Here is a 243,793-nt window from a genome sequence, read left to right as displayed (position 1 = left end):
CATGTCCCCCCCTTAGTCTCCTTTGCTCGAGGCTAAACAGATTCAGCTCAGCTAACCTCTCCTGATAAGACATTCCTCTAAGACCAGGAATCATTCTCATCGCCCTACGTTGCACCTTTTCCAAGGCAGCAATGTCCTTCTTAAGGTATGGTGACCAAACCTGCACACAATATTCTAGGTGGGGTCTTACGAAGGAATTATATAATCGTAACATCACTTCGTTTGACTTAAACTCATTTACATTTACATTTACATTTACAGGATTTGGCAGACGCCCTTAGCCAGAGCGACTTACATAAGTGCTTTGAGACTCTGCAATGAATTTCCGATGCTAGCTCAATAAGGACCCAAGCTATGAATACTATCTCTGAGAACTCCATTGAGTAGTGCAGAATTTTTTTATTTTTATTTTTTTTAAAACACACCAGAATAAGAGTCGAGAAAGAATATAGAAGTTCTACGTCAAGTATTTCTGAAAAAGAAATGCTTTGAGTCGTCGCTTGAAGACAGTCAAGGATTCAGCTGTTCGGACATCTAGGGGGAGTTCATTCCACCAATTAGGTGCCAGGACAGAGAAGAGCCGAGATGCGTGTCTTCCTTGTGCCTTGAGGGGAGGAGGGACCAGTCGAGCAGTGCTGGAGGATCGGAGAGATCGTGGTGCAGAGCGTGGTGTGATGAGGTCCTTTAGGTAGGATGGTGCCAGAGAATTTTTGGCTTTGTATGCCAGCATCAGTGTTTTGAATCTGATGCGTGCAGCTACAGGAAGCCAGTGGAGGGAGCGCAGCAAAGGAGTGGTGTGGGAGAACTTGGGAAGGTTGAAAACCAGACGAGCAGCTGCATTCTGAATCAGTTGGAGGGGACGGATGGCGCTCAGTGGTAAACCCGCTAGAAGCGAGTTACAGTAGTCAAGGCGTAAGATGACGAGGGACTGGACGAGTATCTGGGTAGCCTGAGTGGAAAGAAATGGACGTATCCTCCTGATGTTAAAGAGGAGAAACCGACAAGAGCGAGAAAGACTGGCGATATGTGAGGAAAATGACAACCGATCATCTATGGTAACTCCAAGGTTTCTAGCAGAAACCGAAGGACGGATCAGGGAGTTGTCGAAAGAGATCGCAAGGTCCTGGAGGGGGGATGAGTCAGCCGGGATGTAAAGCAGCTCAGTTTTACTAGTGTTGAGTTTTAGCTGGTGAGTGGTCATCCAAGATGAGATGTCTGCCAAGCATGTAGAGATCTTAGTGGAGACATGAGTGTCTGAGGGAGGGAAGGAGAGGATGAGTTGAGTGTCATCAGCATAGCAGTGGTAGGAGAAGCCATGTGAGGATATAACTTCGCCAAGAGATTTAGTGTAGAGGGAGAATAGGAGAGGGCCAAGAACCGAGCCCTGAGGGACACCGGTGGAAAGACAACGTGGAGTAGATGTGGATCCATTCCATGTCACTTGGTATGTTCGGCCTTCTAGGTAGGAAGCCAGCCAGCGCCAGGCCAGGCCACCAATGCCAAGACTCCTAAGGATGGATAGGAGAGTTTTGTGGTTGACCGTGTCAAATGCTGCTGATAGGTCAAGAAGGATGAGGACAGATGACAGTTTGGCTGATCTGGCAGCATGTAGCTTCTCAGTGACTGCTAAGAGGGCAGTCTCTGTAGAGTGAGCTGCTTTAAAGCCAGACTGATTAGGATCCTGGAGGTTGTTCTGAGAGAGATAGAGAGAAAGCTGGTTGTAGACTGTACGTTCGAGGATTTTTGAAAGGAAGGAAAGAAGCGATACTGGTCGGTAGCTGCAAGTGTCTGAGGGATTTAGAGTGGGTTTTTTTAGGATGGGAATGACCCTGGCTATTTTGAATGCTGTTGGTACATGACCGGAGGTTATGGAGCCATTAATGATAGTCGTGATGAAGGGGAGAAGGTCTAGAGCGATTGTCTGAAATAATGCAGAAGGGATTGGATCAAGTGGGCAGGTGGTAGGATTGGAAGATGAGATGACTTTCATGATCTCATCTGCCGTAAGACCAGAAAACTGGGCCAGTGAGGGGGGAGGGAAATCCTTAGTGTGTAGTGTAGTGGATGAGGGAGAGAATGTCTGACAGATTCTGTCAATCTTCTCGGCAAAGAAGTTGGCAAAATCTTCAGCAGTCAGGAAGGAAGGAGCAGGAGGAGGGGGAGGGTTGAGAAGAGACGAAAAGATGTTATGGAGTTTGCGAGGATCTCGTGAGGATAATTCTAGTTTGTCTTTGTAAAAGGCAGTTTTAGCTGCAGTCACGTCCATAGAGAATTTGGATAGCAGAGTACGGTAGGAAGACAGATCTGCATCAAGCTTAGATTTCTTCCACGTCCTCTCAGCTACCCGCAATTCTCTTCGGTTAGTACGTAATGCAGCTGAAAGCCAAGGAGTAGGCCGAGTTTTCCTTGGTTTGGAAGACAGCGGGCAGAGGTTGTCCAAGGATGTGTAAAGTGAGGAGATGAGAGTATCAGTTGCAGACTCCAGTGCCAAGGAGGAAAAGGAGTCAGGGTCAGGAAGGTAAGACAGTGTGCAGGAAGTAACAGAAGAAGCGGAGACAGAGTGGAGGTTTGGTCGAGTGGGGAGGAAACGTTGAAAACTGGGATTGGGCAAGACGGGTAGGGCAATGGTAAAGGATACAAAGTGGTGATCAGAAATGTGTAGAGGAGTAGAAGAGATGTCAGTAGCCGGAGAGGGGCGGCTGAAAACCAGGTCGAGGACGTTACCTCCTTTGTGTGTAGGAGAGGAGCTGTTGGATGTTAGAGAGAAGGAATCGAGAAAAGGGAGGAGACCAGAAGAAGGGAGCTTGTCATGGGGTAGGTTGAAGTCACCAAGGAGAATGAGAGAGGAGCTGTCAGTGGGGAAGAGACTGAGGAGAGTATCAAGCTCCTCTAGAAAGCAGCCTAGGGGGCCAGGAGGGCGGTAGACAACAATGATCCGAATATCAAGTGGAGAGGTAACAGCAACTCCATGGAATTCAAAGGATGAAATGTTGAGATGGGGCAGAGAGAGGGGCGTGTAGCACCAGTTCCGAGTTACCAATAGACCTGTGCCACCACCCCTGCCAGTCTGGCGAGGAGAGTGAGAGAAAGCATAAGCAGAGGAGAGAGCTGCCGGGGTAGCCGAGTTCTCAGGCGATATCCAGGTCTCCGTCAGAGCCAGAAAGTCAAGAGAGTGGTGTGAAACAAGGGCGGAAATGAAATCAGCCTTCTTTACAGCAGACTGGCAATTCCAGAGGCCACCCAACACGCTTCGCTGGGACTGGGGTGTTATGGGAGGGTAGACAAGATTACTGAGAGTGCGGCGCCTGGATGTTGGATGAGATATTCTAGGTCTCAAAGATAAGTGTACTGGTATACGTCTAAGGCACATGTCTGTAGTGATGGTGTGAGAGATTGCGAAGTAGAGGATAGGATAGAGTAGGAGAGAAAGGTTAGAAGCAGTAGTAACAACTAGACCGTTTACCTTTATCCGCCACAGACACCTGTGTCTGTGGCGGTGTCCCTTCAATTTAAACTCAGAGACCGAAACTACGCTTGATTGCCAGGAACTACACACAACAACAGTTTCAACAGACACTGGCGAGAGTGGGACATGGAAGCATCAACATACACACTGAGATCTTTCTTATAATCAGCTACCTTTATTTCAGTGGAACCCATACAATATCTGTACTTTATATTTCTGCTATATTTCTGGATGTGGCAGTGTGTGAGGAGATGGAGACTCTGATAAAGTATCATAAGGCTAATAAGAACACAGAAAGGTGTAACAAGAAAATGAGTGAGCAACTGGAGGTTCTGAGGTTATGGCAAAGGGAGAGGCCTGGAGAAAAGAGCAGAAAGTGAGAGAGTGATGAGTGAGAATCAGGCAGGAATCAAAGGTGAAACAGAGCAGGAGGAGTTACGACTTCCTCTGTATCAGGGACTGTATCTGTTAGTAGAAGGGCCACCTCTGATATTTAAGGGCCACTGGATCATCAGGTTTTTTGCTGTGTAAATTATGTTCAAAATTGTTCATCATATGTAAATATAAATGGCTTGTCTATATATAAATATTAAATGTAAATGTTAAATATAAATGTTAAATGTAAATATAAATGTTAAATATAAATGTTAAATATAAAACTTAAATATAAATGTTAAATATAAAACTTAAATATAAATCTAAATGTTAAATGTTAAATCTAAATGTTAAATGTTAAATATAAATGTTAAATGTAGACTCTAAATGTTGATAACGTATGCAAATTAGGGGAGGGGGATCAGTAGTATCGTATAAATTGGCCTTAAATATTTCCCACCATACTTTCGTTGGTGGCGGCAGTTCGTAAGATGCTGCTGCTGAACGTTTTGTTCGGAAATGAAAAGAAATCGCTTGCAAAATGGCAGGTCCAGTCACAGGAACTATGAGGATCATAATCCATCGTGGTTATCGGTCATTGTTACGCGTCGCTCGTTCACATATTGTTCAATACTGACACGCGAACGTGCTATGTTTCATGTAATGTGTTTAGCCGCTAGGCTACTACCACCCCGTTAGAAGTTAAATTTATCAGAAGTTGTTTAATAAAATAATAAATTCTTAACAAATCAAACCCTTGATCTTATCTTTTTAGTAGTGAAATTATGCTTATAAAAGGATAATTGTTTATATTATTTGGGTTGAATTAATGCACATTGTAGATATTTAAGAGGCCCTTTCATTTCAAGTTTCAATAACGGCAGTGCACTCATTAGAGTTGTGACGTTCGCGAACGAACCGATTCTTTTGAACGGCTCATAAACATGAACGATGGGAGCCGAGTCGCGGCTGGGGGGGAGCCGTTCTTTCTGTCGTTCTGTTTTTCCTGTGCGTGTTTCACACAGATGCACACAAATTAGCTCCTCGGCGAGACAGAACAGTTATAGGGGGAGGGGCGCACCCAGCGCAGGGGTGCTCCTGCCTAACAGCATGATGATAGTTGTGCACGCATCCTTCACGTGAGTACTCCAGTGGAAAAAAACCCTGCGTGCCTCTGTCATTGGGTATAGGAGCGGAGCCATGACTTGTGCACGCTGCCGTGATAACAATGTTCTTGTGTGGAAGTGTTTGTAGTAAAAGCTGTTTTGCACAGAAATTCATTGCAGCCGGCTTTGTTTTTGATGTTTATTTGTGAGTAGGTATTATATGAATAACATAAGTCAACTTAGCTTTACACATACACACACTTTATACTAAAGGTAAATCCAAAATAGTGATGTCACTGTCTAAGCAGAGGGATGTTGTGCAACCCTATGGAATATAGTCCACACATGACAAATGAGGTAATAATCAATATTTCAGAATAATTCAAACTCAGATATTGGTGTGTGATATCTGAGTTTTAATTATTTGACTACAAATCTCACCTCATTATTCCTCCCAGTGATTATTTCCAGGATAAACTGAGATGCCCCCAAGCTGGCTTCTTAAAACTGACTAAATATTTAAAAAGAGCCAAAACAGCCGTTCTATTGAACGGCTCTTTGAAAGGAACGGATCGCCAAGATCCGGATCCCCTCAAAGAGCCATAAATCCCATCACTAGCACTCATGCACATCCAGTATTAATGCCCCTACATCACCGATATCAGTAAGTTCTGACTTTAGTGACAGCTAACAGATAGGTAGCAACGTCAGTCTGCAGAGTATTTTTGTAAAATGTAACGAATACATATAGGTATACATATATTTTTTATTTATTTGTATGGTAGCTTCCTGTTGGGTAGACAATATGATTTTTCATTTGCACATGAAGACTGTTGCATTAATGTTTCCCCTTCATTCCATTATTATTACTGCATACTTCAATTTTCTGTTTGTCAGATGAAAATCACTAAACACATCACATGAAAGATAGCACGTTCGCGTGTCAGTATTGACCAATATGCGAACGAGCGACGCGTAAATGTGACCGATAACCACGTACCCCCTCCCGCCCCAAAATACATTCATAGCTTCCCGATGTCACAGCGAAAGGTGTACATGATGTTGCTCCCGGCTGTGTAGCAATACCATGTAACGCAGCGCGAACAACTGCCAAAACTGCACATTCTATGGCCTCTAAGTGAGCGGAATTCGCCATATTGTCCCGCATCAGCCCTAACCTGCGCTCTCGTCGGTACCGCCCATTTTACGCAAATGGGCGTGGCTAATTTGCATACGTTTTCAACATTTAGAGTCTACATTTAACATTTATATTTAACATTTAGATTTAACATTGAACATTTAGATTTATTATTATCTGGACTATATTCCATAGGGTTGCACAACATCCCTCTGCTTAGACAGTGACATCACTATTTAAGTTTTATATTTAACATTTATATTTATATTTACATTTAACATTTATATTTAACATTTATATTTAGATTTATATTTAAGTTTTATATTTAACATTTATATTTATATTTACATTTAACATTTATATTTAACATTTATATTTATATTTAAGTTTTATATTTTACATTTATATTTCCATCCAACCATCCATTTTCCTCCACTTATCCGGGGTCGGGTCGCGGGGGCAGCAGTCTCAGCAGGGAAGCCCAGACTTCCCTCTCCCTGGCCACTTCTTCTAGCTCCTCTGGGGGGACCCCGAGGCGTTCCCAGGCCAGTCTCTCCAGCGTGTCCTGGGTCTTCCCTGGGGCCTCCTCCCAGTGGGACATGCCCGGAACACCTCCCCAGGGAGGCGTCCCGGAGGCATCCGGATCAGATGCCCGAGCCACCTCATCTGGCTCCTCTCGATGCGGAGGAGCAGCGGCTCTACTCTGAGTCCCTCCCGAATGACTGAACTCCTCACCCTATCTCTAAGGGAGAGTCCAGCCACCCTGCGGAGGAAACTCATTTCGGCCGATTGCACCCGCAATCTCGTTCTTTCGGTCACTACCCATAGCTCATGACCATAGGTGAGGGTAGGAACGTAGATCGACTGGTAAATTGAGAGCTTCGCCTTTTGGCTCAGCTCTCTCTTCACCATGACAGACCGATGCAGCGCCCGCATGACTGCTGACGCCGCACCGATCCGCCTGTCAACCTCCCGCTCCATCGTTCCCCCACTCGTGAACAAGATCCCGTGATACTTAAACTCCTCCACTTGGGGGAGGACCCCATCTCCAACCCGGAGAGAGCATTCTACCCTTTTCCGGCTGAGAACCATGGTCTCGGATTTAGAGGTGCTGATTCTCATCCCAACCGCTTCACACTCGGCTGCGAACTGCCCCAGTGAGAGCTGAAGGTCATGGTCCGATGAGGCCAACAGAACCACATCATCCGCAAAAAGCAGAGACCTAATACTGAGGTCACAGAACCGGACACCCTCAACGCCCTGGCTGCGCCTAGAAATTCTGTCTATGAACAGAATCGGTGACAAAGGGCAGCCCTGACGGAGTCCAACCCTCACCGGAAACAAGTCCGACTTATTGCCGCCCATGCGGACCAGGCTCTGGCACCGGTCATACAGGGACCGAACCGCCCTTAAAAGGGAGCCCGGAACCCCATACTCCCGGAGCACTCCCCACAGGACTCCCCGAGGGACACGGTCGAATGCCCTCTCCAAGTCCACAAAACACATGTAGACTGGTTGGGCAAACTCCCATGAACTCTCCAAAACCCTGCTGAGAGTATAGAGCTGGTCCACTGTTCCACGGCCAGGGCGAAAACCACACTGCTCCTCCTGAATCCGAGGCTCGACAATCCGGCGGACCCTCCTCTCCAGCACCCCCGAATAGACCTTACCAGGGAGGCTGAGGAGTGTGATCCCCCTATAGTTGGAGCACACCCTCCGGTCCCCCTTCTTTAAGAGGGGGACCACCACCCCGGTCTGCCAGTCCTGAGGCACTGCCCCCGATGTCCACGCGATGCCGCAGATGCGTGTCAGCCAGGACAGCCCCACAGCATCCAGAGCCTTAAGGAACTCCGGGCGAATCTCATCCACCCCCGGGGCTCGGCCACCAAGGAGCTGTTTGACCACCTCAGTGACCTCCGCCTCAGAAATAGGCGAGTCCACCCCCAAGTCCCCACACTCTGCTTCCATATCGGAAGACGTGTCGGTGGGATTGAGGAGGTCTTCGAAGTATTCCTTCCACCGACCCAAGACGTCCCGAGTTGAGGTCAGCAGCGCACCATCCCCACCATAAATAGTGTTGATGGTGCACCGCTTTCCCGCCCGGAGCAGCCGGATGGTGGACCAGAATCTCCTCGAAGCCGTCCGGAAGTCGTTCTCCATGGCCTCGCCAAACTCCTCCCACGCCCGAGTTTTTGCCTCAGCAACCGCCAAAGCCGCATCCCGCTTGGCCTGCCGGTAGATGTCAGCTGCCTCTGGACTCCCACAGGCCAAAAATGCCCGATAGGACTCCTTCTTCAGCTTGACGGCATCCCTTACCACCGCTGTCCACCAGCGCGGGTTCGGGGATTGCCGCCGCGACAGGCACCGACCACCTTACGGCCACAGCTCCGGTCAGCCGCCTCCACAATGGAGGCACGGAACATGGCCCATTCGGACTCAATGTCCCCCGCCTCCCCCGGGATATGGGAGAAGTTCTGCCGGAGGTAGGAATTGAAACTCTCCCTGACAGGGGGTTCTGCCAGACATTCCCAGCAAACCCTCACTATACGCTTGGGCCTGCCAGATCTGGCCGGCGCTCTCCCCCACCAGCGGAGCCAACCCACCACCAGGTAGTGATCAGTTGACAGCTCCGCCCCTCTCTTCACCCGAGTGTCCAAGACATGCGGCCGCAAGTCCGATGACACGACTACAAAGTCGATCATTGAACTGCGGCCTAGGGTGTCCTGGTGCCAAGTGCACATATGGACACCCTTATGCCTGAACATGGTGTTCATTATGGACAATCCGTGACGAGCACAGAAGTCCAATAACAAAACACCGCTCGGGTTCAGATCGGGGGGGGCCGTTCCTCCCAATCACGCCCCTCCAGGTCTCGCTGTCGTTGCCCACGTGAGCATTGAAGTCCCCCAGCAGAACAAGAGAGTCCCCAGGAGGAGCGCTCTCCAAGACCCCTTCCAAGGACTCCAAAAAGGGTGGGTATTCTGAACTGCCGTTTGGCGTATAAGCGCAAACAACAGTCAGAACCCGTCCCCCCACCCGAAGGCGAAGGGAGGCTACCCTCTCGTCTACTGCGGTAAACCCCAATGTACAGGCACCCAGCCTGGGGGCAATAAGTATGCCCACGCCCACTCGGCGCCTCTCCCCGCGGGCAACTCCAGAGTGGAAAAGGGTCCAACCCCCCTCAAGGAGACTGGTTCCTGAGCCCAAGCTGTGCGTCGAGGTGAGCCCGACTATATCTAGTCGGAATTTCCCAACCTCGAGCACCAGCTCAGGCTCCTTCCCCATCAGAGAGGTGATATTCCATGTCCCTAGAGCTAGCTTCTGTAGCCGAGGATCGGACCGCCAAGGTCCCTGCCTTTGGCTGCCGCCCAGATCCCATTGCACCCGACCCCTATGGCCCCTCCCATGGGTGGTGAGCCCATTGGAAGGGGGACCCACTTGCCTTGTTCGGGCTGTGCCCGACCAGGCCCCATGAGTGTGGGCCTGGCCCCCAGGCGCTCGCCATCGAGCCCCACCCCCAGGCCTGGCTCCAGGGGGGGGCCCCGGTGACCCGCGTCCGGGCAAGGGAAAACGTGTGTCCATGCTGTGCTTCTTCATAGGGGTTATTTGAGCCGCACTTCGTCTGGTTCCTCACCCAGGACCTGTTTGCCTTGGGTGACCCCACCAGGGGCATAAAGCCCCAGACAACATAGCTCCTGAGATCACGGGAACACGCAAACCTCTCCACCACGATAAGGTGTCGGCTCCAGGAGAGGACATTTATATTTATATTTACATTTAACATTTATATTTACATTTAACATTTATATTTAACATTTATATTTAGATTTATATTTAAGTTTTATATTTAACATTTATATTTATATTTACATTTAACATTTATATTTAACATTTACATTTAATATTTATATATAGACAAGCCATTTATATTTACATATGATGAACAATTTTGAACATAATTTACACAGCAAAAAAACCTGATGATCCACAACACCATTGACTTCTAGCTAAATGTCAGAAAATTGCACTAAATGTTGAAAAAGTGGCAAGTACAAAAATGTTTGCTATCTTTACAAACGGCACCCCATATACAAGGGGTGCTGGAGGGCGCTGTACTTTTCATATTACAGTGAAAACTTGAGATCATTATGAGAGGGTTTGGGTACTTTATCTTTTAAAATCCCAGAATTTACAGTCCTCTGGCATAGAACTTGCAATATATACCTCATATATAAATTACCTTTTCCTATTCACAACAGTATGCAATCCCTATCTGAACCCAACCTGAAACTGATTACATTATATTATAGTAGCACAATTCTCTGCCATTGCTGGTTGTGAGGGGTAATTCACCTTCTCAATTCAAAGGAGGTGACTGATGACATAGCAAGCTTGATTGGTTAGCTCATTATGTAGCCTACTAGCGAGTTCATAATTTATTAATAGTGCCTCTTTCCATTCATGAATTAGAATTTGAATTGAATTGATCACACCTTGTAAGATGTTAAATTGGAAGGACAGCAAGAAGATTGTAATTAATTTCAAATTCAAAGCAATTCAAATTAAGCAAAATCACTTTGCCTCTTATACTGTAAGACCTGTTATAGGAGAGCACTTTCTTTGTTTAAACTAATTCAGATACTCCCCCTTCCTTTGCATTCCTGAGGAGTCATAAATAAGCCATTTGGCACCTTCCTTTGATGTAGATCCAATGGTCTGCTGCAGACTCCCTCTACCAGCCCCCGGGTCAGATGTCCCCAATCATTGGTCCGAGTGTCGAATTCCCAGTGATCAATATTCATGGACTTAAAACTTTAATCACACACACCTCAAAATCACACACCTCAGATTCCTCCGGGGGGTTGAGTAGACCAGCCGCCACAGAAGGGGGGAGAAAAGTCACAAACTACAAAAGAGCCACAAGACAGAACATCAAAGATGCACTGCTCCACTCCCCCCCCCCCCCCCAACTCCATCTCTCAATCATCTCATCACCTCCATACCAGCTTCCAGAGACTTCATCTGCAACCACATTAACTCACCTTCATTTATCTGACAACATAACTTGTCCTGTTCATCTGTTTTATACTTTTGGGTCACACTTTTAAGATCAAGGGCTTCCTGTGCAGAACAGTATTTGCCCTTAATGGTACCCATTTAAATTACGTTGCCCTTAATGGTACCCATTTAAATTACTGCCTCCCCATATTCCATCCTGCTCTTTGATTTTCTTTTGTTATTTTGTGTCTTTGTTTCATGTTAAGTGTGATGTCTGCCATGTGTTAGATGTAGTGTTAGGAATAAATGCATGTCTTTTATACACTTTGAATCTCCAGCTGAATGATTGATTACCTCATAATTAAGTTACCTTACTGGAGCTAACTGCCCCAAGCTTTTAAAACTCTCAAGCTTGTCTTAAAATATTGCGAGACGCTCTCGCTACAGAGTTACTACATAACTGGTGAGAGTTATGTACATGGGACGAACATCCTAACACAGGTTAAGTAGTTAATCTGTAATTGGTGAATTCCATTCATATCCTGGAACTAAATCTTCCGGTAATGGACTAATTCGGACTTCTGTAATAGTGTTGTTGGAGAAACAAACAACTGAAGCATAATAATCAATTAATAATGACAACTAATTCATGAATTATAAAATATCAATTCATTTCCCTGTATATTAGTGAAGACACAAATTATCTGAGGTCATTTTTCCTATACGTGGTATCAGTTATAGGCATCGGCGCATTGTCACGAGGTATGTCTCATCCTGCGGTAAATAACAATGAATTCTTAGATTTAGATGTGCAGGCATGTCAAACCATCGAACGATGCATGAACTATGTAAGACAGCAGGCCAGCCTGGGTCCCAACTGAGCACAGGGGTAAGTGACGGGGGCAGGGGGGGGGACTTACATTACAGTTCTGCCTGTAATCCTCCTTCTTCAGTGGCAGGCAATTAGGACATTCAGGTTGTGTGCAGCTCAACCAGTGTGAGATGATCTGACAGTATGAAGTGCAGTGCTTCACTGCAGGTGCACAATGAGGGATTCAAACTCTTAGATGAAAGAAACAGACCGGGCACCTGAATGAAGGCAAACGTGAGAGCCAGATCTCACCCTGGCAGGACGTGCCGGCCTGGCATTGGGCCATGTGGTCCAGGACCTTCCTCATGCTGCGGCATTGGGGCAGGGAACACCACCACACCTCCTTGTTGGCCTGCTTATAGTCCTGGCACTCGCAAGCATGCCACAGGAGCTCCAGCAGCTTGGGCTTCTCCAAGCCAGTCGAGAGGCCCGGGGGGTGGGGGGGCAGAACAACAGTCTCATCAGCAGGGGTCACTGTATGTTTGTTACAGTCACCAGAACAGTGTTCATGCTCTATGCTCTGCATTCCTGGGCCTGTAAACCTCAGCTGTGTTTCTCCATCACAATCAGAGCGGTTTCTGTGCGGCTGGAAAAGCTGGATATCTGAAGCGCCACTCAAAGCCTTTTCCCTCGAGTCCCCATCTGAACGTGGTCTGGGGTCCCTGCTGGTTTGGGGGGGGGGCAGCTCTCACCAGGTTTGCCACCTTGGGGGCACCCAGGAGGTGAGCTGGGAGGGGGGACAGTCTGTTAGGGAGGGGGGACTTGGTCTGGAGTTGGGTGCCAACCCCTTCCACACTAGTGACCCCTGTACCCCCAAAGTGCTGTCCTGTGCCATGTCCATAGTGCTACCAGAAGGGGGCACTGTTTCCTCCGAGGCCCATCTAATGGTGTGCCAATGCCTTTCTTTAGGGAGACACCAAGACACTTTCCAGTATAATAAAAATGGTAAAGCCAAAAAAACGGACAATCTGCCAGCTGGCAGCAGGCATGGAGCCGAGCTGAACAGACAAAGTGGACCGATCAGCCTCACGACCTGTGTAAAAGCCTCATCTCTGAGATACCGTATTAGCCTGAATATAAGACGGTGTTTCTTTCCAAAGAATAACATCTAAAAAAACTGGTGTTATCTTATATTCAAGGACTTTAATCTGAATGTCATTAATCATATACTTACGGGCGGAGTGGTGGCTCTGAGGCTAGGGCTATGTGCCAGTCATTGGAAGGTTGTTAGTTCAAATCCCCTAAATGCCAGTAACGATCGTACTATGTTGGGCCCTCGAGCAAGGCCCTTAACCTACAATTGCTTCACCCTGGGTATGATGTTAATCTACACCCAGCCCTGCAAGCAGGTTCTCCAATTTACAGGGAAAATTTGGGGATTGGTGGCAGGATTGGCACTCCAGCCACCAGAAAAAACTCACACTGTTCCATTCCATTCAGACTAGTGTGGTGCTGAGGTATTGGCCAATGGGTGCAGGGTCTAGTATCGTGGTTTATACTGGGATATACTTGATTGAATATTGGTAACTGTAATATTTAAATATTGAGCAAATTCTTCACATATGGAGGGGGATGCAATGATAGGGCCGATTAAATTAAGGGGAGGAATTTAATAGCTGCTAATTGTATGGAAGGGTTTGTAGGGTTATTGTTATTACTAATAACTACAGTGGCCCAGAAAATGCGAAGGCCACAACCCAAATGCAAAATTATATTATATTAATAATTAATTATATTAATTATTATTACTATTATTGCTGTGGACTATTATCTCCGGAAAGATCACAGTATTGATGGTAACAGATGTCCCCCAGCCACTGGACCTCATGACCCTGCCCTACACCCAGAGCAGGAGCAAGAACACATCAGAATCCATAGGGAATAGCACATAGGTTCTGACTTATTCTGCAGAGCACTTACAGTATCAGTGTACAGGCTGGCTATGGCCAGCAACATCAGGAGGATCCTGCAAAGTATCAGGATGTCCTGCAGGGCAGCTCAATCAACTGAGCTGGACACTTTACGAAAATTGACAAAGACTGCAAAGAAACCCCGCCAATATTCACATTTTCGCTTGATGAGAACCCTCAGTGCCTTGATGAGGTCCACAGTAGGCTTCCTATGTATAAGATCAGACCACTCTAACAGACGCCTCCTTATCTGCCCTCAGAGGCCTCACAGCCATCCTTCTCGGTTCCCAGTACAGACTGGAGTTGCCAACAGGTTATGCACTGCGACTCTGCTTGATAATATCCAGGGTGCCCTGCGAGATGAAGCACCTCCTTCTGGTAACACCAGCAACACCAACACAGCCCTCAGCAACCTTCAGGACCAGCAGTCGCACCCAGGTCTGTAAGTTCCTCACACAATCTGCATGCAAACTCATCAGAGTCTGGCTAAGTCAATCCTCATTCCCTTTCTTAGTAGGTGGTAGCTTACTGGAGTTGAATCTTCAGAGCAGCAACAACAAGAGTGTGGAAAGAATTCACAAACTGGACACTTCTGTAGACTATACGAGTTTCCAGTGTCTGTCTACAAGGATGTGATGAAATTTGGAGGACCAAGTCCAGCAATGCGGCTCAGGGTGCTGGAACCAGAATCCAGCAACCTGCAGATTCTGACCTATTGCATAGTCCAGGAACATGTAACCACTTTCACCATGGTTGCCAGACCCATGAGGACTGACACAGTCCTCATAGCCAGTCCTGTCAGTGCCAGTCGTCACATTGAAGTCACCCTTGACCAGAGGAGTGTCATCTCTTGGGCACCCATCAACCACCGAGTGAAGTTGTGAGTAAAATGTCTCCCTCAACGAGACATCACTCACCGCGGTCAGAGCAGACACTGATACAACAGACAAGACACCCAAGGAGTGCCTTAGCCTGAGTCTCATAATACGCTCATCAAAGGAGTGACATCAGACACCATCGGAAGGAGCCAATCTGCTACAGCAACAGCTACTCCCTGAGTATGGCAGCCACCAGACCAACCAGACCAAAAGTAGGTATGCCCACCTACAGAGATCTGTCCACTCCCCAGTCTGCATACCTCAGAGAGTGCTGCCACAGAAATACAGACTTTACAAAGCAGAGGAAGATGGTCATCATGCCGGAGAGACAGAACATTCTACGCATCCACCCAGATGGGCCGCCTCAAAGTGGGACCCAAGTGCAGCCATACAGCAGGCAACCCCTCATTACCACACCAGTTCTGATGCCCAATAGTTTTGTGGATGACGCGCGAACCTGAGTATATATGCAGATTATCCAAGCTGTTCATTTCCAAAAAGCATTTCTTCTGTTTATAAATCAACCTTTGCCAGTGAGGATGTACTGATATGTTCCTGTGTGCTGGAGTCATAATAAGGGCTCTTCCTCTATCTCAACAGACTCCATACTTACAGGGAAGGAGGAAGAGCACAAGGGCTACAGATCTGCTACAGACACAATTATGTATAATAACCTGAGGGAAGATGGTCAGACTGATCTAGAGAAACAGGCCCCAGGGCACTAACCAGAGGGGTAGATGTATCTTGGCCACCTACCTGGTCTGGCTCAGGATCTTGGTGTCTCTCAACTAAGTGCAACTCTTCCATTATTCTAAGGAAAAGATATTGAGTTATTACAACTGGGCTTTGTCAGAATGTTGCATTTAACTTCATTTAAATTCATCATATGTATCTTCCAATATCACCTTAAAATGTAGGAAATTTCATCATCTAATAAGAAGTAACAGGAGCTCAACTGATCTCATCTTTCCCATACAAGAGCTGGATAAAGGAGCTTAACTTCATTAACCTACAGAACATTTTAATATTTAACACATGGTTACACTCATTTGTAAAATGTTTGATTTACTAACAAATAACAGCCATAATCATTATGTTAAACACAGATTTTGCTTCTTGTTGGAGGTGGAATGAAACATCTGTAATATCAAATATAATATAATAACTACGAATAAACAAAACCCCATACAGATTTTTTTTTCTTCTTCTGCTTTTTTGTGCCAACAAGAGAAATAAGCATGACAATAACGAAGCATGTGTAACTCCAACAATTCTCTAGGAGAGGTGGTGCGTTTTCTGACATAAATGCAGGGGTGTCAATATTTTTGGCCATGACTGTAATATGGGCAGCATATTGACTCAGTGGGTAACACTGGCTCCTCACACCTCCCGGCTTGGGCTCTGTGTAGTTTACATGGTGACTCAGTGGGAAACACTGGCACCTCACACCCCCCGACTTGGGCTCTGTGTAGTTTGCATGGTGACTCAGTGGGTAACACTGGCACCTCACACCCCCCGGCTTGGGCTCTGTGTAGTTTACATGGTGACTCAGTGGGAAGCACTGGCACCTCACACCCCCCGACTTGGGCTCTGTGTAGTTTACATGGTGACTCAGTGGGTAACACTGGCACCTCACACCCCCCGGCTTGGGCTCTGTGTAGTTTACATGGTGACTCAGTGGGTAACACTGGCACCTCACACCCCCCGACTTGGGCTCTGTGTAGTTTACATGGTGACTCAGTGGGTAACATTGGCACCTCACACCTCCCGGCTTGGGCTCTGTGTAGTTTACATGGTGACTCAGTGGGTAACACTGGCACCTGACACCCCCTGCTTGGGCTCTGTGTAGTTTACATGGTGACTCAGTGGGTAACACTGGCACCTCACACCCCCCGGCTTGGGCTCTGTGTAGTTTACATGGTGACTCAGTGGGTAACACTGGCACCTCACACCCCCCGGCTTGGGCTCTGTGTAGTTTCCATGGTGACTCAGTGGGTAACACTGGCACCTCACACCCCCCGGCTTGGGCTCTGCGTAGTTTACATGGTGACTCAGTGGGTAACACTGGCACCTCACACCTCCTCCACATGAGGTTAGGCCAACTGGCATCCCTAAATGTCCCCCACATGTGAATGTGTGTTTGCTCTGTGATGGACTGGCATCCTGCCCTTGGTGTCCCCTGCCTTCTGCCCTGTGCTTCCTGTGACAGGTGCCAGGTTCGCTATGATTGATGGATGGATGGATATTTTTCCCACATTTACACAATATTACCAGAAATTTACATACACCACATATAAAGAAGTCTACTTACTTCTCTTTTTTGGCCAAACCTGTAATTAAACAACATACAATTAGATACTGGAGCGCAAAATACTAATACATCAATATGGAGACTATTGTAGCGGCCAGGTTATAAACAATGATTAATTCAATTAAGACATGTAATAATGACTTGCATATTTATTACATAATAAAGATTACTGAGTGAAAGGCTTCTGTATCAGATTCACACATGTGCTGCATCACTGAGGATGTTTATATCATCTCCCTTCCTTTATAATAGTCAGAGCTCCCCATTACAGCCTCAGTGCCCCCTACTGGCAGGAGGCCATTACAGTCCTACACCACTGTAACAGCATCATAAATGCAGAACAAAAATCCTTAAAAGAATTAAATCAGGAGTGTTATGGAATGTTAAGTGGTGAATAATTAAAAAATTACTAATGCTATAATATTCATCCAGGTTGAATACAGGACATAAAGGTCAGATAAATTGTCTCTATACAGTAAGTATTACTTTCTGTACAATATCATTAAGGAAACTTACTCAGTAATTACAGAGCGATTACTCAGTTTACTGTTTGATTTGTGCCCTTTATTTTGTACTGGTTTGCTGCATTTCTCGCTTTTGTGACCAGGATATGGGTTGATGTAAACAATGACTGGAAAGCTAATAACATGCTGGGATATTCCCAGTATACAGATTTAACCTCTATGAAAATATATGCACCATACCCCTGTTATACTTACAGTATGCAGAGATCTGTATAACAAGCCAGACAAAGAGAAAGAGAGATCCGGACATCAGGACAATCAGCCGTAGATCAAGTGGCTGTTTTCCTGTGTCTGAAATGACATCATCACAAAAATCACTGAGAACTGAGGTCAGTAAATGAGCAGTAAGTGACAGATATTAAACCACAGGAATCTATATAGTATTTCATAAAGGGTTTGTACAATTTAGTTGTGTGGTTAAGTTTACATAGTAAAAGTAAAACTGCTGGAGAACAATCTCAAATCTCAGTGTATTTACCTGTTTTGAATTTTAATGCTACAGCCAGGGCAACAGAATTCAGGAGAGGGAGAGCAAAAACCCCAGAGAGATATAGATATTTATGGGGTTTGGCTGGAAGTTAGAGAGAAGAACATTAGTCATAAAGTTGCATATATACATTCAAAGGTATCAGTGTATTTTTTCAATAATTTAGAATTTTTTTATACTTTCTTAATAAAATTAGCAAAAATCTAATTTTGTTTTGTAGCTGATATAAAGAAAATACCTGATTTTGCAAAGGCACTCATAAAAAGCAAACGGATTTAAAAGTTTAAACAACAAAAATATCGAAATAATTAAAAATATCAAAATGAGAAAGTGTATAGGCCAAGTTCGGCTATGCCTGCAATTATTTTTTGTCATTATTTTGTGCTAATGAGCTTTGTTTGCGTGAAGATGAACTGATGGGGAAATGACTAGTACATACATGTGCATAACTGCCCTGATAAACAGGAAACATTTGTCAATGTCACTTTTCACTACCAAAGGGAAAAGATAATGGAAATATAGGATAATTGCCATGTCCATCTACATCTTTGTACAGTGACCAAAGTATAGCTTTGATTACAACTTTATTATACATGTTTTAACTTTCAAACACAAACACAAGAATATTGTATTTTGTAATTAGATCAAATTCATACTGACTTTAAAAGCTATGCTCTTATTCACAATCAATAAAATGTTTTATACAACTTGTGAGGCAACATAAAACTATTAGCATACATCAGTTGCTACAGCTGCCAAGATACCTTGAGATTACCTCAAGAAAACGAAGTTTGATACCGGAAAAATTATGTTAAAAAAATAATTGTAAGCATGCCCGTTCGTGGCTTCTGTAAAAAAGTGATGTGTACCAAGTATTTCGCCCCGATGCCAGTCTCGCAAACATGATATGGCAGTCAGCATGTAGATAAACACATACTCGCATATCGTTACAGCTGTTCCTGTGGTCAAAATTAGTTCATTTTAGTTTTTAATATGACAGAGGTCATTATTACACATCTATGCACAGAAACAAAATGTTTACCTTAAAGCACAGCCTAAAACTAACAATTTTGTAGGAATACACTATATTTCCAAAAGTATTGGGACACCTGCCTTTACACACACATGAACTTTAATGACATCCCATTCTCAATACATAGGCTTTAATATGGAGTTGGCCCACCCTTTGTAGCTATAACAGCTTCAACTCTTCTGGGAAGGCTGTCCACAAGGTTTAGCAGTGTGTTTATGGGAATTTTTGACCATTCTTCCAGGAGAGCATTTGTGAGGTCAGGCACTGATGTTGGATGAGAAGACCTGACTTGCAGTCTCCATTCTAATTCATCCCAAAGTTGTTTTATCAGGTTGGGGTCAGGGCTCTGTGCAGGTCAGTCAAGTTCCTCCACACCAGACTTGCTCTTTCATGTCCTTATGGACCTTAGTTTGTGCACAGGTATGCAATCATGTCAGAACAGGAAGGGTGTATCCCCAAACTGGTCCCATAAAGTTGGGAGCATGAAATTGTCCAAAATGGCTTTGAATGATGCAGCCAAGCCCAACCCCTGAAAAACAACCCTACACCATAATTTCTGCTTGGCACAATGCAGTCAGGCATGTACTGTTCTCCTGGCAACCGCCAAACCCAAACTCATCCAGCATGATTCATCAGTCCAGAAAACACGTCTCCACTGCTCTAGAGTCCAGTGGCAGTGTGCATTACACCGCTGCATCTGACACTTTGCATTGCACTTGGTGATGCAAGTCGTGGATGCAGCTGCTCCGCCATGGAAATTCATTCCATGAAGGTCTCCACGCACTGTTCTTGAGCTAATCTGAAGGCATACTGGAGATTGGAGGACTGTAGCTATTGACTCTGCAGACAGTTGGCGACTTCTGCACACTGTGCACCTCAGCATACGTTGTCCCCACGCTGTTATTTTACATGACCTACCACTTCATGGCTGAGATGCTGTTGTTCCCAATTGCTTCCACTTTGTTATAATACCACTAACAGTTGATCATGGAATATTTAGTAGTGAGGAAATTTCACGAATGGACTTATTGCACAGGTGGCATCCTGTCACGGTACCACGCTTGAATTCACTGAGCTCCTGTTTGTAGAAGCAGTTTGTAAGCCTAGGTGCTTGATTTTATACACCTGTGGCTATGGAAGTGACTGGAACACCTGAATTCAATGCTTTGGAGGAGTGTCCTAATACTTTAGGCAATACAAAGTGTACATTAAAATAAATGTATTTTTATTTTAAGCATAATACAACTCAATAAGGATTCATACCTGAAATGATTGCAATGCTGTATTATATGCATTTCAAACAAGAATTCTTGATTTAAAGATTTTACAAATGGCTGATAGTTCAAGCTATATTTATATTCAAATGGTTTCCTTACAATTAAAGGTCATCCTTACCTTTGTCATTTTCTTGAATCAAACTTAGAAACAGTAAACTTAATATTAAGTGAAGCATGAAGCAAATCCATAAAAGGATTTTCAGAGCAAAATCTGAAAAACAATAAAAACATGTGAAGCAAGAGAAGACATAAAACAGACCTTCATTAAACATTGTTGTTCTGTTTGCTTTTTGGCAAGATATGTTGGAAGGGTGGACACTCGCAGTGGGCTTACAAAATAAAGAAAATATCAATATATTAATATTAACCTTCCTATGGTGTTAGAGTCGGCACTAAATTATAAATGCTCTGTTTAAGATTATGCTGTTAGGGTCGGCACCGACCTGTTTGTAAATTTAAAATGCATAAAAGCACCACATAAATTTGTGTACTACATCAGGAACTTCTATTTAAATAAGATAAATTCAAAAATAAAAAATCACCAGGCAAGGCATACCTGTCACACCCACACAGGCGGGAGCCACCGGGTGTGCAGCGTTACGGGCAATGAGCGGGAGTACAAATACGGCCGAATTACCCCCGCACAACGCGAAGTATTGAGCCGATGATTTCGAGCCTTACCAAGCGTTATTTTGTCTACTGTCTCCCTCATCTTCCCCGCCTGATCTGTTTGCCTAGTGTTGATTCCTTACCTGCCTCCCTTTCCTTCCCCAGACCCGCTCCCGATCCTGACCCGCCTTCCCAGCCGAGTCCGGCACGTCCCGCTCCCTTGTGTGGTCTCGTCTCGTGCCTCTCTGTAGGACTGACTTCCCGGATCCCGACCTCTCTGCCAGTCCAACGACTATGACTCTTGCCTGTCCCTATCAGTGCTTTTGCCCCATTTGCCCCAATAAACACGGCGTTGGTTTGCACATCTGGATCTGTGTCTTCCTGTCCAGGGTTCTCTGATAATACCCAGACATGTAAGGCAAGATAAGACCAATTCAGCTTATTTAGATAATTCTCTTGAGGTTTATTTTACCATAATTTTTTATTGAAAACGAGAGGTATGCTGTCAAAAGAAAGGTCGAGAAAGCCACACCAAAAATATTAAAACCAATCTTTTCATGAATAAGGAAGCTTAACAGGGTAACCAAGAAGTAAGAAACAAATTGGATGATAAATAATTGTTCTGAGGGTATTTTATGGCTGATTTAAAACACGGGTTGGCACCGACCCATTTAACATAAGAGATAGGAACAGAAAGCTAACATAGGCCGAAGGTTAAGGCTCTAATAAAGAGAACAGCTCCGATCCTCCTTGGACCCCCTGACCTGTGTGCAGTGGGATACTGGGTTATTCAGAGAGAAAATCCTTCAGGTCTTTGGAGCATTAAGGAGGCGGGAATCGACTTCACACACTGGGCTCCAGAACTTCTCATAAAGCTTTAATGGTGTTTAGATCTGGTGGCTGGGAGGCCAAGGAAGGCATCTGACATCATCCTGGTGCTCATGAAACCTCTCCTGAATGTGTTTAGCAGTGTATATGGCGGCATTATCATCTTGGAACGAGGGAACATCATGAGGGAACAGTGTCTGAGCCACAGGGAGCAGCTGCTCTTGTAAAAAGCCCTCATGTTCCTTGGCTGTTATAGGACCATGCAGAGCATCATCACACCTAATGCCTCCCACAAGATGGCTGCCCTGTCTGGCTGTCCCTGTGTCTGTGTTGTGACTTGTGACCAGTACTCCTCATCACCAGTGCAGTTTGTCCATGTTTGTCCTGCGCTGTCATGATCTTTCAGACTGTCTGCCTTAATATATTAATTTAGCTCTGATGACGTACCACCTATTTGGCCCATCATGGACTCTATTAGTTGCCTCACTTTGCTTTAAAAACTCACATATCCAGTGCTGATAGGTTCTTACACAGCTCTAATTCACTCAAATGCTCAAGCTGAATCAATTAGCCAGGCTAATACAGTAGTATAACTTCTTTTCTACACCACTGTTATTAAATGGATAGTTCTGGTCCTCATTTAATTTTGTAAAAAATTTTAACTTGCAGACAAAGATGGAGAAGAACTGCTTAATGGAGTTAAGAGATTTATTTAGGCAATTCATTATAATTGAATACTACACAAAAGTATTTCAAATTAGAAATACTTTTGTACAGTGACTTCCTGAATTTTGCCATCTTGATCTTTTATTTCTTATGCATGAGGTCACTGAGATAGACAGGAGCTAAGCCCACTGACAACTCTGAAAACGATCAGTAACGTTTCAAAGTCAACTTTAAATTTCACTGGTAGCCAGTGCAACTGTGCTAAAAATAGGATAATATGCCTTAGATATATCCTTAGATGTTCTTAGCAAGCGTGTGGCTTCATTTTGCACAAGCTGAAGATGGAAGAGAGTAACATGACTGACCCCAAAATATAGCGTATTACAATAAACAAGGTGAGAAGAAATAAAGGCATGGATTACTGTCTTGACATCCCTAAAAGAAATCATGTGATTTACACTAAGATGTTAAAAGGAGGCGTTAATTAGAGTGTTTTTGCTTGCCAAATAAAATGCCAAGATTTTTGGCATAAAACTGGAGAGTGGTCCTAGATCACAGGTTATGTTATTAACAAAATCCGGAGATCTAAAAGTTAACATTTCTGACTTGCTCTTGTTTAGTCTTAAGAAGCTACTAGCAATCCAGTGCCTGATGTCTTTCATACAGTCAAACAGACATTTCAGTGCACCAGGGCTGCCAGGTCTGAAAGGGAATAACGAAAACAGGTCACACTTTGCTTTGGATGTAGTTTAATGAACGTCACAGTGAACAATATGCAAATTTTGAAATTTGGGTTAGTGGGGTCAAAACCAGGTTGACTGATAACCTGTTTAAAAATGCTGGTACTTATCCTGAAGTAAGGGAACTATTCATAACTAACAGAACTGAGGGAGCTATGCTGTCAAATGCCTCTTTCCAAACCAAGAGTGGAATTGTCTTGAGTAGGTATACTGTATGGAGGGTCTCAAATAAGAGACAACTTTGCTTAAGTGAGAGTGGAGTAAAAGTTAATTGAGGTAGAAGTTTGCACTGGAGTAGCTATACTACCAGTACACCACTGGAATATACCAGAACTTGAACAGCAGATATCTTACTGACAAAGAAATCATCACAGGTCAGGGAGAATTATCTAATTATTAAGATTCTCTTCTAATGAAAATTGCTTTATCAATTAAGTGCATTCATGTTATTATTATTATTATTATTATTATTATTATTATTATTATTATTATTATTATTGTGATGCCTGACCCGTCCGCTCCTCATGTGTGCCACGCCCCCTGATTACCCACGTGTGCTTCCCCGATTTGTTTCCAGCCCCGTCTGATTATGTTGCCCTGCTTTGATGTATTTAAGTCCTGGTCTCCCCTGTTTCCGTGTCCGTCATTACGTGATGTTACCTGCTGTTCGTCTATGCCCGTGTTTCCGTCCTGCCTATCCCGATTAAACCCTCGTTTGCCCCGTTATCCGCCTTCCTGCCTGGTCCTTCCTGCCTGCCTGCCTTACCCTCATCCACGTAGTGTGACTATTATTATTATTATTATTATTATTATTATTATTATTATTATATGTTACTTGGGTCACATGTGTGCGGAGTTTGCATGTTCTCCCCGGAGGCTAATTGGAGTTGCTAAATTGCCCAAAGGTGTGTATGTGTGAGTGAATGGTGTGTGAGTGTGCTCTGCGATGGGCTGGCCCTCCATCCTGGGTTGTTCCCTGCCTCGTGCCCATTGCTTCCGGGATAGGCTCCGGACCCCCCGCGACCCAGTAGGATAAGCGTTTTGGAGAATGGATGGATGGATGGATATGTTACTTCCATCAATGTCAGTTGGGTTAATTAAGGTGATACTGACCATGGACTGGTTCTTTGTTGTATCACAAAACAAAGTTTTTAATAGTACTTTTCACTACCTAAATGAAATATATTAGTTACAGTATTATTGCATAATATGCTGCAATTTTAGAATACATACAGGCGAGCATCACATTTTGTGAACTGCATGGATTGCACTCTGATAGCTCATTTTAAATGTGACATTTTAATTATGGACATGAAAAGTCCTGATTATGGTTTAGTACAAAGTCACATACTCACAGTAAAATCCCTTCAAGGGTACGTCATATGCACACAAAAATTCCTGAATATATATGCAGGCACTTAATCCCAAAGCAGCTACTGCGATTGGAATTGAAATATCTGAAAAGAGAAAGATCACATTAGTCTGTTGAGTACAATTATCCAGACTACTCCCACATCCTATGAATAACGTGAAAATAAAATTTAGAAACAGGCCCGTTGGTATTTGTACTTCATAAATAAGATGTTTTCCTTATTCAGACAATTATCTGACCTTCTGCTCTCTTTACAAAAGAACTATTCATAATCACAGTCACATGACCCTCAACCGTCACAATTACATAATCAGGGCCCACAGATAAACCAGATTTAATGGGTTTGGACCAATCAGGGATCAGTCCCACACACAAAGGACCAGGAATTGAATCGCCATCACTGGCGGAGTGAAGCTACAGCTGTGCCCACTGAGTCACTATTACCACAACATGCGTTACTTAACATATTTATTAACGACATGACTGGGAATAAGTATAAAAGTTAGGGCTATGAATCAATTAAAAATAACATATACCATGGCTTTGGTAAATGCTATTTTCCTATTGGTCCAGAGATGACACATGGGTGTTCATTACTTCCGTGTAACTGCACAGGCACAGTTTTTTGGTACCCTTCCACCAAAAAAGAACCCACAACTATCTCTGAAATAACTTGAATCTGACAAAAGTTAATGGCTTCCATCATTGGTTATTACATGTCCAACAGAAATCAGATATTTCTGTTGATTTCTGATTCAACTGAATATTTTACATAATAAAACAAGTGAAAAAGAAATGGACAAAAACGATTGGACCCTTAACTTAACATTTCCCTGCACCACCTTTAGCAGCAATCACTGTCGACAAGCGATCTCTGTACTAGTGAGACGTCTATGTCAGCCAGCAGCTAGTTTGGCCCACTCTTCCTGAGCAAACTGCTCCACATTGCATTTCCCAGGTTTTTCTATAGATGTTCAATAGGATTAATATCAGGGCTCCTAGATAGCTGTTTAACAATAGTCCAAAGTTTTTTTTTATCATTTTTATTGTGTGTTTTTAGTATTTTGGATCATTATCGTGTTGAAGGACCTACAGTATGACCTGCGACTGAAGCTGAGCTTTCTGACACTAGACAGTATGAGGCTTCATTGTGTCCTGCACAGATTCAAGGTCCCCCGTACCAGACGCAGCAAAGCAGCCCCAAAACATGTCTGAGCCTCCTCCATGCTTCACAGAAGGTATGGTGTTATTTTCTTTAAAAGCTTCATTTTTCCTTTGGTAAACACAGAGCTGATGTGACTTGCCCAAAAGCTATAGTTTTGCCTCATCAGTCCAAAGGACATTCTCTCAGAAACTTTGCAGCTTGTCTAAATGCATTTTAACAAATTCCAGTTTGGTTTTTTTTATGTTTTTCTTTCAATAGTAGAGTCCTAGGTCTTCGTCCACGGCGCCCATTGTTGTTCAAAAGGTGATGGATGGTGCGATCAGACAGTGATGTACCTTGACCTTGGAGTTCAGCTTTGGATGTTTTCTTTGGCTCTTTGTCTACTTTCCACAATATCCTTCAGATCAACCAGTGATTGCATTTCCTTTTAGGCTAAATCCTGGGAGGTTGGCTACAGTCCTATGGACCTTATACTTTTTAATAATATTTGCAACTGTAGTCACAGCAAGAGGGCGACATAGGGGTGCAGTGGTTAGCACTGTCACATGTGTGGAGTTTGCATGTTCTCCCCATGTTGTCTTGGGGTTTCCGCCGGGTACTCCGGTTCCCCCCCACATCCTGGGTTGTTCTGCCCTGCCTCATGCCCATTGCTTCTGGGATAGGCTCCGGACCCCCCGTGACCCAGTAGGATAAGCGGTTTGGAAAATGGATGGATGGATGGCTAGTCACAGCAATATATATAATTCAGCAATTAAGCTAAAAGAAACTTCCCATATATTAGTTAGATTAGTTATACTTGACTCTGATATTACTTTAAATAGCCACTTAAAAGCTTCAAGGTTTTAAATGAACTGTCTCTTACAAAATGCAACAAATTATTAGAAAATGCAGATTCTATTATATAAGGATGTGAAAATTTGTTACATTTTGTCAAGTTATTACATAATGTAGTACAGCGGCAAGTACAGTGGTAAGACTACAAGGGAAGCTGTGCCTTCTCTGAAATGTCATGAAAAATTTTGTCAAATATGTACTGTTGTATTTACATTCCTATTACAAACAACGTACAAGAATGTGTAAAGCTTCATGGCTAGTTGATTCAGGTCAGGTTGGGGAGCATGCCCTGATGCAGCGCGTTGTCGCACCCACCATACGGCAAAACTCCTCAGGATCCCGGCCAGCGATCCCCCAGGAAGACACACGGTCCAGTCCCACCCTCCAGAAATGGCCATCAGTCTGCCGCCGCCAGTGTTACGTGGGCGTCCCCTTGGCCTGGTCTCCGAAGAGACACAGTACCAAAGGAGTCCAGCCTTTGTCTCAGCTCACTGGGTAGCGTCCATGTCTTACAGCCATACAGCAAGACAGGGAGCATCAGGACTCTAAAGACTTGGACTTTCATCCTCTTGCAAAGATATCAGGAACATCACACACCCCTTTCCAGTGACCTCATGACCCCCGTCTGCTGACTTCATTGGAAGAGTCACCCGAGACATGAATGTCACTGCTGAGGTAGGTAAATCTCTCAACAAGGTCGACATTCTCCCCGCAGACAGACACACTGCTAATGCCTGTGCCTAAGAAATCATTTACTGTGTCTCCTTCCGTCATACCCCACCCCACCACAACAGAATGAACCAACCACCACAACGGCGATCCCAAGGCTCTGTGATGTCTCTCACACTTGGGTCAGAGCACCTTCAAATATTACTTCATTACCAAGGTTGGAACTGAAATTTTTTTTTAAATATATATGGGCTATGAATGACAAAACTGAAACAAAAAGATCATCACATTGAAAATGGTGGGAAGTGTCATTAATTAAGGCCCATTCCACATCTTCATGTGCCCGCCTTAGTTTAATTCAGCTTACATAGGATTCTAATCTTAGTAGACTGTTTCCAGATACATGTGATTCCTGCAATAGGTGCGGTTTGTCATTGGCAAATCGTACTTATATGTTTTATTCTGGTCTAAAATTATCTGAGTTCTGATCTTGTTTTTTTCAGAATATTAAGCGAAGCCCTTAATGTTACATAAGAACCCTGCCCGTTGATAGCTATCAATGGGAAGCCTCGTATGCCAGCTTTTCTTACTAAAAGAGTTGCTGATGTTGTTGCTTTTTCCTCCCTTATAACTTGTAGGCATATGTTGTTATAGTGGAAGACCCAAATTCACCCTGTGCTACATCCTGGTTAAAGGATTTAATGTCATTACAAAAAGTGTAATACTCCTTAAAAGGCTCATTGGCCAATTTTTACTAAATGTGGAAGCCTATTATTGTATATACTATATGAATACCCTTTCCTCTCTGGACCCAAACTGACTCCAGACATCCACTTTTGTGCATCCATGTTATTTTATTGTCCTCCCTATTTCATCTTGCGTCATCGTTCTTTATCTTTGTGTTTTTTTAGATATATATCCACGCTCATACTATTCTCTCATTTCAGTAAGATAATACTACATGCTTTAATGTGATCAAAGGAATAATAATACGTTATGGCTTTAAAATGAACACAAAATGTGAGAAACTCTCCAGCCCTAATAAAAACTTACCTAATATGAACGTGTTTTGCATCCAGGCACAGAGTTGAGAATAAATAGTAAGAAACAGCATGTTGAAGAATAAGGGATGATCTGTAAGACAAAAAGACCAAATCAGACATCTTCATTCTCTCATTACTCTATACAGACAGCCAGTTTTTATGGTACCTCAACAATACTGTCCTTTCCTCCTCCCACACATTCTGTATATGTACAAATTGTGTGGGCATGACTACAGAAATATGAACAGTCCGTCTGCAAAGAACTACACTATACGGTCAGGAGTATTGGGACACCTGGCCATTACACTCACAGGAACTTTTATGACACCCCATTCTAAATCCATCGGCAGCAATATGGAGTTGGTCCCCAAGTACTCTTCTGGGAAGGTTTTCCATGATTCAAGATTTTGGAGTGTGTCTGTAGAATTTTTTTTGCCTATTTGTAATGCGGGCCGGGCCAGGAAAGCACGGATCCAGAAATGCAGGTAAGTGTGGTTTTTAATGAGCAGGTCAGGGCTAAAGCACAGGGAAGGAGCAGAGAAGGTCGTGGTCGTAAAACGTGAGCAGGGGTCAGTTGCCAGGGGGTCCGTCCTACAGTTATGCACGGGACACGAACACAAGGGGCAGAGGGCACAAGACGTGCTGGTCTCGGCAGGGAAGGCAAGGAAGGCTGGTCAGGAGCGGGAACGGGTCTGGGGAGAGGAAAGGGAACAGGTAAGGTACAAACACTAGGCAGACAGACTCGGTACGGGAAAGCAGGGAGACACGAGACAAAGAAACGCTCAGCAAGGCACAAATACATTTGGCTCAATATTTCGCACCGAATATGGGTTCTTCTGTTCCCTTTGACTGGTCACTAATTGCCTGTGACGCTGTGCACCTGGTGAGTTCCGCCCCGCGTGGGCGTGACACTATTCATCCAGAAGAGCATTTCTGAGGTCAGGCACTGATTTTGAATGTGAAGGCCTGGCTTGCAATCTCCATTCTAGTTCTATCTTTTGGTGTCCTGTGGTCTTTCGGTTATGTAGTTTCTTACTATCTTTTGTTTTCCTTTTAGGTACCTTCCCTGTTCTTGGGATTTTTTTCCCTGAGTAAATACAGTCTCTCAGGGCTGATGCTTGTTCACCCACCACAGACTGCGTGTAGTTGTTTTAACATAACCCTGACACGGTACTTACACATGAAAAGTACCCCGATCAGAAGAATGTCTCTAAGATCTACTTTCCCAGTTGTGCTTCGAGAGTGTATCATCCAAAAGATACCAAATCCAACTGAAATAAGGGAAGAATAGCGTCAGCCACCATGAAATTCACACAGAATAAAAACATACGGTAACACTTTACATGGAGAGCACCTTCAAAATACATTCATTATGCATTCATAGAACATTCAGTGCAACTTCATAATGCATAGATAGATAAGATAGATAAGATAGATAGATAGATAGATGATAGATAGATAGATAGATAGATAGATAGATAGATAGATAGACAGATAGATAGATAGAGATCCTTTATTTATCCAGAAGGAAATTTAAGTGTCCAGTTGCTCATATACAGTTTACATGCACATTGGCTCACAGACCCATGACATTCACGCACACATGCATACTGCAAAAAATACAAAAGAAAATATCATGAAAATATCAATTGTGTGCAATTACAGTAAAGGTAGATATAATGATTTAAATGTTAGATAAAAAATTAGGTATAAAAATTAGGCATCCAGATAAAAGCATGGTATAGAGGGCGGTGTGCTGTACAGGCCTAAACACTTAAGTCCATCACACTCCTCTGCTTCCATGTGACGTTGAAGAGCTGCATGGCCTTTGGGATAAAGGACCTTCTGAGCCAGTCTGTTCTGCATGACAGAGACGGGAGCCTATCACTGAACATGCTCTTCTGTTTGGAGAAGGTGGTGTGCAGAGGGTGACGGTCATTGTCCAGCATTGAGAGCAGTCTGCTCAGGGTCCTCCTATCTGCACCTGATGTCAGTGACTCCAGCTCCATGCCCACCTCAGAGCTAGCTTTCCTCACCAGCCTGTCTGGTCGTCCAGCATCCCTCTTCCTAGTGCTGACTCCCCAACATACCACAGCATAGAAAAGGATACTGACCATGACAGACTGGTAGAACATAAACAGGAGTTTGCTGCAGACATTGAAGGACCCAGCCTCCTAAGGAAGTAGAGTCTGCTCTGCCATTTACTTATAAAGTGCATCAGTATTGGCAGACCGATTTATTGTCGAGGTGGACCCCTAGGTACTTGTATGCACTGACAGTCTCCACATTCACTCCATCGATGGTGACAGACAGCAATGGAGGGGCAGACCTCCTGAAGTCCAATACCTTTTCCTTCATTTTGGTTATGTTCAACTGCAGCAGGTTGGTTCTGCACCATCCCACAAAGTCCTCCACAAAGCTCCTATACTCTGCCTCCTGCCCATCCTTGATGCAGCCTACAACTGCAGTGTCATCAGAGAACTTCTGCATATGGCACGACTAAGACTTGTATTTGAAGTATGTGGTGTACAAGGTGAACAGTACAGGAGAGAGAACAGTTCCCCGTAGCACTGACCACAGCCCCAGATGTGATGTCCCCCAGTCTAACAAACTGGAGCCGCTCAGTGAGGTAGTCAGTGATCAAGGTCACCAGGCTTGGGTCCACTCTCTTCTGCAGCAGTGTGTCTCTTGACAGATGGGACTGGATGTTGTTGAAAGCACTGGAGGAATCACAGCACTGCCTCCATTGTCCAAGTGAGAGTACACCCTGTGTAGCAGATAGAGGATCCACCCCCACATTCTCCTGGTAAGCAAACTGTAGGGCATGGCGAACCTGGGGTCTTAGGAGGAGGTGGAGCAGCAGCCGCTCAAGGGTCTTCATTACGTGTGAGGTGAGGTCAACAGGCCTAAAGTCGTTGAGTTCTTTGGGTTGTTGCTTCTTGGGAACCAGTACCAGGCATGATGTTTTCCATAGTGTAGGTACCCTCCCCAGTTGCAGACTCAAGTTGAAGATATGTTGGAGTGGCTCCCCCAGTTCCACAGCACAGGTCTTCAGCAATCTTACACAGTTTCCATCTGGCCCAGCAGCTTTCAGTTTCAGCCTCTTCAACTCTCTCCTTACCTGGTCTACGGTGACAGGGGGGGGTGAGGGGACACTTGCAGAGCCTGGTAGCAGTGGCGGGGGGAGGGAGTCTGCAATGGAATGTTACAGGTTGGCAAAGGTTTGATGGGATTGATGGCTGAGATGTCAGCAGACAATGCCCAGCAATCAGTGTCCAGTAGAATGTCCCGGGTTGTGGATGGAGGCGTTGGGCTGCGTAGCTGTGTAGCCAGCAGCCAGTGGTGGGGGGTGTGTTGGGGTGGTTGCTGCAGCAGTTACAATGGAAAGGCCATTAGCATTAGTGACAGTAGTATCATCAAAACTGTTATAGATATAATTTAGCTGATTTTCTCCAGCCACATCACCCTCTGTCCTGGTGCTGTTTTTCCCGCATCCTGTAATCTCCTTCATCCCCTTCCATACCTCTGTCATGTTGTTTTCATCCAACTTCCTTTCAACATTCTCCTGTCCTGTGTTCACCTCACACGTAATGAAGACACACGGTTGTTGCTCCACCTCCTCCTAAGACTCTCAGACGCTCTTTGAGCTGCTTCTGCACATGCCTCAGTTCAGTTAAGTCACCATCCTTAAACGCCCTCTTCTTATTATTAAGGAGGTTTTTGACATTACTGGTCACCCAAGGTTTATTATTCGGGAAGCAGCGCACAGTCTTTGTGGGAACTACAACGTCCATACAGAAGTTCAAGTAGTCTGTTGTGTAATGTGTGACCTTCTCTAGATCCTCTCCATTCTGTAGCACACTCCAGTCAGTGGTCTCTCAAGGCCTCTTCTGCTTCTGGTGTCCACTTCCTGAAGGTGCGTGTAGCAACTGGTAGCCTCTGTACTTGTGGCTTGTACCTTGGCTGAAGATGAATGAGGTTGTGGTCTGACTTTCCCAGTGGGGGTAGGGGGGTAGAGCAGTATGCATCCCTCAAATTTGCATATAGTACATGAGGTCTATTGTCCTATTTTTCCTAGTTTAGCATTCAACAAACTGGTAAAAATTAATGAGGGTAGAATCCAGTGTTACATAATTGAAATCCACAGAGATTGCAAAAAAGCATCTGTGTTGAGTTTGGAGCCTTGCAATTGTAGCGTGAATGACGTCACACACTGTGTCTGGAAGAGCTCGTGGCAGGACGTAAACACAAACAGAGAACTCCCTCGGCATGTAGTACAGCCGGAGACTAACCGCTAGCAACTCCACATCCTTACTGCATACGGTCATTTTAACTGTAACATGATGGGGATTGCACCATCTGTTATTTATGTACAACGCCAGTCCACCTCCCTTCTTCTTGCCCGAAAGTTTGTTATCTCTGTCCAAGCGAACTACTCTGAATCCCGGTAGTTCTACGAATTTAACATTCATAAGCAGCATACAAGTACACCTTAACATCCTAACATTCCTAAACAGCTTTAATATACATTCATATGAAGCATTACATGATTATGCAATTATAATGTTTGTTATTAATGTATATTACAGCTGTTAAGGGATGTTAGGATGTAAAGGTACAGTATACATGCATGATGTTTATGAATGATTTCTGAATAGTTAATTAATATATTATGGAGGTGTACTGAATGTTTTATGAATGCAATATAGAAGCATTATGAAAGTGCAGTTGTAAAGCGTTACCAAACATACATATTCCGTGATTCTGTGTTTAAGACTCCTGCACTATAAAACCCTGTCACCAGAAGGTTCTGGGTTTGAATCCCATGTTGTTACTAAAAGTTCACTCTAGTTTAAGAGGTAAATATTACTGGGTTATGATAGGTTAAAAAGAGGTGCTTCGATTGGGTATTGTGTCATACCCTAACCGTGTACACATTATCTATGGAAAATACACTCTCATAATCAATGTCATGCAGATGCACAAGTTCAACATATGTGTGTTTAATTCACTACAAGGCGGCAAATAATTACAGTACCGTGCAAAGGTCTTATACTTGTCGAAGTGCTTAGCCATTTGAAAACCTCTGCAAAAATCACTGCGGTATTTGCAGCAACCATCTCAACATGAGCAACACTCATGTATTTTTTACTCGACCACTAGCACACCTCGTATATCAGTATCTCAATATCTCATTGATTTTTTTTTTAAACTAATTAATTAATGAAGTGAGCTGGAGGTGAAATTTAATAAATGTATGGAATGGATGAGGTGCCCCTGAAGAGATGTTTGGCAAAGGAAGTAGTTTTTATCTAGCCATCCAACTAGATAATAATTACTTTTTGGAGAACATAAGAAATTCTAACTAGTTTATTGTGTTACTCTTAATTTCTATATGTTCTAATGTTAAATTGTGTTTTTTGTTGCATGTACTTACTGCTCGGATAAATAGCTTTAAACATATCTTTTGACTGTGTAAGACTTTTGCACAGTAGGCTACTTTATCTCTGTATATAATCCTGCGCTAATTCCTGAAGCTCCAAAGTCTAAAGCAAATTTTAAATAAACACATTTACAAAACTCGAAAACATACTTACGTGGCAATAAAACCATGAGGACTGGAACCACTAACATAGTTACAAACGTTCCAAATTGTTCTTTCCAAGCTGCATCTGAGTGATATTGTATAAGGAAAGCACTTACAGCAACTAAAATAAGGCGAGAATAGAGTCAGTCACCATGAAATTCATGTCGGACAAAAAGAAAAAATGCATGCAGCATTAACCTCAGGTAGCTAGCCAGATGCAGATGGATTACTGCAAGGTGAAGTAGGGCAATCAAAGTAAAGTAAAAAAATAAATTCCATATGTTGTAATTTTACATAAAAAAAAAAAAAAATTAAAAAACAAAAATGAACATTGTAAGCAGACTACTTGATTACTGTAAGATTATTTTATTATTTTATAAAATTATTTAAGTAGCGTAGAACATGCAAACAGCACGGATGTGATCTTATACACAGACTTACTTATGGATGAAGCCATGATGACCAGGAATATAATTCCAGTTATTCTTGCTACATAGACACGTATTTTAATTGAGGAATCTTTTATCCAAAGCACAAAGCGAAGAACTGAAAGGAGGAGAGGACAGAGTCAGATGATATGAAATTCTTGCCTGGCGCAGTATAAAAAACACTGTGGTAGTAAAAGAACATCCCACTTTAATTTGCTGATGTAAATGGGTACTTAAGAGGTAACGTGGATGTTTTGGGAGAAGTTCCTTGCACATCCTATAATACATACATATCCATCCACCCATCCTGGGCAGGGCCACAGGATGCCACGAGCCCACCCCAAGTAGCACAGGACACAAGGCAGAGGTACACCTTGGATGGGAGGCCATACACACACAGTCACATGCTATGGGAAATTTACAGACACTAATTAACCTGACAGGGAGACTTTGGGCTGCTGGAGGAAACTGGAATAGCTGGTGGAAACTCACATGACATGGGGAACACATGAAGACTGCATACAGACATAGAGGAGGGGGGACTCAAACCCACATGACATGGGGAGCACATGCAGACTGCATATAGACATAGAGGAGGGGGATTCGAACCCACATGACATGGGGAGCACATGCAGACTGCATACAGACATAGAGGAGGGAGATTCAAACCCACACGATATGGGGAGCACATGCAAATTGCACAGAGAAACAGAGGAGGGGGGACTCAAACCCACATGACATGGGGAGCACATGCAGACTGCATATAGACATAGAGGAGGGGGATTCAAACCCACATGACATGGGGAACACATGAAGACTGCATATAGACATAGAGGAGGGGGGACTCAAACCCACATGACATGGGGAGCACATGCAGACTGCATACAGACATAGAGGAGGGAGATTCAAACCCACACAATATGGGGAGCACATGCAAATTGCACAGAGAAACAGAGGAGGGGGGACTCAAACCAGCAGCCTGGAGGTGTCAGGCAACAGTGCTGACCACTGAGCCACCGTGCTACCCCACAGAGAATAACAGTGAACAAAACAAAAATTATTCATCTTTATTATTTTTATGAAAGCTGAATGTAGCCCCGGACAAAATTGAGACCACCCTATATTCTTAAATAAATCTGCATTTTTAAATCCTGGTTTAATCATGATTCTGCTGGCAGAAGGCTATGCTGAGCAGCAGGTTGCTTCCAGGTTCAACATTTCTAAAACAGCAGCACACAAGAATAAGGTGAAGCAGGAGACAATGGGAACGTATGTGTTTGTTAATTTTATGTATATGAAATGTAGGAAATCTTTAATACTTATAAAACATTCCTTTTGAAGCTAATAAGGCGGCAGATATAACCTTTGGAAATTCTAGGTAATGAGAATATTAGTGTGATTTTAAAATTCTTTTTAGAACTGCAATTTTATTGCGTATGCGTTACCAGCAATGGCATAAAACGCCTCTTTAATTGTCTGGGAAAAACAATGAAAACCCAAATGAAATATTTTAGGCCCAAACAGACTTTGCCAATTGCCTGGCAAACTGTACTCTTTGACATATTTTCCGCATCGCCTATAGTACACAAAAAAGTGCCGCTTGCAAAATATCTCAAGGCAATGCACATTGTCTGTGTGGCTGTGAGAGCCTGACTTCAGCTAATTGTACTATAAGGAGCTAATAAATCATTAAGGTATAATATTCCATTTTGGCTGAAGCGGCATCTTTCTAAAAGAATATTATCCGGCAACAATAAAGGATCTTGCCAATCGCACAAAGCCCTCTCAGTTTGAAATTCCCTTATTATTATTTGTGCACCGATTGCAATTGGTCGCTCATCCATGAAAGGCGAGGACATGACTGAATGGATTTCCATGTACAGACACTGATTAAATATGTCAGCTAATCATTCTTTACATAGAACAAACCTGCCCCAAGCAGGTTTGAGGATTTGGATGTGCTGCTATGACAACACATCCAGCAAGATGATAGAAAAACCATCATTTTAGTTTTTCTAGTTCTGCTCCCTGTGTTGCTCTTTTCCCTCATGTTACCTTTTTGATATTTTTGTAGTTGCTTCCCCCCCCATTTTCTTTTGACTCCATGTTTTCCTTTTTGTTCTGCAGTTTACCCAATTTGTTGTTTCCCCAATGAGTCCCTTTGTTTTGGAGCTTTCAAATGGATCGTCGCCTTTTTTCCTCGCCCGCACCATGACAGATGCACTACTTGAATGTTTTGATTTTAGCTCTGAATTCTGGGATTCTGTGCAAAGTCACAACCTCACGTCATTTCCGGAACGGAAAATTATAGGTCTTTGTTAAAATATATACTCATACAGTACTATTCTCCCAGTTGGGCAACAAAGAAATAATAATGTGTTAAGAAGTTTAAAGCAGCCCTAATTTATAAACATACTTACTTCGGAGTACAAGTAAAAAGATGAACATAAATATGATTCCACCAAAAATTTTTCCAAATGTTGCTTTTTCATCTGGAGTTGGAGAATATTTTGCTGAAAACTCGATGAGAGAACCTGAAATGCGGTGAGAATAGTCAGTCATCATGTAATTAATGACAGACACAGGAAAAAGAAAATGTGTTCATTGATTCGTTTCATTAGCAGATGATTTTGTCCAAAGTAACATGCAAGTGAGAATCGAAGAGCAGGGTCAGTCTGCATTTAAGGTAATCAAATGACTCTGCCACCCACATGCTTTGATCCGACAACCTTCTGATCAGGCTTAGAGAACCAAAACCCGCAGAGCAACACACTGCCCACATTAAGCCTATGTCCACACTAATATGTTTTTGTTTAGAAACACAAAATTTTCTTCCAATTTAGCCTACTATCCACAATACAGTGGAACTTGATTTCCTCAGTGTGGAGGCTCACAAACTTACATTTTTTATGCTACAGTACTGTAATATTTTGCTTTTGCTAAATATAATACATGCACTTAGATTAATCGACAGCTAAGCATTTAGAAATATGGAACTTTATTACAAAACAAAGTCAAAATAATTAAAAATATGTACTTCGCCATTTCTAGAATTATAAAAAAATTTGATAGAACAAAAAATCTTGCAAATGGCACATCTTGTGCTCAAGTCACAACAAACAAGTAAAATATAAATTGCGATACTTCTAAAAGTATATTATAAAAAGCTTTGGTCAAATGTGCAAATGAAGAATGTCAGAAATATATACATTAACAATATATACATTAATATGTACAATATATACAATTACACAAATACTAAATACTTTCCTCCCTGAATCGAAAGGTTGTCTGTATACATAAAGATATAAATAATATACATAAAGATTTCAGCTTTGATGACAATATTAACTTTGAAATTGCTTCATCTTTGTAAGGGTCGTCCTTTCTACAACATCCTGCCACTTCGGGTCATGAGTATTGGCTTTTATGCTATGCATTATGTCATCAGATTTCAAATGGCAAGACTCCCAGTCTATGTTCTGAGCTGACTTGTATGACTTGTAACAAGTTCATCGGTTTTCTTGCATTGCGCCATTACTGTATGCTTTTTCACTAGCATTGAAAAGAACTTTTACGTCCACATTGCACAGTATAAAAAGCATAGCTTATGATGCATAGTAGCCTATACTGGGCATGTGCATAGGGGCGGGAACAGGAAGTGTCTTAAACGCTATGTGCCTATTTTCAACTTTGATTTGGAAGCCTTGTTCAAGAGCCCAACACTGATACAGTTACTCTGCCAGTAATTGGATCTGAACTCGCAACCTTCCAGACATGGGCACAGAACCCTACCCTGCTAGGATGCACACCACCCCACACCGTTATACTTAAACTTACCTACACATACAGCTGTGATGATGATGGTGCTTCCGAAAGACAGGGCTACGTATTTAATCTCACCCATTTCTGTAAATACAATATAAGAGTCATTTTAACAAATACAACCCATCACATCTCAAGTCACAACAGTCACCCCTAATATTTTTTGGAAAAATAGTTTGTGCTGTCAGACCATTATGATATTCAAGTTAAACTGGTATTTCATTCCATCCATCCATTTTCTGTAGCCGCTTGTTCTATTCAAGGTCGCACGAGGTCCAGAGCCTACCCCGAAGGATACGGGTGCAAGGCTGGGTTACAACCCAGGATGGGGCGCCAACCCATCGTAGGGCACACTCACACAAGCACACCTATGGGCAATTTTGGTGCAATTAGCCTCAGCATGTTTTTGGATTGAGGGGGGGAAACTGCAGTACCCGGAGGAAACCCTATGACAACACAGGGAGAACCTGCTGTTATGGCAGGGCATGGCAAAGGGAAAAGAGGGATACAAACAAAGAGGGGTTTATTAACAAGCAGAACAGAAAGGGGAAAACCAGAAAATAAAGGGATCTCGAGAGGTGAAGAACAAAACAGGAAAAACAAGAATTAACTAAAAGAACCAAAAAATAATATACTACAGAACAGAGCAAAAACTGAGAACAGACTGGGAAAAAATCACAACTACAAGCAAGCAGTAACTACATGTCTTAAATGACTAACTACATCTACATGTCTTAAACATGTGCATCTTAAACATATGCATCTTAAACATAGCTAAACACTGGCAGTGGCTAACCAAAGAAGTGGCAACTACACAAGGAAAGACTGAAAACAAGTACAAGCAAAACTAAAACCAAAAAAACTTGGGTAGGGTAGATTATAAACAGGGACACAAAGACCTTGAAAAACAACATCAACAGCTAAGGATTCTAATAAACCTAAAAAATAAACAAAGGGAGAGGCTGGCCATAGACCAGTCTTGAACCCATGATAGGAGTGATATTAGCTTCTGAGTATCTCACACAACCTGTTGAGCTATATGGCACTCTGGTGAGCTAAGAAACACACTAGGGACTTAGGACAAAGTCAGAGGAGGGAATGGGATAGACAGTGACACCTGCTGGCCAAACAGGGACAAAACATTTGGAACAGGGCCAAACAGGCACTGATCCTGACACATGCACATTCCATGCACAGAACCAACTTGAAGACTTGAATTCAGGTCAGAGAGGTGCGAGGCAACAGTGCTAACCATTCCACCACCATGCCTGCCCTAAACTGTCCTTCATCCGATTTAATAATGTCCAACCATTGGATCTGCAACCATTGGCTTTAAAGCAAATTTTTGCTGTCTAAAACCACTAAGGTACGCCCCAATCAAAAAAATCATAGATCAACAGAGAGGATCATGAGGCACTAACAGTGCGAAGTGTCACATTCACCTCTGTAAACACTGCTGGTTACAAGCACACCAGCTGTGTGCTATGGAAGATGATAATCCAGGCATGCTTTAAAACATCCACCATTGTCAATCTGCTGAAAACATCCCTGAATAATTGTCGTGCAGTTGCCACGATCCTCACTGTAAGCAAATGCTTCAAGAGACTGGTCTGGAACGTCATCTGCTCTGCACTGCCTGACACATTAGACCAGTGGTTCTCAATCCCATTCCTGGTGCCCCCCTGCCAGAATGTTTTAAATCCAACCCACACTGCTTTTAACCTGCCAAATTCATCAGTAGCCTATTAAGGACCATTTGAGCCTAATTAAGGTAGGGATGGAATGAAGACATTCTGGCAAGGGGGGGAGCACCGGGAACAGGATTGGGAACAACTCCATTAGACCCTCTTTATATTGAATATCATCGGAACAGGGTCCACCGGCGACACCGCAGCCTTGACCCTCTATACTGCCCTATCCCACCTGGACACATAGGTGTGAATGCTGTTTGGCAGGAAAACTGCCTTTCCCTCAATGTTTCCAAAACTAAGGAGCTGATAGTGAACTTCTCCCCACACCCCTATCACCATCAATGGGTCTGCAGAGGGGAGAATGACCAACTTTAGGTTCCTTCACAGTCCACACTGGAGAAACAGCAGAGCAGGTGCAGTAGCGGCTCCTCTATGTACAGCAACTAAAAAGGTTTGGCATAAGTCCTGCATCCTCAGGACATTTTATAACTGTACCATTGAGAGCATCCTCACTGGATGCATCACCACCTTCTATGGGAACTGCACCACCTACAACCACACAGCTTTGCAAGAAGTAGCGCAGTGCATAAGAAAAATCATCAGAGGTGAGCTTCCCTCCCTCCAGGATATATATACCAGGCAGTACCAGGGCAAAGCTGGGAAAATCATCAAGGATCTTAGTCCCTCAAGCGACAGACTGTCTAGTACTGCAACAAACAACTGTTTTGATAGTCTCTATCGATATGACTGAGACAAATAATTGCCTATTTGGATTATGAATCAATGGCAATTATTTAGCTATCAGCTTAAAATGAACCTTGATGTTGTTTCAGGCATGTGCTAACTAAGAATGAAGACAAAGATGAAAACTTCATTCAAAAACTCAACCTTTTAATGAACTTTTTTGCTGATATAAAAGGTCTAGAAGTCTCTTTGATCATTTTTTTAAAAGATAAATAAAAATGACAATATCTATTTTTAAGTAAAAAAAATAAAACCGAAGATAAGCAAAGTAGCAGCAATAAAATATAAGAACACTACAGCAGCTTTCCTTTAATCAAATAAATCAAACAATCCAGCTAAATTTAAAAGAAATAAACAAAAGGGCAGAATAAAAAAGTACAGTCTGTAGTCTGTCCTATGCACATTGTATGGTCTTCACTCTATTGCAACAATATTTGCTACATGTCAATAACAGTTTTGCATTGAAATGGAGGAAATCTGTCTCGTAAGAGGCTTGTTCTCTGGAATTTGGAATATTTTAAATCTGTATATAAAATCGGGCCGGCAGTGGTTAGCACTGTTGCCTCACACCTCTGGGACCCGGGTTCGAGTCTGTGCAGGAGAACCAGCATTACATGGAAACACCATGAAAATGTACTATACATTACTTTCTTCTAAGACTTTTATAATAATCAACTTTATTATGTTTTATTACTTTTTTCAAACTGTCACCTTTGAACAATGCATTCTGGAAACAGAGAGAAAAATACAAAAATAAGGAACCATACCTCTTGAGTCCACATATGGAGCCATAATAAACAGCAGTGGGATGTTCAGCAGACTGATGGCAGGACAAGTAACAGCCTCTCCTGTGGATCCTGAGAAACAGCAGTCACACAAGATAAAACTTAGTGAATATTTTGCAGTATTTAGATGCAAATCTGCAGGTTGGATGCCAGTTTTCCTGTTACAACTCGATCTTGTATTTGTTGTATTTATAATTTTCTGGGAGAAATGGTGCGTTTTTTTGACATAAATGCAGGGGTGCCAATATTTTTGCCCATGACTCTGCATGATTTAAGAGATTAACATGGACTGAGCTTTTGTTTTTGTTGTATTTTCTATTTATTATATTGATAAATTGTGAAGATCCTCAGATCACTGAAGAAAAAAAGGTAAGATGCTGTACATGATGGTTTGAAGTAATGGGCTTTCATAACCGTCTGTTGATGACTCTGGAGTTACTTATAATACAGTTAAGAATTCAGTTAAAACCATGCCATTGCTGATTATTGTATTTCATATAATTTATTATTATAACCAATGAATGAATAGCCATGATTCCGGAGATTCTGAGAATTAGAACCAAGCACGCATGCGGCCTTTAATATACTGACACTCGGGTTTCAGAGAAGTGGAGGTGTTTAGAGTTGAACATCGATAGTCTAAATATAGATGGACAACATTTTCTCAACCTGAATGACTTTGAACATGTTAAATGATCCCTCTCAAACATAGACAGACTACTTCCTACAGGACGTGAGATCTCTTTGATGTGGGGGACATGCCAGGACAGTGTGGAAGAACAATGTTTTAGCTTATATATATGTATGTTACAGATTTTATAAAAACAGCTATGAATTGGTGTTTGGATACTTTCAGTATATGATAGAAAATACAAAAGCTTTCTTATGGCTTTCAGCTAAGAACAAAGAGTGGCACACGCAGACACAAACTGAATAAATATTTGATTCAAAAAATAAATCGCAAATAAAATAAATACGTTCAATAATTTCTGGTGTTGTTATTCTTTTGCTACTTTAGGCAATATCCTGTTTGGACTGGAGGTTATGATATTGTAAGGCAACAGGCCTTGTAGGCCCCGCCGGTCTGATCTCTGACAAGCCCGCAATGTTCCAATCAGTGACCTAATGGTGCGTTCGTTTTTCTCTCGGAACTCAGAAATTCCGAGTTGAGTGACATCACGTCCGACAATCTCCCATTCGAGCTACAACATCTCGGAACAAACATGGCTGTCTCCACGAACACGCTGCTGTGTGTCGTTGCTTTATATTTCAGCAGTTTTGGAGTAAGATTATTTCCGAGAAAAAAACAAACAAGAAACACGAAGTAGTCAAACCACATTAAAAGCTTTATAAATTATTTTAGTCCATTCATAGCGATATTCTTTTTTCGAAAGGCAAACAAACTACAAACAAACCAAAAACACTAACAAGTCTGGTAAAAATCTGATATTGCATGCTAGGATACTATTTATGGTTACGATATGGCATTCTCTAAATCGAGCATGTGCAATTACATTTATAATTATTAATACATTTAACAAAATAAACATTTTTAAAGATAAAATAGAATTACTGTTGAGTGTGTAAGCCGCCATGTTGAAATTACGTCACAGGGGCAACTCGGACAACAAAATTCTGTCCGACATCAACGTTATAAAAGAAGCGCGTTTCCAAGGGGAAGCGACGTCTTTCGTGACATTTCGTGACGTTTTGGTCCGAGTTCCGAGTCGGAGAGAAATAATCGAACGCACCATAAGGTGAAGGTCCACCTGCTCCGACAAGACTGGAAATCACTAGATCACCACATCAAAAGGGACACCTCACCCCCACTGGGCGGCTAGAACCCTGCAGCCAAATTCCAGCGATAAGGCCTGGCTGCGTCAAGACACAGATCCATCCTACACTCGCTAACTCACACTAATGCAGAAGGTATTACCCCAAACTAACATTAGGGGGACACACACCCATGTCTGGTCTCATTTGAATGGTAACAGTACGACTGACACCGTACTCTCAACCTTAACGAAGTATGTTCTCCATCCATCCATTTTCCAAACTGCTTATCCTATTGGGTCGCGGGGGGTCTGGAGCCTATCCCGGAAGCAATGGGCACGAGGCTGGGAACAACCCAGGATGGGGGGGGCAGCCCATCGCAGGGCACACTCACACACCATTCACTCTCACATGCACACCTACGGGCAATTTAGCAAGTCCAATTAGCCTCAGCATGTTTTTGGACTGTGGAAGGAACCCGGAGGAAACCCCACGACGACATGGGGAGAACATGCTAACTCTACACACATGTGACCCAGGCGGAGATTCGAACCCGGGTCCCAGAGGTGTGAGGCAACAGTGCTAACCACTGCACCACCATGCCACCGAAGTATGTTCTCACATAAGAGAAATATAGAAAGTAAGACTAAACCCACCAAAGTGGAGGATATTATTACCTGGTGGAACAAAGGAATTCCCACGTTCCTCCTAAATCAAGATAATATCCGCAGATCTCCAGGACACACACACGGGATAACCTGACCATGTTCCTCCGGGGTTAAGCTGATCTGGGGTGGTCTAGAAGTGTCTCTGATCATGACCGGGCTCAATCCTCTGAAAACATGGACCCCTGCAGGGGGCAGTCATGGGTGCAGGATTCTGGGTTGCTTACGGAGCTTAGTCATTATGTCACAACACAGGGTGGGAAAATGTGACTCTGGTGCAGCAGCTTGGGAAGGGCCATGGACTTTTTTTGGGAAGACACACTAGACTAGACAATCTTATCCGCAAAGGGCCGGTGTGTATGTGGGTTTTCACTGCAACTCCCTAAATAGATTACTAATTAGAGGACTGATTGGCTGAAGAGTTCTCACACCTGGGTTTGAACAGCTGACCTAAAGCTTATTCCAAACACCTGCAAACACCAGCCCTTTGTGGATAAGATTGGCCACCTTTGCACTAGACTTAGTATAGCTTTACAATGACCAAGCTGAGGAACAGTAAGGGCAGGAACAGGATTGGTAGAGAGAGGTGTGATGGGGCATGACATGAAGGCTGGGAACAAGGTGACTACAGGATGACCAGTGACCTCTGCTGGTCAAACGGGGATAAGACGCAGGCAGCTCATGACAGTTATAAGATAGATAAACCATGGTTTGCTTCTATCCTAGCTACCTGTCGATGTTACTCTTTGTCTGCCATATTTATCTTCTGGAGAAGCTTTTCCCAGTGTGCAGTTAATCACAAAACCAGGAGCCATCAGCCAATAGCATTTGCTGACAGAAACATCCATGAGCCTGCCCCCAAACTATCAACACCACCCCCATGTCAAAACTTGAGTGCAGAAAATTAACTTGAGCAAAGAGAGCAACTGAAGGTCAGGTCGTGTTGTAAACCGTTCACAGATATCGACTGAGCGGTGGTTTGCCGGCACCGATCGCACACCAATTTGCCTCAGATCTGGGGGTTTTGTTGGCAATTTCCAAAAACTGTCGCAGAGTGGAAAATCGGGGCTAAAATCATGTAGTGTGAATTAAGCATTAGTTATACGGGAAGCGGGTGGCACATGTGTGTGGAGTTTGTATGTTCTCCCATGTCGTCGTGGGGTTTCCTCCGGGTACTACGGTTTCCCCCCACAGTCCAAAGACATGCTGAGGCTAATTGGAGTTGCTAAATTGCCCATAGGTGTGCATGTGTGAGTGAATGGTGTGTGAGTGTGCCCTACGATGGGCTGGCCCCCCATCCTGGGTTGTTCCCTGCCTCGTGCCCATTGCTTCTGGGATAGGCTCCGGACCCCCCGCAATCCACTAGGATAAGCGGTTTGGAAAATGGATGGACGGATGGATGGATGGATGGACGGATGGATATACGGGAAGCTGGCATTTGCACATACATGCACCAAGCAGGAAAAACAAATCATCCAATGAGAGAGATGCATGGAGACATACATGCATTTGCAGATTAATGCATATATAAATGATTGGTTTAAAAGTAAAACGACCAATGCTTTGACACGGCTACTGTGGTTTAGGTTGTCTGCCCAAACAGAGCCAGCAATTTCATCTTGTCTTTATTCGTCAGAACATAACGGACAGAGATTCGTGGCAATTTTCATTGTCGACCATTTTTTCATTTACGTTGTCATTACAATTTAGTCATGAAATTAAAAGTGAGAACTTGGCTTAGTTGTCTTAGAGGTGAGCAGGTGACTCCTGCTGTTGTTCTTCTTCTTGTTCCTGTTGTTGTGTAATGTATCATTATTTTTCAGACCTAAATGTAGCCTTAGGGAACGGATCACATTTATAACCCGGGAACCGCCTGTAACTGACAATATTTAAAAGATGTTTATCAACCTTAAATACAAATAAAAATTTAAAGAAACACTAAAGCAGCTCTTCACGGTTTTATTAACTCTGTGAGTGTTCCTAGGTAAATTTGGTAAAGTTTTTGGGTTGGCAAATCTTATTCTAAAAGGTATGTTTAGTTAGATCCACATGTTGGCCAGACAGAAAAGACCAAGAACGTTTTTATTATCCTGTTCATAAATCCATTTTATTTACTACTGCACTCTGTTGTTCATAAAAGAAATATTTTTTAAAACAGAAAACTCACAAGACACAAATAATGAAAATCTGTCAGCTTTCTAAGCATTCTTTATATTCAACAGGCTCACCTTCATTTACACCCCACAGGATGAACGCTGCGGACACAATGACTGGCGGAACTGTGACATGTGAACAGTGACTCAGCAGAGCCTGTCTGCTTTTATCTATAGACAGAAAGTAGAACCAAATTTAACCACATGCTGTTTAACAGATGGTTTATGCATTTAATATATTAGTTTAATGCCCTACAGCCATCCTCAGATGGTCATTCTGCTGCATGCTGACCTACAGACACCCAGTAGAGACGGTCAGTCTCACTAGATGCAGCTCTTGCATTATTTAAAGTATAATTTCAATGAAACACAAGACCAAGGCAAGTTAATTACATCACACTTAAGTCCTATAATGCAGGGATCCCCAACCACCGGGCCGTGGAGCATTATATACCAGGGTGCAGCGAACGGATAACAGAGGCTGTTTGTGAAGCTGGTGCAGTGACAGTGACAAAAAACAAATTATGCAGTAGACTGGACATAAGTATCACACTTTGGGTGTCATTGTCTCCCATTACCCCCAGATGGGACCGGCTCGTAAGAGGGAAACAAGCACAGGGCTCCCACTAATTCAGGGGGGTGGTGAGTTGTATTTTTACACACTTTGTTTTTAGTCGTTTCTATACCGGTCCGTGAAAATATTGCTTTACATTAAATTGGTTCATGACGCAAAAAATATTGGGAACTGTTACACGTCTCTTAACACACCCTCCCTTATTTGAACAGAAAATAAAACCAGTCTGTGGTGGCAGAAAGGTTGGGGCCACTGCTATAATGGACAGGCACCCTTATGTAGATGCAGTCCTGCCTTACACTCACAAACATTGATCCACTGATGTCGTCATAATTACTAGAAATGACAGAGCAGATACTACACTTACCTTCCCTTCTTAAATACCTGACAGATAAAGCACCAGTAAGTAGGACTACAGGTGTGACAGCGATGCACAGCCACAGAATCAGCCAATGCAGGGATGAATAACCTAAAAAATGCACACATATCTATAGTTTATTTTCTATATTATTTTCTATAGGCTGTTAGAGTATAATCATCACATCCAAACTACCAATTATTATCAAACTTGAGCAAAAATTCACGATTAAATCTTTTTCCACAGGTGTGTGATTCCGAACTGATCTCCAGCTTTAAAACATGTTCATATTTATACAACATGATACAGAGAGCTGTTTAATTGTATTTACCCAGTCATATAATGTTATGTACAATTAATAAAATGCACAGCTATTATAGCATTTTTTCCAGTGCCATGGTCTCTGTAGCTCCGAAATGATTATTGTGTTATTATTAATATTTAATAATTACACACTGTATCATCAGCATTCAGAGCTTTCATACATTCAACATGCTCAATTGGCCAAGACAAGGAGTGATCATTTGTGATCGTACTGCACACACTGGCCAGTGACCAACTCCACCCGACAGCCTGACAACTTTCAACAACCGAATATTAGCTTGGTGTGTTTTAGGCTTTACACTGAGCTGACTGAACCCAGTTAGACTGTGGCACGTCCATAAAACTCAGTCTAGAACAGAACCACTGACCCTCAGGAGAATGAAAATGAGATTTAATCACACAGAACTATGCTGAAATGCACGTTAAAACCAGTCCTTCTAGTGACTCACCCAGTGCTGCTATCCTGGCAGTTGTATTGGCAGAATCAGTATCTGAGTGGACTTCACACCTGAACTCTCCTTTGTCTTCCATCCTGACTTTCATCAGTTTCATTGAGAAGTTTCCTTTGGGAATTTCCTCAGTGAAGAATTCAGCTCTTCCAGAGTATCTCCCATCCTGTGACTCTGGTCTGTTCTCTCCATCAGCATACAGAAGCACCAAGATGTCACCGTCATCGTCTGTCTTTCTCCATTTCACCTGAAGCTCTGTCACATTAACATGTGTGTCCACAGAGCAGCTGAGAGTCACATCCTCTCCAGCATGTGCATAGACAGGCTCATCTGCACCCGTCACCACCAGTCGCTCTGGAACAATTACAGGAAGATTCACACAACCTGGCAACCTGACATCTGTGTGTTTTTCCTTCCTGTTCAGAGATGAAACTCAAATAGTTTGGGCTGTTTCCATTTTAATATTTATTTATCAGTTTTTAAATTTTGCCATTAGGAACCTGGAAGATGAATGATTTTCGTGATTTTTGTTTGAAAATTACATGTAACAAATAACTCCAAAGGTAATTAGACTATATTCAACGTACACCAATAGAATGAATAAACTCCAAAAATAATTAATTATAATACTTAAGCCATAAATCAGAAAGGCTCACTTGCCTACTTCCTGTATCTCCACCCGTGTTTCATGGTTCTCCTGCTCTGTATAAACCACACACTTGTACACTCCTGTATCTGCAGTCCTCACACCCTCAAGCAGCAGAGAGAAGTTGCCTTTGGGGATTTCCTGAGGGAAGAAGTGGGCTCTGCCCCTGTAGGCGTCCCCCTGTGATTCAGGTCTGGTCTGACCATCCTGGAATAGGTGCACGATGGTGTCTGAATCAGTCCTTCTCCAGTCCACCTCCAGCTCCTCCAAAGGCAGGGGTCTGTCCACAAAGCAGGGCAGCAGTACAGCTCCTCCCAGCCGGGCTGTTAGAGGACCAGCAGAGCCGTGTAGCAGGAAACCTGCCACAGGGATAAGAGATATAAAATCATGACCTAGAGCATTAAAAAATAAGAACATATCATTATTTACAAATGTTACTTGAATATCTGGTAAACAAATTCTTCTGTATGAACTAGTACACCAAAAAAAGACAAGCGCAGTCATAAACATATACATACGAATGACCAGACACTTAAATTAGGCAATACATACCATCACAGCCAATGACGATGAAGATGAAAAGGAGTCTGAAACTTTCGCCCTTCATCGTCGTTTTTCTGATAATACATTCATTTCCAGTTTATGTCTGGTGCTGAAACAAAAATGCCAAGTCATAAGAAATCTTTCCCACCCCAGAAATTCTTCCCTATTGTAACGCGCAGATCAGCTGTTTAGCCAATGAAGCAATCGTAAGTTTCAGGAGTCGCGAATTGCGGTGAAATAAGCACACACCCTCCAGATGCCGCAGCCTTGTTTTACTGTATACGCTATAAGCAGTCGGAAGACGGCCATTTCAGGTCCACAGCCCCGCAGACCACCGCTTACCGCTTAGGGACCGACAACAAATTACTACAGATTACAGATTTCTTTCAGTGGATTCTAGGCTATGGGATCCAGAGACCGCAAACCAGGATCAAATTGCGATACTACCTAAGACAAACAGGAGGCAGCTTAATATGAGTTAAGTGTTGTGTGAAGTATTCATTCATCCATTTTCCAAACCGCTTATTTTTTACCGCTCCCCGGTCCCAGAGGTGGGAGGCAACAGTGCTAACCACTGCACCACCGTGCCGCCCCCAAGTAACATATCATAATAATAATAATATTAATAACATGAATACACGTTTTTTTTTTCCTTTTTTGTTTGTAATGATACTAATGATGACACAGAGCAGAGCAATATTTATTAATATTTATGTATTTTATACGAATATTTATTTTTAAAATTCAGTGTTAATAAAAGCCACCATACAACACCTCTAACAAATCCTAGGAAAACTATTTTGAAACTATAGTCAGAGAAGTCATGTTTACTTGAAATGTTTACAGTTTTTCCCAATTGTTTACACACATTTTCTGAAAGCATGCCCCATATTCTCATAACTCTACACACAAATAAAAAAAAAACACACACAATGGGCAGAACCCTTCAATTCTCTTGCAAAATGAAACTCATACCAATGTAATTTCTTCTCAAAATTGTATTTTGTTTTCAAATGACACACACAAACCATCATCTGAATAGACATTTATAAGAACCAGTTGATTACTGATGTGCTTAATGTAAAACACTATGACCACTTCTTCTCCATTCATCATAATGACTTACTGTAAGCCTTTTTTGAATTTATATTCCAAGAATTTACTGAATACAGTTACAGTAAAAAAAAAAAAAAACAACTCTGCTGCATGGCCACAGCACCTCATCCACATCACAAGCAATGTTTGCCCTGGCCAAGCAGCGGGGAAATATCGGCTAGCATGGCGAATCCAGCCATGAAAAGCATCAACTGCCATATCTCCACATGCATCTTCCGTAGCTTGGAGAAGGGGATTTCGGTCATACACTTTCCATCTCCATGTAGAAAAAAAATCCTCAATAGGACTGAGGAATGGAGAATATGGAGCAGCCCGGTGGAAACTTATGTTGTCCCAAATGACAACATACCTGAGCTGCTCTGGGCCATATATCTGATCTGGTGGAATGAGTGTGTTGTATAGGATTTCCAGGAATGTGATCAGATGGGCAGTGTTGTAGGGGCCAAGGGTAGCATGGTCGTGGATGACACCATGGTTGGTAATTGCTGCACACATTGTGATGTTCCCACCACGCTGGCCAGGGACTTCAACTCTCTTTGGCCAGCCTCCCTCATTGTTAGACCATGGTTGACCACATGGTCAACCAAAGTGGCTTTGATCTCATCAGAGATTACGTTCCTTGGCCTTCCTCGTCCTCCCTGTCCTCCTCCTCTTACTCTCACTCCTCTGGCTCTGCCTCTGTTTCCAACGTTGGCATCCATTGTTCCAAAACAGAAGAGCTCACCTGTTGGCCTTTTATAAAGCTCTGATTTCTAAATTACAATTATGTGTGACAGGTGTTTACCCATGTGATGAGTTAGTATGCAAAGTAGGGCAACTGACTTTACAATTTTGAATGACAGTGTGTTCCTTGTGAAAACTTCTTCATGAAAATTGTGCCAAATGCAGAGGGTTGTGTGTAGTGTTTTGAAAAAAGTGTGTTTTAAAACTGCAATTTGAGTGTAAAGCAGGAATTGTGCTTGTAGTTTACCAGAATTGGTTCAGGGGGTTGGTGCATCAGTTACATGTTGTAGTCATTGTGTCTCAAGTACAAGTAATTGTGCGTAAACAACTAAGAAAAACTGTAATAAAGTTTGTTCAAGTTTAACCTATCCCGTGTTTAGACATTTTGGGGGTGTGCAATACTGCGTGGTGGTGGGTGGTGCTAGTTGCTGGCTTGGTGTTCTGTAGGTTAGATTGCATAACCTTATTCCTGCCTGTATTCACCCAAACCTGGTATCTTATATGAACAGTAAATTTTGGGGATTTGCCTAATAAAGGAAAGTGTAAATGTTACTGTTTTCTTTGTGTGGGTTTTTGTGGAGACGACGAACGGACTGGTTAAGAAAAAGGTGGCGGCAGCTTTAATAAGGAATTTGCTGTTACATTACAGTATTTTATGTGTATTTGCGCCGATATGACAAGAAAGTATCGTGCTTTTTAACCTTTATATGCTAATTCGTGCTTCATTTGAGGTATAGAGGTTAAAATGCACGGTGATTTCTTGTCTGAGTGACCAAGGTACGTTTATTGCTTGTTTTGTGTGATATCACAACCACCATCTGGAACTTGGGCTCATTTGTAAACATTTCTATAAAACAGGACTAAAGCTTCACCGCAGCATTCTTAACCATTGTCAGATTCAAAATTGAGGTTTTACTATTCACTTAATTTCCCAGTCTAATATTTAAACATTTTAAAGTCAAACAAAGCGGGCGGCATGGTGGTGCAGTGGTTAGCACTGTTGCCTCACACCTCTGGGACCCGGGTTCAAATCTCCGCCTGGGTCACATGTGTGTGGAGTTTGCATGTTCTCCCCATGTCGTCGTGGGGTTTCCTCCGGGTACTCCGGTTTCCCCCCACAGTCCAAAAACATGCTGAGGCTGATTGTAGTTACTAAATTGCCCGTAGGTGTGCATGTGTGAGTGAATGGTGTGTGAGTGTGCCCTGCGATGGGCTGGCCCCCCATCCTGGGTTGTTCCCTGCCTCGTGCCCATTGCTTCCGGGATAGGCTCCGGACCCCCCGCGACCCAGTAGGATAAGCGGTTTGGAAAATGGATGGATGGATGGAAGTCAAACAAAGTCATTTATTCTCAGTGTAACTTGCAGCAGATAGTGTATCTGGATGTTATCCATATCACTGCTGTGAATACTTATGTTTCACTCTTGTAAGCATTTTATTCAGTGATGTGCACAGACAATTTGAGGGGCAGATGCTTGATCGGGGGCGTGGCTGACCGGTTTGGGGGGGGGGGGGGGCTATGCATGATAGTCGATTTTTAAAATGGGCATTTCAAACTCTGAAAGGGGAGCACTTTCACTTATTCAGGCATAAGGGGCAGGTGCTCAGACACCACCAGTCCCCCCCCCCCCACCCCCAATGTGAAGATCATTGTGACACCTAGCATTCAGCCTCTTCTAGCGTTGTACTTTGACTCAAATAGACACCTTCTCTTACAGTTTTTATGAGTTGCTAAAGCACTATATCTCATTCTTGGAACAAAATTGCAAATTGCCAAAACTAATTTACTGAATCAGTCACTCATTTGGCAAAACTTTAGACAGTGTTTACCTAGTTAGGCACAATTTGCAGACCTGAGTCAGCCTTTTCGCAAAACTCTAAACAGATTCTCGATCATCAAAGTGAATTTTGCACCATGGTGGACTTTGATGCGAAATGGAAAACACAGGTTGCAGACGTTAAGCGCAGCCAGCACACAGTCAGGGGAGCTGTAAAGGGGGGGTAAACGATGACGATTCTCGGGGCCCATGACTGAGAGGGGGCCCAGAGAAGCCCCAAATAAACTGTGTTGGGGGCCCTGTCAAGATTCTTTTCATGGGGCCCAAAATCCTTAGCAGCGGCCCTGTACACAGTACTCATCATTTAAACACAATGACCGTTCACACATGTTTCTAAACATGAGAAGAAGCCAAAGAGTGACTAGGACATAGACTACATGTCGGATGAGCGTGCAAGTACTGTAGGGGGGTTGAATTTCAAGGTTATGGTACAAATGGGTCACATGGAGGATTCTTCCCACATCGCTCAGCAAGGGAGAGCATTTCCTGTGATGTAGACAAAGTTCTCTGTCCTGATCCAGCCCTGAGACATGGGGATGAGGCAGAGTAAATATTCTTCCTTGATTCTGGCTTGTCAGTTGCACATTTTACTGTAATATCCTTCTCACCTGGATTTTTTACTGTGTTCTTTACAGTAACCTTTTCGAGTGCTGAATACTTTACATATCAGTTATAAATTGTATAATTTTTTTTTTACTATAGTCTTTTGGTTTCCGAAACAGCTCAGCATGCAAAAGACCACAACCTCAGTAAATGTGTCCCATTCTCTACAAACACTGACTGCTGGTGTTTTCAATTTTTTGCTATAATGCATAATGACTGTTCAGTAGTGTTTATGTACCGACTGGCTTGATGCATGATCTGAAAGCAGTGTTTGCTTTTGAGCAAAGATAAAATAGTTTTGAGAAGATTGTTTGATTTTGCAAGACGAGTCAAAGGTTTTCTGAGTGTAGCTTGAATTTTAGGGTTTTGAGAAGAGGAATTTGTAGGAAATGTGTTTTAGCAATTCAGAAAAACTGTAATACTCCATTGTGCAGTTGCTGGGTTTCTTTACCTGCACCTTCTTTCTTTGCAAAGCTTTACGTCCATTACATCCAACTCTGCATTCTGCAAATCATTTATAACTGAGAGTGTACAGTATGGCCATGCAGCTGTAGAAAAGTCTGCTTCCCCAACCTGCTCAGTCATACTGACTTCTGACAGGAGCTCTTTCCTTCTAATGCTTAGATGTGGGAGTGTGTCCCTCAGCCTGAGAATCCATACAGTGACTCTCTTCACTCGATGCAAATCTAGACTGACTACAGGCTAGTCATCCTCCAATGGCCTCAGAAAATAGGAGGCAGCGCCCCCTGCAGGCTGGTCATCCTCCCTTTTCCATCTGCAAATAAAACCCCCACATGCGTACCAGCTTTCCTCTTTCTCCTCCTTCAGCTTCCTCCCAGCCTAGCCTTTAAGCTGTTCCAGCCCTTGACTGGAGTCATAATCACTCACATGGGATAACATCATGCCAATTACAGAGGAGGCATTCAGGTCAAGAGCTGACAGGTTTCAGAATATACTCATATACTCAGTTCAAGTTCAAGACTTTTGTTGTCATTGTTCAGTTGCCTGGACAACGAAATTAACTGACAGACCACAAAGATGCAAGAAAAGTGACAGAGACAGTACAAGATAAAAATGAATAAATAAATAACACCACAGTTAAAACAGCAACAGTTATGAGTATATACTCATATACTCAGCACCAAATATCTGAAGATGCTTTTAATTTAATCTAACAACAAATGAATCTCTTTAGATTTATCACATGGAGCTTTATGTGAAATCACGTAAGTTCATGCACAGCGTGTCTGGGTCAGCAGCCGTCTGTCCCAGCCTTTCATGTCTCCTCCCCAATTGGCCAGCAGGTGTCACTGGCCATCCTGTTCTCCCTGTGCCCAAGTCCTTTGTGTGCTTCCCTACGTTCCTGGATTGCTGTGTGGTGCTGTGGGCTGAGCGTATGGCTAATAACCCTTTAGTAACGTGTTTGAGCCTAGTCACCTCTGTAACTGTAACAGATCACTGATAACACAATTTTTGTTCCTGGCTTCCAAGTGTTGTATTTCAACTGCTTATGTCTAAAGCCTATGGAAAAACAACTACATTCAGCACAAATTTAGATTTTATGACCACAGCCCAGAAAAATGTCGTATTTATGTCTGATAAAAAAAAACACTTGCATGATAAATAGACAAAGACAGTCAAAAATCACTCAAAAAGGTTCAGAAATGAGCAGGTTTTCTAGATTTGCGAGTGACCTGCAAATCGCTTTCTCGAAGAAGCCCCCAAATGTAGTCCCCCATCATGTTTTCGTTATACTGTCCTTGGTAACGACGTTTAAAGTCCAATATATCTTGATGAAAGCGCTCACCTTGCTCCTCTGAGGAAGCGCCCATGTTCTCCTTGAATTTGTCAAGATGAGCGTGAAAGATATCGAGTTTGAGAGACATTCTGCATCCAATTTTGGTGTAATTCTTTACGAGAGTCTGAACCAACTGTACATAGTTCTCAGCCTTGTGATTGCCCAGGAAGCCAAGAACAACTGCAACGAAACTGTTCCAAGCCGTTTTCTCCATACTGTTCAGCAGCTTGGCGAACTCGTCACATTCTATGATCTTCTCGATCTGCGGTCCGACGAAGATACCAGCCTTGACCTTTGCCTCGGACTGCTTTGGAAAAAGATCTTGGAGGTACTTGAAAGCTGCTGACTCCTTGCCATATAAGCGAGCAGCAAATGTTCACCTTACCTTCAAGAGTTTTCTTGCAATATTCGCCTGTGAAATGAGGTTCCCAGGACTTGTCTTGATCCCCAACAGGTATGCTGAAGTATGCCTTGTAGGCCTCACACATCTTACGACATGCTTTCACGGAATACTTTCTCACTCTCGTCTTTATAAATTGTCCACACACATAGCAAAATGCATCTGCTGGGTGCAAATAACCTCTTGATGCCATCTAAATGAAATGATAATTGCTCTTTAACTACGATTCCTTATTCTCGTACTCAGCAATAACATGAACCGAAATGTTGGTTCGAGTCACCTGTGCTTTTATACTTGTATGACCACTATTGGACAGTCCGAAAACATTCTAGAAAGTTCTAAAAGTTTCTTGAAAGTGCTAGATAATTCAGGAAAATTCTAGAAACTTCTGGAAAATTCTAGAAACTTCTGGACAATTCTAGCAATTCAAGAATATTCTAGAAGACCACTCAGCATTGAATGCGAATCAAGAATTTTCTCGAAAACAGACAAATTTCAAAATATCATTATCCTGATCACAGAAGCAAAAAAAGAAGTTTTTGTGGAACAATAGCTATCCTCTGTTTGTTTTAGGCATAACGGGTTAGGAAAACACACTTTGTACCCAGGAACAAAATAAAAATAAAAATTTGTTACATAGTGTTATCAGACAGACTTTCGCCCTAGTCCAGTACTCATTGACAGCCTAATACACCGTGTTTCAGTTTCTCTTGATAGTCAATACATGTCACAGGATGTACATTACTCTGATGGGCAGGCCCTCTTACATATGATGGAAACACTACAACAACTTAAGGATAAGGGTCAGAGGAGTGAAATACATATAATGAGTGTGTAGCTCAGCAGAGTAAGACTCTGTGGCTGTGATCAGAAGGCCGATGGTTCGTGCTCGGAATTGGCAGAAAAGCCACATGCCCACAGGCTTTTGAACAAGACCTGAAAACCCTGGGGGCCTCAAGGTAGCAGTCTCTTCACTGTGACCCCCAAGCTTGTTCATGCCTTTATGGAGAGCAAAATGGAGCAAATTATTAATCCCATTGGGCCTCAGCAGAATTACAAACCAGTACAAAGAAAATAGTTGTTAATTTTACATACTACCTTCTGCTGGCCTTATGAGAATATTTAGATAATCGCAATTTTAACATTAAATTGATGATTTTCCCACAGTCCTGTGGCCGCTTTATATGGTAATTATTGATGAAAACTTTTTTGGAAAGTGAAACAATATTAAAATTACTTTATTGCATAAAAAAACTAAAATAAAGTAAAATGTTTTTTCGCTCTTTATACTGCCGTCTTGTGGCAAAATTTAAATACTGCAGTTTGAAAACAGAAAAATTATTTTCCCACGGTGTACTAGAAGCTTTATGAGGTAATTGTTTGTATTAAAAATACATTGGACCAAGTCAAACTATTTTAATGAAGAATTAACATCTAAAACGGGCAAAAGACCATAAGCTGCTAGTAGACCGTAAGAAAATATTTTTTTAATTTTCTTGCTGCCATCTCGTGGCCAAACGTAGGTACTGCAATTTCTGGAGGAAATCATTTAATTGTTTTCAAACTGCAGTATTTAAATTTTCCCACAAGATGACAGTATAAAGAGTGGGAAGAAAAACTAATTATTGTACTTAAGAATGTAAATGTAGCATTTTAAACAGTCAATACACCGCGGGGAAATTATTTTCACTTTTCTTTTAAGTGCTGTGGTTTAATATGTACATTATTATTTCAGTACTGTGTGTACTGTCCTTAATATCTTGCCTCTCTCGTATAACTTGAGATACGCCCAAACTGACTTGCAACAAGTGGCCCTGGTTCCAAATGCGGAAGTCGATGGATACCTGTATTTTATATGCTGTAGTGTGCTGGGTGTCAGACATTGCAATGCACCTTGCTTTGATTTTGACCCGTTAGATCAGAGGGAGGTAATCTTATCCAGAAAGGGCCGCTGTGTACGATGGTTTGCACTGCAACTCTCTGAACAGCAAACCTAAAGGTTATCCCAATACCTTGATCTTGCTAGCATATTACATGTGAACCTGTTCAGTGTTACGATCCTCAGTCTAGGGTTGAGGATCATCAGAAAGGTAAAGGGAATAGAGGGGGGAAAACGAGACAACCAGGGGATGGGAAAAGGGAACACGGGACACAAAGGGTTCTTTTTTCGTAATTTTTTATATTTATTCACAAACAAACACTTTCACAAACAGTAGGGAAACAGACTTCGGGAGTGATACGGCCCAAACAACAAACAAAACAGTGCAAACGAACAAATCCAAACTAAGCTAATTCTAAATTAAATGAAAAGACGAGAAAACGAAATGACACAGACTAAGCCTAACTCCCTAACCAAAAAACAGAGTAAACCACACTTACGCGAAAACAAAACAGCAATCACTCCCTACGTACTTATCAGACACGAACATACAGGACACACCAAAAAGCCGAAACACAGTATCCGAGGGGCGAGGCAAAGAGAGTAGTCAGTAGGAAGGCAAGGGATCAAAACCAGAAGGCAATCAAACTAAAGGCAAAGGTACAGCAAAGGGGCAAAGCAAAAGTCGGAAACCAGGAAACAAAAATCTGTCATACACAAACAATCCAAAAGAACGCAAGCAAACCAAACAACCAACAATGAGCAGAGCTGCCGCTAATCTCCCGCCACGACTTTTTCAATCCTACATCCGGAAGCAGCGTCGAAGATCGGGGACGTGGCCAGGTCCAGGAGGCGGAGTCGAAGGGAGCAACATGCGACGATCAGGATCTGCAGAGCAACCCCTCCCCTGAACCTTACGGCACGTAACATCAGGAATAGAGTGGTGAAGGTATTCAGAGGAGAATTGATGATTATCAGAGGGAACAAAGGGGCTGGGTACTTGTCAGTATCCAGTAGAACCACCAGACATTTACACTGAATGGTTCTGGATGTGGCACAGATGCTAATCCCTCTGTATTAGGGGATCTGTCTCCAGTTTGTACTCTTTCAGTTAAGAGGTAGATTATAATCTGGTGACTGATTATCTGATCGCTTTGGTTATCCAACACATGTGGAAACTTGGGACTGTAGGCAATCTAAAAATGGCAAACAGTGACTAGTATCCTTCAGATTTCAGTGCTTCTCTCCCTGTATCCTGTGAACAGCAGAAGGTGAAGCTGTATTACAACAAGGGAATGTTTGTAACAAATCAGTAAAAGCCAGTGTGGACTGAAGGATGTAAGGACTGGAAGTCACCGTGAGATAGTCTGGGTACTTTATCTAAAACCCAGGATACAGTTATACAGGATATAGTGCTCTAGAATAAAAATCAAGTTTAAACCTCACATATAATGAAAGATAATTTACACAAAAACAGTAGAATATCCCAACCCTTCCCCACCCCAAAATGGGTCAAAAGACCTACATAGTTGTATTAAATTTGATACGATGTAAAATCAAGGTCCTGGCTGTCAGAGGTCATAAAATATCCCTGGACGTCTTTCGAAAGTGTAGGGCTGGCACCCCGATATCCAGGCTAAAATTGCCCACTGTAGCCCTATCAGATCTGGCCTCCTAATGATCCCCTGTATCTACAGCAGTTAGTGAATCCTGTTCTGCCTCTTCACCACCTTAGCTACTGTGTGTTAAACACGCTGGTGCAGAATAGCTGCTGTTGTATCGTCCATGTGGCTGCTACACAATGGTGGTGGTTGAAGTGGCTCCCCATTGCTTCAGTAAAGTGCTTTTGGTGTCCTGAAAAGAGCTATATAAATGTAACATTCATTCATGTACCCAGTTTAAATGTAAATTAATAAAGAAGTACTGTTCACATCCTTGAAATTCTACCAGCAAATTAAGCACTTAAACTCCCACGCATGTTTTACAAAGCCAGCTTACATATTCTTCTGAAATACACTGTAAAAACTGACAGGTAAGTGTGTCCTTGGATCCAAAGTGGAGTAAATGACAGGAACCCTGAGAATCACAGTTTTTGTTCCCCTGTTTCCCTCTTCTGTGTTTGGTCCATTAGGATCAGTGGGGGACAATGCTTCAGTCTCCTCATTGTCATGTGATCCCTACAGAAGTGACAGGATTAACTTAAAAAGTCCATATTTATGAGTTTCATCAAACATCTAATCCAGGGCCCATTAAGTGCTATTTATCTTTCCATTTACACAATATTAATTTAAACCAAATATTACAGAACCATTGGATCGACCAAAAGACTCTCCCAACCACTAAAGTACCTACTTCAAACTTTAAATATTCATAATGTTTATGCATGGAGACAATCTTAAGGGCTTGAATCGAAGGCAACTGATCTTCTTTTTTCAATTTCTTGAAGACTTTCACCTCTCATTTGAAAGGCTTCTTCAGTTCTAAACATCTGATGGGCAGTTCCAGGTACAGATACAGGAACCTGAATTTCCCCTGTTTCCATGATGGGACCTGGCTGGTCCATGACTGGTCCCTGCTGGGTCCTGGGTGGGACCTTGACTGTAATGAGATCCACCCCCCCCACCCCCCAAATGATGTAATAAACAAGGGGGCTGGTGTGATCCGCCCCTTAACTTTCTGTGTGTAAAGTACTTGCAATGATTTGTCCATCCTCCAGGGAGAGCAGTGATTATGAAAGCTGAAGTCACTTACCTGAAATCAGGTGAGATACCTGAAATCAGGTACTGTAACTCCACAGCAAAAAATGAAAATCTAAGCAAGTATAATTTTCTTATATTTAGAGAAAATTCAAATTTTACTTCCCCTTTTGGACATGAGGCGGACCCAAGATGTGTGCAATACAATAATTACAGGCCCAAACAAAGTAATAAGACTGATATTGTCAAGCAATGAGGGACAGTGTGGTATATGAAAATTAAACTTATCATGCTGTATTTTTGAGTACTTTTTAAAATAAAATAATCCTTCAGTGCCTTTCTTTTAGATGCAAAAGTACATATTACTCTTCTGCCTCATTTTTAACCCTTTATTTGAATACATTATGTGCTTTGAAATTAAGACAACTTATTTAAACTTAGTCTTTATATTTTTGTTACAAAAACCATTGAAAATACTGTTTTGTCCTGTACAACGGCCTCGTTGCTGCTGACGGCTACAGCCTTTCATATTCACAGCAGGAGGGAAGTGTTAAAAAATGACGAGTGAATGCATTGTTGAAATCTGAGCTCCAGCACACAGGGAGGTACATACTGGCCATTGTTTTGTGTGTTTGGGTGATGGGTAACTAACTAAGTTTATCAATTTTCCCATAATGTTGACATGTTTAACAGAATGTGGTGACCAGGTTGATTGTTTTTAATGGTTATATGAAGATCATACAACATTTTACTTGCATATACTGCACTTCAGGGTACAGTACTCAGTAGTGGCAGAAACTTTTCCCACTTTGAAATTGTCTGACATGCCTTGACATTTTAGTTTTTCTGAATTGCTAAAACATTTTCTAAAATCTCCTCTCCTATTCTCAAAGCACTAAGCACAAACCCTAAAATTCAGATTCTTTCAGATCATGCATCAAGCCAGTCAGTTAAATAAACACGACTGAACATCATTACAGTCATTATAGGCTACAGCAAAAAAAATTAAAACACTACCAATCAATACTGTTGTTGGCGTGTAAATTAGAAACCGCAAGACTATAGTAAAAAACAGTATGGTTGTCTACCAAAAATATTTGTATACTGTACAGTTAAGACTGTTAAGCCAGAGTCAGGGAAGAATATTCATTCTGCATTTGCCGTGTCTCAGAGCAGGGTTTAGAGATGCTGTGCCTTGTTGGGCGATGCAGAAAGAATCCTCTGTGTGCCCCATTTGTACCTTAACGGTGAATTTCAACTCCTATTCACCTATGGTACTTGCACTCTCATCCGGCACATACTCTATGTTCTAGTCACTCTTTGGCTTCTTCAATGTTTAGAAATGTGTGTGAACATTGTGAGCAGTGTGAATTTTACAGTTTTTTTCAGTTGCAAAGACAGATACTGCAATACTGAAGTCGCTTTCCAAAACTCTCCATACAGTCCCCACAACATTAGCTTATGTGGGCTAAACTGCAAAGCATTTCTCTTTGCTTTCATACAAAACGCAATCAATGACTAAATGCTTCAAAAGTCATGGATTCCAGTCTCAATCAAAATCCATCAACATTGCAACATTACATTTTCAGAGGTCATTTTGCACATGCCTACATCCATCCATCCATTTTCCAAACCGCTTATCCTACTGGGTCGCGGGGACATGCCTACATACTGACCCTAAAAGACAGCCAAAACTGAAATATGTCAATTTGCTACATTACTAACAAGACCCTTTGTAAAATAGATTGTGAAAACCACATAATATAAACAAATTGACACAAGATCAAACAATGAATGCTGGATGCCAAGATATTTCTCCAGAGAAATGCCAAGGATGGATCATGCATGTGAAGAGATACTACCCTGTTTTAGCAATTGAAAAAAACTGTAAGAAAAGACACAATACTAGCCTTTTTACAGTTTATAACATGCAACAGATTAAACGCTGATTAATAAAATGTGCAATCACATTATATTACAGAAATAATACAAAACAAAAAATGAATATTAGAACAAGAAATTGTCACTCCTGATCAGCATGCCAAGCTTCAAAACAGTTCCTGTCTGGAAGATAGAAAGCATCTGTATTTATACTCTAGTGGGGTTGTCACCTTGAATGTGGTCGTTGACACACCCTGCTGTCCAATAGGTCATTAGGGTTACCTGAGCCAAGGTGTGGAACATTTACTCATTAGAGGATAAATGCTTGGAACTCCCCATTAGACTTTTAGAACCAAAGAAGCCTTTTGGATGAGAAGTGAATGGTCTTCAAGAAAGTGAAAAAAGAAGTTTAGTCACCTTTGATTCAAGCCCTTACGATTATCATGTCCTGGACGACCGAGAACCTACATAGACTTATGTATGAAGACAGTTGTTAGGAGGCCAGCTACCTACTTTAGAATCACACTGTTAATAAATGACAGGTAGCATTATCTAAAACGCTAAGGTGTCACCTATTAAGTCAACCAAGAGAATCACAAAGTCCGTTTGCTTTACCTCCGTTGTGTTCAGTTCTTTGGGATCAGTGGGTGACTAGGCTTCCATCTCCTGATTTTCACATGATCTCTACAAAAGTGAAAGTGTCAGTTGTTGAAATTCACACTGACAAATTTCAACAAATATGCAATCTACTGTCCCTGACAGACTATGACAGTGTACCCCATTACAATGACCACTGTGAATCACCTGTACTTAACAACATGGGACCATGGAGAATGTACTGATATGTTCCTGTGTGCTGGAGTCATAATAAGGACTCTTCCTCTATCTCAACAGACTCTATACTTACAGGGAAGGAGGAAGAGCACAAGAGCCACAGATTTGCTACTGACAAAATTATGTACAGGCATGTTAAAACACACCCCATTAAATATCCATCTATCCATCCATTTTCCAAACCGCTTATCCTACTGGGTCGCGGGGGTTCTGGAGCCTATTCCGGAAGCAATGGGCATGAGGCAGGGAACAACCCAGGACGGGGGGCCAACCCATCACAGGGCACACTCACACACCAGTCACTCACACATGCACACCTACAGTATGGGCAATTTAGCAAGTCCAATTAGCCGCAGCATGTCTTTGGGCTGTGGGGGGAAACCGGAGTACCCGGAGGAAACCCCACAACGACATGGGGAGAACATGCAAACTCCACACACATGTGACCCAGGCGGAGACTCAAATCTGGGTCCCAGAGGTGTGAGGCACCACCATGCCGCCCCTACCATTAAATATTTAGTTATTTATTAAGAAATATCAACATATTAATATTAAATCTTCTATCAAATCATATCTGTAGATAAGGTGATGTAGTGGTATTACCTATGCAAAAACAAGAAACAATTTTGCTTATTTAACAGAAAAAATTACTATGATGCCACTGTGATTCCACTGAGGAAAAAGTTAGAACACCCTCACAGTCATTACTATTTAAAATGCTTATAATTAGATTCTAGTGCATCACATCAGGTGAAAATGCTTAGAACATCATCTACAGAGCTTTTTGGTGGAGCCTGTCTTATTTAAACCACAAACATTTAGTTTGGTTTGCTCTTGATTGTTCAGGTGAGTGGTATCACTGTGGTGAGATTCAAAGAGCTCTGTGGCCTTCAGAAAGAAGCTTGTAGATGCATATGAGTCTGGGAAGTGATATAAAAAGATCTGAAGTGAGTTTGTAATCAGCCATTCCACTGTCTGGAAAAAATGTACAAGTGGAGAACATTTAAAACAACTGCCAACATGACCAGATCAGGCCATCCTAGCAAGTTCAGCCCAAGGGCAGACTGCATGATGCCCAAAGAAGTCTCCAAAAAACCTAAAATGTCATCATGGGACATACAGGAAATTCTTGCCACAGTTGATGTCAAAGTACATGCATCTACTATCAAAAAGAGACTGCAGAAGTTTGATTTACATGAGAGGTGTGCAAGGAGGGAACGAGGGAACCCTTGTTGTAAAACAAAATGTCATAGCGAGAATGAAGTTTACCAGAGACCACCTAGACAAAGACCGGAACTTTTGGAACAATGTGCTTTGGACAGATCAATCTAAAATTAAATTATTCGGACACAGTAACAGAGGACGTTTGGTGTAAATCAAAGATTTTGAGCAAAAGAACCTCATGCAGCTGTGAAGCATGGAGCTGGAAATGTCATAGTTTGGGGCTGCTTTGCTGCAGCGGGACCTGGCCAGCTCACCATCATATAATCCACTATGAATTCTTCATCATATCAGAGGATGCTTTAGGACAGTGTGAGATCATCTGTTCAGAAGTAGGAGTGGTCCATGCAACATGACAATGACCCAAAACATTCCAGTAAATCTACCAAGAAAAGGCTTAGAAGACAGAAATTGAGAGTTCTGGAAAAGCCAAGACAAAGCCCATACCTTAATCTTATTACGATGTTGTGGGGTGATTTGAAATGGGCCGTGCACGAGAGACACCCTCAAGATTTTATATTAATATGTTGATATTTCTTAATAAACTACCAAATAAAGTACAATTTTTTTCACATTACTGTATAATAATCTGAGGGAAGATGGTCAGACTGATGTAGAGAAACAGGCCCAAGGACACCAACCAGAAGGGGAGATGTATCTTGGGTACCTACCTGGTCCAGCTCAGTATCTTGGGGTCTCTGAAGAAGGGTGTAAGCTGTCTTTATTCTAAGAAAATAACACCTCTATTATAACATCCCAATGTCAGCAAATCATATCCATCTATTTTCTGAAACCACTTGTCCTATTTTTCATTTCAGGGGCTCAGGAGGCACAAAGCAGGGAACAAGCCAGCATGGGGCACCAGCCCATCACATATCTACAGGCAATTTGGTAACTTTAATTAGCCTCAGTATGTCTTTGGACTATGGGGGGAAACCAGAGAACATCCCACAACAAAACAAGCAAATTTCACGCAGAGAGCTTGGGGGTTTCCATCACAGACTCGGGGCATGCGACAGGCAAGAAAGGAAGGGAACAATCCACAAAAACAGGGGGGTTATTACAGGAACTGAATACACTGAAAACACTACAAAACAAACAGACCACGAGAGGTCAAAACTAAACAGGGGAACAATGCAAGTAACAGAACAAAAATAATTTATAAAGGGAAACTGGTTGCACAGAGAACAGACAGGGAAGCAAACATATTACATAGCCTATCAGAATAACCAACACCAGAGAAACATTGTCAATGACTCCATGGGGAAGATAGCAGGATCAAGTACCTAAATACAGAGGGCTAACAAGATAACGCAGGACAGGTGAGAAACAATCAACAAGGGCTGGCACAAGAAAATGGGCAACAGGTGGAAAAAAATAATAGTTAAAGAAAAAAACTAGAAAACATAAACTGGGAATAGAACACTAGTAACAGAACACAAGGATAATTAAACTGAACCAGAAAGGAACGAAACAGAACACAAGCAGAGAATACCTAGGACAAGAAAAGTCATACAAAAGAAACACTAGGGAACAATATCTAATAATTACAAAACCAGAGGTAGCTGGATTCAAACTCCTGACTACAGGGGTTATAGGTGCACACTTAGCCCAAAGAGCCATGCAGCCATCTGGAGGGCCAAGGAAATACACTAAGGACAAGAGGGAGGACAAAATGACCAGCGACACCTGCTGGCCAAACGAGGAGGAGATACGAAAGGCTGGGACAGATGGGTGCTGACCCTGACAAACATGTGTTTCTAGATATGCTGTATGGATAAGAGTATTGGGACATCTGACCTTTATAACATCCCATTCTAAAATCTTACGCATTAATATTTAGTTGGTCCCCCCTTTGCAGCTATATCAGCTGCCACTCTTCTGGGGAGGCTTTTCATAGGATTTTGGACAGTGTCTATGAGAATTTTTGCCCATCCATGCAGAAGACCCTTTGTGAAGTCAGGCACTGATATTGGATGTAGGGCTCACAATCTTTTTTGTAATTCACCCCAAATGTGTTTGATTTGGAAGTTTGGAACTCTGCAGTCATGGAGTCAACGAAGCATTGGCCTTAGCACTTGGCGACCCTGTGTCAATTTATGTGGGTTTGCCACTTGGCTGAGTTTCTGTTTTTCCTAAATGCTTCCACTTTGCAATAATATCACATACAGTTGACCGGGGAAGATCTAAGGAACAAGTTTCACAAACTGACTTATTGCAAACTGTGACAGTATCACGCTTGAATTCACGGAATTCTTCCAAAGGATCCATTCTTGCACAAATGTTTGTAAACCTGAATGCATATGGCTAGCTGTTTGATTTTATACACTTTTGCCAATGGGTCTAAATCAGGGGTGTCAAACATTTAGAACCGGCCGGATGAAAATTGTAATCCGGACTTTATAAGATTTTACAATATCAACCAACTGAACTGGAAAATCCCACAAAACAACTCGTGTAGGGGGGGTGTCAAGCCAAATCTCTTCCGCCATCCGAATTCCTTCCCCCTGTGATGCATGGCTCAGCTGATTGGCCGTTGACGCAATCGTGATGATGCCATTTTAAGTTACCCCGCGCGTTTCAAGTTACCCCGTACATTTACCCTACTGCAATTCACATAAATAAAATACAATTACAAATGTCTTTTTAATGTCTTTATTAATTATTACAGTGGAAACCACTTATAATGATTACGCCTGTCTGGGTGAAATTGATCACTGTAAGTGGATGACCATTATAATAGATTTTTTCTTCTTTATATCTGATGTACACGTATATTTATTACATGAAAATAAGGTAATAAAATGGTCAGTGTCGCTATTTAATTTTACTGACAATTTCAAAATTCAGCTGTTTCAGACACTTTACAAATTACAAACATATGTACTATTGAACTATGTATAATTCATCCATCCATCCATTTTCCGAACCGCTTATCCTACTGGGTCGCGGGGGGTCCGGAGCCTATCCCGGAAGCATGTATAATTCAAATACGGAATAATATAGTACAGTGCTGTACATAATCAATTACATTCAATTAAATTTATACAGTGTATTTTCGCAACATTACACAGTCTCAAAATGCTTATTGTAGTTTCACTGCTGTGTCTCGATGGCTCGTTTTTGGTAGTTTATCATAAGCTTTCATGACTATATTTGTCATTGAGGGAAAATGACTTTATTTATCCCATCATGTTTTCTGTGCATGCAGCCTTAGCCTCAGGTAGCTAGCCAGAAGCAGACGGGTTCAAAGTAAGGCAAACAGAGTAAAGAAAAAGTCAAAAGTTAAAACAATTTTATTTTTTTCCACATGTTGTCATGTTTAAAAATGAAAATGAACACCAAAAGTGGACTACTTGATTATTATAAGCAAATTATTGAACAGTACTCGTACAGGAATGATTCTGTCCCAAGCTTTTTGATCTATATAAGTGGGTGAACGCTATAACTGTGATTACTATAAGTGGGTTCCACTGTATTAAGAAATCGTTTACAGTTAGCTTGATAAATCAACTGACGTCTTATTAAATTATTAATGTTTATATAGCTCCATATTCACATGTTTTATTTATTATTACTTATATAAAATACATTCACAAATGTTTTTTAAAGGTGTTTAATAAGAAATCGTTTACATTTGATACTGTAACAACATAATAATAATAATGATAATAATAATAATTATCATTATTATATTTTATTTATAGAGCACTTTTCAAGGTACTCAAAGACGCTTAACAACATGGGTAACACTGGCACCTCACACCCCCCGGCTTGGGCTCTGTGTAGTTTGCATGGTGACTCAGTGGGTAACACTGGCACCTCACACCCCCCAGCTTGGGCTCTGTGTAGTTTGCATGGTGACTCAGTGGGTAACACTGGCACCTCACACCCCCCAGCTTGGGCTCTGTGTAGTTTACATGGTGACTCAGTGGGTAACACTGGCACCTCACACCCCCCGGCTTGGGCTCTGTGTAGTTTGCGTGGTGACTCAGTGGGTAACACTGGCACCTCACACCCCCCGACTTGGGCTCTGTGTAGTTTCCATGGTGACTCAGTGGGTAACACTGGCACCTCACACCCCCCAGCTTGGGCTCTGTGTAGTTTACATGGTGACTCAGTGGGTAACACTGGCACCTCACACCCCCCAGCTTGGGCTCTGTGTAGTTTACATGGTGACTCAGTGGGTAACACTGGCACCTCACACCTCCCGGCTTGGGCTCTGTGTAGTTTACATGGTGACTCAGTGGGTAACACTGGCACCTCACACCCCCCAGCTTGGGCTCTGTGTAGTTTACATGGTGACTCAGTGGGTAACACTGGCACCTCACACCCCCCAGCTTGGGCTCTGTGTAGTTTACATGGTGACTCAGTGGGTAACGCTGGCACCTCACACCCCCCGGCTTGGGCTCTGTGTAGTTTACATGGTGACTCAGTGGGTAACACTGGCACCTCACACCCCCCGGCTTGGGCTCTGTGTAGTTTACATGGTGACTCAGTGGGTAACACTGGCACCTCACACCCCCCGACTTGGGCTCTGTGTAGTTTACATGGTGACTCAGTGGGTAACACTGGCACCTCACACCCCCTGGCTTGGGCTCTGTGTAGTTTACATGGTGACTCAGTGAGTAACACTGGCACCTCACACCCCCCCGCTTGGGCTCTGTGTAGTTTACATGGTGACTCAGTGAGTAACACTGGCACCTCACACCCCCCGGCTTGGGCTCTGTGTAGTTTACATGGTGACTCAGTGGGTAACACTGGCACCTCACACCTCACTAAATGTCCCATCGTAAGTGAATGTGTGTTTGCTCTGTGATGGACTGGCATCCTGCCCAGGGTGTCCCCTGCCTTGTGCTTCCTGTGACAGTTTCCAGGCTCATCAGAATGGATTTTTCTTCTACATTTCTACCATTTTTTTTTTAAAAAGGCTTGTACATGTACTACATATAAAAATCTCTACTCACTTTTCCTTTCTCGCCAACCCTGTAATTAAAAATGATACAATTAACTACGCAAGAGCTTGAAATAGTAAGATGTGAATATGAAGTTTATTGTAACTGCCAGGTTATATGTAATTAGTAATGATAATGACTAATGATATTGAGTAACGAGAATGATTACTTGCATGTTTATAATCATAATAATGATTACTGACAGTGAAAGGTTTCTGTATTACATAGACACATATGCTGTGTCACTGAGCATGCAGTTATGTTATCTTCCTAGTCAGAGCTCCCCATTACAGCTTCAGTGCCCCCTACTGGCCAGGAGGCCATTACTGTCCTACATCACTGAAACAGCATCATAAAGGCAGACCAAAAGAGCTCAGAATTATTAAAGCAGCAGTGATATGAAATACCATGTCCTGATCTGCACAAAGTAGTTAGTAAATAACATTATTTAAGTGATATAATATTTATCCAGGTTAAATACTGGAAATGTAAGTCAGGAAACATTCTATGAGTACTGGTTTTTTAATACAATATTATTAAGGACAGTTAATCAGTAATTACAGACTGATTACTCAGTTGTCGGCTTTCTATTATACTGATTTACTGCCTATCTTGCTTCTGTCTGTCTGACTGGGACATGGGGAGATGAAAACAATGACTGGAAAACTGTCAGCATGCAAGAAAAGTCCCAGTACACATATTCAGCCTTTATGGTAAGTTATGCATCATATCCCTGTTATACTTACAGTATGCAGACATCTGTATAACAATCCAGCCAAAGAGGAAGACAGACCCAGAATTCAGGACAATCAGCCGTAGATCCAGTAACTGTTTTCCTGTGTCTGAAATGACATCATCACACAAATCACTGAGAACTGAGGTCAGTAATTGAGCAGTAAGTGACAGATATTAAACCACGGGATTACATATAGTATTTCATAAAAGGTTTGTCAAATTTAGATGTATTATTAAGTTTGGATAGCAAAAAGTAAAATTATAGGAGAAACATCTCAAAGCTCTAGTGTATTTACCTGCCTTGAATTTTAATGCTACAGCCAGAGCAACAGAATTCAGGAGAGGGAGACCAAAAGCCCCTAAGAAATATGCATATTTACGGGGTTCGGCTGAAAGGTAGAGAGAAAAGCATTAGTCATACAGCTACACACACACACACACACACACACACACAAAGTGACAAAATAGCAGTTATGCACCCAGAAATAATTACCTGATTTGGATGTAATTTGCTACATGCAGACCATAGACAGGTATGTACATGATTCGATTTGCAAGGAGCTGGAATGTCGAATCACCAGACACAGAGGAGGCCTCATAGACGCATTAGACAGCATTACCAGCACTTGGTGGAGCTTGATAGGGGTCGCACTGTGGGTTTGCATGGAGCCAGGTGGTCATATTGTGCAATTGCTCGGTATGTGGGGCATGCAGATGTCACAGTTGTCTGATGTTGGAATCAATAGGTACATGAGGGCACCCATGCATGTCGTGAAGGTTCCGGTCGCCCAAGACAGACCACACCAAGGGAGGAATGTTGCCTTGCGCGCTAAGCATTACAAAAATGACATCTGCGCCTGTCATCTGGACACAGACATTGGACTCTACACAACCCCCCTTGTCATCCCGCATTGTGTCTCGATGACTGGCATCAACCGGACTACAGGTTCACTGTCACATGTATAGGCTGCCTTTAACACCAGTACAGATGGCGAAATTTGGATTGGTGCCATAACTGGGTGGCATGACCATTGTGTGTGCGTATGGTGGTGCCGAGGGGAGGGGTCAATCTTGAGGAGAGACACACCGGCGTTACACCTGGCATCATGGTGTGGGGAGCCATAGGGTATGACATCATGGTGTGGGGAGCCATAGGGTATGACATCATGGTGTGGGGAGTCATAGGGTATGACATCATGGTGTGGGGAGTCATAGGGTATGACATCAAGGTGTGGGGAGCCATAGGGTATGACATCATGTTGTGGGGAGCCATAGGGTATGACTTCATGGTGTGGGGAGCCATAGGGTATGACTTCATGGTGTGGGGAGCCATAGGGTATGACATCATGGTGTGGGGAGCCATAGGGTATGACTTCATGGTGTGGGGAGCCATAGGGTATGACTTCATGGTGTGGGGAGCCATAGGGTATGACATCATGGTGTGGGGAGCCACTGGGTATGACATCATGGTGTGGGGAGCCATAGGGTATGACATCAAGGTGTGGGGAGCCATAGGGTATGACATCATGGTGTGGGGAGCCATAGGGTATGACTTCATGGTGTTGGGAGCCATAGGGTATGACATCAAGGTGTGGGGAGCCATAGGGTATGACATCATGGTGTGGGGAGCCACTGGGTATGACATCAAGGTGTGGGGAGCCATAGGGTATGACATCATGGTGTGGGGAGCCATAGGGTATGACATCAAGGTGTGGGGAGCCATAGGGGATGACATCATGGTGTGGGGAGCCATAGGGGATGACATCAAGGTGTGGGGAGCCATAGGGTATGACATCATGTTGTGGGGAGCCATAGGGTATGACCTCATGGTGTGGGGAGCCATAGGGTATGACTTCATGGTGTGGGGAGCCATAGGGTATGACTTCAGGTCATCTCTGGTAGTGATTCAGGGGACCCTAATGGTGCAGTGCTATGTCAATGACATCCTGCATCTGCATGTCTTACCCCTCCTGAGACACCACCCCGGTATTGTCAACAAAACAATGCTCGTCCACACCCAGCACGTGTGTCTATGGACTGCCTGCGTCATGTTGAGCTCCTCCCGTGACCAGCCAGGTCCCCCAATCTTTCCCCAATCGAACATGTGTGGGATCAGCTTGGATGTCAACTCAGACCCAGTGCCAATCTGCAGGATCTCGAAGGCCAGTTACAGCAGCTGTGGGCCGACTTGCCACAGGAGAGGATACAACGGCTGTATGACTCCCTTCCGCACCATATCACCGCATGTATTCAGGCCCGGGGGGGGGGGGGGGGGGGGGGATGGGGTGCCACACTCATACTGCCAACTCTTTTGTCCGTTTGATCTGATATTATAATTATTATGATACAGTCACACGACCTTTCACCACATGCAGATTCATTTCATCTCCACCACTCTGGGTGCTTAACTTTTTTGTCACTCAGTGTACGTTCACAGCCATATCAATTTATCTTTTTCAATGATTTACTCAATTTTAATATTGTACAAAAAAAATTTATGACATTCCATTTGGTAGGTGATATAAAGAAAATGCATATCTGATTTTACATGCATATTCATGAAACACAAATGGATTTAAAAGTCAAAAAAATAAATCAAATCAAAATATTTTAAAATATCAAAACGAAAAAATGATTGGTACCTAGTAATTCATTCCTATGCCAGTCTCGAAAGCTTGATGTGACAGTCAGAATGTAGATGAACACAAACTCGCACATCTTTACAGGTCGTGCTGTAGTGAAAATAAGTTGATTTCAGTTTTTAATAAAATAGAGGTTATTACTAAACATCTACGAACACAAACAAAATATAACAATTTCATATAGACTACACTAGAAAAAAAAATTTTGTTTAACACATAATACAGTTAAATAAGGATTCATATCAGAAATTATTACAGTACTGTATTATTTGCATCACAAAGAAAAATGATTGATTTGCTGTTTTTACAAACACAAAAAATTGGCTGATAGTTAAAGATCTATTATCTTCAGATGCTTTCCTCTCATTTAATTTTTCCTTACCTTTGTCATTTTCTAGAATCAAACGGAGATACAGGAAACTTAATATTAGATGAACCATTAAAAATATCCCCAAAAATATTTTCAGCCAAATCTGAAAAACAGTAAAACAGGTAAAACAACCAGGTGACGTCATCAGAGATATAGAAAGGAGTTCACCCAAGGTCGTATGCAAACTTAAAAAAATACTGAGGTTACATGAGTTAGGATGATCATTTCGCTCCTTTGACCTTTGAAAATTTGTATACCTCCCTTTCTTAATTTAATCATTTATTATGCCCAGTACTAAAAATAACAACAGGTCTTAACATTCATTTTTAAAAGTCAATCATTTTGTCATTCTTCAATTCTTCTTCATTCTTTTCATTACAATTTATGCACAAAATTTGAAATTTAAATATTTTGTTAGTATTTATAAGCCTTTTGATTCAGTCAATAGTCAGTAATACCTTTCAGTACCAATTGTGAGCATACCATACTTAAAAACCACTGCAAACCTCCTGTGTCAAGAGGCTTCCCAACAACTTCAAGATCGAGTGTCATGCTGCAATGTATATATGCGTCATTGCTGAGCCAGTCAACCTCTCAGATATCATACTAGACCTCAGGCATGTTTAAAGCCTCCCGAGAAGGACCTCTGACAGAGGTACGTGGTAATGGGCATTGAATATTTGGGTAGAACTGCATGCATGTGTTGTGCTGTGCCATCTAAGCTGTTGAAGGGAATTCTCCTGCGTGACTGTTAAGTTTGTGTCCCCATCTATGTATCTCCTATGGCATGGTGGCTTTCATGAGGAAGGGATATAAGGTGTTTTTAGTCAGATAACGTTTTTAATTCAACATGTTGGAAACTGAAGAATGATAATATATTTATAAGCATAACATGTTTAATGCATATTTAATGCATAGTGTCATAACTGTGTGCAGGGCGAGCGAGCAGGGAGTGGGGAATTTATTACAGACAGAGCACTATACAGTAAAACAACGTCAAAGACCGGACTGGGGAAACAGACTTGAACGTGGACTAAATACACAGGACTACTCAAACTGACAGAAAACAGCTGGTCACAATCAGGGTAGCACATGTGGTTAATGAGGGGGCGTGGCACACAGGAGGATCGTACGAGCAGGTCAAGACACATAGCATCTCTTGCATAATTTAACAATTATTTTTCATGCCGTAATTGGGATGCATTTTGATATATACTATAGGCCAAGTGAAAATGGTAGATTACCTGGAATCAAATAACATTCTGAGGAATAGCCAACATGGATTTAGGAAAGGTAGATCCTGTTTAACTAATCTACTTGAGTTCTTTGAGGAAGCTACAAGAGAAACTGATCACAAAAAGGCCTACGACGTGATCTACTTAGATTTCCAGAAGGCCTCTGATGTTGTCCCCCACAAACGGCTCTTGTTTAAGCTCAAAGCTGCAGGGATTTTCGGAACTGCTTAGATTGAAAACTGGTTAACTAACAGGAATCAGTGAGTAGTTATTAGAGGCACAATGTCACAGTGGGCCTGCGTTCATAGTAGGGTACCACATGGTTAAATTTTAGGATCACTATTGTTCCTAATTTACATTAATGATATTGACACCAATACATACAGTAAATTGGTAAAATTTGCAGGTGACACCAAGGTGGGCGGTGCAGCAGATATTGATCTAGCAGCACAAAGGCTTCAACAGGATCTGGATTTAATTAGCGACTAGGCTGATACCTGGCAGGTGAAATTTAACGTAGATAAATGTAGGGAGCAGAAATATAAAGTACAGATATGTTATGGGTTCCGCTGAAATAAAGGTAGCTGATTATGAGACAGACCTCGGTGAGTATGTTGATGTTTTCATGTCCCATTCTTGCCATTGTGGGGAAGCAATTAAAAAGGCCAATAGAATGTTGGGTTACATCTCTAGGTGTGTGGAGTTTAAGTCAAGGGAGGTGATGCTATGATTATATAATTCCTTGGTAAGACCCCACCTAGAATATTGTGTGCAGGTTTGGTCACCATACCTTAAAAAAACATTGCTACCTTGGAAAGGGTGCAACGTAGGGCTACAAGAATGATTCCTGGTCTTAGAGGAGCTTGGCAGTGATTGGGATATGTAGCTGAAATGTGGGTTCAAATTTTCTTGCTAAACTGCCATATGACTTGCTATTTACTTTTCAAATGTTCATGAGCCCCTGCAGTAATGTAATCCCTTCACTTGTGGAATTAGGAGAGTTGTTAGAAGATCAGGTAAGGATCCAAGTGGACATCACATAGTATCATAGCTACCCAACCAGAGAAGCCCAGAGTTCTGGTAAGAACCAATGCAAAGACAAGGGGTTCCCTCACAAAGCTGCAACTTTTCTCCATAGTAGTGAGCAGTGAACTTATGATAAAAGGGCCATACAGGTACGTTGCCAACAAGGAACTCTGATTAAGGCTACAATGCTGAACATCTCATTAGAGGACAAGTTGCAAGAGAAGACAAAGAAATTCTTCTTTTGTAATACGCTGCATAACTCAGCATTATCTGAACCTCTGTTCAAACCTTCAGAGCCTCATAAAGGAGCCAGTGGACCTTCTCTATTCTTGTTGGCCTGTTAGTCAGTTGGTATTTTGTTGTAGCTTCTTTGTTTATTATTACTATCGCCTGCTTTACAATTAATTTTATGGGACATAGACCTATACTTAAAAATATGTTGTTTTAATTGTGAAAAAGAATTAAGCGATATATTGGGTTGAGGTTTGCTATTTTTATACTTGCAGTATACTTTTTTACATACATGGGCTGCATGAGCTAGAAATGAGTATTTATTTAGTATTTTATTATGCTGCATAGTTTTTCATGGTTAGTGTAAAATATATAACTTCATTCTAACACAAACACTAAATAGGAATTGCACGTTCCAGTTTCAACTTACTTGCACAATCAAATAGGTGTCCTTTTCATTTTTAATCCCTGCCCTTCAAACAGCCTAAGCCTGCCACTGCCCCCTCTCACTGCCTATCAGCCATGCAGCCAGTTATAAAAATACCCCCTGCCTCAGTCAGCCTGTTCGGCTGAAATTACACCCCCTCCCCCAATCCGAAATTCACTTTTGGCACCCACGCTCAATAATCTGGCTCCCCCCCAGTACCTGCAGCATTAAATCACTGGTGCCTCCACTGCCAATGGATCCAAACATCTCTTAAAAATGTGTGTCTGTACTTTCTAGGATGTCAGAGGACTGGATTGGGGGGGTGGAGACTAGAAGATTGATGGAGGATTTCATAAGTTTCATCGCTTCCATTTTTTCAGATGTGAACAGAATGCACAACCATGAAGGATCATGCTTTTTATATGTTTTTATAACACAACACTATGAGAATTTGGCAATGGATGATCACAAAGAACACTTCAGGCTGACGGAATGAGAGTTCTGCATGGAAGCGTGGGTATGGGAGCTGAGTCATGCACTGGAAGCGTCAAGGTGGAGTATTATCAAGTTACAGCCTGAATCATTTGGCATGCAGTTTGAAACTTATGAACTGGAGGTTTCCAATTCAGGGGTCTCACTGTAGTTTATTTTTCTAAACTGACCAACCCTTCCACAAACCCCCAGCATTAATATTACTATTTAATATAAATTACAGCACCCGTACAAGAATATACTGCAGTTCTAGACCACATGCATGCGTGCATCGCTATATGGATTTTAAGTAAACTCCGGTAAGTCCAGGAAATTTTTAAGGGTGACTTATTTTAATTATGCATGTGAAAATTATGGTTTAGTACAAAATTTCATACTTACAGTGAAATCCCTCCAAAAACATTTTATAATGCCACAAAAAATCCCTAATACGTTTGAAGGAACTTAATCCAAAGGCAGCTACTGCAACTGAAATTGAATATCCTGAAAAGAGAAAGATCATATTAGTCTGTTTACTACAATTATCCACACTAGTCCAACATCCAATCAGCAATATTAATATAAAATTTTAATAAAAGAAATAAAAGAAACAGTATCATAAACTAGCTTTTCACTGTGAATACAGACGTGTTTTTGTCCATTCATCCTCCTGCTGTCCACACATAAGTCAGATTTAATGGGTTTGGAATCAGGGATCAGTGTCACACATCAGGAACTGAACCCTCATTGGTGGAGGTGTGAAGCTACAGCTCTGCCCACTGAGCCACCATAATATACAGAAGTTATAAAATGTATTTATTAATACGATCAGAGTAAACCTACCTCCATTTACAAACACACACAACAATGATAGTAAGTATGAAAACTGCAGGGAAACTTACCTAATATGAATGTGTTTTGCATCCAGGCATAGAGATGAGAATAAATAGCTAGGATGAGCGTGTTAAAAAGTGTGGGATCATCTGTAAGGCAAACAGAACAAATCAGACACCGTCATTCAATCATCAGTCAATACAGATATAACAGGATATTAAATAACAAACCCTGTGGCACGATGAAGGTGAGGGTCAGCATGATCATTCACTCCACCAAGGAAAGACTAATCTAACCAATCAAAGACTAATCAGCTTACCTAGTAACTGAACTGAAATTAAAGATTGGGGGGTACACACCCCCCTCCTTCCTATGCCCTGGCTGATCATGTATTATTCATAACACTGCAAAAACTCACATCCCTATTAAACTCAGCTGCCAGCCAGATATTGTAGGGGTGTAACGGTACACAAAATTCACGGTTCAGTACAAACCTCTGTTCTGGGTTCACGGTTCATTGCAATGTCAGTACAGCAGGGAAAACATCATTTGTTTTGAAATCATCATTATCAAATGATCAAATTATCACTACAATGCAATTAGGAAAAGTTGTAAACCAAAGGCAATGCATGTCTGAAAAATAGTGCTGCAAAAATAAATGTAAAATAAATTTAAAAATCAAAAATATAATATCAAAACACTAACCATGAACAAGATCTTGTCTAAATTCTATGTTCTCTACTACCAAGTATAGTCACATATATATTACAATATAAAAAGGTTGTGTTTTTTTTTTTAGCCCTGGCTGAATTTCCTGGCAAAAGTGGTGTTAAATGCCATTGGGAAACTAACTTGAAGAGGCAATTGTGGACATCTTAAGATGGAAGAAAATACCTTAATGCCCATTGTGGACATCTTAAGATGGAAGGAAATACTTTAATGCCCATTGTGGACATCTTAAGATGGCAGAAAATACCTTAATGCCCATTTTGGACATCTAAAGATGGCAGAAAATACCTTAATGCCCATTTTGGACATCTTAAGATGGCAGGAAATACCTTAATGCCCATTTTGGACATCTTAAGGCATTTGGTCATCTTGATAAATACCCCTTTAACACACCCATTTTGGATGTCTTAAGACATATGGATGTCTTAATCAAGATGACAGAAAATACCCTAATAACACTAAGGCATTTGGACTATTAAGGCTTCCATACTATTGGATTTACTGATGTGCACTGAATGAAAAACTAGCTTTTTTGTACTTGTCTTGGTCCCTCAAAAACTGTACTGATTCATTAACATTAAAGAACTAATTTCTTTTGATACATACATGGTATCTGCATGTGCAATACATACGCTAGTACAGTCTTAGCTTACATTGTCTTGTTCTGATTTTTGGAAAAACATATTTATTTCTGACACATTTTAAGCAATTCAGCACTTCTTTTTTTCTTTTATTTTTGGGTTCTGGCAAGATCCATAAATCTTATCAACCACTCACAACTTTATTTTCTGAAATTCAATGCCTCAGCATCTGTGGGTATTTGATAGGCTAATTACTAATTACTATTACTCAAGTATATTTTTTTGTCTGGCATATTCAAAGGCCCCTTGACACAGCCCACATGGTAGATCCAGCCATGAGTGTAACTGCAGTGATATGGCCTCTGATCTTTCGGTTATACTTTTCTTACAAGGTTTCGTTTTCCTTTTTGAGACGCCCACAGTTACCTTCCCTGTTCTTGGGATTTTTCCCCCATTAAATAGAGCCTCTCTGGGCTGATATTCAATCACTCACCACTGCCTGTGTGTGTTTGTTTAGCGTAACCCTGCCACAGTACTTACAGATGAAATATCCCCAGATTACAAGAATTTCTCTGAGTTCTACTTTTTCAGTTGTCTTAAGGGAGCGCACTATCCAAACCACACTGAAAGCAGCTGAAATAAGGAAAGAACAGAGTCAGTCACTATTAAATTCACGCCAGACACAAAGTATAAAACAGATGTTGTCCAGTGGTCCTGTGTTTAAAACCCTGCACAGTCCAGTCAGCAGTGGGTTCTGGGTTTGAATCCCATGTTGGTATTAAAAAGTGCCCTCTAGTTTAAAAGGCAGCTTGAACTGATATTGCATCATAGAACTCAAGTTGTGTACACATTAATTATGGAAAATACACTTTCAGTATCAATGTCCTGCAAATGGACAAGTTGTGTGTTTATTTCAATACAATGTAGCAAACAAATATCTCTATATCTAATTCTGCTCCAATATTCCTAAAATTCTAAAGTTTAAAGCAAAATATAACATCCGTGCAAATGTCCTTACCTGGGAATGAAACAATGAGAACTGGAAACATTAACATAGTTAAAATTGTTCCAAGTTGTTCTTTCCAAGCTGCATCTGAGTAATATTTTGCCAGATAAACACTGACTACGACTAAAAAAATGTAAGAACAGAGTCAGTCACCATGAAATTCATGTCAGACAGAAAGTAAAAACAAACATACTCAGAGGACCTATGTTTAAAACCCTGCACAGCACAGCCTTGTCACCTGTGGATTCTGGGTTTGAATCCCACCTTGGATACTGAGGTATTGGAAAAACATCTCAGGATATAAAATGGGTTAGGATGGATTAGGATAAAGTAATAATGGTGTTTCAGTTTAGTATTTTATCATACATTCCGATTAACTGTGAAATTCAGACATTCTGTAACCATACCATGTTTCATATTTCTGAAATCCCAGTTCCCAAAATAAGCATTAAAATAATAAATACATCCATTCATCTCCCATAAACACTTATCAAGAACAGTGCCATGATGAGTCGATCCCAGTTAGCACAGGGCACAAGGCAGGGTACACCCTGGTGGGGTGCCAGTCCATCACAGGGGACATCCACTCACACACAATTTAGTCCCCGTTTTATGTAAATGCATGTTTTTGGTGTGTTAGGGGAAACCGGAGTACATGGTGAGAACCAGTGCAAACACGGGGAGAACATACAAGCAGCACACAGGTAAACGTACAAACAAACTTACTTGTGGAAGAAACTGTGATGATCAGAAATATAATTCCAGTTATTCCTGTAATATAGTTAATTATTTTCATTGGGTATTCTTTCATCCAAAGCACAAAGCGAAGAACTGAAAGGAAGTGAGTATAGAATTAGTAACCATGAAATTCACGTCAGGTACACAGTAACAAAAAAAATCTTTAGTCTTTAGAGTATGGGTGTCAAAGTTAAGACGATAATAGTGTGTTAATGGGAATTCATTATAACGTGATAAATTTTTTTGATGTCATTAGCGCGTGTTGAATCGGATGACAGCTCGGGAAAAACAACGAACAAAGGAAAAGGTATTTTGAATGGCAGGTTCAGCTTCAAAACTCTGTCAGATGAGTCCATCGACAAGACCTAAGATATTTGCAGTTACTGTCAATGTGAAATGAGTTACCACCATAGTACGTGTAGTCTTAAATACCACTGAGAAGGCTGCTGCTCTTCTCAGAACAATAGATGCATTCGCATTTTCAAGTCTTAATGTCATCCCCGGCTCGTCCAATCCTGTGTGCCACGCCCCCTGATTATCCACGTGTGCTTCCCCAATCTTGCCCAGCTGTGTCTGATTATTTTCGCCCAGTCATATCCATTTCAGTCCACGTCTTGCCCTGGTTTTTGTCCATCATTGATGTTAGTCAATGTCAGTGCTATTGTTCCGAACTGTTCTGTCCTGCCCCTTTAACAAATCCCCGTTTTCCCTGACATTCGCCTGCCTGCTTCATCCTTCCCACCCGCCTGCCCGTTCGCAACCTGCAATCCTTAAGATATTATGATAATACTTTCGAAAATAAAATATAAATAATTTATTTATGGGTTCATATTATTATTTTTCACTTAGATATTTCTTAGATATTTCTTTAGCCATATGTGAATGAGGCAGTCCGTCGCATGCTTCTGTGATGTCTTAACTGCATAATTTACAGTCATTCACTACGAGAGTATGTCTCTGGTCAAATGGTATGCTTCCCAGAGTTTTCTTCAGTGTCCGAGATTGGATGCAAGCTCATCAAATTTATTGGGATTCGTAATTCTTTCATATACTTTTCATAGTAAATCATCACCACCAGACACTGTTAGCCACATCGTTCAATTCCAATTTTTTTGCTCAGATCGGATTTGTCTATCTTGACAGTTCACATTCATAACTACGAATGACCTGTATCTGACTATCTGAATTTGAAAGCATTGGTCAACCGAAACGTCACGCATTCGCACACTGATATGTTTTTATGTATGGGTCAACTACGTCACCAACAACTAAAAACGTCATATCTGTGAGACTCATAGCATTAAAAATGGTGGCGTTAGTAGCTCACGCATGTATTGCACTTTGCTTTGGAGGATGACAAACAGTGAATCAGCTGTACATGAGCAGGTCGAAAAAGAGAAAAAAAGTCAAGCGGCTAGCTTTTTCTGTTTTCGCAGTTTTTGTTTTGTGGAGGGAGCCGAAGGGGACCATGGCGAAGGCAAGGAGGGAGGGGAAGCCGCAGCAGGTGACGGCGCAGCCACAGCAGGCGGATGCATCACCCTCCGACGAACCATAGAGGAGGGACCTGCAGGCGAACGACAAGTCAAAGCGGGGAAACCCGCAGGCAGTCCATGAGGCGTCAGAGGGGGGACTGCAGGTGGCTGACGAGGTGACGGTGGGGGACCAGCAGGCGACAGCCGAACAGGAGCCGCAAGCGAGCCGGGGGGCAGGGTGGACGGGACCCAACCCCTGTGCATATCTCCTCTCCCTTTACGGGACACCGACAGGTGGGGTTCTGGCCGGGATTGACCCTTCTGGGGTAAAGGTGGAGGAGTCCTCCTCCTGAAGGAGTCCTTTGAGGCCATTAGGGAAGTCCCAGAGGGGTCCCACTCAAGCTCCTCCTCTCCCTCCAACAAGAGAGGAGGAGCGATGATCTGACAGTCCGGGACTTCCTCGGGGACTGGAGCTGGAGCCAGGGGGACTGGAGCTGGAGCTGAAGCCTCTTTGGGTGGAGCTGGCCCATTAGGAGCAAGCGAAGGCAGAGGAACCTTGAGCGGAGTAGGAGCCGGAGCAGCAGGAGGCACAGGCGGAGGCAGAGGGGCCTCGGGCGGAGCAGGGACAGGTGGAGGCAGCGCCGCAACAGGAGGCACGACGAGCAGAGCAGGAACCTCGGGCGCTGGTTGGACAGGAACATCGGGCGCCGGCGAGACAGGGACAGGCAGGTCAGGGACATCAATTATAGCCGCCACAGTTGGTGCCATAAACGCGGGTGTTGCCTTTTTAAAAACCCTCAGAACCTGCGGGATGGCATCCCACACGGTCCTGGCCCCTCTATTAGCCAGCCGTGCCTAGTGGAAGTGACACGCTGCTAGCGGCCCCCAGGAAGATCGTCAGGGCTTCTGCCGGTCTCCTCTCCTTCTGCCTCCTCTTCTTTCTCAGGCCAACTTGGGGCGGTGAGGTTGGGAGCGCTGGAGATAGTACCTCGTGGAAGTGGTACGCGCTCCCGGGCAGAGGCGCCTCGCTCAGGAAGATCCTGCTCTGGCTGGCTAGTTTCCCAAGCCATGTGGTCCTCCCGGACCTCGGGCTGGTTAAGCCAATACACCACTTCTTGCAACAGACCGAGGTGTTTGCTTTCGGTCCGCTGCAGTGCATTTTCAATGAGGCCAGTCATTCTGTTACGATTGGTCGGGGAATCAGGATACAGGAGACCGAAATCCAAAACAAAGGGGTTATTTGGGCAAGCAGGCAGACAAGGGAGCACACGATCGACAACATCAATGACCTGGGGAAACAGACTTGATCACGGACTGAAATGCACAAAAGAAGCTGAACTAACAGAAAACAGCTGATCACAATTGGGAATAGACATGGGGTTAAGGAGGTGTGTGTGGTCCACGAGAGGGCTGGACAGAGACGTGACACTAATATTGATAACAATATTAACACCTGAAAAAAATCCCTCAATGGTAAATGTTGAATAAATTTATGAGTTAATTTGCGATTAATTTCTGATTAACTATAGACAGTTGTGTGATTAATCATGATTAAATATTTTAATATATTGACAGCCCTACTTTAATGATCCTATGTTTAAAACCCTGCATGGCACAGCCCTGTCACCTAGAGGTTCTGGGCTTGATTCTCATGTTGGACACTTGGGTTATAAAAGTACATCCCACTTTAATTTGATGATTTAAATGGCTTATTAATAGATAACAAGGATGTCTGGGGGAGAAGTTACATTACACATTCTGTAATACACAGACATCCAGCCACCCATCCGGGACAGGGTCACAGGGGGCCTAGAGCCTATCCCAAGCAGCGCAAAGCAGAGGTACACTTTGGATGGGATGCTATACATAATTACATACTATGGGCAATTTACAGACACCTGAGAGTGAGACTTTGGGCTGTTGGAGGAAACTGAAGTAGCTGGTGGAATGTCACATGACATGTTGAGCAAATGCAATCTGCACACAGACACAGAGGAGGGAATCAAACCCACATGACATGGGGAGCACATGAATACTGTATACAGACACAGAGGGGGGACTCAAACCCACATGACATGGGGAGCACATGCAGACTGTATACAGACACAGAGGGGGGAATCAAACCCACATGACATGGGGAGCACATGCAGACTGTATACAGACACAGAGGGGGGAATCAAACCCACATGACATGGGGAGCACATGCAGACTGTATACAGACACAGAGGGGGGAATCAAACCCACATGACATGGGGAGCACATGCAGACTGCACACAGACAGAGAGGAGAGACAGAAGCCCTTATGATATGGGGAGCACATGTAAACCACATAAAGTCACAGAGGAGGGAGACTGAAACCCACATGACATGGGGAGTTTCTTGGAAACTACACCAGAACCAGAGGAGGGGGACTCAAACCAGCATTGGCCCATGGATACAGATTAACAGATACAGACTCTTAAATTTTTAATTATGTACCACGTTTGTTTTTAGGAACAATATAGAAAATAAAAAACTATGCCAAATTCTGATCCAGTATCACTGAAACCTATAAAAACATACTTACTTCGGAATATAATAAAAAAGATGAGCAAAAATAAGATTTCACCCAAAATCCCACTAAATGCTCCTTTCTCAGCTGGACTTGAGGAGTATTTTGCTGCAAACTCAATGAGAGAACCTGAAATGAGGTAAGAATAGTCAGTCACCCTGTAATTAATGTTAGACACAGGAAAAAAGCAAGTGTTCAGCATTTCATTTATTTAGCAGATGCTTTTGTTCAGATTAGTCTGCAGAACCATACACAGCGCAGGTTAAGAAGCAGATCAAGAAGGGTTCTGTAGAGAAAGTGACTCACTTCCTCTCCACTCTCTTCTAAACATGTGTAACAGCCCAAAAGCAGGCGGCTCATGGTAAGTACCAGGTTAGAGCATTTTAATTTAGCTGGGTTTATGTTTACATATTGGTTAATGTTACCTGTTTCCCACTGCTTTGGGGTTAATGTCAGATTTAATTAGCAGGGTACCACTGGTTTAGTTTAAAGTTGTTAAATGTTGTGTTTCTTTCATTGCTTTGTCTCTTTTGCCGAGCAGGTGTGGGTCTTCCGGCAGCCAGAACTGAGGGGTACATTCAGGAGGGTGCCTGCCAGGATGGGCCTGCTTTTCTGCAAGCTCTCTCACTATGGCTCTATCGCAGCAGGGGTTCAGACACAATTTCAAAGTGAAGTTCATAGTGACTCAACTTCATCATAGAACCAAGAGATCAACAGGGAAACTAAGAAACAGAATCAAATACTAAGAATATAACAAAGACAAGTACTACATAACCACAAACACAGGCACCTAGCAAAACCCAAACCAGAACGCAAACCAAAAACTCAGAACAAGAAAACCAAAATAAAAAATTGGGGAAAAAAATTCAATAATGACAAATAAACAGAGAAAGCTGGCCTTGAAAAAACAACCAAAGGGTTTACAGTCATATACTCAGTCCACAGAGCTTCGCAGTCATCCAGGTAATTGGGAAAACAAATTAGGGAAGACTAGGAACTAAGACAGAACGGGGGACATGGACACAGATCTCCAACCTGCTAAAATGACCATCACCACACACTATTACACTTAAACTTACCTGCACATACAGCTGTGATGTTGATGAGGCTTCCTATAGCCAAGATCGTGAATCTAGTGTAACCCACCTTGCCTGTAAAATAAATATAAGCGTTATTTGAACAAATACAATGCAACAGAAATAAAACACATCTCTAGTAGTTACCCTTAATTATTTGCAAAAAATTGTTTGTGCAGTCAGACCTGTCATGCCTGGCTCGTCCGCTCCTCGTGTGTGCCACGCCCCCTGCTTACCCACGTGTACTTCCCTGATCGTCTCCTGCTGTGTCTGATTACTTTGATTAGTCTTGTCCTGTTTTAAGTCCTGGTCTTACCTGTGGTCCTTGTCCGTCATTGATGTCAGTCAGTGTCTGATGTTTCCTGATCCCCGGTTTCCTGAATAAACCCCGTGTTTGCCCTGATTACGGCTTGTCTGCCCGTTCCTGCCTACTTGCCCGCACGATCGCCGCTTCGCCCGACCGCGGTCGTGACAAGACCATTATGATATTCAGGTTAAACTGGTATTCATTGGATTTCATTATGTACAACCACTGAATTTGCAACAATTAGATTTAATTAAGAAGTGCGGGGAGGATATTGTATCGGCCAAAGAAACTAAAGTTACTCCAAACAAAAACCATGGACCAACACAGAGGTTCACAAAGCATTAGCAGTGTGAAGCGTCACATTCACATATGCAAACACCGTGGGTTACAAACACAGTAGCTACGCACTACGATTATGTACACAAAACACACAAACCAAAAATGTTTTGATAAATTATTATATTCTCATTATACATTGCTCAGATAGTGGTATAACCTGCTACATTCTGAGAATATCTCACAAGCTAACTGAGAGGGGTTTATCAAAAAGTGATAAAGAGCAATGCATTAAGAGGGTCATATTATTCTTATCTACACATACATCTACAACAACAAGTGATGTACAGACGCTCCTCTACTTACGAAATTTCAACTTATGAACTTTCAGACATACGAACAAAGAGGACTAAGTCCAAATTGCATTTGTTAGGCTCCTGTTTCCTGTCCGCAACATCAAAGCTTGTTCTGCGCGCCAATTCCGCCTAGTACAAATCCTGGCTGCTACTCCCACTGCGCAGCAGCGTAGCGTGTGTACTCCCAGCATCCCAGTTCTTTGTACCTGCGTATCGGTAAGACGTGCTCTCTTGAGATCAAAGTTTACTTCATTTTTATTGTGAAATATTCTGTGCATCCATTATCCATTTTTGTTTTATGTATCATTTTTAATGTCTTTTAGGATAAGAAAACATGTATTTACTTTATATCATACTGTCATGCCCCGGTCGTCCGTTACTCCCATGTGCCAAACCCCCTCATTTACCTCGTGTGGAATCCCCGTGTTACCAGCTGTCTCGAGTCATGTTGATTGTTGTTGTGTATTTAAGTACGCGTTAGACTTTGTTTCCCAAGTCCGGTCATTAACATCTTGACACCATTTTCATGTTCCTGACTGTGTTTTCCCAAAATAAACCCTGTGTTCACCTGATTTCGCCGGCTACTCTGCTGCTTCCCCAACGCCGAATGGGTGACAGAATGATCGGACTCGGGAAACATATTCTCACACGCACTTACATGTAAATACACAAGACTAATTAACCCAACTATAAACAGCTGATGACACGGGGATTCCACACGAGGTAGCGAGGGGGGTGTGGCACACAGGAGGATCGGCACCAGCAGGGCATGACCCATACTTACTTATGCATGTAAATTTGAGTACCCTTAATATGGTTTTGAATAACAACTTACGAACATTTCAAGTTACGAACAGCCATTCGGAACGTATCTCGTTCGTAAGTAGAGAAGCGTCTGTATAGGTTTTTATGAGAAATCTGCCCATGACACTGACACCTCTTCCCCCTCCATGTGAGTTTCCCAGAGTGACAGATGGCCAAGGTCAGCTCTCAGCCTGCTGCATGTTGTATGCTAGTTTGCTGGGCTGACTCCACAATATAGTGATCACTTTTTAACAAATTGCAGCAAATGAAATGACTATTTAGTGAAATCAAAGTCCTGTGTTTCAAACAGAATGGGTATTTATATCTGTGTCCATCCACAATGATATGAATCGGCTTGAAGAAACAAGACCAGTCAGTTACAGAGCTGACTTTTTCCAAATAATAACATGAAACTTCGGGTAGAAGTTTGCTTATAATAATGAATCTGTTTACAGTGCATTTTTCTGTGTATTTCTGAGTAACGTATTCCTATCTGAGTAACGTATTCCTATCTGAGTAACGTATTCCTATCTGAGTAACGTATTCCTATCTGAGTAACGTATTCCTATCTGAGCGTATCCCTACTAGCTAGACCAGTGGGCCGTCACACATTAGTGTGCCTTGAGAACTTGGGAGGTGTGTTTTGGAATTAGTCTTATGATGTTTTACATGTAAAGGTGGGCCATGGAAATATTTGTGTTCATAAATGGTTGTGTCCCAGTTCTGGCCCCTTGCCCTGTTCTGTCTTTAGTTTTCCCTGGCCTGTGTTCCCAGTGGTCTTCGATTGTCCCTCCACTACTCTGCCCTGTTTGGTAGTGTGTCCTTTGTTTGCTATAGTCTTGTCATTGCCCCGTTTGTTCCACGGCCCCTGCTGAGTTTCTGTACCGTGTGCCATGTTGTCTCTGGTCTGGTGCCCTATCCAGGTGTGTATCCAGGTTGGTGTTCTCCCTACTGACCCTGGCCTCACCCTGATCTGTTCTGTGACCTTGGGTCCCAGGTCCTGTGTCAGTACCCATCCAGTGTATTGTCCTGCCATGTTCAATCCGGGGCCTTTGTCCCTCGGGTCCTGGGGTGATATAGTCTTGTGTGTCTTGTTAACCCTATCTGTCCACTGTCTCATCTGGTTCCTGCCCCGCTGTTCGGTCCCTCTAGGTCCCCTACTGAATGGCTGCCATCACAGATCAAAGCTGTCGTGTTATTTTACATATATAATGTGACATATCACCCTGTTATTTTAAAATACTATAAAGAAAACTGCATTCACATGCATGTGGCCCTAACCTTTTTGTAGTTAGTCTTTGTTTTTCCTATTTTACTTTTGACTCCTATTGGTCCATTTGTTTTTGTTGTGTTCCTAGTGTTTTAGGTTTTGTTAAAAAACCCCGTTCATCCTGTGAGCCCCAAGTGGGTCGTCCACCTTCCTTCCTGCCTGCACCATGCCTCATCCTCGGACCAGAACCACCCGGCTTCATGACACTCAGTGACCAACATTAGAGTATATGAGCTCAACGATGCACTGTTAAACCTCCGATACCAACAACAACTGGGCTGCAGAGGAACAAGCAATTATATGGAGACACCATGAAAAATGTGGTATTAACTATATTAATTTCTTCTAAGAGTTTTGTTATAATCACTTTTATTATTTATTTTATTGTTTCAAATAGTCACCTTCTTTGATCAGTGTATACTGAAAATAGAAGGAAAAATATGAAAATAAGGAAACATACCTGTTGAGTCCACATATGGAGCCATAATAAACAGCAGCAGGATATTCATCAGACTGATGACAGCACAAGTAACAGCCTCTCCTGCGGATCCTGAGAAACAGCGGTTACACAAGATAACATTGAGGGAAAGTTTTGCAGTATTCAGGTGCAATTTTCCAGATTAGAACCCTGCTTACACTGCAAAAAAAATAATATTTATTATTGTAGCTGTCTTAAATTCAAAATATTAATCATTTCAATTTTAGAATTTGAGCTATCCTATTCAGATCATACAACTAATTACAGTATGAGCAGATGCGAGTAAAACAAGCTACATAATTGAAATAAATGTATTTTTAAGTAGACCCATTTTATTAACTTGACCTTAAGGATATTTTGTCTTGTATGAAGTAGTTTTTTTTTTTTTTTTTTTTTTAAACGAACCAAGGGTGTGTTTCCCCTCTAATGCTGACTCTTAGCATCTTATGAAGACTCTAAAAATGTATCTTACGAAAGGTATTTCTAATGTCTGTTTCCCAAACAATCTCTTAAGAGATTACTTAAAGGAGAGCTTCTTCCTAAGTGCGACCTTAATGGGCACCAGAACACTTGATTGGTTGACATCAATAACTCAAGAAAAGATTATTCTCTCCATGCAGCAACTGTTTGATTGTCACACGAGAGACAGTGGAGTTCAGCAGGAATTCTTAAAAATATTGCATTAATCGGAACTGGGGAGAACCTAAAATAAAATTAACAAACTGAATCATCCTACCATAAATATGATTTTTGCCGACTGGGTGCACTGGGTGCCTACCACCTCAGAATGTGGTATCACCAGTTTATTTTTATTTGTTCTATAAAACACCTGCGTGCACCAATATGTGTGCACATCATTGATATAAGTATGAGGAATTGCTCAATAGCTGAAAGAAAAAGCATGTTATGTGTCAGGCTCAGTGCCCTCTGATCCCTCCTCCTGTGTCCTTTCTCCTTTGGCCTGTTAATCTTCCTGCCTTTCCCCTCTCTTTCCTTCACCCTTGTGTATTTTCCCTGTTTCCTGGGCCACCGCATAGCCTAGAACGGGGGTGGGCAATGTTACCCAGAATGGGCCACTGTGTGTACAGGTTTTCGCTGCGACTCCCTAATTAGATTACTAACTACAGGACTTATTGGCTGAAGAATCCGCACACTTAGGTTTGTACAGCTTACCTAAAGGTTATCCCAAAAACCAGCAGTTCATTGGTTTGAATCAAATCAAATCAAATAATTTTGGCCACCACTGTAGCTGCCTGTCAATGTTACCCTGTCCGTGATCTTTAACTTCTGGGGACCTCTGATCTTTGTGGTCCATTAGCACTTCTTTGTCCTCTACTATTCTGCAGTAAAAGAACGAATTAATGTGTATATTATCAATTCTGGAGAAAAGTAGCAACCTCTGTTGATGTGCAACGCTAAACTTCAATTTTCTATATAGATGGGATTCATTGACATACGTAATATAGGAAATTGTTAATTGATACAGATGGTGTCATGACCTGCATGTCCAGTCCTCCTGTGTGCCACGCCCCCTCGTTATCCATGTGTGCTTCCCCAATAGTGCCTAGCTGTTCCCAGTTATTTTGGCTTGTCTCCTGTATATCAGTCCACGTCTTCCTCTGTTGGTTGTCGGTCATTAATGTAATGTCCATCGCCGTCTCCCTGCGTCTTCCCTTAAATAAATCCCCAGGTTTCCCTGTATTTTGCCTGCCTGCCTCAGCCTTCCCCCCTTCCTGCCTGCCTGCCTGTTTGCCCGTCCAACCCACGATTGTCACAGATGGTATGAGGTGCGAACCGCCAGGCTGGTATGGCATGTTTGGTGTCAAACTACACACTCCCATCCCAATCACTCCTGATTCCAAATCTGGTCAGTGGTCACCATGAAAGTGGATGTATCAAAAGTTAGACCAGCTTAATGAAAATCATCAGTAAAGGGGAAGCAGTCTGGTCATAAATCCCAAAAGACACAAATAATAAAAGTCAGCTTTCTAAGCATTCTTCACATTTAATGGGCTCACCTTCAGTTATACCCCACAGGATGAATGCTGATGAAACCATGATTGGTGGAACTGTGACATGTGACCAGTGACACAACAGAGCCTGTCTGTTTTTACCTACAGACAAAAAGTAGAACCAAATGTAACCACAAGCTCTTTGGCATTAGATGATGGTTCATGCAAAGTTTAATGATCTACAGCCATCCTCAGATGGTCATTCTGCTGCATGCTGACCTACAGACACCCAGTACAGTACGGTCAGTCTCACTACATGCACCTTAGGTCAAATCTTTGCTTTATAAAGTTTGGATGAAAATAAAAACATGTTTTTGAACCACTTACTATCTAAATTCCTGACAGATAAAGCACCAGTAAGTAGTTCTACAGGTGTGACAGCGATGCACAGCCCCAGAATCAGCCAATGCAGGGATGAATAACCTAAAAATGAACACATATCCATCATTTACTTTCTAAATTAGGCTGTTAGCCATAGAGTATAATCATCACATCCCACGATCCTCTCCAAAAGCATGCAGTGTGTGCCCTGCAGTGTGCTGGTGCCTACCCAGGGTTGGTACCCGCCTGTGACCCTTGTTTCTGGGATAAGCTCCACAACCCCGGTTGGGATGAAGCAGTTACGGTGATGGATGGATGGACACAGAGAGCTGTTTAATTGTATTTACCCAATCATTCAATATTATGTGCAAATAATAAAGTGCGCATCTATTATAGTATTTTTCCAGGTAGCTTCTAAATAATTATTGTTTTATTATTAATATTTCCATCCATCCATCCATCATCTCCCGCTTAATCCGGAGTCGGGTCGCGGGGGCAGCAGCCTCAGCAGGGAGACCCAGACTTCCCTCTCCCCGGCCACTTCGTCCAGCTCCTCTGGGGGGACCCCGAGGCGTTCCCAGGCCAGCCGAGAGACATAGTCTCTCCAGCGTGTCCTGGGTCTTCCCCGGGGTCTCCTCCCAGTGGGACATGCCCGGAATACCTCCCCAGGGAGGCGTCCAGGAGGCATCCTGATCAGATGCCCGAGCCACCTCATCTGGCTCCTCTCGATGCGGAGGAGCAGCGGCTCTACTCTGAGTCCCTCCCGAATGACTGAGCTCCTCACCCTATCTCTAAGGGAGAGCCCAGCCACCCTGCGGAGGAAACTCATTTCGGCCGCTTGTACCCGCGATCTCGTTCTTTCGGTCACTACCCAAAGCTCATGACCATAGGTGAGGGTAGGAACGTAGATCGACTGGTAAATCGAGAGTTTCGCCTTTTGGCTCAGCTCTCTCTTCACCATGACAGACCGATGCAGCGCCCGCATGACTGCTGACGCCGCACCGATCCGCCTGTCGATCTCCCGCTCCATCGTTCCCCCACTCGTGAACAAGATCCCGAGATACTTAAACTCCTCCACTTGGGGGAGGACCCCATCCCCAACCCGGAGAGAGCACTCTACCCTTTTCCGGCTGAGAACCATGGTCTCGGATTTGGAGGTGCTGATTCTCATCCCAGCCGCTTCGCACTCGGCTGCGAACTGCTCCAGTGAGAGCTGAAGGTCACGGCTCGATGAGGCCAACAGAACCACATCATCCGCAAAAAGCAGAGACCTAATCCTGAGGTCACCGAACCGGACGCCCTCAACGCCCTGGCTGCGCCTAGAAATTCTGTCCATAAAAACTATGAACAGAATCGGTGACAAAGGGCAGCCCTGACGGAGTCCAACCCTCACCGGAAACGAGTCCGACTTATTGCCGCCCATGCGGACCAAACTCTGGCACCGGTCATACAGGGACCGAACCGCCCTTAAAAGGGAGCCCGGTACCCCATACTCCCGGAGCACTCCCCACAGGACCCCCCGAGGGACACGGTCGAATGCCCTCTCCAAGTCCACAAAACACATGTAGACTGGTTGGGCAAACTCCCATGAACCCTCCAGAACCCTGCTGAGAGTATAGAGCTGGTCCACTGTTCCACGGCCAGGGCGAAAACCACACTGCTCCTCCTGAATCCGAGGTTCGAAAATCCGGCGGACCCTCCTTTCCAGGACCCCCGAATAGACCTTGCCAGGGAGGCTGAGGAGTGTGATCCCCCTGTAGTTGGAACACACCCTCCGGTCCCCTTTCTTAAAGAGGGGGACCACCACCCCAGTCTGCCAATCCAGAGGCACTGCCCCCGATGTCCACGCGATGCTGCAGATGCGTGTCAGCCAGGACAGCTCCACAGCATCCAGAGCCTTGAGGAACTCCGGGCGAATCTCGTCCACCCCCGGGGCCCGGCCACCGAGGAGCTTTTTGACCACCTCAGCGACCTCCACCCCCGAGATAGGCGAGTCCACCCCCAAGTCCCCACACTCTGCTTCCATATTGGAAGGCGTGTCGGTGGGATTGAGGAGGTCTTCGAAGTACTCCCTCCACCGACCCAAAACGTCTCGAGCTGAAGTCAGCAGCGCACCATCCCCACCATAAATAGTGTTGATGCTGCACCGCTTTCCCGCCCGGAGCCGCCGGATGGTGGACCAGAATCTCCTCGAAGCCGTCCGGAAGTCGTTCTCCATGGCCTCACCAAACTCCTCCCACACCCGAGTTTTTGCCTCAGCGACCGCCAAAGCCGCATTCCGCTTGGCCTGCCGGTAGCTGTCGGCTGCGTCTGGAGTCCCACAGGCCAGAAAGGCCCGATAAGACTCCTTCTTCAGCTTGACGGCATCCCTTACCCCCGCTGTCCACCAGCGGGTTCGAGGATTGCCGCCGCGACAGGCACCGACCACCTTACGGCCGCAGCTCCGGTCAGCCGCCTCCACAATGGAGGCACGGAACATGGCCCATTCGGACTCAATGTCCCCCGCCTCCCCCGGGATATGGGAGAAGTTCTGCTGGAGGTAGGAGTTGAAACTCTCCCTGACAGGGGATTCCGCCAGACGTTCCCAGCAGACCCTCACTATACGCTTGGGCCTGCCAGGCCTGGCCGGCTTCCTCCCCCACCAGCGGAGCCAACCCACCACCAGGTAGTGATCGGTTGACAGCTCCGCCCCTCTCTTCACCCGAGTGTCCAAAACATGCGGCCGCAAGTCCGACGACACGACTACAAAGTCGATCATCGAACTGCGGCCTAGGGTGTCCTGGTGCCAAGTGCACATATGGACACCCTTATGCTTGAACATGGTGTTCATTATGGACAGTCCGTGACGAGCACAGAAGTCCAATAACAAAACACCGCTCGGCTTCAGATCGGGGGGGCCGTTCCTCCCAATCACGCCCCTCCAGGTCTCACTGTCGCTGCCCACGTGAGCATTGAAGTCCCCCAGCAGAACAAGGGAGTCCCCAGGAGGAGCGCTCTCCAACACCCCTTCCAAGGACTCCAAAAAGGGTGGGTATTCCGAACTGCTGTTTGGCGCATAAGCGCAAACAACAGTCAGGACCCGTCCCCCCACCCGAAGGCGGAGGGAGGCTACCCTCTCGTCCACTGCGGTAAACCCCAATGTACAGGCACCCAGCCTGTGGGCAATAAGTATGCCCACGCCCGCTCGGCGCCTCTCCCCGCGGGCAACTCCAGAGTGGAAAAGGGTCCAACCCCCCTCAAGGAGACTGGTTCCAGAGCCTAAGCCGTGCGTCGAGGTGAGTCCGACTATATCTAGCCGGAACTTCGCAACCTCGCTCACCAGCTCAGGCTCTTTCCCCCTCAGAGAGGTGACATTCCATGTCCCTAGAGCTAGCTTCTGCAGCCGAGGATCGGACCGCCAGGGTCCCCGCCTTTGGCTGCCGCCCAGATCGCCTCGCACCCGACCCCTATGGCCCCTCCCATGGGTGGTGAGCCCATTGGAGGGGGGACCCACGTGCCTTGTTCGGGCTGCGCCCGCCCAGGCCCCATGGGTGTAGGCCTGTCCACCAAGCGCTCGCCATCGAGCCCCACCCCCAGGCCTGGCTCCAGGGGGGGGGCCCGGTGACCCGCGTCCGGGCAAGGGAAAACGTGGTTCCAATATTTTCATAATCATAAGGGGTTTTTGATATTTAATATAATAATAATATTTAATAACTATTAATAATATTCAGAGGTCAGTTTTACCAAATAGCTTTGATGCAGAACCAACATGCTCAAGTGGCCAAAACCAGGAGTGATTGTGTCTGATCGTACTGCACGCGCTGGGCAGTCACCGACTTCACCCAACAGCCTGACAACTTTTTACAGCCGACTATCGGCTTGGTGTGTTTTAGGCTTTATACTGAGCTGACTAAACCCAGTTAGACTATGGTACGTCCATAAAACGCAGTCTACAGGGGAATCACTGACCCTCAGGAGAATGAAAGTTTGATTTAATCACACAAAACTATTTTGAGATGCATGTCAAAACCAGTCCTTCTAGTGACTCACCCAGTGCTGCTATCCTGGCAGTTGTACTGGCAGAATCAGTATCTGAGTGGACTTCACACCTGAACTCTCCTTTGTCTTCCAGCCTGACTTTCCTCAGATTCATTGAGAAGTTTCCTTTGGGAATTTCCTCAGTGAAGAATTCAGCTCTTCCAGAGTATCTCCCATCCTGAGACTCTGGTCTGTTCTCTCCATCATCATACAGAAGCACCATGATGTCACCGTCATCGTCTGTCTTTATCCATTTCACCTGAAGCTCTGTCACATTAACATGGGTGTCCACAGAGCAGCTGAGAGTCACATCCTCTCCAGCATGTGCATAGACAGGCTCATCTGCACCCGTCACCACCAGCCGCTCTGGAACAAGAACAGGAAGATTCACACAACCTGGCAACCTGACATCTGTGTGTTTTTCCTTCCTGTTTAGAGATGAAACTCAAATAGTTTGGGCTGTTTCCATTTTTATATTTATCAGTTTTTAAATTTTGCCATTAGGAACCTGGAAGATGAATGATTTTCGTGATTTTTGTTTGAAAATTACATGTAACAAATAACTCCATACCTTATATAGACTATATTCAACGTACACCAATAGAATGAATAAACTCCAAAAATAATTAATTATAATACTTAAGCCATAAATCAAAAAGGCTCACTTGCCTACTTCCTGTATCTCCACCCGTGCTTCATGGTTCTCCTGCTCTGTATAAACCACACACTTGTATAGTCCTGTATCTGCAGTCCTCACACCCTCAAGCAGCAGAGAGAAGTTGCCTTTGGGGATTTCCTGAGAGAAGAAGTGCACTCTGCCCCTGTAGGCATCCCCCTGTGATTCAGGTCTGGTCTGACCATCCTGGAATAGGTGCACGATGGTGTCTGAATCAGTCCTTCTCCAGTCCACCTCCAGCTCCTCCAAAGGCAGGGGTCTGTCCACAAAGCAGGGCAGCAGTACAGCTCCTCCCGGCCGGGCTGTTAGAGGACCAGCAGAGCCGTGTAGCAGGAAACCTGCCACAGGGATAAGAGATATAAAATCATGACCTAGAGCATTAAAAAATAAGAACATATCATTATTTACAAATGTTACTTGAATATCTGGTAAACAAATACTTCTGTATGAACTAGTACACCAAAAAAAGGCAAGCGCAGTCATAAACATATACATACGAATGACCAGACACTTAAATTAAGCAATACATACCATCACAGCCAATGACGATGAAGATGAAAAGGAGTCTGAAACTTTCGCCCTTCATCGTCGTTTTTCTGATAATACATTCATTTCCAATTTATGTCCGGTGCTGAAACAAAAATGCCAAGTCATAAGAAATCTTTCCCACCCCAGAAATTCTTCCCTCTTGAAACGTGCAGATCAGCTGTTTAGCCAATGAAGCAATCGTAAGTTTCAGGAGTCGCGAATTGTGGTGAAATAAGCACACACCCTCCAGATGCCGCAGCCTTGTTTTACTGTATACGCTATAAGCAGTCGAAAGACGGCCATTTCAGGTCCACAGCCCCGCAGACCACCGCTTACCGCTTAGGGACCGACAACAAATTACTACAGATTACAGATTTCTTTCAGTGGATTCTAGGCTATGGGATCCAGAGACCGCAAACCAGGATCAAATTGCGATACTACCTAAGACAAACAGGAGGCAGCTTAATGTGAGTTAAGTGGTGTGTGAAGTATTCATCAATCTATTTTCCAAACCGCTTATTTTTTACCGCTCCCCGGTCCCAGAGGTGGGAGGCAACAGTGCTAACCACTGCACCACCGTGCCGCCCCCAAGTAACATATCATAATAATAATAATATTAATAACATGAATACACGTTTTTTTTCCTTTTTTGTTTGTGATGATACTAATGATGACACAGAGCAGAGCAATATTTATTAATATTTATTGCTTTATGTATTTTATACGAATATTTATTTTTAAAATTCAGTGTTAATAAAAGCCACCATACAACACCTCTAACAAATCCTAGGAAAACTATTTTGAAACTATAGTCAGGGAAGTCATGTTTACTTGAAATGTTTACAGTTTTTCCCAATTGTTTACACACATTTTCTGAAAGCATGCCCATATTGTCATAACTCTACACACAAATAAAAAAAACACACACAATGGGCAGAACCCTTCAATTCTCTTGCAAAATGAAACTTTACGTTCATAACAATGTAATTTCTTCTCAAAATTGTATTTTGTTTTCAAATGACACACACAAACCATCATCTGAATAGACATTTATAAGAACCAGTTGATTACTGATGTGCTTAATGTAAAACACTATGACCACTTCTTCTCCATTCATCATAATGACTTACTGTAAGCCTTTTTTGAATTTATATTCCAAGAATTTACTGAATACAGTTACAGTAAAAAAAAAAAAAAACAACTCTGCTGCATGGCCACAGCACCTCATCCACATCACAAGCAATGTTTGCCCTGGCCAAGCAGCGGGGAAATATCGGCTAGCATGGCGAATCCAGCCATGAAAAGCATCAACTGCCATATCTCCACATGCATCTTCCATAGCTTGGAGAAGGGGATTTCGGTCATACACTTTCCATCTCCATGTAGAAAAAAAATCCTCAATAGGATTGAGTTATGGAGAATATGGAGCAGCCCGGTGGAAACTTATGTTGTCCCAAATGACAACATACCTGAGCTGCTCTGAACCATCTATCTGATCTTGTGGAATGAGTGTGTTGTATAGGATTTCCAGGAATGTGATCAGATGGGCAGTGTTGTAGGGGCCAAGGGTAGCATGGTGGTGGATGACACCATGGTTGGTAATTGCTGCACACATTGTGATGTTCCCACCACGCTGGCCAGGGACTTCAACTCTCTTTTCCCAGCCTCCCTCATTGTTAGACCATGGTTGACCACACGGTCAACCAAAGTGGCTTTGATCTCATCAGAGATTACGTTCCTTGGCCTTCCTCGTCCTCCCTGTCCTCCTCCTCTTACTCTCACTCCTCTGGCTCTGCCTCTGTTTCCAACGTTGGCATCCATTGTTCCAAAACAGAAGAGCTCACCTGTTGGCCTCTTATAAAGCTCTGATTTCTAAATTACAATTATGTGTGACAGGTGTTTACCCATGTGATGAGTTAGTATGCAAAGTAAGGCAACTGACTTTACAATTTTGAATGACAGTGTGTTCCTTGTGAAAACTTCTTCATGAAAATTGTGCCAAATGCAGAGAATTGTGTGTAGTGTTTTGAAAAAAGTGTGTTTTAAAACTGCAATTTGAGTGTAAAGCAGGAATTGTGCTTGTAGTTTACCAGAATTGGTTCAGGGGGTTGGTGCATCAGTTACATGTTGTAGTCATTGTGTCTCAAGTACAAGTAATTGTGCGTAAACAACTAAGAAAAACTGTAACAAAGTTTATTCAAGTTTAACCTATCCCGTGTTTAGACATTTTGGGGGTGTGCAATACTGTGTGGTGGTGGGTGGTGCTAGTTGCTGGCTTGGTGTTCTGTAGGTTAGATTGCATAACCTTATTCCTGCCTGTATTCACCCAAACCTGGTATCTTATATGAACAGTAAATTTTGGGGATTTGCCTAATAAAGGAAAGTGTAAATGTTACTGTTTTCTTTGTGTGGGTTTTTGTGGAGACGACGAACGGACTGGTTAAGAAAAAGGTGGTGGCAGCTTTAATAAGGAATTTGCTGTTACATTACAGTATTTTATGTGTATTTGTGCCGATATGACAAGAAAGTATTGTGCTTTTTAACCTTTATATGCTAATTCGTGCTTCATTTGAGGTATAGAGGTTAAAATGCACGTGATTTCTTGTCTGAGTGACCAAGGTACGTTTATTGCTTGTTTTGTGTGATATCACAACCACCATCTGGAACTTGTGCTCATTTGTAAACATTTCCATAAAACAGGACTAAAGCATCACCTCAGCATTCCTTAACCATTGTCAGATTCAAAATTGAGGTTTTACTATTCACTTAATTTCCCAGTCTAATATTTAAACATTTTAAAGTCAAACAAAGTCATTTATTCTCAGTGTAACTTGCAGCAGATAGTGTATCTGGATGTTATCCATATCACTGCTGTGAATACTTATGTTTCACTCTTGTAAGCATTTTATTCAGTGATGTGCACAGACAATTTGAGGGGCAGGTGCTTGATCGGGGGCGTGGCTGACCGGTTTGGGGGGTGGGGGGGCTATGCATGATAGTCGATTTTTAAAATGGGCATTTCAAACTCTGAAAGGGGAGCACTTTCACTTATTCAGGCATAAGGGGCAGGTGCTCAGACACCGCCAGTCCCCCCCCCCCCCCCCCCCCAATGTGAAGATCATTGTGACACCTAGCATTCAGCCTCTTCTAGCGTTGTACTTTGACTCAAATAGACACCTTCTCTTACAGTTTTTATGAGTTGCTAAAGCACTATACCTCATTCTTGGAACAAAATTGCAAATTGCCAAAACTAATTTACTGAATCAGTCACTCATTTGGCAAAACTTTAGACAGTGTTTACCTAGTTAGGCACAATTTGCAGACCTGAGTCAGCCTTTTCGCAAAACTCTAAACAGATTCTCGATCATCAAAGTGAATTTTGCACCATGGTGGACTTTGATGCGAAATGGAAAACACAGGTTGCAGACGTTAAGCGCAGCCAGCACACAGTCAGGGGAGCTGTAAAGGGGGGGTAAACGATGACGATTCTCGGGGCCCATGACTGAGAGGGGGCCCAGAGAAGCCCCCAATAAACTGTGTTGGGGGCCCTGTCAAGATTCTTTTCATGGGGCCCAAAATCCTTAGCAGCGCCCCTGTACACAGTACTCATCATTTAAACACAATGACCGTTCACACATGTTTCTAAACATGAGAAGAAGCCAAAGAGTGACTAGGACATAGACTACATGTCGGATGAGCGTGCAAGTACTGTAGGGGAGTTGAATTTCAAGGTCATGGTACAAATGGGTCACGTGGAGGATTCTTCCCACATCGCTCAGCAAGGGAGAGCATTTCCTGTGATGCAGACAAAGTTCTCTGTCCTGATCCAGCCCTGAGACATGGGGATGAGGCAGAGTAAATATTCTTCCTTGATTCTGGCTTGTCAGTTGCACAACAATTTACTGTAATATCCTTCTCACCTGGACTTTTTACTGTGTTCTTTACAGTGACCTTTTCGAGTGCTGAATACTTTACATATCAGTTTAGTATAATTGTATACAAATTGTATAATTTTTTTTTTACTATAGTCTTTTGGTTTCTGAAACAGCTCAGCATGCAAAAGACCACAACCTCAGTAAATGTGTCCCATTCTCTACAAACACTGACTGCTAGTGTTTTCAATTTTTTGCTATAATGCATAATGACTGTTCAGTAGTGTTTATGTACCGACTGGCTTGATGCATGATCTGAAAGCAGTGTTTGCTTTTGAGCAAAGATAAAATAGTTTTGAGAAGATTGTTTGATTTTGCAAGACGAGTCAAAGGTTTTCTGAGTGTAGCTTGAATTTTAGGGTTTGTGCTTAGCGTTTTGAGAAGAGGAGAGGAATTTGTAGGAAATGTGTTTTAGCAATTCAGAAAAACTGTAATACTCCATTGTGTAGGACAGAATGCAGTTGCTGGGTTTATTTACATGCACCTTCTTTCTTGGCAAAGCTTTACGTCCATTACATCCAACTCTGCATTCTGCAAATCATTTATAACTGAGAGTGTACAGTATGGCCATGCAGCTGTAGAAAAGTCTGCTTCCCCTGCCTGTTCTCAGCGGTACTGACTTCTGACAGGAGATCTTTCCTTCTAATGCTTAGATGTGGGAGTGTGTCCCTCAGCCTGAGAATCCATGCAGTGACTCTCTTCACTCGATGCAAATCTAGACTGATTACAGGCCAGTCATCCTCCAGTGGCATCAGCAAGAAGGAGACAGCGCCCCCTGCAGGCTGGTCATCCTCCCTTTTCCATCTGCAAATAAAACCCCCACATGCGTACCAGCTTTCCTCTTTCTCCTCCTTCAGCTTCCTCCCAGCCTAGCCTTTAAGCCGGGCCAGGGAGGCTGTTCCAGCCCTTGACTGGAGTCATAATCACTCACATGGGGTAACATCATGCCAATTACAGAGGAGGCATTCAGGTCAAGAGCTGAGAGGTTTCAGAATATACTCATATACTCAGTTCAAGTTCAAGACTTTTATTGTCATTGTTCAGTTGCCTGGACAACGAAATTAACTGACAGACCACAAAGATACAAGAAAAGTCACAGAGACATTACAAGATAAAAATGAATAAATAAATAACACCGCAGTTAAAACAGCAGCAGTTACTCATATACTCAGCACCAAATATCTGAAGATGCTTTTTTATTTAATCTAACAACAAATGAATCTCTTTAGATTTATCACATGGAGCTTTATGTGAAATCACATAAGTTCATGCACAGCGTGTCTGGGTCAGCAGCCGTCTGTCCCAGCCTTTCATGTCTCCTCCCCATTTGGCCAGCAGGTGTCACTGGCCATCCTGTTCTCCCTGTGCCCAAGTCCTTTGTGTGCTTCCCTAAGTTCCTGGATTGCTGTGTGGTGCTGTGGGCTGAGAGTTTGGCTAATAACCCTTTAGTCACGTGTTTGAGCCTAGTCACCTCTGTAACTGTAACAGATCACTGATAACACAATTTTTGTTCCTGGCTTCCAAGTGTTGTATTTCAGCTGCTTATGTCTAAAGCCTATGGAAAAACAACTACATTCAGCACAAATTTTGATTTTATGACCACAGCCCAGAAAAATGTCATATTTATGTCTGATAAAAAAAAAAAACACTTGCATGATAAATAGACAAAGACAGTCAAAAATCACTCAAAAAGGTTCAGAAATGAGTAGGTTTTCTACATTTGCGAGTGACCTGCAAATCGCTTTCTCGAAGAAGCCCCCAAATGTAGTCCCCCATCATGTTTTCGTTATATTGTCCTTGGTAACGACGTTCAAAGTCCAATACATCTTGATGAAAGCGCTTGCCTTGCTCCTGTGAGGAAGCGCCCATGTTCTCCTTGAATTTGTCAAGATGAGCGTCAAGGATATGGAGTTTGAGAGACATTCTGCATCCCATTTTGGCGTAATTCTTTATGAGAGTCTGAACCAACTGTACATAGTTCTCAGCCTTGTGATTACCCAGGAAGCCAAGAACAAAAGCAACGAAACTGTTCCAAGCCTTTTTCTCCATACTGTTCAGCAGCTTGGAATAACTCGTCACATTCTATGATCTTCTCGATCTGCGGTCCGACGAAGGTACCAGCCTTGACCTTTGCCTCGGACAGCTTTGGAAAAAGATCTTGGAGGTACTTGAAAGCTGCTGACTCCTTGCCATATAAGCGAGCAGCAAATGTTCACCTTACCTTCAAGAGTTTTCTTGCAATATTCACCTGTGAAAATGAGGTGCCCAGGACTTGTCTTGATCTCCAACAGGCATGCCGAAGTTAGCCTTGTAGCCCTTGCACATCTTACGACATGCTGGGAGATAGAAACCATCTGTATTTATCCTCTAGTGGGGTTGTCACCTTGAATGTGGTCGTTGACACACCCTGCTGTCCAATAGGTCGGTAGGGTCACTTGAGCCAAGGTGTGGAACATTTACTCATTAGAGGATAAATGCTTGGAACTCCCCATTAGACTTTTAGAACCAAAGAAGCCTTTTGGATGAGAAGTGAAAGGTCTTCATTGCAGGTCCATTGTGCTCAGTTCTTTGGGATCAGTGGATGACTAGGCTTCCATCTCCTGATTTTCACATGATCTCTACAAAAGTGAAAGTGTCAGTTGTTGAAATTCACACTGACAGATTTCAACAAATATGCAATCTACTGTCCCTCACACACTGTGACAGTGTACCCCATTACAATGACCACTGTGAATCACCTGTACTTAACAACATGGGACCATGGAGAATTTACTGACATGTTCCTGTGTGCTGGAGTCATAATAAGGGCTCTTCCTCTGCCTCAACAAACTCCATACTTACAGGGAAGGAGGAAGAGCACAAGGGCCACAGATCTGCTACAGACACAATTATGTATAGGAATGTGAAAACACACCCCATTAAATAAATATTCTATCAAATAATATTTGTAGATAATGGTGATGTATTTTTATCATCTGTGCAAAAACAAGAAACAAATTTGCTTATTTAACAGACAAAAAAATTACTATGATGCCACTATGATTCCACTGAGGAATAAGTTAGGACACCCTCACAGTCATTACTATTTAAAATGCTTAGAATTAGATTCTAGTGCATCACATCAGATGAAAGTGCTTAGAACATCATCTACAGAGCTTTTTGGTGGAGCCTGTCTTATTTAAATCACAGACATTTAGTTTGGTTTGCTCTTGATTTTTCAAGTGAGTGGTATCACCATGGTGAGATCCAATGAGCTCTGAGGCCTTCAGAAAGAAGCTTGTAGATGCATACGAGTCTGGGAAGGGATATAAAAAGATCTGAAGTGAGTTTGTAATCAGCCATTCCAATGTCTGGAAAAAAAAATGTACAAGTGGAGAGCATTTAAAACAACCGCCAACATGACCAGGTCAGACTGTCCTAGAAAGTTCAGTCCAAGGGCAGACTGCATGATGCCTATAGAAGTCTCCAAAAAACCTAAAATGTCATCATGGGACATACAGGAAACTCTTGCCATAGTTGATGTCAAACTCCATGCATCTACTATCAAAAAGAGACTGCAGAAGTTTGATTTACATGAGAGGTGTGCAAGGAGGGAACGAGGGAACCCTTGTTGTAAAACAAAATGTCATAGCGAGAATGAAGTTTACCAGAGACCACCTAGACAAAGACCAGGACTTTTGGAACAATGTGCTTGGGACAGATCAATCTAAAATTAAATTATTCGGACACAGTAACAGAGGACGTTTGGTGTAAACCAAAGATTTTGAGCAAAAGAACCTCATGCAGCTGTGAAGCATGGAGCTGGAAATGTCATAGTTTGGGGCTGCTTTGCTGCAGCGGGACCTGGCCAGCTCACCATCATATAATCCACTATGAATTCTTCATCATATCAGAGGATGCTTTAGGACAGTGTGAGATCATCTGTTCAGAAGTAGGAGTGGTCCATGCAACATGACAATGACCCAAAACATTCCAGTAAATCTACCAAGAAAAGGCTTAGAAGAAAGAAATGGAGAATTCTCGAAAAGCCAAGACAAAGCCCATACCTTAATCTTATTATGATGCTGTGGGGTGATTTGAAATGGGCGGACACCTTTCAAACATCACACAGCTTAAGGAATTCTGCATTGGAGAGTGGGAAAAACTATCTGCCAGCAATGTCAGAGATTGATATATGGTTTTGGAAAAGTCTCATTCAGGTCATTTCAGCCAAGGGGGGACATACCAGCTATTAGGGCACAGGGTGTCCTAACTTTATCCTCAGTAGGAATTGGCGTCTTAGTTAATTTCTTTTGTAAAATACATGAATTTGTTTCTTGTTTTAACATAGGTGATGCAATTACATCACTTTTGCTACAATTATAATTTGAAACAAGATTTTATATTAATATGTTGATATTTCTTAATAAAGTACTAATTTTTTCACATTCCTGTATAATAATCTGAGGGAAGGTGGTCAGACTGATGTAGAGAAACAGGCCCCAGGACACCAGCCAGAGGGACAGATGTATCTTGGGTACCTACCTGGTCTGGCTCAGGATCTTGGGGTCTCTGAAGAAGGGTGTAAGCTGTCTTTATTCTAAGAAAATAACACTCTATTATAACATCCCAATGTCAGCAAATCATATCCATCTATTTTCTGAAACCACTTGTCCTATTTTTCATTTCAGGGGCTCAGGAGGCACAAAGCAGGGAACAAGCCAGCATGGGGCACCAGCCCATCACATATCTACGGGCAATTTGGTAACTTTAATTAGCCTCAGTATGTCTTTGGACTATGGGGGGAAACCAGAGAACATCCCACAACAACACAAGCAAATTTCACGCAGAGAGCTTGGGGGTTTCCATCACAGACTCGGGGCATGTGAGAGGCAAGAAAGGAAGGGAACAATCCACAAAAACAGGGGGGTTATTACAGGGGGGTTATTACACTGAAAACGCTACAAAACAAACAGACCACGAGAGGTCAAAACTAAACAGGGGAACAATGTAAGTAACAGAACAAAAATAATTTATAAAGGGAAACTGGTTGCACAGAGAACAGACAGGGAAGCAAACATATTACATAGCCTATCAGAATAACCAGAATAACTCTGTGTAGTTTACATAGTGACTCAGTGGGTAACACTGACACCTCACACCCCCCGGCTTGGGCTCTGTGTAGTTTACATGGTGACTCAGTGGGTAACACTGACACCTCACACCCCCCGGCTTGGGCTCTGTGTAGTTTACATGGTGACTCAGTGGGTAACACTGACACCTCACACCTCCCACCTTGGGCTCTGTGTAGTTTGCATGGTGACTCAGTGGGTTACACTGGTACCTCACACCTCCCGGCTTGGGCTTTGTGTAGTTTACTCTGTGTTTGCTCTGTGATGGACTGGCATCCTGCCCAGGGTGTCCCCTGCCTTGTTCCCTGTGCTTCCTGTGACAGTTTCCAGGCTCATCAGGATGGATTTTTCTTTTACATTTCTATCATCTTTTCAAAAAATGGCTTGTACATGTACTACATATAAAATGTCTACTCACTTTTCCTTTCTGGCCAACCCTGTAATTAAAAAAGATACAATTAACTGTACAAGAGCTTGAAATAGTAAGATGTGAATATGAAGTTTTGTAACTGCCAGGTTATATGTAATTAGTAATGATAATGAGTACATTTACATTTACAGCATTTGGCAGACGCCCTTAGCCAGAGCGACTTACATAAGTGCTTCAAGACACTGCGATGAATTTTTCCGATACTATCTCAATAAGGACCCAGGCTATGAATACCATCTATGAATGCTCTGAATACTCTGTTGAGAAAGTGCAAAAATTTTTATTTTTTTTTTACACACACACACACACACACACACACACACACACACAAGGAAAAGAGCTGGGTAAGAATACAGAGTACTACTTCAGGTATTTCTGAAAAAGGTCTTTTAGATAGGATGGTGCCAGACCCTTTTTAGCTTTGTATGCGGGCATCAGTGCTTTGAATTTGATGCGGGCAGGTACAGGAAGCCAGTGGAGAGAGCGTAGCAAAGGAGTGGTGTGGGAGAACTTGGGAAGGTTGAAAACAAGTCGAGCAGCTGCATTCTGAATCAGTTGGATGGGACAGATGGCGCGCAGTGGTAAACCCGCTAGAAGCGAGTTGCAGTAGTCCAGCTGTGAGATGACGAGGGACTGGACGAGTATCTGGGTAGCCAGAGTGGAAAGAAATGGATGTATCCTCCTGATGTTAAAGAGGAGAAACCGACAAGAGTGGGAAAGACTGGTGATATGTGAGGAAAAGGACAACCGATCATCCATGGTAACTCCAAGGTTGCGAGCAGAACCCGAAGGACGGATCAGGGAGTTGTCAAAGGAGATCGCAAGGTCCTGGAGGGGGGATGAGTCAGCCGTGATGTAAAGCAGTTCGGTTTTACTAGTGTTGAGTTTTAGCTGCCGAGCGGTCATCCAAGATGAGATGTCTGCCAAGCATGCGGAGATCTTAGCGGAGACATGAGTGTTTGAGGGAGGGAAGGAGAGGATGAGTTCAGTGTCATCGGCATAGCAGTGGTAGGAGAAGCCATGTGAGGATATAACCTCTCCAAGAGATTTAGTATAGAGGGAGAATAAGAGAGGGCCAAGAACTGAGCCCTGAGGGACACTGGTGAAAAGACAACGTGGGGTAGATCTGGATCCATTCCATGTCACTTGGTATGTTCGGCCTTCTAGGTAGGAAGCCAGCCAGCGCCAGGCCAAGCCACCAATGCCAAGACTCCTAAGGATGGATAGGAGAGTTTTGTGGTTGACTGTGTCAAATGCTGCTGATAGGTCAAGAAGGATGAGGACAGATGACAGTTTGGCTGATCTGGCAGCATGTAGCTTCTCGGTGACTGCTAAGAGGGCAGTCTCTGCAGAGTGAGCTGCTTTGAAGCCAGACTGATTAGGATCCTAGAGGTTGTTCTGAGAGAGATAGAGAGAAAGCTGGTTGTAGACTGTACGTTCGAGGATTTTTGAAAGGAAGGAAAGAAGCGATACTGGTCGGTAGTTGCAAGTGTCCGAGGGATTTAGAGTGGGTTTTTTTAGGATGGGAATGACCCTGCTATTTTGAATGCTGTTGGTACATGACCGGAAGTTATGGAGCCATTAATGATAGTGGTGATGAAGGGGAGAAGGTCTAGAGAGATTGTCTGAAGCAATGCGGAAGGAATTGGATCAAGTGGGCAGGTGGTAGGATTGGAAGATGAGATGACTTTCATGATCTCATCTACCGTAAGACTGGAGAACTGGGTGACTAGTTTTTCTTTGTAAAAGGTAGTTTTAGCTGCAGTCACGTCTGAAGAGAATTTGGATAGCAGAGTACGGTAGGAAGACAGATCTGCATCAAGCTTAGATTTCTTCCACGTCCTCTCTGCTACCCACAATTCTCTTCGGTTGGTGCGTAATGTGCTGAAAGCCAAGGAGCAGGGCGAGTTTTCCTGGGTCTGGAAGACAGCGGGCAGAGTTTGTCCAAGGATGTGGAAAGTGAGGAGATAAGAGTATCAGTTGCAGACTCCAGTGCCAGGGAAGAAAAGGAGTCAAGGTCAGGAAGGTAAGACAGGGTGCAGGAAGCAACAGAAGAAGGGGAGACAGAGTGGAGGTTTGGTCGAGTGGGCAGGAAATGTTGAAAACCGGGATTAGGCAAGACGGGTAGGGCAATGGTAAAGGATACAAAGTGGTGATCAGAAATATGTAGAGGAGTAGAAGTGATCTTGGTAGCTGGGGAGGGACGGCTGAAAACCAGGTCAAGGACGTTACCTCCTTTGTGTGTGGGAGAGCAGTTGTTGGATGTTAGAGAGAAGGAGTCGAGAAATGGGAGGAGACCAGAAGAAAGGAGCTTGTCATGGGGGAGGTTGAAGTCACCAAGGAGAATGAGAGAGGTGTCGTCAGTGGGGAAGAGACTGAGGAGAGTATCGAGTTCCTCTAGAAAGTAGCCTTGAGGGCCAGGAGGGCGGTATGATCAGAATATTGAATGGAGAGGAAACAGCAACTCCATGGAATTCAAAGGATGAAATGTTGAGATGGGGCAGAGAGAGGGGTGAGTAGCACCAGTTCCGAGATAGCAACAGACCTGTGCCACCACCCCTGCCAGTCTGGCGAGGAGAGTGAGAGAAAGCATAATCAGAGGAGAGAGCTGCCGGGATAGCCGAGTTGTCAGGGGATATCCAGGTCTCAGTTAGAGCCAGAAAGTCAAGAGAGTGGTGTGAAGCAAGGGCGGAAATTAAATCAGCCTTCTTTACAGCAGACTGGCAACTCCAGAGACCACCCAACACGCTTCACTGGGACTGGGATGTTATGGGAGGGTAGACAAGATTACTGGGTGTGCTGCTCCTGGATGTTGGGTGAGATCTTCTAGATCTAAAAGATAAGTGGACTGGGATAGGTCTAAGGCACATGTCTACAGTGACGGTGTGAGAGAAATAGAGGATTGGATAGAGTAGGAGAGAAAGGATTAAAAGTAGTAGCAACAACCACACTGTTTGCCTTTATCCGCCACAGATACGCGTGCCTATGGCTGGAGTCACCTTCAATTTAACTCAGTAAGCCCTGCCCCCTAATTAATACCTTCAGGGAGACCGAAACTACACTTGATTGCCAGAAACTACACACAACAACAACAGTTCCAACCGAGTCTGAGACAGAAAGTAAACAGAGTCCTACCTTACTAGCAGAGAAGAAATCCAAAAACAGAGCTTGAAGCACATGATATTGATGATATTGAGTAACGAGAACTAATGATTACTTGCATGTTTATAATTATAATAATGATTACTGGCAGTGAAAGGTTTCTGTATTACATAGACACATGTGCTGTATCACTGAGGATGTAGTTATGTCATCTCCCTTCCTAGTCAGAGCTCCCCATTACAGCTTCAGTGCCCCCTACTGGCCAGGAGGGCATTACAGTCCTACGCCACTGAAAGAGCATCATAAAGGAAGAGCCACAAAGCTCAGAAGTATTAAAGCAGCAGTGATATGAAATACCATGTCCTGATCTGCACAAAGTAGTTAGTAAATAACATTATTTAAGTGATATAATATTTATCCAGGTTAAATACTGGAAATGTAAGTCAGGAAACATTCTATGAGTACTGGTTTTTTAATACAATATTATTAAGGACAGTTAATCAGTAATTACAGACTGATTACTCAGTTGTCTGCTTTATATTATACTGATTTACTGCCTATCTTGCTTCTGTCTGTCTGACTGGGACATGGGGAGATGAAAACAATCACTGGAAAACTGTCAGCATGCGAGTAAAGTCCCAGTACACATATTCAGCCTTTATGGTGAGTTATGAATCATATCCCTGTTATACTTACAGTATGCAGACATCTGTATAACAATCCAGCCAAAGAGGAAGACAGACCCAGAATTCAGGACAATCAGCCGTAGATCCAGTGGCTGTTTTCCTGTGTCTGAAATGACATCACACAAATCACTGAGAACTGAGGTCAGTAATTGAGCAGTAAGTGACAGATATTAAACCACGGGATTACATATAGTATTTCATAAAGGGTTTGTCGAATTTAGATGTATTATTAAGTTTGGATAGCAAAAAGTTAAATTATAGGAGAAACATCTCAAAGTTCTATGGTATTTACCTGCTTTGAGTTTTAGTGCTACAGCCAGAGCAACAGAATTCAGGAGAGGGAGAGCAAAAACCCCTGAGAAATATACATATTTACGGGGTTTGGCTGAAAGGCAGAGAGAAAAGTATTAGTCATACAGCTACAGCGTGTGTGTGTATATATATACATACACACCCACACACACACACACACACACACACACACACACACACACACAAAATAGTGACAAAATAGCAGTTATGCACCCAGAAGTAATTACCTGATTTGGATGTAATTTGCTACATGCAGACCATAGATAGGTATGTACATGATTCGATTTGCAAGGAGCTGGAATGTCTAATCACCAGACACAGAGGATGCCTCATAGACGCATTAGACAGCATTACCAGCTCTTGGTGGAGTTTTATAGGAGTCGCATTGTGGGTTTGCATGGAGCCAGGTGGTCATATTGTTCAATTGCTCGGTATGTGGGGCATGCAGATGTCACAGGTGCCAGATGTTGGAATCATTAGGCACATGAGGGCACCCATGCATGTCGTGAAGGTTCCAGTCGCCCAAGACAGACCACACCAAGGGAGGAATGTTGCATTGCGCGCCAAGCATTACAGAACTTCATGACATCTGCGCCTGTCATCTGGACACAGACATTGGACTCTACACAACGTCCCTTGTCATCCCGCACTGTGTCTTGACAACTGGCATCAACCGGACTACGGGTTCACTGTCACATGTGTAGTCTCCCTTTAACACCAGCACAGATGGCTGCATTTGGAGTGGTGCCATAACTGGGTGGCATGACCATTGTGTGTGCGTATGGCGCCATTGTGGGTGCGTGTGGTGCCGAGGGGAGGGGCCAACCCTGAGGAGAGACACACCGGTGTTACTCCTGGCATCATGTTGTGGGGAGCCATAGAGTATGACATCATGTTGTGGGAAGCCATAGAGTATGACATCATGTTGTGGGGAGCCATAGGGTATGACATCATGTTGTGGGGAGCCATAGGGTATGACATCATGTTGTGGGGAGCCATAGGGTATGACATCATGTTGTGGGGAGCCATAGAGTATGACATCATGTTGTGGGGAGCCATAGGGTATGACATCATGTTGTGGGAAGCCATAGGGTATGACTTCAGGTCATCTCTGGTAGTGATTTGGGGGACCTGGATGGCACATCGCTATGTCAGTGACATCCTGCGTCCGCATGTCTTACCCCTCCTGAGACACCAACCTGGTACAGTCTTTCAACAAGACAACACCCATCCACACCCAGCACTTGTGTCTATGGACTGCCTGAGTCATGTTGAGTTCCGCCAGTGGCCAGCCAGGTCCCCCGATTTTTCCTGTTTCGAACATGTGTGAGATCAGTTTGGACAACAACTCAGACCCAGCGCCAATCTGCAGGATCTCGAAGGCCAGTTACAGCAGCTGTGGGCCGACTTGCCACAGGAGAGGATACAACGGCTGTATGACTCCCTTCTAAACCGTGTCGCTGCATGTATCACAGCCCGGCGGGATGCCACACCTTACTGACATGGAACCAGCAGTGTGCCCATTCTGCCAACTCTGTTGTCCATTTAATCTGATATTATAATCATTGTGATACAGCCACATGACCTTTCACCACGTGCAGATTAATTTCATCTCCACCACTCTGTCTGGGTGCTTAACTTTTTTGTCACTCAGTGTAACGTTCACAGCCATGTAAATATTTTTTTTTCAATAATTTATGCAATTTTAATATAGTACAAAAAATGTATAACATTCCATTTGGTAGGTGATATAAAGAAAATGCATATCAGATTTTACATGCATATTCATGAAACACAAATGGATTTAAAAGTCGAAAAAATAAATCAAATCAAAATATTTTGAAATATCAAAATCCATCCATCCATTTTCCAAACCACTTATCCTACTGGGTCGCAGGGGTTCCGGAGCCTATCCCGGAAGCAATGGGCATGAGGCAGGGAACAACCCAGGATGGGGGGCCAGCCCATCGCAGGAAATGAAAATGAAAAAGTGATTTGTACCAAATAACTTATCCCGTTGCCAGTCCCGAAAGCTTGATGTGACAGTCAGAATGTAGATGAACACAAACTCGCACATCTTTACAGGTCGTGCTGTAGTGAAAATAAGTTGATTTCGGTTTTTAAGAAAATGGAGGTTATTACAAAACATCTTTGAACACAAACAAAATATAACAATTTCATATAGACTACACTAGAAAAAAAATTGTTTAACACATAATACAGTTAAATAAGGATTCATATCAGAAATTATTACAGTACTGTATTATTTGCATCACAAAGAAAAATGATTGATTTGCTGTTTTTACAAACACCATTCACCAAAACTGGCTGATAGTTAAAGATCTATTATCTTCAGATGCTTTCCTCTCATTTACTTTTTCCTTACCTTTGTCATTTTCTAGAATCAAATGGAGATACAGGAAACTTAATATTAGATGAACCATGAAAGATATCCCCAAAAATATTTTCTGTGCCAAATCTGAAAAACGGTAAAAGAGGTAAAACAACGGATTAAATAAATATAACATTAAGTGAGCCGTCACTAAACATTATCACTATTTACTTTTTGCACTGATGATTCGACTAGGTGTCGTATTCAGAGATATAGAAAGGAGTTCACCTAAAGTCGTACGCAAACTTAAAAAAATACTGAGGTTACATGAGTTAGGATGATCATCTCACTCCTTTAACCTTTGAAAATTTGTATACCTCCCTTTCTTAATTTAATCATTTATTATGCCCAGTACTAAAAATAACAACAGGTCTTAACATCTGATGCATTCGTCCATGAGGATAATACTAAACCTTGAGATCATGAGAAAGAGACATGGGTTATGTCGAGATCACGAGAAAAATAAGTTGTGATCTCGAGATAACGAAAAGAAAAAAAAATGTTTATGCATGTCCTCTACAGTCTTCCGTAGTCTTTAATGCATTGACATTCACTTTGTGTTGGAATTCTACTTACTAATGTCAGCACTTCACATGCTCATGGCCTTGATTATGTCTTAATAAACTAAATGATAGCCAATTGTCTGCCCTGTTCCAGATTGGTTTGTGGGAGGTGTAATGTACTGTATGCGCCTTGTTTCAATCTTCCGTTGTACTGTATCACAACTGACGTCAGAATTGTTTATAAATATTTGTTATTTTTATGCTTGACATGGCTAGGAAGGCACAGCTAACAACTGAACAGAGGGTTCAAGAAAGGATGAGAGAAAGCATCAGTGACCGGAAAGAAAAGTGAAATCTAAGGCTGAAAACCAACACTCAGTTGTAACTTGCAAAAGAAATTGGGAAATGACTGTAATGGTCTGAGGACTGGAATTAATGTGAACAGAGGGAATACGGTATCTCTTCCTGCAGTCAAGCAAAGACTGAGAGCAGCTGGATGTACGGTTGCGTTGCTACCAGAAAACCTTATTGTCTTAACAAGAAAAAGAGACTACCATAGGCTACACAACACAAACACTAGGGTATTCAGGACTGGGAGCAGGTCTTGTGGACAGAAGAAAGTCCATCCATGGGACGAGTTGGACCAACAAGTTTGAAGTAACTGTCTAGCACAGTTACCTTAGTTATCTTATCCAGAAAGAGTCGTTGTGTGTGCAGGTTTTCACTGCAATTCCCAAATTAGATTTTGGGACTGATTGGCTGAGGAGTTCTCACACCTGTGTGTGAACAGCTGACCTACAGGTTACCCCAAAAACCTACATACACAGTGACTCTTAGGAGATAAGATTGGCCACCACTGGTCTAGCAAATGAGATTAAACTGTTGGCAGGTTCTCGGAGCGTTTGGACACAAGTTAATTCCAAAAATTGCTGGATAGCATTCTGTGACTCCATGTCAGTGTGATAAAGGCAAGAGGTGGTTATTTTGATGAAACTTGCCCTTAGGCACTCACATTCATTAAATTGCACTTACAATGCAAGAGTAAATTCTTACAATACACTTTAAAACCAGTCAGTTACATATGTTTTAAGTACTTCTAATATTTTCTTATAATAAAAGTTTGAAAAAGCAGAGTATCATTATTATTATTATTTTTAAATCTGAGGGTGGGACTACACTTCTGGCCAGTAATGTGTGTGTGTGTGTGTGTGTGTGTGTGTGTGTGTGTGTGTGGATCATGCGACTAAGTGACGGGACCTTTGTTTTAGCAGTGATTATTTTGATATGCAGGAATCGTATGAAGTATATTAAGCAAAATAATTTAAGTCAACATGATGACAAAGAGAGGCTAGGCTACTCCACGAGGCTAAATGAAGCGCATCCATAGTTAACCTCGAATTATTTATTTTCCCGAATGTCTTCTTTGGAGATATATTTGCATTCCAGTCATCCTGAGGTGATATTTAAGTTTCATAATACTTACAGATGATACTCATTTTCATTCACTTTTAATGTGAATGAAAATGAGTATCATCACATGCACTGGAAGCATCAAGGTGGAGTATTATCAAGTTACAGCCTGAATCACTTGGCATACAGTTTGAAACTTATGAACTGTTTATTTCTGGAAGTTTCCAATTTGGGGGTCTCACTGTAGATTTTTTTTCAAAATTTTACCCACCCTTCCACAAACCCCCAGCATTAATATTACTATTTAATGCATAGATGTATTACAGCACCCTTACAGAATATACTGCAGTTCTAGACCACATTCATGCGTGCATCACTTTCTGAGAACTATATGGATTTTAAGGAAACTCCGGTACATTTTTAAGAATGACTTCTTCTAATTTTAATTATGCACGTGAAAATTATGGTTTAGTACAAAATTTCATACTTACAGTGAAATCCCTCCAAAAACATTTTATAATGCCACAAAAAATCCCTAATACATTTGAAGGAACTTAATCCAAAGGCAGCTACTGCAACTGAAATTGAATATCCTGAAAAGAGAAAGATCATATTAGTCAGTTTAGTATAATTATCCACACTAGTCCAACATCCAATCAGCAATATTAATACAAAATTTTAAAACATGACTATTTGTATTTTATAAAATGTTTTCATCATTTAGACAATTGTAGTCTTTCCTTCTGATCTCTTTACAAAAATAAAATTTATACAATTTCACTCACATGACACTCAGCACTCATTATTACTCAAACTAGTAATAATAAAGGAAACAGTATCATAAACTAGCTTTTCACTGTGAATACAGACGTGTTTTTGTCCATCCATCCTCCTGCTGTCCACGCATAAGTCAGATTTAATGGGTTTGGAATCAGGGATCAGTGTCACACATCAGGAACTGAACCCTTATTGCTGGAGGTGTGAAGCTACAGCTCTGCCCACTGAGCCACCATAATATACATAAGTTATTAAATGTATTTATTAATACGATCAGAGTAAACCTACCTCCATTTACAAACACACACAACAATGATAGTAAGTATGAAAACTGCAGGGAAACTTACCTAATATGAATGTGTTTTGCATCCAGGCATAAAGATGGGAATAAATAGCAAGGATCAGCGTGTTAAAAAGTGTGGGATTATCTGTAAGGCAAACAGAGTAAATTAGACACCGTAATTCTCTCACCAGTCTGTACAGATATAACATGATATTAAATAACAAAGTGTCTTTGGACTTTTCTTCCCCTGAGATAAATCCTGTTGTCCCCAGGACCCGACTGCACTGTGAGCTCATGCACAGTAAGGCCCATGATCCGAGGGCAGCGGGGACCAAAATACAGGCCAAGGAGTTTAATGCCCCCACAAGTCAGAGGGTCCCTCAAAACCCCGTGGCACGATAAAGGTGAGGGCCAGCATAATAATTCACTTAACCAGGGAAAGACTAATCTAACCAATGAAAGACTAATCAGTTTACCTAGTAACTGGTTCCATCTGAAGCTGATAGGAGACACATATGTATTATATATTTGTCTTCTGTTTGGTGCAACATCATAAATATATATATATATATATATATATATATATATATATATATAGTGCATATATCGCACATTTAATGTCTTCCCATACAGAAGTGCCCAATTTTTTATATTTAAATGTATGTGGAATGCATTGTAGACATAAACGCAGGGCTCTCGAGTTTCATTCAAAGTTTGCCGTCAATTCTGTTAGGGCACATGGTCAGTGTGTGACACTTTAGATCCCTGTCGACCTCATTCATCGGTTCTTGCTCTGCCATTTCCCCCTTGTCTGCACTCTGTGTGTGCGCATCCATGTGATAATGTGCTTGCAGTGGGATCACATAAAACCTATTCTGGAATTTACCTGGAAACAACAAATGATATTTTCCGATTGGCTGGTAGGTGGCTAATAACATGCCTGCTGCGAGATCACACGTAAATTTTGGAATTTACCTCGAAAAAACAAATGCTATTTTCTGATTGGCTGGTAGGTGGGAGGGACAGCTATGAACTTGGCAGAAAGCTTCACTCCATATGTTTGCGCATCGTCCATTGATTCTATATAGTGGGACACCTGAGGGGGTGTTATCCCTTACTTCTCAGCGTGAGAAACACAAGGTGTGGCATGTGAAGGTCGCAATATAAACTATTATAAACTAGTATATTATGTTTATAAACTATTATAAACACAGCTATAACTATTTATAAAAAGACACAACACATTATATCTATGTTTATTATGCATTATAGATGCTCCATAAAGCTCTTATCTATAATACACAATAAACACCTTCATAATGCAGTACGAAGCATCCTTAATTGTTGTACTGACCATTATAAAGTAATTATGAAGGTAACTATAGTGCATTATAGACATGGCTGTAATGTGTTATGACTTTTTATAAATCATAATGGCCGTGTTTATAAAACTTTATAAATACATTATGATGTATCCATCCATCTATCCATTTTCCAAACCGCTTATCCTACTGGGTCGGGGGGGGGGGGGGGTGGGGGGGGGGTCCGGAGTCTTTCCCGGAAGCAATGGGCACGAGGCAGGGAACAACCCAGGATGGGGGGCCAGCCCATCGCAGGGCACACTCACACACCATTCATTCTCACATGCACACCTACTGGCAATTTAGCAAGTCCAAATAGCCTCAGCATGTTTTTGGACTGTGGGGGGAAAACAGAGTACATTATGATGTATTATGAAGGTATTGATAATGCAATATGATGACTGTTTTAAGTTAAGTGTTACCTAAATGAATAATGAAACCCACACAAATTTATTCAATGAAACTCTCATAATTCAGAGATTATAATGTTATTGTTACCCTGATCATTACTGGTATAGGAGAGCTTGATAATAGGGGACAACGCAACTTAAATCAAAAGGTCAAGGGGGATGAATGAACTGAAATTAAAAATTGGGGGGGGGGGGGGGGGGGGGGTACACACCCCCCTCCTTCCTATGCCCTGGCTGATCATGTATTATTCATAACACTGCAAAAACTCACATCCCTATTAAACTCAGCTGCCAGCCAGATATTGTAGGGGTGTAACGGTACACAAAATTCACGGTTCAGTACAAACCTCTGTTCTGGGTTCACGGTTCATTGCAATGTCAGTACAGCAGGAAAAACATCATTTGTTTTGAAATTATTATTATCAAATGATCAAATTATCACTATAATACCATTAGGAAAAGTTGTTGCAAAAATACATGTAAAATAAATTTAAAAATTAAAAATATAACATCAAAACACTAACCATGAGCAAAATCTTGTCTAAATTCTGTGTTCTCTACTACCAAGTATAGTCACATATACATACAATAATATAAAAAAGTTGGGTTTTTTTTTTTTTTAGCCCTGGCTGAATTTCCTGGCAAAAATGGTGTTAAATGCCATGGGGAAACTAACTTGAAGAGGCAATTTTGGACATCTTAAGATGGCAGAAAATACCTTAATGCCCATTTTGGACATCTTAAGATGGCAGAAAATACCTTAATGCCCATTGTGGACATCTTAAGATGGCAGAAAATACCTTAATGCCCATTGTGGACATCTTAAGATGGCAGAAAATACCTTAATGCCCATTTGGACATCTTAAGATGGCAGAAAATACCTTAATGCCCATTTTGGACATCTTAAGGCATTTGGTCATCTTGATAAATACCCCTTTAACACACCCATTTTGGATGTCTTAAGACATATGGATGTCTTAATTAAGATGACAGAAAATACCCTAATAACACTAAGGCATTTGGACTATTAAGGCTTCCATATTATTGGATTTACTGAAGTGCACTGAATGAAAAACTAGCTTTTTTTGTACTTGTCTTGGTCTCTCAAAAATGGTACTGATTCAATAACATTAAAGAACTAATTTCTTTTGAAACATACATGGTATCTGCATGTGCAATATATACGCTAGTACAGTCTTTGTTTACAGTCTTGTTCTGATTTTTGGAAAAAATATATTTATTTCTGACACATTTTAAGCAATTCAGCACTTCTTTTTTTCTTTTATTTTTGGGTTCTGCCAAGATCCATAAATCTTATCAACCACTCACAACTTTATTTTCTGTAATTCAATGCCTCGGCATCTGTGGGTATTTGATAAGCTAAATACTGCACTCAATTACTAATTACTATTACTCAAGTATATTTTTTGTCTGGCATATTCAAAGGTCCCTTGACACAGCCCAGATGGTAGATCCAGCCATGAGTGTAACTGCAGTGATATGGCCTCTGATCTTTCGGTTATACTTTTCTTACAAGGTTTCGTTTTCCGTTTTGCGACGCCCACAGTTACCTTCCCTGTTCTTGGGATTTTTCCCCCAATAAATAGAGCCTATCTGGGCTGATGTTCTATCACCCATGACTGCCTGTGTATGTTTGTTTAGCGTAACCCTGCCACAGTACTTACAGATGAAATATCCCCAGATTACAAGAATTTCTCCGAGTTCTACTTTTTCAGTTGTCTTAAGGGAGCGCACTATCCAAACCACACTGAAAGCAGCTGAAATAAGGAAAGAACAGAGTCAGTCACTATGAAATTCACGTCAGACACAAAGTATAAAACAGATGTGTCCAGTGGTCCTGTGTTTAAAACCCTGCACAGTCCAGTCAGCATGGGGTTCTGGGTTTGAATCCCATGTTGGTATTAAAAAGTGCCCTCTAGTTTAAAAGGCAGCTTTAACAGGGTCATGAAAAGGTAAACAGGGTGTTTCAGTTAGATATTGCATCATAGAACTCAAATTGTGCAAACAAATATCTCTATACCTAATTCTGCTCCAATATTCCTGAAATTCTAAAGTCTAAAGCAAAATATAACATCCGTGCAAATGTCCTTACCTGGGAATAAAACCATGAGAACTGGAAACATTAACATAGTTAAAATTGTTCCAAGTTGTTCTTTCCAAGCTGCATCTGAGTAATATTTTGCCAGATAAACACTGACTACGACTAAAAAAAATGTAAAAACAGAGTCAGTCACCATGAAATTCACGTCAGACAGAAAGTAAAAACAAACATACTCAGAGGACCTATGTTTAAAACCCTGCACAGCACAGCCTTATCACCTGTGGATTCTGGGTTTGAATTCCACCTTGAATACTGAGGTACTGGAAAAACATCTCAGGATATAAAATGGGTTAGGATGGATTAGGATAAAGTAATAATGGTGTTTCAGTTTAGTATTTTATCATACATTCCGATTAACTGTGAAATTCAGATATTCTGTAACCATACCATGTTTCATATTTCTGAAATCCCAGTTTCCAAAATAAACATTAAAAATAATAAATACATCCATTCATTTCCCATAACCACTTATCAAGCACAGTGCCATGATGAGTCGATCCCAGTTAGCACAGGGCACAAGGCAGGGTACACCCTGGTGGGGTGCCAGTCCATCACAGGGGACATCCACTCACACACAATTTAGTCCCCGTTTTATGTAAATGCATGTTTTTGGTGTGTTAGGGGAAACCGGAGTACATGGTGAGAACCAGTGCAAACACGGGGAGAACATACAAGCAGCACACAGGTAAACGTACAAACAAACTTACTTGTGGAAGAAACTGTGATGATCAGAAATATAATTCCAGTTATTCCTGTAATATAGTTAATTATTTTCATTGGGTATTCTTTCATCCAAAGCACAAAACGAAGAACTGAAAGGAAGTGAGTATAGAATTAGTAACCATGAAATTCATGTCAGGTACACAGTAACAAAAAAAAAATCAGAAGTCTGAAGAGTAGGGGTGTCAAAGTTAACGCGATAATAGTGCGTCAATGGGAATTCATTATAACGTGATTAATTTTTTTATGCCATTAACACGTGTTGAGTCGGATGGCAGGTCGGGAAAAATAATGAACAAAGGAAAAATATTTGCAGTTACTATCAATGTAAAATGAGTTACCACCATAGTACATGTAGTCTTAAATACCATGCAAGACTGCTACCCTTCTCAGAACGATAGACGCATTCTCATTTTCATGTCAACATATTATGATAATACTTTCGAAAATATAAATAATTTATTTAGGGGTTAATATAATTATTTTTCACTTAGATATTTCTTTAGCTATATGTGACTGAGGCGGACCGTCGCATGCTTCTGTGAAGTCTTAACTGCATAATTTACATCTTCCTCAAAGTCATTCTCTACAAGAGTATGTCTCCGGTCAAATGGTATGGTTTCCAGAGTTTTCTTCAGTGTCCGAGATTGGATGCAAGCTCATTAAATATATTGGGATTCCTAATTTTTTCATATATTTTTTATAGTAAATTGTCACCACCAGAGGTGGCAATTACAAGTCCAGAAAGTAAAAATCCACATCATGATTTACTTTCAACCAACCATTTGAGCATAAAGGCTACGTTCACACTGTCAGCCACATCGTTCAATTCCAATTGTTTTGCTCAGATCGGATTTGTCTATCTTGACAGTTCACATTCATAACTACAAGTGACCTGTATCTGACTGCAATGTAAACGCATCGGCCTTCTGAAACGTCACGCATGCACACATTGATATGTTTTTACACGGGTCAACTACGTCACCAACAACAAAAAACGTCATATCTGTGGCATTAAAAATTGCTCTGGAGGATGACAAACAGTGAATCAGCTGTGCATGAGCAGGCCAAAAAGGAGAAAAAAAAGTCCGGCGGCTAGCTTTTTCTGTTATCGCAGTTATTGCTGGAACTGCTGCACCAAGAGATGTGTGGGTACGAGCCTGCCGGCGCAGGCTGATGATGTCAGCGCATACATATAAGCAAAAAGCCACATGAATTCCGATCTGAGGGTTCACGTTCAGGTCGCATGGCCGCGAATCAGATACGTATGCGGTTTAGTACTACATATGAAAGTGACACAAATCTGATTTGAAAACATCAGATATGCGTGTCCACACAGTCCTGAAAAGATCAGATCTATGTCACATTATAGCAAAAAAATCCAATTTGAGTCACTTTAGCATGGCAGTCACAGAGTACTCAACTGGTTGGTTGAAAGTAAATCATGGTCAGGATTTTTACTTTCTGGACCTGAAATTGCCACCTCTGGTCACCACACCTTCCCAGATTATTATATTTTCTCCGATTTACATATTATAGCCAGCTGAGTTCGGAGTGGTGAGGACATTTTGCACTGCCCAGTCAGCACAGTTACAGGTAGTGAAGTGGAGAGTGAAGGGCAGACGACTGCAGAGGCAAACTAACTTGGGTGAGGGTAAAGACTATCACTACAGAACTGAACAATATTGTGATATGTCACCTTTGCGCTGTTACATGCCTAAGTGATTTAAAATTGAGAACACCACTCCCCCCCCCCCCCCCCCCCGGAAATTGTTTTTCTTTATTTTTTGTAAGTACATGAAGCTTTGTTTTTGTGTTAAATACATATACAGTAAAATCCCGTTATAGTGGACTTATAACGGAATGTCGTCTTTAACGGATGAGGTCCACTGGTCCCGGCCGTGTGCCTTTAAGAACATGCATAAAAAGCATCGGATATAGCGGACTCTCATATAACGGAATTTCGCTTATAATGGACAAATAATTTGGTCCCCGGGGCCGCTTTTAGCTGTAGTTTTCTTCGGCTATAACGGACATGCAAGCTCCGCCTACAAGGCGCGTGGCGTGCCGGTGATATCCAGCGCAGATACATAGTCAAGATTATTAATAGTCATGCATCTGGTCAGGTAAAGTTGGATTACTACATGTACAATATAATAATCTATACCACAAGTGTGTCTGCCGGAATGTGGCATCAGTAAATGGTGTCCTGTAGTTGTATTCTGGGCATACAGCAACTCTGGGTATAATAGATATAACGGACTGTTTTGCCTGGTACCTTGAAGTCCGTTATAACGGGATTTTTCTGTCTACCGATACTGCATCAAAAATCGTATCTCAAACCCTTTTCTCTATCCATTTGGGGCTCTTTGTAAATCTTGGGTCAGACATTTAGGATAAAATGGCTCTTTGCATTAAAAAGGTTGACGACCCCTAATCTATACTTAGTTATATGACTAAGCAATATGTAATATTTAGCAGGTCAATGAGCTGATCTGTTGTTGGGCTTAGTTTTTAAGTGATGAAGGGTTTCTGATGACCTTTGGACAATCTTTGTTGTTATTTTTGGTAATTGATTTCCAATAATAAATGCATAAATTTGCAAAAAGCAATCATGCCTTGCCAACTCTAATTGTTCTGATCGGTCTGGGAATCAGGATACGGGAGACCGAAATCCAAAACAAAGGGGTTTATTCGGGCAAGCAGGCAGACAAGGAAGCACATGATCGACATCAATGACAGACCAGGGGAAACAGACTTGATCGCGGACTGAAATACACAAAAGAAGCTGAACTACCAGGAAACAGCTGATCAATCAGGAATAGACATGGGGTTAAGGAGGTGTGTGTGGTCCACGAGAGGGCTGGACAGAGACGTGACACTAATATCGATAACAATATTAACACCTGAAAAAAATCCCTCAATGGTAAATGTTGAATAAATTCATGATTTAATTTGCGATTAATTATGGACAATTGTGTGATTAATCATGATTAAATATTTTAATATATTGACAGCCCTAGTTTAATGATCCTATGTTTAAAACCCTGCATGGCACAGCCATGGGACCTAGAGGTTCTGGGCTTGATTCTCATGTTGGACACTTGGGTTATAAAAGTACATCCCACTTTAATTTGATGATTTAAATGGGTTATTAATAGATAACAAGGATGTCTGGGGGAGAAGTTACATTACACATTCTGTAATACATAGATATCCATCCACCCATCCGGGACAGGGTCACAGGGGGCCTAGAGCCTATCCCAAGCAGCGAAAAGGAGAGGTACACTTTGGATAGGATGCTATACACAATTACATACTATGGACAATTTACACCAATCAACCTGAAAATGAGACTTTGGGCTGTTGGAGGAAACTGAAGTAGCTGGTGGAAACCCACATGACATGAGGAGCACATGCAGACTGTACACAGAGGAGGGAGACAGAAGCCCTTATGATATGGGGAGCACATGTAAACCACGTAAAGACAGAGGATGGGGACTGAAACCCACAACATAAGGAGTTCTTGGAAACTACACCAGAACCAGAGGAGGGGGGACTCAAACCAGCATTGGCCCATGGATACAGATCAACAGATATGGTAAAAATAAGTAGGAACAATATAAAAAAGAAAAACCTCTATGCCAAATTATGATCCAGTATCACTGAAATCTATAAAAACATACTTACTTCTGAATATAATAAAAAAGATGAGCAAAAATAAGATTTCACCCAAAATCCCACTAAATGTTCCTTTCTCAGCTGGAGTTGAGGAATATTTTGCTTCAAACTCAATGAGAGAACCTGAAATGAGGTAAGAATAGTCAGTCACCCTGTAATTAATGTTAGACACAGGAAAAAAGCAAGTGTTCAGCATTTCATTTATTTAGCAGATGCTTTTGTTCAGATTAAAGTGATGATCAGAGAGCAGGTCAGCATGCCGTTAAAATGATCAAGTCACTCTGCCAGCTACATGACTTGAACCAACAACAATCTGATCAGGGGCAGAGTGTCCAAGTCTGCAGAACTACACACAGCGCAGGTTAAGAAGCAGATCAAGAAGGGTTCTGTAGAGAAGTGACTCACTTCCTCTCCACTCTCTTCTAAACATGTGTAACAGCCCAAAAGCAGGCGGCTCATGGTAAGTACCAGGTTAGAGCATTTTAAGTTAGGTGGGTTTATGTTTACATATTGGTTAATGTTACTTGCTTCCCACTGCTTTGGGGTTAATGTCAGATTTAATTAGCCGGGTACCACTGTTTTAGTTTAAGGTTGTTAAATGTTGTGTTTCTTTCATTGCTTTGTCTCTTTTGTTTGCCGAGCAGGTGTGGGTCTTCCGGCAGCCAGAACTGAGGGGTACATTCAGGAGGGTGCCTGCCAGGATGGGCCTGCTTTTCTGCAAGTTCTCTCACTATGGCTCTATCGCAGCAGGGGTTCCAACACAATTTCAAAATGAAGTTCATAATGACTCAACTTAATCATAGAAAGAGATCAACAGGGAAACTAAGAAACAGAATCAAATACTAAGAATATAACAAAGACAAGTACTACATAACCACAAACACAGGCACCCAGCAAAACCCAAACCAGAACGCAAACCAAAAACTAAGAACAAGAAAACCAAAATAAAAAATGGGGAACAAAATTCAATAAATTACAAATAAAACAGAGAAAGCTGGCCTTGAAAAAACAACCAAAGGGTTTACAGTCATATGCTCAGCCCACAGAGCTTCGCAGTCATCCAGGTAATTGGGAAAACAAATTAGGGAAGACTAGGAACTAAGAACGGGGGACATGGACACAGATCTCCAACCTGCTAAAATGACCATCACCACACACTACTACACTTAAACTTACCTGCACATACAGCTGTGATGTTGATGAGGCTTCCTATAGCCAAGATCGTGAATCTAGTGTAACCCACCTTGCCTGTAAAATAAATATAAGCGTTATTTGAACAAATACAATCCAACAGAAAAACACATTTCTAGTAGTTACCCTTAATTATTTGCAAAAAAATTGTTTGTGCAGTCAGACCATTATGATATTCAGGTTAAACTGGTATTCATCAGATTTCATTATGTACAACCACTGAATTTGCAACAATTAGATTTAATTAAGAAGTGCGGGGAGGATATTGTATCGACCAAAGAAACTAAAGTTACTCCAACCAAAAACCATGGACCGTCACATTCACATTTGCAAACACCGTGGGTTACAAACACAGTAGCTACGCACTACGATTATGTACACAAAACACACAAACCAAAAATGTTTTGATATATTATTATATTCTCATTATACATTGCTCAGATAGTGGTATAACCTGCTACATTCTCAGAATATCTCACATGCTAACTGAGAGGGTGTGAGGGACCGAGATGGCAGGCATGAGGCACACAGCTAAATTAGAAAACAAATCCTTTTTAATTAACAAAAAGAAAACAATTTAACAAAAGAAATAAACCTGGGCCCACAAAGAAAATCAACTTATCACACCACAGCTAACAATACAACTAAACCAACAAGCTGACTTCTCAAACAAGACACCATAAGGACTATATATACTGGTTGGCCAACCCACAAGATACAAAAGAAAAAAGTAACAATAACAAATACCACAAATAAATCAAAACAGAACAATCAACTAATGCTTCAATCAAAATAAACAAAATCAAATTAACACCAAAAACATACCTAAACAATAAAATAAAACTAAATACCAAACTATTCCACCCCCAACAAACAACCAGTTGGAGTTGTCCAATTTCCTGTCTTTTAGCCCAGCTTCCATATTGGCCACCTCTTTGCCTGGAACAGCCGGGAATCCCTTCAGTACTCCGCACGGTAAATCAAAAAGAAACACAATTAAACTCAAAACACATTATTCCACAGTTAACCAAATGTGCGCGCTTCATCCAGCAAACTGGGTAAATGTGTTAAATAAGGAAACAAAATAATTAAATATTTAAATCAATTAAATCAATTAATTAAATATTAATTAAATCAAATATTAATTATCAATATGCTACAACTAAACAAACATAAAAACCATGAAATGATACCTCCCTTCAACTTAACTGTGTGGCTGTAGAGGCAGCCATCACAGAGGGGTTTATCAAAAACTGATAAAGAGCAATGCATTAAGAGGGTCATATTACTCTTATCTACACATACAGTACATCTACAATAACAAGTGAAGTACAGACGCTCCTCTACTTACGAACTTTCAAACATACGAACAAAGAGGACTGTAAATCCCAGTTCTTTGTACCTGCGTATTGGTAAGTCGTGCTCTCTTGAGATCAAAGTTTACTCCGTTTTTATTGCGAAGTATTCTGTGCGTCCATTATCCATTTTTGTTTTATGTATCATTTTTAATGTCTTTTAGGATAAGAAAACATTATCATATCATACTGTCATGCCCCGGTCGTCCGTTACTCCCATGTGCCAAACCCCCACATTTACCTCGTGTGGAATCCCCATGTTACCAGCTGTTTTGAGTCATGTTGATTGTTGTTGTGTATTTAAGTACGCGTTAGACTTTCATTAGACGGTCATTAACATCTTGACACCATTTTCATGTTCCTGACTGTGTTTCCCCAAAATAAACCCTGTGTTCACCTGATTTCGCCGGCTCCTCTGCTGCTTACCCAACGCCGAATGGATGACAGAATGATCGGACTCGGGAAACATATTCTCACACGCACTTACATGTAAATACACAAGACTAATTAACCCAACTATAAACAGCTGATGACATGGGGATTCCACACGAGGTAGCGAGGGGGGTGTGGCACACAGGAGGATCGGCACCAGCAGGCCATGACCCATACTTACTTATGCATGTAAATTTGAGTACCCTTAAAATGATTTTGAATAACAAATTAAGAACATTTCAAGTTACAAACAGCCATTCGGAACGTATCTCGTTCGTAAGTAGAGAAGCATCTGTATAGGTTTTTATGAGAAATCTGCCCATGACACTGACACCTCTTCCCCCTCCATGTGAGTTTCCCAGAGTGACAGATGGCCAAGGTCAGCTCTCAGCCTGCTGCATGTTGTATGCTAGTTTGCTGGGCTGACTCCACAATATAGTGATCACTTTTTAACAAATTGCAGCAAATGAAATGACTATTTAGTGAAATCAAAGTCCTGTGTTTCAAACAGAATGGGTATTTATATCTGTGTCCATCCACAATGATATGAATCGGCTTGAAGAAACAAGACAAGTCAGTTACGGAGCTGACTTTTTCCAAATAATGTGAAACTTCGGGTAGAAGTTTGCTTATAATAATGAATCTGTTTACAGTGCATTTTTCTGTGTATTTCTGAGTAACGTATTCCTATCTGAGTAACGTATTCCTATCTGAGTAACGTATTCCTATCTGAGTAACGTATTCCTATCTGAGCGTATCCCTACTAGCTAGACCAGTGGGCCGTCACACATTAGTGTGCCTTGAGAACTTGGGAGGTGTGTTTTGGAATTAGTCTTATGATGTTTTACATGTAAAGGTGTGCCATGGAAATACTTGTTTTCATAAATGGTGAGCTTTGTTTAATAAATCGTTGAATACCACTGAACTGCACTAGCTAGCTAGCTAGCAAGCCCTCATCTTCACTAACCTGATCCTGCAGATGATACTGCCACGGAAACAGGAGACAACTCATCCTTCACGTCCAAGAGGCTCACCCACACCTCCTCTCCTTGTTTCGTTTTAAAACAGCTTCTTATATCCATAATTCTTTTCTTAAGAAAGTTCTTTTTATAAAATAAAGTAGCTAGCTAGCTGCATGAGAACTTTGGTTGTGGAAATGGCAGTGCGACGTTTCTGTTATATTTTGTTTGTTAGCTCTAATTTACAGTAATTTGATCAGCGAAGGAATGTTGTATATTATACTGTATGCAGCAATTGACCTTTATATGTGTGATAGGAAACCTGCAGTAGTGAGTAAAGCATGGCCACATGCAAGGTTAAAGTTCCTGTGTCTTATAGTTTTCTTACATCTTCGAAAGCAATGGGTGTAATTTGTTTACTTGTTTCATATCTTAGTTAATATGTACAAATGACATGTATTTTCAATGTGCTGTTTTAGTTCAGTAATGTGCAAATGGATGCTAACAGTGATTCACTGGATTGCAGTGATGCTAATTTACGATACAATCCTTATATATGTTAGTGTATATTTTATTTGAAATTTCATTGATAAATAACATTATTTGGGTAGATTCGATTGTCCCTCCACTAGTCTGCCCTGTTTGGTAGTGTGTCCTTCGTTTCTTACAGTCTTGTCATTGCCCCTTTTGTTCCACGGCCCCTGCTGAGTTTCTGTACCGTGTGCCATGTTGTCTCTGGTCTGGTGCCCTATCCAGGTGTGTATCCAGGTTGGTGTTCTCCCTGCTGACCCTGGCCTCACCCTGATCTGTTCTGTGACCTTGGGTCCCAGGTCCTGTGTCAGTACCCATCCAGTGTATTGTCCTGCCATGTTCAATCCGGGGCCTTTGTCCCTCGGGTCCCGAGGTGATATAGTCTTGTGTGTCTTGTTAACCCTATCTGTCCAGTGTCTCATCTGGTTCCTGCCCCGCTGTTTGGTCCCTCTAGGTCCCCTACTGAATGGCTGCCATCACAGATCAAAGCTGTCGTGTTATTTTACATATATAATGTGACATATCACCCTGTTATTTTAAAATACTATAAAGAAAAGAGTCCACCTTCCTTCCTGCCTGCACCATGCCTCATCCTCGGACCAGAACCACTCGGCTTCATGACACTAAGTGACCAACATTAGAGTATATGAGCTCAACGATGCACTGTTAAACCTCCGATACCAACAGCAACTGGGCTGCAGAGGAACAAGCAATTAGATGGAGACACCATGAAAAATGTGGTCTATATTAATTTCTTCTAAGAGTTTTGTTATAATCACTTTTATTATTTATTTTATTGTTTCAAATAGTCACCTTCTTTGAACAGCATATATTGAAAATAGAAGGAAAAATATGAAAATAAGGAACCATACCTCTTGAGTCCACATATGGAGCCATAATAAACAGCAGCAGGATATTCATCAGACTGATGACAGCACAAATAACAGCCTCTCCTGCAGATCCTGATAAACAGCAGTAACACAAGATAACACTGAGGGAAAGTTTAGTATTTAGATGCAGTTTTCCAGATTAGATCCCAGTTTACACTGCAAAAATTTAAATATTTACTATTGTAGCTGTGGGGCGGCATGGTGGTGCAGTGGTTAGCACTGTTGCCTCACACTTCTGGGACCCGGGTTCGAGTCTCTGCCTGGGTTACATGTGTGTGGAGTTGGCATGTTCTCCCCATGTCGTCGTGGGGTTTCCTCCGGGTACTCCGGTTTCCCCCCACAGTCCAAAGACATGCTGAGGCTGATTGGAGTTGCTAAATTGCCCGTAGGTGTGCATGTGTGAGTGAATGGTGTGTGAGTGTGCCCTGCGATGGGCTGGCCCCTCATCCTGGGTTGTTCCCTGCCTTGTACCCATTGCTTCCGGGATAGGCTCTGGACCCCCCACGACCCAGTAGGATAAGCAGTTTGGAAAATGGATGGAATTGCTCAAAGCTGAAAGAAAAAGCGTGTTACTTGTCAGGCTCGGTGCCCTCTGATCCCTCCTCATGTGTCCTTTCTCCTTCGGTCTGTTAATCTTCCTGCCTTCCCACTCTCTTTCCTTCACCCTTGTGTATTTTCCCTGTTTCCTGGGCCACCGCATAGCCTAGAACAGGGGTGGGCAATGTTACCTAGAATGGGCCACTGTGTGTACAGGTTTTCGCTAATTAGTTTACCGTATTTTTCGGACCATAAGGCGCATTTAAAAGCCTATATTTTCGTTAAAAAATCAACAGTGCGCCTTATATTCCGGTGCGCCTTGTGTATCACTTCCAGCTGTGTTTACAGACCTAGCTGCGCCGTTGAGTATTTTGCCCATGGGATTTTGCCGCCTCGCGGAGTAATACACATTATGTTTTGACATAATAATTACCGTAACATTGTCATGTGTATTTAATGACCCCAAAATGGCTCCTGTGAAGAGACATGCTTACGAAGCGGAATTCAAGCTTAAGGCCGTCAGTCACGCTGATTAACATGGAAATAGAGCAGTTGTCATGCCCAGCTCGTCCGCTCCTCGTGTGTGCCACGCCCCCTGATTACCCACGTGTGCTTCCCCGATCGTACCCATCTGTGTCTGCTTATTTTGATTAGTCACGTCCTATTTAAGTCCTGGTCTTACCTGTTCCCCTGAACCGTCATTGTGGTCTTTCTGCGTCTGATGTTCCCTGCTCCCAGTTCCCATATTAAAACCCCTAGTTTGCCCTGATTCCGATCTGTTTGCCTGTTCCTTACCCGCCTACCCGCACGATCGCTGCTGTGCCTGCCCGCGATCATGACAGCAGCTGCGAGAGAATTTAATATTAAGTAACAAGTAACCAAGTAACAGCAATGAGACTGACTCGGATGAGGACGAGAGGGATGCGGGTCTGCTTGACGCCGCAATCGCGCAACTGTTTAACTCAGACACTGATGGTGAAGATTTTGAAGGATTTGCGGAAGAGGAATGAACTGACAAGTATGTGTATTGTTTTGTATTTCAGGAGTTACAGCTGAACATTTTTGAGTTTTTGAAATTATTCAGTTAATTTCGTATTTCATGAATTAAAACTGAAAAATGTTGAGAGTTATTAAAATTATTGACTTTATAATAAATAAATTGAGTAATATTTGACTTATCTGGCCGCTTTGTCTCGCTTAATTGATGCGTCTTACAATCTGGTGCGCCTTGTTTATGAAAATTGACACAGCTATTTATAGTGCGCCTAATGATCCGGTGCGCCTTATGGTCCGAAAACTACTACTTATGATAGACATAGTGACAAAACATCTAGGCATTTTGACTTACAGTGCTCACACAATGCCAAAGGGAAAATGCATTTTGGGGGCACTGACTCCTTATATGAGAAAGGAATTTAGTTTTGACACATGGGTAAACTGTTTTGGGAGCGATATGAACTTTTGCAGGTGATCCATGGTGTTGTGCTGAACCATCCAGGTTATTTTGGCAAAAGCACTAAGTGAATGCAAAGGAGCCAAAGCAATTGAGAAAGATCTCTGACATTTTGATGGTACTGACTCTTTATATGGGAAAGGAATCTAGTTTTTAAGCATGTATGAACAGTTTTGGGAGAGATATTAACTTTTGCTAATGAGCTGTAATGTTACGCAGAACTGTAAGACTGTTTGGCCAAATGATCTTATAGTTTTAAGAATGTAATTTCTGTTTCAAGAAATGAGTCAAACCAACGGAGAAAAACCCTAAGAAATATTGCACATCTGAGGCTATGTCTTTGGCACCAGTCTGACTGTGGCTGGAAATATGCTGTTATACAAACATGCTTTGTGTGTGATGATACTGTCTGGCCTGCAGTGTCTCAGGTTATATGCTGAGTGTATATGCCTGAGCATAGAGTGTTCTGGGTGCTGTGGATCCCTGAGGAAGCTCTGCGTTGTTTTCCTGCAGCATTGTATATAGAGAGTGTCCATTCTGATGATCCTCTCTGCAGTCATGACGACACTTGCTGTTGTTCTCTGTAGTTGTGTAATGTATTATTATTTTTCTGACTTAAATGTAGCCTTAGAGAACGGATCACATATGTAACCGGGGGACTGCCTATTCAAGGGGCAGCGTGTGGCACAGAGGGCTAAGCCTACGTGCCTATAATCAGAAAGTAGCCAGTTCAAACCCAGCCTCAGCATGTCTGCAGGACCTTGAGTAAAGCCCTTAATCCCCAGCTCCCTGAGTGCCCCAATGAGTGGCTGCCCTTCACAGGTAACTTACTCTGCAGAAGAGCAAGTTCAGGGAGGTGTGAAAAAAGATGTCCCCACGGGGACAATAAAGGCATCTATTATTATTAAAGGATGTTTATCAACCTTAAAGATAAATAAAAATGTAAAGACACACTAAAGCAGCTCTTCAGAGTTTTATCAGCTCTAGGTAAATTTGGTCGACATAATTGTGTACTTTTTATACTCATACTGCAGTAAATAGTTCTGGGGTTGGCAAATCTTATTCTAAAAAAGTATGTTTAGTGAGATCCACCTTTCAGCCAAATAGAAAAAAGCCAAGAATGTTTCTATTAGAGCTGGTTGGAAATGGATGGATGGATGGATGGATGGATGCATGTTTCTATTAACCTGTTTGCCATCAGGGGGCTCTCATGGTGAGCTGTCCCATTTTACAATTAAAGTTTTTAATTTTATTTCATTTTTTTTTCTCCATTTCTCCTACAGCTTTTATTCAGATACATTACTGCACAACGCCTTCAACAAATTCTTGTTTTTCATGATACCTGTTTATACAGTCACACATACCAATATTTTTTAGTAAAATCCCTGATCTGTCCCAGATCATTAGCCACTAACCTTCATAAATCTATTATCCATTATTTACTACTGCCGCTCTGTTTTTTTCTTAAGTCGTAAAATTCACAAGACACAAATAATAAGTCAGCTTTCTAAGCATTCTTTATATTTAATGGGCTCACCTTCAGTTACACCCCACAGGATGAAGGCTGTGGAAACCATGATTGGTGGGACTATGACATGTGACCAGTGACTCAGCAGAGCCTGTTTGCTTTTATCTATAGACAGAAAGTAGGACCAAATTTAACCATATAATATTTAGGCCACTTAAAAAAAAAAAAAGTGGTTCTCGTCCCCTCCCGACCCGCCGAAATGCCTCCGACCCGAATTTTTTATTTTTTTTTTTATTTCGTAAAAATCGCATGGAAAATGCCCAAGAATGACGAAATTTGTATTTCCCGCGCATTCCACATCGACGATTGATCCACATTGTGTAATCCTAGTCTTGGAATGGTTTCATGAACCTAAATTTGTCTCTACCTGAGATGGGCTGGTGCAAAGATTTAAATCTGGGGAAGTGATGTGGTACATGTTCTTAAGTACTTGTTTGTAGAGTTGCATTTCCTTGTTCAACCATTCAGGTTCCTGTATTTTGTAAATTCTTTGTGTTTTAACATGTTTTAATACACTTTCTTTCTAGATATATATTTTAAAATCTTGGTTGTTCATTTAGAATGGGAATGACAAACAGAATATTGGTTTCAAATAGTATCATTTTTATATTCACGAATAAAACATCAGCATAAAATATCCAAATCCATAGTTGGGAAGGCATTTATGAGATACACATGGATCAAGGAATTTACATTCTTGTATTTTCTTACATTTAATATATTTGAAATGCAACAAACTGGAAGAAAAGGTGGCGTACTAAGTAGGTCTGCTCTCTTCGGTATGCATTTTCAAATATGTATTTTCTTACATATTTGAAAGTCCAAACAGTCAATCAAAATTTGTAAGAAAATTTTTTTTTATTTTTTTTTTTAAAAATCCCTCCCGCCCGACCCACCCCCTCCAAAAAAAAAGAACGAGAACCAATTTTTTAAAAAAAAATTTTTTTTTTTATCATTAGGTGACGATTCATGCAAAGTTTAATAATCTACAGCCATCCTCAGATGGTCATTCTGCTGCATTCACACCTACAGACACCCAGTACAGACTGTCAGTCTCATTCTAAGCACCTTAGGCCTAATTTGTGCTACACAAAGACTGGATGAAAATAAAAATGTGTTTTTGAACCACTTACCTTCTAAATTCCTGACAGATAAAGCACCAGTAAGTAGGACTACAGGTGTGACAGCAATGCACAGCCACAGAATCAGCCAATGCAGGGATGAATAACCTAAAAATGAACACATAGCCATCATTTATTTTCTAAATTAGGCTGTTAGCCATATTAGAGTAAACATCACATCCAAACCACCAATTATGCTTAAACTGGAGCAGAAATTCATGGTTAAATTCTTTTCCACAGGTGTGTGATTCCTAAGTCTTCTCCAGCCTTAAAACATGCTCATTAAAATATGAGATTTTTCATATTCTCATATATGGTTTGAATATATTTATAGAACATGACACAGAAAATGGGCGGCATGGCGGTGCAGTGGTCAGCGCTGCTGCCTCACAGCAAGAAGGTCCTGGGTTTGGTCCGGGGTCCTTTCTGAGTGGAGTTTGTATGTTCTCCTTGTGTTCGTGTGGGTTTCCGCTGGGGGCTCTGCTTTCCTCCCACGATCCTCTCCAAAAGCATGCAGTGTGTGCCCTGCAGTGTGCTGGTGCCTACCCAGGGTTGGTACCCGCCTGTGACCCTTGTTTCTGGGATAAGCTCCACAACCCCGGTTGGGGTGAAGCAGTTACGGTGATGGATGGATGGACACAGAGCTGTTTAATTGTATTTACCCAATCATTCAATGTTATGTGCAAATAATAAAGTGCGCATCTATTATAGCATTTTTCCAGGTAGCTTCTAAATAATTATTGTTTTATTATTAATATTTAATAACTATTAAGAATATTCAGAGGTCAGTTTTACCAAATAGCTTTGATGCAGATCCAACATGCTCAAATGGCCAAAACCAGGAGTGATTGTGTCTGATCGTACAGCACGCGCTGGGCAGTCACTGATTTCATCCAACAGCCTGACAACTTTTTACAGCCGACTATCGGCTTGGTGTGTTTTAGGCTTTATACTGAGCTGAATAAACCCAGTTAGACTATGGAACGTGCATAAAACTCAGTATACAGTGGAATGAAAATTATCATACAATACTATGCTGAGATGCACATTAAAACCAGTCCTTCTAGTGACTCACCCAGTGCTGCTATCCTGACAGTTATAATGGCAGAATCAGTATCTGAGTGGACTTCACACCTGAACTCTCCTTTGTCTTCCATCCTGACTTTCCTCAGTTTCATTGAGAAGTTTCCTTTGGGAATTTCCTCAGTGAGGAATTCAGCTCTTCCAGAGTATCTCCCATCCTGTGACTCTGGTCTGTTCTCTCCATCAGCATACAGAAGCACCATGATGTCACCGTCATCGTCTGTCTTTCTCCATTCCACATGAAGCTCTGTCACATTAACATGGGTGTCCACAGAGCAGCTGAGAGTCACATCCTCTCCAGCATGTGCATAGACAGGCTCATCTGCACCCGTCACCACCAGCCGCTCTGGAACAAGAACCGGAAGATTCACACAACCTGGCAACCTGACATCTATAAGATAAGATAAAGACTGCCTTTATTAGTCCCACGGGTGGGAAATTTGCGTTATACAGCAGCAAAGTGGACAGTGCAGCAGAAATAAGCAGAATGCAGAGAAAAAAGAAAAAAAAATCAAGTATCAAACAATAGAAATAAGAGATATAAATAAAATACAATACAATATATACAATACAATACAATACAAGATGGCATGTGCCTTAGTGTTTGTTGTGAAGTCTGATGGCAGATGGAAGAAAAGACCTGCGGTATCTATCTATGTGTTTTTCCTTCCTGTTTAGAGATGATGAATAGTTTCCTTCCTGTTTAGAATAGTTTGGGCTGTTTCCATTTTAACATTTAATTTATCAGTTTTAAATCTTGCCATTAGGAACCTGGAAAATTTAAGAATTTTATGGTTTAATTATACTATATTCTACATACACCAACGGAATAATCAGCTACAAAAATTCAAAAAGTCATGACAATACTTAAGCCATAAATCAGGATGTCTCACTTGCCTGCTTCCTGTATTTCCATCCATATTTCATGGTGCTCCTGCTCTGTATCAACCACACACTTGTACTCTCCTGCATCTGCAGTCCTCACACCCTCAAGCAGCAGAGAGAAGTTGCCTTTGGAGATTTCCTGAGGGATGAAGTGGGCTCTGCCCCTGTAGGCGTCCCCCTGTGATTCAGGTCTGCTCTGACCCCCCTGGAATAGGTGCACGATGGTGTCTGAATCAGTCCTTCTCCAGTCCACCTCCAGCTCCTCCAAAGGCAGGGGTCTGTCCACAAAGCAGGGCAGCAGTACAGCTCCTCCCAGCCGGGCTGTTAGAGGACCAGCAGAGCCGTGTAGCAGGAAACCTGCCACAGGGATAAGAGATATAAAATCACTTCATGCCTCAAAGCATTAAATAATATGCATAAAATATCAATTACAACTCAAATACTTGAATATTTGTTATGCAGACATATCTATATTAATTAGTATACCGAAAACAAGTCCATCTCGATCATGATAAACATTATCCGAGTTACCAGAAACATAAAACTATCGTTAAAATGGTCTTGATTGTAACCAATACATACCGTTAGAATAAATGACGCACTCGAACAAGATGAAAATAATGCTGAAGCTTTTGATCTGCATCTTCAACTATTACGTGCAGACTACCTTTTCTTACACAAAGTAATATTTCCATAAAGTAGGCGAATTTCGCTTTGATTAACGGAGTTAAATGTCTACACAACGTCTATTTCTGAGCATACACTTTCACTTTCAGTTTCCATCAGGAGCTGAAACACTACTAAAAACGGTGGATCGCATGTGAGATCAGTTTTAGGTTGGATACTCGACAGATCCACACTTCCCAGACCTAACGGCGGCGTTTCACTCCCACTAGGCGGCCTAAAGCGGTCGAAAGACGGCCGGTCGCATACTGCTAATATAGCGACTGTCAACGAATAACTGGCCGAATAACAAAATACTAATTGTTTGCGATAGTGTCCATGCCATGGGATCCAGTGACTCCAAAATGGATGCAAATTGTAGTACGACCTGAGCACACTTTTTCTAACTCCTAAGCAAGGAAAGTAGCTATTGGCTGTTCCAAGATCTGCATAATATGCAATGTGCGTGTAATTGTAACGGACGCTGTAGGAGAGAGGTATAATGCTGTGGGAGAAACAAAAGGTGGGTAAAAACACCCTAAATACGTTTAGAACTACAAATGAACTTTATTCTTTCCATTCTTGTTTTTTATATACCACAATTCTAACCCTCCTCCTTCATCGGGGCTTCGGACGGGCAAAAGTGACCCTAAAGAGACACTCTGGTGGTACACACAGGCTGTGTTGGCTCACAGAAAGAGTGGGTCATCATTATTTTGCTCAAGGTTCTCTATGTTAGGTTCAGCAACCAAAGGAGCTGACTTAAATGGGTAAGCAGCTGATGTGGCAAAAAAGTTGTACGCACTGGCTATAGATCTAGCATCTCCTCCTTCCAACTCAACAAGCCCAGTCGTGATTTCGAGATAACGAAAAGAAAAAAAAAGTTAATGCATGTCCTCTACAGACTTCCGTAGAATTCGGTTTGATTCCTGCAGTGTTGCCAACTTATCGACTTCGTCGCTATATTTAACGAGTTTTTAGACCCCTCCAGCGACTCGTTTTCAAAAAAGCGACTAGCGAGAAATCTAGCGAGTTTTTCTGGTGTTAATGGAGACTTTTGGAGACACGTATCGTTCTCTCTTCTCACCGAGCAGCGAGTGCTGCCGTGGGCTCCCCTCCCATCCCAAAGCGCTCACAGGCGGCCGGTCCTCGCGCAGCAGCTGCAGTCAGAGCAGGAGAAGTTCACCCCTCCGCGTCCAGACTGCAAATGAACCGCGCATGCGCGAAGCCGCTGCTGGTTAATCCTGCCCTGGCTGTCAAAAATAAGTAAAGCATTTACTTGTTTGGGCAGCGTGCGGGGGAGTAGCAGTGATGACCTGTTTGTGAAGTGGAAAGCCACACAAGGGGTTGTGGTGTTCCACTGTTCACCAGGCCTATGAAGGAGACACTGTGCATTGGAAGGTGAAGGAGGCTGACAGGTGGTATCCCTTTTACTCTAGCAGTGATGGAGCCGAATAGGTATGTAGTTTTCATTCTTCTATGTATTTTGCACTTTTGCTTTTGTTTCTATTGTTTTGTTTCGAGTTCTGCTATAATATTTTTTTTGGTCGCATGCCGTAACTGATTAGTACAAGGTGCCCCATGAACATAAGAAGTGGTACTGGACTTTTTTTAATAGTTTTTTGCAGTGGTCAATTAGAATCAGAAAAGGCTTTATTGATCCCCACTGGGAAGCTATCGCCAAACACACTATTGCCAAAAGTATTTTTATACCCCTCAAAATCATTGAATTCAGGTGTTCCAATTGCTTCCATAGTCACAGGTGTATGAATCAAGCACCTAGGCATGCAGACTGCTTCTATGAACATCTGTGAAAGAATGGGTCACTCTCAGGAGCTCAGTGAATGCAAGCATGGTACCCTGATAAGATGCCACCTGTGCAATAAGTCAATTCGTGAAATTTCCTTACTACTAAATATTCCATGATCAACTGTTAGTGGTATTATAACGAAGTGGAAGCAATTGGGAACAACAGCAACTCAGCCATGAAGTTTTAGGCCATGTTAAATCACAGAGTGGGGACAACGTATGCTGAGGTGCACAGTGTGCAGAAGTCGCCAACTGTCTGCAGAGTCAGTAGCTACAGACCTCCAAACTTTGTGTGGTACATCGCATAGTGCAATGCAAAGCGTCAGATGCAGTGGTGTAAACCACGCCGCCACTGGACTCTAGAGCAGTGTAAACGTGTTCTTTGGAGTGACGAATCACACTTCTCTGTCTGCCAATCCGATGGGCAAGTCTGGGTTTGGCGGTTGCCAGGAGAACGGTACATGCCTGACTGCACTATGCCAAGTGTAAAGTTTGGTGGAGGGGGGATTATGGTGTGGGGTTGTTTTTCAAGGGTTGGGCTTGACCCCTGAGTTCCAATGAAAGGATTTCATGCTCCCAGCATCGTGGGAACAGTTTGGGGATGGCCCCTTCCTGTTGTTGGGAACTTTTTCAGAGACCAGGAGACGTTGGGATATCATTCAAGCAGAAGTTACTCTTTATTGAGAACTCGCCGAGCGTCGCTGTAGTCATCCAAGTCTGACTAAAAAACTCAGCTCTGGAGAGTTTATACTTTACAAGAGGGGGAGGATACAAAGAGGTAGAGACCACCTAAACAAAGCATAGTCTAGTACAGGAGTCAGCCTGCTAACGGAAGTTCCCCAGCCCTGATCTCCTCAGCATAACAGTGGCTTTCAAATGCATAGGTGCTAATCTAATCAGCCTGACAGTATCACCCAAACCTTTACATTCTCATAGAGACAAAGGCACAGCCTGGCCTTGAGATTAGCATTCCCATTGACTGTGGGACCCCACCCAGTGGTCAGGAAGTACATAAAGACAAAAGGTTAATGTCTCTGACACCTGGGGTACAAGACTTGATCTTCTTAGAATGTCACCAATTTTACCTTAAAAGGTAAAACCCAATGTACATAACTTGTTCAGTTTGTATACTATTACGTTGGAAGCTAGATTTAACATTTCATAAATTTGTAATCCTACACTGTTCCAACATGACTGTGCACTGATGCACAAAGCAAGGTCCATAAGGACATGGATGAGCGAGTCGGGTGTGGAGGAACTTGACTGGCCTGCACAGAGCTCTGACCTCTACCTGATAGAACACCTTTGGGATTAATTAGAGTGGAAACTACGAGTCAGGCCTTCTTGTCCAACATCAGTGCCTGACCTTACAAATGCTCTCCTAGAAGAATGGTCAAAAATTCCCATAAACACACTCCTAAACCCTGTGGACAGCCTTTCCAGAAGAGTTGAAGCTGTTATAGCTGCAAAGGGTGGGCCAACTCCATATTAAAACCTATGTAATAAGAATGGGATGGCATTAAAGTTCATGTGTGTGTAAAGGCTGGTGTCCCAATACTTTTGTCAATATAATGTATAAAACAGTCCTGAAAAGAGAGAACTCTTGGACTTTGGACATAATAGACTGGACAGAAGAATCTGTGCTCCACTTGCAGGAATGCTTTGAATGCACGGACTGGGATATGTTTAAATAACTCTGTGACAATAATTTGGATAAATTGGCAGATGTGGTATGTTTACTTAAATTCTGTGCAAAAGAGCTATGTTTGATATTCCACCTCCATACTTAGTGAACGTAATCCTTAGGACAATACTATAAAGATGTAACCTGCAAAATATCATATAACCACTTAACCTTTAGAGAATATAGTCCAATTATCGCTGCATGATCTAGCCTAAGAGTTTCTGTAACTCCTGACTCCTGATCAACCACAGCAGTATTAGCATTAGATTTCTTGGTTATCTTTCTCGGTTAAGTGTGAGTGTTTGAAATTTATCAACTCTCTCTCTCTTTCAGCACCATGGCAGATGTTGCACCTCTTTGATTGCTTGTCATCTTGAAGGAAGACAACAGTGTAACAATGGAGCCACAATGCAATGGGATTCCCAATTCAGTGGAAGAGCTCATCAAGGAAGTCAAGAATGGATGCGGGTTAGGAGGATACATATGGTTACAGTACAAGGACACTAATATTGGGAACATATTTGTGAATTTGACCTCTACATCTGTAAATAAGGATCTTACAGTCCTTATACTTTGAGAGACTCTCTCAGATTTGATCAGCTGGTCTCTCAACGCAATTGACACCATCTTCTCAACGAGAAACCTAGGTTCGGGGCAACCTAACTGTCCAGCAGGAACGTACGCAGCTGGCATCACGATGGACGGATGGGAGAAGTGGAGGGTTGTGTGCCTGGAAGCTCTTTCCGTGGAGGACATTGAAGACATCTACCTATTCGGAACCATGATTACAGGTATTATGCTGATTGGATTAGGCATTGCCCTGGTTTATCAAAGATTGAAGAAAATGGTGACAGCCGCTCAAAGCCCCACTAGGCTGGCCGGAATGATTGATGGAGTGGGCAGAGCTGTTAGCACTCAGACTGGGACAATTGATCGCAAACTGGATAACATCATGGAGAAGCTCACGGCTTTGCAAAAATTATTGGATGGCGGAGACCAGCGTAGACATTAGGGGAGCTGGAAATTACAGCTTCTCGCCTGGAAACCCAAACAACCCCATCCTATCAGGTTTTGGCTCCCCCCAATCAGCATTGGCCTCGGCCAAGGCCGCTGCTGAACTAACAACTCCCCCAGAAGAACAAGGCAGTGAGACTCTCTTGCATTCCTCTCCCCCAATCCCAAAGACTACCGCACCCTCCCCCCATCCCACACCTTCGCCGCTTCATTCCCCCAGCGTGGACAGGCTGATCTGTTGACCAGCGCCCGCCATGGCTGCAGGACCGGATGGCTGTTTGTCTCTGCTGGACTACCTCCACCACCCCCTTTCCCTCACCTGTTGCAAGTTGTGTCATTTTATGTTGTAAGGCGTAGTGACCATGTGCTTATGTTGCTGAGGTGTTTTTTTCGGTTCCTACAATGTCCTCCCCACTGGAGTACAGTCTGGGGGCTGTTTTTTTATTCTCCTCCTCTCTCCTCATGTTATCCTGTTTCTCTTCTTCTCTCTTCCCCTGTCTCCCGACCTGTCTACCCCCTACTGTGATGTTTGTGTATATGTATGGTCGGGTTGATGGCCAGTTTTTTCACTGTGACTAGTGACATGGTGTATTGCAACAGCAATAAAGGGTTCTCATCATCAAAGTTGTGCATTTTGACTCTGTTGTGTTGTACCCAGGTACAGGTTTGGAAGTTCTTCCAAAAGGGAAAGCATTTAATAAATATTAAATATGGAAAGCATGTAAAATGAGAGCAGTGTTTTTATCTGCTGCAGAACAAACGCTGCTGATGGAGCTGTATGAAAAATATAAAGATATAATTACTAAAAAGGGCAATACTGTGGCCATAAATACAGCCAGGGAGCTGGTGGTACAGTGGTTTATGCTGTCACCTTACATTGCGAAAGTTCCTGGTTCAATCCCTATAGCCAACAGGGAACCTTCTGGGTTAAATTCACGTGTTTCTTACTGTATAGTGTTATTCTGTATTATTTAATCTCCGTAAAATATTATCAATCGCATCTCTATGAGATGTTATACACAAATAACTGTATCTCGTCTTTGCTTTTTACTAATAAACTTTCAAAGTATACTGTGACTAAAGAAAATATAAAAATATCTTCCTGTTTGTCACGTCCCTCCGTCCAGCCCTCTCATGTGCTACGCCCACCTCGTTACCTTCGTGTGAATTTCCTACATATCAGCTGCCCTACGTTTATTCTGATGTCATGTCCTGTACTTTAGTCCACGTTCTAGTCTGTTTCCTCCGATTTGTTATTTTAGTTTCGTGTCTTCATCAGCCATGTGATCCCTGTCTGCTAGTTTTCCCTGAATAAACCCATTACTTTTGGATTCCCGTCTACCCGACCCTGCTTCCCCGTTCCCTGCTTGCTCGCCCGCCACACGGATCACGACACTGTTCATATTATCGATTTTTTTTTAATCAGTCATTGCATTTCATGTTCAGCCTTTGTAATATGGGTACGCTTTTATTTGAATTATTTTGGAATTAATTGGGATGCTAAGATGTGATTTTTATAGGCTTTATTATATTTATTACATGACATGAGTAGTGAGAACACTCACTACTCGTCCCGTGGAATGATCTTCTGGGAATCTGTTCCTACACGTCAGACGTTCTTTGAGACAGCGCTTAACTAAGCCAGACAGTTAACCTGGTCTGGAGCAGACTTGTTCACTCGCCTTAGTTACCATGGTAGCTCAGCAGAGATTCATTTAAGACACGTTGATGGAACAGAACTCCCACTTAAATGAGCCAGACTTGTCAAAATAAGTCCGACGTTCCCTTTCTGCATATTCAGCCACATAGTACCCTTGCTGCAGAAAACATACCCGACAGCAGGGGCGCCGCTAAGGGGGGGAAAGTTGGGACAATTCTAAGGGCCCACGCCCTTTAGGGGCCCCCAGAGATCTGAATGGGTGTGGTAGGGGGGCCCAACCTCATATTTTGTCATAGGGCCCAAAATTGCTAGCGGCGCCCCTGCCCGACAGTAAAACGGAACAAGAAGGTCTCATACTGGAATATACTGATGTTATTCCAAGATGCACCAATAGGTGGAGTAAGAGTTCCATTTTTGCCATGTGCAGACTTCAGCTAAATTATGCACAATATCTTATACCCCCTTTCTATCTCTCTTTTTGGGCAACAGACCAGATACAAAGAACACTTAACTGACTGTATTTTTAGTTTTCTACCTGCCAATTACTATTCTCAATAGTTTTTGTATTTATACCACTTATAATGTAATGTATATTCAGTCACACATTTGTATTTGGTAAGCCGCACAGCATACCTTAAGTTTATTACAACCATGTCATATTCTTTTGTAGAAAAATGTCTTCCTTTTCAGTATATGTAATGTATGTATGTTTCAGTTGTTAACCAAATGTCAGCCTCACTGTAGGTGACAAAGGAGAGTTATGTTACACTCTCACACAGACAAAAAACAAAGGGTTTTAATTACTGAGTTCACCATGTGACATCTACACAGTTATGACTGGTTATTGGGGTTCGGAGCCTAACAGAAAAACTACAGGCACAGGGCAGGGAATGTGTCCCCAGTAACCACACAAAATAAATAACCAGATGTTTTTTAGCCCACAGCTAAAATGAGACACATGGCTTCAGTGTCTCATATGTAACATATTAATTACAATCACTACTCAGCTTTTCCCATGTAACCTACCATAATTTCTGTCACTGTCCCTACTCAAGCTGTCATTGCAGAGACGTCCCAAAGCACTTTACATGGATGTTTTGTGATACATAAAACATTAGAGAGACTAATGCAGAATGGGAATAAGGAAGGAAAGAAATTCAATAAGGAAAGTCAGAACACAACAGAGGAGAGGAACCAAAAACTCCCAAAGTAAGGAGAACCCCCCCCCCCCCAGACATACTAACATTACTGAAAACAGAAAAGAGTGGACATGCTTGCTAAAAGGGAGGTATAAGCTGAGATTAAAAATCAAGACAAAGTCCATCAATGAGTTGGCCTGTGATGGGTGGCCAAAGACCATCAGTCTTTTCTCCATGCTGGCCTGTATAGGGTGAACCAGGACTCCGGTTCAGATTTTGCCTACCCTGGGCACCATCCGGACATGTGGCAAAGAAGGCAGAGAGCATGGATGGTCAGAACACGTGTTGATACATTAATGGACAAGCATAGCAGACAAAATGACATGTACAGCAGCACCAGCAGCCATTGTTACGGTCTGTTAGGTTGCGGGTAAGATAAACTGAAGTAATGGGTCAGTCGAGATTTAAAAGCTAAAACTGAATAGGCATCCTATTCACAATAAAATAGCTTTACCACCCACTGTCACTTTATATGTGTAATGACAAGGAAACCTGCATTCTGTGATCTGAGTGGACGATGCGGCTTGTAAACTTGAAGTAATTCTATCAGGTAGGAGCTAGACCTTTAAGTGCCTTATATGTAAGAGCAAATGTAGGAGCACTTTGAAATCAGCTCTAAACCTAACAGGAAGCCAATGCGGGGAACTAAGAACTGGGGTTATGTGTTATGCGTCACCAGCTCCTGGTGACAATTCGAGCTGCTGCATTTTGAATATGCTGCAAGGTATTTAGTGTGCAGTCTGTGCTCCCAGATAGCAGAGCATTGCAGTAATGTACTGTATACAGTACAAAGGCATGTATCAGTTTCTCTGTGTCTTGAATAGTAAAAACTCGTCGCAGTTTGCCGATGTGGCATAGCTGTAGGAAGCACGTCTTCGATACTGCACTTACATGTGAATTGAATGAGAGGCTTGTATGTAAGACAACACCTAGGTTATGGGCTGAGCTGCTGAGGGAATAGTTCAGCACTTTGGAGTAGAGTGCGGAGATTATAAGATTTCTATCTGCAGACCTGCCTCCAAACAGAATCTCGGTTTTCTGAGCATTTAGTGATAAGAAGTTTTCCGCCATCCAGGTTTCGACTTCATTAAAGCAATTAGCTAAGGTGACGATGGAATACATGTATCTGACACTGTAACATATTGATAATGATTAGTCAAGTACAATTTAAACCACTTCAACACCTTCCACACAACCCAACCTCAAGTTTAAAGTAATATTTTTTCATTTATGATATTTATGTTCCTATTTCTTTCAGTTGACATTCTATTGTTTTGAATCTTTCCAGTCAGTTGTAGCCATTAGATAAACCATTTCTTCCTGACCACTATAATACCAATGATCTAAAACTTAAGCCTTCTATACATGTGTCGTAGCACAACAATATAATACTGATTTATCTTAATTTTTTCCATTGGTTTATAACCTAACTACCTAAAACCCATTTTAATTGGTTAAAGGATATAGGAACACTTGAGAATAACTTAATGGATGGATCTAAGCTATTCACTACTCTTTTTAAAATTAGGTACCTCATTATGTCTTGTGCATGGTTCTGAAGTGAACTTTTCAGCATTATCATAATTATTATTATTACTATAATTATTATTATCGTTGTTGTTATTAATTTACCTCTGTTATTAATTTACGTCACGACTGTTCTGACACAAACAGTTAAAGCCATTGTGGGGACCTTTATCAGGTGTTATCTCTCTTGGTGGTTTGTCTTACTTTGTTAGTATAGTCTGCCGCAGATCTACTGACAGACGGGAAGTCGACTGTGAGAGCAGAGGTCCCCGGCAGTATTGGCTGAAGTGATGTTACTTTAGATCCACTGTGTCTGTGTCCTAATTCAGTGGCTGCACCCTACTAAGGCTGAAGACCGAACGTGTCACAGCAGTGTGACACAGCTCCTTCAGATGTGCTCCAGAAATGTGTCCTGCTTTTCTTTTAGATATAAAAGATTGTTTAGTTGATTGTCAAATTAACTAGTAGATTAATTAGTGACAGCCCTAGTTTTAGTATCACATTACAAATGTAAAGCAAATTCACTCTTAAAGAAAAGAGACACTTTTTCAGGTGGTGCAACAAAATGCTATTTGCCAAAGTCTTGTAGTTTGCTAAATGTACTTGTCGCCTAAAAGCCACGTGTGAATATATGTCACAAATGAGAGCCCATGACTGGCATTTCTTATCACAACCATCTCCAGTATGTCATCAAACCTCCAGTGTCATATTTATAGACACGAGTTTCAGATGTGCACATATGTATTAGGTCTGTCTGTTGTCTTGTCCTTCTCACGACTGTTTACTATGAAAAGTAACCAGTGGGTCTTTAGCTTGGCCTTCATCTGACTATCAATCTGTCATCCCTTTATCTAAGTATCTAATCTGGATGCGGACTGCGCACAAGTATAAGTGCTCATGTATCAGTGCAGTGTAGGGCACTTCTGTAGGCCATGACATAAGCTCTGCATAAGCTCAACACAAAAGTATGAATCAGCCCTAAGCCTGTGTCAGTTAGAGCAGTTCCAGAAGGCTGCTTCCTAGTCTGCTTCATAGTGTGTTCTAGTCTCATAGACTCTGGGAGGCTGCACACTTAGATCTACTTGGGATAGAGACTGAGCCCTACTGATGTGCTCAGGTGACCTTGGTCAGTTCTGCTCACTAATGCTGTGCATCGCACTGCTGCTTCTGGGTCAAATCATTGCACATTCCCTGCCTTTTACTTCAATGTGATGTGCAAAGGCAGTGCTATAAGAGCATGGCTCTTCTACAAGAAGCCAGCTCCAGCAAACGTGTGGAAGAAACTTCTCGAAGTCTGATGTTTAAGTGTTTGACAAACTTTATTATACACCAGGTACTTCAGATTATTGAGGCTTGCTTATCGGCTCAGAACAGAAACCTGAATGGAATTTTCCTTTGCAGTTTCATACTGAGTCGAGTTAAATTTATTCAATTACCTAATTACTTTATCTCACTTCCAGGTCATGCTGACCCGGGCCCTCGCTTAGCAAGCTGCATTATGGCAAACATTAGTTCCTTAATAGAAAATAGAAATCCCTTTACTTACAGTAAGTAAGCTTGCATTAGTACATTGTGCTTGATACATCAGACTGATTCAAGAGAGGTTATATTGTTTCAATCATTATAGGTAAATTAACAGCATCATTATAAATTCTATTATTAATTACTGATTAGGTATGTGTATATATTTGCATAATCATGAATTTTGTATCACACATGCATTCCCTCAGAATTCCCTCATGAACCCCCTTCTAATCTGAACAGACCAATGACATTCATCTGCTTTGGATTCCTATTCATATCATTAATAACAAAATGGAGAACAGTCAGGCTACAGAGCAATGTTTGGTTAAAAGTCTGACTGTGGCACCTCTGTTAGGCTGTATGGGTTATTGTACAGCTGCTGAAATGGAAGTGGTTAAGTTTTGAGACAGCTTGCCCTGAAATTGAGCCGACACCACTTTGACAGCAAAAGGAAGCATGAAAAAAGATTTGATCTTGCAAATGTGATAAGTCGAAAAAGTATTTGATGGATCTTACTACTTGTTCACAGAAACATTACCTGCACACCATGCTGTCAGGACTTGGATGGGTGTGTGTTCTTTACTTTCATCTGCTTTGCCATATATTTTTTCCTGGTTGTTATTGTTATAGTTATTGTTTTTTTGTCTTTGTCTTTCGGGTTGCTTTCTCTTTAGAGAATTCTTTTTGTAGTTAGTGGTGCAGTGGGAGACTCTTCAGTTACCATGTGGAAGGTCTGTGTTTGACTCCCAGCCAGTTCACCGATTTTCTTTTTGTTTATTATTTCAGTGCCAGTTCGCCCAAAGTTGTACTCTTTTGTTCTGGTTATCATTCTTTTATTTTGCGTCACAAAAAGTACAGTTCTACTAACTTCATAAATCATCTGATTTTGTTTTCCTTTGGACTTCATTTTACATTACGCCATTGAAGAAACATTAGACTCTTTATCAATAAGGTCATAACATGATATATACATTTTGAGACCAATAACATCAAAACTGACGCAGTATGACATAGTGAACAGAGGACCAGCTCAGACACTTGAAGGTTTTCAGTTTTTATCTTGAAAACTGGATGCAAGAGGAAATGCAACCCCAGGTTGATCAGAAAGTTAGTGCGGATAGTAGCAAAAGAGTCAAGGAAACCATCCAAAATCATTCAACCTTGAAGAATAATGGGCTCCATGGCAGAAGACCCAGGGCTCCAGAAAAAGTCAGAGTGGAATTCGCCAAAATGCATGTTCACAAGCCTCAAAGTTTCTGGAAGAATGTTCTTTGGACTGATGAGACAAAACTGGAGCTTTATGATCTATGATTACAGACAGAAAAATAAACCTCCAAAAGAAAAGAACATCATACCTTCTGTGAAACATGGAGGGGCCTCAGGTTTGTTTTGGGGCTGATTTGCTGCATCTGACACGGGGAACAGGTACCAAAACAAAAAAACTCAAGAAAACTGAAAACTGTCTCTAAATATTCATAACAGCTTTACTAAGACAGGGCATTTGAGAAACTTCATGTTACTAAATGTAAAAAAAATAAATCACCAGTCATTTTTATATCTGCTGGCGGTTGATCTCAGTTAACTCCTCCCTGTTCACAAATCCAGTTTATTTCTGCAGAACAAGGTAAGTCATTCCAGTTCTTCAGTGTCTCATGTGCTAAGCGTATCTCAACACAGTCCTCGTCTATGTCAAAATCATTTGGCTCCCCTGATGCCCAGTAACTGTAAAACAAGAGAGAGAGAGAGAGAGAAAGACAGAAGGCATTTAATATCTACTGACATAGATATTTACACAAGCTGCTGAAGAGGCAGTTTTCCCCAAAGGAATCTGAGAAGCTTGTTTACACGAGAGAGGCAGGCAGGCAGATATACAGTAGAGGAATAGATATAGGAAAAAAATTGATTTTTTCACAACATGAAACTAGCATGAAAAGTAATGTTTTCTATTGAAGTATTTATTCTTATATCATCTTGCATTATTGAAATTGTCAAGCCCTGATCGTGTCGCTCCTCTTGCGTGCCACACCCCCACATCTACCTCGTGTGGAATCCCCGTGTCATCAGCTGTTTCTAGTGGTGTTTAATTAGTCCAGTGTATTTAAGCATGTCTCTGTGAATGTTCCCCGACATTGATGTCAGTCTTGATTTCAGCCCAGTGTTCCTGCATATGTTCTCCCCAAATAAATCCCTCATTTTCCCGATTCCCTGGAATCATGTGTCTGCTTCCCTGGTCCGTGCCTGCGTGTCGTGACAGAAATGGTTTAGCACAGAAGAGCCCAATTATTTTTTTCCATCAGTGTCACAAAGCCAATGTCCACTGCACCTGCTAAAATATTCTGAGGGAATTAAATTGTCTTTTTGTCTGGATATAATTCAGCACCCTGGGTTTGGCATAAGGCGGCATTTCTACATTTTTCAGATATACAAGAGATGCTCAAGACAAAACAATTAAAGGCTCAAATTTATGTGATTGGGCATTCAGATTACAAAAATGCTATTGTTGTTGGATTCAGATTCCTGTGGTCCAGACTGTTGTTGCAATCATTTAAAATTTTGTTTTGCTATTTGTGACTAATAGCCCCTGCTAACTTAGCACCGGCTAACTTACTAGCTAAAACTAATTGACATCTTCAAACAGTTTTGAAAAACATTAGGTTTGTTTTTTAGAAAAGGTCATCATGGTATTAAGCCTTCAGTGCAAATTTCGTGCCCCCGTCATGAGAATGCAGTAGGAACAGCATTCCTAATTAGCATCAATGGCAACCACCTACTTTAACCCGGCTGGGCTCAGTGTTTCTGTTGTAGCCCTGATCCGCCTCGCTTGTCCTTTATGCCTGACATGTCCCGTTCCTGGTCAGACCGCCCCAGCCCTGACCTCTTCCTCTGTTCCTGCCCTGTGTGTTAAATCCCTGTCCTTGGACTGACTACCTTGGCTTCCGATCCCTTTGGTCACGTGACCCAGACTCCGGTTCTGGTTTGCGACTCCCTGTCTGGTTGCCTGACCAACTCGACCCCGTCCCTGCTCCGCCCGTCTACCTCGACTCCCACCCTGCTCCGCCCAGCTACCTCAACTCCGAACCTGCTACGCGGGGTACCTTAGCTTGATCCCTTCCTGCTTGTTTGTTTAGTGGAAATTATACATTTAGACACAGTGGACAATTCTATGCTTGCTATACTTAAATTTTTGCTATGATCACAAGGTATGACTGCTTTGTTACAAAGTAGTGTCTGTCTGTGTGGAAAGTGATGAACCAGGAGGAAGGTCACACTGTTTGGTTGTGCACAGAGAAGACAGAGAACCTTTGTGCTTATCACATAGAATGATAAACATGAGGCAGAAGTATAAAGGAGCTGCACAAGAAAATAACTGTGGGCACTTGTTGTCTGCGGACACAGTGTCCCGGCTTATTTGGTGCATCAGATAACCTAATAAAAAACTTTTCTGCCTTCATACCCTGTCTTTGGCTGTTTTTCCACCACATTTGCCTGGCAATAAACACTCCTGAACGCACTCTTAGGTTTGCAAGATTCCATCCATTACAGCAAAGACTGTCATTAACCAGAATTTCAATCATAATGCAAAGTTAGAAATTTCCAGTGCAAATGAAAAAAAAATCCATGATATTTTAACTGGATTGTCTTCGTTCAAAACAAAAATCAGTATTCAAAAGTTAAAATATCAAATAGAAAAAAGGGCAACAAAGAAATTACACCAATATCAAATGCAGCCAGAATGCAGAAAGTCAGAAACTTGTAAACAAAGCTGATGATATTCAAAACATCCACCTCTAGTTCTTAGGTATCTAATCAGATCTGTTACCTTACACAAGACCTGCCAGTGCAGCCTTTTTATCTGCATCACATTGTGTTTTCCAGATTGACCGTGTCAGGCCGATGTCGGGCAGAAGCTGTGAGGAGTGATTTGTGTGGTACAGCAGTGATGACACTTTGTGCATAGTATCTTCTTCTGAAGGCCGCAATGCCATTAGCGCCCTTAGCCATGAATCCCTGAGCCAGTGTTGAGAGAAACTCAAGCAAGTGCATTGGCTCTTCTTGGTGTTCCTCATTCTGTGCAAACTTGGCAATACAATAACCAACCGCTGACTAATGCAAGGTCAGTGAAATGCATCAGAAAAACTCAGCATTCTCTCTACCAAGTCAAGCCCATCCATCTGTGAGTTTGGTCATGTTATGCTGAAATAAACTTCGTCTTTCTTGGACCACCACAGTCAGGTGACAGCTGGATCTTCTGAATGAACAATGCCCCGCATCAAAATTGATTTGTTGTCATACCATTCTAGCACACAAATCTTTCCTGCTGATGCAGAGGTGCCTCTTCTAAGCAGTTTAATGTTCTTGTCATCTGGTAGCTTTTTCATTGCCTCCATGACCTGGTTTTCCATTATTGTGCCAGTCATGTAATCCTACTTCTCCAGCTTGTGACCTATTTTCAGTGATATGAGGCAGCGATTACAGTATATCTTCGCACCAAGAAGCAGTGTGTCAGTCAGACCTGCTACAATTAGGCCTCCCAATCCAAGACATCCAATTCTTGAAACCTGGACCTTGACAGACTTCATAGAAGGCATCCAACACAAGCCCACTAGCTGAAGCCATCACCGTTCTTGATATCTACTTAGTTGGGCTTACGTGGCATATATTGATGAAACAGACAGTGTTCCAAGTTACAGTGAAGCTCTAAGTGAAGGAAAAGGCACCAATTTGCTATATACGGCAGCCATCATTACCATCACACAGTGTTTGCAAGCACTTTAAAAATGAAACAATAGGCACATCCCTATGTGTTATACTATAAAGAATAAACTCACTTATACAGACAGAGAGGGAGCGTTTAAGGTGACAAAATATAGACAGAAAGCCACTCTGAAAACTTTTTTTTTCAGCTCAGCTGCTTATAAAAACTTGTAAGTCCAAAAAAATGTAACACATATGAACCTTTGCTTAACTCTCACTTCTACCTCTGTAACTTGTTTTTTGAAACCAGTAATTGGAAATGAGGCATATGTTGCTAACAGGAGCATCTGGGAAGCATGCATGTAGCATGCAGCTTCTGACAGTTCCTTTTCTATGCCACAAGTGGAGTCTTGCAGACCATAGGTGATGCATATGGCTTCAGCTAGGCTGCTGTGTCTTGCAACTGTGCATGCATGGATCACATTTCTGTTGCACCATGGCCATAACTATATAATATACAGTGTCCAGCAGGGAGGGATGCTTTGCATCACACTAAAATTGGTTTCATGCCACTGTAGGCATAACTGACATTGCAGGTTCAGTGGACAGAACCCTCAAACCTATTCATATGTGCAGCCCACTGAATCTCACTTCCACCTGTCTAAAAGGGTTCTTGACACTAGGCCTAAATGTCCAAGTAATATGCAACCATCAAGGACATTTTACAGACATATGATGCTTATATTTGGTCCACCTTTGGAGTGCAGGGGTGCCAAATTGGGGGTGGGGGTGGCATTAGGATGATTACAAGGGCTGGATTATGCTGCCCAAAATGATATGCTTTCATGGGGCCCAAAATCTCTAGCAACGCCCCTGTCGGATTATGTCAGATGGCAGAGGATTGTGTTTTTGCTGGTTGCTGGAGACAGCAGCCATCCTCTTAGCTAATACCTGCTGATACTAGTGTTGAATCCCCAAAATGTGGCTGAGGAGAGATACAACACCACACACCAAAGAACACACACTGCTGTAGAGGGGGCTTTGGGCATGTGAAATTCTGGTGCCTACACAAAAAGAGTACCAATTTGTACCTTTGCTTGTCAGTGGGGCTGTACCCTCAAGGGTTTGCTAATTGCACCCTTATCTGTAGGAAATCGTACCTTTTAAGGTGCATAAATGTAGCAATTATTTTATTAACATATATGATTTTTATATGATTTTTACCACCTCCCCAATAAGTTGTTTTAATGCTTCTTTTGAGAAGCATTTCTTATTTCCCTATTGCTGCTCACCATTGCGTTTTGTTTGCAAGTAAGCAACACCACATTTTGAGCCTATTTATATATTTTCAACAAATATACAGCAAGTCATTTTATTGTTCTCTTAATTATGGTTGCTTTGATGTGTTTTTATTGATTTTCTAATTAGTCTGTGTTTTTTACATTTGCATGTGTCTGGTGTGACAATCAAATAACGTGGTTCACCATTGAAATACGTGGGACTGATGTTCCTGCTGTCAACAGTCCTTGCTTTTCTCACACGGAGGCTGGGGAGGAGCCAACAAAGTACTAGTTACAGTTTGTTCGTTAACTCTGAAATAATGAAGGGTTTTGAGAAACGGACTTAGACCTCACTTGTTCTTTACCTACGTCATTCTTTGTCTTGTTCGTTATTCGCTAGGGTCACTTTCAGGATAGCCACCCCTGTCAAATTAGAGCGAAACCACGAAAGAGCTGTCCTCTTAATACCAACCACCGATTCTAGCTGGTCCAAGAGAAATCTCAGATTCCAGCCGATCATCTATGTGAAAAACCATAATCCAAAAATGACAACCTTAACCACTACCCAGTCCAAAGCTGGGTAAAAAGTTACAGATTTTTATATTGGCTCCCCACAAAATGTAATAATTACAAATTCATGCACGCACACACACACACACACGCACACACACACAAGCACACACACATGCATACACAGGCTTGTAATATCTTTGTGGGGACTCTCCATTCATTCTATAGGGAAAACTTGAATCTCAACATGACGTTAACCCTACCCAGCACTAACCTTAACCATAAGTATCCAAACAAAATATGAGACTTATGGCATTTCTGGTTTTGTGATTGCATTCACAGATCTTTGTGGGGACCTGAAAAGTGGTCCCCAAAACATCAAAATAACAGGTTTTTATTACATCGTAGTTTTGGGTGTGAAATTGATACCATAAGCAGCTGGAAACAATCCCTAATGATGAAAACTTTAGAATACCATTTGCATACATGTTCTAAAACATTTGGAAATTTTTGTGAAACAATGACAAATGGTTACTATAATGCGACTGTTGTGGTATTCAGCCGATCTTCTGAACTCTGTTTAAATGATTTCAATTTTCAGAATGGCATACATAAAGCTTCATTCAGTGAAAATTTTTTAATTTGGCTCCATTATTCATAAAAGACAATATAAGAAGATGAGAGTATGTGGAAGCATCATTAAACATCAACAAAAACAATTAAAATCAGATTTTTCTAACTGGTTTGAAGCATTTCATTTCAAGAGAACACGACAGTTATCTGCTCTCTTATTCTTGTCTCCTTCTGTAGCAGTAACCTCTCTCACCTTGTGGTCAGTGGTGTCCCATCCACCCATGTCCAGATCCCTTTATGTTCTTTGTCTATCAGACCAATCCAGGTTCTCTGGAACTGACTGAGGAAAATCTAAAATGTGATAGAAATGACTATGCATGTCAGTGCACAATGAAGATCACCATTAAGAATTCCTTCTATATTCACTTTCAGTCCTTCATATGTTTTATAATCATTGTGGGAGAAAAGGAAGAAAGTGTTTGAAATTCTCTTTTGAATATAATTATACAGAATTACATTTTGTCTCTTACCTGTTCCTCTTTGCTGTCTATAACCACCAGATCTGCTCCTTTCTGTCTACATTCCTCCTGACTCTTGACCCAGGTGTTCTTTTTACCAGAGATGTAATAACATTTTAAATGGAAACTGTTCCAGCCCTCAGGACATCTGTTTTCTGCAGTGAAAAACAGATTAATCTTAAGGATAGTGTGATCCAGGAAAAGGCGTCATTCTACAATGCAGATACTGTACAGCTCCTGGGATCTTCTGAGACTTGCAGGACTGGTGTCGGGTACCGTTGTCCCCAATGAGCATTTTAAACACGAGTTTGAAAGCATGTGCATGTGAGTGAAGAGCGAGACACAGTGAGAAAAAATATTGTACTTTTCATTTTGGTGATGCTGACTAATTCATTGCTGGAATTATCAGCTTTTGAAACACGAGTTAATTGCTTTTGGTAAGTACAGGCTTTTGCAGTTAAACCGTAGTGCTTTGCTCTACGCATGAATTGTTTTGAGAAATGCTCTTACAGTTTTGAAAACATAGGGGTTTGTTTCATGAAATGTGCCAAAGCAATCAAGAAAAACTTAGGGAAGTGTGTATTACAGTTTATCTTAATAATCGACAATGGGAACAACAGATCAGTGTTTGTGCAAAAAACTGCAGCTCTTGCTGGTTCTGCACTACCCATCTGGATATGTCTGACCACATTTTTATAAGACAACTTAAACAAATCATGTCTGAGGAATCTAGCTGTTCTCAGCATTAACTTTCCATTAGCATACAAGCCCTACATTGCTAATTTAGCATTCATTACGTTCATTACTAATTTAACTTTGACTTAAATTTGTGTGTTTGGTCAAATGGCGAAACTTGGCCTTCACAGAAATAGTAATATGAACAGTTTTGGATATAAGACATCATACAGGGCATAACAAATATCGCCATAAACCCAGTGTGGTCCTGTGTGTTACGAAATGAGGTGGTTCGAGCATGAGATTGAGGCATGATGCAGGCAGAATGGTGGACGACCCACAGGCGGCTTCACGGGACAACAGAAGGGTTTATTAAATTAACTAAAAAACACAAGGACTAACAAAGACAAAGGACCACGAGGGGTCAAAAGTAAATGGGGATAAACAAAGATTAATTACAAAAACGGGACAGGTAAGCAGGTAAATACATCTAACAATCACAATCATACAAACAATCAATGAACCGCTGGGGAACAGAACTGAGGAAGGGACTTAAATACTGAAACTAAACTGGGTAACAAGACTAACAGGCGATCGTGCGGGCGGTTGGCCAAAAATCAGGCAGACGCGGCAGGATCGGGGAGATCGGGGGTTTATTAGGGGAAAGGAACACCGAGAACATGGAAACTAAGGGAGACCAACTAACATCACGCACAAGAGTCACGCAATGACGAACGAGGGTAACAGGCAAGACCAGGATTTAAATAGGACATGACTAAATCAAAATAATCGGACACAGCAGGAGACAATTAGGGAATCACACGTGGGTAATCAGGGGGCGTGGCACACACGAGGAGCGGACGAGCTGGGTATCACACACAGGGCAGGTGAGACTAATTAACAAAGACAGGGAAAACAGGCCACGGATGTAACTAATAATTAAACCAAGGGACTGGGAGGGGAAAACTGAGACACTGACAGAAAAAGGGAACAGGTTTTGTGACTGCCTTTGCAGCTTCCTTCTCAAAGCCAGCAAGGAAGTGGTTTAGTTCTTCTGCTTGTGTGGCGTTTGCTCCTACAGTCGTGTGATTGCTGGTCTTCTGATCTTATGTTCTTAATTAATCATGAACCAACTCTTACTTAATATATTATTTAATCGTAAACTAACTCTTAGTTATGAGCAAATTACTCATTATGTACTTAGCTGCAAGTTATTGAGCTCAATGTTAACATAAAATTTCATTAACCATCACTTTATAGCGTGCATCATCATTATCTTCCTACTACAGATTGGTAACTATGACTGTAAAGCAGGGCTGCCCATTATTGCTGCTGGAGAGCTACCACCCAGCAGAGCTTAGGTACAGCCCTAATTTAACACCTGATACAGATAATCAGGCCCACCAGAGCCTCCTTATCTCCATACCACACTACAAAAAACGTTGTCACACAGTGTTGTTAAATTCTTTCTCTTACAACTCCTGATAGTGGACAGTTCCCCGCCTGCCCACCCAGCCTGATTACATATCTGTCCTCCCCTTGCTGCTGGACCGCACCCCCCCCCCCAATTGGCTGAAGGAAGCAGCTTCCTCACCTGCCTGCCCACACACACGTCAGCTTTCATCATTCCACTACTCTAGACCTTATCCCTGGACTATACAACATTCTACTTTATAAACTGGGACTTTGTACTCCCTCTGCTGGCCCCTGGAGGATGGGCTCCCCCTTTGAATTTTGTTCATCCCAAGGATTATTCCCATTTAGGAGTTTTTCCTTGCCACTGTCACCTCTATCTTGTTCTCTTGGGGTCATTGGGCAGGGACAATGTAAAGCACTTTGAGACAATGTAATGCTGAGAGAATGTGCCACACAAAAATAAACTAAATTAAATTTAACTTAGCTTGTGGTTAATGCCTCAGTTCATGATTAATTAATAGAAAAATAGTATATTTTTTGCATCCCCACAAGTAAAGTCTGACCAATTTACTTACCTGCAAAACGTCTCATTTTGTCTTCAAGCTGAGAAACTTGAACTGCCATTATGCTGTAATTAACCTGTAGCTGGTCTCTCTCTGCCGTTAACATTCCACCCTTCTTTTCAGCTTCATTAAGAGCTCCTTTAACTGAAACATATGTAGAATTAAAAGTAACTAAATGACTCACATTTATACCGTGCAATTAAGAAAAGGTAGCGAAAATAGTAGTTTTCCTACAGTATTTGCAAAGAAATTTAAGAAGGATACACTGATATATCCTAAATCACAAAACTACTATTGAATAGCAACAGAACCACAGTAAATACACAGAGTTATTAAGGCCTCCATCATCAGAAAACAAAAAAAATAAAATAAATAATATACAGACGGACACATGGCCTGATTTGGATTATTGAGAGTAACAAATTCTGGACTGTAATAGGCTCTCAGACACATGGTACCATGAATAATATTAGAGATCTCTTATCTCAGACAGCTAATGAACACTAATACTAAAGTGTAACTAACAAACTCACAGTAAACATAAATGACTGTGGAGATCAACAGCAGGAGTAAACACAGCATCCCAAGACACACGATGGCCAGTCTGTAGCGTCGTGCCCCTGCAGGCTCGGATCCTGGGTGGGACACAAACACCTCTATCACTGGGGATCACGGGAGAATAGGAGGTTCAGCAGACATTGACATTTTATGCACAGACTCTTTCATTATTCAAATGTAATGATCAGTGTGGAAACAAAAGCAGACAAAAGTAGAGTTACTCCAGCTGCTATCTTCACCGTTCCCAACAATAGATCACACATGCCTTGATAATTCAGACCATGCATGCAGTCATTCATCACCCTTCCCCACCTAGTGTGGGGTAGTTACTGCTAAAATAATTCTGAGAAGTAGAAAAAGGAATATAAATGATATAATAATAATAAAAGTAACAAGGGTCAAAAGTTTTAGAAAAATTGTTAGCATTTTTCTGAATACTATCATTATGCATAAATAATACTCACAACATTATAGCAGCATATTAGAAATGATAGTGATTCCATTTAAAGTACACCCTCATGCAGTGATATTCAGCAACTTAAAAAATCCTCCCTTGTCCCTGATGCTGGACAGGCTCCACCATAACCCAGATCAGAATATGGAACACCCTACTGGTGAAGAACAGCGATTTCAGAACAATTTCTAAAATATCTTAAGTATCCCACAAAAATAGTTGCTTTTTAAAAATGTATATTTACAGTTGCTTAATGTTCAATCAAAATACCTCCAGCTGAGGGTAATGTACAGAGTTTCTTTGTGTCTGTGTGTACATACCAGAATGCTGAGACCTCCTTGATGTCTGTTCCACGAGGCTGGAGGTACCTTTCAGGGGTTCATTATTCTGAATGATGTCTGCATTGGTATAGATATCATCAGACATTTTTGGCCTCCTGGATTGGTCACTAGTACTCCTCTGTGCAGGAAAGTTCACGTCTACTGCTCTCCACTGCTGTGTACTCTGCTGTAATCTATTTCTCTGTAAACTGTACAGTATATATCATACTGCTTTGTGGTCCACACGCTATTTAAAGCTTGTGTGAAATGAGTTCTGAATTTGATGAGCCAGAGAGAAGATCAGTGGGGTGGAGTTAAATTTTTAGGTAGCAGAAGACGAGGACCGATAACCATAATTATTTTATTTAGTTTTAAGACAGTGCATGTGCATAAACTCCTGCTTGATTATAATATGCTTCGTCTCCAGTGTGCTGTCAGTTTTTTTTTACCTACCAGTTTCCCATATAGGTTTTTGTCTCTGTTTTACTTGTTGACACTCCTGTCATCATACTTGTCTTCTGTTGCCAAAATAAATGCCTATTACTCTTCCTGTTTGAAGCTTTAATATACAGGTAAAAGTCAAGGTTCACTGTGAACTGTGCGAAAGTCTGGTCGCACACAGCAGCTAAAGGACAAAGCTAAATAATTTTTCATAAGAATGACCGAAATAAACACTAGAACCTCCAGTGGATTTTTTTGACCCCCTTTGACCCAGAGATGTTCAACATCCTAGCTGGAGGGTCCCTGCAAGATGGAACACTTTCTTCTTGGAACACTGGCACAGCCCTCGGTGACCATCAGGGTCTTATCAGGAAGGTCTCCCACATCATATTAGAGTCAGCAGTCGTACCAAGTCTGTAAGTCCCTCACACAAACAACTTGATCTTGGACTCTGGCCAAGTCCAGCCTTGTTCTCCTGGTAGGTGGCAGCCTCCTGGATCTAAGCTGAATTGATTGAGTAGCAACAGCAAGTCTGTGGTCAGAATTCACAGACTGGGCACTTCTGTAGACCCTGCAGTTCTGCAGGAGCCTCCAGCATCTGCCCACCAGGATGTGATTGATCTCCTTCACTGCATCACCAGTACTGGAGTACCAAGTCTAACGATGTGGCTTAGTGTGTTGGAACCAGGATCCAGTGACCCGCAGCCCCTGACTTTACACAAAGTCTAAGAACATGAAGCCGAGAGTCTGGTCTCCAGATCCAGGAGGACCGACACAATCCTCATAGTCAGCCCTGTCAGTGCCAGTGGTCGCACTGAAGTCACCCATGATCAGAGGAGTGTCACCTCTTGGACACCCATCAACCACTCAGCAAAGTGGCGAGTTAAATGTCTTCCTCAATGAACCATTAATCACCTTGCATGGAACATACACTGCCGAAGAAACAACTCAGTTCCAGGTTATTAAATGTAAAATTAAAGGCGCATGCAAAATATACTCAGTATGTGTGAGTTGCTCAGAAAAACCACCAAACACATGTAAGGACTATGAACAGAAGCTGTGTGTAATATTTGATTTGCTTTGTGTGCAGTGGGGTTTATGTAATATTTAAGTACATTAAGTGTTTCACCTAGGTTGATTTGTATAAAAAATATGTTGCTTTATACAGTTATTAAAAAGTGAAAACTTTGACGAACATGAAATCACCATGTACCTAATGCAATACAGGACACATAATTGCAACTCCAGTTTCCCCCCCACAGTCCAAAAACATGCTGAGGCTAATTGGAGTTGCTAAATTGCCCGTAGGAGTGTGTGAGTGAATGGTGTGTGAGTGTGCCCTGCGATGGGCTGGCCCCCCATTCTGGGTTGTTCCCTGCCTCATGCCCATTGCTTCCGGGATAGACTCCGGACCCCCCGCGACCCAGTAGGATAAGCGGTTTGGAAAATGGATGGATGGATGGGTTATGAAAACAATTTCCAAACAAATATGTTTATATAGACCATATATATTTATCCAACATTTCAAACGAAGTCCGTATTTCATGAAAACTTTTCAGCTATACTGTTTCAGGATAGGAAGTGTCACATCTTGCCCTTCATGTCTGGCACACCCCCCATTATTTATAGACCTTAAAAGGACAGAACACAACCATCAAACCTCAGCCCTTCCCCTTCCTGACATGCTCTCTCCACAGTCCTGGCACAGTGGGTGCACATGTACGTTTTTTACAACACTTAGCACTGCGATACGACACAATGCAGCACAAAAAACTCTAATTACACACAACTCTTTATGCTATCCGGCACCAGTCCAGCCTGCCGCGTTGCACAATGGGCTTCCGCTAATTAGCATGTCGGCGGCTGTTGGTCTTTCAAACAGGGGAAGCTGGCTCTCCCACCCCCAACTATGGAAGATAAAACAATTCACTACTACTATTATTAATCAACCAACCTTTGTCCCTACATGAAGACACTTATTGAAGATCTTGAAATGTATTCAAGTGAATTGAATTCAAGTTCAAATGAAGGTAAAGTTTCTTTAATAAGCAGAAATGAGCAGATAAAGTGACAGTATCCTCATCTCAAGAGAGTGACATACTGTACACAACAAAAGAAAAACAGCAGTTTATATACCGTTTTCAAACTTCCCTAAAAAGCATATTTGATATTATGCCCACTCACCTACCAGAATACTTATTACCTTTGATTGGTTAATACTTCAGGGGGTACGTCAGTTACAATTGGTTGCTACCTCAAGAGGCACATCACCTATACAATAGTTGCCTACTAAGCATACTAGTTATCCCTGTTTCCCCCATCATGTGTCATATGACCTGATGCCCCTCTGTGACACACATTTCCTATCACAGTACATTCTGCAAGGCCTGACTTCCTTGGTTTCCTACCTTGAAGCCTGTTACAAAACCTACCCTTAATTCCATCTATGCCTGTATTGCTCAATACTATTGCAACTACTACTATCTCAAGCTTATGTGTCCCTTATGCATAAAAAATGTTCTGCATTTGCAGAGCTTATCATATTGTAATGCATAATCAATAGCATGACTTCGTCCACCCAAGCAGACATTTTCCATTCAACTCTGGCCCCCTTTTCAGCTTCTGCACCTTTACAGACATCTTCTTGTTGGCCAAGCCCCCCCTTCTCGTCCAGCTCTCAGCTCTCTCCTCCACCCTGCAACCGGCTGAGGGCATAGCCACAAGTTTCCTGCCGTTTCATCTGTTATTCTTCTTGCACCACCTGTTCCAAGAAGAAATGCTGTCAATCAAAAAGAGGTGCCGCCCCTTTGACTTTTCCTCCAATCAGCATGCAACAGCCCAATGTCCTGGCCAGCCCACTGCCCCATTTACTCCCAGAGATAATGAACTTCCCTATAAATGACATTTTAAAGTATTTGTCCAATAAAAATCTAGCATTGCTGCCCTGAAAACAGAAGTGCCACTGAACTCGCGAGGCTTTTGTACCATGTCACATGATAATGCGTGGTGACGTTTTGCAGCGCCGGCTGAATTCGGACAAATAAATCTAACCAGAATGCATTGCTTTAAGCCAGTGCTGTAAGCAGCTGCATGAAGTCGAACGCATCCATTCCTGCATTGGATTTACGTTACCTTTCACTGGTACGTTCTCAAACTAGTTATTTCACCCTCCCCTTCTCACTCGATTCATGCCTTAAAGATATAAAAAGCGAGCGAAAGTCAGCAAAGGGAGGAACGAAGTAATAGTTTCGTAAAGGAAATTACCGCCATTGGTCAGTTGAACTCACTCTTCATGCCACCATTGGTCAGTCTACACATCGTTTGCTCCAATCATTGTCCTCAGCACCACGAGCTTCCCTGATTACAACAGCACATGAGCACATGACATGACGTATCTGTAGTTAGAAAATTCCTAAATGTAAATTCGTGGATGAACTAAAGAAAAAATAGTCATGTTTTCATCTTGGTCGTGATGCATAGGAAGCTGAGTGCATGACATGCAAAGCAGGAACATTTGTGACCCATCACCACAAAATGAGTGTTAAGTCGCACTGATAGAAATACACCCATAAGACTCATTTCGTGGTGATGGGTCACATTTGTGTCATTGGCAAATAAAGGTGCCAAAGACCTGGAAGCCCACATGAGTTCTGCAAAACATAAAACTGCAGCGAGGGAAGAGAGCTCATCGAGTACATTGACGGAGTACTTGGTGAGTAAAACAGACAGTGCAGAGGGTGCCTTGGCTTTCCATACGGTAAAGCATCACAGTAGCTGCAGGGCAATGGACTGCACACCTGGCTTATTAAGAAAGGTTTTCACAGATTCTGCGACAGCTCAAAACTTTTCAAGCGCTTGCACAAAGACAGAAATGATGTATTGCCTTATTTAGGGCCAAACATTGATCAGTGAGAATTATCATTTGGCTAAAAGTTATCGTCTGGAGGTACATGAAAGCACCACACCACTGAAAGTGGACTGAAGGCCACTGAAGCACAGGACCGAAGGCCAAGGAAATGGGAGTTTCGCTGTTGTTGTTTTTTTTTTTGCAATGTTTACACTTTATTTTAATATTTGGCCATAAAAAGAAATATGTCAAGTTATTGTTTAGTGCAAGTTCCAAAATCCTAACCCTACTGACCACTACACCGTGTGCAGAATTATTAGCAAGTACAATTTCCAGAGATATTGTTTTGCAAAAGTTGCTCAGACTTTTGACAAAAAGTTTTATATTCCTCCAAATACATGCATTTAGAGAGAAAATGTCACATTAGACTTTCACAAACAAAAACAAAAGCACTTGATTATCAGTGTGCAGAATTATTACGCAATCAGAAACTGATTGGATTTTTTTTACTTCACTGTCAACAGAAATAATAATGTCATCTTATTCAGTCTATATAAGGAATAACAAACTTCACCAAGTTTATTGTCCTGTATGGCCACCTTTCCTTCTCAAAGACCATTATGAGCCTGTTCACTATTGGACCAGTCAGGTTTTTGCTTTGATCCTGTCCTCTCTCTCTCTCTCTCTCTCTCTCTCTCTCTCTCTCTATATATATATATATATATATATATATATATATATATATATATATATATATATATATATATATATATATATATGCCTTATGAAGGGAGGTGTGTTCTTTATTTTTGAATAAAGTATCTTCTAGAAATTGGCTGTAGATTTTGTACTTATTTTTTTACACCGTCTGGAAGTCAGAAAGGTTGTACAAGTTCCTCACTGATAACAGCAACCCACGTCATCAACCTCCCACCACCTTTTTGATGTTTCAAGAAGGTGTCCATCCATCTGCTCTATCAAGGGTCACTTTCATGGCAAAGACTTGAACTCAGAGGCATGATGCAACAGTGCAGCAGTGCTAACCACTGTGACACCATACGACCCCTTTAATTATCACCGCATTCAAAATATCTTTGCTCAGTGTCCAGGAATCTTGGCAACTCTATTGCAATTAGCCGCGTGGTTATTACAGAAACAGATAGTTGAGCTTAAATACAATGTGTCACGATATGATTGAGCAGGAACTGTGAGCAGGGAGGATTTATTCAGAATATTGGTAATAACACTGTACATTTCAACACTGCAAACAACACTGGAAAGGTAAGTCATATAATCATCATATGATACACAAATACTTAAGGTTTCTGGATTTACTCAGAATACTGGTAATAACACTGTACATTTGAACAGTGCAAACAACACTGCAAAGGTGAGTCAGATAATCATCATATTTAAATATCTGCATAGAAATGCTTTTAGAAGGCTGTCCTTAAAATAAGTAAACAACGTCTCTTGAAATGAACTATATAAGCTTGTGTGGTAAACAGATATTCTGAGGCAGATATAAAATGGTGAAAAGTTCCATGTAACAACAGCATAATACAGAGTTCAGTTCAGAAGAAACAGGATGACATGAAGGACCCTGTATTGATCTTCACAGGTGACTTTATCCTCAGGTGACTGACTATAGATACAGCATAATGGTCCTTCCCAGGGTGCTGCTCTGTAGATGAACATCAGCTTATATGCATGTGCAGCTGGTCCTAGAAAAGCTTATCTGCTACCCAGCAAAGTGGCTCAACTCCTTAGATAAAATGGATTGTAACAGATCCTCCATAATCTGGTGACCGCTAACCCAGGAATTTGGTGATCCAACAAGATCTGGAAAACTTGAGACCGTAGAAAAACAATATAGAATAAAACTCTATAGATCCTTCAGCCTTCTGTGTTCTTCTCCCCCAGTAATACCTCCTCTGGGTTTGGTTCATTGTGATCAGCAGGTGATGATGCCTCCACCTCCTGATTCTGATGTGATCCCTGCAAAAGCGTGTCAGTTGATACATTTTATATTCTTTTTTCATCAAACATGCAACGTAGTCACCATGTAATTGTGTTTACTATACCTACCAGATTACAGGACTTATCTTAATGTGACAAAATATTTAAAAATATTAACATCCCAAACATTTATAGTATGAATGTAATACTCCAACTATCATGCATATAGACTTTAATTAAGAAGCTTCCTTATTCTAACTTCCTTGTTACTTTGAAATACACTGTAAAAACTGACAGGTAAGCGTGTCCTTGGATCCAAAGTGGAGTAAATGACAGGAACCCTGAGAATCACAGAGTTCTCGTTCCTCTGTTTACCTCCTCTGTGTTTGGTCCATTGGCAACGGTGGGGGACAATGCAACAGTCTCCTCATTGTCATGTGATCCCTACAGAAGTGACAGTATTAACTTAAAAAGTCCATATTACTGGGTTTGACCAAACGCACGCAGTGACCATGAAGTGATATTTACCTTCCAGTTTACATCATTTTAGTTTTCATGTAACCAACCAGTAATGAAATGCTGGAATTACCAGCAACCTAGAACCCAACAACTACAGCATTTAATTAAAAATCCAAACTTTTCAAATATTCACAGTGGTTAAGTATGGAGACTGTTGATAGGAAGCCAGCTTCCTACTTCTGAATCACACGGTTAAGAAATGACAGGTATCATCTAAAGACCCGGGGAGCCTCCATTACATCATCCCTGAGAATCACAAAGTCCTTTATGCAGAATGTCCTCTATGCTCTGCATTCTGGGATCGGGCCTGTAAATCTCAGCTGTGTTTCTCAATCATAATCACATAAATCTGACATATTTACAAAGTACACTAAAATTAAGATGAGTTTAATGCCAAAACAAATATATAAGAAATCATTTATTTGCCATGAATTAAGTTTATATTGAATATAATGTGTGTCCATGCCCCAGTCAGTGAAAGTGTGTTCCCTACCCTTAGACCCCAGAGAGTTAAGCAACCTTTTCTGAGATTCACTATTATATGACTGTCTTCCATATCATGTTTAACAACAGGGGCCAGTGACCATGGAGAATGTACTGAGATGTTCCTGTGTGCTGGAGTCATAATAAGGGCTCTTCCTCTATCTCAACAGACTCCATACTTACAGGGAAGGAGGAAGAGCACAAGGGCCACAGATCTGCTACAGACACAATTATGTATAATAATCTGAGGGAAGATGGTCAGACTGATGTAGAGAAACAGGCCCCAGGACACCAGCCAGAGGGACAGATGAATCTTGGGCACCTACCTGGTCACGCTTAGAATTTTTGGGTCTCCGAAGATGGGCGAATTCTTCTTTTATTCTTCTGTTATTAGAACAGAGCATTCTCAGAATATCACATTTTACATAAAACTGACAATCATCATGTATTTTACTGATGTCCAATATTGGTTTAAAATATCTGTAATTCCATCATCTATAAGAAGTAACCGGATTATGGAATTGAACTGTGATGAACCTGCTGAACATTTGAATATTTAACACATTATTGTACACATTTGTAACATTTTGTGATACCAATCATAATCATTATATTTAATGTAGAATCTGCTTGTTTATGTATGTGAATATAACATCTGCAATATGTTTGGGCTCTGCGTGGTTTACATGGTGACTCAGTAGGTAACACCGGCACCTCACACCCCCCGGCTTGGGCTCTGTGTAGTTTCCATGGTGACTCAGTGGGTAACACTGGCACCTCACACCCCCCGGTTTGGGCTCTGTGTAGTTTCCATGGTGACTCAGTGGGTAACACTGGCACCTCACACCCCCCGGCTTGGGCTCTGTGTAGTTTCCATGGTGACTCAGTGGGTAACACTGGCACCTCACACCCCCCGGTTTGGGCTCTGTGTAGTTTCCATGGTGACTCAGTGGGTAACACTGGCACCTCACACCCCCCGGCTTGGGCTCTGTGTAGTTTACATGGTGACTCAGTGGGTAACACTGGCACCTCACACCCCCCGGTTTGGGCTCTGTGTAGTTTCCATGGTGACTCAGTGGGTAACACTGGCACCTCACACCCCCCGGCTTGGGCTCTGTGTAGTTTCCATGGTGACTCAGTGGGTAACACTGGCACCTCACACCCCCCGGCTTGGGCTCTGTGTAGTTTACATGGTGACTCAGTGGGTAACACTGGCACCTCACACCCCCCGACTTGGGCTCTGTGTAGTTTACATGGTGACTCAGTGGGTAACACTGGCACCTCACACTCCCCGGTTTGGGCTCTGTTTAGTTTCCATGGTGACTCAGTGGGTGACACTGGCACCTCACACCCCCCGGCTTGGGCTCTGTGTAGTTTACATGGTGACTCAGTGGGTAACACTGGCAGCTCACACCTCCTCCACATGAGGTTAGGCCCACTGGCATCCCTAAATGTCCCCTCACATGTGAATGTGTGTGTGTGATGGACTGGCATCCTGTCCCCTGTCTTTTGTCCTGTGCTTCCAGTGACAGGTGCCAGGTTCACTGTGATGGATGGATGGATGGATGAGTGTCTTATACATTTCTACCATTTTATCAGAAAAAATTACTTGTACATGTATTACGTACAAAAATGTCTACTCACGTTGTCTTTTTCTCCAACCCTGCAAATATAAAACAAACAACTATGCAAGAGCTCAAAACAGTAATGTCAACATTTTAGTAAAGTCCCAGTACACATATTCAGCATTTATGGTAAGTTATGCATCATATCTCTGTTATACTTACAGTATGCAGAGATCTGTATAACAAACCAGCCAAAGAGGAAGACAGACCCAGAAATCAGGACAATCAGCCGTAGATCCAGTGGCTGTTTTCCTGTGTCTGAAATAACATCATCACAAAAATCACTGAGAACTGAGGTCAGTGATGACAGACATTAAACCACAGGAATCCACATAGTATTTCATAAATGGTTTGTACAATTTAGCTGCATTGTTTAGAGGAAAGTTACGTAATAAAAAGTACATTTGCAGGAGGAACTTGAAAGTTCTAGAGTATTTACCTGCTTTGAGTTTTAATGCTACAGCCAGGGCAACAGAATTCAGGAGAGGGAGAGCAAAAGTCCCTGAGAAATATAGAAATTTACGTGGTTTGGCTGAAAAGTAGAGAGAAAAGCATTAGTCATAATGCTGTTTATACATTTAAACAGCCAGATCAGTGTATTTTTTTCAAAACCTGAAAGATTTTTAATATTATCTTTTTTTGGTTCTGCATATGATATAAAGAAAATACATATATGATTTTGCAAGCACATTCATGAGACAGAAGTTGATTTAAAAGTTGAACCAATAAAACTATTTAACTATTACGTCAAAATGAGGGGTGGCATGGGGGTGCAGTGGTTAGCACTGTTGCCTCACACCTCTGGGACCCGGGTTTGAGTCTCCGCCTGGGTTACATGTGTGCGGAGTTTGCATGTTCTCCCCCTGTCGTCGTGGGGTTTCCTCCGGGTACTCCGGTTTCCCCCCACAGTCCAAAAACATGCTGAGGCTAATTGGAGTTACTAAATTGCCCGTAGGAATGCGTATGTGAGTGACTGGTGTGTGAGTGTGCCCTGCGATGGGCTGGCCCCTCATCCTGGGTTGTTCCCTGCCTCGTGTTGTTGTTCCCCGCGACCCAGTAGGATAAGCGGTTTGGAAAATGGATGGATGTCAAAATGAAAAAGTGATTTTTACCAACAGATTTCTCCCGTTTCCAGTCTTGAAAACACGATGTAAGAGTTAGAATGTTGATGAACACAAACTCGCACATCTTTACAGGTCGTCCTGTGATCAAAATTAATTTTTGTTTTTAATATAATAGAGATTATTATTATACATCTATGCATACAAACAAAATACATACCTTAAAGCACAGCCTGAAACTACCAATTCTGTATGGAATAATTTGAAATTTACATTTTAATTTAAAGCAAAATACAATTCAATAAGGATTCATGCCAGACATTATTACAAAACTTTATTATTTGCATCACAAACAGAAATTCCTGATTTAGAGAATTCAGAAAAACCATTTACCAAAAACCAAAGTTCTCTTAAAGACATCTTAAAGGTTTCCTTACAGTTAAAGGTTTTCCTTACCTCTGTCATTTTCTATAATCACACTTAGATACAAGAAACTTAATATCAGGTGAAGTAGGAAGAAAATCCCCAGAAGGATTTTCTGAGCAAAATCTGAAAACATCAAACATGTAAAACAACAGATTAAATAAACATAAAACAGGCCCCATTAAACATTATCTCTCTATTTACTCGACATAACAAAAGAAATAGCAAAATATTATGGCTCTAATAAAGAGAACAGCTCCAATCCTCCTTGGACCCCCTGACCTGTGTGCAGTGGGATACTGGGCTATTCAGAGAGAAAATCCTCCAGGTCTTTGGACCATTAAGGAGGTAGGAATTGACTTCACACACTGGGCTCCAGAACTTCCAATAAAGCTTTAATGGTGTTTAGATCTGGTGGCTGGGAGGCCAAGGAAGACATCTGACTTCATCCTGGTGCTCATGAAACCTCTCCTGAATGTGTTTAGCAGTGTGTATGGGGGCATTATCATCTTGGAATAAGGGGCTGCCTTTCATGGCCAGCTTGCTCTCACCTACAGAGAGCAGGTTGGGGGAGGGAAAAGGGAATCCCCCCACAGCATCAAAAAAGTATTCGTTATTATTATTATTATTATTATTATTATTATTATTATTATTATTATTATGCCTCATCATGGCTGCCTCCAAAGCACCAGGATTTTCCAGCAAAATATCATGAATGATGATGAAAAACTTTAATAACATGCCAACATAGTCCTAGATAAGAACTCAGGTTCTACATCCAGGGTGAAAAGTGTATTTGTTTGTAACACAGGTCAGTTCGTTGGATGAGCAGACTGTCATCACACAGACGGAACCTGAACAGCAGTATGATTTTGGTGTTCCCAGCTTAACAATTTCTTTGATAGTTTTAGCAACTCTTCAGACTGCCCTGGCAACTTTTTTTTTCCCAAAAAGTAACTAGCCACAAATTTAGCTAGTTTTAAAATTTATTTTGCAACTTTTAGCTACTTTTGATGCTACTCAAGCACTAAAACACATTTTCCCTCTAAATGACGCAAAAAAGATTTTCTCTGTCATACACTCAGTCACTATGCATAGTCTGTCTGCCTGGTTATTATGCTTGTTACTATGAATGACTGCTAACTAGCTATGCACTGCAGTGAGTGAGAACAGTGCCAATATATGAAGATAACCATTGAGCAGCTAGCTAGTGAAACAGCACAACTGCCTGGAAAGAGATGTACACATTATATTTGCGTAAACTTTCTATTTGCAATAGTTCAGTGAGATAGCATATATAATACACCTTGTTAAGTAGCATGTTAACTAACTACCAATACACTGATTGTAGGCATTCTAAGGATGTGTGCCAAACAGAACTGATCATGGTTTAATACAAAATGTAATACTTACAGTAAATCCCCTTCAAGGACGTGTTAACGCGCTTAAGTACGACAAGATACCAGAAAAAATACTTGACAGAAATGCAGGCACAGATTCCCAAAGCAGCTACTGCAATCGGAATTGAATATCCTGAAAACAGAAAGATCACATTAGTCTGGGTTGTACAATTGTCCACACGAGTCCCACATGCTATCACTAATAAAAAAATAAAATTTTATTGTTTCTGTTTCAAAAAATCAAAGCTCATTTAAGCTGCTCTTTTTTTCTTTTTCTTTATTTAAGCAATGTTCTTTTTCCTTCTGCTCTTTTTACAAAAGTAAAATTCACACAATCCCAGTCACACGACCCCAACCCTCAATTACACAGACAGTAACATTAATGTAAACAGTGTCATAAACCCGCATTTACAATGTGAATACAGACATGTTTTATCCATCCATCCATCTCCATGCTGTCCAGACCCACACGTAAATCAGATTTAATGGATGTGGACCAATTAGGGCTCTGGAATCAAACTCTCATCGCTGGAGGTGTGAAACTACAGCTGTGCCCATTGAGTCACTGTACCACAATATACAGCAGTTAAGAAAACAATAAGTATGAAAACTGCAGGGAAACTCACCTAAAATGAATGTGTTTTGCATCCAGGCAAAGAGTTGGGTATAAATAGCAAGGATCAGTATGTTAAACAGTTTGCGATTATCTGTAAGACAAACAGAGCAAATCAGACACCGTCATTCTCTCATCAGTCTATACAGATATAACATGATATTAAATAACAAAGTGTCTTTGGGCTTTTCTTCCCCCGAGATAAATCCTGCCGTCCCCAGGGCCATGCAAATTAAGTCACTGTGCCTGGGTCTGGGCCAGAAGACTCATCTAGCCAATCAAAAGCTAATCAGGCAATCCAGTGGTTGCTTCCCACTAACCTTTCCCTGGTTCTTGAATGCTTGCAGTTATATCCAGTGGAATGAATGATTGTCAACCTTGGGGCCAAAGTGACCTCAACCTAATCTCAGATTTGAAATGAGTAACGGCCTGTTCATACCTCCCCGCATGTCTACATGTGGACATGTCCATGGGAACGATTATATATATGATTGACATAAATGCGATTCTCTGTGGTGGAACGGTTGCAGCATCGAGGTTTTGTATTCAAGCAGCCACTGCACTAGTCCACACCTATTGTGGATGTTCAACACACAAAAAAACAAAAATAAGATGGACACTAGGAGTGTAATGGTACATGTATTCTTACCGAAAATGTTCGGTAGGGGTCTTTCGGTTTTGTACGCACGTGTACCGAGCAAATGCGGGAACAGTGCGAATGCGGAACCTTTGTGTGTTTGTATGTTTCCCCCAAGCGACATTCGGAAAGGGATGGATGAAGCTGCAGTACTCTGCGGCATTTGGGGTGCAAGATCCCCATAAAATGTAAAAATCTGAAAATAATACTTGCCACTGTAATACAAAATACTGTCCACATGCACTTTGTTTGTCCTAATTAATATGAACTCTTGCCAAAATTGAAATGAAGTTACTTGTCATGGTCAGAAGATGACTAGAAGAAGATAAGCATAAATATTACTGCAACCTTTCTATTACTGCATTGTTTTATGTTAACCACCATTCAATAATCATTGAAGCGTTCTTGATACTGAGAAACACCCCTGGTGTCCAGATTACATGTTGGATGCATGAACACAGTCCATTTGCAGAGAAGTAGCCTCATGCTGACAGTCATGAGACATCAGAGATTCATATAACAACCACCCTTAATCTAAGGCTACAGGAAAAGATTTAAAGTACAGGAAACATATAAGGGAGATTAACGATCTATTTGCTATCTAGATAAATGATAGATTTGAACAAACCTTTCTGGCCCTACACCACAGAAATCCAAATGGCAAGATTATATTGAAATTCTCTTAAACAAATTGACCTAACAGTACCAAGAAACGTTTAAAGAAAAAGCATAAACCACAGTAACATAACACAGTCCAAGGGCTTTACGGCCTACATAAGGTGACTAGACATCCTGCTTTGCCAGGACTGTCCTACTTTAACAACACCTGTCACAAGAATTCACAAAATATATATAAATACAGTCAGGTCCATAAATATTGGGACATCGACACAATTCTAATCTTTTTGGCTCTATACACCACCACAATGGATTTGAAATGAAATGGAATACTTGGTTGCAAATCCTTTGCAGTCAATTACAGCCTGAAGTCTGGAATGCACAGACATCATCAAACGCTGGGTTGCATCCCTAGTGATGCTCTGCCAGGCCTCTACTGTAACTGTCTTCAGTTCCTGCTTGTTCTTGGGGCATTTTCCCTTCAGTTTTGTCTTTAGCAAGTGAAATGCACGCTCAATCGGATTCAGGTCAAGTGATTGACTTGGCCATTGCATAACATTCTACTTCTTTGCCTTAAAAAACTCTTTGGTTGCTTTCGCAGTATGCTTCAGGTCATTGTCCATCTGCATTATGAAGCGCCGTCCAATGAGTTCTGAAGCATTTGGTTGAATATGAGCAGATAATATTGCCGAAACACTTCAGGAATTCATCCTGCTGCTTTTGTCAGCAGGCACATCATCAATAAATACAAGGGAACCAGTTCCAGTGGCAGCCATACATGCCCACGCCTTGACACTACCACCACCATGCTTCACTGATGAGGTGGTATGTTTTGGATCATAAGCAGTTCCTTTCCTTCTCCATACTCTTCTCTTCCCATCACTCTGGTACAAGTTGATCTTTGTCTCATCTGTCCATAGGATGTTGCTCCAGAACTGTAAAGGCTTTTTTAGATGTTGTTTGGCAAACTCTAATCTGGCCTTCCTGTTTTTGAGGCTCACCAATGGTTTACATGTAGTGTTGAACCCTCTGTATTCACTCTGGTGAAGTCTTCTCTTGATTGTTGACCTTGACACACATACACCTACTTCCTGGAGAGTGTCCTTGATCTGACCAACTGTTCTGAAGGGGTTTTTCTTCACCAGGGAAAGATTTCTTCGGTCATCCACCACAGTTGTTTTCCGTGGTCTTCCCAGTCTTTTGGTGTTACTGAGCTCACTGGCGCGGTCTTTCTTTTTAAGAATGTTCCAAACAGTTGATTTGGCTACACCTAATGTATTTGCTATCTCTCTGATGGGTTTGTTTTTATTTTTCAGCCTAATGATGGCTTGCTTCACTGATAGTGACAGCTCTTTGCATCTCATATTGAGATTTGACAGCAACAGATTCCAAATGCAAATAGCACACTTGAAATGAACTCTAGACCTTTTATCTGCTCCTTGTAAATTAGATAATGAGGGAATGACACACACTTGGCCATGGAACAGCTGAGCAGCCAGTTGTCCCATTACTTTTGGTCCCTTAAAAAGTGGGAGGCACATATACAAACTGCTGTAATTCCTACACCGTTCACCTGATTTGTATGCAAATACCTTCAAATTAAAGCTGAAAGTCTGCAGTTAAAGCACATCTTGTTCGTTTCATTTCAAATCCATTGTGGTAGTGTATAGAGCCAAAAAGATTAGAATTGTGTCGATATCCCAATATTTATGGACCTGACTGTATGTCCCAGTCTCTGTAGATTTCCTTACTATTCTCAATTTTATGTGACAAAAAAGATAAATGCCAAATCAGGCAGATCTGCTAAAAGTTTGGCAAAACATTCAGCTTGTACTTTAAATAACAGGCCATTATTGTTGCCATGGCAATGATTTGCTGCACATGACGCATGCTGCTCCCCCGATTGACAGGTGGGCATGTGCCTGGTGCAGCACCATGGACAGCAACCACCTGTCAATCTTCAGGATAAGTGTTCTGGACAGCCAATCAGCAAACTGCTGCAGGACCCCACCCAGAATGACCAATGGCTGGAGGCAAACGATCACACAGCTGCTGCCGCTGTCCCTGGACCAGGGCTCCCTTTCAAACAGCCTCCCTGGCTATAGGTCTGAGGGAGATCTGGAACTAATGCCTGCATTACTGGCTTTGGTGTAACTGCAGTGATCTTTTGGGTGTCCTGTGAACTCTCTTGCAGCCTTTTCCCTTTCAGAAACTCCCATAGTCACCTTCCCTCTTCTTGGGATTTTTTTCCCCCTGTAAGTATGATGTCTCAGAGCTGATGCTCATTCACCCACCACAGATTGTGTGTGTTGCTTAGTGTAACCAAGCTACGGTACTTACAGATGAAATATGCCCAGATTTTAAGAATGTCTCTGAGTCCTAATTCCCCAGTTGTCTTTAGGGAAAGTAATATCCAAAATACACTCATGATAACTGAAATAAGGGAAAAAGAGAGTCAGTCACCACGACGTTCATGTCAGACATAGAGTGAAAAACAGATGTGGTCAGTGATCCTGTGTTTAAAACCCTGCACTGCACATCCCCGTCACCTGACAGTTTTGGGGTTGAATCCCATGTTGGTACTAAATGTCATACAAATTATCAGGTTTAACATTTATGTATTTAATTCACTACAATATACAATACAATACCTAATTCTGCAACAGTATTGTTGTAACTACAAAGCCTAAGACAAATTCAAAACTTAAAAACATACTTACTTGGGAATAAAATCATGCAGATAGGAATCATTAACATATATAAAAATGTTCCAAATTGTTCTTTCCTAGCTGAGTGATTTTTTGCCAGGATAAAAATGACAGCACCTAAAATAATGTAAGGATAGAGTCAGACCCCAAGTTGGGCACTGAAGTACTTAAAGAACATCTCAGGATATGAACCAAATGTGGATGGATTATGGAAAAGTAACAAGGACAGTTGGCTTTAGTATTTTATCACACAAACCATACTGTATATATCAACTGTGAAATAAAGACATATTGAAACTATCCATGTCAAATACATAATAGGGGGGAAAAAAAGTATTGGACGTACCTCTTAATCATGGAATTTAGGTGTTTAATTGCCACAGATATATAAACTCAAGCACTTGCTCATGTAGTCAGGTTTACAAACATTTGTTAAAGAATGGGACATTCTGAAGAGCTCAAGCGTGAATTCAAGCGTGGTTCTGTCATAGGATGCTACCTTTGCAATAAGCCAGTTTGTGAAATTTCTTTCCTGCTAGATATTCCACGGTCAACTGTAAGTGGTATTATGGCAAAGTGGAAGTGTTTAAGGAATACAGAAACTCGACTGGAAATTGCAATTCATGTCTAACATCAGTGCCTGACCTCACAAATGCTCTTATGGATGAAGTCCCACAGACACACTGCAAAATCTAGTGGAAAGTCATCCCAGAAGAGTGGCAGCTGTTATACCAGCAAAGGTGAGACCAAATCTATATTGATGCCTATGGATTTAGAATCAGATGTCATAGAAGGTCCTGCATACGCAATGGCTAGTTCAGTTCCCAATACTTTTGTCCATATAGTGTATTTCTGAAATTCCAAGTTTAACGTCATGGTGGCCTATACCAGTTGGCATCGGGGACACCCTGTTGGGGTGCCAGTAAATCGGAAAGTATATACACTCACACACAACAGGCCATTTTAGGTCCCATTTTACCAAAATGCATGTTTTTGTTGTGTGGGGGTAATTTCAAAGTACACGGAGGGAACCAGTACAAATACAGGGAGAACATGAAAACAGCACACATGGGAACTATACCCAGACTTACCTATGGATACAACCATGATGATGAGAATTATAATTCCAGTTATTTTTGCTATGGTGCCACGTATTTCCATTTTGGTACCAAGTCCCTGACGCACATAGCGGATAACTAAAAGCAGGTGAGAACAGAGTCAATAGCCGTGAAATTCATGCCAGACACAGACTAGAAAAACAGATGTGTTCACTGTTCCAGTGACCCTACACTATACAACCATGTCACCTGGAGGTTCTGAGTTTGAATACTGTGTTAGAACTAGCAGAACTAAAAGTACATCAAACTTTAATTTCCTGATTTAAATGAGTTACTAAAGGAGGGGGGACTCAAACCCACATGACATGGGGAGCACATGCACACTGGACACAGAGACAGGGGGGAGTCAAACCCACATGACATGGAGACCACAGGCAAACTGCACACAGACACAGGGGGGACTCAAACCCACATGAAATGGGGAGCACATGCACACTGGACACAGAGGAGGGGCCTCAAACCCACATGACATGGGGACCACAGGCAAACTGCACACAGACACAGGGAGGACCCACACCCACATGACATGGAGAGCACATGCATAGTGGACACAGACACAGAGGAGGGGGCTCAAACCCACATGACATGGGGAGCACAGGCAAACTGCACACAGACACAGGGAGGACCCAAACCCACATGACATGGAGAGCACATGCATAGTGGACACAGACACAGAGGAGGGGGCTCAAACCCACATGACATGGGGACCACAGGCAAACTGCACACAGACACAGGGAGGACCCACACCCACATGACATGGAGAGCACATGCATAGTGGACACAGACACAGAGGAGGGGGCGCAAACCCACATGACACGGGGAGCACATGCACACCGTAACTACTTAATCCCAACTGGGGTGCGGGGGGAACCAAAGCCTAACCCGGGAACAATGGATGCAAGCAGGAACCAACCCTGGGCAGTCGCCAACACACCGCAGGGCACACGCACTCACACAGCCACACTCACACAATTACAGGTCAATATAGACTCGCCAATCCACCTGCCCTGCACGCTTTTGGACTGTGTGAGGAAACCAGAGCCCCCGCGGAAAGTCACGTAAACATGGGGAGGGTGCGAACTCCACACAGAGAGGACCCGGGTCTGAACCCAGGACCTTCTTGCTGTGAAGCAGAAGCGCTGACCTCGTCACACATTTTTGTTTTTAAATACAATGTAAATACATTCTAACATCTACTGATAATTCTGATTATTCAGTATTCCTGAAATCTATAAAATGATACTCACTTCGAATTATAACAAAAATGATGAACACAAGTATGATGCCACCCAAAGTGAATCCAAACAGTGCTGTGTCAGTTGTAGTTGGTGAATATTTTGTTGAAAACTCGATGAGAGAACCTGAAATGAGATAAGAATAGTCAGTCATCATGTAATTAATGACAAACACGGGGAATAAAACAAATGTGCTTAGTGGTTTGATGATGTAGCAGATGCTTTTGTTCAAAGTAACGTAAGAATCAGAGAGCAGAGTCAGCCAGCTACGGGACTTGAACCAATAACCTTCTGACGAGGGGCAGAGTTCATGTGCAGATATGCATACTCAGGGGTGCAGTACATAGCAGAAAGTTAGGGCAATTCCAAGGGCCCATGAGTGACAGGGGCACTAAAAATTTAGGACAATTATCGGATTTGTCTAGGTAAGGTGCCCAGTATGGTATGTTTTCATGGGGTCAGGACTCTAGACTACAACCATTTAGTTGTATTTTGTGACCATTTTTGGAGACAATGTGACTGAATTTGAAGGTGCACCAATGTGAAGGTACACCAGTGGCCCCATTTTGTTTTTTTTTAACTATCATTGTATATCATGTGAAACATCAGGAGGGATGTTTTTTCTGTGTTCCAGCTTTATTGCTCCCTTTTTTTCTTGCCAAACTGACTTCTATCCATCCATCCTTTTACTATACCCTCTTGTCCTCTTCAGGGTCAATGAATCAGATGGAGTTAAAGGCCTTACAGCAATATAGTAACTCTACTAGCAAAAGGATTTGAACACACAACCATCCAGACATGGGCACAGAGCCCTAACCTGCTGAGATGCACACCATCCTATATCGTTACACGTAAACTTACCTACACATACAACTGTGATAACGAAGATGTTTCCTAAAGACACAGTCACGTATTTCATCTCCCCAATTGCTTCTGTAAAATCAATGTAAGAGTTAATTTAACAAATACAACGCATCTCAAGTCACAACAGTTATGCTAAATAATCTGGGATAAATAATTTGTTTTGACAGACTATTATAATGTTCAAGTTGGTATTCATCAGATTCAATAATGCAGTGTTTCCCCTACCATTATATTAGAGGGGTGCCCCCCCCCCCCCCACAATGGGGGCCCCCATTGAACGTCAAGTTAATGTTATTTAATTTTATTTTCTATATAGCTATAAGATTACCTTTCCTATAGAACAGGTCTATACATTGTCCTTTTATTAAACAAACTAAATTGCCTTATGTAATTTATCTAATTTACACAACAGCTTGTCATTTTTGTCTCTACATGGTCACGCATTTACAATTTTCCTCTGCTCTCTGTAAGTGCTCTGAGTTCCGCCCCGATGCACTTGCGTGCACACACAGGTGAGCACACTCCCACCAGCTCGACAAAAGCCATGCCGTTTGCAAACTGTGTTTCGCCAAAATAATATGCTCGGGCAATACCACAAATCTTAGGGCACATTTAGCAAAAACACCATTCCGATGTACAGCTTGCAGGACAGCAAACGGCTAAATAAGTCGATCCCTCTCAACGCACATTGAAACAAATTCTCATACCAAAGTTACCACCAACTTCAACTCAACAGCGCATTATATAACAAAAGAGTGGAAGCTGGACTCCTACATACTTCAAACAAGAGCGATGCATGACACCGGCGTGAACATTGCAGCGTTACTGGCGGAAGTTGTTACTGAATGGAGATTGGACGACGCGCCTAATATGAACGTTGCGGCTGGACTCGCAGGCATGACCAAACGTAAGTTGTTTTGCACACAGCCTTAATCTCGCCTTGCAAAGAGAAACCAAGCCACACCCAAGCTGTACCGCAAAGGCAGACTAATTACAGCAGTGGTTCCAGCTCGCTTCGGTTTCCTACTGCAGAAGGGTCGGCTCAGTGAAGGCGTTGCCGGGTTTGGAGAGTGACAGTGACGTAAAACTGAAGAGACACTTATTTACTGTTCACACAGTGTAAGTCGTAATGTACTATGTGCTAATATCTGCCAGCAAGTCTGTGAGAATCCTCGTGTTATGTCAGCATCAAACATTTACAGTTCATTTATTATAGGGCTCTGTTATAGGTGTTTAATGTCAAATAATTAAATATTTTGCAAAACATTTTGTCCCATACTCACCCCCAAAGGAACAATAAGTTTAGTTTGACAATGCTGATTTTCAGGTAAAGATTAAAGTCAAATCTGTAGTTTCAACAAATATGGTATGTTCTTCAGTTAAAACAGGATACGTTTTTCACATAATAGTAATAGTAATAACAGTAGGCCAGTCGTGCACATAGGTATATTTCACCTGCAGTGCTGTTTCCAATAACACATCATAGATCTGCAAACAAAATCCTCAGGTTTTTGTGGTTGTTTTCAATGCAGTTGTCACTTTTGATTTGCTTGCAGTTTCAGTGAATGTCCTTCAAAACTGAACACACTTTCATTTTAGCCCTGAAGTGAACATGTTTTATAGCATGTTTTATGTTACCCCCCCCCCCCCCCCCAGACACTCATGACTAACACCTGGAGCAGTAAAAAGTGGGTTTAAATAAATGCACTGCGAGCTTCAGATCGTGCGCTTTAGATCATTAAAATAGGGGCCTTTATCCAAGAAATCCTTCACATTACGTTGTCAAAGCCCAGTAAGTAGATAAGTAGTAATGGCCCACTAATGACGTACAGAGATATTCACAAGCAGTAAATAATTAAGCCCTGTTAAGAGTTAGATGTTCTTATATTATTATTACAATGCATAGAACAGGTATGCCTCACCTTCACATGCCTTCTTTGTGTCTCAAAGCACAAACACTTCTAAGAATTGCATGAATTATATTCAAATGATCAACACTATTCAACAGGACCCCATAAGACTATGTAAGTTTTTATTCGACCGGCCCGTTTGCTGTCCTCATCACAGTGAGACATGTACCAACAATTTGTCCTCTTTTGAACTCTGATATGTCTCCATTATGCTGTGTGGATTTTGCAATATTTTATGTACAGCTGTGCTGTTGCTCTGCTGATTCAATCTTCACACTCTGCACATTCCATCAGAAACAATCAGTGAAGAATGACCACTAGGTTGCGCATATGTAGATGTGAAACCTGAAACATCACTTTGGCCAGTGTTCCAGTTACACTGTCCAACGCCCGTATATGCTATATGTTTCAGATTTTCACTAAACCGGCCTGAAATATTTGTGCCACCTATGTTGCTGAAATTTTCATTTGTGCTGCTTTAGTATTTTCAATATAAATGTTTTGATTACATGGGAACATCACCACCGTGCCTCCGATATGGACCAAACCAGTCAATCTTTTGTGCCATTTACAAATGTTTGTGCTGTTGTTTTTTATCTCTGACTTTATGGCATTACATGATCGATTACATCATCATACCTGGATTCTCATCATATATAGGAGGGTTTAGTTTAACTGTAACCAACACACTCATGTTCTACAAACATCTACATTTGACAGCAAAATACCACACACTAAAACTGCAGTTAACATGACCTGCGCGTCCAGTCCTTGTGTGTGCCACGCCCCCTGATCATCTACGCGTGCTTCCTCGATCGTGTCCAGCTGTTTCCTGTTATTTCGGTTTGTCTTGTGTATTTAGTTCATGTCTGAGTCTGTATTCCCCTGATCCGTCACTGATGCTCGTCGCCGTCTGCCCTGTCTTCCCTAATAAACCCTCGTATCCCGCAATCCTGCCTACCTGCCTCGTCCTTCCCCGCTTCCCACCTGCTCGCCTGACCCTGGTCACAACAGCAGTTGAGACATGAACTGAATCTGGAACATTTTAAATCTGTATATAAAATCATACACAGGCTGCAGCAGACATCTTTATTAAAATTAAAAACCTCTGTGACCCACATTTTAGAATATTAGCTGAACAATGCACTGTTAAAACTGCAGGAGAACCAGCAATTATATGGAAACACTTGAAATATGTACTATACAAGTTTCATAATAATCATTTATATTATATTTTATTATTTTGTCAAGCTGTCACCATCTTTGAACGGTGTATATTGGAAACAGAAAAATACAAAAATAAGGAAACATACCTGTTGAGACCACATATGGAGCCATAATAAATAGCAGCAGGATGTTCAACAGACTGATGACAACACAAGTAACAGCCTCTCCTGCAGATCCTGAGAAACACCAGTCACACAAGATAACACTTATTGAATATTTTGCAGTATTTAGATGTAGGTCTGCAGACTGGATCGCTGTTTTTGGGCCATTCCACCGAATAAGTGCCATTTCTGTCTTCAGGACATTATATGTATAAATATGCATGAAAGTAGCTTTATGATACATGCTATTATCATGCAAAATGTCCCTCAAAATGTCCTCATTGTAAATTTAGCATAACTGTACATACAGTAATCCATCCATTTTCTGAAACCACTTATCCTATTCAAGGTCATGGGGTGTCTGGAGAATATCCCGGAAGCTACGAGTGCAAGGCAGGGACGCATCACAGGGCATATTCACACCCTATTCACTCACACACACCTAAAGGCAATTTGGTAACTCCAATTAGCTTCAGCACGTGGGGAGGGGGGACCGGAGTACCCAGAAGAAACCTCACAACGCTACAGGGATTACGAGCAAACTCCACACACATGAAATCCCAGCAGAGACTTGAAGCATGGACTCACAGGTGTGAGGTGCTAACCACTGCACCAACATGCCACCTCCAGCATGAATGACGTAAAACATTAATGAAAACTACCTAGGAGACTGAAAAAACAAAGTATGTCACCTGTCTCTGCTGACTAATACTGAAATATAATGATTAAAAATGTTCAACAGGAACTTGCATCATCTCGGTCACCTGAAGACCATAGGAAGACCAGAAGATTCTGGCAACCAGGTATCTTACTGATTCCTGACTATAAGAAGCAGCTCCCTCCTTTGTTTAACTACTCCCCCCTATGTTACTTGAATTGTCCTCCTTAGGGTCATGGGGGGTCTGCAGTCTACAGGTGCAAGGCAGGGAACAACCCTGGATGGGGCACCAACCCAACTCAGGGCACACTCACTCACATACTGTATAGGCTACGTTCACACTGCAAGCCTTAATGCTCAATTCTGATTTTCTGCTCAGATTGGATTTTTTGTTTGCCTGTTCATATTACTCTGTCTAATGTGGGCAATATCAGATTTCAATGTGCACGGTTCACTATACTGAACTGGCCCGCGTGCGACAAAACGACAAAGACACAATGGAAGGCGCAGAACATGCGCAAAAACAAAGACGTCACTTTATTGTTTCGAAAACTGCCCGGTTACGATATGAGCCTTCCAGTTTCGCGTGAACAGATTTATCTCCCCAAATACCTCACTGTCCCTTCACTGGCCAGCTTCTGTGCTCTCCTCCATGTTTGGCATTCTGACAGAGAAATATGGTGACTTCCGCCTGCGCAGAATTGTGACGAACGTCAATCAAGAGTGACATCAAAGTCACATGAATTGCGATTTCGCTGTTCAAACTGAGGTCGCGTTGCAAAAAATCAGACCTGTATCCCATTTATGACCACATACTGAAGTGGCCCAAATCGGAATTGAAAAAATCGGATTCCATGTGACTTGTGCTCTTCACATTGTCATGAAAAAATGCGATCTGAGTCACATATGAGCAAAAAATCGGATTTGGGCCACATTCGTCCTGCAGTGTGAACGTAGCCATATAGGCAATTTGGTAACTCCACTTAACCTCAGCATGTTTTTGGACTGTAGCTGAAAACGAGAGTACCTAGAGAAAACCCCACAACAACCGAGGGAAAACATGCAAACTCCACACAGGTGGAGCGGTGGCAGAGATAACTTCCTGATCTCTCCTAGACCATTAGCCCTTAACCATCATAAATCCATTTTATTTACTACAGCCCTCTGTTCTTCATAAAATGTTTTTTAAATAGTAAAACTCACAAGACACAAATAATGAAAATCTGTCAACTTTCAAAGAATTCTTTATATTCAATAGGCTCACCTTCAGTTACACCCCACAGGATGAACGCTGCGGACACCATGATTGGCGGAACTGTGACATGTGAACAGTGACTCAGCAGAGCCTGTTTGCGTTTATCTATAGACAGAAAGTAGAATCAGATTTAATCACATGCTGTTTAACATTAGATGACGATTCATGCAAAGTTTAATGATCTACAGTCATCCTCAGATGGTCATCCTGCTGCATGCTCACATACAGACACCCAGTACAGACTGTCAGTCTCACCAGATGCATTATTTTAAGCATAATTTCAATGAGGACCTCAGCTTTGGTACAGTGTCTTGGTTTGCTGGGTTTTACAGCAGAGGTGCGTAAAAGTATAAGTCCAGTCCAGTTCCCTTTTCCCATCCCCTGCTTGTCTCGTTTTCCCCTCTCCTTTCCCTTTACCTTTCTGTCGGTCCTCAACCCTAGACTGAGGATCGTAACAATATTCACAAATGTATGTTACCAGAGACACAGGAACAAATTTTAATTAGATCACAGTTAAGTTTTGTACTGTTTTCTCTTAATGATGTTGTAATGTATCACAACACCCCCATGTAAAGTGCCTTGGGATGACTCTGTTGTGAAAGGCACTATATACAAAAACTGAAACTGAACTGAATTAAGCCCTGCAATTGTCAGGCAATAAAAATTTATATACAGTCCTTCTTGATACCCCATGTCTGCTGAGATGGCCTCTACAGGATATGTGGCTCCAACCACAGATCCACTGAAATGAATAGCAATGACACAGTAGGTTTGACACGTTTTACAAAGATTGGATTAAAATGTTTCAAAATCTCATACCTTCCATTATACAATGCCAGACAGAGAAGGCACCACTAAGTAGGACTACAGGTGTGACAGCGATGCACAGCCCCAGAATCAGCCAATGCAGGGATGAATAACCTAAAAAACGAAAAATTTATGTATTTGTGATTCCTAACTGTTGTTGAGCCTTAAAACGTGCTTATTAAAATATGAGATTTTTCATATTCTCATATATGGTTTGACTATATTTACACAACATGATACACAGAGCTGTTTAATTTTATTTACTTAGTTATGTTAAATAGAATTGTTAAAATATGCGGCTATTATAACCACATAAATTATTATGAAATAATACTAAAACCACAAGTTGTGCACTACATGTGATACCTAAACAGAATATTAATTCATTAATTTTATTTTGTGTGTATATATATAGTAAATGGACTAAATTTAATGTTTTCTACTGTTACATTGAGTAGAATACACCCAATTAGGGTATGGTATGCGCATAAAGATCAGTCTACAGCAGAACCACTGACCCTCAGGAACTATGTTGAGATGCATGTTAAAACCAGTCCTTTTAGTAACCAAGCAAGAGGGAGTTAAAATAAGGGCAATACAGGTGTTTAACTGTTGTTAATGCACCCAGTTTTACATGTAGGTCATACAGGTGGATCTTCACCTGTAAGTAAAACCACAAGAGTCAGCCTGGTTTTCCCAATGCGACACCTTGTGTAGGTGACCTGGTGACTCACCCAGTGCTGCTATCCTGGCAGTTGTATTGGCAGAATCAGTATCTGAGTGGACTTCACACCTGAACTCTCCTTTGTCTTCCAGCCTGACTTTCCTCAGTTTCATTGAGAAGTTTCCTTTGGGAATTTCCTCAGTGAAGAATTCAGCTCTTCCAGAGTATCTCCCATCCTGTGACTCTGGTCTGTTCTCTCCATCAGCGAACAGAAGCACCATGATGTCACCGTCATCGTCTGTCTTTATCCATTCCACCTGAATCTCTGCCACATTAACATGGGTGTCCACAGAGCAGCTGAGAGTCACATCCTCTCCAACATGTGCATAGACAGGCTCATCTGCACCCGTCACCAACAGCCACCCTGGAACAAGAAGAGGAAGATTCATACAACCTGGCAACCTCACATCTATGTGTTTTCCTTCTTACTTAGGGACAAAACATCGATATTTTAGGCTGTTTCCATATGAACATGTTTTATATCTTGCCATTCAGGAACCTGAAGAATGAAGGGTTTTTGACATTTTTGTTTGAAAAATAGAAGACCACCAAAGAAAACATTGGAGAACCAAATCAATGAAAATGTCTCCAACAGCAATAATATCATATTTCACATACGATAGGGATCAAAAATAAGCAATAATAATAACGCAGGTCCATACTGGGGGCAGCGTGTGGCTCAGTGGGCTAAGCTTCTATGCCTATAAACAGAAAGTCATTGGTTCAAACCCAGCCTCAGCATGTTTGCAGCTCCTTCAGCAACGCCCATAACCCAACCTATACTGCACCCAACCCCCACAGCTCCTCCTGCAGGAGGGTGGGCCCATGTAAGCCCTTTAAGCTATGCCCATCCTGGCCCCAGCATCCAGGCTCTCACCAACAAGCTCCCCCCAAGCCTAGCTCCAAGGTGGGGGGCCTAGTCTCCCTAATCTGGACAGGGTAACATCTTCCTTTGTCAATCACACTTTGCCTGGCCACTCACCCAGGACCAATTTGCCTTGGGAGACCCTACCAGGGGCAACAGCCCCTAACAACATAGTTCCTAGGATCACAGAGGCACACAAAGCCCTCCACCGTGATAAGGTGGCGATTTATGGAGGAAACACCAAAATTGGCCTGGCCCATATCAGTTTTATAACTAAAAACAGCTGGGAACATGGCATGTTTAGCAATGGTGCAAATTGATTTCAATAGAAGCCACATTTCCAATGGAATTTTAAAGCTAATTTCAGTGTTTCCTTACAATGGTGTACCTGCTTTGTACATATGTATTTCATGTTTACCTGCCCCAAGATGAGTAAGATCCCCAAATTTCAATTGGAATTGTCGCTTCTTGTTCAAATGAATGTGTACAATTGCTCACCATGTTGTGAAGCCAGTTTACTGATACCATTGGCCCAAAGTGTTTAACCCCTGAGACTCCTGTCTGGACGCCACCACATAATAACAACCAATGTATATGTGTGCAATGTTCCTTTGTGGATTTAAAGGTGAGGACCAGAGAGATAACAAGTGATATAACATCATATAACGTCACCCTGAAGTGAGCTTTCCATGCCAAAAGCAATTAATCAGTAATCGATCAAACAATTAATCAATCTTTATATAGAACTGTTTTAACCACAGGATTTACAAACTGCTTTACAGACAAAGAAAGTAATTAAAATAAACATACAATAAATGATAATAAGCACTGAAAAAATATATATAATAAAGGTGCTTTTTATGTATGTGTTGTATACACTGATTCCTAATAAAAGTACACTATTATAGAACTGCAAAGATGCAATTCCATGCTGTAAACTGGCTCCGGGGCTACCTAATGTTGCGATGTTCTGAAGCGTCATGGAGTGTGCGTGCTCAGTTGGTTAAAGATGTGTTCAGTCCAAATTCCAGCTGACCAATATACGTGTAAGCTGCTAAGGCCCGTCCACCCGTTAAAACAGTGCCAAAAGTCAGAAGCAAGAAAATATTCCAAAAGCAAAAGCAAAAAAAAAAAACCATCCATCCATTTTCCAAACCGCTTAGCCTATCCCGGAAGCAATGGGCACGAGGCAGGGAACAACCCAGGATGGGGCGTCCAGCCCATCACAGGACACACTCATACACCATTCACTCTCACATGCACTCCTACTGGGGCAATTTAGCAAGTCCAATTATTCTCAGCATGTTTTTGGACTGTGGGGGGAAACCGGAGTACCCGGAGGAAACCCCAAGATGACATGGGGAGAACACGCAAACTCCACACACATGTGACCCAGGCGGAGACTCGAACTCGGGTGTGAGGCAACAGTGCTAACCACTGCACCACCATGCCGCCTGAGTTCGCGTATCTTAAACCAAAAAATAGCGACTCAAACAGGAGACGCCCAACCTTAATAAACTGTAAAGGAGCCATAGACTAACGGTAAAGAGGGAGTCGCACTTCGGCTCCAACTTAAGATATTGTCCACTGATAAGACGAAACATATTTTGTGGTTCAACTGCTGTTTAAGTTGGATGAAAAAACGCAAAGGTCTCCACAAAATCAGAATTAAAAACCGTAAATCTAAACCTTTCGCTAATATCAGAAACACGTGTATAATTATATATAGGATGCTTTCATTTTACTACAGGGAATACATAAATTTTTGCTAAAAATTTAAAACCACGCAACAGTTGTAACACATATAATAAGCACTTTAACTTGGAATCTGGATAGCTGCATTTATTAAATTCACCATACTTGGTATACACACACCCTGAAATATTACTTAAGATCATCGTAATTTTGTTTATTAAACATTATTTCACGAACGTAAGTCTGCTTTTAAACAATACATACCATCAGAGTTATTGACGAACTTGAACAAGATTAATATAATAGTGAGACTTTCCGTCTTCATTTTCCATTTAGGTGCTGATTACTTTTTTCTTAACTGTTTATAAAAACTGCAGGCAAATTCGCTTCTGCGAAAGGGCGGATTTCGAATGCTGACACGGGTGGCACCCGCCCCCCAAAAATACGATTGGCCCTCCTGATACCATCCCTAACACTATTGGTGTAGATTACTGTCAGTCTGCATGTTTTGAATAGCGGATTTTTTTCGGCACGGGTACGGAGTATGACTTTATTCGTAGTCAGTACACTAAATTATACAGCCTTAAATATATAAATTGGGATGTTGTCCTTTTTCTCTGTTGCAAAGTAATATGCGATTCTCACGTATAATGGCTTCTAAAGTTGAGCTCCCAAGAGAGTACTGGCTGAAGTTGGCTCCTTATTCCGATTTTTCGGTCCACCTGAATTGCTGCGCAGGCGAATGCAATGACGCGATTGCGCCTGTAGGGGGACTCATTTAGCGAGGCTTACATTCGAATTTCATTTGGCTTTCGATTCGTATTAACTGAACACGATTCTACTGACTTGTTACCACTTTGAGGAAAGTACATATCTGGGCATTTTTAGTAATAGTATGTGTGTATTGTATCAGAAAATGAGACAAACGCAAAAGTCTATCCAACTCCCAATCAGACCCGGAAATATGCCCAATCAAGCAAATATGAACTTCTCAGTACACGTCAGGTATCCCACGATATAGAGAAAGTGACATTGTCCTGGCCCAGACTGATTTAATACTTTAAAAATTAGATGGAAACAAGTGGACCGGAAAATCCGACTAAGGAGCTGCGAATAAGGAGCCAACTTCAACCTCATCAAGAGAGTCAATTGAATATGTAGCTGATTTACCAGCTCCTCCAGTGTAGTGAAGAGCTGTGTCTTTGTCATAAAGGTTAAACGCATAATCGCTTCTCCCAAGGAAGCTACAAATAATGCGGCAAACATCGAAATATGAGGTTTGAGAATGTTATCTTACCCATCTAATTGGATTTTAAAAATCTATATAATATTCAGTGAAGAACACACAATGCAGTGTTTGTTGCAAATAAATACTGTTAAGTCAAAGTAAGTCAAAGTAAACTTTATTGTCATCTCTGCTATATACTGTACAGGTACATAGAGAGACGAGTTGACGTGGCTCCAGTTTTTTTTCAGTGCAGACGAGAGAAAGACGTGTAACTAATAGGCACGTGGTAAACAAAGTAAATAAATATAAGGTATACACTATACACTATACTTGGAGATAGAGGTAGAGGAGGTTACAATAGTTATATATGGAGAATGTGCAAATAAGTGGCAGAAGTGCAAAAATGCTTGTAGCAGAGTTTGTGTGTAAAGTGCAGATGTGCAGGAGTCAATTTGTTAGCAGTCCGAGTGTGTGTGGGGGGGGGAAGTGTGTTCAGGAGTCTGATGGCTTCTGGGAAAAAGATATCCCGCAGCCTGGAAGATCGAGTCCTGATGCTGCGATAGGTCTGCCAGATGGGAGGAGTGTGAAGAGTCCGTGTGAAGGATGAGAGGAGTCAAGCACGATGCAGGAGGCCCTCCTGATGCAGCGCTTGTTGAAGATGTCTTGCAGCGATGGGAGAGACGCACCGATGATGTTTCCAGCTGCTTTGACGATCCTTTGAAGCCGTCGGTTATCGGAAGCCGTGCTGTTTCCAATCCAGACGGAGATGCAGCTGGTCAGGACGCTCTCTATGGTGCCCCTGTAGAACACGGTGAGGGTGGGAGGTTGGCTCGCTTAAGCCGTCTCAGGAAGTGGAGACGTTGCTGGGCCTTTTTGGTGATGGAGGTGGTGTTGGTGGTCCAGGTGAGGTCGTCTGAGATGTGAACTCCCAGGTGTTTTTTTACCATCTCAACCGCGGGACCGTGGATGCTGAGTGGTGTGTGGCTGGGGCGAGTTCTCCTGAAGTCGACAACCATTTCCTTGGTTTTGTCCACATTCAGCGACAGGTTGTTCTCACTGCACCACGTGGACAGCTGCTGAACCTCGTCTCTGTACGCCGACTCATCGTTGTTGCTGATGAGCCCCACCACCGTCGTGTCGTCTGCGAATTTGATGATGTGGTTTGAGCTGTGCAGGGCAGTGCAGTCATGGGTCAGGAGTGTGAACAGAAGTGGACTGAGAACGCAGCCCTGAGGAGCACCTGTGCTCACTCTGATGGTGCTGGAAACGCTGTTGCCGATTCGAACAGACTGAGGCCTCTCTGAGAGAAAATCCAGAATACAGTTGCAGAGTGAGGTGCTCAGTCCCAATCCGCTCAGTTTCACACACAGTCTTTGTGGAATGATGGTGTTGAAGGCTGAACTAAAGTCAATGAACAGTATTCGCACGTAAGAATCTTTGTTGTCCAGATGAGAGAGGGAAAGGTGAAGTGCGGTGGATATGGCGTCCTCGGTTGACCTATTTGTGCGATAGGCAAACTGTAGCGGGTCCAGTGATCGGGGGAGGTTGCTTTTCACCTGCGACATGACGAGTCTTTCGAAGCACTTCATGGCAATGGGTGTCAGAGCGATGGGACGGTATTCATTCAGGCAGGAGACTGAAGACGTCTTTGGCACTGGGATGCTGGTGGTGGATTTGAAGCATGCTGGGATGATCATCTGGCTCAGTGATGTGTTGAAGATGTCTGAGAAGACCTCAGCCAGCTGACCAGCGCAGTCTCTGAGCACGCGAGCAGGAATGTTGTCTGGACCGGCAGCCTTCCGTGGGTTGACTTTGGCAAAAGTTCTCCTCACGTCGGCTGCAGGCAGAGAGATGATCTTGTCGGTGATGGGAGGCGTGGCTTTCGACGTGTGTGTGTTGTTCAGTACGTCGAATCGTGCATAGAACTTGTTCAGCTCCTCAGGAAGTGAGGCGTCTCCCTCACAGCTGCTTGGTGCTGGCTTGTATTGAGAGACAGCCTGGATGCCTTGCCATAAACTGCGAGAGTCTTTTGTGTCCCTTTTGTGTTAAATGAATAATTCATACCTGGCATGTCTTTAAAAATTGGTATAAAAAAGTGTAATCAATATAAAACTGCCTTCTCGGGTAATTTTCAGCACTATTAATTTCTGATGCATTTTTATGATCCCCGGCTGCTTCTTGGTCCTCTCGTGCAACCCTATAAATATCCCATGAACGCCCCTGTTTCTCCAGCCCGCTCGGGTAACTAGGTTTCATTTGGTTTATTCTTGGTTTTCTGCTACACTATGAATTAGAATATTGTTTTTATGCTCTGATTTATAAACTCGCAGCTGCGCAGTGCACGCTGACAATTTATCAATCTGAAAAAATCACACATACAAAAATAAAATTTGGAATAGACCATATATGTGTCATGCCCTGCTCGTCGGCTCCTCCTGTGTGCCACGCCCCCTGCCTACCCACGTGTGTTTCCCGGATTGTACCCAGCTGTGTCCGTTTGCTTTCAATCAGTCTTGTGCATTTAAGTCCTGGTCTCCCCAGTTTTCCTTGTCTGTCATTGATGTTAGTTGGCGTTCCATGTCTCCTGCTCCCGGTATGTTGATTAAACCCTCGTTAATCCCCGTATTCCGCTTGCCTGCATCTTGCTTACCCGCTCTGCCCGCTGTCGCCGAACGCTTCCCGTGACAATATGCTTATTCTTTTGGAAAACAAACTTCAACAATACCTCCAAACTATATAATGGTCTAATAATTTTAAATGATAAAGACTTTCGTTTATTGCTCTTGTAACTGAATTTCCTACATTGTTTCTCATTGTTCTTTTTCTTATCTTACTTTCAAACTTTGTGTATTACATGCAGATGTCTATTTTGTATGCTGATTGTATTAGGATGAACTCGCTGATGATTACATCGCCCATGTATAGTATACTACATATATAGTGTGTAAATTACTTAGATTAATAAGCATTATTCATTGTCTTCCATATGAGGTGGATCAATTACTTGAAATTCAGATACGTCGCCCATGATTTGCCCATAATATTATTGTGGCAAGGTTGAACTTAAATGATAGTTTCCTACTGATTATTTGTATAACTTATTTTTCATGAGTAACTTGTTTCTTAAAAAGGGGGCCAGGATGCTTCGCTAGTCGTAAAAAATCTTGTCCTGGGAAACTTAATCTGTTTAAAGACACTTATCCTGTTATTTCTAACTTACGGGATGCTTGCGCTGTTAAAAAGATGTTTACCTTGTGATTTTCTAAGGGGTTCTTCCTGAGGGGGAGAATAAGTGGTTCCATATGTTGCACTGGTAAGATGCATATGTCGTCTTCAAGGAAAGGGGAGGATCGGTATGCAGGAAACGTATCTTGTCTCCAGGAAACAGAGGACTTTATCTTGTTTAGCAGGGTTGGGAAGGCATTGAGCAAACAGTATTACCCGGACGGAAGTGGGAATTGGAGAACGTATTTCCTGAGGGGGGTGGTGAGCCTGGCCAGCTCGCCCCCTGCCCGCACGCAGCGCCAAATTTTGTATATGAATGGGGGAAAACTCGGTACTTACCGGAGCTCAGCCGTGAGATGGAGCGCGCGTCATCCGGTACTTTCTCGGAACTCACGTGTCGGTCTCCCGTCCTGCCAGGACCGAAAGGGGCTCCTCTAAGAGTGAAGGTGGGTGATGTTGGCACGTGCGTAAATAGTTTTGCGACTGCTTATGCCTTTCATTGATTCTTGGGAGTAATTATCACCGCTTGTGTAATATTTCATATATATATATATATATATATATATATATAGGGGACAGACTCCGGACCCCCGACGACCCTGAATAGGAAAATTGGTTGCAAAAAATGGATGGATGGATGGATGGATGGATAAAATATACTTGAATCATTGAGAACTGAATGGATTTTCCACTTTAAAGGGCAATTCATTTTAAGTACTCATGTCAAACAGAACTGATTATGGATTACTAGAAAATTTCGTACTTACAGTAAAACCCATCTAACTGCTCTTCATGATACCTGTCGTGACCGGTGGCAGATGGGCAGGCAGGAAGCGGGGAAGGACGAGGCAGGTAGGCAGAATGCAGGAAACCGGGGTTTATTTTGGGAAAGACAGGGCAGACGGTGACAAACATTAATGACGGATCTGGGGAAACTAACTCGGGCGCAGACTAAATACACAAGACAAGCTGAAATAACAGGAAACTGGTGATCACAATCGGGGAAGCACACGTGGATGATCAGGGGGCGTGGCACACAGGAGGATGATCAGGGGGCGTGGCACACAGGAGTATGATCAGGGGGCGTGGCACACACGAGGATGATCAGGGGGCGTGGCACACACGAGGACTGGACGCGCAGGTCAATACCAGAAAAAAATCCTTGATAAATATGCAGGCACATATTCCCAAAGCAGTTACAGCAATCAGAACTAAATATCTTGAAAATGGAAAGATCACATTTAGTCTTTGGTGTAAAATTGCCCACACTAGTCCCACATGCTATTATTAATATTAATACAAAATTTAATTGGTTGTGTTTCAAAACTCAAACCTCATTTAAACAACTGTTTTTCCTTCTGCTCTCTTTACAAAAGTAAAATTCACACAATCCCAGTCACATGACCCCAACCCTCACAATTACACAGACTAGTAACAAGGAAGTAAACTGTATCCTAAACTTGCATTTACACTGTGAATACAGACATGTTTTATCCATCCATCCAACCATCTCCATGCTGTCCAGACCCACACGTAAGTCAGATTTAATGGATGTGGACCAATCAGGGCTCTGGAATCAAACCCTCATCGATGGAGGTGTGAAGCTACAGCTGTGCCCACTGAGCCGTTGTACCACAATATGCAGAAGTTATTAAGAAAACAATAAGTATGAAAACTGCAGGGAAACTCACCTAAAATGAATGTGTTTTGCATCCAGATAAAGAGAATAAACAGCAAGGAAAAGCATGTTAAACAATTGAGCATGATCTGTAAGGCAAACAAAGCAAATCAGATGCCAGCAAACAGCAAGATGTCCTTAGGTCGTCCTTAGGACGTCCTCTTTTTGTCCAGATCTCGTCCTCAAAGGACGTCCTTAGGACATCTTGATGGAAAGTATTTTTTCTGTCCTTAGGATGACTTTTAGGGACGTATAGAGGACCAGTAATTGATCTTTTAAGGACATTTTCAGGACATTCTGTGAACATATTATGGGCATTAAACCCATGTAAATCCCCTTTTTTCTAAATAATTAATATTTGACATTTTACCAGTAATGCTAGTGTCATAAACAAGGGACAGCTTGAGGATGTTCTTTGGAGGATTTTGTTAATGTTTTATGCACTAAGAAAAGTGTGGCGTCTTACCCGTGACAGTGCTTTGAACTGCGCGTGAGGGTGAGTGAGGGAGCGCGAGCCGCAAAAAGCTTCGCCATGGGATCAAGTACAAAAGCGCCGCTGAAGTTTGAAACTGACTGCAAGATTTTGTTACTATATTTTTCATAGTAACAAGGACTTCCTTGGGTCATCCTTAGGATGTCCTCAAAGGACGAGTTCTGGACATCCTGATGGACCATTAATAAAAAGAAGTACATCAGACACAATTATTTATTTAAAAAGCTATTCCTGGAAGCTGTCAGGACAACATGCTTTTGAAGGATTTCTTTATTGTTCATTGTAACACGGTCGTACTTAGGACGTCCCCAAAAAAGGGACGTGTTGCAGACAACCTGAGGACGTCCTCTGGATGTCTCTTGTTTGCTGGGCATGCCTTCATTCTCTCATCAGTCTATACAGATATAAAATGATATTAAATAACAAAGTGTCTTTGGGCTTTTCCTCCCCTGAGATAAATCCTGCCGTCCCCAGGACCCGACTGCACCGTGAGCTCATGCACAGTAAGGCCCATGATCCGAGGGCAGCGGGCGCCAAAATACAGGCCAAGGAGTTTAATGCCCCTTTGAGTCGGAGGGTCCCTAGGAACCCCGTGGCAGAATGAAGGTAATGGTTGATGCATGTTCACTAAGGGGGCTCCTGGGACATGGTGGCCAGGCACACCCCCAGCCTGAGCGTGTACGGTATGTCAACGGTGCCATTGTATAACCAAAACATTAAAAAGACCCCCAGAGATGCTGGTAATGTTAGAGAAATTGTGGGTGCCAACAGTGATCCTTTATCATGTTTTCTGGGACTGTCCTAAAGTACAGATTTACTGGAGAGAAATGCATAAATCATTATCCATATACAGATTATTATTTGATTTCAAAACGGTCTATTTACGCTACATTCCTCCAGAAACAGATGGTATTCACAGATACTTACAGTATGAGGTACACTGATAGCAGCAGGGGTAAAGGCTAACCAAAGGGGGATGTTGCCTAATGGCCCTACCTTAAACAACTGGGTAAATGTATTAACAGGGATCGATAGTATGGAAAACATTACCTTCTCCCTAAATCTGAAAATGGACATTTTTCACTACACTGGGAAAAATGGTTGTAGTACATGAAACCACTGACACCCAGTTTTGTTGAAATAATGATCTTTTTTTATTTGTATTTTATTTTATTTATTTGACTCACTCTAGAGGGAGGTATAGTGGTGAAATGGCTGAGGTGACCTGAGGAGAGGTGTTCTAGCCACCCAACGAGATATCACTAACTTTTTGGATAACTGAAAAACTTCATGCCTACTTCTATTGTGTACCTCATAACTTGCATCCATCCATCCATTTTCCAAACTGTTTATCCTATTAGGTCGCGGGGGGTCCGGAGCCTATCCCGGAAGCAATGGGCATGAGGCAGGGAACAGCCCAGGATGGGGGGCCAGCCCATCGCAGGGCACACTCACACAACATTCACTCGCACACGCACACCTATGGGCAATTTAGCAACTCCAATCAGCCTCAGCATGTTTTTGGACTGTGGGAGGAAACCGGAGTACCCGGAGGAAACCTCACGACGACATGGGGAGAACATGCAAACTCCACACACATGTGACCCAGGCGGAGACTCGAACCCAGGTCCCAGAGGTGTGAGGCAACAGTGCTAACCACTGCACCACCCTGCCGCCCCAATTTGCATACATTCTAATGGTAAAAATATTTTTTTTCTGATCAAATATACACTTACAGTACAACCCAGATTAATAGCCTTAAACATTTTCTTTGACTGCCTAAGACCTTTGCAGTGCACCTCATGTTCACTGGATCAATGCAGGTACCCAGTGTTTGGGTATAACAGTAAAAGCCCTGATTTTGAACCTGACAACTGATTTCTGACCAGACAGCCTTCCCAGTCCTTAAGCACCATGCTATTGCCTATTTACCTCAGGTCAGAGCTCAATGTCCTAGACACACTAACAGACATGCTATGCCACTCTGACTTCCTGGGACACAAATAGGTCACCCAGTGCCTAAACGGACCCGGCAAGGCAGGGATGGGCACACAGGGAGACAGCTCGGGTTACCTGGTAGTCATGTGGAATGACAGGCAACAGGTGAATGTGACATTCTAGCCCAGCAGATCTAGGCGCATGGGCACAACGCATCATAGAAGGCGACTGGGTTGGATGCTGGGCACTGGAGACACAGGCTCCTCTGGACCAGGCACTAAATGTGGCCTGGGACACAAGCAAAGTGGATCCAGGAACCTGGGACACAGGCTGAGCGGCCTCTTCTATTTTGTTCTGCTCTTGTGGACTCTCTTGTTCTGCCTGTAAAATCAAACCCAGGGCCTGATGCCCGACCTCAGTAACAGTCCTTTCCATGATGTTTACTCCTCGTCTGCTCCCTACACGGCTCTTCCCTCAATCCCACTGGCCCACCGAGCACCACAGGGGCACCGGAGCAGGAGTGTGGGACACTGGGACATTCCAGTAGGGGTGTCAAACCAGGGATAGAGGCGTCACTACTTGGGTCTCAGCAGCTCCATACCTGCAGCTCTTCCCCTCTCCAGCCTGGACCTACAAGACACCGGTGAGCATTCAAGGACTGTAGCTCAGATTGTCTTGGACTGCGGATGTGGACAGGGTCTGATTGGAAACGGGACAGGGGACACTATAAATCTGTCAGGTACAGTGTGAGCAGGGAGATATGCTGCAGTATCCTGTCCATCTGCGCTCACAAACACAGCCTTGATAACACAGCTGTGAGTGTTGAGGACTCCACTGTGTATGTATCCACTGTATACGTAAATGTTAATGATGTAATGGTTCTGAAACAGAGACTGTAACCAGATGCAAAAATATACATTCTCATGTTGCAGTTCCGTACATTGGGTGACTTCAATGTGACCACTGGCACTGACAAGGCTAGCTGTGAGGATTGTATTGGTCCCAATAGGTCTGGAGACCAGAATGTGGCTCCATGTTCCTTGACTTTGCGAAAGGTCAGGGGCTGCGGGTCTCTGGATCCTGGTTCCAATGCCCTGACCCACATCGTTGGACTTGGAACTCCAGTACTGGTGGCGTGGCGAAGGAGATCGATCACATCCTGAAGGCTGAAGGCTCTTGCAGAACTGCAGGGTCTACAGAAATTTGTGAATTCTGACTTCAGACTTGTTGTTGCTACTCTGAAGATTCAGCTTAGATAAAGTACTGTAGGTTACCACCTACTAGGAGAACAAGGCTGGATTTAGCCAGACTCCAAGATGAAACTGTTTCTGATGAGTTTGCATGAAGTTTGTGAGAGACATGGGTGCGACTGCTGACTCTAATATGATGTGGGAGACCTTGCATGATAAGATCCTGAAGGTGGCTGAGGGTTGTGTTGGTGTTTGCCAGTGTTCTCAGAAGGAGGTGTTTCACTCGCAGGGTACCCTGGATATTATCAAGAGGAGTCACAGCGCACTCCAGTCTGTATTGGGAACTGAGGAGGGAGGCTGTGAGGGCTCTGATAGCAGACAAGGAGGTGTCTGTTAGACGAATCTGTGAACAGGTGACACACCATCTGTGGTCTAGTAACCCACATCCTGCTTACATAGGAATCTAAGCATTACATACATCCGAATGTGTTCCTCAGAGACTTGCACTTAGTGCGGGTGATGGAACAGTCCTTATGGATGACACTGCAGATGTGACCCACTGGGCCGGCTACTTTAAGCAGTTGTTTAAAGCAGGAGTTGGACATCCTCTGATCAGCTGTGAACCACCCAATCTCACTGAGACTGCACGGGTGGTGAATCAGCTGGGGGTAGTGAAGGCCGCAGGGGTCTGTGGTATCTGGTGCGAACTTCTCCAGGCTGGTGGTAAGGCTGTCCTCCTGGCCTTGCATGTGGGAGTGAGGAATCATCCCAACTGTCTGGAAAACGGGGCTATCTGGAATGAAAAGGGTGATCGCCCTCTGCTATACTCACTCTTCACACATGACTGCAAACCCGTTCCATGATTCCTACATCATAATCAAGTTTGCATACAAAAGTACTGTGATAGACCTGATCTCAAACAATGAGTCAGCCTATAGAGAGGAGGCTGAGAACATGGAGAGCAGGAGCTGGGACAACATCCTTGCCCTTAACCCGAAGAAAATTAAGGAGCTGATCCTGGACTTCAGGAGGTCAACACACAAGGACCACCATCCCATCAACATCAGCAGTGAAAAAGGTGGAGTCTGTCCAGAATTTCAAATCGCTTGGTGTTCATATCAGCTGTGACCTTTCCTGGTCAACAAACGCAGCAGTCATGATCAAAAAAGGACTTCAGAGGCTTCACTTCCTGAGAAGCTTAAAGAACTTCCACAACAGCTGATTGTCAACTTCCACAAGTGTGCCATAGAGTCCATTATCTTATGCTGCACCAAAGAATGGTCCCCAGGGAGCACTTCTGAAAACAGGAAGGCCCTCCAGCCTTCCTTCAAAACTGCGCTGAGGATCACTGGCTCACAGCTCCCTGCCCTAGAGAAACTCTTCAGAAGCCATTGGAGCCGCAAAGCCAGAAACATCTGCAGTGATCCAATCCACCCTGGACACAACTTCTCCACACTTCTGCCATTCGGCCAGTGCTACGGAGCCCTGTAAGCTCACATGGCAAGACATGGCAGAACAGTTTCTACCCCCAAGCTGCTAAACACACTGAGCCCACTCTGCTACCCACAGCAGCACCAGAATGAACTGTAATGTGACTTATCCACACCACACACATCGGACTTAACACATGAAGAAATATGCACTATAACTGCTTTGGGCTCCACCCATGTTTACTGTATGACAATACCGATATCTCACTTATCTCTGTACCTCAATTGTATTCCATGTAATCTATTGTTCTATGCAATATTGATTTTTGTGATCATTTCCTGCACTTTCAACTGAGTTTTTTCTCAGGTCCAATAATGTATGTGCAATATTCCTCCTATACTTTTATGCTGCGTACTGTAATAAAAGTTATTTATTTTACTCTATATTCTTTTTTTCCCTTAAACTTTTTTTACTTTGTACAGTTTTTATTGAGGCTTCTATAGAAGGATCCAAATCTCGCCACATTGTTCTCGTACAGTGACAATAAAGACACCTCCTCTTATCTCAATCTCAGCTCATAAGGCAAAGTCAGGTGACAAAAATCCAGTTACTTTACCTTTACCTTGGTGTCAAGTTTGGTTTTTCTCTCATTCAACAAAAAAGGCACTAGGCACTGATTCCAAAGCTCAGTGAGGTAATTACAGAGACAGGCAGTCAAGCTGAAGACTGTGAGAAGTAAGGATTTATTCAGAATGTTGGTAATAACACTGCACATTTTAACACTGTGAACAACACTGCAAAGATAAGTCAGATAATCATATAATGTATAAATATTTACAAAGGAAGGTTTCTGGAATGTTGTCTTGAAACGAATTTGCTTATTACTTGTAGCTTTCCAAATACATCATTTCTCTAAGCAATGTCTCTTCAAATGAAGTAAATAGTTTTATACTAAGCAGATATTCTGAGAGTGAAAAGTTTAATGTAAAAACAGCATAACATACAAAGTCAATTTTTGAAGAAATAAGAAGATATGAAGATGGTATTGTTCTTCAAAGATGTCTATCATCAGGAGACTGAATATAGATACATATACAGATATAGATACATAATATAGATATGTAATGGTCCTACCCAGTGATCTTCTCTATAGAAAAACATTTGCTTATATACATGTTCAACTTGTTCTAGAATTGCTTATTTGCTACCCAGCAAAGTCCCTCAACTGTCTAAATTATTATTGATAATCTGATGACTGCTAACTTGACTAACTTGTTGATCCAACAGACCCTGACAAACTTGGGATTGTAGACAAAAATATAAAATTAAACTCTATAGATCCTTCAGCCTTCTGTGTTCTTCTCCCCCAGTAAAACCTCCTCTGGGTTTGGTTCATTGTGATCAGCAGGCGATTATGTCACTGTATTCTCATAGTCATGTGATCCCTGCAAAAATGTGTCAGTTGATACAATTTATATTCTATTTTGTCAATCAAGTAACGTAGTCACCATGTAATACCATTTTATATAGCTAATACTAGTCTTGTAACCTGGTAAAGTGGTCAAATATTTTTAAAAAGGTGAGCATTCCAAAAAATGTATGGTATCAATAAAATACTCAAAGTCATTTGTATAAAGAAAGAATTCAGTACTGAAGTACACCATAAAAACTGATAGGTAACAGTGTCATTGGCTCCAAAGTGGAGTAAATGACAGGAACCCTGAGAATCACAGAGTTCCTGTTCCTCTGTTTACCTCCTCTGTGTTTGGTCCATTGGGATCAGTGGGGGACAATGCAACAGTCTCCTCATTGTCATGTGATCCCTACAGAAATGACAGTATTAGCTTAAAAAAGTGCACATTAACGGCTTTCGTCAAACACCCAATGCAGGGACCATGAAGTGGTGTTTAACTTTTAGTTTACATTACATTAGTTTCAATCAAATAACACAGTAACACTGGACTTACCACCCATGTACAACCCAACAACTACAGCACTTAAGAATTCAAGCTTCTCTTCCGTGAACATTTCTCTACTGTCTTTTCCTGATTACTGATTTTTTTTCTCCCTCTTGTAATGTGACCTATATAAGTGCTATATAAAAGTAACCTATTATTATTACTTTTTCGGTTTTTGCATGGAGGCTGGTAAGAAGCCAGCTTCCTACTTCAGAATCACACTGTTAAGTTTCTATAACTGACTAAGGACTCAGGGTGCCCTCCATTACATTAACCCTCTGAAGCACAAAATCCTTTATTTAAACTCCTTTGTGTTTGGTTCTTTGGGATCAGACAGTGAAGATGCCTCAGTCTGACTATCATATGATCTGTACAAAAATTATAATGGCTTGGTATAATCTACTGATCAGCATGTAGTGACCATGAAGTGTTATTTACTTTTCATTTTACAGCAAACACTGGAGGTCACCATGAAAGGGTTTAGATACTTTACTTTATTTTTTATAGATCTTTTTGTCTAAAAATTTGATCAATCCCATACCTGCATTTTTTCTGAAAAGTTTGAAGATTCACCAAAGACTTTCTGAGTTATCTTACTAACAAAATAAGTGTCTGCAGCAGTAGTGGCCTAATCCCAAAACCATATGCAGACCCAATCCAGGGAATAGAATCAGCAACCAGCAAACATGCACATTTATATACACGCACACATGTTACATATCTTGCATCTGTGGCCTGAGTACATGAAACAGACTAATATGATCCAACTCTGATCTTTAAATCAGAGCCCCTACACACTGGAAGAGGAGCTGGTGTAGCCAACAGGTTAGCCCATCCTCTGGTTTGTGTGGATCTAAATGCCTCAATGCAGTGATGGGACACTGTAATATAAATGCAACATACATACATTCATTCAATAGGAGCCCATTGATAAAGAGCTCTTTCTATGAAACCTGCTCATCGGCACTGTTCAGGCAAAACGAGAGCCAACTAAACTGCCAAAAAAAAGGGTCATCCAAAAATGTCAGTAATACTTAATAATACAGTAACTTACATTAATATGTCAGCAATATATGAACAAAGGAAGAGAGCAGGCCGGCCTGGGCCCCAGTTTACTACAGGGCTGACTGACTTACTTTGAAGTGCCATCTGTAGCCCATGTTCTTCAGTGGCTGGCAAATGGGACAATCATGCTCTGTGCAGTTCTCCCAGTGTGAGATGATCTGGTAGGATGAAGCGCAGTGCTTCACTGCAGGGGCACAAACAGGGATTCTAACTGTTAGATGACAGAAACAGACCTGGCACTGGAGCGAAGGTGAACACGAGACCAAAGGTAAATTAATCCTCCTCCATCCTGAATCCACCCAGAATAGTGTAACAGAAGTGTGGTCCTGTACTCACCCTGGCAGGATGTACCGGCCTGGCAGCTGTCCATGTGCTTCAGGACCCTCCTCATGGTGCGGCAGTGGGGCCTCGAGCACGACCACGATCTCCTGTTAGCTTGCTTTTCCCACTGGCAATTGTCAGCGTGTTGCAAGAGCAACAGGCAATCCTGGATCAGCTTGGGCTTCTCCGGGTCAGTCAAGTGGCCCGAGGGGACGGGCAGAACAACAATCGCATCAACAGGGGTCACTGCATATTTTTTGCAGTCACCAGAACAGGGTTCATACTCTCGATGCTCTGCATCCTGGGCCTGTAAACCTCAGCTGTGTTTCTCCATCATAATCAGACCGGTTTCTGTGCGGCTGGAAAAGCTCGATATCTGAAGCGCCACTCAAAGCCCTTTCCCTCGAGTCCCCATCTGAACGTGGTCTGGGGTCCCTGCTGGTTTGGGGGGGGGGGGGCAGCTCTCACCAGGTTTGCCACCTTGGGGGAACCCAGGAGGTCAGCTGGGAGGGGGGACAGGCTGTTTAAGGAGGGGGGACTTGGTCTGGAGCTGGGTGCCAACCCCTCCCACACCAGTGACCCCTTTAACCCCAAGCTGCAGTCCTGTGCCCTGTACTGTGCGGCCAGAAGGGGGCACTAATACCTCCGAGGCCCATCTGATCGGGTGGCAATGCCTTTGTTTAGGGAGACACCAAGACACTTTCCAGTGTAATAAAAACTGTAAAAGGAAAAACCTGACAATCTGCCCAGCTGGCAGCAACTGTATGTTGAAGTTGACCTGACAATGTGCCAAAGTGGACCTATCAGCCAAAGTGGACCTATCAGCCAAAGTGGACCTATCAGCCAAAGTGGACCTATCAGCACCACAGCCTGCGAATAAACCTACAAATGAGGGTGTGAAGGCAGGTCCAAGGCAGGACGCACTGGCTGGCTTCAGAAGCGAAGGCGACGTGAGCTCATATGCACACAGTCAGCAGGAATCGTCCAGATATAACAAACCACAACAGTCAGGGTAGCAGTAATCTCTGCAAAATGGATGTGTCAGATGCCACGGTGCTGTACATGGGGGGTTATAGAAATTCTGAGCCCACAGACAGGAGCAGGATACTGACCTGGCATCAGTGCTGCAGGTGGTGGAGGCCCAGTGGAGGCAGTGGGGCCCCAGCAGAAAGAGTGGTGGTGGACGTTTTGAGCCCAGTTCCCCATTCTGACAGGGGAAGCAGGTACGTGCTCACAGGGATAGATTACTCCACCAGGTGGCCAGAAACCTACCACCCCTGACCAGGAGGGGGAGACATTTACAGAGGCCCTGGTAGAGGGCATGTTTACCCAGTTTAGGAAGCCAGAGACTATGCACAGTGACCTGGGGAGGAATTCTGAGTCTGCTGTGTTGAACTCCCTGTGCAGCCGGCTATGTACACAAGACCTGCACCTCCCCCCTGCAGCCTCAGAGTGACGGCCTGGTGGAGGTTTCACTGCACCCTGGAACAGCAGCTGCCGTCCTTGTGGCAGAGGATCAGCATGACTGGGACACACAGCTGCCCCTAGTGCTCATGGCCTGTCGCTCCACAGGGCAGGACTCCACATCCTGTACCCCTTCTCTCCTCATGTTGGGAAGTGAGCTCTGCACCCCAGCTGAGTTGGCCTTTGGTCAGTCCCCTGACTCCCCGGCTGAGCCTCCTGGGTCAGAGAATGTGAGGAAACTGCAGGACCGCCTCGAAGGCAGCGCAAATATTCACCTGGGACCAACAGCAAAGTGTTGCCCTGCTCCAAAAGCACAGGTACAATCTCCAGTCACAGGAAAGCCACTTCCTGCCTAGGGAGCTGGTTTGGGTGCATTGCCCCTAGAGGGAAAAGGTGTGGAGTCCCTATCTGGTCAGCCACTGGATGGCCAGAGCGGATGGGCGCGATGGTGTACAAGGTGCAGCTGCCACCTAAGGGGAGGAGGGGGTTCTGCAGAGAGGCAGGCTGGCCCCTTATAAGACTGAGGCCACCGCCCACCCAAGCTCCAGGGTCCCTGGGTTCCTCTCTCCTTCTCCTCCGTTCCCCTGCCCCCAGGTCCCCATTTGTCAGTCCCCCAGAAACAAAGGAGACCACTGTACATCTCCAGTACTTTGCTTTGGAGATGCTTCCCATAGCTGGGAAGGAGACTCTTTTTGGGGCAGAATAATTCTAGGCCCACTCAAGGTGGTAGTCCATCCCCTCAGCCATGCATTACTGTGACTGGGGGGAGTTGAGTGGGGAGGGGGGGGGTGACTGACCCAGATGTGAAGAGGTGTTCTTCAGCTTTGGGTTTAGGGTTTGTGGATGACGCAGGTACCAGAGTGTATATGCAGATTATTCACGCCGATCTTCGCCAATAAACATTTCTTTTTCGTTTAATCAACCTTTGTCCACGTTATGGTATTACAGTATATGACTGCCGTACTTATCATGTTTATCAACAGGGACCCAACAGGAACTGTGTGCTGGAGTCATAATAAGGGCTCTTCCTCTATCTCAGCCGACTCTATACTTACAGGGAAGGAGGAAGAGCACAAGGGCCACAGATCTGCTACAGACACAATTATGTATAATAATCTGAGGGAAGATGGTCAGACTGATGTAGAGAAACAGGCCCCAGGACACCAGCCAGAGGGACAGATGTATCCAGGACACCTACCTGGTCTGGCTCAGGATCTTTGATCTGGGTGAATGCTTCTTTTATTCTAAGGAAAAGATAATACAGTTCAGAGCGGTCACCATTACTCGATTATACTTGACTACTTGATTATTAAAAAGTATTGATTCTAAATTTCCTTCTTGGTTACTTGGCAATATGGCAGAAGGAAGATGCCGTATAGCAGATGGGATACAAACAAATAAATATTCCGGTTCACATTGCAATGTTTGATGTCTTTGCGATATTTAGGAGTTGGTCATAAATTATACAGCCAGCTACAACTTATCATTTATCAATAGAGTCTGTCAAATAAGCTGGTAGTGTTTCCATGGGCTGTGCTAACAGACACAAAGCAATGCTGAGCTGTGCTAACAGACACAAAGCAATGCTGAGCCGTGCTAACGGACACAAAGCAATGCTGAGCCGTGCTAACGGACACAAAGCAATGCTGAGCCGTGCTAACGGACACAAAGCAATGCTGAGCCGTGCTAACGGACACAAAGCAATGCTGAGCCGTGCTAACGGACACAAAGCAATGCTGAGCCGTGCTAACGGACACAAAGCAATGCTGAGCCGTGCTAACGGACACAAAGCAATGCTGAGCCGTGCTAACGGACACAAAGCAATGCTGAGCCGTGCTAACGGACACAAAGCAATGCTGAGCCGTGCTAACGGACACAAAGCAATGCTGAGCCGTGCTAACGGACACAAAGCAATGCTGAGCTGTGCTAACGGACACAAAGCAATGCTGAGCTGTGCTAACAGACACAAAGCAATGCTGAACTGTGCTGTTGCTCATCATCTCGATGGAAAACAAAACAGTTCCATGCAGCGGAAGATGACTGTCTTTTCGTCACCAGTTCTTGTTGGCTTTTCTGCCCCTCATTCTTTTTGTTTAATTTCTCACGAACGTGCTGCATAGTCTCTGAGTGAATCAAACTGCACAGACAAGAGTGACTATGATTGTTTTATAGAGGGCATGCAGAGCTCATGCCAAAGCAGCAGCGGTAAACTTTACACTGATTTTTTTAACATATTGTAGAGCCGGGCAGACTGAGACATCGTGGTGAAGGAGGAAGAACACATACTCTTTTATTATTATGCTTAACAGGACTATAATAGGCAGGCAAGATAATGTTGAAAGGAAACCATCATTAAAATTGCAAAGCTTCTTACAGTAGGTGTTGTTTTCTATAACTGAGTAAAAATATTTTGAAACAACTTTTAGATGGTTTGAACTATCGTGGTCCTTGCTATGTGAAAACTGCACATGCATGAAATGACATGTCAATATTGTCCAAAAATATGTAATTTAGGGGGCGGCATGGTGGTGCAGTGGTTAGCACTGTTGCCTCACACCTCTGGGACCCGGGTTCGAGTCTCCGCCTGGGTCACATGTGTGTGGAGTTTGCATGTTCTCCCCATGTCGTCGTGGGGTTTCCTCCGGGTACTCCGGTTTCCCCCCCACTGTCCAAAAACATGCTGAGGCTAATTGGAGTCGCTAAATTGCCCATGGGTGTGCCTGTGTGAGTGACTGGTGTGTGAGTGTGCCCTGCGATGGGCTGGCCCCCCATCCTGGGTTGTTCCCTGCCTCGTGCCCATTGCTTCCGCGATAGGCTCCGGACCCCCTGCGACCCAATAGGATAAGCGGTTTGGAAAATGGATGGATGGATGGAATATGTAATTTATAATTAAGTGAGTTGGAGTACCGAAATTGGTCATATGGGTGCCCTGTAGCCTCCTCAGGGACGTACAGTACGGCCCCAATTCCTGCCCCCTTCCTTGTTCTCGTACTGCAGATCCCACATCATCCTCAGGTCCTGGTCCTGCAGTCCCGGCAGCGCCCCCCTCCCCGGCAATTCCCTCGGCATCATCTGGCTCTATTGACCCCTCAGTGCCACCCAGCCCCCCAGACCCCTCAGCACCACCAAAGTCCCAGAGTTTGCATATCTTTTTCTTCTTCTTTTATTTTTTCCCGTGATTGGTTGGCCTTTCTGCCAAATAGCGCCAACCGACGAACAGTCTGCGATCTGGGAGGAGCAAAATGTTTAAAGACGGAGTTGGCTTTTTGTGAAGCTTTTTTTGGTGCCTTTCTTTAAGCTACCGTTTGATTTTTTTTGTCATACCTATTAGGGGTTGACGATTATCGGCCTGGACGATTATCAGTGCTGATATTTAGCATTTTAATGGTTATCGGTAATGGTAATTTTTTCCATCAATGAAATAAATAAATATATATATATATATATATATATATATATATATATATATATATATATATATATTTACAGTAAAAGCACTGCTTTGTCTCAACTGCATCTCTCACTGCCTGTAATTGCAACTTTGCGGTCGAGAGCTATGTCCATCTGATTTGTTAGGCACCACGAATCCAGTCAATCAACACAGAAAGATGAAGGCACTGAAAGTCAAGTAGGGGCATGGAATCTTTAGGGAAACCTCAAAAGGTGTTTAGGGAGAGGCTCAAAATAGTCGCTGCGTCTCTGCAGCAAAACGAGCCAGGTGAGGTGCTTCAAGCATCTATCTAGGATGCCTCCTGGACAGCTCCATTGGGAGGTGCTTTGGGCATGTCCAACTGGGAGGAGGCCCTGAGGCAGATCCAGGACACGCTGGGGGGATCATATCTTTTGGCTGGCTTGGGAACACCTTAGTATTCCGCCGGTGGAGCTAGAAGAGGTGGCATGCAAGAGGGGGTCTAGGCGTTCTTGTTTAGCCTGTTGTTCCTGTGGCCTGGCCCTGTATAAGTGACAGATGAAGGATGGATGAATGGATGGATGGATTCGATTAAAAAAAATCCCATAATATGGCAACCTGTTAGTCTGCAAAAAGTGTAGCATGTTAACACATGAGGAGTCAATGCAGTGGATGTCATGGATACATCTCCAGGGTGCCTGAGCATCCATTTTTATTTATTAGGTATCTGACTGGATTTGAAGGATCACTGACTAACAAAATGATTAAAAAAATAACACATTTATAGACATATAATTGTGGGTTAAACCTGATATTTGTTTGTGTGTAGAATCAACACTGCTGGTACAGTATAGCAGTGCACCTTGTTCTGTAGCCTACGCTGTAGTCTGACACACACCTCCCCAGCAATGTAACTGGAGCTGCGCAAGAAAATAATTGTGGGCAGTTGTTGTGTGTGGACACAGTGTCCCGGCTTATTTTGTGCATCAAATTACCTAATAAAAACTTTGATGCTTTCATATCCTGTCTTTGGCTATTTTTCCACCAAAGAACTTGCCTAGTCGGCAAGATAGCAGGAGCATTGGAACAGGTTCCAGGACCTCTGCAATCTGGGGAACCGCTGAGTCAGTACCACACTATTTTGTAAGGTCAATATAGTTTTGACTATTATCGCCGGTGCCTGCAGTGCTGCACTATTTTCACCCCTGAGACCTGACACCTGGGGACTGCATCATGGTAATAGACTTCCAGAGAGGGAATTGGATCCGAACAGTGGCTGAGACCCTTCCAGATCCTGCTCACGATGACGACGTGAAGTTTGGAGAGAGGGCCACCTCGATACACGTCTCACTGCAGGAGACTACCGGAGCCCAGCAGGACTCAGCAGGGACAACAGGAGGAGGAGATGACATGTTAGGATGAGGTGGGACGAGTGCTGACTGGGTGTCCCCACACTCTCAGTACCAATACGCTGCAAGAAAAGCCCCTCACTGATCTCGCCTCAGTCCCTTGTCCCCCACGACGCTAACATGAGAGGGAAGAAGCAAGGACTGAACTGGATGCCCCCATTCTATGACGCATGGAATTTCCCCAGCAAAACCATTGCTCAGTGTTGAAAGTTATGGACTGACTGTTCAGACTCTGCGATGGATGGATGGATTTTAATTTTAAAATTAAGCAGAACTTGATATTCTACATTTAAATGTATACTCACATTACTTTGCTTGCCAAATCTGTAAATAAAAAGGATAAACAGTAATACAATTAACTGTTTGAAGCGCAAAATAGTAAGACATGAATGTGGTTGATTATTATTCTATAATTATTATTCTACGATTATTCTATAACAGTGATTACTGATAGTGATACCAGGGAATACTGATAGTACTGATTTTCTGTATTACATAGACACATGTGCTGCATCACTGAGAATGTGTTTTATATCATTTCCTTCGTAATAGTCGGAGCACCACATTACAGTCTCAGTGCCCCCTACTGGCCAGGAGGGCATTACAGTCCTACACCACTGTAACAGCATCATAACGGAAGAACGATACAGCTCAAAACAATTAAACCAGCACTGATATGAAATGTTACATCCTGAGCCAAACCATATAGTGAATAAATAAAAATGCGGTTATAAATGTAATATTCATTCAGGTTACGTACTGAGCATGTGAAGATGAAGACAATGACTGGAAAGCCATCAATATGCTGGAAATGTCCCAGTATACATATTCAGCCTTTATGGTAAGTTATTCATGTCTCTGTTATACTTACAGTAAGCAGACATCTCTATAACAAACCAGCTAAAGAGGAAGACAGACCCAGAAATCAGGACAATCAGCCGTAGATCCAATGGCTGTTTTCCTGTGTCTGAAATGACATGATCACAAAAATCACTGGGGACAGTAAATGAGCAGTAAGGGACACATAGGGTGACCATCTGAGGAAAGCTGTGTGCAAAGAGGAGGACTAAGGCACAAAAACAAAGACACCCATAAAAAACTGCTGAGCAGGGTGGGGTGGGGGTGTTATATCATACACATACTACTGAAACCGAGAATGGTATATCTATCGTATTGAGCACAGCCGTTATCGGCTTGCATAGTCTATCTGTCTGCGGGTGTTTCACGCTTTGTGTGTAACTGGGGTGGGTGAGGGTAGCGCTAGTTGTTGATGAGGAGGCAGGTAGGGGGAGGGAAAAAGGAGTTTATAGGGGCTTAACAGGGGACACTTAACATCAGTCCAGATGTTGTTAGAAAACTACACTGGATGAAATCTGGATGTAGGGTCACTTTTGTAATAGATAAACTGCAGGAATGCAGAGATACATAATTTAACTGCATTGTTAAGTTTACATAGTAACACTAAATTGCAGGAGAAACATCTCAAAGTTCTAGTGTACTTACCTGCTTTGAGTATTAATACTACAGCCAGGGCAACAGAATTCAGGAAAGGGAGACCAAAAGTCCCTAAGAAATATGCATATTTACGGGGTTTGGCTGAAAGGTAGAGAGTAAAGCATTAGTCATACAGCTACATATATACATAAAAAATTAACATTTAACAAAAGCTTTGATTTTACAAGAGCATTTCTGACAAACAGATTTGAAAGTTTAAGCTTAACGTTAAAGTGTCAAAAAACTGGTTTGTACCAAGGTGCGCATTCCGATCCCAGTCATCATTCTTTGTGGCAGTCAGGATGTAGAAGAACACAAACTCACAGATCTTTACAGGTCGTCCTGCAGTCGGGATTACAGAACAACAGCAGTGGTTATTTCTGATGTGAACATGTACAAGCATAAACAGAACAAAATTCATAACTAAACCATTCCATCGTCTGAATCACCTGTACTTTTCACAACTTGATCACAACGTGTGACTTTAAAAAACTTTTACTGTCTGTTCCTTAACCATTAATAAACTCTTACTAATCATTTGGTAATATATTAATGATAGAAACAAATTTACAAATATTTTGCAATCATATTTTGCTCCTGGTATTTACAAAACAGCTTGTAAATATAAAACAATGGGTTAGCAAGCATATTCATAAATGAGTTATAACTGGGGCGGCATGGTGGTGCAGTGGTTAGCACTGTCGCCTCACACCTCTGGGACCCGGGTTCAAGTCTCCACCTGGGTCACATGTGTGCGGAGTTTGCATGTTCTCCCCATGTCGTCGTGGGGTTTCCTCCGGGTACTCCGGTTTCCCCCCACAGTCCAAAAACATGCTGAGGCTAATTGGAGTTACTAAATTGCTCATAGGTGTGCATGTGTGAGTGAATGGTGTGTGAGTGTGCCCTGTGATGGGCTGGCCCCCCATCCTGGGTTGTTCCCTGCCTCGTGCCCATTGCTTCCGGGATAGGCTCCGGACCCCCCGTGACCCAATAGGATAAGCGGTTTGGAAAATGGATGGATGGATGGAGTTATAACTGCACATTTACATGTTCGTTAGTAAGCAATAAGTGAGAAACGAGTAAGATATGTTTGTAATACCTTTCTAAACTTGATTTCATGTGATTTTTTTATTTACTAGACTATCGAATGATTAGTACGACTTCATTAATCGCTAAGGAACATAGCATTAAGGGTCAGGTACTAAAAAGTATGACTGTGTTGTCTTTTAGTTGCAAGTGATTTACAAGCTTTTTAGTGAAAGGTGTCTTTGTTTCAGGTTTCAAAGATTGATTACCAGTAACTGGACGAACACAGAAAAATTCTGTAATTATTTACATTAAGTGTACGTCTTAATGCTTTCATATATTTATAGATTTTCTCTTCTGCCTGGTTTCTGATGAGCCACACCTTTAAACTTTCCTGGTATTTACCTGAGAACCAGTGTGGCTCATTAGAAGCCGGAAAACTTACTGGACAGTAGCTCTCCAGGGCCAGAGTTGGAGAGCCCTTCCTTAACATTGCATTCATAACACTTTCATTAAACAAGACATGACAGCTTTGATATAGATTAATTGCAATCGTTATACTGACTAATGGGGCGGCATGGTGGTGCAGTGGTTAGCACTGTTGCCTCACACCTCTGTGTCCCGGGTTCGAGTCTCCGCCTGGGTCACATGTGTGTGGAGTTTGCATGTTCTCCCCATGTCGTCGTGGGGTTTCCTCCGGGTACTCCGGTTTCCCCCCACAGTCCAAAAACATGCTGAGGCTAATTGGAGTCGCTATATTGCTCATAGGTGTGCATGTGTGAGTGAATGGTGTGTGAGTGTGCCCTGCGATGGGCTGGCTCCTCATCCTGGGTTGTTCCCTGCCTCGTGCCCATTGCTTCCGGGATAGGCTCCGGACCCCCCGCGACCCAATAGGATAAGCGGTTTGGAAAATGGATGGATGGATGGATACTGATTAATCGTATGATGCTGAGGCAGCAGCCTTGCGGAATGTCAGTGATGACGACCAGCATGAAGATCTCACTGTATTAGTTAATAAACCAAAGACCCAGTCAAAGGAGGAGCTGCACAAACCGAGGTCTCAGCTGAACGCCAGTTTGGATGGTACAGTGGTGTTAAAGCCGAGCTGCAGCCGATGGACAGCATCCTGACGTAGGTGTTCTTCTTTCCGAAATGTCCAGAGCAGTGTGCAGGGAGAGGCAGACGGCATCATTCATAGATCTGTTACACCAGAATGGGAACTGGAGTGGGTCCAAGACTTAGGGGATGTTGAGGTTAATGTGGGACATAACCAGATTTTCCAGGCACTTCATCACTCTGGAGGTTAAAGGTTACAGGATGATAATGGCTTTGAGAGGAAACAGTAGCTTTCTTCAGCACAGGCATGACTGTGGTCTTCTTAAAGCACAGGATCACTGTACACAAAGACACTGAGTGTGCCCTGTGATGGGTTGGTGCCCCCTCCTGGGTTGTACCCTGCCTTCTGCCCATAGCCTTTAGGATCTGCTCCAGACTCCCCACAACCCAGAATAGCATAAGCGGTTACAGAAAATGGATGGATGGTTACATTATACATACAACTTTAACTTTTGCTACCCAGTTCAGTGTAAGTGTGCAGGGGAAGGGCTCAAACTGTCTGCCAGAGAGCCCTCATACACTTGACGATTTGACAGTGGGACAGTCCTAAGGTCTCAAGCACTTAGCGAGAATGTGCCACTGAGTCTGTGACTGTGGGCTTCAGTCTTGTTTTGTCTGAGAACTGATGGGTTGGAACTATTGGAGTCCCTGTTTTGTTTGTGTAACCGTTTTGATAATATACTTTGATTATTCACCTATGTTCTTTTTTCTGGACTTTGATTTAATCCTTGGGGGGGTTGATTTAGCTATGGCTATGGTCAGCCTGTGCCTAGGTAAATCCTTAATGTTTTTGCGTCTATCCATGCCTCCATGCCTCCCTTATCAGCCATGTCGAGATATACACTCGAGGCAGCCGCTAGGTTCGTGCCTTCAGGATGCATGACAGGATGCTGTCAGGACCGGCAGCTTTATGAGATTTAACCTGTCCTCTGACACGTCCTCTGGCAGCTCCATGGGCAGGAAACGCTATCAAGCCCCCTGTATCCAATCTGCGATGCTCATACTGAGCATGGGAGCAGCTCATTTAGGAGTAAAGCGGCGGATCCATAACTGCAGCTAGGGGGCATCTAGTGAGCAATATCATAAGCAGTCCTTACCACACGCAACATGAATCATAGCCATTGAAGTTGGTCTATAACTTCTGTCCGTACTGTTTCTTTATAGCATTATTAGTCCTCTGTACCTTGAATCTGGCATTTTGTGCCGGTCTATGCCGTGGTGGTCTGCTCCCTCATTGGCAGGCAAACTGTGATGTTAATCCATGGATGCTCATACTCATACTTGCTCTTGGATAGTGCGGTGTGATGGTATTCAAGAAATTCTTGAATGGGATGAAGCAGAGATTGAGAGTCCAGATGACCCAGGTGGGGCAGGTAAAGCGTTGGTAGTATTTTGGGAGAATTTTTCTTAGGTTGTTGTGGTTGAAGTCCCTGGTGATGACAGGTCGCTTCTGGGTGTTGGTTCTCATTTCCAAATGGAGGTGTACAGCTCATCCAGCACAGCCGCAGCCGGAGCCTCGGCCGGGATGTGAACAGCGGTGAGCAGCACTGAGGGAACCTCTCTGGGCAGACATAATGGTGGCACTTGATCACCAAGAACTCCAACACTGACGAGCAGGACTTAGCCAACATTGGTGCACCAGTTGTTAATAAAGAAGCAGACAGCATCTCCCTTGCTGGTGCTGTCTGTGGTGCTGACTGAGCGGTATACGGTGAAACCCTGGGATTGTATGGCACTGTGCAGAGTGTTTGGTTACTGCCAGGTCTTGGTAAAGCAGAACACACTGGCAGGTAGGTCCCTTTGGCAGTGTAGCTCGTTCGGCTTGTTTCCCTGAGACTGGAGGTTAGTTGGGAGGACAGCAAGATTGCTGTAGGGCCGGGATGAATGCTGTCACAGCCTGGTTAGCACGCCGTGTCACAGCCCCCTCCTCCGGCGGGGCTTACAATAGTCGGTGTTGTTTGGGCCGTTTGTAGTGTGTTGAACAATTTTAAATCAGGAATGACAGGGTTTGCTGGAACATTATGCCTAATTTTCAAGAAAGCTTAATGGCGATCGTAGACAATAAAATGGCAAGTTACACATATATGTGCTAAAAAACAGTGTTACCAGTTTTTCTTACCTTTGTCATGTTCCAGAATCGCACTGACATACAGGAGACTTAATATTAGTTGAAGTGTGATAAAAATCCCCAAAAGGATTTTCTGAACCAAATCTAAAAAACATAAAAATTAAAAAAAACAACAGATTAAATACACATAATATAAAACAGACCTTTATTTAATATTTTCCCTTCCTTCATTTTTCACTAAAACATCCTCGAGCTGAAGAAAAGGGTGACAGATGGATCATCAGACCATGTTTCTCTTTCCCATTGTTCAGGGCTCCATGTTCTGAGCTCCTTACACCAGGTTATGTGTCTCTGTTCACTGGCCTTGGATAGAACCTGTTTCTGAATGGCAGCCCTGCCATCAATCCCAGCTTTGTGAAGTTCATGATTTACAGGTTTTATTGGGACTTCAGTCCTGTGGTCATTTCCCAGGTGGTACTTTTGTGATGTTTACCAACCACCCTTTCTGTCTGTCCCTGTCTGTAAGTTTTGACTTGTGACTACTGTTCCACTTTGTTGATATAGTTTGTCCATGTTTGGCCTGTGCCAATAATAATAATTATAACAATAATAATTGCACTTTGTTGTTTTAATTCTCATTTTGCCTACCCCATCTTGCTCTCCATGACATACAGACATACTGTATATGTAGGTGACAGCAGGCTTATTAGTGAAGGGCAGCCACCTGCAGTGGCACCCATGGAGCTGGGGGTTAAGGGCTTTGCTCAAGGGCTGACAGATGTGACTATTTGGCTGGGTCACATACTGCCCCCATTTTACCTAGTAGCTAATACATTTGTTCTTCTGTATGTGGCAGAATGGCCATTTTGGGTAGCTGTGTCTTTAAATCTGCAGGATGATTATCGTATTTAGAGGTGGGAACCCTATAAAAGAGGGTAGCAGTTGGCTGGGGACCCAACACTGGCATGTTGCCCTTCCGGTTACCTGACTTCCGCTATGGTCACAGGTATGCAGGTGGCTGTTCCGTGGTTTTCCTTGCTGTTGTGGATCACTCCTGTTTCTGTTTGAATTCATTGTTTATTTTGTAGGTCTGCATACGATGGATTCGTTTGAAACTACTGTCTGGTAGGCGGCAGTTGGTATGTTTATTCCATTCTGTTTTAGCCAAATTGTATTCGACTGCTTGTGCCTGGGTGTGTGCTGCTGTGGGAAAACGGTGGTACCGGCGACTTGATAATGGGCTTATTTATTAATTGCTTATTTATTAGCCCGTAAGCTTGATCTGTCAGTGATCATGTGTTTAATCAATTTGTTTTACCTGGCTTTATCCTTTTCCAGGCAATGCGGATGGGAGATGGTGTTTATCCGGTTGGTTGGGAAGACCATGAAATGCCATTAAGTGCTGCTGCTTTGCCTGCTCTATTATTATGGCTGCAGTCTGGGTTGCCTGCTTGCCCTAACCTAAACCCTAACCCTTCCTCACACACAGAGCTGAAACAGTCAGTTCATACATTTAGATGTTCATCTATTTTTACATCAGTTTATCAGTGACGTGCAGAGAGTTTTTCCCAGAAAATTTGACATTCATCCATATTCAACATTCACAGTGACTCAGAGTCTATCTCAGATAGCACAGAGTTGTTGGTAAGGTTTCTAACCATCACACATATGCATAATCACTAATGTACTCCAAACAGGCTGTCTTTTGAATTGGATTAGTCAAAATGCCAAACAAATACTCAGCACAAAACTGGATGAGTGTTTGTGTCACTGTGTACAATAGAGATCTGTTAATATGATTAAATATACATAATGAGCTAACTGCGAAATTATCAGCCTATTTTACCTTCGCGCCGACTGCATCCTAAAAAAACTAAATGTCCATAAAACACTTAGGAAACCAAAATGGGAAAAAAAAATCACATGATTAACAAGATACAATAAATCTCTACTGAAAGCCAGTTATAGGCAGACAAGCAGACGGGCATCAGACTGAGCGGAGTATATTGAGTTAGGGGCCATACTTTTAGTACGTACGCACATTTTATGCACACATACGCTGGGTAGTTGACCCCCCCCCCCCCCCCTCTGCGTACGTACGCACGCACGCACGCACGCATGGGCGATCGTCAGTCGACTTATGCACTGCTTTTTGGAGCTACTAACGTTCCTGTTAACTTTAGGGATAACAAAAGAATGATGTCATGAGATTTACTGTAATAAAATCACTTTCAAATAAAACGAAATGCAACAAATAAGACTTCTTTAATTCTTATACATGCAGTATTTCAGTCGGCACTTGGAGGAATAAGCTATAAGGACTAGCGTATTCCTCAAAAGTCGGCATAAGCATGGCAGACGCACTTGTCAAGAATTCTGAAAAAAAAATTGGTTCGCTGGACAGTTAACGTGCCATAATGGCGCTTGAAAATAATAATGGTTAGTGTTGCATGCTTATAATTCTGCTTGCGTGTTGATTCGATGTTGACGGACTATCTGCCGGCCGGCCGGCTGATGATCGGGAGATGAACTAAAGACGATTTGAGTTATATGCACGTATGGAATGCAGTCCAGCAGGTCAGGTATCGTGAACGAAACACTTAATTTTGAAATTTCTCTAGTTGATTCACCCCCCCCTCCAGCATACGCACACGTACGCAAAATTCGGTCAAATTTTTAGACCCCCCCTGCCCCCTTCCATGCGTACGTACTAAAAGTATGGCCCCTTACACTAAATTCTGATAATTATTACAGTTTGAGCAAAATTATTGCATTATTGCAGTTTAATACTTACAGAAATGTCTGAATGAGCACTGAACCATTTTGGCAATACAGCATGCACAAATTCCCAAACAAGCTACTGCAATCGGGATGATATGTTCTGAAATCACAAAGCAAACATTAATATACATCAGTGGTGTAAAAATTCCCACACAAATTCAGTTATAGCTATGAATATGGTAAATGTCTGAGTTTCACATGTCTGAAGGAAAAGTTTTATGCATTTCAACACCCCACACATTAGGTGTCCTTCAGCTCTCTTTATAAAAGTACAATGTACACAATCCCAGACACATGACCCTCATAGTCCCATAGACTAGGAACAATAAAGGGTTACACTTTACATTAACTGCACCCTCATAATGCCTTTATAGTGCATTTGTAGAACATTCAGTGCACCTACATAATGCGTTCGTAAAACATTCATAAGCAACATGTAAGTATATCTTAACATGCTAACATGCCTTAGCAGCTTAAATATGCATTAATAAATGGTAAGGCTTTACATTAACTGCACCTTCATAATGCCTTTATAATGCATTCGTAGAACATTCATTGCACCTTCATAATCAGTGTTGGGCAGTAACGCGTTACTCAATAATGCGTTACTGTAATATTATTACTTGCCCCTGTAACGAGTATTGTAAGGGATTACAGTTTCCAAAACAGTAATAAATATTACAATTACTAATTCAACTAATACTACGAAACCAGAATGTACGTGGGCTTTTTATTATGACGAGCACCCACGACAGATCAAGACAGTGCTACATTTGTCCTGGCAGCAAAATAGTTTAAACGGCAAAAAATAGAACTTTGAATTTATAAAAACATCTGACACGGCAGCATAGCAGCAACATGACACTTGGCGCTGACAGTGGATTATGATTAACGTCAGACTGGCCATCAGTCTGGACATGATATCCTTATTATGAAGCAACGTTTAATATGTTTTGTAATTGTTTGGTAAAACCGTTACACTCCTTTCTAATGTGAAAATTCTCCAGTTAAAAAGTCAGGAGAGACTAGTACTTTATATATTTATAATTTTTCATACAGGCTCCAGTGTTTGTGGTTATGCTGCTTGATTTTCTTATTCCTTCTATACAACGTTAATTGTTTCAATGAAGTGGATTCATTTTTAATAGAAGCTAGTTGTATGACCCTGTTATGGGGGTTGGGGATTGAAAGTTATATAGTAATACAATAAGAAATGTAACTAAGTACTTTTGATACTAAGTAATAAGTAAAGTAATATTATTACTCATAAAACGAGTAATAAGTAAAAAGTCATTTATTACTCTTCCTGAGTAACTTGCCCAATAGTGTTCCTAATGTATTAATAGAATACTCATAAGCAGCATGTAAATAATCCACAACATCCTAACATATCCATCCATCCATTTTCCAAACCGCTTATCCTACTGGGTCGCGGGGGGTCCAGAGCCTATCCCGGAAGCAATGGGCACAAGGCAGGGAACAACCCAGGGGGGCCAGCCCATCGCAGGGCACACTCACACACCATTTACTCACACACACATTCCTACGGGCAATTTAGCAAGTCCTCGGCATGTTTTTGGACTGTGGGGGGAAACCGGAGTACCCGGGGGAAACCCCACGACGACATGGGGAGAACATGCAAACTCCACACACATGTGAGCCAGGCGGAGACTTGAACCCAGGCCCCAGAGGTATGAGGCAACAGTGCTAACCACTGCACCACCATGCCGCCCCATCCTAACATCTCATAGCAGTTTTAATACATATTAGTAACGAACATTATATGATAACAACAAATTTTATAATGTTTGTCATTATTGTATATTGAAGTTGTTGAGGTATGTTAGGATAAGGTATATTTATATGCTGTAGGGTGGTTCTTAAGTATGCATCAAAAATAAAACTGCAAGATTCCATAGGTCTCACCCTGTAATACTGTCATGGGCAACAAAAGAAGTTTCTCTGCAAATTTTGAGTGGTATTGGTGCCAATTAAGGGGTTGCTCAAGCAGAACAAAGTTATGGTTAATACCGAAATTCAAAGTAAAGGTGAAACATAGGTCTATGAAACGTTATTTTTACCTGTTTTTATACAACTTAACAACACTACAGCAGTTGTTTGTGTTGAAACCACTGAACATGAAGCAGTGTTCACAAATAGTGAATTTATTGGCAGTTACTGACAATTTGTCAAAATGTGAAAATGTGCGCTACGGCTCTTAATAACGTCATTCACTTTCCATTCCAACTGTTTCCATTCAACTGAACACACTATTTCTAAAGACAACCGAAACAAATTGTTAAATATTGCTGAGAATCTTGCAAGTCATCGAGTCTGTAATCCATATCAACACAGTTTTGCAGTCAGTTGTAGGAAAGATTATGTTTAGAGCAGTCAGACAATTGTTCGCGATGCTGCTTCACGACCTGCAACAGGTATTGTTTTTGAGTTTCTTTCTTTGTCAGTATGGCATTGTACTTCTCTGCCCCTTCAGCTGTGTCATTAACAACAAGTATGTTATGTACAACTTTCAAGCAGTACTGAAAATCTGTGTTTTCATTCCATAAGGCTACATCAAGCTCCAGGAAGCCAACAGGCAGATGCAGATGCTGAAAGAATGACAGTGTTCATTTGGTAGCAAAGTACTTAATTTTCATGTTAGTGCACTCAGGTATCAGGTTAACTTGGATTCGTTCTGCAGGTTCATCATCTCCCTCCTTTCATTTATGTGTTTAATCATTGTTTGTTTTGATTCAGAACTGACTGCTGCGTCAAAGAAAGCTAGCCCAATGAGTTCCTCACTGAGGTACCACAGGTGTCCTGCAAACTGGCTGCTGGCTACCATTGACAGAGCTGGATTCACTGAGTTTTATGCAATTATCCGCTGAAGAAACAACAGGTCGTTGTTCAGTGCACATGGTGGAATGGGGCAGGTATATCAAGCTCTGATGTACTATAAAAATTCATATATCTCAAAGTCCCTTCTCCTCACGAGCAGTCAGGATCAATTGAGTTTGGAATAACCAGATTTTGATGGAGTATATGGCCTTTGCCATCCTACGTGCTTGATGCATTGCCCCTGAAGCCATGAACTTCACACCACGCATTGGAGTAACTCCAAGATAAATTAGTGTCAACTCCAGCAGTTCACGATAGTCATCACAAGGCTGAGATGTCTGAAGCTGGTTGAGTACAAATGATGTGATTCTGTTCTTAAGATCTGTTACTGCACATGCAACAGCTTCATTGCTATTTCCACTTTCATAGCAACTCTGATTGATATAACTCCACGACTGATGAAATTGTTTGAAAATTCATGCAACAACTGAACTTTCTTTGAAAACGCTGGCCAGTACTAATTCAAGAATATTGTGACAACATGCAAAATACAGTGAATCTTTCTCCAGCTTTTGCTCAAGCAGCACACAACCCGCATTTTTTCTGCCTGTGTTGCTTGACGTTGTGTCAAAACACATACCAACAATGCGGTCAGCAATACCCCATTGTTGCAGAACTTTGGTGACTGCAGTGGCTTGACTATATCCAGTACCTGAAGGCAACTTTGGGACACCCAAAAGTTGGTTTACTCCTGCACCTGAAACAATAACTGGCAACCTGTCAACTATCTCTTTTCCGGTTAGATCACTTAACATCTTTCCATCCCAATGAACAACAAGTGGAACAGTTGCTGTAAACCATGTTTGCAAAATTGTTGCAAGCTCTTCTTGTATACATTCTCTTTCACAGTGAATTGACGATCTGTTTATGCTGTAGTCTTTAACATCGTGCCTGAGACTTTGCACTGCTGCTACCAATACAAATGCAGCCTTTCTGTTGGTTAGTTTTGTCCTGTCCAGTGCTGCAGCTAAAGCTGGTGTCATGATGCTTTTTCTTGTCCTTTTCTTTGCTGGCTTAGATACCACAGTTGCAGAATTTGGGTTTTCCTGATCAGTGTTTTCACTTTCACTGTGTTGGTAATCAGAGACAGAAGCATCATTAGAATCAGCACTACTGTTACAGCTCTAGCTTCTTTAAGTGCTAGGGACTGATCAACTGAACCCATGCAGCCACGCCTGCCTGATTCTCTTTGTGCAATGACAAACTGCCTGTCTTCTTCTGTTTTTATAAGACACAATGCATCCATGTGGGCAGTACCAGACAGATTATCCAGCTCACTGACAAATGCTTTTTCATTTGCACACTGTGTATCTGAAGATCTTTTTACATTCTTTTTTAATCCTGCCCATGTACTGAGTAGCTGCTGCAGATTACTGATACATGGTGCTCCTGCCTAGTTGGGATTCTAGCTTTTGCCCAGAACACTTTCACAGCTTTTACAACAGCACAGAAACTTTCTCGGATGGTCTTCTTTAGGGTATTGTTGTGATGAAAAAACAGACTAAGCACTTGTCGGTTTGATAACTTACTACCAGTAATCTCAGTTTCTTCTTGGCCTATTGGCCGTAATTCTGTTTTACTTCTTGTTTACTCAGCCATTTTGACGAATGACTTATGGATAGGGGTGTAACGAGATCTCACGATATTAGAACATGACAAGATTTCTCGTCAGAGTGAAAAGCGGTCTCGCAAAGGCGCTGCAAATCAGCTGCTGTAAGCATGTCGGCATCTGACGAAATTACCAGAGTAGATGCTTCAGACTCTTTTAAATCTTTTGTGTGGCAGTATTTTGGCTACCCGGCGGACAATATAAACGGCGAAAGGGCGACAGACAAAACACGAACCATCTGTAAGCACTGTAGGAAAATAATACCGTACACAGCGGGTAACGCTACTACTATGCAAAGCCATTCGCAGCACCATCATAGCTCTGTACTTCAATCCACTGCATCGGTGAAGAAAACACCAAAAAACGTTTTATGTTTGTTATTTATATTGTTTTATTTATATTCTATTACATATTCAGCTGAGAAGTCAAATAGAAGCCTATCATTTCAGTTTGTGGTGAAATATGTTATGGTGCTAGAAATTTGTTCTGTTCTTTACTGCATATGATGATGGTGATTATTTAAAACATTTCACCGTACATCTGCATTATTTAGCATTTTTCTGTCTTTCAAATTAATCAAATAAAAGGCTGCTTTCCAGTAATATATTTCCCCTTTGAAGTTTTCCTTAAAACATTGTCAAAATATTGTCTTGTCTCGTCTAGTGGACTGAGCATATCGTTACACCTCTACTTACGGATAATTCGTTTTCACTCTAACAGTTTTTAGAAAATTAGAAAGTATTATGCAATAATGATGTAGACAACAATATGGCTACTGTAAACACTGCAAAGAATGTTTAACTGTTAGTCCAAAATTAATAAATAAGTAAAAGAAATTTGAGCATAGCTACACAAAGCAGGTTATACCAAAGCAATGTGCCATAGGCGAGATTCACACTTTTAATTTAAAATCTTCAGTATTCAAGGTGTTAGCAACCCCTAAATTTGTTCAAAAATTGTCCTGTAAATTTTTAAAAACATTTTCTGATGTCAAAGAACAAAACTATGGGGTGAGAGCAAGAAATTTCAGAAGTTGATTTTTAAGGACCACCCTGACATGCTGCCTATGAATGTCCTATGAATGCATTATAACTGCATGATGAAGGTGCACGGAATGTTCTATGAATGCATAATGAATGCATTATGAGGGTGCAGTTAATGTAAAGCGTTACCCAATAAAGTAAACACAGTCAGACACCGTTTTCTACTGTAAATACAGGCATTTATTATCCATCCATCCCCCTGCTGTTCAGATTTAAGGAGTTTGGACTAATCAGGGATCAGTCCCCATCATTTGCAAGTGTAACATACATAAACTCCAGGGAAAAAATCCTCAGAAATGTAATGGTTTTCTTTTCCTTTTTTTAAAACATCTGGTATATGGTGTGCTCTGGTGGTTTAGAAATAAAAGTGTACATATATCCCTGTTATGTCCTCAACCCTAGACTGGGGATCGTAACAATCCCACATAATGTGATCATTTTACCAAATGTTTTATAGAATAGTGAGAATTTACAGAATTATTTAAATATTCAAAGTATCACAAAACCTGCATTTAAGTACAAGAAGACTCACCCAGTCTATGATATGTGTCTCGCATCAAGGCAATAAGCTGCACATATAAATTAAGGGTCAGCATGTTGAATATCGTGTGTCCATCTGTTAGTGTAATACAGACCAAATTAGACACAGTACAGCACAGCACAGCACAGCGCTCCTGGGCTTACAAATAAGAATTTAATGGCTCAGGTCCAAAGAAAATCTGGCTGTTGGACCCAAATCACTTCATTAAAAACATTAATGGTCCTGTGTTTTTAAACCCTGCATAGCACTGTCACCTGGTGGATGTGGGTTTGAATCCTATTGTGGTGCTGATAGAACATCCCAGGTTAAGAGGCAGATTAAAATGTGTATTGCTAAAGGTGTTTGGGTGGGACATTATATAACACATCCCATAATATACATCAGTAATGAAAAATATATATCAATGCCCAAAGCTAACAAAAAATACTAAAATAAACCAAAAAGTACATTATAAAAATGTTAATGTACTTACATGGCATTAAAAATATGATTGTCAAAATTATAAAGATGATAAAAATTGTTCTAGTTTCTGCTTCTTCAGAGAAATATTCCACAGCAAACACACGAACACCAACTGAAAATAAGTAAGAATCCTTAGTCATTATAAAATTCATGACCTGAGCTTTGTGTTTCATACATTAATATACAGAAAATAAATACTACATACTGTATAACCCTGGTCCAGAATTCCCAAAACAACATTTTTTATTATATTTATAAACCTGGAAACAGACTCACTTGCAACTAAAACCATGATTGTCAGAAATACACATACAGCCCATAGTTTTTTCTTCAGTGTCTCCTGAAATGTAGCCCAGGGTAAAGTAACATATTTCTGATAAATCCAAAGGAAGACAACTGAAAAGAGGCAAGAACAGGGTCAGTCAGTATGACGTTCATGTCAGGATCATCACAGGTAACAAGAGTCAAACATCCTATAATGAACTAAACATCCTATGACGTACACATGTTAAAGATTTAAGAATACATGAAATCAAATTTAAAGGTTGTTTTAATTTTCTATAATATAAAAATAAACACTTCTTTAGGTAATCATGGTCCAATATTCCTAAAATCCCAATTACCAAATAATGTATAAATATACTATTTCAGACATGTCAGTGTACTTACATTGCATAGAAGCTATGAAGATCATCACAAATCCACCTACAAAGACTCCTAGCGCTGCTTTCCCAGCTGTGGTTGTGGAATATCTTGTTGAAAGCTGAATGACAGGAACTGAAATGACAGTAGAGTCAGTCATCATGGGATTCATATCAGACACACAGTACATGTCAGACAGAGCGGCCATAAGCAGGAACAAATGCCACTCAGCCAAAATAAAGGCAGAGAGGCTGCTGGAGGGACACTATCCTAATGCAGGCCCCAAATCATACTTCCACACAGCTACAGAGTGACCATAAGCAGGAACAAATGCCACTCAGCCAAAATAAAGGCAGAGAGGTTGCTGGAGGGACAGTATCCTAATGCAGGCCCCAAATCATACTTCCACACAGCTACAGAGCGACCATAAGCAGGAACAAATGCCACTCAGCCAAAATAAATGCAGAGAGGTTGCTGGAGGGACAGTATCCTAATGCAGGCCCCAAATCATACTTCCACACAGCTACAGAGCGACCATAAGCAGGAACAAATGCCACTCAGCCAAAATAAAGGCAGAGAGGCTGCTGGAGGGACACTATCCTAATGCAGGCCCCAAATCATACTTCCACACAGCTACAGAGTGACCATAAGCAGGAACAAATGCCACTCAGCCAAAATAAAGGCAGAGAGGCTGCTGGAGGGACACTATCCTAATGCAGACCCCAAATCATACTTCCATACAGCTACAGAGCGACCATAAGCAGGAACAAATGCCACTCAGCCAAAATAAAGGCAGAGAGGCTGCTGGAGGGACACTATCCTAATGCAGGCCCCAAATCATACTTCCACACAGCTACAGAGTGACCATAAGCAGGAACAAATGCCACTCAGCCAAAATAAAGGCAGAGAGGCTGCTGGAGGGACACTATCCTAATGCAGGCCCCAAATCATACTTCCACACAGCTACAGAGTGACCATAAGCAGGAACAAATGCCTCTCAGCCTAAATAAAGGCAGCAAGGCTGCTGGAGGGACACTATCCCTATTGTGTTTAGTCCCCTGACAGTGTTAGAAGTGGTAAGTTATTTACATGCTGTGGTAAGCTGTTCACCGTGGCGTGGTAAGCTGTTTACTGTGCCGTGGTAAGCTGTTCACTGTGCCGTGGTAAGCTGTTTACTGTGCCGTGGTAAGCTGTTCACTGTGCCGTGGTAAGCTGTTTACTGTGCCGTGGTAAGCTGTTCACCGTGGCGTGGTAAGCTGTTTACTGTGCCCTGGTAAGCTGTTTACTGTGCCGTGGTAAGCTGTTCACTGTGCCGTGGTAAGCTGTTCACCGTGGCGTGGTAAGCTGTTTACTGTGCCGTGGTAAGCTGTTTACTGTGCCGTGGTAAGCTGTTCACTGTGCCATGGTAAGCTGTTTACTGTGCCGTGGTAAGCTGTTCACCGTGGCATGGTAAGCTGTTTACTGTGCCGTGGTAAGCTGTTTACTGTGCCCTGGTAAGCTGTTTACTGTGCCGTGGTAAGCTGTTCACCGTGGCGTGGTAAGCTGTTTACTGTGCCGTGGTAAGCTGTTCACTGTGCCATGGTAAGCTGTTTACTGTGCCGTGGTAAGCTGTTCACCGTGGCATGGTAAGCTGTTTACTGTGCCGTGGTAAGCTGTTTACTGTGCCCTGGTAAGCTGTTTACTGTGCCGTGGTAAGCTGTTCACCGTGGCGTGGTAAGCTGTTTACTGTGCCGTGGTAAGCTGTTTACTGTGCCGTGGTAAGCTGTTCACTGTGCCATGGTAAGCTGTTTACTGTGCCGTGGTAAGCTGTTCACCGTGGCGTGGTAAGCTGTTTACTGTGCCGTGGTAAGCTGTTCACCGTGGCGTGGTAAGTTATGCTTGTGCCCCACAGTTTTTATAGGTCACTGGAATGGCAGCTTCCCCAGATCATCAGACTGCCAAACTCGTTCTCGCCCGACTACATTGCAAAGCAGGTGCTGAGCGCATCATTTCACTCAATGCTGTCAATAAAACCAGTTCAAGAAACAGGCTGAGCTTAGATGGCACCTGACACTTATACACTGAAATGTATACTTAAGCATACAAGCACTTAATGTACAAAGGACCAGCATTCAAAGACAAAGTCATGTGTAATGTTGGTAAATAAAAATAAAGATGTAGATGCGGCCCCTTACCATTTTACATTTTTACTTTATGCCCCCCAACCTCCACCTCACTCCAACTCTTACTCCAACAAATTCCTCAAAGCTGGCAGCCCTGACAGTGTGTTTAATATTTTAACAGGAACTGCTATTTTCTCCTGATTTACTGCTGATGTTTCATTTCCATTAATGATATTTATACTTACCAGAGCATATAGTCATAATGATGATGGTGCTTCCTACTGTCCGAGTCAGGTATATAACTCTCCAAGGTACATCTGAAAAATAGTTATTTTTATCATAAAACACAGGATATATGAAAATGAGTTCTTGCCCGTAGCCTCCGCCGGTTTCCCCCATGACCCTCATTAGCACGACCCCCATCCCCTCTAGTTCACCCAGTCTTGCAGTGACAATGTGAGGGAAGTGGTGGCCAGCGGAGGTTTTATTATTCCAATTATCATAGCTGAGGAGGTGCGGATGGTTTGAAAGGAGCTGCGTGGCTCCTCTGTTCTCTCTCACTTTGTGTCTGTAACTCTGTGCACATTGAGGATTTGCTCACCTCTTCTCTCTCATCCATCCATCCATTTTCCAAACCGCTTATCCTACTGGGTCGCGGGGGGTCCGGAGCCTATCCCGGAAGCAATGGGCACGAGGCTGGGAACAACCCAGGATGGGGGGCCAGCCCATCGCAGGGCACACTCACACACCATTCACTCATACATACACACCTACGGGCAACTCCAATATTTAGGAACTCCAATTAGCCTCAGCATGTCTTTGGACTGTGGGGGGAAACCGGAGTACCCGGAGGAAAACCCACGACGACAAGGGGAGAACATGCAAACTCCACACACATGTGACCCAGGCGGAGACTCGAACCTGGGTCCCAGAGGTGTGAGGTAACAGTGCACCACCATGCTGCCCCAAAACCACTGTCTTTTTAGTAAAATAATACTTATTGACTTTGGAGGTTCATCGTAAAAGGTACATATCATTTTAATCAAACATTCCACCTTTTGTTTACATGATAAGTGTCAGCATGAGTAGTATGCCGCAATCATATAATGGCATAAACCATATAACACAGAAATAACATTACAGGCATTTTAAAACAGAACAAACCGGCTTGATCAAAATCGCACGCAAAAGGGAAAGGGGGGCGGGGGGGGGAGGGCAGTCTAACGTGACCATGTAAAGAAACATTTATATCTGAGTAGCAGCACAAACGACAAATTCAATAGCACAAACACAGCACAAACGACAAATTCAATAGCACAAACACAGCACAAACGACAAATTCAATAGCACAAACACAGCACAAACGATTGCAATCGGTTTGTTCGAAATCTGATACTAATGGGGGGCCAGCTTCATGCTGGTGATGTCACAATGTAAAGAAACATTTATATTTCAGACACTAAAACAATATAAATGCCAATTTCAATGGCACAAACGACTGTGATCGGTTTGGTCGAATTCGGACACAAATGGGAAGCCAACTTCATGCCATGTAAAAATTTATATCGTAGAAATTAAATCAGCACAAATTAAAATTTCAACAGCACAAACTGTCACAAAAGCAGCACAATCGATTGCGGTTGGTTTGGTTGAAGAACACATGGGGTGAAAAACAATTAGTAAACATACCTGGATATAATCGATCTGAGTCCATATTAAACAGCACCAGGATATTCAGCAGGCTGATGGCAGTACAAGTAACGGCCTCTTCTGTAGATCCTGAGAAACACCAGTAACAACATAACTTTAAGGGAAATATGGCAGTATTTATATGCAATTCTGCAGATTGGATCCCAGTTTTCCTGTAACAACTTGGTCTTGCTTTGCTGAACTTCCCAGTGGATCTTGCCCTAATGGTGACAGGACTAACTGCTTACATTTGAAATTTGAAAATTAGTCACCAGGAGGTGTTTCTTCTGTTGTTGTAAACTTTATTTGTATTTGATCAAGTGTATTTCTTGGTCTTTTATCCTTTTTATTAATCAAGAAATGCAGATACTCACATGAAATTATTTAAATCAATATGCTTTAAAGCATTCTTTAAATGAATCAGAAGACAAAGAACATATTAATCATATTTAACAGGCTCACCTTCAGTTATACCCCACAGAATGAATGCTGAGGAAACCATGATTGGTGGGACTGTGACATGTGACCAGTGACTCAACAAAGCCTGTCTGCTTTTACCTATAGACAGAAAGTGGAATCAAATTAAATCAGATGAAGATTCATGCAACGTTTATGACTCACAACAATCTTCAGATGGTCATTCTGCTGCATGCTCGTCTATAGACAACCAGTACAGATTGTCAGTCTTACTAGATGAGGAATTATTTCTGTATAATTTCAATAAGAACATCAGCATTGTTTTGGCTTGCTCCTGTTTACAGTGATAAAATGTTCAGAAATAATTCATATTCACACGTATGTGTTTGTTACCAGAGAAGCAGGACCAAAGTATGTTAATTACATCACAGTTAAGCCCTGCAATGGACAGACACCCTGTGTAGATACAGTCCTGCCTGATGCCCCATGTCTGCTGAGATGCCCTCTACTGGATAAGTGGTTTCATACATGAATTAAATGATGTTGTTAAATTAATAGAAATGACAGACACTTCACAGTAATTCACCTTATGTGTGACCTGTACTTTACAAAGGTTAGATCAAAACTAAATGTTTTAAAATTACTTACTTTTACTTGTATAATGCCTGACAGATAAAGCACCAGTAAGTATGACTACAGGTGTGACAGCGATGCACAGCCCCAGAATCAGCCAATGCAGGGATGAATAACCTAAAGAAAAATAAGAAATACTTTCCAAAATTTATTTTTCCAAAAAAACAGGATTAACATTCTAAACTATAATCAGCATGTCTGACCCAATAATTATTCTACAAAACTGGAGCACAAATTTATTTTATATGTATGATTTCTAATTGTTTATTGACTTACATTATCATTACTAGTGAAAATAAAACCACAGATTGTACTGCGTCACTCTAATAAAACCTAAATCTTATCTAGAGCTGAAAACTGCACTAAGGAAGCCTGAAGCAAAAATATATAATGATGTGTTTTGTCTATGAAACTGACTAAACTCAGTAAGACTATGGATGTGCATAAAGATCAGTGTACTGCAGAACCACTCACCCTCAGGAGAATGAAAATGTGATTCAATCACACAAATCTATGTGGAGATGCATGTTAAAAACCAGTCGTTCTAGTGACTCACCCAGTGTTATATTAAGTTGACTTTTAACATGGTGAGAGTATATGCATATTAAAACAAATTGAACAAAAAGGTAAAAACTTCATAAATAATTCTAAAATGTTACAAACAATGAAAATAAGATGCTTACAATGCTTTCAGTAAAAAAAATCTAAAAAAGGCTCTGACTTAACTAAAAACCTCTTTTAAAGAGTGGTAACCAAACCTGAGGGAGTAAAAATAAGGAAAATACAATAAAGTTGTTTAACAGTTAAAGGAGTTTTACATGTAGGTCATACAGGTGGATCTTCACCTGTAAGTAAAAACATTAGAGTCAGCCTGGTTTTCTCAATGCGACACCTTGTGTAGGTGACCTGGTGACTCACCCAGTGCTGCTATCCTGGCTGTTGTACTGGCAGAATCAGTATCTGAGTGGACTTCACACCTGAACTCTCCTTTGTCTTCCATCCTGACTTTCCTCAGTTTCATTGAGAAGTTTCCTTTGGGAATTTCCTCAGTGAAGAATTCAGCTCTTCCAGAGTATCTCCCATCCTGTAACTCTGGTCTGTTCTCTCCATCAGCATACAGAAGCACAAAGATGTCATCGTCTGTCTTTCTCCATTCCACCTGAAGCTCTGCCACATTAACATGGGTGTCCACAGAGCAGCTGAGAGTCACATCCTCTCCAGCATGTGCATAGACAGGCTCATTTGCACCCGTCACCACCAGCCGCTCTGGAACAAGAAGAGGAATATTCACACAACGTGGCAACCTGACATCCATTTTCACCAACAGATAACCCACAACTGCCGGAGCCCACGACCCTGCCCAACATACAATCCATGCAACCATTGAACAGAGTAGAAAAACACACCCCTGGTGAACCTCAGAATCAACTGGGAAGAACACGGAGGTTCTCCCTCCACTCTGCACAGCACTCACAGTACCAGTGTGCAGGCCGGCCATGACGTCCAGAAGCTTTAGGGGGATCCCACAAAGTCTCAGGATGTACCACAGGGCAACTCCATCAACTTAGTCAAATGCTTTACAATAATCAACAAAGGCTACAATTGTGCCCTTGGGAGGTAAAGTGGGCTATCCCACATTTTTGACCCCTACCCCCTTTTTATTGAATTTTTTTAATTGGATAATTTGTTATAATCTAAATCATACCTCTGTGCTACCTATGATACATATCAATTGTAGGGTATAGGCACACTGATTTTTTGAAAAAAAAAATCAACTTTGGAGCTCATTTTCGCAAAACTTTGTGGGATAGCCCACTTTACCTCTCAAGGGCACAAATGAACCTTGTTCTAAATGAGAACCCTCAGTATTGGGATGGGGTTGATGATAGACTTCTGTGGTGTAAAACCAGACTGCTCCGGCTGCTGATAAGTGAGCAAGTGATCACAGATCCCATTAAGGATGATCCTAGCAAGGATCTTACCCGGCCCTGAGAGCAGTGTTATCCCCCTGTAGTTACCACAATCCAGGTGATCACTCTTCCATTTCCAGATAGGGATCAGAAGTCCCATTTTCCAGTCAGTTGGGATGATTCCTCACTCCCAAATGCAATGCCAATTAGGACAGCCTTACCACCAGCCTGGAGAAGTTCATCCCAGATACCACAGATCTCTGAGGCCTGCCCTACCCCCAGCTGGTTCACCACCTGTGCAGTCTCCGTGAGACTGGGTGAATCACAGCTGATCAGAGGATGTCCAACTCCTGCTTTAAACAACTGCTTAAAGTAGCCGGCCCAGTGGGTCACATCTGCAGTGTCATCCATAAGGACTGTTCCATCACCCGCACTAAGTGCAAGTCTCTGAGGAACACATTCGGATGTATGTAATGCTTCGATTCTTATGTAAGCAGGATGTGGGTTACTAGACCACAGATGGTGTGTCACCTGTTCACAGATTCGTCTAACAGACACCTCCTTCTCTGCTATCAGAGCCCTCACAGTCTCCCTCCTCAGTTCCCAATACAGACTGGAGTGCGCTGTGACTCCTCTTGATAATATCCAGGGTACCCTGCGAGTGAAACACCTCCTTCTGAGAACACTGGCAAACACCAACACAACCCTCAGCCACCTTCAGGATCTTATCATGCAAGGTCTCCCACATCATATTAGAGTCAGCAGTCGCACCCATGTCTCTCACAAACTTCATGCAAACTCATCAGAAACAGTTTCATCTTGGAATCTGGCTAAATCCAGCCTTGTTCTCCTAGTAGGTGGTAACCTACAGTACTTTATCTAAGCTGAATCTTCAGAGTAGCAACAAGAAGTCTGAAGTCAGAATTCACAAACTTCTGTAGACCCTGCAGATCAGCCTCAAGAACTGTGGACCCAGAGATGTCCACCGTCCTGGCCAGAGGATCAGCTTTAAACAGATGCTCAAAGAGGCCCAGCAGGTGACAACTGCAGTGTCATCCATAAGAACCGTTAGCAACACTAACACAACCTTCAGCAACCATCAGGGTCTTAGACAGAAGGTCTCCTATATCACAATAAAGAAAAGAAATTAAGCCAAGGTCTGATATTTGGGGACATGTGAGACACAGGCAACATTGGAGAATACAAGAACATTTAGGCAGATATATTTAACCAGTGAACACATAGTGGTTTTCTTTAATTATCAAATAATAAATTAAATAGTAGTTTGTAGTGTGGTTATTTGTCCTGCATAGCTTCAGAGGTCAAATGACACAGGGGTTCCTTGACAAGATGTATAGTGTGGACATATTGGATATTTAAAGTGACTGGTTGAATTTAAGCAAATCTTACTCATTTAATAAGTTTAAGTTTGTTGTTTCAGTTTAAACATAAATTGAACAGCGTGGTAAAAGGAGTCTCTCAGTCGGTTTTGACTATTTTTACTCTTGCCAAACATTAACGTGGCTTGATTCTGATTTGTTTTGTTTCTTAGGCAGGTTTTTGGTGATAGAGACTCTGACAGTGAACTAGAAGGAGGTAAAAAGAGGAGATGCAGGAACATCTCACCTGCACCAGTGTCAACTATTCCTCCTCCTACTTACATACCATCTTGAATCTTGCAATTCACATGCAACACGACGGCCAATTGAGAACTCCACCTGAGTTGTAATTGATGACTTGTCTGCATTTCCAGCTTTTGGAGCAAAATACTTAGACTTTTCAGCTGTAAATAGCTATGTACCCATTTGGAGATTTATCTATACATTCGCAGATCTATGCATGCATTTACAGATTTGTCTATGCATTCACAGATCTGTGTTTAACACATTCATGTACACATTTCTCAGTACACTTGCAAATCTCATTACACATTTAAAGTTTTTTTACAGGTTACAAATCTGATTACACACACAGATTCTGAGTATGCATTTACAGATTCCTGTACGCATTTGCAAATCTCAGTACACATTTAGAGATTCTTTAACATATTTACAAATCTGATTAGGCACACATGGATTGAGATAGAGGTATTCTACTATTCACATAATTTTGCAAATAATTTTGTTATAATAATAGCCCCACTAGTTGCAAGTTACCATTGAGTATCAAGTAATGGAAACGACACCAATTTTCATTATACAGCAGCCACTCGGTATCCTCACACAGCGTTTGCAAGGCTCATACAAACGTTTACTTTAAAAATTAAATGTCATGCACATCTCTACATGTCACTCTGCTTACAAGTGACTTCAAGTGACATCAGCTTCCAGAAATCATTGTCACTTTGACACTTTATTTTTGTATTCCTGTGTATTCCTTGTTTGATGCTTAGCAAACTTTAGCTTTACCATTTTGTAACTTGTATTGAAAAACACTTGTATACACATATATTGTGTCAGATGTTTTGACCACTTCTGCAGTTTGAAGAAATTTGTTGAGAAAGGAAGAGACTCATCAGAGATGGGTGAATTACTTCAACAGTTGAAAGAATGAGAAAGTTTCTCAAATCTTATTGTGATCACAGAGGTTTTTTTTGTAGTTCCGTCACATGATGCAGTTATTGTGCAGGATAATTTTAAACATGTGTCTTGCATTTCTGGAAGCATGTCAGAGCATTAAGAGACTTTAGGTACTGTAGAACTTACCTTAACTGATTTTTTGACTTTTAAGCAAGTGTTTTTTTTTACTTGAAGTAATTCTGGAATTGGTTTAATGGAGAAATTCAACTGATTCCTTCAAACGTAATATATAGGTCCACTAGGGAGCCTGATTTTCTAAATAAAGACGCTATGTGGCTTTTAAGTATTATTTTTACAAAATGTTTTTATTAATATTGATAAATATTTTTTTTTGTTCATTATAGTGAATGTTTGTAATTCTGGGTTCCTCTATATGTTTAATGTCAACAACCATTCCAGAATTTGAGCCATCATTCCCTTACTAAAATATATTGTATCATATTCGTTTTTTTAAGAAAAATATTATTTTTTGTTCTTCTTATAAATTGCTCGTATTTTTAGAACTATGGCTGTCTGCATGGCAGAGGAAGAAGCCATGTTTTTTCTTTGATATTTGTGACATTTTGTGAGTGACAGAGCATATATCTTTGTCTCATGAAATATGGTAACTGTAATTTTGCTAAAATCTAAGAAGTGTGAAATATAAGCCTAAAATGTACAAAACTTCAACTTTGGAACTGAAGAGCTATATTTTTTAAAATAGCCACACTGGTACTATGTTACATGCATACATAATCAAATATTCTATGAGATCATCATAATTATTTTTATTAAACATTATTATATGAATATAGGTAGTATTTTTAAATGATACATACCATCAGTTGAGTTGATTTTGAAGTTGAACAGGATTAACATAATAGTGAGACTTGTGATCTTCATTGTCTTAGGTGCTGACTGCTCTTCTTTTACCAAAATAACCATTTTTATATAACTGGCAAATTTCACCTATTCTTGATTAAATATATACAAATATATTTTTCACTTTCAGTTCACACCTGGTGATGAGACACTAGGTATGTACACAAATTCATACTGTGTTGTGCTCTAAACTGCCCCCAGCCACAGACTGCCTCCCATGACGTAATCGCTCTTTTTAAGGGCAAAGTCACTCCTCCTTCGCAGCAGAAGCGACCGCTCACTGTCACTCTCTTTTTATTTTGCCTTAAATAGACAAAAAAATTCACATTACTTATCATGATGTTTTAAAACCAAACCTTAAGATTAACAACCTCCAGTATAACATTGCAAATGTGACAGTAACAACTTTTTCACTCAACAATGCTCATTTGTGCAAATACAGTCGCCTACAGTCACAAGAAGTGATTCATTGACTTGAATAATATTTTTCACACTTTACTGAATTCATTCTGCTTCAGTTTTTTGTTATTTTGTCTTCTTGTCATATAATCTGGCAAATGACCTCATACTCGGCACCGTCACACCTGGAAATGATATGAAATTGAACCAAACACCAAAAGTAATCAAAAGTATTCACTATTCACTTTAACTTGAGCTGGGTGATAAGGAAAGAATTCTAGACAGGGAATTTTATAGCAGGGCACTCTGCCACAAAGTTATGAAGTTATGATGTTACGTTCTTTATTTTTTTACCCATTTGTTGATGCCAGCAGTCACACCAAAACATGCAAAAAAACATATTGCAATTGCATCCCTCACTTTGTTTTCCCCTCTGGTTCCACCGACCTTGTACGATATATCTCCTGTTATAAAATTCATACATGATTCCATCAACATATCTGTAATGTTCAGTACCAACTGATGAAGATTAAAAAAAATGGCTTATATGTTAATTAGGGTCCTATATTCACTCCAGCTGCCCCTTGTTTGATCCCTTATTAGCCCTGTTTATAAGTGCCTCCCTGTCTTGTGTTAGCTTCATCCTTGACGCTGCGTGCCCCAGCCTAGTGTGCCTTGGCCTCTTTCATTTTATCCACCATGATTCAGTTAAGTTCAGTTAATTAATCCCGTTTGTTTGCCCTGAATCCCACCCCCGTGTCCTCAGTTCTGCCCCATCCCGTGACAGCACAGGTTTATTCTTTTTGCTAACACTATGTTAGTCATGCACATGATGGTCCGTCAGTATTAGTTGACCTCACCCTCAAAAATAAAGCCTAAGGCTTTACATCTTAGCTCCTTCTGGATCATTTGAAAAGCACTCTGAGTATTTTTTGTGCCTCTTATAAAACATAATGAGATCCTGGGATCCATTATAACTACACTATATTGCAAAAAGTATTGGAACACCCCTCCAAATCATTGAATTCAGGTGTTCCAGTCACTTCCATAGCCACAGGTATATAAAATCAAGCACCTAGGCATGCAGACTGCTTCTACAAACAGGAGCTCAGTGAATTCAAGCGTGGTACCGTGACAGGATGCCACCTGTGCAATAAGTCCATTCGTGAAATTTCGTCACTACTAAATATTTCACGGTCAACTCTTAGTAATATTATAACAAAAAGTGGAAGCAATTGGGAACAACAGCATCTCAGCCATGAAGTGATAGGCCATGTAAAATCACAGAGCGGGGACAACGCATGCTGAGGTGCACAGTGTGCAGAAGTCACCAACTGTCTGCAGAGTCAATAGCTACAGACCTCCAAACTTCATATGGCCTTCAGATTATCTTAAGGACAGTGCATAGAGAACTTCATGGAATGGGCCGAGCAGCTGCACCCAAGACTTCACCAAGTACAATGCAAAGTGTCATATGCAGTGGTGTAAGGCATGCTGCCACTAGACTCAAGAGCAGTGAAGACATGTTCTCTGGAGTGACGAATCAGGAATTTCTGTCTGGCAATCCAATGGACGAGTCTGTGTTTGGCAGTTGCCAGGAGAACGGTACTTGTTTGACTGCAAAGTGCCAAGTTTGGTGGAGGGGGAATTATGGTGTGGGGTTGCTTTTCAGGGGCTGTGCTTGGCCCCTTAGCTCCAGTGAAAGGAACTCTTAATGCTGCAGCATTCAAAGCCATTTTGGACAATTTCATGCTCCCAACTTTGTGGGAACAGTTTGGGGATGGCCCCTTCCTGTTCCAACATGACTGTGCACCAATCCACAAAACAAGGTCCATAAGGACATGGATGAGCGAGTCTGGTGTGGAGGAACTTGACTGGCCTGCACAGAACCCTGACCTCTACCTGATAGAATACCGTTGAGATGAATTAGAGCGGAGATTGCGAGCCAGGCCTTCTCATCCAACATCAGCCTGACCTCACAAATGCTCTCCTGGATTTAGGATTTTAGCTCCGATGCTAATTTTCTTACAAAAAAAAAGTAATGCCCCAGGTAAACTTCACTTAGCCCCAGATCTTTTCAGTAGCTAGAAATGCCACTGGATTTTCCACTAGAGTTAGACAGGGGCACTCATTTTGTCGCAGCGTGGCTTGCTATAAAATGCCCCCTGCCTAGAATTTTTTCAAAAAAAATTCAGCTCAAAATAATTGTGACGCCCGCTCCGTCCGTTCCTCGTGTGTGCCACGCCCTCTAATTACCCACGTGTGATTCCCTGATTGTGCCCAGTCATGTCTTGTTTCCTGCTGCCTTGTTTCCTGTATTTAAGTTCCTGTTGTGTATTAATCCAGTGTCTGTCATTGATGTTACCCAGTGTTTGTCCGTGCCTGTTGCCAGTAAACCCTGTTTTCCCAAACCTTGCCTGTGTGCCTGCTTCCGCTTGCTCGCCTCTCTGCCCGCTCACCAGGCGATCGCGAGCCGTCCCGTGACAGAATGACAGACCCAAACAAAGCGGCTTACATCTCCGAGGAGGACTACTTCCGCCTCGGAGAGCGAGTGGATTCTTGGAGATCCCAACCCGGGATCAAGGAGGATCCTCCCGCGTGGAGCCTCGTTCGCCGGTGTATGGAGACCCTCGAAGAGCTAGCCCTCGACTTGGACGCCCGCTTGGCCGAGGAGCTGCGCGAGGGTCTCCATGAAATTGCTCAGCTCCGGACCGAGCGCTCTGTCGCTCCCAGCGAGCGGGGGCCCGTCCTTCCGACGTCCGCGTCCGCGGACGTAGCTCCACCTCCCGCCGCTGCCAAGAGCCGGAGGAGGAGAAGGAGGGGACCCACGATCGCCCCGACGATCGCCTTGAGGGCATGTGCCCTCATCCCGGCGGCCCTCCCGGAGGAGGATCGGGAGGACTCCCCGATCACCCGGATGGCCCCCAACTCTGCTAAGCTGCCTCCCCAGGCAGCCTCTCCTGTCCGGAGAGCACCGGTCCCGACTACGCCGTCGGAGCCGTCGCCGCTGCCCGCGGACCCAGCGCCCGTGCAGCCGCCGCTACCGCCTGTGCAGCCCGCATGGCCACCTTCGCCTGCGCAGCCACCGCCTGCGCAGCCGCCTGCACAGCCTGCAGCTCCAGGGCAGGCACCCCCACTGCAGCAGCCTGTTCCTAGTAAACCCTGTTTTCCCGAACCTTGCCTGTGTGCCTGCTTCCGCTCGCTCGCCTCTCTGCCCGCTCACCAGGCGATCGAGAGCCGTCCCGTGACAATAATGTCAGCTGCAGAAATACGGAGCAGTTTTCAGTCCTTACAGTGCAGGGCTGGTATCTATATTTTAGATAGTAGACGATGGGTGGGGTGACATCATCACTGGATGACTTGCACAGTAGATTGTTAGTTATGCTGTATAAACTGGGTTTAGAGTGAGTATTGAAAATTTTGTGACTTTTGATGTTTGCTTAGATGTCATTTCACTTCTAGGTGTGAGACTGGTGAGGATCTCGCTGCATCATATGAAAAAAAAGGCAGAATAGCAGAAATATTTCAACAGAATGAATTCAAGAGGTTCATGCATGAGACCAGACAGGCTGCGAGGGAGGCATTATGGGATTGCTCTCATGTTTTAGGCCTTAGACATGAAGAGACTAAAGTTTGCATGAGTTGTTTCGCTAACAGTACAGGATGTGTTTTTTTCTGTCCAACTTGTGAACATGGCCACATGTCAGGGTTGGAGATGGGTCGATGGACTAGCAGAGAAATGGCAGGAAACTTGCCCGTTAAGATAAAAATACTCCGCTGAGGTTAAGAGAAGCATGAGCATGATAAAGAGGGGGGGTTGAAAGTGAGAAGAAAATGTCTGTTAAAGAAGGAGGAAGTCATGCTTTGATCATATACTGCAATAACCAATCCTGTTAAGAATGTCCTTTTAAGGGCAATTAAGGGTAATTTTTAAATGATACATACCATCAGTTGAGTTGATTTTGAAGTTGAACAGGATTAACATAATAGTGAGACTTGTGATCTTCATTGTCTTAGGTGCTGACTGCTCTTCTTTTACCAAAATAACCATTTTTATATAACTGGCAAATTTCACCTATTCTTGATTAAATATATACAAATATATTTTTCACTTTCAGTTCACACCTGGTGATGAGACACTAGGTATGTACACAAATTCATACTGTGTTGTGCTCTAAACTGCCCCCAGCCACAGACTGCCTCCCATGACGTAATCGCTCTTTTTAAGGGCAAAGTCACTCCTCCTTCGCAGCAGAAGCGACCGCTCACTGTCACTCTCTTTTTATTTTGCCTTAAATAGACAAAAAAATTCACATTACTTATCATGATGTTTTAAAACCAAACCTTAAGATTAACAACCTCCAGAATAACATTGCAAATGTGACAGTAACAACTTTTTCACTCAACAATGCTCATTTGTGCAAATACAGTCGCCTACAGTCACAAGAAGTGATTCATTGACTTGAATAATATTTTTCACACTTTACTGAATTCATTCTGCTTCAGTTTTTTGTTATTTTGTCTTCTTGTCATATAATCTGGCAAATGACCTCATACTCGGCACCGTCACACCTGGAAATGATATGAAATTGAACCAAACACCAAAAGTAATCAAAAGTATTCACTATTCACTTTAACTTGAGCTGGGTGATAAGGAAAGAATTCTAGACAGGGAATTTTATAGCAGGGCACTCTGCCACAAAGTTATGAAGTTATGATGTTACGTTCTTTATTTTTTTACCCATTTGTTGATGCCAGCAGTCACACCAAAACATGCAAAAAAACATATTGCAATTGCATCCCTCACTTTGTTTTCCCCTCTGGTTCCACCGACCTTGTACGATATATCTCCTGTTATAAAATTCATACATGATTCCATCAACATATCTGTAATGTTCAGTACCAACTGATGAAGATTAAAAAAAATGGCTTATATGTTAATTAGGGTCCTATATTCACTCCAGCTGCCCCTTGTTTGATCCCTTATTAGCCCTGTTTATAAGTGCCTCCCTGTCTTGTGTTAGCTTCATCCTTGACGCTGCGTGCCCCAGCCTAGTGTGCCTTGGCCTCTTTCATTTTATCCACCATGATTCAGTTAAGTTCAGTTAATTAATCCCGTTTGTTTGCCCTGAATCCCACCCCCGTGTCCTCAGTTCTGCCCCATCCCGTGACAGCACAGGTTTATTCTTTTTGCTAACACTATGTTAGTCATGCACATGATGGTCCGTCAGTATTAGTTGACCTCACCCTCAAAAATAAAGCCTAAGGCTTTACATCTTAGCTCCTTCTGGATCATTTGAAAAGCACTCTGAGTATTTTTTGTGCCTCTTATAAAACATAATGAGATCCTGGGATCCATTATAACTACACTATATTGCAAAAAGTATTGGAACACCCCTCCAAATCATTGAATTCAGGTGTTCCAGTCACTTCCATAGCCACAGGTATATAAAATCAAGCACCTAGGCATGCAGACTGCTTCTACAAACAGGAGCTCAGTGAATTCAAGCGTGGTACCGTGACAGGATGCCACCTGTGCAATAAGTCCATTCGTGAAATTTCGTCACTACTAAATATTTCACGGTCAACTCTTAGTAATATTATAACAAAAAGTGGAAGCAATTGGGAACAACAGCATCTCAGCCATGAAGTGATAGGCCATGTAAAATCACAGAGCGGGGACAAACGCATGCTGAGGTGCACAGTGTGCAGAAGTCACCAACTGTCTGCAGAGTCAATAGCTACAGACCTCCAAACTTCATATGGCCTTCAGATTATCTTAAGGACAGTGCATAGAGAACTTCATGGAATGGGCCGAGTAGCTGCACCCAAGACTTCACCAAGTACAATGCAAAGTGTCATATGCAGTGGTGTAAGGCATGCTGCCACTAGACTCAAGAGCAGTGAAGACATGTTCTCTGGAGTGACGAATCAGGAATTTCTGTCTGGCAATCCAATGGACGAGTCTGTGTTTGGCAGATGCCAGGAGAACGGTACTTGTTTGACTGCAAAGTGCCAAGTTTGGTGGAGGGGGAATTATGGTGTGGGGTTGCTTTTCAGGGGCTGTGCTTGGCCCCTTAGCTCCAGTGAAAGGAACTCTTAATGCTGCAGCATTCAAAGCCATTTTGGACAATTTCATGCTCCCAACTTTGTGGGAACAGTTTGGGGATGGCCCCTTCCTGTTCCAACATGACTGTGCACCAATCCACAAAACAAGGTCCATAAGGACATGGATGAGCGAGTCTGGTGTGGAGGAACTTGACTGGCCTGCACAGAACCCTGACCTCTACCTGATAGAATACCGTTGAGATGAATTAGAGCGGAGATTGCGAGCCAGGCCTTCTCATCCAACATCAGCCTGACCTCACAAATGCTCTCCTGGATTTAGGATTTTAGCTCCGATGCTAATTTTCTTACAAAAAAAAAGTAATGCCCCAGGTAAACTTCACTTAGCCCCAGATCTTTTCAGTAGCTAGAAATGCCACTGGATTTTCCACTAGAGTTAGACAGGGGCACTCATTTTGTCGCAGCGTGGCTTGCTATAAAATGCCCCCTGCCTAGAATTTTTTCAAAAAAAATTCAGCTCAAAATAATTGTGACGCCCGCTCCGTCCGTTCCTCGTGTGTGCCACGCCCTCTAATTACCCACGTGTGATTCCCTGATTGTGCCCAGTCATGTCTTGTTTCCTGCTGCCTTGTTTCCTGTATTTAAGTTCCTGTTGTGTATTAATCCAGTGTCTGTCATTGATGTTACCCAGTGTTTGTCCGTGCCTGTTGCCAGTAAACCCTGTTTTCCCAAACCTTGCCTGTGTGCCTGCTTCCGCTTGCTCGCCTCTCTGCCCGCTCACCAGGCGATCGCGAGCCGTCCCGTGACAGAATGACAGACCCAAACAAAGCGGCTTACATCTCCGAGGAGGACTACTTCCACCTCGGAGAGCGAGTGGATTCTTGGAGATCCCAACCCGGGATCAAGGAGGATCCTCCCGCGTGGAGCCTCGTTCGCCGGTGTATGGAGACCCTCGAAGAGCTAGCCCTCGACTTGGACGCCCGCTTGGCCGAGGAGCTGCGCGAGGGTCTCCATGAAATTGCTCAGCTCCGGACCGAGCGCTCTGTCGCTCCCAGCGAGCGGGGGCCCGTCCTTCCGACGTCCGCGTCCGCGGACGTAGCTCCACCTCCCGCCGCTGCCAAGAGCCGGAGGAGGAGAAGGAGGGGACCCACGATCGCCCCGACGATCGCCTTGAGGGCATGTGCCCTCATCCCGGCGGCCCTCCCGGAGGAGGATCGGGAGGACTCCCCGATCACCCGGATGGCCCCCAACTCTGCTAAGCTGCCTCCCCAGGCAGCCTCTCCTGTCCGGAGAGCACCGGTCCCGACTACGCCGTCGGAGCCGTCGCCGCTGCCCGCGGACCCAGCGCCCGTGCAGCCGCCGCTACCCGCCTGTGCAGCCCGCATGGCCACCTTCGCCTGCGCAGCCACCGCCTGCGCAGCCGCCTGCACAGCCTGCAGCTCCAGGGCAGGCACCCCCACTGCAGCAGCCTGTTCCTAGTAAACCCTGTTTTCCCGAACCTTGCCTGTGTGCCTGCTTCCGCTCGCTCGCCTCTCTGCCCGCTCACCAGGCGATCGAGAGCCGTCCCGTGACAATAATGTCAGCTGCAGAAATACGGAGCAGTTTTCAGTCCTTACAGTGCAGGGCTGGTATCTATATTTTAGATAGTAGACGATGGGTGGGGTGACATCATCACTGGATGACTTGCACAGTAGATTGTTAGTTATGCTGTATAAACTGGGTTTAGAGTGAGTATTGAAAATTTTGTGACTTTTGATGTTTGCTTAGATGTCATTTCACTTCTAGGTGTGAGACTGGTGAGGATCTCGCTGCATCATATGAAAAAAAAGGCAGAATAGCAGAAATATTTCAACAGAATGAATTCAAGAGGTTCATGCATGAGACCAGACAGGCTGCGAGGGAGGCATTATGGGATTGCTCTCATGTTTTAGGCCTTAGACATGAAGAGACTAAAGTTTGCATGAGTTGTTTCGCTAACAGTACAGGATGTGTTTTTTTCTGTCCAACTTGTGAACATGGCCACATGTCAGGGTTGGAGATGGGTCGATGGACTAGCAGAGAAATGGCAGGAAACTTGCCCGTTAAGATAAAAATACTCCGCTGAGGTTAAGAGAAGCATGAGCATGATAAAGAGGGGGGGTTGAAAGTGAGAAGAAAATGTCTGTTAAAGAAGGAGGAAGTCATGCTTTGATCATATACTGCAATAACCAATCCTGTTAAGAATGTCCTTTTAAGGGCAATTAAGGGTAATTTTTAAATGATACATACCATCAGTTGAGTTGATTTTGAAGTTGAACAGGATTAACATAATAGTGAGACTTGTGATCTTCATTGTCTTAGGTGCTGACTGCTCTTCTTTTACCAAAATAACCATTTTTATATAACTGGCAAATTTCACCTATTCTTGATTAAATATATACAAATATATTTTTCACTTTCAGTTCACACCTGGTGATGAGACACTAGGTATGTACACAAATTCATACTGTGTTGTGCTCTAAACTGCCCCCAGCCACAGACTGCCTCCCATGACGTAATCGCTCTTTTTAAGGGCAAAGTCACTCCTCCTTCGCAGCAGAAGCGACCGCTCACTGTCACTCTCTTTTTATTTTGCCTTAAATAGACAAAAAAATTCACATTACTTATCATGATGTTTTAAAACCAAACCTTAAGATTAACAACCTCCAGTATAACATTGCAAATGTGACAGTAACAACTTTTTCACTCAACAATGCTCATTTGTGCAAATACAGTCGCCTACAGTCACAAGAAGTGATTCATTGACTTGAATAATATTTTTCACACTTTACTGAATTCATTCTGCTTCAGTTTTTTGTTATTTTGTCTTCTTGTCATATAATCTGGCAAATGACCTCATACTCGGCACCGTCACACCTGGAAATGATATGAAATTGAACCAAACACCAAAAGTAATCAAAAGTATTCACTATTCACTTTAACTTGAGCTGGGTGATAAGGAAAGAATTCTAGACAGGGAATTTTATAGCAGGGCACTCTGCCACAAAGTTATGAAGTTATGATGTTACGTTCTTTATTTTTTTACCCATTTGTTGATGCCAGCAGTCACACCAAAACATGCAAAAAAACATATTGCAATTGCATCCCTCACTTTGTTTTCCCCTCTGGTTCCACCGACCTTGTACGATATATCTCCTGTTATAAAATTCATACATGATTCCATCAACATATCTGTAATGTTCAGTACCAACTGATGAAGATTAAAAAAAATGGCTTATATGTTAATTAGGGTCCTATATTCACTCCAGCTGCCCCTTGTTTGATCCCTTATTAGCCCTGTTTATAAGTGCCTCCCTGTCTTGTGTTAGCTTCATCCTTGACGCTGCGTGCCCCAGCCTAGTGTGCCTTGGCCTCTTTCATTTTATCCACCATGATTCAGTTAAGTTCAGTTAATTAATCCCGTTTGTTTGCCCTGAATCCCACCCCCGTGTCCTCAGTTCTGCCCCATCCCGTGACAGCACAGGTTTATTCTTTTTGCTAACACTATGTTAGTCATGCACATGATGGTCCGTCAGTATTAGTTGACCTCACCCTCAAAAATAAAGCCTAAGGCTTTACATCTTAGCTCCTTCTGGATCATTTGAAAAGCACTCTGAGTATTTTTTGTGCCTCTTATAAAACATAATGAGATCCTGGGATCCATTATAACTACACTATATTGCAAAAAGTATTGGAACACCCCTCCAAATCATTGAATTCAGGTGTTCCAGTCACTTCCATAGCCACAGGTATATAAAATCAAGCACCTAGGCATGCAGACTGCTTCTACAAACAGGAGCTCAGTGAATTCAAGCGTGGTACCGTGACAGGATGCCACCTGTGCAATAAGTCCATTCGTGAAATTTCGTCACTACTAAATATTTCACGGTCAACTCTTAGTAATATTATAACAAAAAGTGGAAGCAATTGGGAACAACAGCATCTCAGCCATGAAGTGATAGGCCATGTAAAATCACAGAGCGGGGACAACGCATGCTGAGGTGCACAGTGTGCAGAAGTCACCAACTGTCTGCAGAGTCAA

At 42.4% G+C, this 243,793-nt stretch overlaps 7 protein-coding genes and 2 long non-coding RNA genes across 23 annotated transcripts in view; 2 read left to right on the top strand and 7 right to left on the bottom strand.

The window, feature by feature from the left end:
- Positions 1–10,002: 10,002 nt before the first annotated feature.
- Positions 10,003–49,311, bottom strand: LOC125704985 (uncharacterized). Of its 5 annotated transcripts, none has more exons than XM_048971232.1 (23): positions 49,293–49,311; positions 48,855–48,954; positions 48,317–48,661; positions 47,657–48,010; positions 46,893–46,994; positions 46,027–46,122; positions 41,343–41,432; positions 38,156–38,224; positions 36,736–36,849; positions 34,329–34,433; positions 33,898–34,008; positions 29,479–29,571; positions 28,311–28,391; positions 24,573–24,674; positions 20,493–20,585; positions 18,934–19,023; positions 18,056–18,148; positions 17,773–17,868; positions 17,054–17,072; positions 15,499–15,553; positions 12,207–12,360; positions 12,004–12,116; positions 10,003–10,991 (listed from the first exon to the last, which is right to left on the bottom strand). In XM_048971232.1, the coding sequence occupies exons 2-23, from the start codon at positions 48,907–48,909 to the stop codon at positions 10,884–10,886; spliced, it is 2,538 nt and encodes an 845-aa protein (XP_048827189.1). In that variant the 5' UTR covers positions 48,910–48,954; positions 49,293–49,311; the 3' UTR covers positions 10,003–10,883. The 5 variants fall into 5 exon arrangements, 4 of the variants coding, with proteins under 4 accessions (XP_048827189.1, XP_048827188.1, XP_048827187.1 ...); XM_048971231.1 differs by lacking the exon at positions 49,293–49,311 and adding an exon at positions 49,095–49,184; XM_048971230.1 differs by lacking the exon at positions 49,293–49,311 and having other exon boundaries at positions 48,855–49,201.
- On the top strand, positions 48,369–135,509 carry LOC125705039 (uncharacterized). The gene is made up of 2 exons (XR_007381332.1): positions 48,369–48,493; positions 135,343–135,509. It is a non-coding gene; the product is annotated as an uncharacterized LOC125705039 (long non-coding RNA).
- On the bottom strand, positions 68,052–96,435 carry LOC125705001 (uncharacterized). Its single transcript, XM_048971277.1, has 18 exons — positions 96,200–96,435; positions 95,960–96,059; positions 95,422–95,766; positions 94,765–95,118; positions 90,742–90,837; positions 90,421–90,516; positions 88,385–88,474; positions 84,915–84,986; positions 83,851–83,964; positions 79,801–79,905; positions 79,087–79,197; positions 78,609–78,701; positions 76,827–76,907; positions 76,327–76,428; positions 69,819–69,911; positions 69,534–69,629; positions 68,222–68,818; positions 68,052–68,158 (listed from the first exon to the last, which is right to left on the bottom strand). Exons 2-17 carry the CDS (start codon positions 96,012–96,014, stop codon positions 68,796–68,798), a joined length of 1,926 nt encoding a protein of 641 aa, XP_048827234.1. The 5' UTR covers positions 96,015–96,059; positions 96,200–96,435; the 3' UTR covers positions 68,052–68,158; positions 68,222–68,795.
- Positions 69,970–71,755, bottom strand: LOC125705020 (adhesive plaque matrix protein-like). Of its 2 annotated transcripts, none has more exons than XM_048971338.1 (2): positions 71,376–71,755; positions 69,970–71,345 (listed from the first exon to the last, which is right to left on the bottom strand). In XM_048971338.1, the coding sequence occupies exons 1-2, from the start codon at positions 71,393–71,395 to the stop codon at positions 70,496–70,498; spliced, it is 870 nt and encodes a 289-aa protein (XP_048827295.1). In that variant the 5' UTR covers positions 71,396–71,755; the 3' UTR covers positions 69,970–70,495. The 2 variants fall into 2 exon arrangements, with proteins under 2 accessions (XP_048827295.1, XP_048827296.1); XM_048971339.1 differs by having other exon boundaries at positions 71,406–71,755.
- Positions 100,900–135,976, bottom strand: LOC125704993 (uncharacterized). Of its 5 annotated transcripts, XM_048971255.1 has the most exons (21): positions 135,736–135,976; positions 135,166–135,510; positions 134,261–134,614; positions 133,198–133,293; positions 132,074–132,169; positions 128,529–128,618; positions 124,365–124,436; positions 123,198–123,311; positions 119,495–119,599; positions 118,779–118,889; positions 118,351–118,443; positions 114,959–115,039; positions 114,326–114,427; positions 111,916–112,008; positions 111,531–111,620; positions 109,510–109,602; positions 109,228–109,323; positions 105,418–105,436; positions 104,413–104,467; positions 103,124–103,183; positions 100,900–102,506 (listed from the first exon to the last, which is right to left on the bottom strand). In XM_048971255.1, the coding sequence occupies exons 1-20, from the start codon at positions 135,794–135,796 to the stop codon at positions 103,154–103,156; spliced, it is 2,196 nt and encodes a 731-aa protein (XP_048827212.1). In that variant the 5' UTR covers positions 135,797–135,976; the 3' UTR covers positions 100,900–102,506; positions 103,124–103,153. The 5 variants fall into 5 exon arrangements, with proteins under 5 accessions (XP_048827212.1, XP_048827211.1, XP_048827215.1 ...); XM_048971254.1 differs by lacking the exon at positions 103,124–103,183; XM_048971258.1 differs by lacking the exons at positions 103,124–103,183; positions 118,779–118,889.
- Positions 135,977–136,324: 348 nt separating this feature from the next.
- LOC125705036 (uncharacterized) lies at positions 136,325–140,527 on the top strand. Its single transcript, XR_007381329.1, has 3 exons — positions 136,325–136,339; positions 137,108–137,274; positions 139,643–140,527. It is a non-coding gene; the product is annotated as an uncharacterized LOC125705036 (long non-coding RNA).
- Positions 140,528–146,273: 5,746 nt separating this feature from the next.
- On the bottom strand, positions 146,274–157,902 carry LOC125705027 (CD209 antigen-like protein C). Its single transcript, XM_048971350.1, has 6 exons — positions 157,796–157,902; positions 156,997–157,098; positions 156,476–156,607; positions 153,822–153,964; positions 153,545–153,642; positions 146,274–147,955 (listed from the first exon to the last, which is right to left on the bottom strand). Exons 1-6 carry the CDS (start codon positions 157,899–157,901, stop codon positions 147,808–147,810), a joined length of 729 nt encoding a protein of 242 aa, XP_048827307.1. The 5' UTR covers position 157,902; the 3' UTR covers positions 146,274–147,807.
- Positions 157,903–163,289: 5,387 nt separating this feature from the next.
- LOC125704998 (uncharacterized) lies at positions 163,290–186,992 on the bottom strand. The gene is made up of 20 exons (XM_048971270.1): positions 186,853–186,992; positions 184,039–184,392; positions 183,317–183,418; positions 182,507–182,602; positions 180,570–180,659; positions 177,344–177,415; positions 176,495–176,608; positions 175,221–175,325; positions 174,142–174,246; positions 173,762–173,854; positions 170,180–170,260; positions 169,567–169,686; positions 168,187–168,279; positions 167,782–167,871; positions 167,109–167,201; positions 166,832–166,927; positions 166,689–166,707; positions 165,371–165,428; positions 164,418–164,486; positions 163,290–164,081 (listed from the first exon to the last, which is right to left on the bottom strand). The coding sequence occupies exons 1-20, from the start codon at positions 186,911–186,913 to the stop codon at positions 163,980–163,982; spliced, it is 2,013 nt and encodes a 670-aa protein (XP_048827227.1). The 5' UTR covers positions 186,914–186,992; the 3' UTR covers positions 163,290–163,979.
- Positions 186,993–198,496: 11,504 nt separating this feature from the next.
- LOC125704988 (uncharacterized) overlaps positions 198,497–243,793 on the bottom strand; it is an 82,225-nt gene continuing 36,928 nt past the window's right edge. For 3 of the 6 annotated variants that reach the window (XM_048971235.1, XM_048971240.1, XM_048971239.1), the window contains 20 exons: positions 228,837–229,184; positions 227,934–228,035; positions 227,331–227,426; positions 226,869–226,958; positions 225,425–225,496; positions 223,105–223,212; positions 222,712–222,831; positions 222,446–222,547; positions 221,965–222,048; positions 215,896–215,982; positions 213,153–213,245; positions 209,147–209,233; positions 208,901–208,993; positions 208,269–208,364; positions 207,703–207,721; positions 203,778–203,823; positions 201,131–201,299; positions 200,866–200,978; positions 199,526–199,594; positions 198,497–199,216 (listed from right to left, as the gene is read on the bottom strand). In XM_048971235.1, coding sequence (XP_048827192.1) covers positions 199,184–199,216; positions 199,526–199,594; positions 200,866–200,978; positions 201,131–201,299; positions 203,778–203,823; positions 207,703–207,721; positions 208,269–208,364; positions 208,901–208,993; positions 209,147–209,233; positions 213,153–213,245; positions 215,896–215,982; positions 221,965–222,048; positions 222,446–222,547; positions 222,712–222,831; positions 223,105–223,212; positions 225,425–225,496; positions 226,869–226,958; positions 227,331–227,426; positions 227,934–228,035; positions 228,837–229,184 — 2,027 coding nt within the window. In that variant the 3' untranslated portion in view covers positions 198,497–199,183. The other 3 variants (XM_048971238.1, XM_048971237.1, XM_048971236.1) reach the window with 3 other exon arrangements.

This window comes from Brienomyrus brachyistius, chromosome 12 (assembly GCF_023856365.1).
Source record: "Brienomyrus brachyistius isolate T26 chromosome 12, BBRACH_0.4, whole genome shotgun sequence".
In the NCBI taxonomy this organism is placed as follows: Eukaryota; Metazoa; Chordata; class Actinopteri; order Osteoglossiformes; family Mormyridae; genus Brienomyrus; species Brienomyrus brachyistius.
This window is presented reverse-complemented; position numbering and strand designations above follow the sequence as displayed.

Bases quoted from the DNA above. Each gene is read 5' to 3' on its own strand.
- LOC125704985 (XM_048971232.1), bottom strand. From the start codon at position 48,909: ATGAAGGGCGAAAGTTTCAGACTCCTTTTCATCTTCATCGTCATTGGC. The intron at 48,011-48,316 runs GCAAGTGAGCCT...TAATTGTTCCAG, and splicing joins GGTGGAGATACAGGAAGTAG to AGCGACTGGTGGTGACGGGT. The intron at 19,024-20,492 runs GTAAGGATGACC...TTTTGACCACAG, and splicing joins GATTCAAGAAAATGACAAAG to GAACAGCTGTAACGATATGC.
- LOC125705020 (XM_048971338.1), bottom strand. From the start codon at position 71,395: ATGGCTCCCCACACCATGAA. The intron at 71,346-71,375 runs GTCATACCCTAT...CCACACCATGAG, and splicing joins ATGGCTCCCCACACCATGAA to GTCATACCCTATGGCTCCCC.
- LOC125705001 (XM_048971277.1), bottom strand. From the start codon at position 96,014: ATGAAGGGCGAAAGTTTCAGACTCCTTTTCATCTTCATCGTCATTGGC. The intron at 95,767-95,959 runs GTATGTATTGCT...TCCCTGTGGCAG, and splicing joins CATCGTCATTGGCTGTGATG to GTTTCCTGCTACACGGCTCT. The intron at 95,119-95,421 runs GCAAGTGAGCCT...TTCTTGTTCCAG, and splicing joins GGTGGAGATACAGGAAGTAG to AGCGGCTGGTGGTGACGGGT.
- LOC125704993 (XM_048971254.1), bottom strand. From the start codon at position 135,796: ATGCAGATCAAAAGCTTCAGCATTATTTTCATCTTGTTCGAGTGCGTC. The intron at 118,890-119,494 runs GTAAGTTTGTTT...CATTTTTTTTAG, and splicing joins CATCACAGTTTCTTCCACAA to TCGTAGTCAGTGTTTATCTG. The intron at 111,621-111,915 runs GTAAGGAAAAAG...TTTTCACTACAG, and splicing joins GATTCTAGAAAATGACAAAG to CACGACCTGTAAAGATGTGC.
- LOC125705027 (XM_048971350.1), bottom strand. From the start codon at position 157,901: ATGTCTGATGATATCTATACCAATGCAGACATCATTCAGAATAATGAA. The intron at 153,965-156,475 runs GTAAGTAAATTG...TTTTCACTGCAG, and splicing joins CAAAATGAGACGTTTTGCAG to AAAACAGATGTCCTGAGGGC. The intron at 153,643-153,821 runs GTAAGAGACAAA...ATCACATTTTAG, and splicing joins TAGACAGCAAAGAGGAACAG to ATTTTCCTCAGTCAGTTCCA.
- LOC125704998 (XM_048971270.1), bottom strand. From the start codon at position 186,913: ATGAAGACGGAAAGTCTCACTATTATATTAATCTTGTTCAAGTTCGTC. The intron at 184,393-186,852 runs GTATGTATTGTT...TTCTTGTTCCAG, and splicing joins GTTCGTCAATAACTCTGATG to GGTGGCTGTTGGTGACGGGT. The intron at 174,247-175,220 runs GTAAGTCTGGGT...ACATTATTTTAG, and splicing joins CATCATGGTTGTATCCATAG to GTGCTGTCATTTTTATCCTG.